At 41.9% G+C, this 204,911-nt stretch overlaps 2 protein-coding genes across 4 annotated transcripts; both read left to right on the top strand.

The window, feature by feature from the left end:
- Positions 1-2,909: 2,909 nt before the first annotated feature.
- LOC132897215 (structural maintenance of chromosomes protein 1A) lies at positions 2,910-47,218 on the top strand. Its single transcript, XM_060938687.1, has 21 exons — positions 2,910-3,194; positions 3,276-3,416; positions 3,497-3,579; positions 9,251-9,350; positions 9,473-9,580; positions 12,771-12,956; positions 13,104-13,283; positions 18,547-18,693; positions 18,786-18,923; positions 19,004-19,120; positions 19,218-19,324; positions 36,048-36,189; positions 36,285-36,430; positions 36,646-36,799; positions 37,107-37,217; positions 43,957-44,113; positions 44,205-44,359; positions 44,464-44,615; positions 46,327-46,396; positions 46,495-46,605; positions 46,706-47,218. The coding sequence occupies exons 1-21, from the start codon at positions 2,910-2,912 to the stop codon at positions 46,784-46,786; spliced, it is 2,871 nt and encodes a 956-aa protein (XP_060794670.1). The 3' UTR covers positions 46,787-47,218.
- A 4,263-nt stretch (positions 47,219-51,481) lies between these two features.
- LOC132896383 (6-phosphofructo-2-kinase/fructose-2,6-bisphosphatase-like) lies at positions 51,482-134,728 on the top strand. 3 transcript variants are annotated; one of them, XM_060937162.1, is made up of 14 exons: positions 51,482-51,597; positions 61,353-61,478; positions 61,734-61,830; positions 63,348-63,414; positions 63,605-63,679; positions 69,097-69,153; positions 69,866-69,987; positions 84,138-84,345; positions 85,576-85,722; positions 89,725-89,829; positions 97,717-97,846; positions 103,394-103,456; positions 118,697-118,761; positions 133,728-134,728. In XM_060937162.1, the coding sequence occupies exons 1-14, from the start codon at positions 51,546-51,548 to the stop codon at positions 133,785-133,787; spliced, it is 1,374 nt and encodes a 457-aa protein (XP_060793145.1). In that variant the 5' UTR covers positions 51,482-51,545; the 3' UTR covers positions 133,788-134,728. The 3 variants fall into 3 exon arrangements, with proteins under 3 accessions (XP_060793145.1, XP_060793146.1, XP_060793147.1); XM_060937163.1 differs by lacking the exon at positions 133,728-134,728 and adding an exon at positions 118,939-119,023; XM_060937164.1 differs by lacking the exon at positions 118,697-118,761.
- Positions 134,729-204,911: the final 70,183 nt, after the last annotated feature.

Genomic DNA, 204,911 nt, shown 5'->3' with positions numbered 1-204,911 from the left:
GGGTTTGTGTGGAGAGAGATGATCTGCAATAACATGCATTGTTGGCTACAGACCGAAACGTACTTTCAGAATGCACTGGCCAAGGCAGGACTAAACTCCATGTGCCTTCTAATAATAATTAAAAAAAAAAAACAGAATAGTAATTTGTAAGCTAAAAAGCCTGTGTCTACACTTTTCTCTCGCCGAGTGGCAGCTGTTTTCAACTGGGGCGGGAGGGCGGGACATGACTGAATGGGTGTTTCTGATTTGTCACCTGTCGTCCTTACACCGCATGGCACGCCCCAAGCGTTCACAACACAGAATTCCAGGTTCTCCGCTCCAAAATCGGCAGCTTCAAAACGATTGATTTTTTTTTTTAACCGACAACCAAAAAAAAATTAACCGGTTGACGTTGATTCGGTCAACCACCGGTCAAACGGTCATCGGTTAACATCCCTAGCTGTGACTAGAAATGACTTGCTTACTGCAGAGATATTCTGGGCGCTAAAGGTAATCAAAGCTCACTACTCCTTCAAGTCGTGTGAGGATACAGGCCGTGTTTCCCGATAGTCAGATAGCCACAAGATTTGCGTGTGGTGAACGCAAGTGTGCATATCTCTGCACATTTGGACTATCTTCATAAGAAGGTAAAGAAGAGAATGAGAATGCGAGATTGTGAAAGCAGCCATAACATTTATATCCTGTTTATTCCGAACATGCATATTTGATGTTTGAACATGTTGATCGAATAACAACGCAAACAATGGACTCCAGTCTTCAGCTCAGACAAAATAAGTGAGAAGGAATGAGGTGAACGCAGCACCAAATAAGAGAAGCGGAAAGAATGCAACTCAAGAAAACCCCTATTAATCCATTAAATGTCTCGGTTCACGTTCGTGAAGCCCTACTGCAACACACCTTTCCTATTGGCTTCACTGGAGTTACTGAATAAATAAACTTAAACGGTTATAATGTGGAAAATTCCTTTTCATTTTGTTCTAAGGGTGTGCACATTTTGGTTGCATCGTCGCTTCTATTAAACACTTTTACTTTGTACTAACTATGGTTTACATAAATATATATATATATATATATATATATATATATATATATATATATATATATATATATATATATACACACATACAGTTGTGGTCAGAAGTTTACATACAGTGACATGAATGTCCTCTTGGATCTGAATGTCATGGCATTATTTGGGCTTTCAGTCATTTCTTTGAACTGTTCTTTTTCTGTGGCAGAATGTACAGCATACATCTTTAATTAAAAAAAAACAACACTAGAATTTGGTGCACAAGTTTTAATTTTCTTTGGGTTTTCTGAAATCAACACAGGGTCAAAAGTATACATACAGCACACCTAATATTGACATTTTAGAGGTTATGCGTAGTCATGGAAACTTGTGGCCAATTCATGGAAAAGTCATGGAAATTTGTTGGTTAAAATGTGTACGAACCCTGATAATGGAATTGATATTGAATAAACCAGGGGTTTTCAAAGTGTGGGAGAGTCGGCCCCCCCCTCAGAGAGCAAATAAACAACAGCGCCCCCCCCTTACAATTTTTGTTGTTGCTATACTTAATGTTCCATTCGTATTTAAAAAAATGGTTGTTGTCCACATTTAATTTTTTTTTCTTTTACACATTTTAAACATCTGTGCTTTTTAAAACATTTTTTTACACATTTTAAACATCTGTGCTTTTTTTAAAACATCTTTTTTACACATTTTAAACATCTGCTTTTTTAAAAACATCGTTTTACACATTTTAAACATCTGTGCTTTTTGAAAACATCTTTTTTACACATTTTAAACATTGTGCTTTTTTAAAACTTTTTTTTTTACACATTTTAAACATCTGCTTTTTTTAAAACCTCTTTTTTACACATTTTAAACATCTGTGCTTTTTAAAACTTTTTTACACATTTTAAACATCTGCTTTTTTTTAAACATCGTTTTACACATTTTAAACATCTGCTTTTTGAAAACATCTTTTTTTACACATTTTAAACATCTGTGCTTTTTAAAACTTTTTTTTTTACACATTTTAAACATCTGTGCTTTTTTTTTTTAAACATCTTGTTTTACACTTTTTTTTTTTTTTAAAGATATTTTTTGGGCTTTTTGCACCTTTATTGGATAGGACAGTGTAGAGACAGGAAATGAGCGGGAGAGAGAGAGACGGGAAGGGAAGGGATCGGGAAATGACCTCGGGCCGGAATCGAACCCGGGTCGCCCGCATTCATGGTATGGCGCCTTAACCACCTGAGCCACGACGCCCCCGTTTTACACATTTTAAACATCTCATAGCATCGTTAGCTAGCACCTCTTGGCCGACAACGCACTGTGGCAGTGGAGCATCTTCAGATCCAGTCCATGAAAATCCAAACTTTAAATAATCGTGGTCATACTTCCTTCTTTTTTTGCTTGGCCCAGACTCTGTCTCCTCACTCACTGTAGCTTTAGGTACTAAAAATCCATCCATTTTGTCTCTGGCAAAGGCTAGCTGAAGTTCGCTAAATGTCCGCTATAGTAACTTATTCTGGTTTATTTTTCCTCACGTTGCGCCCCCCCTGAAGAACTCTGGCGCCCCCTAGGGGAGGCGCGCCCCACACTTTGAAAAGCCCTGGAATAAACTAAAGAGAAAAAAGATGATTAAAGATTACATTCTGATCACTGAAGCTAAAAGTAACAAGACCTTGTGTTTGTGAATCTAAAACACATTTTAGTGACTTTTCTTCCATATCTCTAATTTCCACTCCAGCCTGTACACACACATCAGCACAGAAATGGCTTTCGGTGCTCCGGTTCCATTAATAGTGTTTATAATGATTAGCACAGTAGGAGTTTTAAAAATGTTAATGTTCGAGTTGACGTTTGAGGCATTTGGATGTTCAGTCGTGATGGTTAATCCATGGGGTTTGTTCCTTCCGCTCGAAGAGAGAAGGACGCAGAGCTAAACCAGAAGAGGCCGCAGTACATCAAGGCGAAAGAAAACACGGCTCACAAGATCAAGAAGCTGGAGGCCGCACGGAAATCCCTGCAGAACGCGCAGAAGTGCTACAAGAAGCGCAAGGCCGATATGGACGAGCTGGAGCGTGAGCAGAGAGCCGTGGAGACGGCCAGGCAGGAGTTCGAGGAGCGCATGGAGGAGGAGGCGCAGAGCCAGGGTCAGGACCTGCAGCTCGAAGAAAACCAGGTACACTGACTGACTCGTATAATTAATATACTCATCTTTTATTTACTTTGGACACCGATCTCAGAACGATTTGTGTATCAGGTCAAAGCGTATCACCGTCTCAAAGAAGAGGCCAGCAAACGAGCTGCTACTCTGGCCCAGGAGTTGGAGAAGTTTAACCGCGATCAAAAAGCTGACCAGGACCGCCTCGACCTGGAGGAGAGGAAGAAAGTGGAGACGGAGGTACTGTAGAGGAACTGTCGAGTCAGGAGGGGAACAAAAAAAAAAAAGATGTCGTGTGTCTGAATGTTGTGTTGTTACAGGCAAAGATCAAGCAGAAGATCCGAGAGATCGAGGAGAACCAGAAGCGTATTGAGAAGCTCGAGGATTACATCACAACCAGCAGGTACACGAAGAAAACGAGCACAGACCATCTCATTTATTAAAGCGCAGCACTTCATAAATTTATACAACCCCGATTCCAAAAAAGTTGGGACAAAGTAGAAATTATTAAAAAAAAAAACAGAATGCAGTGATGTGGAAGTTTCAAAATTCCATATTTTATTCAGAATAGAACATAGATGACATATCGAATGTTTAAACTGAGAAAATGTATCATTTAAAGAGAAAAATTAGGTGATTTTAAATTTCATGACAACAACACATCTCAAAAAAGTTGGGACAAGGCCATGTTTCCCACTGTGAGACATCCCCTTTTCTCTTTACAACAGTCTGTAAACGTCTGGGGACTGAGGAGACAAGTTGCTCAAGTTTAGGGATAGGAATGTTAACCCATTCTTGTCTAATGTAGGATTCTAGTTGCTCAACTGTCTTAGGTCTTTTTTGTCGTATCTTCCGTTTTATGAAGCGCCAAATGTTTTCTATGGGTGAAAGATCTGGACTGCAGGCTGGCCAGTTCAGTACCCGGACCCTTCTTCTACACAGCCATGATGCTGTAATTGATGCAGTATGTGGTTTGGCATTGTCATGTTGGAAAATGCAAGGTCTTCCCTGAAAGAGACGTCGTCTGGATGGGAGCATATGTTGCTCTAGAACCTGGATATACCTTTCAGCATTGATGGTGTCTTTCCAGATGTGTAAGCTGCCCATGCCACACGCACTAATGCAACCCCATACCATCAGAGATGCAGGCTTCTGAACTGAGCGCTGATAACAACTTGGGTCGTCCTTCTCCTCTTTAGTCCGAATGACACGGCGTCCCTGATTTCCATAAAGAACTTCAAATTTTGATTCGTCTGACCACAGAACAGTTTTCCACTTTGCCACAGTCCATTTTAAATGAGCCTTGGCCCAGAGAAGACGTCTGCGCTTCTGGATCATGTTTAGATGCGGCTTCTTCTTTGAACTATAGAGTTTTAGCTGGCAACGGCGGATGGCACGGTGAATTGTGTTCGCAGATAATGTTCTCTGGAAATATTCCTGAGCCCATTTTGTGATTTCCAATACAGAAGCATGCCTGTATGTGATGCAGTGCCGTCTAAGGGCCCGAAGATCACGGGCACCCAGTATGGTTTTCCGGCCTTGACCCTTACGCACAGAGATTCTTCCAGATTCTCTGAATCTTTTGATGATATTATGCACTGTAGATGATGATATGTTCCAACTCTTTGCAATTTTACACTGTCGAACTCCTTTCTGATATTGCTCCACTATTTGTCGGCGCAGAATTAGGGGGATTGGTGATCCTCTTCCCATCTTTACTTCTGAGAGCCGCTGCCACTCCAAGATGCTCTTTTTATACCCAGTCATGTTAATGACCTATTGCCAATTGACCTAATGAGTTGCAATTTGGTCCTCCAGCTGTTCCTTTTTTGTACCTTTAACTTTTCCAGCCTCTTATTGCCCCTGTCCCAACTTTTTTGAGATGTGTTGCTGTCATGAAATTTCAAATGAGTCAATATTTGGCATGAAATTTCAAAATGTCTCACTTTCGACATTTGATATGTTGTCTATGTTCTATTGTGAATACAATGTCAGTTTTTGAGATCTGTAAATTATTGCATTCCGTTTTTATTTACAATTTGTACTTTGTCCCAACTTTTTTGCAATCAGGGTTGTAATTACGTTCCACAAAACCACTTCACTTCTGTTTATATGTAACAATTGCTCGCCAGCGTTGTAGTCGAGTCACTAAACCTCCAGTCCGAGTCATTAAAAAAAATTTCGAGTCGAGTCCAACACTCCATCCGCACCATTTAACGGCGGCTGTTTCAGCACCATTAACATTAGTTTGTTCCTGAACATGGCGTATGAACAGGTGAATGCGCTTCTCTTTATCAGGGAGTGTGAAGTATTCTGTCAGAGACGGTTGGGAGACGTGAAGACGCAAACAATCCAGAATGGCAGGCAAAATCGTGAAACGGGCGATAGGTCAAGCGAGGCACAAACAGGCTATCAAAGACGAGAAACAGGAAATCGGAAACCAAATAAGGAAATAAGGCTCGGTAATGAGTTGCGTTGCTGACACAATACTTCGCAAAGTAAGTGTGTGTGCATGGTTTTTATATCTGCGTGCTGTTTGCGCCTTAATCCTGTGCAGGCGCGAGTCGTTTACGGCGCACACGAGAGTCCGCTTGGCACGCGCGCTGTCCGGAGCGCTGCCCGAGAGTCTCTCTGATGTGCGCAGGTGTGACGCTCCTTACACAAAATTTAGTATAAAATTTAATGTAAATATAAATATCTTGTACCGAATTATGACACGTTATAAAAAATGAGGAAAGAAATCTGAGTCCTAATGCAGTTAATTCACGAGTCGGACCCGAGTACTACAAGCCTGTTACTTTCTGAAAGTGAACTCTCGGTTATTATTCACTGATCCTGAGGTGGATAATTGTTTTAGTATAAATACACAGGTGATTATTTTAAAAAAAATTTAAAAATTGTTTATTTCAGACTTCAGAAGCAGCATGCAAATGTAATAAAGGCACAGCGCAGACTTGTGTCACATAAAATCCTTTGCTTTGAAGTCGATAAAATAAATCACAGTTCCACCTTGCCTTTGTTTGAATAGTTTTAGACCAAACTTCGTAGCATCTTTCGTGCTTTTATTTGAGGAACAGCATTTTCTTTCATCATTTGTAATTCTTCCTCACTTAGTGACGAAGCGATCGGCCGCCGTTTTGCCGAGTCGCTTGAGGTGATTATCAAGAAACTGTCCGAATCTCTCGACCAACCAGCATGCACGATTTCTTATAATCCCCTCTGCATTTATACTAAATAAGTCTGTACGTATTCCTTACCAAACGTTTGCTTATTTGATATTTTCAAATATCTGGCTGCATGAGTAACACCGCTCTGAGAGATATATTCCATGTGGAAAGCCTTATTTTCATAAAAAATAAATAAAAACAACACCAAGCCTCATTTATTCATCTTTTAGTGTTTAAGTCAAAAATTTTCCAAAAAATGCATACGTAGCTCGATCGCCTGTAAAGCGTAAAGCTTGTTCCTGATACAGCTCATTTGCATATAGCGACGCCCACAAACTCCATAAAAGGTCAAGCGCACAGACGGCACAAAACGAATGCTCAGGGTAAAGACTGAAAAACAGATGAGGACGTTATTTTAAGGCGATTAAAAAATACAATATTTAATCATGTAAAAAAATTTTTTGCGGTGCGGTTTCCATCAAATCCTGCACTCTGATTGGCTGGCGAGCGGGTCCATATCCTACAGTACGGACCCCGGTTGCGGACCTCTGGCGACTCGCTCGTTCACAACAATAACAAACATAGTCGCATTTTTTGTCAACATTTATCTTTTTTATTTCTTTTTTTTAAATAAGATTTATTTATAAGATTATCAAAAATCTTATAAATTTTTGCCAGCATTTCTCAGGAGAATAGCATTAATTTTACAGCATGGATAGCGATAACGACAGTGTTCACAGCGAAAGTGAGTTTTACTACCCTGAGGAAGATGAAATAAAAGAAAACATTTCAGGAGAAAGCCGAAAACCTGTAACTGTTGCTAACGCCGAGCAAAAACATGGCTGAATCCTGAATGACTCAATTTTGTATAAATAGGGGACTACATAGGTGGTAGAGGTCTGCGCGGGACAGAATTTTCAGTCCCGCTCCCGCCCGCGCCTGCCATATTTTGTCCCGCTCCCGCCCGCAAATCCCGCATGATGCAGACGTTCGCGTTATTTCTCACGAAAGTTCTTGTCATTGGCTTGGGGAATTAAACATGCTGAGCTTAGCTGAGCTCTCCACTGACCGATCCTTCACCTAGTGCACGTAGCGCGGGTGCGCGTTGCCAGGCGGCATGCGCAGCTGAGGCTTTACAGAGATACCCAGCACACCTACCAAAATCTACAGTGGATATTAAGAATATTGTACGTTGCACATAGCTTATATGTCACTCCTCACATTTACATTCTAGGAAATACAAGTAGGCCTATAAGAAATTAATATAATTTAAAGACACAGCATGATGGTGCCCCGCCCCCTACTTTGAGTGGATTTGAGCCTAAATATCTACAGCTCACAACACTTATCACAACAAGCAAAGGGCAGCTGATTTCCCTCTGCGTCGTACACGAGTGAGAACGACTTCCAAATGTCTGATTTCAGGACTCTTGACTTTTTAACGGTAAATGTACCTCTTTTTAAAGCAGCACTTACTTCTGAAGCACTGTGAGCTTCACTAGAGGAGCTCTGCTCTTCTGCCATGATCGGAGATCTCAAACACGGAAGAGCGGAAAAGAATCGGAAACGTACGCGAGATTCGACCACATCCGCAAATTTAGGCATCTTAAAATGTTTTTATTAATGCCAAATAAAATATCCAGCACAAATTATATATGATAGACATAAATTAATAATTTATAAATTTTATTTTAAACACGTTTTCAGTTAGCGGGACTGCAGCTTATCACCTCTCCCGCCTGCGCCCGCATTGTGCACTCCCCCTCCCGCCCACGCCCGCAATGAGCTATCAAAATTTGTCCCGCGCCGCACTGCTTTGCATCGGGTCCTGCGGGACTCCCGCGGGAGTGCAGGGCTCTAAAGGCCAATTTATGCTGACAACGCAGTCCTCGCAGATAGCGTCGCAGACAGTGTCTGCGTAGCCCCCCCCCCACCTTTGCAGACGCTCTGCGCGCACCTCCCAAAAATTGTGACCACCGCAGAAGCCTCGCAGACTGCGCCGCAGACAAGAGGGCTCTGATTGGTCCACTCTACATCCGCTGTACACGCACTTCCGCTTCCCTACTTTCCCGGTTTGTTTTGTTTTCACAACCGGCATTTTTAAAAACACGAGCGAAGATGGAGCAGCACAAAGAGCGGTTGATTGAGGAAGTACGGACATCTATGCGACTCCAGTTCTAGTCATTATATTAAAAAAAAAGTTCTAGTCATTATAAGTAACCGGAGGATAAACACTCCACTAACCACACCCACCAACTACTCCTAGCGACTTCGCGCCCCCTTGCGTTGTGCCGGTGAATAACATCGCGCACGCCTATTACTCCCCGCTCAACGATAAATTACAACTGTCTGCGAAAAGCTATCTGCGAAAGCCTTGTCGCAAGAGCATGCAGAGGCCTTAATAGGCGGCAAAATGTAGTGCTTTTCCTGCCATGGAAGTGCACTTGCATACCGAGGAGGAAGCCATTTGCATTACAGCTGTGAATGAGGATTCAAAATGGCGGCTCGGCTCGGTTTCCCCTTTCGGGCGCTCTTGTTTTCTGTTAGAATTTGGTAAAGAAAAATTAAATATATTATTTACCAGCTTAAGGTCGGTCCGTATGGTGAAATACCGTGACCTCGGACTTTTTTATTTTTTTAATATATATATATATATATATATATATATATATATATATATATATATATATATATATAAATAAAATTGAGTAAGCAGTCAGCTGGAGCCGGGCATGCGTGTCATACAGTCAATCATTGCGTGATCTGATACAGCGTACAGTTGAACGTTTTTCCGTTATGCTGATATTCTGTCCATACACCTCGTGATAAGCAGAACGAGACGGTCCAAGCTCATTTATCGCCGCCTGCCGATGCGTGTCGCCGTTAACTTCTCGTCCTGCGTTGCAGACAGTCTCTGGATGAACAGAAGAGGATGGAGGAGGAGCTCACAGAGGAGGTGGAGCAAGCCAAGAGGAGGATTGATGAGATTAATATGGAGCTTAATCAGGTGCGCCATCAATAAACACTGCTTGTGATTGTTCTGATGTTTCTTTGTTGTTGCCTGAATGTAAGTGGATCCGTTCTCAGTTCTGTTGCTCTTCACTGCGGGTCCCCCCTCCCCGTGTTTAGGTGATGGAGCAGCTCGGCGACGCTCGTATAGACAGACAGGAGAACAGCAGACAGCAGCGCAAAGCCGAGATCATGGAGAGCATCAAGAGACTCTATCCCGGATCAGTGGTATGTTAAAAAAGCAATCCAGGATGTTTCAGTTCACATTTGTACACACTCGGAACTTTAGTTAGTTTCCATTTACTGTGTGGAAGGGTGTAGTAGAGATTGCTGGTGCGGAGTTAGCAAACTAACTAGTACAGATTTACTAATCTGCAAATTAAGTTATTAAGTGCAGCATATGGGCGTCTAACAGTTCACCTGATTCACAATTTCTGGTTCATGATCAGATTTTCCCGCGGTATTTTTTGAAAAAAAAAATTTAAATGAAGAAAATTTTATTACCCCAAAAATGGAAAGTTTAGTTTCCTATTCTTTATTAACTTAAATATCTATTTTCTTAAATAAAAAAAAAAACAAGAAAGCTTTGTTTTCATTTTCTTAATAACCAACAGCAATTATTCACCTACATTTGTAAACGTTGGAGTAAAACAATAGCCTATTAGCTAAAATATTCCTTTTATTAAAAATTAAATAGGTTAATAACTAGTATTCCTTGTCTTAACAAAATTTTATGAACATTTTGTACTCCCTCTATTTGCTTCTCTTTTCTTTATCTATCAGCAGTCTGTCTAAAGAGAGAGAGAGCTCGGATTTCTTGTTAAATCTATTTGTACACAATCACACAACACCTCTTTCACATTTGTCGATCTGTTTTTGTGTGTTTGTGTTTTTGCGGCATTAGAGCTGTGTTACGTCCACCTAGGGTGAAGTCACGTGCATTCCCGCTGTCTAAACAACACAATTACTGCGAGGAAAAACTAAGCAATTACTCAGCCTGATAATAATCATGGTTCATTTTTTATTTTATTGATTCAAATTGTCATAAAATTGTATCGCGCTTTATCATCGCACCATATATCGTTACATACTGTACTTAGCTGCATTCGACTAGCCTAGGAAATCCCCCCCCCCCCCCCCCCCCCCCCCCAAGCTCTGAAGTTGTGGGAGGAAACATAGACGACTCCATGTTTGTCTTTTAGTAGCTCCCTGACGAGTGATGTAGATTGATGACAAACATATAACATTTAACAAGTCAATACATCTCTCTGTATGTTGAATGATCTACTTTTATAGACAGTGTAACATATTTGAAGTTAAAGACGTGTTAAAGGAGAACTGAAGGCAAATTTTTTTTTTATCATCAAAATTCTATTTCTCATTTTATTAAATATCAGAATGCATGTTTGATCGCTATTTTGTCGCTGCTATAGCAAGTTATGAGTGTTTGAAATATGCTCTGTAATATATCAGTCCATATGTCAGAGCAATGGGCGTAAACGAGATTCGTTGAGACCTGTGCGAGACATCGTAGGTCGGAAATCAAAGCAACTGACATCTACCAACGTTGTCAAAAGACACGCGCGCCCTCTTTCGAATGCTGACGTAATCAAGCCGGAAGTTTTGTTTGTTTTGATAGCAATCAGGAAAGTTTGAAAAAAGTAGGCAGTAATCGTCATTTAAACTCGTTTTTGTGCAATACTTCGTTTGGAAAACAGTTTTCAAAATGGTGGCGCTGACACTTCACGTTTCGAAGTCTCGCACAAGTCTCGTGAAGATCGTGCGGATAAGCGACGCCTGCCGTGGACCAAACGAACTAAATTCAACACGGCTAAAAACCGAATAGGCCGATAAGTATCATATTTAATTGCGATTAGTTGCCAATACGAGTTGCGATATAAGGTTACGAAAACCGAAAACGTAATTGAATAACGTTAATTAAGAAATAAAGCAAGTTTAAAAATGACTTCAGTTCTCCTTTAAGTGTTGATGCTCTGAGCAGCCATGCTGATTTTTTTTTTTTTTTAAAGATATTTTTTGGGCTTTTTTCACCTTTATTGGATAGGACAGTGTAGAGACAGGAAATGAGTGGGAGAGAGAGACGGGGAGGGATCGGGAAATGACCTCGGGTCGGAATCGAACCCGGGTCCCCGGATTTATGGTATGGCGCCTTATCCACCTGAGCCACAACGCCCCCAGCCATGCTGATTTGACGTCACTCGCTGAACTCGCGGGGTGAGAAAGCCGTCCCGAATTCCAAACGGAGTGGCATTTCGTAGTTGCACCTTTCCCACGGGTCCTTGAAATCCTTGAAAGTTTGTGAATTTGAGAAAAAAAAATATCAAGGCCTTGAAAGTTTTTGAAAATATTTGTTATTCCACGAAATTGAGTCGTACATGAGCTGATAGTCAACGAGGCGCGTAGCACCGAGATTGAGTGGAATAACTGTTTTATTCTATCCACATTCACTGGGTTTTGAGAAACAGAGCATTTTTATTTTTTGCAAATTCAACAAATAAAAAACTTTCATACAAAACGTCCGACAAAATAATTTCATCAAACCGGCGAAATGTCAGGAGCAATTTGGGAAAAATGCGATGATAATAATAATTATTGAAAAATAAAAAAAGATACGTTCTTACCATCAAATGTTTTTTATTGTTTTTGTTTTGTATTTTTTGGGCTTTTGTTTTCGAGTATTTTTTGTTTTGCCCTCGGTTGGTTCAGCAACACGCTCTGCCATTTTGTTTTTTCTCTCTTCACGGTATATAAGCTGATATTCTACTCATAGAGTAGCCAATCAGAGCGCGCGATTGCTCATATCCAGTGAATATGGATGGAATAAATATAAATAGACATGGGTCACTGGAAGTCCTTGAATTTGTGTCTTTTGTGCAAAAATAGAAATTGAAGACCCTCAGATGGCACTGCATCAAGTCACGTCGTTCATCATTAGCTGATGGGACCAGATAAGCTTGGGGTTAACTTTGGCAAACCTTTGTTAAGCTCGACAATATGGAGTTACATCCACAAACTGCGCTTGACGTTTGCTTTCTTGTTTAAGGTGTGGGAACCCTGTAGTTAGAGGTCGGAAATTACAAATGCAGCACTAGTACTAGAAGCGTCATATAAATCTAAATATAGCATGCTGTCGGCTGTACATTGTAGCTGCTGTTTCTCATTGGAACAAGAAAAGGCCACGCCCACAATCAACAAGCGAGACGAGACACTGAGTGAAGGACATCTGGTGTGGGTTCTGAGCTAGTCAAGTCGATGTTTTTTGAAAATCTTTGGCATCTCATTATTTCAAAATGAAAGTGCGATGAATGAATGAAAAGAAACAAGCGTGAAGTAATTATTATTGATCAAATCAACTGTGATAAAGCACTGATTATAATCCTTTCTTCTTCCTCTCCAGTACGGCAGGCTCATAGATCTGTGCCAGCCCACTCAGAAGAAGTACCAGATCGCCGTTACCAAAGTGCTGGGCAAAAACATGGACGCCATCATCGTGGACTCGGAGAAGACCGGCCGTGACTGCATCCAGTACATTAAAGAGCAGAGAGGAGAACCTGAAACCTTCTTGCCTCTGGATTATCTCGAGGTGCTTTCTGCAGTTCGGATTAGACGTGATGTGTTGTGTTGTGTTATGATATGAACTCGAAGCTCACAAGGAAGAGCTCCTTCTCAGATAAAGGCAGGTGCGTTTCGGTGTAGACGAATCCGCTAATCATTCCTGTACCGTTGTCAGGTCAAACCCACGGATGAGAAGCTGCGTGAGCTGCGCGGTGCCAAGCTGGTGATCGACGTCATTCGCTACGAGCCTCCACAGATCAAGAAAGCTCTGCAGTACGCCTGCGGGAACGCGCTCGTGTGCGAGAACGTCGAGGACGCCCGCAGGATCGCTTTCGGAGGACCGTACAGGCACAAGGTACTCCATTACACCAACGAGGCTGAGTAGAACTACTGCGTTTGGAACTAAATTCTAAAAAGACACCTCCATACATCCACTAGATGTTAGGGAAAGTGTGTAATTTACAACCCCAATTCCGAAAACGTTGGGACAAAGTACAAATTATAAATAAAAATGGAATGCAATGATGTGGAAGTTTCAAAATTCCATATTTTATTCAGAATAGAACATAGATGACATATCAAATGTTTAAAGTGAGAAAATGTATCATTTAAAGAGAAAAATTAGGTGATTTTAAATTTCATGACAACACATCTCAAAAAAGTTGGGACAAGGCCATGTTTCCCACTGTGAGACATCCCCTTTTCTCTTTACAACAGTCTGTAAACGTCTGGGGACTGAGGAGACAAGTTGCTCAAGTTTAGGGATAGGAATGTTAACCCATTCTTGTCTAATGTAGGATTCTAGTTGCTCAACTGTCTTAGGTCTTTTTTGTCGTATCTTCCGTTTTATGAAGCGCCAAATGTTTTCTATGGGTGAAAGATCTGGACTGCAGGCTGGCCAGTTCAGTACCCGGACCCTTCTTCTACGCAGCCATGATGCTGTAATTGATGCAGTATGCGGTTTGGCATTGTCATGTTGGAAAATGCAAGGTCTTCCCTGAAAGAGACGTCGTCTGGATGGGAGCATATGTTGCTCTAGAACCTGGATATACCTTTCAGCATTGATGGTGTCTTTCCAGATGTGTTAGCTGCCCATGCCACACGCCCTAATGCAACCCCATACCATCAGAGATGCAGGCTTCTGAACTGAGCGCTGATAACAACTCGGGTCGTCCTTCTCCTCTTTAGTCCGAATGACACGGCGTCCCTGATTTCCATAAAGAACTTCACATTTTGATTCGTCTGACCACAGAACAGTTTTCCACTTTGCCACAGTCCATTTTAAATGAGCCTTGGCCCAGAGAAGAGGTCTGCGCTTCTGGATCATGTTTAGATACGGCTTCTTCTTTGAACTATAGGGTTTTAGCTGGCAACGGCGGATGGCACGGTGAATTGTGTTCACAGATAATGTTCTCTGGAAATATTCCTGAGCCCATTTTGTGATTTCCAATACAGAAGCATGCCTGTATGTGATGCAGTGCCGTCTAAGGGCCCGAAGATCACGGGCACCCAGTATGGTTTTCCAGCCCAGAGATGCCTACTAGTACGGATTGGCCATATTTTGTACGGAAAAGTTACGTAAATACGATGTTACGGGAAACAGTGTTATTCTGTACGGAATTATTATAAAGTCTTAAAAAATTCCAGTGAGTTGTTTTTAAATGTCCAAGCGACTTTTTCAATCCATGCGCGATTCACGGCCATTTATTTTTATGACAGCCACACGTGCTGTGTTTGACATGCGCAGATACCGCACGTTTGTTCGCGCTACTTTCGCTCGGCATCACACACGCATGGCGCTGCTTCTCAATAGTGGAAATGAAACGCTCAGTATCGGGACAAGTGAAGCACAGGTCTCAGGTGTTCCTCCCACGATATACGGTAGAATGGCCGTGCATTACACCCAGTCAAAAGGGCAATGGATACGCGCACTGCAAACTGTGTAGAACTGACATTAACATGGTGGTCGCGATGACTGCACGCGGCATGTCAACTCCAAAAAACATATGGAGTATGCTGAAATGGCGAGTCAGGCGGAAAGTAAATCTGGGGGTATCCAGCATTTTTTTACGAAATCTGTGGATGAAAAGACACGGAACGTGACCCGTGCTGAAGCGGTGATGGTTGACCTGTGCTTGGAGTTGAACTTGCCAATTAGTGCCATGAAATGTGAGTTAAACTTATTCAGTTTCTTTTTACATGTCTGATTTTTATTCACTGAAATATCAAACACTGGCTGTACTTCTTTAATTCAAAGTCTTTTCAGTGTTGCAAGTGCAAATGTACATGTAGTATGATCAAAAACAGAATTTTATGATTAGTGTTGTTGCGATTGTGGCAAAAAAATTTATCATTCCACTGTTTTAAATACAATTATAAATGTCATTTTATTCAATGTCTCTTCTGAAGCATTATGCTGAAGTATTTATATATTGGGACATTAAGATAACAATGTCGGACTCTCTTTGGCATGAAATAAGAAATTTTTTTTTTAATTTTATTAGAGATGCACCGATACCACATTTGTGAAAACCGATACGAGTATGAGTACTATCATTTCAGTACTTGCCGATACCGAGTACTACCGATACCGATACTGTTGATGTTATTAAAATATAGGCTACCTACATATCTATAATAACATAACAATGTTGCAAAAGAAGCGCTACCGTGAAATGAAGAGGCGCTGTCTGCTGGCAGTGTAACGTGGACTACAAGGCTATCTGCGCTTCCGTGTGCAACCTCTCTCGATTGTCGCGCAACATTCACTCCCAGAAAACTACACTCATTGCAAATAGCCTACACAAAGAATGAAATATTTAGCTGTTGCAATTTCTGAAAAAGGCTGCTATTTATTTGGATTAGATTACAATGTCCAACTTTCGAAGTCAAGAAAGACTTGCACTCTTGCAACATGTAAGACCGATTGTTGATGAAGGGAGGAGAGAGCAGTGAGTTACCACATGCAGCGTGATCATTTCACTCCGCTGGTCACTTACCCCCTCTATCATCGGCCTTCCGCAACATTGCGGTCTTGGTTGACTTAAGGGTTGTTCTGGTGGTGCGCTTAAACTACTCCAATTACATTTAGCAACAAGACAAGGGCGTGAAAGGGAGGAGCAGCGACCATCGCAACATCACAGAGAGCGCACAAGATAACAGTGGCGGCCGGCGACGATGTATTATTTAATTTCCATCGCCAGTAATGCAGACTAAAATATGCCCCTCCCCCCCTCCTCTCATGTGCATGTGCGCACATCCTGCTGTGTGCTGCAGGAGAGTTGAATGCCTCGAGCACGCTCTTGTTCAGTCGCAGAACTTGGTAGGCAGACGCTGTCGCTGTCCATTCGCAACATCGCGTCCCGTGCTCGTGGAGCTCCATACCTGTAGATGGGACGTCAATTTCCTTGGTCTTAGCGTTGCCCTTAACTGAAACAAGTTGGAAAACTCAATCAGCCATTTCTTAAAGCTCTCTCTCTCACTCTTCACTCTTAAACTCTCCCGGTTGGACTCGTACTTAAAAACTCTGCCGGTTGGATTCACCTATACAAAAATCCGATTTTCATTTGTTTGTTAGTGAGTAGCCTGTCCTACAAAACCCTTACCTAGGCGAATAGCCAACATTAAAAAAGGACAATGTTGGGGATCTTAGCGTAGGCCTATCTGCGTATGGCAGCGAAAGGGAGTGGAGTGTGGAGAGATGTTTAAAATGACAGTGTTGGGGAAAGATGTTGTGACGGCACTGTTTCATGACTACGCAATCACATCTTCGTCATGGAAAAATGGGTTGTTGTCGAACAATTTTTTTTGTCTTCTGACGAAATTAGCCTACGCTCAATGCTTGAGATTTACAATTTTTTTCCTGGGAGAGGCTTTTTTTCCTCGAACGGACGCTGGCAAAAGGCGCTTCACGGAACACTATCGGCGCATGGTATAGCCTATCATATTATGCTCAAGCCTGAGCTCAACAATGCTTCAGTTTTTTTTTCTCTCTCGAATGGAACAAAAAGCGCTGCGGGGAACATTGGTATCAGCGCATGGGATCGGCACTGGTATCGGTTCATGGTATCGGCAACTGTTTGACAAGTACGAGTATGAGTATATTAGTGGAGTATCGGGGCCGATGCCGATGCCAGTATCGGTATCGGTGCATGCTTAAATTTTATTAGAATCCGTTAACAGGTAGAACATTTTGCCAGGCAATATAATATAATACGGTTGAGGAGTTACATTCAATACCAATGATTGGTAGTCAACCGTAATGTCTGCAAACAGGGAACACTATTGTATTTAGAAAAATGTGATATTGTATGCTCTAGAAATTTGTTGAGTGGAAATTCAATTGAGATGGCTGCTCGTGTTTTGTTTATTCAGTTCACACAAAACAGTTCTTTTTAATAATTTAACTGTTAAACATATTGGTATATATACCTCTTTATAATGGAAATGCGCATAAATTAATGTTACTGAAAGTCATTCCAAAATACTGAAAAATGTTTTCAAGAAAATTGAAATTCAAAATTTGGGGTAGGCATCTCTGCCAGCCTTGACCCTTACGCACAGAGATTCTTCCAGATTCTCTGAATCTTTTGATGATATTATGCACTGTAGATGATGATATGTTCAAACTCTTTGCAATTTTACACTGTCGAACTCCTTTCTGATATTGCTCCACTATTTGTCGGCGCAGAATTAGGGGGATTGGTGATCCTCTTCCCATCTTTACTTCTGAGAGCCGCTGCCACGCCAAGATGCTCTTTTTATACCCAGTCATGTTAATGACCTATTGCCAATTGACCTAATGAGTTGCAATTTGGTCCTCCAGCTGTTCCTTTTTTGTACCTTTAACTTTTCCAGCCTCTTATTGCCCCTGTCCCAACTTTTTTGAGATGTGTTGCTGTCATGAAATTTCAAATGAGCCAATATTTGGCATGAAATTTCAAAATGTCTCACTTTCGACATTTGATATGTTGTCTATGTTCTATTGTGAATACAATATCAGTTTTTGAGATTTGTAAATTATTGCATTCCGTTTTTATTTACAATTTGTACTTTGTCCCAACTTTTTTGGAATCGGGGTTGTATGTAAAATACGACAACCACTGTTTTGCAAAAACAAAGCTCACACCACAGCAGTTTGTTGATGCCAGGCTGTCTTTCTTTTTTACTAAAGTGTGCTTAGTGGTACTTTTTATCCCTTTATATTTACGGTCAGTGTTATGGAACGTACACAAATTAAGTTTGTTCCTGTTATGTTAAATCAGCTATTTAAAAAAAAAAAAAAGGCTGAAACTGGAGACTCCTTCCATACGTGTGTGTTAAATAAAGAAAACTTCACCATATTAACAATTAAACCTTTTTTTTTTTTTTAAATAGGAATGAAAATGCACAGTTCACACATGTATGCACGTGTCCCTTTAAATTTTTTTTAATACTTAGAGCTCATTACATTTAAAATGTTGTTCCATGAGGAAACTAATTAAAGAGGCTGATTTTGAGGATTAGGCCAAAACTGATGAATAAAGTCTTAAATTTTGCCAGTTTTATTCAATCAGCTTAGGACTAGGACTCCTGTGTGCATGAATAACGCTGATCTCTCTCGCGTTGCCGCTTCACAGACCGTGGCTCTTGACGGAACGCTGTTCCAGAAGTCCGGCGTGATCTCCGGAGGTGCCAGCGACCTGAAGGCCAAAGCTCGCCGCTGGGACGAAAAAGCCGTGGACAAGCTGAAGGACAGGAAAGAAAAACTCACCGATGAGCTCAAGGTGAAAACTGAAGGTCAAACCTGTTTCCTCGTGACACACGTCGAACGTTGCGGCCGATCAGCTGGCTGAATAACCTGTTCTGTCCTGTGTAGGAGCAAATGAAGGCGAAAAGAAAGGAGGCGGAGCTTCGTCAGGTGCAGTCTCAAGCTCACGGGCTGCAGATGAGGCTGAAGTACTCTCAGAGTGACCTCGAGCAGACCAAAACGCGCCATCTGTCCTTAAATATGCAGGTAAGCGTCGGAATATTACCAAGTATAACATCATGCACCATGTTGAAGACGCAGCTGCATATATATATATTGTATTTTAGGAAAAATCCAAGCTAGAAAGCGAGCTGGCCAACTTTGGGCCTCGTATCAACGACATCAAGAGGATCATCCAGTCACGCGAGCGAGACATGAAGGAGCTCAAAGACCGCATGAACCTGGTACGAGGAAAACGTTCATGTTAGAGTGGAACAGAAGATAAAAGAATGCATGTCAGAGATCTTTTTTTATATTTATTATTGTTTGTTTTTTTTGTAGGTGGAGGACGAAGTGTTTTTCGAGTTCTGTAAGGAGATCGGCGTGAGGAACATTCGCGAGTTTGAAGAGGAGAAAGTGAAAAGGCAGAATGAGATCGCAAAGAAGCGGTAAGATGAATCAGTAATCGGGTGTCGAACCCAATATACGATACGATAAAATATGTACTCACGATCAAATTACCACCTCCTTTCACTCAGGACAGAGTTTTTGTGTAGTTTTTATACTTTCTGGTAAAAGTCTGATTAATTTAGAGGAAGAAGTGGACCTGTCTACTAGAGCCCTGCACTCCCGCGGGACTCGCGGGACCCGCCGCAAAGCAGTGCGGCGCGGGACAAATTTTGAAAGCTCATTGCGGGCGTGGGCAGGACCGGAAGTGCACATATGCGGATGCGGGCGAGAGCGGGAGTGCACATATGCGGCACGGGCGGGAGCGGTGATAAGCTGCAGTCCCGCTAACTAAAAACGTGTTTGAAATAAAATTTATAAATTATTAATTTATGTTTATCATATATAATTTGTGCTGGATATTTTATTTGGCATTAATAAAAACATTTTAAGATGCCTAAATTTGCAGAGAGAGTCAGATTGCCAGATTGAGTGAGGAATGGCATCTTAAATTTGCCATTGATCACCCTAACATTCATTCATAATCATTCTAATTATTTATTTATTTTAAATAATTTTTGGGGGGCTTTTTTCACCTTTATTATTGGATAGGACAGTGTAGAGACAGGAAATGAGCGGGAGAGAGAGATGGGGAGGGATCGGGAAATGACCTCGGGCCGAAATCGAACCCGGGTCCCCGGATTTATGGTATGGCGCCTTATCCACCTGAGCCACGACGCCCTCGATTTATTTATTTATTGAATGGTTTTCTAGGTTCATTTCCACTAGGATTAAACATATCCAAGGGATTAAACGGACAGGATCAGACTAAGAAAAGGAAATTACTAGTCCCTCCTTTTAGATATCGCTCTCTCGGTTAACTTTTGCAATGTGGTATTTTATATCTCGTTCCTGTTGGACTGAATCAAATCGTTAATTTGTGAATCGGAACTGAATCAAATCGGAGCATGCCAATACTCAGCCATAAGAAGTTAAAAAAAAAAAGCGCCTTGTAATAACATCATACTGCTGCTATTATTATTATTATTAATAATAATAATAGTAGTAGTAGTATCAATTTTATTTATTTATTTTTGTTAAATTGCCCATTTCTGGGTTTATTTAACAATTATTCACTGAAGGGGAAGTGAATATTCCCTCCTCTGGTGGGGAAATTCAGAAAGGCAGTGAGGCGAACAGCTGGCTGCACGAACAGCTGACGGCGAAAGCTGGTTGTCCCAGCAACTTGCTACCGGGCTACATGGGCCCAAAGAAGATCCCCACTGCTGAGGAAGTCGATGACATAAAAAAAAAGTCACTTGACTTCATAACTGAAGAAGTTTCTGCTGTCAGGCTGCAGCAGAAGAGCATATTGGACTTGGTGGAGGAAGTGAAAACGCTGCGGATTCAGAATGTGGAGAAAGACAAGCAGATTGCCGACCTAGAGCAATGCTCCAGAATGAACGACGTTGTCGTCACCGGGCTCCAGGTAAAATCTCGGTCGTACGCTCGGGTGGTGACCGCTGTCAGCGGAGGGGGAGCCCGGGGAGCTGGATTTGAGCTACACGGAGCAACAGGTGGCTGCTTTCCTGCAGTCCAAGGGAATTCAGCTGGACTGCGATAACATCGAGGCTCGCCACCCGCTACCAAGGAGGAACACCAGCGACAAGCAGACCATCATCATGAGGTTTGTCGACAGGAAACATAAAACCGCACTATTAAAGCAAGCGTACAAGCTAAAGGGATCCAGTGTCTACATAAACGAGCATCTGACCAAACAAAATGCGGATATAGCCAGGTGTGCACGCGTCTTAAAGAAACAGAGGAAAATTCAGAACACTTGGACTACAAACCTGTAAGGTGTTTATTAAACTAAACGGTACACCTGAGGAGGCCAAAATATTGGTTGTGAAAAACATCGAGGACCTGGAAAAGTATCAGTGACCATAATGAGCGGGACCATAAGCCACACATCTCAAAGGATTACAGAACAGGATTTACTGGAACTAAAATCGTTTGAGTATACACTGATCATAAATCGCAGGATTTGGAATATGACATAGACCCGGACAATAATTTCTTCTCTGCCATTAACAACAACTGCTGTTATTACTAGGGATGTGACTTTTGATCAAAAACACTATTCGAAATTCGCTAAAAGATATTCGAAATTCGATTCGAAAATCGACAGAACCCCGCCCGCCCCACCCAAACGCGCGCACACATGACAGACAGGGTGAAAGTGGTAACGGTTTAATGAGTCATCAAAAAACAAACTTCCATTCACCTCACATAGCCTACAGTATCAAACAATAATATAGGCTTCCAATTTTATTGTACATTTCTATGCAGCCACGACTATTTTCGTCTGTTGGAAGGAACCGCGGGTGAAACTGCCCGTTTAGGAAACGATAATGAAAGCATTCGAACAGTCAGAGCAGAATAAACTTAAGACATATTTTTGTTCAAAAAAATTAACATGTCGACGTGGTCGGGATGGAGACGGGTACGCACCCTATTGACAATTAGACCGGCTGCGGAGAACACACGCTCCGATGGCACGGACGTTGCAGGCACACACAGGTAGGCGCTGGCCAACTTTGCCAGGCGAGGGTATTTCTGTTGATTGTCTTTCCACCATGTCATCGGGTCAGTGTGGAGCAGTGGGCATGTATCCTGGCAGTACTGAGTCAATTCAGTCACGCATGTTGCCCTCTCTGTGCTGTAATCCTCGCCAAATATGACGGCAATTGCTGCTGTTAATGGGCCATCCTTTCGGGAATGTTTCGGTTCGCTGGGCCCTTCATGCGATTCCGCCGCCTCTCCGGCCTCTTCATCATCTGCCATGGACAGAAGGTTTCTCACCTCGGCCTGCACTGTTTCCTCACCTCGTCAGTTGCGAACCTCAGGTGTTTGTGTCTGGGATCCAAAAATGAGGCAATGTATGCGACCTTGCGTGCGCTGCTGGCATTTGACTACCTTTACTGTACGATAGCGGCACCCTCTGGCCGAATTAATGCAACAGAGTATGTTAGGAACAAGGAAACGCCTTTCCGCGCTCATTTTTTTTTTTTTAGTGGAATGTAACGTAAGCCAAAACGGCATTCGAAATTACTATTCATTATTCGAACTCGTCATGAATATTCGACTATTCGAAAATCATGTCCCATCCCTAGTTATTACACTGCTGAACAGTTCAATCTCAATTATCCAGTTCAATAGCAGAAGCATGTATGCAAATTTCAATCTCATCAAGGAATATCTACATTAGTTTTCGCATCCGTTCAGCATCATAGTAATATCTGAAACTCGGATACATAGCGTCAAAGGCACGGACTTTGAGCTGGAGGGCTATGAGTTCAACGACATAAATAGACAAAACAAGAGTGGAGGGGGCGTGGCCATATTTGTGGATAGGGACTTGAAATTCAATGTGATGGAAAGTATATCAACATTAATTGATAACACACTGGAATGCATAACAGTTGAAATTTGCAGAGAGAAACATAGAAATGTAATTGTTAGTTGTATATATATAGAGCTCCAGATTCTAGTATTGAGGTCTTCAATAACTGAAAATTACTCGACCCAGCAGAATCACCTCACACGGAGCCACCCTCATAGACAATATATTCACTAACAGTTTTAATGACAATTTAATAAGTGGACTATTGATAAATGATATCAGTGATCGTTTACCAGTTTTCACAGTTTATGAAACAAAATTTGTGAATAATAAACCAGAAAACACACAACTTTTCAGATGACTTAGACCAGAGGAATCAATGAGCACTTTTAGAATTGACTTGCTGGCACAAAATTGGGATGAAATATACCGACTAGAAGACATAAATAAAGCATATGAGGAATTTTTGAGGATATTTACATCATTATATAATAAAAATTGCCCAGTTGTTCAATACAGTAAAAAAGTCAAACGTGCAGTATGTCCATGGATTACAAGGGGTTTACAAAATGCCTCTAAAAAGAAAAATACATTGTATAGAGAGTTCATAAAGCAGAAAACTAAAGAGGCAGAGGATAGATATAAAAAATATAAAAATAAATTAACTAATTATACGGGCTGCTAAGAAAGAATATTAAAAGAAATTATTAAACGATAACAGAAATAATCTCATCTCGTTATCTCTAGCCGCTTTATCCTGTTCTACAGGGTCGCAGGCAAGCTGGAGCCTATCCCAGCTGACTACGGGCGAAAGGCGGGGTACACCCTGGACAAGTCGCCAGGTCATCACAGGGCTGACACATAGACACAGACAACCATTCACACCCACATTCACACCTACGCTCAATTTAGAGTCACCAGTTAACCTAACCTGCATGTCTTTGGACTGTGGGGGAAACCGGAGCACCCGGAGGAAACCCACGCGGACACGGGGAGAACATGCAAACTCCGCACAGAAAGGCCCTCGCCAGCCACGGGGCTCGAACCCAGGACCTTCTTGCTGTGAGGCGACAGCGCTAACCACTACACCACCGTGCCGCCTAACAGAAATAATATCAAAGTAATTTGGAGCACTTTGAAGAGTATTATAAAAAATGGGTCAAGATGTATAAATTATCCAAGGTACTTTCTTAATAATAACAAAGATGAATATAATATGGATGTGGTAGTTAATAGTTTCAACCATTACTTTGTAAACGGAGGAACGGTCTTAGCAGAACAAATCCCGGATCCAGGAACATCTGTTGAAAATCTGGGCAATTTGACAGATAATAATTCTTTTTCAATGTTCCTCACAGCAGTGGAAGAAAAAGAAATTGTTGATATTGTTGGGAAATGTATGAACAAAAAAATGTTACTGATGGAATAGCCAAACCATTCACATATGGTATATATGCAATTTGTCATTTCTAACTGGTACATTTCCAAGCAGAATGAAAACAGCAAAAGTCATTCGTCTGTACAAATCTGGGAGCAAACACCACTTCACAAACTCCAGACCTGTCTCACTACTTCCGCAATTCTCCAAAATTCTCAAACTTTTCAATAACCGATTGGATAAATTTATTGACAAACATAATCTACTTATTGACAGTCAATATGGATTTAGAGCACGTAGATCAACATCACTGGCTTTAATAGAATTAGTTAAAGAAATCACCAATTCCATAGAGCAGAAAAAACATGCAGTTGGAATATTCATTGATTTAAAGAAAGCATTTGATACAATAAATCATGACATAGTAATAAAAAAAAAAACTGGAACGATATGGCATCAGGGGTATAGATTTAAACCGGGTTAAAAGCTACTTAAGTAACAGGAGACAGTTTGTGAAGCTGGGAGATTGCTCTTCCTCATGTTTGGACATAACTTGTGGTGTTCCCCAGGGGTCAGTGTTAGGACCAAAGTTTTTTATACTATATATCAACGACATATGTAGTGTATCTAAAGTAATGAAGCTTGTCTTGTTTGCTGACGATACAAATATCCTCTTTTCTGGTGATAATTTAATGGAACTATTGCAGGAGATCACAACAGAAATAAGTAAATTAATAACATGGTTCAACAGTCACAAATTATCATTAAACTTGAACAAATCCAAAGTAATATTATTTGGTAACAATAAAACAAACACAAATATTCAAATAGATGGGGTTATTATAGAAAGAGTTAAGGAAATCAAATTTCTTGGAACAACTATTGATGAAGAACTCAGTTGGAAACCACATACAATCCAAAGTATCAAGAAGTATTGCAATATTAAACAAAGTCAAACAGTTTCTAGATCACAATTCATTCCGGGTTCTTTACTGTTCCCTGGTTTCACCTTATTTAAAGGACCCATGGCATGGTGGTTTGTTGATGCTTTAAACAGGCTCGTGGAGGTTTCCGGATGTTATATCCGCAGCCTTTCTCGAAATGAACCCTCGGCATGTAAATATAGCCTCCTGGGAGAAAGCCCCATTTCAGCGCTTTTCCCAGTGCGTCGTTTTGCTAATGAGAAGCAAGAGGCGGGGAAGGGTAGAGGGTGGGGGCGGGTCATGGGGGGAGGGGGAGGGGCTTGACCAAGCTGCGCACACACATACTCGCTGCTATCAGCGCCTGTAGCCACGCTGCTAAGACAAAACCCCGTTCTCCCTCGGACTCCTTTCGTAAACTCAACGTGACACAGAGAGTGAGTGTGTTCGGAGTGGTAGTTTACGAACGTATAATACCCTAGGCTTGAACACGCACTCCATAACCAAAGAGGATAGAAGCAGCAACTACAGCAACATATCGCTTATCCAGCAGCAGACATGCATTGCGGAGCAATAGTCAAACATAAGCTCATAAGTTACAGTCAATTTCCAGACTAAACTCAGTTTAACAGAGCATGCTGCATGCTTTTTGGTTTTGTAGCGCAGATTACCTGGCTAACTGCAGGAAGCGGTTAGCTGCACAGCTAATGTAGCCATTGCTAGGCTAACGCACCGATTTTAAAACACGGCAAAACGACTTAACAGTTATACACTTACTTGTTCGGTGTTTGTGGCTGATGCGGCAGGGATGCTTGGTACGGACCCAGGCTTCAGTGACAGTTGATGTGCAAAACCTGCCCTGTACTGTCCCAAGTTGTGGAAACATTCCTCAGGAAAATGCTTCCGACAAACATACACCGTCTTAGGTAGACTCGACGGCGTATTATTGGAGTAAATAAAATTAAGCCACTGCGTCTTCAGGGGCCCTCCCGTCGGCAGTAAAAACAGACTCCTTTCTATGTTGTCACATCCATGTACAGCGCAATTTCCATGTTTCGCTCGCTTAGGTGATGCCATGTTGTTGTGTCCTCTATGGTCTCCTCACTACAACTGGGCGGGGCAATCCATACAGTGGGTGGGAATCCAGAGGGGGGGCGTGGGGATCATCTCCCTTGCTGACGTAGTAAAGGGAAGAGCTTATCAACGCGCCGTTTTGACGCGCCATTCTCAAATGTTGGGCATAGTTTGGTTTACACATTATGAAATTTCTAGCCACTGGGGTGACTTAAGAAGGTCAGAGGAACTCATTTTAACGTTAAAAAACCTCAGAAAGTGAAAATTTCATGCCATGGGACCTTTAAGTTACTGTGCAGAGGTATGGGGCAATAATTACAAAAATACAATACATTCATTATGCATTCTCCAAAAAAGAGCAATAAGGATTATGCACAAGGCTGGTTATCGGGATCGTACAAATACATTATTCTTACAGTCAGAAATACTGAAATTTGTAGACCTGGTGGACTATCAAACGGCACAAAGATTATTCAAAGCAAACAATAATCAACTACCACATAATATTCAAAAACTGTTCACTGAAAGAGATGGGAGTTATAATTTAAGGCAGGGGTTTTCAAAGTGTGGGAGAGTCAGCCCCCCCTCAGAGAGCAAATAAACAGCGCCCCCTTACAATTTTTGTTGTTGCTATACTTAATGTTCCATTCGTATTTAAAAAATGGTTGTCCACATTTTTATTTTTTTCTTTTACACATTTTAAACATCTGTGCTTTTTAAAACATCATTTTTTTTTACACATTTTAAACATCTGTGCTTTTTAAAACATCATTTTTTTTTTACACATTTTAAACATCTGTGCTTTTCTTTTTAAAACATCTTGTTTTACACATTTTAAACATCTCATAGCATCGTTAGCTAGCACCTCTTGGCAGACAACACACTGTGGCAGTGGAGCATCTTCAGATCCAGTCCATGAAAATCCAAACTTTAAATAATCGTGGTCATACTCCCTTCTTTTATCAGTCCCCCCAGGATGTCGCAGGCCTTTTTTGTGATTGTTGCGGGCTAAAATGTCTGATGTTGCGGGGGGTTTTCCAAAAAATTGTGATGAAAGTTGCGGTGTTTTTTAGGTTTTTGTTGCGATTACATTTCGGGAGGAAGTGAAAGTTGCGAGGAATTGTTGCGATTTTCTCTTTTTGTGATTAAAATTGAGTGATATGTTAAATATTAAGATATTACTGAAAAACTATTGATTAAAAAAACAAAGACACTGAGAAATGGTCCTATAAACAACTTTACCAATATAGAAGATTACCAGGACTACAAAAATGCAGAAAAATCGGCTTTACTTATCCAAATGCACCTGTTCGATCAAAAGTTAAAGTGCAGAGAACCTCACAGCACAACATGAAGTTCCCTTAAAATATAATATAAATGCCTCAGCTTTCATGTAAGAAAAAACACTATTAAAACTAGTACTGTGTGCAGGCAGTCTCTCCTGAAGACTAAACTAAACAATAATTATAAACTAATAAAATAAATGGCGGGTGGCACGGTGGTGTAGTGGTTAGCGCTGTCGCCTCACAGCAAGAAGGTCCTGGGTTCGAGCCCCGGGGCCGGCGAGGGCCTTTCTGTGCGGAGTTTGCATGTTCTCCCCGTGTCCGCGTGGGTTTCCTCCGGGTGCTCCGGTTTCCCCCACAGTCCAAAGACATGCAGGTTAGGTTAACTGGTGACTCTAAATTGACCGTAGGTGTGAATGTGAGTATGAATGGTTGTCTGTGTCTATGTGTCAGCCCTGTGATGACCTGGCGACTTGTCCAGGGTGAACCCTGCCTTTCGCCCGTAGTCAGCTGGGATAGGCTCCAGCTTGCCTGCGACCCTGTAGAAGGATAAAGCGGCTAGAGATAATGAGATGAGATGAAAATAAATGGCTCAGGCTTCATAGAAGAAAAAAAACAATTTGAACAGAATCTCACAGTATGATGCTGAAGCTGCTAAACAGTGGAAAATAAAATACCATTTTGGCAAAAATGTTGGCATCCATTCATTTCTTGTCATCTCATCTCATTATCTGTAGCCGCTTTATCCTGTTCTACAGGGTCGCAGGCAAGCTGGAGCCTATCCCAGCTGACTACAGGCGAAAGGCGGGGTACACCCTGGACAAGTCGCCAGGTCATCACAGGGCTTAATTTCTTGTATTAAGTAAAAAAAAATGTAATGTGCACACAGTCCTTCACTGTAAACATTACACACTGTCAGTAACAGAATTTAAGCCTACATAAACACTGACTCGCACATGCAGTGTTGCCAGATACTGCTGACGTTTTCCAGTCTGTTCAAAACCCGCCAAAATGCACTTGAAACCGCCCAATCTGGCAACACTGCGCGCATGCTGCTTCTCTTGAACGTATACACGGAAGTAAGGCAGAAGGTAGTTTGTCGACGTCACCTCAAGACGACGCCAACGATTGGTCAAATTTGCGGGAAAGTTGCGGTGATTGGATATAATTGCAACACCGCCCTGAATTCACGGGGATTGGTTGAATTTGCATTGAAGTTGCAAATCGCAACATCGTGAAATCCTGGAGGGTCTGTTTTTTTTTTTTTTGCTTGGCCCAGACTCCGTCTCCTCACTCACTGTAGCTTTAGGTACTAAAAATCGATCCATTTTGTCTCTGGCAAAGGCTAGCTGAAGTTCGCAAAATGTCCGCAATAGTAACTTATTCTGGTTTATTTTTCCTCACGTTGCGCCCCCCCCTGAAGAACTCTGGCGCCCCCTAGGGGAGGCGCGCCCCACACTTTGAAAAGCCCTGATTTAAGGGGTTTATTTAAATTAAAAATTATAGGGTGCGCACAACCAAGAAACGTTTTTGTATTTCTGTTTGTGCGGTAAAGCAGTGGAACAGTTTAAATGAGGAGCTCAAGGGATGTCCAGACATGAAGCGGTTTAAAAAGATGTACAAAAATTTGATTTTCACAAGGTATAAGGATGAAGGGGATTAATCATAACTGGCTGTTCATTATGTATTTTTTCTTTTTTGAGTCTTCGTCTATTTGTTTTGTTTTTATTCTGTTCTCCATTGTGAGCGTGGTATTTGTAGTAAACTTATGTGTAGACATATGGATATACATATATAATTAATTAATTATATGATATAGTCATAGAGACTTGATATCTGAATAGTTGAAGTAATAAGTAATATATTTCCGACTTTTTCAGACCAAAATGATCGTTTTTGAGATCGATGTAAATCCGTTGAGAAATTTTTTTTTGGGGGGGGTATGGTTAACAATCTGTGGTCACCTTATAACGCAGACATCCCAAGTCTCCCGGAAGTTCCGGGAGTCTGCTGCATATTGATATCGGCTCCTTGATGCCCGCAAATTGGATAACATCTCCCGGAATCTAGAGCAAGCGAGCAAGAGTGTGCACGCGAAACATTAATGTCTGCATCGCGCATCTTAGAATGTGCGCATGCGAAGGAGCGCGAGAGAGAGACTGCGTGTGTGCCTGTTCATGTAGCGCATGCTAGACAAAGAGCATCCTGATTGGGTTACTCAGCAAAATAAGCCAATCAGCTTTCAGTGTGGGCGGGCTTTTATCTCTTTTCTCGAGGACCGAAGTTTTCAGTTGAATCAGTGCGGCCTACAGGATCATCATGGCAGAGAGAGAGCGCGCCCCAAAAAACCAAAGTACAAAACCCACTTCAGCTCAGATTACACAAAATAATCTCCCTGTCTAATAAGGGTCAGCAATAATGACAGTTTCGCGCGATGTACTGTTTGCAGCAATGGTTTCAGCATTGCCCATGGTGGCTGAAATGATTGTAAAGGACATGTTGAGGTGAGGAGTGTCCGTTCATGTGTATTATATTTAGGTCTCCAACAGGCTGGCATGAAAAGACCAAACTTACTGAAGATTTCTGTGAAGTAACAATGTATGAATATACATCATATATATATCAAATACACGTCATATACAAGTGTGTATCTTTTATAAATGGGGTTAGCTTATCTAATGTAGCATGTTGGGGAGAACCATAGTATCATATCTATATTTCTGATGAAATTTTAGGTATGATACCGTGTATAACTCTCCTACTTATTGCTCATTTCATAGGGGGAATTGCTGGCATGTGCCGCGCGGGAGCGTCTGCCCAAATTTTTTAGGCCGAGATGAACTTATAGTTTTTGATTTTAAAAAAATTTCCAATATGTAATGCCAGTTGTACATCCCTGTTCTTTAATTCAAACTCACCATCTTGATCTTCAAATTGACCGTATGGTATCTGTATTACATCACACAACATCCTGTCCAGATAAATCCTAGTTAGTCCACACAACAGTTGAAAGGGAAGTGATGAGTGATGTTGAATGTTGCCTGCTTAATATGCAAGACCTCCTGCTACCATGATAACATCAGAAGAAAGCTTAAGAGAATTATATGATTGAGCTTTTTTCTGGTTTGCACTTCATTTTAAAGGATTAGAGTATTCAAAGACATGAATAGCAAAAATGCAGAAATATAATACTGTAGAGCTCGTTTATATTAAAAGGTGCATTGATTTTTTTTGAAATCATCAAATGTGAATTGATTAAAAACAAGTCTCTTGTACCATATTAATCATTTTCACCTGGGAGTCCAACAAGAAGGGGAATTTATTTCCAAATACATTGCAACTTTTTGCTGATAAAATTAATGGTTTTGGGGTTAAAAAATAGCCAAAAATCATTAGCTTCCTGCCCCCTGGGCCCCCACTGGGGCTCTGCCCCGGACCCCCAAACCCCCGACTTTTTTCAGACTTTTTAAATATTTTTCATTCTCATCCCTGATATATCTATGTATGTGTATATACAGGCCTAGAAATTCATATATTTTTTCACCAGCCAGCCGGACTAGTTCCCTTCCAAAGTAACTCGCCAAACAGAAAATCAACTCGCCAAAATTTGTTCATGTATGAATTTTACTTCTGTCAAAAATAACGCAAAAGAGAGTCGTTACCATTGTTCATGACTAATGTGCATTTATTTCAAGACCCGAGCATTTTGATACTGTTGTTAAATACATAAATGAGAACAACACAGAGCACCATAATATAATATCAACAAATAATAATATATTGGAAAACTTGGCAACTTGGTGTATGAGTATTGAAAACAAATCTACTTACTATCATGACTATAGCACCCAAAATATGTCCAACATGCTTTCTGTATTTCACCATTTATGAGAGAGAAAGCATTCAGAGCTTCATATTGACTAGGAATCAACTTGAAAAAAATTAATTATTCCATAAAAATCGTATCGCAGCCGAGGCCTACCCTGCTCCCACGTTTGCTTAGAAGTCCTTTGTCGTTCCTCCTTCTCGTACGCTTTATCGGCGGCCTTTTTCTCCTCTTCAGACCGAGCTCGCTTTGTCCCCGTCTCTGGCGGTTTCTGTACACCTTTCAGAAAATTCCACATCGCAACATAGCTTTGGCAGATGTAGATGTAAACAACAACAAAAACACGTATTTAAATGGGCATTAATGTGGCCACATCTATTGAATTTGATAACGTGATTACTGCGGTATTCACTGAGATGCGTTATATGCATACGCAGTAGTGAAAAAACCGACAGCCTGACTCGTACGCGATATGATTCGGAATTCTTCAGTATTTTCCGTCCTGCCGATAAACACATCGATTAACACAGACACGGCACGCGCTTAATATGTGGCGGCTTTAGTTGACGGTGTGTCTGAATCTTCGCTTCATAAACATTTTTTATTTTCAACTAGCCAGCCGGGTTGGCTAGTGACAGGAATTACCCGCCAAATGACAAATTAAGTCGCCTCGGGCGACCGGACCACCGTGAATTTTGAGCCGTGTATATATGTGTGCGTATATATACAATCCCGATTTTAAAAAAGTTGGGACAAAGTACAAATTGTAAATAAAAACGGAATGCAATAATTTACAAATCTCAAAAACTGATATTATATTCACAATAGAACATAGACAACATATCAGATGTCGAAAGTGAGACATTTTGAAATTTCATGCCAAATATTGGCTCATTTGAAATTTCATGACAGCAACACATCTCAAAAAAGTTGGGACAGGGGCAATAAGAGGCTGGAAAAGTTAAAGGTACAAAAAAGGAACAGCTGGAGGACCAAATTGCAACTCATTAGGTCAATTGGCAATAGGTCATTAACATGACTGGGTATAAAAAGAGCATCTTGGAGTGGCAGCGGCTCTCAGAAGTAAAGATGGGAAGAGGATCACCAATCCCCCTAATTCTGCACCGACAAATAGTGGAGCAATATCAGAAAGGAGTTTGACAGTGTAAAATTGCAAAGAGTTTGAACATATCATCATCTACAGTGCATAATATCATCAAAAGATTCAGAGAATCTGGAAGAATCTCTGTGCGTAAGGGTCAAGGCCGGAAAACCATACTGGGTGCCCGTGATCTTCGGGCCCTTAGACGGCACTGCATCACATACAGGCATGCTTCTGTATTGGAAATCACAAAATGGGCTCAGGAATATTTCCAGAGAACATTATCTGTGAACACAATTCACCGTGCCATCCGCCGTTGCCAGCTAAAACTCTATAGTTCAAAGAAGAAGCCGTATCTAAACATGATCCAGAAGCGCAGACGTCTTCTCTAGGCCAAGGCTCATTTAAAATGGACTGTGGCAAAGTGGAAAACTGTTCTGTGGTCAGACGAATCAAAATGTGAAGTTCTTTATGGAAATCAGGGACGCCGTGTCATTCGGACTAAAGAGGAGAAGGACGAGCCGAGTTGTTATCAGCGCTCAGTTCAGAAGCCTGCATCTCTGATGGTATGGGGTTGCATTAGTGCATGTGGCATGGGCAGCTTACACATCTGGAAAGACACCATCAATGCTGAAAGGTATATCCAGGTTCTAGAGCAACATATGTTCCCATCCAGACGACGTCTCTTTCAGGGAAGACCTTGCATTTTCCAACATGACAATGCCAAACCACATACTGCATCAATTACAGCATCATGGCTGTGTAGAAGAAGGGTCCGGGTACTGAACTGGCCAGCCTGCAGTCCAGATCTTTCACCCATAGAAAACATTTGGCGCATCATAAAACGGAAGATACGACAAAAAAGACCTAAGACAGTTGAGCAACTAGAATCCTACATTAGACAAGAATGGGTTAACATTCCTATCCCTAAACTTGAGCAACTTGTCTCCTCAGTCCCCAGACGTTTACAGACTGTTGTAAAGAGAAAAGGGGATGTCTCACAGTGGGAAACATGGCCTTGTCCCAACTTTTTTGAGATGTGTTGTTATGAAATTTAAAATCACCTAATTTTTCTCTTTAAATGATACATTTTCTCAGTTTAAACATTTGATATGTCATCTATGTTCTATTCTGAATAAAATATGGAATTTTGAAACTTCCACATCATTGCATTCTGTTTTTATTTACAATTTGTACTTTGTCCCAACTTTTTTCGAATCGGGGTTGTATATGGAAGCTAGATAATCAATTTATATTGACCAAAGTAGAGGGGTGGGATTAAATAAGTTTTACTTCAGCCCACTCCTTTTCGGACATGTAAACTCAAAACTGCTTAGTGTGTCCTTGTTTGTATTTTTGTTTTGTTTTTTCTTTTGTTTTGATTTTAATATATTATTATTATTATTATTATTATGACCTATATTATTTAAGGTTTATTTTCTAATTTAGTGGCTTTTTACATGTTCTTGTTGCAAATGCTGTTTTGCTTTTCTTGTTATCTGCTTATTTATTCATGTTTGTTTACATGTTTGAAACAAACTATCATCATCAATATTGGTGAATAATAACCGAGAGAGTCGGCTGGGGTTATTATTCACAGATATTCACTGAGACTGAGGCGAATAATAGTTTTAGTATAAATACACAGGTGATTTATTAAAAAAAAAAAAAAGAATAATTTATTTCAGTCTTCAAAAGTGGCATGTAAATGTAATAACAACGACTTGTGTCACTTATCTACGCCGAGTCACATAAAATACTAGGTTTTGAAATTGCTAAAATAAATCCCAATCCCACCTTGCCTTCGTTTGAATAGTTTCAGACCAAACTTTGGAGCATCTTTAGTGCTTTAATTTTAGGAAGAGCATCTTCTTTCATCATCTGTAATTCTTCCTCACTTACGGTGACGAAGTGATCGGCCGGCATTTTGCCGAGCCACTCGGGGTGATTATCGAGAAATAGTCTGAATTTCTCAACCAATGAGCACGCACGATTTCCTATAATCACCTGTGTGTTTATACTAAACAAGATTAATTTCTTGTATCAGAGCGCTGCTGAATTCTAAAATTGGTTTATTTTAATATACGTCTTCTAATATGTTATTGTTTCTATAGTAACAGCTTGTTTACAGGGACGTCTGCAGCGAACACATGACATAATCTAAAACTAATAAATGGGTTTATATAGGTTTAAAAAAAAGTAATATAATGGAAGAATGAAATGAATATAATCTCCAGTGTCAGCTTTGTAACTCGATATTTTATGATGCTGGAAAATCTTTGCTTTTTTTTTTTGGTTTACATGATGGTTCAGTCCAGTTTTTAAACACATTCATTCTTGATTAGTAGTGTTAACCTGACTTCTTGCCCCATTCCTAAAAAAAAATGTATTTTAATTTTCTCTTTTTGTTCTATTTGACACTTTATTATTATTATTATTATTTTTTTACTTTAAAGAACTTTGTACTCCATTTTAGTTTTAAATGTCATTTTAATAAGCACTTTAATGTAAAGCCTCTATGATAATGATGAAAAGCAGTATTATTTCTTGTTAACCCTTTGATGCAAAACATATGCGCACCCCTTCTAATGCACAACATGGGTCAAAAATGACCCGCATTCATTTTCCAGGTTATTTCATGCTGACTGAGTTTTCTTTGCTCTATCTTTTGAAATCAATTTATTTTATGATTGAATATTCCAAGTATTCTTTAAATATATTGTTTTTAATTACCACAAATCATTAAATTATTTTTTTCTTTCCTACTTTATGAATAAAAATACTTTTTATATATTACTACACATGGGTCATCCAAGTGTGATTTAAAATTAAATGTCTTAATACTATAATAATAATTTATTTCAAGTAATTACTTTAGCAGTGAATGGGGCCAGTTATTTATTTATTTATTAACTATGTAGTTAGCTAAGCCAACTACAATAAAATTAGCTAACTAAAGTAGAATATGTCAACAGCTCGGTAGCTAATAGTAACTTTCTGACAAGTAATCTACTCACTCTCAAGGGAACCTAAACATAATCCATTTTTTTCTAAAGTAATGTTCGAACAATTGAAAAACATTCCTTCCATGTATGAGACGGGCAAAGGGCGCCGTGCTGAGCTGTGAAATGTCTGACACAAGCACAATTCACAGTTCCCACCAAACGCTGGAGTAAATGCATGCGGGTCGGTTCTGACCCATGTGTGTAAACTTGATGTAGAATTACAAAAGCTGTGCTTGTTCATAACTTAAGAAAGGAAAAATAAAAATGATGATTTGTGCTCAACAAAAACAAGATATTTACTGCATATTTGGAAAAGTAAATGACAAAATGAATTTATTTCAAAAGTATATCATAGAAACACTCAGCCATACATGAAATAACCTGGAAAATGAATGCAGGTCGTTTTTGACCCATGTTGTGCATTAGAAGGGTAGTGATACAAAAAGGGTTTTTATTCAAAAAGTAAGAAAGGAAAAAATAAAATAAGGATGTATGATGATCGAAAACAAGTTAATTGAGGAATACCTTGAATACTGAATGATGGAATTAATTTATTGCAAAGATATAGAAGATAAAAACTCAGCCGGGTCACTTTTGACCCATGTTTTGCATCAAAGGGTTAATCAGTTTGTCCGATTGTGTCCGATCTCTCTGTAATACTGATAAGTTTCTCGTAAAGAATGGAGTTAAACTCTGTTTATAAAGCATAATTTCTATATTAATGTCCTCAGCTTGGAGTTTGAGACCCAGAAGACTCGCCTGGCGATCCAGCTGGATTATGAGAAGAACCAGCTAAAGGAGGACCAGGAGAAGGTCATCATGTGGGAGCAGACGGTGAAGAAGGACGAAAGCGAGATCGAAAGACTAAAGAAGGTGAAGCATGTTTCTCGGACGCTAACTCGGATGCACGTATACGTTCGAAACCGTGAAATTTATTTCACCGTGTCCGAATGAATGATTTTATCCAGGAGGAGCAGAGACACATGAAGATCATCGATGAGACCATGGCTCAGCTTCAGGACTTGAAGAATCAGCACCTGACCAAGAAGTCTGAGGTCAACGACAAAAACCACGAAATGGAAGAAATTCGTAAGAAACTAGGCGGAGCCAACAAGTGAGGCTTTTTTTTTTTTTTTTTAACTCTTGCTGTTTTTATTAAGTGTTTAGGTTTGGCTGATGTAGCGATGAAGAGAAACTGCAGTGTTGTGAGCTGGAAGTAAATTCTTTTGAGTTCCCTTACTTCCGACTCATTAAAGGAAATTTTTAAACTTCCAAATCCTCGACTTGAAAAGCAGTATATAAATATGGTATGCGATTATGTGTGTTTAGAGAGCTGACGCAGCTTCAGAAGGAGGTCACAGCCATCGAGACGAAGCTGGAGCAGAAGCGCAGTGACAGACACAACCTGCTGCAGGCCTGTAAAATGCAGGACATCCGACTTCCTCTCAGATCAGGAACCATGGACGACATCAGCCAGGAGGAGGTGCTTCATTCGACCGATTCGTTCCCACGCCTGTAGATCTGTTCGACAGTGAAAGGAAATCAGCATAGAGAAACATCATACTGAAATCTCCCAGCACTATAAATTACATTTATTAATAATTTATTTATTCATTTAGACGAAACCTGGATTTGTGTACGGTATACAAGTTGAAAAAAAGCCAAAACAAAACACGAGAGAATCTCACACTTTAACACTATCATTCTTTTTTTTTGGTCTCGTTCCCTTCCATGTGCACGTATAAAGGCTGGTTGGTCCGTGTTAAAGTAATACTTATTCATGTTTCCAGGGAAGCTCCCAGGATGAAAGTCTGAGCAGCAGCCAGAAGACATCCAGCACCGTTTTAGCCAAAGAGGCTCTCATTGAGATCGACTACAGCAGCCTGTCTGAAGACCTGAAGGTATTGTTGGCGGGTTTTTTTTTTTTTAAACCAACATGTTTTTCCTCATTACCAAAGTTACCTTCCATGAATTTTCATGCAGTTTGAAGAAAATAAAAACACTTCAGCGTCTTAAGTCACCTTGAACGGACAAAAGCTGTTTGAAATGAGAAATAAAATGTCCTCAGGGTTTTATGAATGTAATGAATCAGTCCGCTCACTCGTTTCTACGGTTTTATCTTTCTGAAAAACCAGCGTTTTCCTTTATAGTACTGATTTTATATATATATATATATATATATAATCAGAATACATCAGAAAGATGGCCCCAAAGGATGAACTGCTAAGTGAATGTCTCAGGCAGCAGAACCCTGATGAGAGTGCAGAGGAGGAACAGACAACCTGGAGGGACAAACCCCTACATGGCATGTACCACCGTCAGATAGAGGAAGTGGCTGATATCAAGAAATCCTACCAGTGGCTGGATAATGCAGGACTGACAGACAGCACAGAGGCACTAATCATGGCAGCACAAGAACAGGCCATAAGCACAAGAGTCATAGAGGCCAGGATCTACCAGAGTAGATCAGACCCAAGATGCAGACTGTGCAAAGAAGCCCCTGAAACAGTCCAGCACATAGTAGCAGGGTGTAAGATGCTAGCTGGATCAGCGTACATGGAGAGGCACAACCAAGTGGCTGGGATAGTATACAGGAACATCTGCAACCAGTATGGAATAGAAGTACCCAAGTCCCAATGGGCCATACCACAGAAGATGGCTGAGAACAACAGGGCCAAGGTTCTGTGGGACTTCAGCTTCCAGACTGGCAAACAGATCCTGGCTAACCAACCGGACATAGTGGTGGTGGACAAAGAGCAGAAGAGGGTGGTGGTGATAGATGTGGCGATCCCAGCTGACGCCAACATCAGGAAGAAGGAACATGAGAAACTTGAGAAGTATCAAGGGTTGAAAGAGCAGCTGGAACGGATGTGGAAGGTCAAGGGCTGCGTGGTCCCCGTGGTAGTGGGGGCACTTGGGGCAGTAACTCCCAAACTGGGAGAGTGGCTCCAGCAAATCCCAGGAACAACATCTGAAGCCTCAGTCAAGAAGAGCGCAGTCCTAGGAACATCGAAGATACTGCGCAGAACCCTCAAACTCCCAGGCCTCTGGTAGAGGACCCGAGCTTGAGGATGACATGGATACCACCCCCCTGCCGGGGGTGAGAAGGATATATATATATATATATATATATATATAAATCACTAGACAGTGAATTGCTTATTAGGTACATCAAGCTTACAGCCAGAGCTGCACCACGAATTGTTTTTGGTGAGATTTTTTTTATTCTATTTCATTTATTCTTCCAAAAGTCCAAAAACGAAATTTTCACCGCTGGTAGCCACAGACAACAGAACCTCCTTTGACCTATTTTTTTTCAAGGTCACCGAGCATATTTGATGTGGTTTTTGTTGAAAATATCATTTCATTTATTACAGTATCGACTAAAGCTATAAGGATTTCCCCGTAGAGTTAATAAAAACACACAGTGTGCTCATTTCCTGCGCAAAAAGCTTCGATACCAGTCAAGCGGAAAGTGACGTGTCCTGGACCGCAATCGAAAACAGGTTGTTTCCTAAATAGCCAGAAACACCAGTGGTGCCACAAGTTTGTCATTTGCTGTGCACCAGTGCAGGTTCTTTGGTAAATAAGTCTTTATCGCGTTTCGAAAAATTAAATTTAATGTATTTTGAACGTTCGCTAAATGGTCAATTTAAAGCAGGGATGAGAGTTTTCGGCGGATTTCCGCTTTTTCTGAGCGAAAATCGATATTATGCCAAATCCGTTGAGATGTTTTTTTCATTGAGGGGGGTTGGGGTATGTTCCTTCGTGATACTCAAGCGTACGACGATGTTACATGTTTACATTTTCGCCATCTTTAGTCTCGCTAAGTCTCGCGGTAGAATACGTGTTATCTACAGTGTAATTGGCCAAAACATCGCTGGCGAGAGCATGATAGCCAATCATAACAGTTCTTACAAGAGTGTGGGAGAGAACAAAAGCCAATCATAACAGTTCTTACAAAAGTACCCGCATCGTTCTATTTTATCGAAACTTGCACATGTTCATCGTCGCTGCTCTTCAAAAATACGTTTCTCTTTCGTATCGGCTTTTTTACTCAAAATGCCGAATACAATTGACAAGCGAGACGAAGCGAAGGTACGTGAAATCGATGCTGGTATAAAAAACAGAGAGACAAGCTGACAAGCTTTTGTCTTTGGCCAAAAAGCTGAAGAAGTCGTCAAAATGATTAAATGAAAATGAGAAGTGACTGTGAACTATAAATAATTGTATAAAGTGTACATAGACATTATCCCATAAACTTAGCATGCGTTTGATTTAATACATTGAACATGTATATGATGGTCAGTAAATCTGAATTAATGCTGACAGTTTTGAAAACTTAAATATTTCAGAAGACTTTTTGAAATCATATGCAACTAATGAGGACATAGGGTGACCGACCTTTTCTCCCTAAGAAATTTTATTTAATATATGAACATTTTGATAATTAATAAAACTTAGGCTTAATGTGAATTTAGTTTGTCATTTTTGTTGATCATAAATTATAACCATACCCGTGAATGTAGAATGTGATTTTATTTTGAATTCAAACAATACTCCTATTGATTTGAAACATATTTTCATGTAAATATATAAAAAAGACAACAGATTTTTTTATCTACTACAGCTCAGATTGCAGGAAAAGTGGTTTGTAAGGCCTTATTTTTCAAAATTTTCCTGGGGGTATCCCTCCCAGACCCCCGGCTTCGGGCGCCATCTTGTTTTCTGCTTTTTTGGTGACCACCCACTCTCATCCCTGTTAAAGCCATTTCACCATGAAATATCGATTTTGGCTTATGGGTTGTTTTACAATCAGGGTACAAAGTTTGTGTCACAGGGGTCCAAAATTCAAATTGATTCAACTGGTTCTTGTACCAGTTTTTAAGTGAAGGACAGGTTAAAGAACAGATAGGCATGTGTAATAGTTTGTATTATAACAAGATTAAGTGTAGCTTTAAGCAGGGCTGGGAGAAACAAATGAAGTGATTCTCGGAGAGGACTTTTTTTTTTTGGACAATTCAGAATCCGCTACTTCCATAGTGCTTTTAAATATAAGGCTGTAAGCTTTGTGTTAGTTGTCTCTAATATTTATGTCCCAATATCTTGACCACATTTTAGGATGAAAATAATCATTTTAGATATCTCATCTCATCTCATCTCATTATCTGTAGCCGCTTTATCCTGTTCTACAGGGTCGCAGGCAAGCTGGAGCCTATCCCAGCTGACTACGGGTGAAAGGCGGGGTTCACCCTGGACAAGTCGCCAGGTCATCACAGGGCTGACACATAGACACAGACAACCATTCACACCTACGCTCAATTTAGAGTCACCAGTTAACCTAACCTGCATGTCTTTGGACTGTGGGGGAAACCGGAGCACCCGGAGGAAACCCACGCGGACACGGGGAGAACATGCAAACTCCACACAGAAAGGCCCTCGCCGGCCACGGGGCTCGAACCCGGACCTTCTTGCTGTGAGGTGACAGCGCTAACCACTACACCACCGTGCCGCCCCCATTTTAGATATGTTATTTTATATTGAAAAATGAGCTGTCTCAGAGAGGACATTTTTTGACACAATTCCATACTAATTTGATCAAAATAGTCTGAAAACTTACTGGCATTCAACATTAAAACTTAACTATGTTTCCAATGATATGGAACCAAATATGTGTTTTATGGTATAAAGAATGATTTAAGTGCATCCCTTTTGGAGCTACCCGTGGTCAAAAAAGCACTTTTTCTAAATGACACGAGTAATTTTGCTAAATATGACATATATTGCCATACATTCACCAAAAATAACGTTATCACCAAATTTTTTTTTGTATGGTAAATAGGGCTGGGCGATAAAATGATAACAATACGTATCATGATAGACACATACTTGATATCAATAGAAAATGCGTTCGATAGAACGTTTCGATAGAATGTTTTTTTTTTTTTTTTCAAGAAACAAGCGTTAGCCAGAGCCCTCTCTGGTTTAGGTCCGCTTTCAATCAACTGTTGTTGCGAAGCAAGCTTGGTTGCATGAGCAAAGGCACTCGTCCTCTGGTGCCTAGCAACGCATAGGGAGTGACACACTGATAGCCAATCATGTAACAGTATCGCGTTTGGTTGCGCCATCTCGTTGTCTCGTGGTCGTGTTTATTTTTTTTCCAGAAACAGCGTGGCCAAGAAAAGAAAGATGAGTGCCGGAACGAGCGAGGAAATTGTGGATAAAGTCAGTAAGGTCAGATGTTACAGATGTAAAGTCTTAAGTCTACCTCAGTTTTACTTTAATTTCTTCTATGTTTACAAAACACTATTTTTATTTTATTAAACCTTCAGTGAAAATATACTTGAATAGTTTAAGAGTAGTCTAAGTCTACCTCAGTTTCACTCAGTTTCTTTTATGTTTATAAAGCACTGCATATTTTTATTTATGTTTTTAAATGTTATTCACCAGAGGGTGAACTTTTTTTTGCACTAAACTTGCAGTAAAAAATTAAAAATATGACAGTCCTTCTCACATAGCAGGTTTTGCTATGTTTCCATTTAACACTTTGCTCATGTTTTTATAACACTTGAGTTTTTTAAGCACTTTATTATTGATAATCGCTCAGTTTTTGTTGTGATCGTAACATTGAACATGCGTGTTGACATTCCTTGCTTATTGGCTGTCAGAGGAAGTTTAAGTTTAAAATAAATGTTTGAATTTAGTATTGTTCCCTCCTGGTCCTTATTTTAAATAGGTCATAAAATGTTTCAATAATTATCGATATCGACCAATATGAAACACTTATATCGTGATACAGATTTCAGCCATATCGCCCAGCCCTAATGGTAAATAGAGCTATCACAGGGCTACAATAAACAACCGAGTTTATTTAGTCAAGCCTTTTGATATTGAAGATAATAAGTGTTAAATGTGATTTTTAGCTTGCGTACCCTGATCGTAAAACGACCCATATAATACGCTATTAGCACACTACCCCAAACATGTACCCGTTCTACCAGAATCAGGTGTCAGATTTGACCTTTGGCCTACTTTTAGAGGTCAGAAAGGTCATTTTTATCTTTCTGACTATACCCTTTTCAAAAAATCAGTCCCCTATGGGTCCATGTGGCTGCTGCTTATAAATAAAATAGTTTTCTGATCCCATGTCCATACAGTAAATATCGCGTATATATATGTTATCAACAGGGGTGTTCACACGGCAACTTTTACTCCGGTGTAGCACCGGGGCTGCCCCGGTAGAGCGTTCACATGGTACAAAGTTATACCGGTGTCGCCCCTGAAAGCTGCTTAAACCGGTGCAAATCTAAGCCTGCTCGGGAGGCGGTTTAAGAAATTTACTCGGGAGTAAATGCTAGTTTGCGGGGCAGCACCGATATAAAATGGGACGTCTGAACGCTACAGGGGTAGACTCGCTACGCGTGAGGAGAGTTGATTACATACGGGCATTGCATCCTGGTATTTTGCGCTTCCAAAATGGCGAATATCAACAACAACCGAACTGCGTGTCTTCCGGTGTTGCCAGATTGGGCGGTTTTAAGTGCATTTTCGCGGATGTGAACATATTTTGGGCTGGAAAACGTCAGCAGTATCTGGCAACACTGGTGTCTTCATCCACGTTGTTTTCCCGGCGCTTGGTGATGCCATGACAACCGGGAAAAGGAAGTACATTTTCACGCATGCGCATATTTAATTTCCGCATTATTACTATCATATAGCACGGTCGCAAAAACTGCCGTGTGAACGCAAGTGGGGCTGCACCGGTGCCAACACGCTTCTCTCTAGTAAGCAGGTTTGTGACGTGTGAACGCTCCACAAAATTTACACCGGTGTAAGATATATCGCAACAAAATACATCGGTGCAGCATCGATGCAAATATGTGCCGTGTGAACACCCCTAATGATACTCGCCTCATCTCTCGCAAGCGTCACCGAGCTGTGAGAAGCATCAGGGCTCGGAGTGTTTTGGTTACCAATTTGGTTTACTGTGTTTTGTTCAAAATCCAGTGCTGTGAATTCGATCTATTTTCAAAATAGTAAGAAAGCACTTGTTCATGAATTGTACTAATTTGTTTCACAAGCGTAGTCTAAAGACTAGAATAAAAAACTTAAAGCGAATAGCAGAAGCTTGATATCGGCTTCTCAAGATATCTGCCAAAAAGCTCAAAAAAACCTTTTATTTGACCTTTCGGAAGGACCAAACAAAAGCTGTGATAATCATAAAGGTAACTTTACTTAAAATAAACGCCACTTACTCGATATCGAATCAGTAGCCTTGGCGGACCACGAGGTGAATTCCGTTTATCTTTTTATCTGCCGATTATTTTCCGATACTACAAAGTTATAACGAGGTTTCTTTTATTTCATTTCTGGTTCTGATTGGTTCCGAAGTTTATCAAGAAGTAGAACGGGTAATCGAACCTGATCAGGATAAGTGCTGACTGGTTACGAAGTTTCGCTACTGTTGCACTCGTTCTTTCAACACGATGACATCATGGCTTCACCACTCGTTCTTGTGTACCTTTTGATAACGCAAGATCAACTGTTCGTATCGCGAGATCACGAGTCGCCGTTCTGGTGGTTGTAACGCTTACACGCAGTGATGAATTTGGTTATTTTGATATCGTCTGCGTTCCCCAGGACTCGCTGTCTGAGGAGGAGATTAAAGGCGAGATGAACACCCTTCAGCAGAGGCTTAACGAGCAGCAGAGCATCCTCCAGAGGATCAGCGCGCCCAACATGAAGGCCATGGAGAAGCTGGAGAGCGTCCGAGACAAATTCCAGGAAACGAGTGACGGTGAGCGCTGATTTTAGTTCTTCATGTGGTTCCCTCCAAAGATATAAAGACGAATACAGCGTCGAATATCATATCATTCTTACGGTTTCAGAATTCGAAGCCGCGAGGAAGAGGGCGAAGAAAGCCAAGCAGGCGTTCGAGCAGATCAAGAAGGAGCGGTTCGATCGCTTCAACGCCTGCTTCGAGTCCGTCGCCACCAACATCGACGAGATCTACAAAGCGCTGTCGCGCAACAGCAGCGCTCAGGTGGGTACACACAGACAGGGCTTGGTCACGTTCATGAAGGGAATGTCTTTTCTTTGGATTGAGGAGTGTCGAAGTCCTGCTGTTCAAACTCTCATGATTTCCAGGCTTTTCTCGGACCGGAGAACCCGGAGGAGCCGTACCTGGATGGGATCAACTATAACTGCGTGGCTCCTGGGAAGCGTTTCAGACCCATGGATAATTTATCAGGAGGAGAAAAAACCGTCGCTGCTCTCGCTTTACTCTTCGCCATCCACAGGTGAGAATGTTTGCGTCTTTACGAGCTGCGTTCTGTTCGAGGCTCTGAAACGCCACGCAGGCTGGGAGATGAGCTGGAAGCAGCGTGTGGGCTCACAGCCCCTTCAGCTTTTCACTCAGGTTTCAGGTCACAGGTCATAATTATACATTTCTCTATCTGTCGGGGGTGGGGGCCTTCAGGAAATACACACTTCAGGAAGTGTCAGACGTCTATTTCACTTGACATCTCTTATGGAATTTTCTTTCTCTCTTTCTTTCTTTTGCTCTCTCTTTTTCTTTCTCTCTGTCTTTCTTTTTTCTGTCTGTTTCTTTCTGCCTGTTTCTTTTTTCTTTGTTTCTTTTGCTCTGTCCTTTCTTTCTTTTGCTCTTTGTGTCTTTCTTCTGCTCTCTTTTTCTTTTTTCTTTTGCTCTTTGTCTTTCTTCTGCTGTCCCTTTCTTTTGCTCTCTCTCTCTCGCTCTTTCTTTTGCTTTCTTTTGCTCTCTCTCGCTCTTTCTTTTGCTTTCTTTTTCTTTTGCTCTTTCTGTCTTTCTTCTGCTGTCTTTCTTTTACTTTCTTTTGCTCTTTTTGTCACTTTCTCTGTTTTCTTTTGCTCTTTTTTCTCTCTTTTTCGCTTTCTTTTTTCTCTGTTTCTCTTTCTTTGTTTCTTTTGCTCTCTCTTTTGCGCTTTCTGTGTGTCTTTCTTTTGCTGTCTTTCTTCTGCTGTCTTTCTTTTGCTCTCTCGCTCTTTTTGCACTTTCTCTCTGTCTTCTGTTGTCTTTTTCTTTCTTTTGCTCTCTTTCTCTCTTTCTTTGTCACTCTTTCTCTTTCTTTTGCTCTCTTTCTTTTTTCTTTGTTTCTTTTGCTCTCTCTTTTGCTCTTTGTGTCTTTCTTCTGCTGTCTCTTTCTTTTGCTCTCTTTCTGTCTTTCTTTTGCTCTCTCTCGCTCTTTTTTCTTTTGCTCTTTTGCTTTCTTTTTCTTTTGCTCTTTCTCTCTGTGTCTTTCTTCTGCTGTCTTTCTTTCGGTCACTCTTTCTCTGTTTGTCTGTCTTTCTTTTTTTTCTTTCTTTCTTTTGCTCTCTCTCCCCTTTCTTTGTCACTCTCTGTCTTTCTTTTGCTCTCTTTCTTTTTTCTTTGTTTCTTTTGCTCTCTCTTTTGCGCTTTGTGTGTCTTTCTTTCTTTTTCTTTCTTTTGCTCTCTCTCGCTCTTTTTTTTTCTTTTGCTCTTTCTTTTGCTTTCTTTTTCTTTTGCTCTTTCTCTCTGTGTCTTTCTTCTGCTGTCTTTCTTTCGGTCACTCTTTCTCTGTCTGTCTGTCTTTTTCTTTCTTTCTTTCTTTCTTTCTTTCTTTCTTTCTTTCTTTCTTTCTTTCTTCTGTCTGTTTCTTTCACTCTATCTTTCTCTCCCTTTCTTTCTTCCTGTTGTTCTTTCTTTCTCCCTCTCTTTCTCTTTTAAATGGAGCAGATTGTAAATGATTGAATTGACCGTGTTGTAGAGAAACGTTATGTTAGACGACGGCGGCTCTGATACGCGGTGAATAAAATAGTTTCCTCTTTATAAGATGATTTGAATTAAAAGGAACTTCTCTCCTGGCCAATCACAGCGGAGGTGGGCGGGGCAGTCTGGGCGCACTGCCATATCAGAGTGCAGCTTTTCCGACGTGCTGTGCTGTGCTCCGCCCCATCCGGATTGCCTCTCTCACACTGAATGTGTGTTTAGTTTTGTCTTCTCTCTTGCAGCTATAAACCTGCTCCTTTCTTCGTCCTGGATGAAATCGATGCGGCTCTGGACAACACCAACATCGGCAAGGTTCGTGTTCCGGATGGTGTTCAGTTCACTCGTTCTTCACTGAGCTTCCTGATCACGGTGACGGTGATGTAACGACGTGTCCGTGTGTGTACTTACAGGTTGCTAATTACATTAAAGACCAGTCCATCCAGAACTTCCAGGCCATCGTCATCTCTCTGAAGGAGGAGTTTTACACCAAGGCCGACTCGCTCATCGGCGTGTATCCCGAGGTCAGTGAGCTCACGGACTCGCACAGACGCCTTTCACGTCTTCTTTATATTCATTTATAAAACTCACATAACCGTGTCTCTGTCTCTCCTCCACTTACAGCAAGGAGACTGCGTTATCAGTAAAGTCCTGACCTTTGACCTCTCCCAGTATCCCGACGCAAACCCCAACCCGAATGAGTAAAGAAGCTCACGTCCCCAAACAGCCGCTTTTACTTTTCATCTCAGCTCGTTGGGTTTCAATCTGGGGTTTTTTCTTGTCATTTATTCCTCTTATCGTCTTTTCTTGATATTTCTGATGTAGTTACTCATTTTAGATTTTAACTCTGTAACAGTAACCATGTTGAATGTTTTTTTGTTTTTGTTTTTTTCCCCATTTCACCAGTGTACGTCTTTAATCATGATAATTTTGACAGATTTGTTTTAAATTAGTGCTCTTGATCCTGACCTATGATCTTTCTTTGTACCATCATGTTTTTCGGTATGAACTAAAACCTCAGAGTTTTTTAGATGTGCTTTATTACTAATCATGGCTTCTCTTCTGTACCCAAGTCGATGTTTCTTGTTAAACTGAAGTGTACATTTTTTTCTGACAATAAACTGTTTAATAAACCAAGTAAGATTTTATGATGAATGAAATATTTCCATTAATACCCCTACAGACCTTTTGTGCTTCCTTTAAACCTGGCTTGAGGTCAGAAATCTGATTTAAATTACTCTGGTTCAACTCAACCATGCATGTGATAATTTTGGTAATAAAATATTAATTTAGGGCCCGTTTACACGAGGACGCTGTCGGGTAAAAACGACTAAATATTTTATCGAAAGTGCCTTTCGTCTACACGGGGACGGCGTTTCCGAGGCTGAAAAATGGAAAAAATTGAAAACGCCTTCCAGAGTGGATAAGTTAAAAACAGCCCCCGTTGCATATCCGTCTAAACTACCCAATACGCGGAACTCTGCTCGGATCTGCTCACGTCGGGTACGCATTTACGTCATACATATGTCATATACTGTACATGCCAGCCCGGGAAGTAAGTAAAAAAGTAAGAGCATGTCTGATTACATCAATCCAACGGACCTTCAAGCTGCTCTGGCAGCTTTAATAAACGTCCAGGAGTCCTTCGAACATCTATACCGAATCTGCACATATACCGTTAATGAACAGAGGCGGGTATAACATGCGCTTACTTTTTTACTTACTTTCTTACTTACCATAGCCAGAGTAGTCAAAGTTTTCGCGGCGCAGATGTGCAGATCAGACAAGACGGAAGACGTTGCGCATGCGTGCAGACATAGCGGAGGTCTTTCACAGCACCACCTAGCCGCCTGGCATGCACATCCAATTGAATTCCACACATTTATGCGTCACCGTATAGACACAGATTTCCTCCTTGAAAACGGTCGTGTAGACGCGGAAAAAAGTGAGAACGAAAACGGACTTTTGCGTTTTTGTTTCAGACCGTCCCCATGTAAAGTGGGCCTTAGTCGTAACTGAAAATTCTAGCTGTTATACAAGTTATTAATTTAATTTTTTTAAGTTGTGCATAAATTCTCACCATGTTTGCCAAACTAAAGCTTATCGCATGTGTTAATGCCGAGTTTGCAAGCACGTTCATGGTACAGCTGGTTTGCATTTAGCCACACCTACAAAACTCCATAAAAGGCAAAGCTCAGAGAGCTTAAAATGACAAAATGGCTACTAAACGGCGAAAGAGTGCGTCCTAAGTGTGGCATGTGGTAAATCTCCAGGTAATGCAGCACATGAACAGGGTGCCTTTATTTTTGTCCGAATTGAATAGCTAGTCTTGTGTACTAAGGAGTGTAAGGATTTGTTTTGGAATCACTTTCTTTCAATTCTGAGACAAAATGGAAAACACGTTAGTGACTCACTGGAGTAGCTCATCGACAGCTATAAAATTAAAATCACTGACCGGTGAAGCTAATAACATTGATTGGTTATCCTATCTACATTCTCTGGATATGAGCAATCGCGCTCTGATTGGCTACTCTACTACAAGAATATCAGCTCATATACCATGCATAGAGAAAAATAAAATGGCGGAGCGTGTTGCTGAACCAACCAAGGATGAAATGAAAACTACTTGAAAACAAAAAAACCCCAAAAATACAAAAACGGCAACAAAAAAATATGGAATAAAAGTATTTGATGGTAAGAACGTATCTTTTTTTAAAATTATTTTTTCAAGAATTATTATTATTATTATTATCGCATTTTTCACAAATTGCTCCTGTCATTTCGCCGGTTAGTTTACATTCTAAGTGGAAATGATTTTGTCGGATGTTTTGTGTAAAGTTTTTATTTATTGAATTTGCAAAATAATCAAAATAAAAATGCTCCATTTCTCAAAATCCAGTGAATGTGGATAGAATAAAACAGTTATTCAGCTCAATCTCCTCATACATGGATTATAGCCGCTATCCAGAGGCGATTCTAGAGTCCGTTGTGGCCCCAAGCAAAAATTTCCAGTGGGCCCTTCTGACCAGTGTTCATCACCAATATGTTATAAATAATCTGACACCAACGAAAAATGTATGAAACCAACGTTTTTTAAATTCCAAATGTGAAAATACAATGGTAAAGAACAATAAAAAAACAAAATAAATAAGCCCTCGGGCCCCTGGGCCAGGGGGCCCCAAGCAGTTGCCTGTTCACAAGCTGCTGCTATCAGCTCATGTATGACTCGATTTCGTGGAATAACTGTTAATTATTTTTTTCGCGGACCGGTTTCCATCAAATCCTGTGCTGTGATTGATTGGCTGGCGAGCGGGTCCATATCCTACGGTACGGACCTCTGGCGACTCGCTCATTCACAACAACAACAAACATAGTAGCAATTTTTGTCAACATTTATTTTCGCATTTCTCAAGAGAATAGCATTAATTTTACAGCATAGATAGCGATAACGACAGTGTTCACAGCGAAAGCGAGTTTTACTCCCCTGAGGAAGAAGAAATAAAAGAAAACATTTCAGGAGAAAGCTAAAAACCTGTAACTGTTGCTAACGCCGAGCAAAAACATGGCTGAATCCTGAATGACTCAATTTTGTATAAATAGGGGACTCCATAGGCGGCAAAATGTAGTTTTTCTTCCTGCCATGGAAGTGCACTTGTATACCGAGGAGGAAGCCATTTGCATTACAGCCATGAACAAGGATTCAAAATGGCGGCTCGGCTCGGTTTTCCCTTTCGGGCGCTCTCGTTTTCTGTTAGAATTTGGTAAAGATAAAAATAAATCTATTATTTACCAGCTTAAGGTCGGTCCGTATGGTGAAATACTGTGACCTCGGCCTTGAATACTGACCTCGACCCAGAGGGCCTCGCTCAGTACTTTCAAGACCTCGGTCACGGTATTTCACAATACGGACCTCCAGCTGGTAAATAACACACACATATATATATATATATATATATATATATATATATATATATATATATATATATCATTACAGTGGCACCTGTCAAGGGGTGGGATATATCAGGCAGCAAGAAAGAGAAGAGTCAGTTCTTGAAGTTGATGTGTTAGAAGCAGGAAAAATGGGCAAGTGGAAGTGAGCGACTTTGACAAATTGTGATGGTGAGATCTGACTGAGCATCTCCAAAATGGTACATCTTGTAGGATGTTCCAGGTATGCAGTGGTTAGTGCCGAACAAAAGTGGTCCAAGGAAGACCATATGGGCGAGCCTTCGACACCCGTGACCCTGTCACCAGTTCACCGGTTGTCCTTTGGATCCTTGGACCACTTTTGTTCCGTACTAACCACTGCATACCTGGAACATCCTACAAGATGTGCCATTTTGGAGATGCTCTGTCAGATCTCACCATCACAATTTGTCAAAGTCGCTCACTTCCACTTGCCCATTTTTCCTGCTTCCAACACATCAACTTCAAGAACTGACTCTTGCCGCCTGATATATCCCACCCCTTGACAGGTGCCACTGTAATGAGATAATCAATGTTATTCCCTTCTTCACCTGTCAGTGGTTTAATTTTATGGCTAATCTGTGTATACAGTAATATGAAAAACACACTCTTTTCTACAGAACACTGGACACATAAAATATCAAGCTTTCACAGCAGCACGTTATGTTGCTGACTCCGGGAATAGAGCTGCGATATAAAAATAGCTCCGTGTGTGAAATTTGAGCCGTTGATCAGTGTCGCCCCTGCACGATCACTCGTTGTGTTGAGTCACATTGGCACGTGGTGATAAATAAAGGAGCACGCAGATGACGCATGCTGTATCAATCGCAGTATTTGTGACTAAGGAAAAAAAACTGTGTAAAGTGTGAGTAACGAACAGCTTGAACGACGCGAGGGCTAGATCCTACTGCACCACTATCAGCAGGTGTTTGAAAGGAATTGTGGGTAATACAAGGAAACAGTAAAGCAAAGTGGACAGACCTGTCGATGAAAGGAATTTCAACAAACATCAGAATTTCATGAGAAAATAAATAAATAATGATAAAGATTAATACGCACAGAGCCAAACAAATATACGGTGTTAAAGTCATGAAGATAACGCTTGATGATGAGTTGTAGTATTAGGCATTTACATGTGTCAAAGGGCAAAGGTCAGTGCTGAGACAGAGACAGACTGATCAGGTAACACAGGCTCATCTACTTCAGATCATGAAAATTACATTTCAGCTTGGTGTTTGTTTAAAACCCTGATGGAGCTTTAATCAGTCAATCCAGTCTGATATGTTTACTCCAGTCTGGCAATCGTGGCTCTATCTGATACTCCTGTGGGCTGAGCAGCTTGTAGGGGGTTCGGTGGATAAATATAAACACACACACACACTGTGAGCAACTGGTCACTTCACGTCCACGTTGCTCTGCTACACTGAATCAGAATCGAGTTTGTTGCCAAGTGCGTTCCCACGTACAAGAAATCTGCCTTGGTGGTTGGTGCTTGAACATGGAGGCGAGAAAGCCAGCGCCCAGAAAACGTGTCCGCTGCGACAGCACAGGTGAGGACACGGAGGATTTGCGCCTGATCTGAACTTGCTTTGGGGCTTGATTTAAGGCTCAGATTTAAGATGGATGCCCGAGGGCAGGGATGACGGGTCACTCCAGGTCAATCCAGGTCACTCACAGGCCTCGAGTCTGCAACAGTGGATTTACTGTTTACTGTGGTGACAATACAGCATGCATTATTATTATTATTGAATTTTATCATTACACAATTAAAGGGGAACTGAAGTCATTTTTATACTTGCTTTATTTCTTAATTAACATGTTATTCAATTACGTTTTTGGTATTAGTAACCTTATATCGTGACTCGTATTGGCAACTAATCGCAATTAAATATGATACTTATCGGCCTATTCGGTTTTTAGCCGTGTTGAATTTAGTTCGTTTGGTCCACGGCAGGCGTCGCTTATCCGCACGATCTTCACGAGACTTGTGCGAGACTTCGAAACGTGACGCGTCAGCCAGGTGTCAGTGCCGCCATTTTGAAAACTGTTTTCCAAACGAAGTATTGCACAAAAACGAGTTTAAATGACGATTACTGCCGACTTTTTTCAAACTTTCCTGATTGCTATCAAAACAAACAAAACTTCCGGCTTGATCACATCAGCATTCGAAAGAAGGCGCGTGCGTCTTTTGACAACGTCGGCAGATGTTGGTCACTTTGATTTCCGTTCTGTGTTTTACTTCCATCCTACGATGTCTCGCACAGGTCTCAATGAATCTCGTTTACAGCCATTGCTTTGACATATGGACTGATATATTACAGAGCATATTTCAAACACCCATAACTTGCTATAGCAGCGACAAAATAGCGATCAAACGTGCATTCCGATATTTAATAAAATGAGAGAAATAGAATTTTGATAATTAAAAATTTGCCTTCAGTTCTCTTTTACTGACATAAACAGTGCTAGTTTCATATTATTGTGCCTTTAGTGGTACAATGATTTGCACCGCTAAAGCTCGTGATCTGTGATTGGACATTGGGGAACAATGGTGATTAATGATTGGTCATTGGGAAGCAATTGTAATCTGTGATTGGATGTTGGGAAACAATAGTGATCCATCATAGTACATTAGGAACCAGTGGTGATCTGTGATTGGTCATTAGGAACCATAATGATCAGTGGATGGGAAAACGCTGATCAATGGTTGGTTGTTGGCACCAGTGGTGATTAGTGATTAGTAGTCGTGAAACAATTGTTAGATTTAAGTCAAATCAATTTTATTTGTAGCGCATTTTAACAGTAAACTTGACAGAAATCTATAAATTCTGGATATAAATGTTAAACATATGAATTTAGAAGTTTATCCTTAATGAGCAAGCCTGAGGTGACGGTAGTGAGGAAAGACTCCCTGAGACGACATGAGGAAGAAACCTTAGAGGAACCAGACTCAAAAGGGAACCCATCCTCATCTGGGTGATAGCAGATAGCGTGATTATAAATAACTCACTTCTGTAAGTGTGTCCTGTAAGGTCAAAAAGTGCAGTTGTGTAACCAGGAAGCTCATTTCAGCCTCGGCGTCACATTAATGAAGCGCATCAGTGATTATATCAGTGGATAACTCTCACAAGGATAGTAGGACAAACGTGTGTGAGAGAGGTAACTGAAATGAATCAGCCAACAGAGGAAGTCCATTCCTCAGACTTTATCCTTATAGGACAGGCCACTGCACGCATGCACACACACACACACACACACACACACACACACACACACACACACACACACGCTGTCCTCTGCTGGATAGGTACCTGTACTTCTTTGTGACAAAGACACACAGTGAAATGGCTCACCTGCAAAGTGAACTTACCCAGAATCCCCTGGAGAAGATCTGGGTGCCGTGGATGAACAGTAAACTGAGCCGAAGACGAGGATGTAAGTGACATCAGAGCGACGTCTATCTCATTCTCTTTAATTCTCTCACATTTTCTTTTCCTCTCTGGCAGTTTTTCGATATCGCAGCTGTTTGTGAACTTAAAAGGCAAGTCCCTTGTGTGTGTGTGTGTGTGTTTTATTATTAATAGATCATTCATATATAAAATGGTGCAACTGTGAGTTCAGACATTGTTGCTAATCAGAGAATACACACAGTTTCACGATGTGCTTCTCACAGTGACCTCAGGGCCGTCGACCTCAGAGTGATACAAGTTCATGGTCACATTATGCACGCGAAGCTACATAAAGAATAAAACACTCCACGTGTGCTGTGAAAGTAAAATACTAAGTGACGGCGTGGTGTGATGAAGAGGAGTTACTCTTCGTCAAACCAATGGTGACCTTTTTTATGATTTAAAGAACGTGCCATACTTTTGATCCATTTATAGTTACTTTCAATATTGCGGAACATCCACGAAACAAGTTAGTTCCTGTTTGTTCTCGTTTTCACTCTGTTAAAAGTTAATAAGACGAGAAAATTCACGTTACCAAGAAATCACAAAGCGTCAAGTCAAGTCAAGTCAAGTCATTTATTTGTATAGCACATTTAAAACAACAGAAGTTGACCCAAAGTGCTTTCCATAATAAGGCAGATGAAAAATTACCTTTGAGGTATACAGTTAGGTCCATATATATTTGGACACTGACACAAATTTTGTTTTTTTTTTACCTGTTTACTGAAACATATTCATATTATAGTTATATAATGGACATGGACATAAAGTCCAGACTTTCAGCTTTCATTTGAGGGTATCCACATTAAAATTGGATGAAGGGTTTAGGAGTTTCAGCTCCTTAACATGTGCCACCCTGTTTTTAAAGGGACCAAAAGTAATTGGACAGTTGACTCAAAGGCTATTTCATGGGCAGGTGTGGGCAATTCCTTCGTTATGTCATTCTCAATTAAGCAGATAAAAGGCCTGGAGTTGATTTGAGGTGTGGTGCTTGCATTTGGAAGATTTTGCTGTGAAGAAAACATGCGGTCAAAGGAGCTCTCCATGCAGGTGAAACAAGCCATCCTTAAGCTGCGAAAACAGAAAAAAACCCATCCGAGAAATTGCTACAATATTAGGAGTGGCAAAATCTACAGTTTGGTACATCCTGAGAAAGAAAGAAAGCACTGGTGAAATCATCAATGCAAAAAGACCTGGACACTCACAGAAGACAACAGTAGTGGATGATCGCAGAATAATTTCCATGGTGAAGAGAAACCCCTTCACAACAGCCAACCAAGTGAACAACACTCTCCAGGAGGTAGGCGTATCAATATCCAAATCTACCATAAAGAGAAGACTGCATGAAAGTAAATACAGAGGGTTCACTGCACGGTGCAAGCCACTCATAAGCCTCAAGAATAAAAAGGCTAGATTGGACTTTGCTAAAAAACATCTAAAAAAGCCAGCACAGTTCTGGAAGAACATTCTTTGGACAGATGAAACCAAGATCAACCTCTACCAAAATGATGGAAAGAAAAAAGTATGGCGAAGGCGTGGTACAGCTCATGATCCAAAGCATACCACATCATCTGTAAAACACGGCGGAGGCAGTGTGATGGCTTGGGCATGCATGGCTGCCAGTGGCACTGGGTCACTAGTGTTTATTGATGATGTGACACAGGACAGAAGCAGCCAGATGAATTCTGAGGTATTCAGAGACATACTGTGTGCTCAAATCCAGCCAAACTGATTGGTCGGCGTTTCATAATACAGATGGACAATGACCCAAAACATAAAGCCAAAGCAACCCAGGAGTTTATTAAAGCAAAGAAGTGGAATATTCTTGAATGGCCAAGTCAGCCACCTGATCTCAACCCAATTGAGCAGCATTTCACTTGTTAAAGACTAAACTTCAGACAGAAAGGCCCACAAACAAACAGCAACTGAAAACCGCTGCAGTAAAGGCCTGGCAGAGCATTAAAAAGGAGGAAACACAGCGTCTGCTGATGTCCATGAGTTCAAGACTTCAGGCAGTCATTGCCAACAAAAGGTTTTCAACCAAGTATTAGAAATGAACATTTTATTTACAATTATTTAATTTGTCCAATTACTTTTGAGCCCCTGAAATGAAGGGATTGTGTTTAAAAAATGCTTTAGTTCCTCACATTTTTATGCAATCATTTTGTTCAACCCACTGAATTAAAGCAGAAAGTCTGAACTTCAACTGCATCTGAATTGTTTTGTTCAAAATTCATTGTGGTAATGTACAGAACCAAAATTAGAAAAATGTTGTCTTTGTCCAAATATTTATGGACTTAACTGCACATGGATAAAGGAAAACAAATTAAGTAGATAAAATAACATAAGATGATAAAAAATAAAATCAAAGTAGTACAATCATGATTATTTAAAAAAATAAAAAAATTACGAGTGGACTTGACAAAAACCATGGGGCCAACCTCAAACTGAACTAAAAGCAAGAGAAAAAAGATGGGTCTTTAAATTTTATTTTAAATTGTCAATGGTGGGGCGGCACGGTGGTGTAGTGGTTAGTGCTGTCGCCTCACAGCAAGAAGGTCCGGGTTCGAGCCCCGTGGCCGGCGAGGGCCTTTCTGTGTGGAGTTTGCATGTTCTCCCCGTGTCCGCGTGGGTTTCCTCCGGGTGCTCCGGTTTCCCCCACAGTCCAAAGACATGCAGGTTAGGTTAACTGGTGACTCTAAATTGACCGTAGGTGTGAATGTGAGTGTGAATGGTTGTCTGTGTCTATGTGTCAGCCCTGTGATGACCTGGCGACTTGTCCAGGGTGTACCCCGCCTTTCGCCCGTAGTCAGCTGGGATAGGCTCCAGCTTGCCTGCGACCCTGTAGAACAGGATAAAGCGGCTACAGATACTGAGATGAGATGAGATTGTCAATGGTGATACAGGACTTAATATGGGATGGGAGTTTATTCCAGAGCCTGGGGGCAGCAACAGAAAAGGCCCGGTCACCTTTGGTTTTAAGGCATGTATTGGGGACTGTGAGATGATGTTGTGATGACCTAAGTGACCTTAGCAGATCAGTAATGTATTGTGGAGCTAATCCATTGAGGGCTTTAAAAACAAATAGTAAAATTTTAAAATCAATTCTGTATTTCACAGGTAGCCAGTGCAGCTCAGCTAAGACAGGAATGATGTGATGTCTTTTCTTTGTACCAGTTAAAAGTCTGGCAGCTGCATTCTGAACCATTTGTAGTCTAGCCAGGGTGGAATGGGTGAACCCCATGTATAAGGAGTTGCAGTAGTCCAGCCGGGAAGTGATAAAAGCATGAATAACAGTTTCCAGGCCCTTATGAGATAGAACTCTTGGTTAAAAATGTCAGAAAACTTAAGGCTACAGCTGACACTGGAGACTCCTTCCATCGTTAACGAAATGCTTCCTAACAAAAATGTCATCATATCATCGATTAAACACATATTTTTCTTTGTTGATTTTAAAAATCCATTTATTATTAGCCTTAGATTATGGAAACTTTGTAGGGCTTTAAGGGCTTCAGTCCATTCTCAAGAAATTTTCTCTGTTGACTTGGACTTGTCTGAGTCTTGGACGTTGGTCTCGCTAAATATGGTTTTGGTCTTTACTGAGAGTTTGTAAAACGAGACCGTCAGTGACGGCGTAGCTCACTCTGGCCCCATCTAGTCCAAAAGGAACGATCTAAAGTGGGCCATGTTGCACAATAAATGTTGTAAGCTTTATACACTATATCAGAACCAGAAAAAGCTTTCTTGCCAAGTAATTGTTGCAACTACAAGGAATTTGGCTTGGAGTTAAGGTGCTCAATAAATAAATGTTAAATAAAGACAATCTATTCTAATAAAGGACCTACATAAAAAAACGTCTATTCTAAGATATTAAGAAAGAAACTGTTGCTGTGGCGTAAGGTTTTGATCTTGATTGTCCTGTAGCAGAGCTGGAATGATGGTATTGAACGCAGAGCTGAAGTCCACACACAGGATCCTGGTGTAGATTCCTGGGGAATCCAGGTCCTGGAAGATAAAGTGGAGGGCCGTGTTGACAGCATCATCCACAGACCTGTTGGCTCTGTAGGTGAACTGCAGGGGGTCCAGAAGGGGGTCTGTAATGGCTTTGAGGTGGGAGAGAACAAGGTGCTCAAAGGACTTCATCACCACATACAGAAGCTATATTCACTCTAGGAATACCGACCTATTTGTCAGAAAGAATCCAACACAGTGAGGAATTGACCGAGAAGAAGTAATTTTTGTTGAACTGCTCATTAAGGCTTAATTAATCCATAACTGCATTAATAATTGTAATTAAACAAATCTGGGTAGAAGTTATATGCACCCTAGGTACCGCTACCTTCATGCCAGAAAGAATCAAAATTGGTGAAGAATTGATGGAAAAGAAGCGATTTTTGTGGAAACTGCTTGTTAGGGCTTAATTACTCCATATCTTCATTATTACTTGCAATTATGCAAATTTGTGTAGAAGCTATTTGCACCCCAGGTAGACCAACCTTCCTGCCAAAAAGAATAAAAATTGGTGAAGAATTGAGAGAGAAGAAGCAATTTTTGTGAAACGTGGACGACACCAGATGGACGCTGGACAAGACATGATGGCATAAACTCATCACCTGTCGGCCGGATGAGTGAATAATGCTTGTTTTATCTTTTAACATAGAAAGTTTGATAAGAAGTAAATCCTTTTTCTAGAAAACAGACTAATTATTGGCATATTACTCAAATAAAGCCAACTAGCTAAACCAAAGTCCTCATCTCATCTCATTATCTGTAGCCGCTTTATCCTGTTCTACAGGGTCGCAGGCAAGCTGGAGCCTATTCCAGCTGACTACAGGCGAAAGGTGGGGTACACCCTGGACAAGTCGCCAGGTCATCACAGGGCCGACACATAGACACAGACAACCATTCACACTCACATTCACACCTACGCTCAATTTAGAGTCACCAGTTAACCTAACCTGCATGTCTTTGGACTGTGGGGGAAACCGGAGCACCCGGAGGAAACCCACGCGGACACGGGGAGAACATGCAAACTCCACACAGAAAGGCCCTCGCCGGCCATGGGGCTCGAACCCAGGACCTTCTTGCTGTGAGGCGACAGCCCTAACCACTACACCTCTGTGCCGCCTGAACCAAAGTCTTGACCTCAAAAAAGGATTTGATAGATTACACATGCTCATACTTGTATTTGGATTTGACCTTGACTTGGCCTCAACTCCTTTAATCAAGACTCAGTCTTGATTCTATCTTGGCTACTCCTGGACTTGGACTTGTCTTGGACTACAGCTCTTGAACATCTGCTATACAAGTCCAGGTTTCGATAGGAAACTGTTGTCAGAGCTGCTGGAACTTATTCAACACCTTCTGAGCCATTACAACCCCGATTCCAAAAAAGTTGGGACAAAGTACAAATTGTAAATAAAAACGGAATGCAATAATTTACAAATCTCAAAAACTGATTAGAAACATAGACAACATATCAAATGTCGAAAGTGAGACATTTTGAAATTTCATGCCAAATATTGGCTCATTTGAAATTTCATGACAGCAACAAACCTCAAAAAAGTTGGGACAGGGGCAATAAGAGGCTGGAAAAGTTAAAGGTACAAAAAAGGAACAGCTGGAGGACCAAATTGCAACTCATTAGGTCAATTGGCAATAGGTCATTAACATGACTGGGTATAAAAAGAGCATCTTGGAGTGGCAGCGGCTCTCAGAAGTAAAGATGGGAAGAGGATCACCAATCCCCCTAATTCTGCGCCGACAAATAGTGGAGCAATATCAGAAAGGAGTTCGACAGTGTAAAATTGCAAAGAGTTTGAACATATCATCATCTACAGTGCATAATATCATCAAAAGATTCAGAGAATCTGGAAGAATCTCTGTGCGTAAGGGTCAAGGCCGGAAAACCATACTGGGTGCCCGTGATCTTCAGGCCCTTAGACGGCACTGCATCACATACAGGCATGCTTCTGTATTGGAAATCACAAAATGGGCTCAGGAATATTTTCAGAGAACATTATCTGTGAACACAATTCACCGTGCCATCCGCCGTTGCCAGCTAAAACTCTATAGTTCAAAGAAGAAGCCGTATCTAAACATGATCCAGAAGCGCAGACGTCTTCTCTGGGCCAAGGCTCATTTAAAATGGACTGTGGCAAAGTGGAAAACTGTTCTGTGGTCAGACGAATCAAAATTTGAAGTTCTTTATGGAAATCAGGGACGCCGTGTCATTCGGACTAAAGAGGAGAAGGACGATCCAAGTTGTTATCGGCGCTCAGTTCAGAAGCCTGCATCTCTGGTGGTATGGGGTTGCATTAGTGCGTGTGGCATGGGCAGCTTACACATCTGGAAAGACACCATCAATGCTGAAAGGTATATCCAGGTTCTAGAGCAACATATGCTCCCATCCAGATGACGTCTCTTTCAGGGAAGACCTTGCATTTTCCAACATGACAATGCCAAACCACATACGGCATCAATTACAGCATCATGGCTGCGTAGAAGAAGGGTCCGGGTACTGAACTGGCCAGCCTGCAGTCCAGATCTTTCACCCATAGAAAACATTTGGCGCATCATAAAACGGAAGATACAACAAAAAAGACCTAAGACAGTTGAGCAACTAGAATCCTACATTGGACAAGAATGGGTTAACATTCCTATCCCTAAACTTGAGCAACTTGTCTCCTCAGTCCCCAGACGTTTACAGACTGTTGTAAAGAGAAAAGGGGATGTCTCACAGTGGGAAACATGGCCTTGTAACAACTTTTTTGAGATGTGTTGTTGTCATGAAATTTAAAATCACCTAATTTTTCTCTTTAAATGATACATTTTCTCAGTTTAAACATTTGATATGTCATTGTAACAAGTGTTCTAGGTGGGTGGAGCACAGAAGCACAGCAGGCCAGAACTGAGTTCTCAAAAAATTCTTTTATTACAGCTTTTCAGCTTTACACTATACACGCACGCACGCAAGTCCAGGTTGGGGAGAAGCTCCCTTCCGCCGCTCTCCCGCTCCTCTTATAGAACACGGTCACTGGGGAAGACAAACAAACACAGGTTAATTCCCGTCAGGTGCAGTGATTCCGCCACTTACCTTCCCCGACTCTGCCCTCCATTCACAGGCCGATGCTTGACCACACCCCCACTGCCACAGTCATCTATGTTCTATTCTGAATAAAATACGGAATTTTGAAACTTCCACATCATTGCATTCCGTTTTTATTTACAATCTGTACTTTGTCCCAACTTTTTTGGAATCGGGGTTGTAGATTAGAGAATTCATTCGTGCTATGGTATTGTAATGCAAATTAAGTCAGGAGTGAAATGGGGGTAGAATTTCGCACTTGTTAATTTAGGAATCCTTTGAGCAAGTAACAAAAATATCTGAGATTTTCTTTGTTCTAAAACAGATATTATTCAAGTTCTTGGCAATCCTACATTCTTTATGCTCTAATTTCATACATATGAATGATTTCCATCCATCCATTATGTTTGTGGTGGAAGCTGGAGCCAATCCCAGCTGACTTCAGGTGAGAGGTGGGGTTCACTCTGGGCATATTGCCAATCTATCACAGGTCTACACAGAGACAAACAACCATCACACTCACAGTCACACCTATGGGGGATGTAGAGTAGCCAGTTGACTGAATCCACATGTCTTTGGACTGTTGAAGGAAACTGGAGAACCCTGAGGAAACCTACACAGGAGAACAAGGAGAACATGCGAACTCCAGATAGAAAGACCCCAATTGGTTGTGAGGTTCAAACCCAGAACCTTCTTGCTGTGAAGTGACAGTGCTAACCCCTACAACACTGTTTTTCTTTTTTAATTAAATATTTTTGTCATGTTCCAGCGTCTGTGCCGCAGTTCACAAACTCGCCCACTATGCTCGTGATGGTCGGTCTGCCTGCCAGAGGAAAAACCTACATCTCCAAAAAGCTGACACGTTACCTCAACTGGATTGGGGTTCCCACTAAAGGTAGCTCATACAACGAATTTGTAGAGCATTTATTGAACTGTGGATTGCTGTAATTTCACCACTAAAACACATTAAACTATAATTAAAAATGATAGAATAGAAACCAAATTCAGTACTATGACTAATAATCATTAGTTATATATTATTTTAATTTCCAAAATCTGCATAATGAATTAACTATAACTCTATCTACAAGACTAATGACTTTGATCAGCAGCGTATCTGTGATAGATTTTTTCCCTTTTCCTCTAACAGTGTTCAATGTTGGACAGTACCGCAGGGAAGCCGTTCAATCCTACAAGAGCTTTGAGTTTTTCCGTCCAGACAACGAAGAGGCCATGAAGATTCGCAAGTAAGAGACACATTCTTCTCACTGCTTCAAAATTCAACAGGGTTGAAACAATCTTGTGAGCCATTTTCTCTCGAATTCAGTCAGGGTCAATTCCCATCCACCAGCCAGCTTTCTCCTATCACAAGGAAGTAAAGCACTATCCGCCATCGTCCGCATACTTAACCTCACAGATGCCCACGATTGGGCATTGTTGCTGTGATTGATAGGGGAGAGTGTGTAAGCTCCTCCCATACAAACAGCATGGCCAATTCTACTCTCTTGGACTCCTGGCCATGGTAGCAACCCTGTTGAATATTCTGTGAATTATTCCAGGGTTCGGCTGTAATGGTGTTATTAATGGTGTTAATGGTGTTGATTCTAAGATCCCTGTTCTTGGCTGCAGGAGTGGAACCTAATGTGTTCTTCTGCTGTTGCATGCTGAGATGCTTTTCTGTTCACCACGGTTGTAAAGAGTGATTATACGAGTTACTATATCCTTCCTGGCAAAAAAGCTCGAACCAATCTTCCTCTTTCAATTTTCCTCTGACCCTCTCTTATCAACAAGGCAATTGTTTCCACCCACAGAACTGTTGCTCACTCACTTGATGTTTTTTGTTTTTCACACCATTCTGTGTACACTCTAGAGACTGTTGTGTGTGAAAACCCCCAGGAGATCAGCAGTTTCTGAAATACTCAAACCAGTCCTTCTGGCTCAAACCAACACCCATACCACAGTGAAAGAAAGAAGCCTTGAAGAAGGCTGCTTGGTCACTCACGGTGCTGCTGAATGATGTTGTCTTCTCCGGTGTCAACATCAGACGACCCATACGCCTGAACCGCCTGCATGCAGGATTGGAACTGTGGCTTCCGGTGTCACCTTACACCTGCTGTATTTGCCCCTTTCCCATCACTACAGGGCTTGTGTTGGAGAATTGGCTGTAGATGTGGGTGTGTCCTTCGAGCCTGTGCATTGGAGTTTTAAGGTGGAGTGCAGTGTGCGCAGTACTGGCCCTACCCTTTGCACCTGGGGTTCATCTGCCATGGCTCAGCATGTTGAGACGGGGACAGCGAGATCCTCGGGTCGTAGGTTTTACATCAGACTGTTCTTGTCCTAGGCTCTGGCATAAAAACCTACCCCGGAGACACGGGGGTTAGACCCAGTTATACCGCTAGGTACTCAGTTGCACCCATAGCAACCTTAGTGAGAAATGGGGGCACCATGTGAAGGTGTTGCCATGGATACAGTAATGTAGGAGAGGCCATTTGCAATGACCTCCTGCTTGGCAAGCCAGACGGGGGGCCACGCGGTGATCACTACACCTGGAAAGGAGAGGTGAAGAGGCAATACCCTTACACTTTCCTTTAGTGAGCGGGATGTTATGGCACCAGACCTCACAAACCCCCTTATACATATATATTCAAGATATTTTCACTTGTTAAAATGTCTTTTTTTTTTGCACTCGATGGAATATAATGTATGATGTTATGATGTATATGATGTGGTGGTGTTGTAGTGATGTGTGTGTTTTTGTGTTCAGAGCTTGTGCAGTTGCTGCCTTACACGATGTAGCTGTCTACTTCAGTCAGGAGCAGGGCCAAGTGGCGGTGAGTGCACAAACAGCAGTTCAGTTCACTTTTTTAAACCCAACCAAGACAGATGTGTATGAAGTCTGCTTCTTTGCTTCTGCACTGAAGCTATGATGCTAATAATGAAAGTACAGCATCTAGCCTCCAGCTTAGTGAGCATACCTTATCCTGTGCAGTTGGCTTTAAATTACATTCTTTTTGCCTGCAGGTGTTTGATGCCACAAACACAACGCGTGAAAGGAGGGAAGTCATTCTGTCATTCGCCAAAGAGAACGGCTACAAGGTAAGGAAAAAACTGAACATGATCAGTTCTGCTTCAAAACATGATGCATTATGTTGGGATCGGATTACATGAATTCAGCCTGAATTTGATTTTGACATTATTTTGGCATTATTGATAAATTTCCCATGTCAGGCGAGAACATCAGAATCGGAATCAGAAGCTATTTATTGTCATTGTACAGGGTACAATGAAATTAAAACCTAACCTTACACCTTGCACCTGTAGCACCTCCCAGAGGGCAGCAGGTCAAACAGATGGTGGCTCAGGTGAAAACTGTCCTTAACAATATTCCTCGCTCTGGTGAGGCAGCAAGAGTTGTAGATGTCATCCAAGGTGGGGAGAGGGTGGCTGATGATTTTCTACGCTGTCTCAACCACTCTCTGCAGCCTCTTCCTATCTGCTTCAGTGCAGCTGGTGTACCACACAGAGGTACAGACTCTCGATGCAGGATCTGTAGAAGGTCTCCAGCAGTTTACTATCCAGGTTCTTCCTGAGCACCCTCAGGAAGTGTAGTCACTGATGGGCCTTCTTGATAACTGCCGTGGTGTTTGCAGACCAGGAGAGGTCCGCAGAGTTGAGGGTGCCGAGATACCTGAAGGTGTGGACCCTCTCTACACAGTCGCTGGTGATGTAGAGGGGGTGAGGTCAGCCGTGTTCTTCCTGAAGTCGACAATGATTTCTTTAGTTTTTGAGGTATTCAGTAGCAGGTTGTTTGCTGAGCACCACTCTGTCAACTTCAGGACCTCAATCCTGTAGTTCACCTCATCACCTCCTGAGATCAGCCCAACCACAGTGGTGTTGTCGGCAAATTTAATGATGGTGTTTCCAGGGTAGGCAGGGGTGCAGTCATTTGTGTAAAGAGAATAGAGTAGGGGGCTCAGCACACAGCCTTGGGGAGAGCCAGTGCCGAGTGTGTGGGAGGAGGAAAAGTGGAAGCCGAGTTTCACTGTCTGGGGGCAATTTGTCAGAAAGTCCTTTATCCAGGAACAGGTGAGTTAGGGAAGGCCTAAGTCCAGCAATATGTCTGGGATGATGGTGTTAAAAGCCGAGCTGTAGTTTATGAAGAGCATTCTCACATAGCTCCCCTGCTGCTCCAGGTGGCATAGGGCAGTGTGTAGAGCTGTGACTATGGCGTCTTCAGTAGATCTGTTTGCACGGTAAGCATACTGGTGTAGGTTGAAACTGGGAGGGAGACAGGCTTTGATATGATGTTGAACCAGCCTCTCAAAGCACTTTGTGATGACAAGTATGAGAGTGACTGGGCGATAGTCCTTGAGGCTGTCTATGGTATGTTTCTTTGGAACAGGGATGATTGTGGTTGATTTCAGGCAGGATGGGATGACAGCTAGTGAGAGGGAAAGGTTGAAGATAGAGGTGAAACTTCTTGAGAGCTGGTCAGCACATGCCTTGAGCACCTTCCCTGGCACTCCATCTGGACCAGCAGCTTTACTGGGGTTCACTGCTCTGAGCACCTGCCTCATGTCATGCTCCTCGACAATGAGTGACGGGGAGCTAGGGGCTGGCGCAGGCAGGGGTGGAGTAGCTATGTGCTGTTGTATCTCAAAGTGTGCAAAAAAGCAGTTCAGCTCCTCTGCCAGCGAAATATCTGAGCTTCTGGGTGTCACTACGTGGCCTCTTTGGGAACTACGGGAACGTTGAACAGGCCTTCTAGTGTGAGATAATTGAAGAACAGTGATGTGGCGTCTAGGACCTAGTTTGACAAACTCCTACGATGTGTTCCTTGATGTTACGTTCCTTCTGAGCCATGATTGACAAGTTCTTGACCCACCTCCCTAATAACATGCAAGGACATGAACAATGATTGGTTGGAGTCAAACTTATCTCCTGACCAAGACATGGCAAGAATTTCAGCACTAATTTGATATGCTGAGCAGCACAAAAGACAAAAATATCATGTAGTCTGATCCTGGCATTAAATAAAGTTCATAGATAAAGTCAAATTACTGTTAACATCTTAATGTTGATTATTTTCGAATAACAGCATAAAGTGTTTTTCCCCTTACACATCAGTGATCTATCAGTAATTGCAATTATTTATTAAAGAATTCATACTTTTTTATCGGTTTATAGTTCAAGATTCAAGAGATTCAAGATATGTTTGTCATGATTCCCCGCACTTTCGTACAGTCGAGAATGAAATACTGTTCCTCCGAGCCTAAACAATGTACATAAATAACCACAAAAAGAGTTTGTTACCAATAAGTACTAAAAAAATTCCCATACACATTCACTCAGACTTTTAGCAGCAATTTTAGTTGACGTAGTTCTTTTTATACATAAGGTGTATAAAAGGTGGTGTGTAAGAATTGCACAAGTGGAGTGTAAAGTCAAGTGCAAAGCATAAAGCCCAGAATTGCACTAATGGAGGGTAAAGTGCATGGTGTGGTGTTTAAGAATTGCTTGAGTGGAGTATAAAGTGTCAAATCCAGAACTGCACTATTGGATTGTAAAGTCGAGTGTAAAGTGCAAAGTCCAGAATTGCACTACTGGAGTGTAAAGTGCAAGGTGTGGTGCGTAACAATTGCACTAGTGGAGTGGAAAGTCAAGGGTAAAATGTAAAGTCCAGAATTGCTCTAGTGGAGTATCAAGTGTAAAGTCCAGAATTGCACTGCTGGAGTGTAAAGTGCACAGTGTAGTGTGTAACAATTGTAAAGTCCAGAATTGCTTGAGTGGAGTGTAAAGTGTCAAGTCCAGAATTGCACTAGTGGAGTGTAAAGTCAAATGTTAAGTGTAAAGTCCAGAATTGCACGATTGGAGTGTAAAGTGTAAAGTCCAGAATTGCTCGAGTGGCATGTAAAGTGGAAAGTCCAGAATTGTACTACTGGATTGTAAAGTCCAGAATTGCTCTAATGGAGTGTAAAGTGGTGTGTGAAGTGTAAAGTCCAGAATTGCACTTGTGGATTGTAAAGTGTAAAGTCTAGAATTGCTCTAGTGGAATGTAAAGTGGTGTGTAAAATGTAAAGTCCACAATTGCACTAGTGGATTGTAAAGTCCAGAATTGCTCTAATGGAGTGTAAAGTGGGGTGTGAAGTGTAAAGTCCAGAATTGCACTTGTGGATTGTAAAGTGTAAAGTCCAGAATTGCTCTAGTGGAATGTAAAGTTGTGTGTAAAGTGTAAAGTCCACAATTGCACTAGTGGAGTGTAAAGTGCATGGTGTGGTGTGCAAAGGATTGGATTGCACTAGTGGAGAGGTCCAGTGGTGGGTGGGGCCAAGAGTGTTCAGGCCCTCCCCACCACTCCACCACAGCACTTCTCCACTAGTTACATTTAATGTGACTGAGAAACCTCAAAACATGAACGGATCCATCCTGAAGAACTCTAACTGTTACAAAGCGCTGACTTTGGAGACTCCTTCCATAATGTCTCCATAGAAACCTTATACATTTATACATTTCTTTGTTAAACAGAAGTATTTTTTAAAAATTCTGTTCATTATTAGAGAATTTTGTTCTCTTCCAGGTGAAGCTAGAAATTCTGGCTAACAACAAAACCTAATTCATCCATAAAATAATTAACTCCTCTTATATAGAGAATTCAAATTACCATATATATATATATATATATATATATATATATATATATATATATATATATATATATATATATATGTACGTATCAGTGGCGGCTGGTAGTCTTTCAAACAGGGGAGGCTGGTCGGTTACGATATTTCCAGATTTTAAAAGAAAAAAGAAAAAACACATCAATTTTGCCCATACTCTTGCCTCTGATCTGGCTGATTGTTGGCAGGGTCACAAACTGTGAAATAACAGGTTCTTTTGGCCCAATGATGGTGATACATGATGGTGGTGTTGGGGGGGAGGGGTATATTTTAACATTTTATATTTTAAAATTGTGGCATGTTGTTTAAAAATTGATCATTATTGAAAGCAGCTCTTTGTCAGGAACCTCAGCAGTAACAGCAGAGTGTTCTGGAATAGACACAAGCACTGACCTTGGGGAGCCAAACATAGAGCTGGGGGCCACACATTTCATTCAATGGCACTTTCCCTATATTTTACTTATTTTGACTGAGAAATGTTTTATTGACAATTTTGATAACCCTTCACTTTTAATCCAGGTCTGTAGTGTGAAATGTTCTCGGCTGTATTTTTGTTTAAAAATGTTTTCCAAATTGTAGCTGTGTTTAATTCATATCCAGAAAAATATATATTCCAATATAATATACTCAGCATAAACATTTTAAATAGATTCTATATTTTTGGTCCATCCATGACATATTACTAAAGTAGCCTATTTACTGTTGTTGATGTGGGTCACTTGCTGTTAGCCAATTCACTTTCTCGTACCAGGAGAGCTGAAAGGAACGAGTATTATTCCCTACCTTTTTCACCAAGTCAATTTGAGGCGTTGGTCTACCCTGCTCTTTAATTTTAATTTTTTCCTCGAAAGGAAGACTGGCAAATGGCTTTGCCAAAATTAAATCAGCAATGCTTGGCATCTGTGCGCAGCTTTCTTGCTAGCTGACTAGCCCCCTCAAGTTCAAGTTCAGTCACTCAAATAAACGAAATTTCTGGAACTAAGATAGCAAACTTGACAACACTATATTTACACTTTATTTACAATGAAAATATATACAGTACAAACTAAAAAAGCTGGTAGAAACCATATGTAATGAATGAAATCGAAATGTAAGCTGATCTCTTACAATACACCACAGCACTTGCGAATCCGCATGGGACTGAACTGAAATTCACCGCTGCCTGTCTATATTTGAAACGAGCTGTCAATCAAAGAAAATATCCGGCCGCTTTCACCAATCACCAGTCTCCTCGTGGAAAGCATTGCCATGTCCCTCCCACTGTGAGGCTGGGAGTCCGGTGGGCGGGCATTTTTGCAGTATTTGTCCAATAACTGTCTTGCATTTTGATATTGAAAAGCGCAGAGCTCCCAAATGGCATTGAAGTCCACTGAGGCTGGGAGTCCAGTGGGCGGGCGTTTTCGCAGTATTTGTCCAATAATCGTCTTGCATTTTGAGATTGAAAAGCGCATAGCTCCCAAATGCCATTGAAGTCCACTGAGGCTGGGCTGCATCGCGCTGTCACGAGGGGGAAAAACTCACGCACACATTAGGCGAACTGGGGAAAGTTATAACGGAATGATTTCGCTCTGTAGTTGGGTTGAGCACATATATTTCTATGATTCTGGATCTGAAATAGCAATGTTATAAGGTCGGCTATAACATAAGCCTAGCGCAATTCATCCTACACGATGTTCGTCATTTTTAGAGGAGGCTGAGCCTCCCTCGTTGTCTTAGAGCAATTGCCCGTGATATATATGTTAACACATCACTAAATGTTGAATTTCTCATTTAAATCTGATTCTCTTTACACACTAAAGAAAGCATTTAAATCTAATATTGTTGTTTCTCTTTTAGGTGTTTTTCGTGGAGTCTGTGTGTGATGATCCTGAGATCATTGCTGAAAATATCAAGGTAATGAAATTCAGTGGAGCGAAAAATGAAACTCTGTTCAATATTAAAATTTTTCCTCAAAAACACAGGTTTGGAGGGTTTAATGTAAAATTTTAAAGTGCTCCCGAAGTGTGGAAAAAAATCATAAAATCAACCGTATATTTTAAACCTAGAAAATATGAATAATATTTGAAATTTAAAATGTCTGTTTTTCACAATTACATACATATTAAAACTTGAATGGAAAAATCATAAAGATATTGTGCAAATTATGATGTTTAATCTAGCCAAAAATAGATGATCCACAAGCTGTAACTATTAATGTATAAAAATCATAAATTTGATATTCAAAAATGCTAATGCAAACTATTAAGTTACAACTATAAGAAATAGTTGTAAAGGAACCACATATTTCTTATGATTATGTATAAGCTTGGCTAGAGGAATATCAATTAAGTATGTACATTAGCATATTAAGCCACACCCACCATCACCATCACCTGTTTACAGCTCAGTCGAATCAGTCAGTTCAGCTGGTGTATAAGTCACATTTTATCTCATTTCCTGTATTTTATTCCAGATATCCTGTCGAAGTACATAATTATTAGTACACCTTGTTGTTGTATATCACATTTTAGTGATAATCTATAGTCAAATGCATACGACGATAGTGTAAGAATATGATTTATTTTCATTTGTGTATGTTACGTTGTGTATTTTTGTTTCCCCGCAGCAAGTGAAGCTCAGCAGCCCGGATTACCTCGGCTGTGATAAAGAGGAAGCCGTGAAAGATTTTCTCAAGAGAATTGAGTGCTATAAGCTCACCTACGTCCCTCTGGATGAAGACAAAGACAGGTGAGACAACACAGAATCAGTAAATCATTTTACCATGAGAGCTGTTTGTGTGTTTGATCAGAGAAATTGCTTTACGACTAAAACACTACTGGATTCTCTAATCTGGTAGGTCATTAAAAAATATATCTGTAAATGTATGAGTTAAGTAGTGGGATCAGAAAATGTTGCTTTATATTTTACATTTGGCTGGATAAAAATAAATTCTGTTTATTACCTCGCTTGGGATGGAGTCCACCAGGGGGTGAGGTTTTTGTTTTCGGTGGGGTTTGTTTGTTTGTTTGTTTTTGTTAATGATATTACGGGAAAACAGCTGGACCAATCTTCATGAAACTTTCAGGGTAGATGGGCATTGGTCTCAAATAGAACCTCCAACATTTTGAGGGTCATCCGGTCAAGGTCACCAAAAAGGTCAAAATCGTTTTTGGTGCAAATGGTGTCCCGAATGTGTCCCAAATCACTCCCTGCTCACTACATAGTGGACTATATAGTCAGGTCGCCATTTTGTAGTGCTGTCCGAATGTATAGTGAGCATTATTACACCCTATATAGTGCACTCAAAGTATCTCACAATGCATCACGAAAAGTCGTGCCGCAGCAAAGAAGTTTTATCATTTAATCAATGAGCTCACTATATAGTCCTCTATATAGTAATTCCCTATATAATGAGTCGGGTGTAGTGAACGAGTGAGTGATTTAGGACACAGCGTTTGTAACCAATCAGCACTTATCCTGATCAACTTTGATTACCCATTCTATTTCTTGATAAACTTCAGAACTAATCAGATCTAGAAATGAAATAAGAGAAACCTCGTTATAACTTCGTAATATTGGGAGATAATCAGCAGATAAAAAGATAAACAAAATTCTCCTCGTGGCTCGCCAAGGATACTGATTTGATATCGAGTATGTGGTGTTTAAGAAAATTTACCTTTTGATTATCACAGCTTCTGTTTGGTCCTTCTGAAAAGTAAAATAAAAAGTTTTGTAAGTTTTTATTATTATTATTATTTTTTTTTAGCTTTTTGGCAGATATTTAGAGCCTTTAGACGTTTTCTCTATTTTCTATTCTCTGTTTATTCTGTAATGATGCTGCTGGAATTTTAATTTCCCTGAGGGAACCCTCCCTAAGGGATCAATAAATTTTTTTCTATCTATCTATCTATCTATCTATCTATCTATCTATCTATCTATCTATCTATCTATCTATCTATCTATCATGTTATGAACCAACCTGCAGTGTCACCACAAACCTCTAGGGGTGCAAACATCGCTAAAACTTACTTGACGAAAACATACTATACTTAGCGAGAAACCTAAAACAAAAATTATATATATTTTACTCAGCATGTTCTTAAAAAATGTCTAAAATATTCCTGAACCAAGCTTAGAAATTAGAACCTACCTAAATTTATATATACAATGCACACTTAGGTAAAAAATTATCACTAAAGCCTCGGTCACAACTGGCCGTATGTGCTCCTATGGCCAGTCTACGTGCAAAAAATGCAAGAAACGCACGGAGGGCGCGCGTGAAATGCATGGAGGGCACGCATGTGACGTGCTGATTTTCGAGCCATAGACTGGCCGCAGAGGTTCTTTGTCATGTCAAACAAACTCTATTGCCGCTTTTCCACTACAAACGCGGCTGAGCCGTGCCGTGCCGAGTCGAGCTGAGTCGGGCTGAGCGGGGCTGTTGGAGTTGCATTTCGACTACAACCGCGCTGAACCGTGCTGGCTGGAAGTGGGTGGACACATTGGGTGGAGTTAGCGAAAGTGGGTGGACGTCATGTGATGTCATTAAGCAGCGCAAACAGTGACATCAGTGACAGTGGCGGAACAAGTCAGAGCCGGGCCGGGGGCGGGGCAAATGACCGGGCCCTTTATTAAAGCTTATCATAACATCATTTTAGGTTACAAAATGTCCGCAACTGCGGTGTTTACCAATTTCAACACTACCGGGTGCAACTATGTTATTTAGTACATCAAGTCCTTCAAACGAACATGTAACTCAGAAACAAAAAACATTAGGATACTGTACATGGCTCATAATAAAACATCAATAGCCTATACTGCGCACATTATTTGAAGGGCATACGAATGAGCGCTCAGAGGTTGCAACGGTGACAGGAAGAGTCAGAAATAAAAGGAGGGCGGTGCAAACCTCACTGAATGCACTGTGTTTACCAATTTCAACACTACGGGGTGCACATTAAGTCCTTCAAACGAACATGTAACTCAGAAACAAAAAAACATTAGGCGACATACTGTACATGGCTCATAATAAAACATCAATAGCCTACTGCGCGCATTATTTGAAGGGCATACGGCGAGCCTTGCGCTCCGCGAACTCGTCCACGATGCTCTGTATGTCACTGATTCAGTGATCTTTTCAGCGGTAGTCTCACGACCCGAATAGTAAACAATAAACATGGAGGACATGGAGTCGTTAGTGTTGCTGGTCTTGGTGCTGTGGCTTGACAACGCCAACAGATACTGGCAAGAGCATATAGATGAGGCGAGGCGCATAAGGCTTCAGAAATTCTCGTAATTCGTAATTCTTCTCCTTCTGGGTTTGCGGTGTTTACAGATCCCAGCGTGCTCGCGGGGCGTGTGTGGGCATGTGAGGACACGCCTCCTCACCAATCAGTGCACAGGGGAGTGTCTGCTCACGCCCCCAGCCTCACTCGGCACGGTTTGGCTCGCTTCAGCCCCACTCCAAAACGGTGCGAGTTTTAGGGGCTAAGCAGGGCTGAAGCGAGCTGAGTCGTGCTGTTTTTTGGTAGTCGAAACGCGAGCCGTGTCGGGCTGAAGTGAGCTGAAGCGAGCTGAAGTGAGCTGAAAAAGGGTAGTGGAAAAGGGCCATATGGGTGCTTACTTTTTTTCAGGTTGCAAGACAAATTTACGGCCAACATACGTCTTTCTCCACGAACAAAAAAAACGCAGCGATTTGGGAAAGGCCAAAAATCGCACGGCCAAAAAAATCATACGTCCGGTTGTGACCTAGGCTTAAAGTAGGAAAAATACCTAAAACAAGCTTTAGTAAAATGTATACCGCTCTCCCATGGTGAGCTAAAAGGGACTTAGCTGAAACTGATTTAGCTTACGTTAAACATACTGAGCTAAGACATAACTAACTAAACTAAAACATAGCTAAAACGTACTGAAATAAAACATACTTATCTGTCTAATATGAACGTAGTTAAATATAGTTAGATTAAATGTTACTTGACTAAACCATAAATAAAATGTACTTAGCTAAACATACTTCGCAATAGTATATATGGCTAAAACATATTAGGTAAAACACAAGGATTGCAATAACTTCTGTACTAAATACCATGATACATCACATACCAATATCTGTGCTTACAGTTTTACAACTGTTTTATTTTGACATGCTGTTTCGTGAAGTAGTAAACAGTTCTGTCTAAACATAGCTAAACAAACTGACCTAGCAACCATTTTGAGGCTGCTGTGAAATGTTTAACGCAGCTGCTCTGCCTCCTGGGACATTTTTACCAAAAAGGTCAAAATCATTTTTTCGCGATATCTTCCTTCATATTCATTCAGATGTGTTCTCATTGGCTGAGAGCAGTACGGTGTGTTCTCATTGGCTGAGAGCAGTACGGTGTGTTCTCATTGGCTGAGAGCAGTATGGTGTGTTCTCATTGGCTGAGAGCAGTACGGTGTGTTCTCATTGGCTGAGAGCAGTACGGTGTGTTCTCATTGGCTAAGAGCAGTACGGTGTGCGAATCAGAATCATGCATTGTATTGGCGCCTCAGTCCCAGGAGACCATACGGGTAGCGCCCTTGGAGTGTTGTCTGTCTCTGGGTTTCTGGCATCGTCTGCTGTGACTGAGCAGGCCGATGCGTGAGTTGCAGTCCCTCTTGCAGTTGGTGCAGACGTACTGGGATGTCTGTGTTGCTGGGTTTGCTGCCGCACTCTTCTGTTTCACTTGTTTCTCTGCAGCTTGCTGGCCTCTCCTTACATCGGTGTCTGCTATGCCCTTTTGTACAAGCTGTCTCCAGGTTCCTCGGTTCTCGGCCTGCGCTTCCCAGCTGTCAGGAGGAATGCTGCATGCCTTGAGGCCCCTCTTACACACATCCTTGTAGTGGAGTGAGGGGCGGCCGACTCTTCTGGTGCCGGTGGCCAGCTGTCCGTACAGGATGTCCTTTGGTATCCTCCCGTCCTCCATACACCGGACGTGTCCCAGCCATCGAAGGCAGCACTGACTCAGAAGGGAGTATATGCTGGGGATGTTTGCGAGCTTCAGGATCACACTGTGTGGGACTGTTAGGGTTTTGCTGGGATTCGAACCTGGTTCGTTGGTGTGATGATCCAGCAAACCCCCACTAGGCCACCAGGGGGATGACTCAAATGCAGAGGCGTGAGGCGGAAGTAGAAAAAGTATCAAAAGGTTTATTTATACTATGTACACTATATACAATCCAGGACAAAACAAACAAACAAAAAAAACAAAGAGTATAATCCAAAAGTTCAAAAAGAAAAAGGCAAAAATGCAAAAGCTCAGAAGATCCACAAAACACAGTCACTACTAAATCCAAAAGAAAAGCAAAGTGCAAAACAAAGAACACGGTATAGAGGAAACTGGAGATAAACATAACAGCACAAAGACTCCGTGACAAGAGGACTGAACTCAGGGGTATAAATACACAAACTAATTAAGGACACAGGTGAAGATAATCAGGACAAACAGGCAATTAACAAAAACACAAAACACAGGAACAGTGGCGGCCTCTAGAGGCCAAAATAAACATGACACGAAAAGGAAATAACAGCGGCCTCTAGAGGCCAAAACAGTCCAAGTCCTAACAGGACCCCCCCCCCCTCTAGGAGCGTCTCCTGACGTTCCCAGGGCGATCCGGATGGGCCGAATGGAAGTCCCAACACAGTTCTTTATCTAGGACATCCCGAGCAGGAACCCAGCAGCGCTCCTCAGGACCATAGCCCTCCCAGTCCACCAGGTATTGCAACCCGCCGCGGACCCGGTGGGAGTCAAGCAGGCGATGCACAGTGAACACAGTCTGCCCCTGGAAGATGCGGGGGGGGGGGGGGGGGGGGGGGGGGTGTGTGTTCCTAGGGGCAGGGGCATACGTAGACGTCAGTACGGGCCGCAACAGGGAAACATGGAAAGTGGGGTTGATCCTCAGAGTCCGGGGCAACTGGAGCCGGTAGGAGACAGGGTTCACCCTGCGCACCACCTTGAAGGGGCCAATGTAGCGAGGAGCAAGCTTGCGGTTCTCCACCCGCAGCGGAAGGTCCTTAGTAGACAGCCAAACCCGCTGCCCAGGGCGGAAAGCGTGTGCAGGTCTTCTATGGCGGTTGGCCTGAGTCTGGTTGGTTCTGGAGGTCTGTATGAGGGTCTTCCTGACCTTGCTCCAGGTCTTGCGACACCGTCTCACATATTGGTTGACCGAGGGCACCCCCCGCGTCCTCCTCCTGGTCCGGGAACAGAGGTGGCTGGAACCCGAATTGGCACTGGAATGGCGACAGCTTGGTGGCCGATGACTGCAGGGTGTTGTGGGCGTACTCTGCCCATGGCAGCCAGGTGCTCCACGATGTCGGGTTATCCATAGCCAGGCCTCGCAGGGTGGTTTCCAGGTCCTGGTTGAGCCTCTCCGTCTGACCATTGGACTGTGGGTGAAACCCAGAGGAGAGGCTGGCAGTGGCTCCGATGACCTTGCAGAACCCATGCCACACTCGGGAGGAGAACTGGGGCATTCGGTCTGAGACGATGTCCTGTGGAAGACCAAAGACTCGGAAGACATGATTGAACATAAGTTTAGCTGTTTCAAGAGCAGAGGGGAGTTTGTACAGTGGTATGAAGCGGCAGGCCTTGGAGAATCTGTCAACTATGACCAAAATGACCGTGTTACCTTGTGACTCAGGGAGACCTGTGATGAAGTCGACTGCCACGTGAGACCAGGGACGCCGGGGAATGGTCAGAGGATGCAGGAGACCCTGGGGACGCTGTCATGGGTTCTTGGTTCTGGTGCAAACCTCACAGGACAGGACAAATGACCTTAATTCCTTCTCCATGTTAGGCCACCAGAAGCGTCTTTTCAGGAAGTCCAGGGTCCTCCGAGCTCCCGGGTGGGCGGTGAGAGGGGAAGAGTGACCCCACTGGAGAACCTTGGCCCGGGCTTGATGTGGGACGTACAAGAGGCCCGGTGGCCCCGTCCCAGGACCGGGGTCCTGGCGTTGGGCTCGTCGAACAGCCTCCTCAATACCCCAGCGGACAGGGGCCACAATCCGGGACACCGGGATAATAGGCCCAACTTCATTCTCCCTGTTAGTGGCAGAGAACAGCCTGGACAGTGCGTCAGGTTTGGTGTTCTTGGAGCCGGGGCGGTACGAGAGGGTGAAGTCAAACCGACTGAAAAACAGGGCCCACCTAGCCTGTCGAGGGTTCAGTCTCTTGGCTTGCTGGAGGTACTCCAGGTTCTTGTGGTCAGTCCAAACCAGGAATGGATGTTGCGCTCCCTCCAGCCAGTGCCTCCACTCCTCAAGGGCCAGTTTGACCGCTAGCAGTTCTCGATCCCCCACATCGTACCGGGACTCCGCAGGACTCAGGCGGTGGGAGAAGTAAGCGCAGGGGTGCAGCTTTCCTTCCGAACATTGAGAGAGCACCGCGCCGACACCACTGTCCGAGGCGTCCACCTCCACGATGAATGGTTGGGAGGTGTCTGGGAGGACCAGAATGGGTGCCGTGCAGAAGCGGTCCTTGAGGTCTTTGAATGCCTTTTCTGCCTGAGGAGACCAGACATAAGATCCACCTGTCCTTTTGGTGAGGTCTGACATGGGTGCTGCCACAGAACTGAAGTTCCTGATGAACTTGCGGTAGAAGTTAGCGAATCCTAAGAACCGCTGAACCTCCTTAACGGACTTGGGAGTAGGCCAATCCCGGACGGCCAGGGTCTTGGCAGGGTCCATTTGGAGTTGGCCTGTCCGTACAATAAATCCCAGAAAGGAGACCTCGGGAACATGAAATTCGCATTTCTGGGCCTTGGCGAACAGATTGTTCTGTAGCAGCCTCTGGAGAACCTGGCGGACATGGTGGCGGTGCTCCTGCACGGTCTTGGAGAAGATAAGGATGTCGTCGAGGTAGACAAAAACGTACAGGTTAATCATGTCCCTTAAGACGTCGTTGATTAGGGCCTGAAAAACAGCTGGTGCGTTGGTGAGTCCAAAGGGCATCACCTGGTATTCGTAGTGCCCAGACGGGGTGTTAAAGGCAGTCTTCCACTCGTCTCCCTGTCGGATACGGATGAGGTGGTATGCGTTCCGTAGGTCCAACTTGGTGAAGACGGTGGCGCCTTGGAGCAGGTCGAAAGCAGTGGACATCAGCGGAAGGGGATATCGGTTGCGCACAGTGATCTTGTTCAGGCCCCTGTAGTCAATACATGGTCGGAGCCCCCCATCCTTCTTGCCGACAAAGAAGAAGCCGGCACCAGCAGGTGAGGTGGAGGGTCGAATGAACCCAGAGAACAGGGCGTCTTTGAGGTATTCCTCCATGGCCTTGCGTTCTGGCTGAGAGAGGGAAAACAGTCTGCCACGAGGAGGGGTAGTCCCAGGGAGCAAGTCGATGGCACAGTCGTAGGCCCGGTGCGGAGGAAGAATGGCGGCCCTGCTCTTGCTGAATACCTCCTTGAGATCCCAGTACTCTGTGGGAACTTGAGATAACTCGGTGAGATCAGGGGGCTCGGCAGGAGACACAGGAGAGCTAGAGAGAAGACAAGAGGCATGGCATGCAGGGCCCCATTCCACAACCTGGCTTGTTACCCAGTCTATGCGAGGGTTGTGGCGAGTAAGCCAAGGAAGGCCTAGAATAACTGGGAACTCAGGTGAAGGAATCAGGTGCAGGGATATTTCTTCCTTGTGACCTTGAGACTGGAGGAAGACTGGAGAAGTAACTTGGGTGACTCTTCCATCACCTAACGCTTGGCCATCGAGGGCGGACACAGACAGAGGGACTTCAAGAGGTGCAGTAGGTATATTGATGCTTTGGGCGAAGTGAATATCCATAAAGTTCCCAGCCGCCCCTGAGTCTATCAAAGCTTGACAAGAGTGGACAGACTCACCCCAGGAGATGGAGACCGGGATGTAGATTCCTTGGCCAGGGAGTCCGGGAGAGAGGGTAGGCCCCGTCACAACCCTCCCTCGGCTGGACGGGGCGGTCCTTTTCCCAAGAGTTCGGGACATGATGCTCGGAAGTGACCAGGCTTGCCACAGTAGATGCAGCACTTATCCCTCCTTCTGCGCTCCCTCTCAGATGCGGAGAGGCGAGTACGACCCACTTGCATGGGTTCTGGACAGTCACTGAAGGAGGTAGATGGTTTCCAGGTAGAGGTAGGGAGGCTGGGGGGGCTCAAGGCTTGGTGGTGTTCTCTCATCCTGTTGTCCAGACGAATAGCATGTGAGATGAGGGTTTCGAGGTCACTTGGGCATCCAATAGAGGCCAGACCGTCCTTGATGGGGTCAGACAGACCATGGTGGAAGGCTGACACCAGGGCAGTCTCGTTCCATCCACTTACTGCTGCGAGCGTTCGGAACGAGATGGCGTAATCTGCGACGCTTCCTCCTTGCCGGATGGACATGAGCTTTCGGGCTGCGTCGGTACTGATGTCTGTCTGATCGAAGACCCGAAGCATCTCTTCAGAAAACAGCTGGAAGTCAAAGCACTCAGGTCCCTGTCTCTGCCAGATAGCAGTAGCCCAGGCTCGCGCCTTACCAGCTAATAAGGTTATCACAAAGGCAATCTTGCGGCGATCCTTAGTGTAGGTGGTAGGCTGAAGCTCAAAGGTGAGTTGACACTGGGTAAGGAACTCTCGGCACTCACTGTGCTTGCCGTCATACCTCTGTGGTGCAGGAAGGCTGGGTTCGCGAGGTGAAGAAGGCAGCATGGCAGGAGGCACTGGAGCAGGAGCTGGATCAGGAGCAGGAGCTGGATCAGGATGAGGAGATGCAGGCAGAGATGTCAGCTGTGCCAGGGTTTTCCCAATTTGCTGAAGCAGTTCCTCGTGGCGAGCAAGGGCCTCACGTTGGCTGGTGAGCGTACGTCCATGAGCGTCCATGGTCGCTCCGAAGCGTGTCAAAGCTGCCATAATTCCCTGAAGGTTGGCCGGGTAGACAGTTGAAGCAGCCTCTGCTGAGTCGGTCATGACGGAGTCTTTCTGTTAGGGTTTTGCTGGGATTCGAACCTGGTTCGTTGGTGTGATGATCCAGCAAACCCCCACTAGGCCACCAGGGGGATGACTCAAATGCAGAGGCGTGAGGCGGAAGTAGAAAAAGTATCAAAAGGTTTATTTATACTATGTACACTATATACAATCCAGGACAAAAAAAAAAAAAAAAACAAAGAGTATAATCCAAAAGTTCAAAAAGAAAAAGGCAAAAATGCAAAAGCTCAGAAGATCCACAAAACACAGTCACTACTAAATCCAAAAGAAAAGCAAAGTGCAAAACAAAGAACACGGTATAGAGGAAACTGGAGATAAACATAACAGCACAAAGACTCCGTGACAAGAGGACTGAACTCAGGGGTATAAATACACAAACTAATTAAGGACACAGGTGAAGATAATCAGGACAAACAGGCAATTAACAAAAACACAAAACACAGGAACAGTGGCGGCCTCTAGAGGCCAAAATAAACATGACACGAAAAGGAAATAACAGCGGCCTCTAGAGGCCAAAACAGTCCAAGTCCTAACAGGGATGTGGTCTTGCCAGCTGATTCTCAAGATGCACTTGAGGCACCGCGTGTGGAAGGAGTTGAGCTGGCGTTCTTGCCTCATGTAGGTGCTCCAGGTCTCACTTCCATATAGCAGGATGCTGAGAATGCCGTTATGTCAGCGCATCGTTTTCCCACACTCTCTTTGTTAGCCGAGCCATGATGGTGTTCGCCTTTCCTAGCCGTTTGTCCAGTTCTACGTCCAGCGAGAGAGTGTTGCTGATGGTCGACCCCAGGTATGTGAAGTTGTTGACTGCTTCCAGGGTGAGGCTGTCAATTTTGATGGAAGGGTTAGTAGGTGTATCCTGTGCGCTGACATTGGTCTTTTTCAGGCTGATGGTGAGCCCGAACTGCTTGCAGGCATTGGCGAAGCAGTCTCTGAGTCTCTGGAGGGCATCCTCGGTGTGGGACACAAGGGCTTCATTGTCCGCGAAGAGCATCTCCCTGATGAGTACCAACCTCACCTTGGTCTTTGTGCGCAGTCGTGCCAGGTTGAATAGCCTCCCATTGGACCTGGTGTGCAGATAGATGCCATCGGTAGATGAGTCAAAGGCATATGACAGTAGCAGGAAGAAGAAAATCCCAAAGAGGGTCGGTGCCAGCACGCAGCCCTGCTTCACACCACTGTTGATGGGGAAGGAGTTTGAGGATGAACCATCATATAAGACTGTTCCCTTCATGTCGGCGTGGAAGGAGATTATCATGCTGTGGAGTTTTGGGGGGCAGCCGATCTTCCTGAGAAGTTCAAAGAGGCCCTTCCTGCTGACCAGATCGAAGGCCTTGGTGAGGTCAATAAACATCATGTAGAGTGGCTGGCTTTGCTCTCTGCTCTTCTCCTGTAGCTGTCGAAGGGAGAAGATCATGTCTATTGTTGACCTGCCTGCCCTGAAGCTGCACTGGGATTCTGGATACACACGGTCTGCCAGGAGTTGCAGCCTGTTGAGGAGGATGCGGGCATACACTTTGCCAATGATACTCAGGAGCGAGATCCCTCTGTAATTGTTGCAGTCACTGCGGTTGCCCTTGTTCTTGTAGAGAGTCACAATGGTGGCGTCGCGCATGTCTTGGGGGACTGCTCCTTCCTCCCAGCAGAGACAGAGCAGCTCGTGCAGCAGCTGAAGCAGTGCTGGTTTTCCACATTTGATGGCTTCAGGCGGGATGTTATCGCTGCCAGGTGCTTTGTCGTTCGGGAGGGAGTTGATGGCTTTGCTGAGCTCCTTCTGGGTAGGCACTTTGTCCAGCTCTTCCATTGTGGGCAGTTCCTGAGTGTTGCTAAGGGCCGCATCTGAGACTGATGTTTCTCGGGAGTACAGCTCTGAGTAGTGCTCCACCCACCTGGCCATCTGCTGCTCGCGGTCTGTGATTTTCTCCCCCGTCAGAGATCTCAGGAGGGCGAGCCCTTTCACTGTGGGGCCTAGTGCCTTCTTGATGGTGCTGTACATTCCATGGATGTTTCTGGACTCGGCACAGCGCTGGATTTCCTCACAGAGTTGCTGCCAGTACTCATTTGCGCACTGCCTGGCAAGACGTTGTGTGGTGCTGCGGGCGTTTCTGAGTGTAGCAATTGTCTGTCCATCTGGCAGTCTCTTGTAAGCCAGGAAGGCTTCCCGCTTGGCCTCAATCGCTGGTTCCTTCCTTGGAAGGTATGCGTTGAACCAGTACTGGCTGGGCCTCTCCTTCTTGCCAAACGTGGACATGGCTGTGCTGTATATGGCATCCTTCATGGCGTCCCACTTGGCTGTGGCATCATGCTCTGGCAGGTCCTGGAAGGCCTGGTCCAGGGTGGACACATACACTTCCACCTTGTAGGGAACCAACATTAGTGCGGTGTTGATGCGAGGGCGATCTTTTGGCTTGGAACGGTGTAGCACGCAAGGCTGCAGGCACACTTGCTGCTCACAAGGGCGTGATCAGTGTCGCAGTCAGCACTGTGGTAGCTTCTGATGGAGAGGACACTGTTCAGGGCAGAGCGCCTGGTGATGACCAAGTCGAGCTGGTGCCAATGGTGAGACCTGGGGTGCTTCCATGACACTTTGTGTTGTGGCTTACACTGGAAGAAGATGTTTGTAATACACAGGTCATGGTAAGTGCACAGCTCCAGCAGTCTTTGGCCATTTTCATTGGTCTTTCCAGTGCTGTGGTGTCCCAGGCAGGTATGCCAAGAATCATGGTCTGCACCCACTCTGGTGTTAAAATCGCCAAGGAGGAATAATGGCTCGTCTTTTGGGCAACCTTTGATTAGTTCATCAAGCTGCCCATAGAACTGGTCTTTTGTGTCTTCTGATGATGTGAGGGTGGGGGCAAAGGCACTGAGGAGGTTGACGGGATCTGCAGCTGTAGCGAGATGAATGGATAGGAGATGTTCAGGACCCCCAAAGGGAGGCTCAACTGATGCCAGGAGGGTGTTCTTGATGGCAAAGCCCTGTGCTGGCAGGGCTCCTCAGGTACATGGCCCTTCCAGAAGAAGGTGTAGTTTTCCTCTCTGAGGGAGCTGCTGTCAGCGAGCCTGGTTTCCTGGAGGGCAGCTATGCTGACATTCAGTCTGATGAGCTCTCTGTCGAGGATGACTATCTTCCTTGTGCCATCCACCTCCCTGAGGTCATCAGAGATGCCTGTGCACATGGTGTGCATGTTCCAGCTTGCAAGTCAAAGAGCTGGAGTCTTCTTTGTTGGTTTCTTGTTTCTTTTTTCTTTTGTTTTGTTTTGTCTGGTGTGGAGTTTCCGTCTGCTTGTCATGCTGAGCAACAGGCTGGGCTCCAGGCACCCACTGAAGCAGGCAGACATTGGCGGGCTGACACCTTACTGACTGGGGGCTGCCCGGCTTGAGGCGGGCGGTAGTCGGCCAGTGGGATGCGATGATCCCTCCCACCGTCGAAGCTGACCTGTGGCACCCCTTCCCGACGCCAATCGGGTGAAACTTATAACCCGTAGACTGCCAGCTTCAGTGTTGTTTCCTCACTTGAGAGCGAGGCTGGAGTGGCCTCTCCAGGGCACAAGCCTGGGTGTGGGGTATGGAGATTCTGGGCTGCCCAGACGTCAGGATTCTCCTCTTGGCCTTGCTGGTGGAGTCCAAAGGAATGCAAAGCATGACATTTGGCACCAGTTTGGCTGCAGGAACTGCCGGAAGAAGGTCGAGGTAGATTGCCAGCCGCCTTAGGGGCTGCACTCCTGATTTTCTGTCTGGGTTTACTCCTGTAGCCTTTCCTTCTCCCAAAGGTGTCCACAAGGCAGAGGAGTCAACTTCCAGTGGCCAGGGCATGGATGCTGGATGCTCGGGGTGTCCTTGGACCCAGAGTCTTCACATCCCGAGGCTGTCCAGCCCTCCTAAGCACTTCATGGGTTTGGAGTCAGAGTTTTCCTTTTCTTAGACTGGCTGCCGACCAAGGCTAACGAGCCCAGTCTGCCCACCCAGTTATACTGCCAGACACTCGGTCGCACCACACAGCAGGCTCTGTGATAACAGAGGGCCCCACATGAAGGTGCTGCTGTGGACACAATAGTGTAGGAGAGGCCATACGCAAGGACCTCCTTCCCAGCGGAGCCAGACAGGGGTACTGCAGCGATCACTACACCTGGAAAGGAGAGGCTGTAAGAGATGCTTCACTTTCCTTTGGCGAGTGGGACGTCCGGCCCAGACCTCGCACATCCCCCAGAATCCCCATGTTTATTGGCCAAGTATGTTCACATATAAAGTTAAAATCAAGGTCAAGGTCACCAAAAAGGTCAAAATCGTTTTTTCATGATATCTTCCTTCATATTCATCATAAGTGCTACCAGGCAAGGTTTGTTTTGCCAGGCAACACTTGTTTAAATATGTAACTCAGATCTGTGATGTATTTTGTGCAAAAAATGTGAGTTTTTCAACATGAGAAGATAAACTTTATATCTTTAAGCCAACGTGTGATTTTTCTGTTTATTATATTGACACATTCACAAACAAAAAGTCCCCAAATTTATCAAAACATCAAGTTATCATCGATTTCCTCACGAGCAACATATAGAGATTTATGTCACGGTTTTGGTTCTCCATGTCCCGGATGGAGCTCGGATGAAAACTACGAGTGGCATATTTCCCATTAAAACACTTGTGTCTGTGTAATATAATTGTGTTTTACAAATTAATTTTATTCAAATAGTGCAGTGGTAGAGGTGGGCATGGTTAAATAATTTTGGAGCAGAACGCCTAATACAGGGTATTTGAGTGAGAATTCGATATCTTTATATGCGAAGTAGGGAAGAAGCTGCAGATAAGTGGTGAGTTTGTTGTTTTTTGTTTTTTTTTAACTGAAGCTGGATTGGTTTAAACACACCTGGGTTAAAAAAAAAAAGATGAATTCCCAATGTGAATGTGTTTAACATTCGGATCTCTTTCTCTGTTTTCTCTCTGTCATACAGACACCTGTCCTATATAAAGATCTTTAACGTAGGCAGCAGGTATTTGGTGAATCGTGTTCAGGATCACATCCAGAGCCGGATCGTTTATTACCTGATGAATATTCATGTCACGCCACGTACCATCTACCTGTGCAGGCATGGAGAGAGCGAACTCAACCTGCTCGGCCGCATCGGTGGCGATTCGGGTCTCTCGCTGCGTGGAAATAAGGTTTTTACGCATTATATTCATGATACTATTATATACCTGTGTAAGGAATAAAACGCCATAAGGCATGCTGTTATAGGAAAGTGGTGTGATGAAGCGGAGTTACTGTTACCACCTGAAAGTTGATTATGTTTCTATAACTGCACATCCTGAAGTGGTTTATTCCTCTTGTATTGCAGTGATTTGACAATGATTGCAGTTTTTTATTTATTAAAGAACAAAATGTCATACATTTATCATCATGGAATGTCCACGAAACAATTTCCTTCCTGTTCTCGCTTACGTTATAGCAGCAATAAACAGTCTTTCCATCATCAGCCTCTGTTCTTTCTTGTTAGGTATGTAACGTTGACCCAATCGATTTTACCCCATGATACTTTTGAAAAACAAAATTGGATACACTGATTGGAGTAAAATATAATAGCCTGTTAACTAAAATAGACCTTTTATTAAAAATGAAAAAAGTTAATAACAAATGCATCTTTTCTTCATAAACTTTTATGAACATTTGTACTGCCTCATTTGCTTCTCTTTTCTTTATCTTTCAGCAGCCTGTGAAAAGAGAGGGAGAGCTCTGATTTCTTGTTAAATCTATTTGTACACAATCGCACAACAGCTCTTTCACATTTTAGATGTATTTTTTTTTGTGTGTGTTTTTTTTGTAGCATTAGAGCTGTATTATTACTTCCGCATACGTCAAAGTCACTATTGTGTATTATTACACCCTCTGCTGTCTAAACAATGCAATTCCTGCTAGGAAAACCTGAGAGATTATGCAGCCTGATAACAATCACGATTCATTTTTTAGTTCGTCGATTTGAATAATCATAAATTTGTATCGTGATTTATCGTCGCACGATATATTGTCACATGCCTGTTTCTTGTCACGCAGTTTGTTGTGTTACTGAGAAAGCATAAAGTCCTGTCGGAAAATTTAAAGTTACAAATTGCTGATACTGGAGACTCCTTCCTTTAATGTTACATAAACGTTTCCTGGCAGAAAGTGTCACCAGAGTAACAACAAATCTGTTTATTATTAAGCTTACATCACGTCAGAATCAATGTTACGAGCCAGTTGTTGCTATAGAAATGATAACATTGAGAATAAAGGATCCTGTATGCAATGCTAGGTTTTGCTCTTCAATAATCCATTAAAACACACTGAGATGCATTTTAAATGCGTTATATTAAGGTTGTATTTTACTGTAACTAAGTAATTGTTTTCTCTTTCAGTTTGCGACGGCTCTGGGGAAGTACATCAAGAGTCAGTGTATCCTGGACCTGAAGATCTGGACGAGTCACATGAAGAGGACGATCCAGACTGCCGAGGGAATCGGGGTGCCATATGAACAGTGGAAAGCTCTCAACGAGATTGATGCAGTGAGTACTGACAGACGACAGCCAAAAACACAGAGAAAAAGGCTCTCTGAGAGATGCAGACTAGCAGTACACTATAACTGCACCGATCACAGGTTGTGGCTACATTTCTGAGATTTGTCAATTTGAGCGGTGTTATTTTTTTCTGCTCCAAATGAACACCTATCATCTCAGCGTGCACTTTAGCCACTCATGTTTCATTTGTTTCTTGACCAGGGGTGTTGCTAGACATAAAGCTCTATTGGGGCACAGGCCCCACACCAAATCCGCCCCCCCCATATCTTTTTTTTTTTTTGGAAGCTTGCTGCTTGCTGTGTATGAAATGTGCTATAGGACGTACAGCTTCACTTAAAAATATATTACTTTTGCTTCGTGAACTTGTGTGTCCTCACTGTACCTTCCTTCTCCAATTTCACGTGCTTGGCTGCATGCGTGTTCCCTCCATTCACGTGAACGTGCACAGACGCAGAGAATGTGCGCCTTATGTTTAGGGACAGAAAGTTGCCTACGTTGATGCACTTTGAAGTAGAAAAACATCCACTCTATTCCTGACATTATCGATCTAAATTAACCATCGGCTATTTTCAGGGTCTTCACTTTTAAGCTCAAGGTCATTATAAGGGCCGTCCATCTACATGCTATAATGATATAATCTATGTTTTTTTTTCAAGACAGTCTAAGTTATGATAATATTTGCATATTTACATCAGGCTTTTCTATCAAGGAAAAACATTTTGCGTTGATGAATTTTCCATGTTCTTGAATGTATGCCACTATAAGAAGCATGGCAACCGAAATATCTTCTCATACTTGTGTGGATTGTCTGGAATCTGGCAACATAAATATCATGACAGTGGGATAGTCTACTGTACTGTATGTTTTAGCAATAATTTGTAAAAATATATCATGTACCGATATAACTACGTAATGTCGGCTACATTAGAGTATCAATCCGAAGTTGGAGACAAATTGTTGCTGTAATTTGCTATTGCTGTAATTTCAAAACTGGATTACTTGAGAAAGGCAAAAAGCCCAGATGAATACTTTATACCGTTCGAAACGGTAGGGACTGCTGTTTATTTTGATGTATGGTTTGTCGTGTAAACTCAGGAGTTAGTGAAGTATTGCACCGATAAGAATGGGTGTAAAGATGGACGCAGAGCCATATGTAGAATATGATTAAATTTGGTGTGAATTCATTGATGTTAATTTTATCGCAAACTGTTTATCACAGCAATTAGTGGGTAGCACTGTTGGAAAGCTCAAGTCGTGTGATTTCACGTGATATATCTGTGTTAATTGTGTGATGAGTATTCCACCAGCAATTTAATAGAGACATACGAGTGCGATTTGGACACGTCGGTTGTATCCGATTATTCTGCAGTGCCAAATACATTACAGTTTCTGAAATGTGATCAGGAAATTTTACTGGGGCACAGCAGATAGATACTGGGGCACATGCCCCAGTAAAATGGGTCTGGCAATGCCAATGTTCTTGACTACACATTTTATACGTCTCTAAAAATAGGCAAATACTGAAATATGTAAGAAATCAAATGAAATTCAGGATCGAATTTTTGTTTTTAGCAAAATCTTTCCTTTCTAGTTGTAAATAAGCATGCGCCATTGTAAAAGTAGATCTAGCACATGGTTTCCCCCTGAACTATCGACCGTATTCTTATCAAAGGATTAAAGTTTGGTCCCTGGCTAGATGCACTAAAGTGGCATCCCACTGGACTTCATTTAGAAAGATTAGAAATAAAAGCATGTCTCTTGTGAGAAAAGCTAAATCGGACTTGAAGTCGGTCTGGAGCGCTTATTCAAACCTTGTAAAAGTTTGGAAGACAGTAAAACCTAACAACTGCAATTCTCCTGCCTACTTACACCCATCCATCTGCTGTTTGATGCAGTTCTCTAATCAGCCAATCCCTTGACAGCAGCACAATGCATCAAATCATGCAGATACAAATCAAGAGCTTCAGCTAATTAATGTTCACAATGTTCAAACATCAGAATGGGAAAAATTGTGAAACAGATACCTTGTTGATAAGAGAGATCGGAGGAAAATGGCCAGATTGGTTTGAGCTTTTTTTTTTTTTTGCCAGGAAGGATATAGTAACTCATATAATCACTCTTTACAACCGTGGTGAGCAGAAAAGCATCTCAGCATGCAACAGCAGAACAGAAGAACACACTGGGTTCCACTCCTGCAGCCAAAAACAGGGATCAAGAACGAGTTCCTGTTAAAGTGGCTGGTGTGTGTATATTAACTTAACTTTGATGATTGTTGAGAACATGATCATACTGAGCTCTGTTCTGCTTTTAATGGACAGTTTCCAGCAGCTGGTTACATGTTTTTGAGGGTGAGGATAGTGATTCCCATCTTTCTAATAATAGCTCGTTTTATTAATCATGATTCTGTATCTAATTAAATCATGACTCTCAGGTTACTCTTGATCAGGTCTCTGTATAGTTATGCTCTTCAGGCTACTGATCCCAAGAACTCTACTGGTAAGGATAACTTGCGTCCTTTTTTCTTTGTTTTTCTGCTCCACTAATTGCTGAGGGAGAAAAAAAACCCTCATAATTATAACTTTTCCACTTTTACTGGCATTGTTCCTAAGGCTTGGAAAACTGCTCATGTTGTCCTCTTGTATAAGAAAAGAGTGACTCAAATAACTACAAACCAATATCCATATTGTCCGGTTTAGCTAAAATTTTATGCATTGGATAAGAAAAAGCATTACACTGCCATTTTCATGGACCTTTCCAAGGCATCGAACAGAGTTGACCATTCTTTACTTTTACAGGAGAAACCTATAGGGCACTGTGTCATATTTTCTCGACTATAGGGCACTGCATCTCATTTTTTCCAGTGGAAGAACACCTGTTATGGCATTTTATCATGTTGCCTCAGAGGCATGAGAAACTTATAGGACACTGCATCATGTGTTCTCCACTGGAAGGGCACCCTAGAGGGCACTGTCATCATTTCTCAATGAATCTCATTTTCTCCTCTGGGAGGACACCCATTAGGGCATTTTATCATGTTGCCTCAGATACAGGAGAAACCCATAGGACACTGCATTATGTGTTCTCCACTGGAAGGGCACCCTAGAGGGCACTTTGTCATTTTTTTTTGTCTATAGGGCACCACATCTCATTTTCTCCACTGGAAGGACACCCATTAGGGCATTTTATCATGTTGCCTCAGAGGTAGGAGAAACTTATAGGGCACTGCATCATGTGTTCTTCACTGGAAAGGCACCCTAGAGGGCACTGTTCTCTTTTCTCACCTATAGGGCACTGCATCTCATTTTCTCCTCTGGAAGGACAACCATTAGGGCATTTTATCATGTTGTCTTAGATAGAAGAGAAGCCTATAGTGCACTGCATCATGTATTCTCCACTGAAAGGACACCCTAGGGGGCACTTTGTCATTTTTTTGTCTATAGGGCACTGCATCTTGTTTTCTCCTCCGGAAGGACACCCATTAGGGCATTTTATCATGTTACCTCAGAGGTAGGAGACACATATAGGGCACTGCATCATGCATTCTCCACTGGAAGGGCATCCTAGAGGGTACTTTGTCATATTTTCTTGCCTATAGTGCACTGCATCTCATTTTCTCCACTGGAAGGACACCCATTAGGGCATTTTATCATGTTGCCTCAGATACAGGAGAAACCTATAGGGCACTGCATCATGTATTCTCCACTGGAAGGGCACCCTAGAGGGCACTTCCTCATGTTTTCTTGCACATAGTGCAAGTGAACATTTCATAATTTTTTTTCCAATTGAAGGGCAGCTATTAGGGCTCTATCATATTTTCTCCACTGTAGGATGATGCAGTATTACATATGATCTACTGAAAGGACACCTTGAGGGCCCTTTCACTGTGTGTTTTTTTTTAAACCAGTGTCTAAATGCTTTTACCATTAATTAGCTAAATATCTGAAATTTTAGGAAATTGTATGCTAATTTCCTGACTGTGTGTGTGTTTAGGGTGTGTGTGAGGAGATGACGTATGAAGAGATTCAGGAACACTTTCCTGAAGAGTTTGCTCTGAGAGACCAAGACAAATTTCGCTACCGTTACCCAAAGGGCGAGGTAATTACATACCTAATAATAATCTACCTCAGCAATGACAGAAAATACACGATACTATTTGCTCCCAATGTATGATTTACTTACTATAGTAACATGGCTAATATCACTGATAGCATAATTAGCTAACTGACTTTGATCAACAGTTTCTAGCTAACATTAGCTAGCTACCAAATAAAAATGAGGATGTAACAGTCACATTATGATAAATGGTATATTATTGGTACACCATGTACTGTATATTGGCTATATTATAATAGTACAGTAATACAGCTATCGTTTCATTTAATAGTATCTTTAGGTAAATGAATTTCATTCATGTAAGATTAGCTAGCGAGCAAACCAAAATGAACATAAGCATATAACACACATAACAGCAATGGAATTTGGCTAGTAAAGATTTTATTCATTACACATCAGTAACTAACAGCTAACAGTCACTAATTAGCAAACCAAACCATATACCATTACTACCTTTAAAAAAAAAAATAATAATATAGCTAGTAAAAGGTTTTAACATTATAACTAAACACTACTGAAAAATTAGCTTACGCATCTTTGTGGCTAGATCAGTAACTGTCAGCCAACATTAGCTAGCTAGCAAACAAAGGAGCATAACCATAGATTAGTACATTAGTACTTCAAATTAAAACTATAAAATGGACCTAGTAAAAAGTCTTAACATAATAATTAAACACTAAGCTTTAATTAACTTATACATCATCATGGCTTGATCTGAAACTGTCAGCTCTTTATTTATTTATTTATTTATTTATTTATTAACAATTGTTAATATTAACATCATTTGATATCTAGCTTTAAAATGTAATTTTTGTTATAAATGTACCAAAAGAATAATGCAAATTAAAAGACTTGCCTTGTACATACATTACACATATATACAGTATATCACTGGTAGTATTCTACAACCCCAATTCCAAAAAAGTTGGGATACTGTGTAAAACATAAAAACAGAATGTGAAGATTTGCAAATGATGGCAACACTATATTTCTTTAAAAATAGTACAAAGACAACATATCAAATGTTGAAACTGAGAATTGTTTTTTTTAATTTAATATGCTCATTTTGAATTTAGTGCCAGCAACACGTTTCAGAAAAGTTGGGACAGGGACAAAAAAGACTGAAAATATTGTGTAATGCTAAAAACAACAACAAAAAAAACCCCATCTAATTTGGTTACTTGATAACAGGTCAGTAACATGATTGGGTATAAAAAGAGCATCCCAGAGAGGCTGTTAGGACTAGGACTGTTTTGGCCTCTAGAGGCCGCTGTTATTTCCTTTTCATGTCGTGTTTATTTTGGCCTCTAGAGGCCGCCACTGTTCCTGTGTTTTGTGTTTGTGTTAATTGCCTAATTATCTTCACCTGTGTCCTTAATTAGTTTGTCTATTTATACCCCTGAGTTCAGTCCTCTTGTCACGGAGTCTTTGTGCTGTTATGTTTATCTCCAGTTTCCTTTGTACTGTGTTTTTTGATCTTCTTAGCTTTTGTATTTTTGCACTTTGCTTTTCTTTTGGATTATACTCTTTGGTTTTTTTTTGTCTTTTGTTTTGCCCTGTATATAGTGTATATAGTTTAAATAAACCTTTTGATTCTTTTTCTACTTCTGCCTCACGCCTCTGCATTTGAGTCATCCCCCTGGTGGCCTAGTGGGGGTTTGCTGGATTATCACACCAACGAACCAGGTTCGAATCCCAGCAAAACCCTAACAGAAAGACTCCGTCATGACCGACTCAGCAGAGGCTGCTTCAACTGTCTACCCGGCCAACCTTCAGGGAATTATGGCAGCTTTGACACGCTTCGGAGCGACCATGGACGCTCATGGACGTACGCTCACCAGCCAACGTGAGGCCCTCGCTCGCCACGAGGAACTGCTTCAGCAAATTGGGAAAACCCTGGCACAGCTGACAGCTCTGCCTGCATCTCCTGCTCCTGATCCAGTTCCTGCTCCTGATCCAGCTCCCACTCCTGCTCCAGTGCCTCCTGCAATGCTGCCTTCTTCACCTCGTGAACCCAGCCTTCCTGCACCACAGAGGTATGACGGCAAGCACAGTGAGTGCCGAGAGTTCCTTACCCAGTGTCAACTCACCTTTGAGCTTCAGCCTACCACCTACACTACGGATCGCCGCAAGATTGCCTTTGTGATCACCTTATTAGCTGGTAAGGCGCGAGCCTGGGCTACTGCTATCTGGCAAAGACAGGGACCTGAGTGCTTTGATTTCCAGCTGTTTTCTGAAGAGATGCTTCGGGTCTTCGATCAGACAGACATCAGTACCGACGCAGCCCGAAAGCTCATGTCCATCCGGCAAGGAGGAAGCGTCGCAGATTACGCCATCTCGTTCCGAACACTCGCAGCAGTAAGTGGATGGAACGAGACTGCCCTGGTGTCAGCCTTCCACCATGGTCTGTCTGACCCCATCAAGGACGGTCTGGCCTCTATTGGATGCCCAAGTGACCTCGAAACCCTCATCTCACATGCTATTCGTCTGGACAACAGGATGAGAGAACGCCACCAAGCCTTGAGCCCCCCCAGCCTCCCTACCTCTACCTGGAGACCGTCTACCTCCTTCAGTGACTGTCCAGAACCCATGCAAGTGGGTCGTACTCGCCTCTCCGCATCTGAGAGGGAGCGCAGAAGGAGGGACAAGTGCTGCATCTACTGTGGCAAGCCTGGTCACTTCCGAGCATCATGTCCCGAACTCTTGGGAAAAGGACCGCCCCGTCCAGCCGAGGGAGGGTTGTGACGGGGCCTACCCTCTCTCCCGGACTCCCTGGCCAAGGAATCTACATCCCGGTCTCCATCTCCTGGGGTGAGTCTGTCCACTCTTGTCAAGCTTTGATAGACTCAGGGGCGGCTGGGAACTTTATGGATATTCACTTCGCCCAAAGCATCAATATACCTACTGCACCTCTTGAAGTCCCTCTGTCTGTGTCTGCCCTCGATGGCCAAGCGTTAGGTGATGGAAGAGTCACTCAAGTTACTTCTCCAGTCTTCCTCCAGTCTCAAAGTCACAAGGAAGAAATATCCCTGCACCTGATTCCTTCACCTGAGTTCCCAGTTATTCTAGGCCTTCCTTGGCTTACTCGCCACAACCCTCGCATAGACTGGGTAACAAGCCAGGTTGTGGAATGGGGCCCTGCATGCCATGCCTCTTGTTTGCTCTCTAGCTCTCCTGTGTCTCCTGCCGAGCCCCCTGATCTCACCGAGTTATCTCAAGTTCCCACAGAGTACTGGGATCTCAAGGAGGTATTCAGCAAGAGCAGGGCCGCCGTTCTTCCTCCGCACCGGGCCTACGACTGTGCCATCGACTTGCTCCCTGGGACTACCCCTCCTCGTGGCAGACTGTTTTCACTCTCTCAGCCAGAACGCAAGGCCATGGAGGAATACCTCAAAGATGCCCTGGTCTCTGGGTTTATTCGACCCTCCACTTCACCTGCTGGAGCCGGCTTCTTCTTTGTCGGCAAGAAGGATGGGGGGCTCCGACCATGTATTGATTACAGGGGCCTGAATAAGATCACTGTGCGCAACCGATATCCCCTTCCGCTGATGTCCACAGCTTTCGACCTGCTCCAAGGCGCCACCGTCTTCACCAAGTTGGACCTACGGAACGCATACCACCTCATCCGTATCCGACAGGGAGACGAGTGGAAGACTGCCTTTAACACCCCGTCTGGGCACTACGAATACCAGGTGATGCCCTTCGGACTCACCAACGCACCAGCTGTTTTTCAGGCCCTAATCAACGACGTCTTAAGGGACATGATTAACCTATACGTTTTTGTCTACCTCGACGACATCCTTATCTTTTCCAAGACCGTGCAGGAGCACCGCCACCATGTCCGCCAGGTTCTCCAGAGGCTGCTACAGAACAATCTGTTCGCCAAGGCCCAGAAATGCGAATTTCATGTTCCCGAGGTCTCCTTTCTGGGATTTATTGTACGGACAGGCCAACTCCAAATGGACCCTGCCAAGACCCTGGCCGTCCGGGATTGGCCTACTCCCAAGTCCGTTAAGGAGGTTCAGCGGTTCTTAGGATTCGCTAACTTCTACCGCAAGTTCATCAGGAACTTCAGTTCTGTGGCAGCACCCATGTCAGACCTCACCAAAGGGACAGGTGGATCTTATGGCTGGTCTCCTCAGGCAGAAAAGGCGTTCAAAGACCTCAAGGACCGCTTCTGCACGGCACCCATTCTGGTTCTCCCAGACACCTCCCAACCATTCATCGTGGAGGTGGACGCCTCGGACAGTGGTGTCGGCGCGGTGCTCTCTCAACGTTCGGAAGGAAAGCTGCACCCCTGCGCTTACTTCTCCCACCGCCTGAGTCCTGCTGAGTCCCGGTACGATGTGGGGGATCGAGAACTGCTAGCGGTCAAACTGGCCCTTGAGGAGTGGAGGCACTGGCTGGAGGGAGCACAACATCCATTCCTGGTTTGGACTGACCACAAGAACCTGGAGTACCTCCAGCAAGCCAAGAGACTGAACCCTCGACAGGCTAGGTGGGCCCTGTTTTTCAGTCGGTTTGACTTCACCCTCTCATACCGCCCCGGCTCCAAGAACACCAAACCTGACGCACTGTCCAGACTGTTCTCTGCCACTAACAGGGAGAATGAAGTCGGGCCTATTATCCCTGTGTCCCGGATTGTGGCCCCTGTCCGCTGGGGTATTGAGGAGGCTGTCCGACGAGCCCAACGCCAGGACCCCGGTCCTGGGACGGGGCCACCAGGCCTCTTGTACGTCCCACATCAAGCCCGGGCCAAGGTTCTCCAGTGGGGTCACTCTTCCCCTCTCACCGCCCACCCGGGAGCTCGGAGGACCCTGGACTTCCTGAAAAGACGCTTCTGGTGGCCTAACATGGAGAAGGAAGTAAGGTCATTTGTCCTGTCCTGTGAGGTTTGCACCAGAACCAAGAACCCACGACAGCGTCCCCAGGGTCTCCTGCATCCTCTGACCATTCCCCGGCGTCCCTGGTCCCACGTGGCAGTCGACTTTATCACGGGTCTCCCTGAGTCACAAGGTAACACGGTCATTTTGGTCTTAGTTGACAGATTCTCCAAGGCCTGCCGCTTCATACCACTGTGCAAACTCCCCTCTGCTCTTGAAACTGCGAAACTTTTGTTTAATCATGTCTTCCGAGTCTTTGGTCTTCCACAGGACATCGTCTCAGACCGAGGGCCCCAGTTCTCCTCCCGAGTGTGGCACGGGTTCTGCAAGGTCATCGGAGCCACTGCCAGCCTCTCCTCTGGGTTTCACCCACAGTCCAATGGTCAGACGGAGAGGCTCAACCAGGACCTGGAAACCACCCTGCGAGGCCTGGCTATGGATAACCCGACATCGTGGAGCACCTGGCTGCCATGGGCGGAGTACGCCCACAACACCCTGCAGTCATCGGCCACCAAGCTGTCGCCATTCCAGTGCCAATTCGGGTTCCAGCCACCTCTGTTCCCGGACCAGGAGGAGGACGCGGGGGTGCCCTCGGTCAACCAATATGTGAGACGGTGTCGCAAGACCTGGAGCAAGGTCAGGAAGACCCTCATACAGACCTCCAGAACCAACCAGACTCAGGCCAACCGCCATAGAAGACCTGCACACGCTTTCCGCCCTGGGCAGCGTGTTTGGCTATCCACTAAGGACCTTCCACTGCGGGTGGAGAACCGCAAGCTTGCTCCTCGCTACATTGGCCCCTTCAAGGTGGCGCGCAGGGTGAACCCTGTCTCCTACCGGCTCCAGTTGCCCCGGACTCTGAGGATCAACCCCACTTTCCATGTTTCCCTGTTACGGCCCGTACTGACGTCTACGTATGCCCCTGCCCCTAGGAACCCCCCACCCCCCCGCATCTTCCAGGGGCAGACTGTGTTCACTGTGAATCGCCTGCTTGACTCCCGCCGGGTCCGCGGCGGGTTGCAATATCTGGTGGACTGGGAGGGCTATGGTCCTGAGGAGCGCTGCTGGGTTCCTGCTCGGGATGTCCTTGATAAAGAACTATGTCGGGACTTCCATTCGGCCCATCCGGATCGCCCTGGGAACGTCAGGAGACGCTCCTAGAGGGGGGGGTCCTGTTAGGACTAGGACTGTTTTGGCCTCTAGAGGCCGCTGTTATTTCCTTTTCATGTCGTGTTTATTTTGGCCTCTAGAGGCCGCCACTGTTCCTGTGTTTTGTGTTTGTGTTAATTGCCTAATTATCTTCACCTGTGTCCTTAATTAGTTTGTCTATTTATACCCCTGAGTTCAGTCCTCTTGTCACGGAGTCTTTGTGCTGTTATGTTTATCTCCAGTTTCCTTTGTACTGTGTTTTTTGATCTTCTTAGCTTTTGTATTTTTGCACTTTGCTTTTCTTTTGGATTATACTCTTTGGTTTTTTTTTGTCTTTTGTTTTGCCCTGTATATAGTGTATATAGTTTAAATAAACCTTTTGATTCTTTTTCTACTTCCGCCTCACGCCTCTGCATTTGAGTCATCCCCCTGGTGGCCTAGTGGGGGTTTGCTGGATTATCACACCAACGAACCAGGTTCGAATCCCAGCAAAACCCTAACAGAGGCGGAGTCTCTCAGAAGTAAAGATGGGGAGGGGTTCACCGCTCTGTGAAAGATTGCGTGGGCAAACAGTGCAACAATTTAAGAATAACATTCCTCACTGTAAAATTGCATATAATTCTGGGATCACATCATCCATGGTCCATAATATCATTAAAAGATTCAGAGAATCTGGAGAAATCTCTGTATGCAAGAGACAAGGCTGAAAACTGACACTGGATGCCTGTGATCTTCAGGCCCTCAGGAGACACTGCATTAAAAGCAAACACGTGTCTGTAGTGGAAATCACTGTATGGGCTCAGGAACACTTCAGAAAACCATCGTCTGTGAAAACACTTCATTACTGCATCCACAAATGCAAGTTAAAACCAGATATAAACAATATCCAGAAACACCGTCACCTTCTCTGGGCCCGAACTCTTTTATGATGGACTGAAGGCAAAGTGGAAAACTGTCCTGAGGTCTGATCAATCAAAAGTAGAAATTCTTTTTAGAAATCATGGACACCACGTCCTCCAGGCTAAAGAGGAGAGGGACCATCCGGCTTATCAGTGCACAGTTCAAAAGCCAGCATTTGTGATGGTATGAGGGTGCATTAGTGTACATGACATGGGTAGCTTGTACATCTGGGAAGGCATCATTAATGCTGAATGATATAAACACGTTTCAGAGCAATATGCTGCCATCCAGACAAAATCTTTTTCAGGGAAGGCCTTCCTTCTTTCAGAAAAACAATGCCAAATCACTTTCTGCACATATTAAAACTGCATAGCTCCACAGTAAAAGAGTTCCGGGTGCTAAACTGGCCTGCCTGCAGTCCAAACCTGTCTCCCATTTAAAACATTTGGCGCATTATGAAGCGCAAAATACGACAAAGGAGACCCCGAACTGTTGAGCAACTGAAATTGTATATCAAGCAAGAATGGGACAACATTTCTCTTTCAAAACTATAGCAATTGGTCTCCTCAGTTCCCAAATGTTTGCAGGATGTTGTTAAAAGTAGAGGTGATGCAACACAGTGGTAAACACACCCCGGCCCACTTTTTTGAAACGTGTTGCTGATATCAAATTCAAAATGGGAATATATTTTTCAAAAAACAATAAAATTTCTCAGTTTCAACATTTGATAATGTTGTCTTTGTACTATTTTCAATAAAATATAGGGTTTCCATGATTTGTAAATTATCGCATTCTGTTTTTATTTATAGCTTACACAGTGTCCCAGCTTTTTTTTGGAATTGGGGTTGTATAACTACTAGATCTTCAACAATACCCAGGATAGCTTTAAACATTAAAATGAGTGTTTATTTTTCATCTGTCGTCCTCCTTGTTCTAGTCGTATGAGGATTTGGTTCACAGACTGGAGCCCGTGATCATGGAGCTGGAGCGTCAGGAGAATGTTCTGGTCATCTGTCACCAGGCCGTCATGCGCTGTCTGCTTGCTTATTTCCTGGACAAAAGTGCAGGTGAATATAATGCTTTCAAGCTCCAGGGAGTATGTATGACATATTTAAAGGACTGCTTTATTATTATTATTTTTCAGGCTTTTTCAAATATCTGGGTATAAATCCATGCACTGCAGGCCATTAGAGGCAAACAACAATTGAGAATCCTGGTAAATAAGGTCAGAAATGGCTGGACCTAGAAAACTAGGTAAAAGAAAAAGAATTACAAGCATAACAGAAACCATGAAAGAGTTCAGATTTGCAGCTAACATGGCGTATTAGTTAATGTTTGAGAGAAAAGTGCTTATTAGCATTCATTTTAACATGTAAAGATTGTTAGTAAGCCTTAATAAACATTTTTAAAAAGCTAACTTGTATTGTAGCAGTGATCTGTCGATGAGTACGTTAGCTAAACATAAATTGCTAGCCAGCTAGCTAGCTAGCTAATACCACCATAAAGAAAAGTACTGAATATAGCTAGCTGGCTAGTGTTACACTAAAGGACTGTCATTTAAGTAGCTAAATATAAATGTCTGGCTAATTTGGTTTTGCAGGTTAGGATAGCTAACCAAATCAAATCAAATCAAGTTTATTTGTACAGCGCTTTTAACAATAAACATTGTCGCAAAGCAGCTTTACAGAATTTGAATGACTTAAAACATGAGCTAATTTTATCCCTAATCTATCCCCAATGAGCAAGCCTGTGGCGATGGTGGCAAGGAAAAACTCCCTCAGACGACATGAGGAAGAAACCTCGAGAGGAACCAGACTCAAAAGGGAACCCATCCTCATTTGGGCAACAACAGACAGCCTGACTATAATATTAACAGTTTTAACAGGTATAACCCTCAACTGTCCTCATGGGGCCGTCCTTCACAGGAGTGGGGCGATAAAACTCCGACCAGACACAGGGCACCAGGATGGATCAAGCAGGTCCGAGGGGCAGAAGAGGCCAGCATCTCAATCCCAGGATCAACATGTAACTCAGAGGGACAGATGGGGGGGGGGGAGAGAGAGAGAGAGAAAGAAAACACGTTGTTAGGTATGCCCTAAAAATGACAAGTATTAAATCTGTGTGGTAGGCTCGCAGAGACGAGAGTCTTTACATCAGGCATGACGCACAATGGCATGTTAATATGGTAAAAAATATATCATGACCTGCTCTGGCTGGATGCTTGATTGGGTGATGGGAGCACACTCCTCAGCAATGATGAGATGCAGATGGGACCCTTAGGCCTGGCCAAGACAATTCAGTTACATTTCACCGGGTCTGGGACATGCGACAGAATGTCTGACGGCCGATTCTCTGCAGGCTACGATAGCCAGTCGAGGTCCCCACCGTCTCCACCAAAAGATTTCCTGTTGACTCCATGTAACTCAGAGGGACAGATTTGGGGGGGGGGGGGGGGGGGAGAGAAAGAAAACACAGGTGGTTAGGTATGCCCAATGTCACCTGAATAAGTAGGAACAGTATACATATTGTACCGAGTACAAGCAGGGACTCCGGCAACTAACCTGCTATCATTCTATAAGATAAAGTATTATGATATGATTTCACTTAAAGAGCTTTTCTGCACTGTAAAATGATAACTAGCAATTGTCGATCTCAAAAGTTTTCACACGGATTTGACTCAGAAATAAAGCTTGGTAATTTGCAACTAAGAAAGACTTATCTCTCCAGCAAATGTCTCACTATTGTTGTGCGAACAAGTATTTTCAAAATACTAAAATAGCCTCAATGAGGCTGGAGCTCATACTGGCCACTGAATGTTGTGCGTGAGTTTGAAATCCGATCAGTCCTGTAGGAGGAGTAGCGATTTTTGTGAAATTGCACGTGACCCCTCTGTAGCCTCATCCATGGTAGGTGGCACCACGTGGTGAACAATTCTTGTTGGAATATGTCTTTAGAGTCTTCTGGGTGAGCTTCAGTGAAGACATCCTAGCAGTTTACGAAGAGTAGCGTTTAATGTGACGAGTCACCCAAAATTTTCAAATGCTCAATGTTAAATATGACAGGTGGTGCCACCGTCTTGACAAGTTTTATACATACCAACCTGGGGAACATTACCTATGAGTTTGATCAAAATCTGATCACTCCTGTAGAAGGAGTAGCGATTTTTGTGAAATTGAACGTGACCCCTGTGTCGCCTCATCTATGGTAGACGATGCCACCTGGTGAACAACTCTTGTTGGAATGTGTCTTTAGAATCTTTTGGGTGAGTTTCAGTGAAAATGTCCCAGCGGTTTACGAAGAGTAGCGTTTAATGTGACGAGTCACCTAAAATTTTCAGACGCCCATAAAATCGTAAATATGACAGGTGGCACCACCATCTTGACAACTTTTATGTACACCCACCTGGGGAACATTGTGTGTGAGTTTGATCGAAATCCGATCAATCCTGTAGGAGGAGTAGCGATTTTTATAAATTGTGGACGGATGACGGACGACGCGTGTTCCCATAAGCTCATCCGGCCTGGCCTGCGGCTGGATGAGCTAATAAAAAGGATTTTTGAGTTGCAGTCGGTGTTGTTAGCCCCTTGAGGGAAACCCAGAACATCTCCTAATTCGAGATGTGCGAGCAGGAGGTTGTGCTGCATTTTATGGACGGAGGACCTCGTGGCCTGAAGTTCATGGCAAGCAAGTTGTAGCTTTTTGTCGAGGACAACATTTGCAGCGTTTGTTAAATGGTTGAGGCCCTTTATCACTATATTCAGTCAACATATTTTTTTGTCTGTTGTACTTGAGGCAAGACCTCAGTACCTCAGTCTTTACCTGGAATCCCTCATGTTCATAAACATGCTTTTAGCTAACTTTCAGCTGTGTGCTCTTCATTTTATTTACATATGTTCCTAAAATACAATTGCAACAACATACATTTTCATCGTTAGCCTCACAAGAACATCATAATTAGGTGAACAAGAAGATTCAAGTTGGCAGAACTCTCATCTAAACTTGAAAACCTTCATTAGTAAAGTCAATAACGGTAGTCAAAATTTGAGAAAACTCAAAAATCTCTTGCATCATGTTGCCTTAATAATTTGAATTTTCTCAACATTTTCGTTTTTACAGTGCGGAAATATCCTGTTATGTTAGCGTGTGTCATCTATATACAGTACCTAGCGTTAGCGGTGCCAATTGTAAAAAAAAAAAAAATGAACATGACATAAAAGTTCTCACAGAAATCCCGTCCAGTTAGCGCAGATTAGCTTATTTTAGCAGTGATGATTATTAACCTCTCACTGTAAATTCTAAAATACTTTAAAAAAGCTGGCAAACATAAAAAATGAAGTAATATGAAATAGGAAGTGTATGATGTATTAACAAATAAATGTTTGTTCGTAAAACATACAATTCCTATTCCACTTTGCTTAGTTTTTTTTAGAATAGAATAGAATAGAATGCCTTTATTGTTACTGCACAAATGTACAACAAAATTTAGTTCATCACAGGAGAGCAAAGCTGCTGCATACGTACGCGCCGCCACTCTTGGGCACTTCAGCCCAAGGCCGTCCTATGTTAACCTAACTGCATGTCTTTGGACTGTGGGGGAAACCGGAGCACCTGGAGGAAACCCATGCAGACACGGGGAGAACATGCCAACTCCATACAGAAAGGCCCCCGTCGACCGCTGGGCTTGAACCCAGAACCTTCTTGCTGTGAGGCTAACCACTACACCACCGTATTTAAGGGAAAACCTATGTGTAGCGCGTATCGAGTGTGGGTGGAGCACAAAGGACGGCAGGACAACGCTTGGAGGCAGATAAGGCGATTTATTTTCACAACTTTTCAGTCTAAGTAATCTCATTCATACACACACACTCGTCTGGACCCGGGTTGCGCTCCCTCTCCTCTCTCTCTGCCTCCTTAAATAGGGAGCAGTTACTGGGAAAACACACACAAACACAGGTTAATTACAGTCAGGTGTAGCGATTCTGCCACTCACCTTCCCCGGCTCCACCCTCCTGTCACAGACCGGCGCTTGACCACGCCCCCGCTGCCACACTATGTTTTACTGTTTATTTCTGAAAAGGGTGACCTTTCTTTTGCTACAAAACAATTGGCAGTTTAATATGGTAAGGTTAATTTTAGAATTTAGTGATGTATAACTTAAAAAAAATCCTCAGAAATTTTGCTCCACAAATCCTGTCAGGTTGCCTAATGATAGCTTGCTGGCGAAACAAATTCTGTGAAAATAACTTCTTTCTTCATGCTTGAAGAGCTCCTTATGGAGTCATAAACACACCCATTTTTGTCTTAAATCCACACCCACTCTGAGCTGCCCTCCTTTCCATATATGGATGAAATGACATGCTTTAATGACAACTAGAGGACCTCGACTAGCGCAGGGTGGGGTTAGCATTAGTAGCTTTCTGTTTGATTGGCTAAAATAAAACGTGTCCTGAAGAAGTCAGAAAACCGAAAACTAAGCTTCACCTCAGACTGTTACAAAGCGCTGACACTGGAGACTCCTTCCATAAATGTGAAATAAAAAACCCTTTCCATTTAAGCTGTTACTATAGAAACAACAATGTATGGGAACAAGCATGTTAACCTAAACCTGTAATGTGTAGCTGTGCTACTGTCAGAGCTGCTGCTATTGACTTTTGGACCAGTCAGAATCGAGAATTCAATACTGCTGTGATAACGTTACACCTTATAAAACTGTCATATGCTCACAGTGCATTATGGGTAATATACATATAATTGATTTTATGCATTATAGCATTGCAGAAGTTTTCCTAAAATGGCTTACGTTCCATTGTACAAACCCCATGTCTAGAAACTTAGGGATATTTTCCAAAATGCAATAAAAACAAAAATCTGTGATTTGTTAATTCGTGTATATTGGGATTTTAAAGAGACATATGCTGCTATCAAGCCGATGTCTCTTCCCAGGAAGTCCATGCTTATTTGAGCAGGACAATGCCAGGCCTCATTCTGCATGGGCTACAACAGCATGGCTTCATAGACACAGAGTGCGTGTGCTTGACTGGCCTGCTGCCAGACCAGATCTGTCTGCTATTGAGAACATGCAGGTTAGGTTAACTGGTGACTCTAAATTGACCATAGGTGTGAATGCGAGTGTGTCTGTGTCTATGTGTCAGCCCTGTGATGACCTGGCGACTTGTCCAGGGTGTACCCCGCCTTTCGCCCGTAGTCAGCTGGGATAGGCTCCAGCTTGCCTGCGACCCTGTAGAACAGGATAAAGCGGCTAGAGATAATGAGATGAGATGAGATTAAATGGAAAGGTGATGTAACAATAGTAATAATGCCTCTGTCCCAACTTTTTCTGAGTGTGCGGCAGCCATCAAATTCCAACTTCGTTTATATTTACAAAATACAATTACGTTGGTCAGTCAAACTATTGAAAATCTTTTCTTTGTAGTTTTTGTCAGTTAAATAAAGGTTCACATGGATTAACAAATCACAGATTTTTGTTTTTACTGCATTTTGGAAAACTTCCCAACTTTTCAGGATAATGGGTGGGGCCAAGGAAAACAAGAAATAAATAAAGAGATTCTGTGCGATTTATGTTTATACTTTACACTGTTTCTTCTCTTCTTTAGACGAACTGCCGTATTTAAAATGTCCTCTGCATACCGTACTGAAGCTCACGCCTGTGGCTTACGGTAAGTCTCATTATTTCATTCATTTATTTTTATTTAATTGTGAAGAAATAGAGAAGTTTATCTGTATAGGAGGAGCCAAGACGTGTTTGGTGTTTTCAGTATCTGTTTTTGTACAGAAGCTATGATGCTAATGTAGAGAAAAGATAAGGGAAGTCCTTCTAACATTGGGGTGGGGGGATCTGAATATGGAGCCTGGACACATTGGAGACATTGTTTATACAGTGGGGAAAACAAGTATTTGATCCCTTGCTGATTTTGTTGGTTTACCCACTAAGAAAGACTTGATCAGTCTATAATTTTAATGGTAGGTGTATTCTAACATGTGGAGACAGAATATCAAAAAGAAAATCCAGAAAATAACTTTTAAATATCTATATTAATGTATTTGTATTTTATTGAGAAAAAGAAGTATTTGATCCCCTAGTAACCATCAAGAGTTCTTGTTAATACAGACAAGTTAGACTCTCCAAATTACCTTGTCACCTAAATTGAAGACACCTGATATCACTAATGACTTGTATAAAAGCCACCTGGCCACAGAATCAATCAGTTTGTCAGACTCCAAACTCTCCAACATGGGAAAGACTAAAGAGCTTTCTGTGGATTTAAGGGAGAAGATTGTAGACCTGCACAAGACCGGTATGGGCTACACAACCATTAGCAAGAAGCTGGGCGTTAAGGTGACAACTGTTGGTGCAATTGTGCGCAAGTACAAGACTCACAACATGATCATCAATCGACCTAGGTCTGGGGCTCCAAACAAGATCTCACCTCGTGGGGTTTCCAGGATCATGAGAACGGTGAGAAATGGACCTAATACAACACGGGCAGAGTTAGTGGATGATCTTAAAGCAGCTGGGATCACAGTCACCAAGCAAACAGTTGGTAACACTTTACACCGCAATGGTCTAACATCTTGCAGTGCTCGCAAAGTACCCCTGCTTAAGAAAGCACATGTGCAGGCCCGCCTGAACTTTGCCAATGAACATCTGAATGACTTGGAGAGTGACTGGGAGAAGGTGTTATGGTCAGATGAGACCAAAATTGAGCTCTTTGGCATCAATTCAACCCGTCGTGTCTGGAGGGAGAGACATGCTGCTTATGACCCCAAGAACACCATCCCCACTGTCAAGCATGGAGGTGGTAACATTATGCTTTGGGGGTGTTTTTCTGCACAGGGCACAGGGCTACTTCACCGTATCAATGGGAGGATGGACGGAGCCATGTACCGTAAAATCCTAAGTGAAAACCTCCTTCCCTCTGCCAGGAAGCTTAAAATGGGTCGTGGATGGGTCTTCCAGCAGGATAATGACCCAAAGCATACAGCCAAGGCAACCAAGGAATGGCTGAAGAAGAAACATATCAAGGTCATGGAGTGGCCCAGCCAGTCTCCGGACCTGAATCCTATAGAAAATCTATGGAGAGAGCTGAAGCTCAGAATTGCCAAGCGACAGCCACGGAATCTTGATGATTTAGAGGTCATTTGCAAAGAAGAGTGGACCAAAATTCCTCCTAATATGTGCAGAAACCTGGTCATCAGCTACAAAAAACGTCTGACCTCTGTGCTTGCTAATAAGGGGTTTGCCACAAAATACTAAGTCCTTTTGGCAAGAGGGTTCAAATACTTATTTTCCTCAATAAAATGCAAATAAATTAATACAAATTCTTTAAAGTCAATTTCTTGATTTTCTTTGTGATATTCTGTCTCAGCATGTTAGACTACACCTACCATTAATATTACAGACTGATCGAGTCTTTATTAGTGGCCAAACCAACAAAATCAGCAAGGGATCAAATACTTGTTTTCCCCACTGTAGATAACAAAGTGTCACTGAACATCCACACAAAGCCATTTTAGAAGGCGTGGCTGTTTATGCTAAAGTGGTAGCCATCTCATCTCATCTCATCTCATCTCATCTCATCTCATCTCATCTCATCTCATCTCATCTCATCTCATTATCTGTAGCCGCTTTATCCTGTTCTACAGGGTCGCAGGCAAGCTGGAGTCTATCCCAGCTGACTACGGGCGAAAGGCGGGGTACACCCTGGACAAGTCGCCAGGTCATCACAGGGCTGACACATAGACACAGACAACCATTCACACTCACACTCACACCTACGCTCAATTTAGAGTCACCAGTTAACCTAACCTGCATGTCTTTGGACTGTGGGGGAAACCGGAGCACCCGGAGGAAACCCACGCGGACACAGGGAGAACATGCAAACTCCGCACAGAAAGGCCCTTGCCGGCCACGGGGCTCGAACCCGGACCTTCTTGCTGTGAGGCGACAGCGCTAACCACTACACCACCGTGCCGCCCGCTAGCTAGTGTAATAGCAATTAATAGCTATACTGTAGATAGCAGCATTGACCAGGAAAATTATAGGCTAAAATAAGTAATTTCACCTAATTTTATTAACGTTCAGCCTAGTTAGACTGGCACTAACACGATTTAGACAGATCATAAAAATCATTCTTAGCAACAGTATGATTCTATCCTTCGTTGTGTTACAGGCTAGAATGATAAGCTAACAAGATAAATAGCAAACAACTTAACAAAACTTAAAAAATGCTTGTGATGTGAGCTTGCTATTAAGTACGCTAGCTTGCATTACAACAAGCGTTGGTCTGTGCGCACTGAGAGCCTGAAGGAGTACTGTGATTTTTGTTGAGATTGATTACAGAAGGATGCTCTCTCACAGCAAGACAAGCATTGAGAGGATGATACAGATGTTTCCAGCTTTAAAGGCATATTTTCTGTCTCAGCAAAAGCCACCCATAGTACTCAAGAAGTTTTTTGAAAACGACTTTGTTGAGATCTACCTCTGGCACATGCACTCACTTATGTCTGTGTTCCACACCCACATTCAAGAAATGGAACAGGAGAACATGTCCATTATGGAGGTGAAGAAAATATTGAACAATATCCACACCATTCTTCTTCAACGCAAGAACAACAACTTCATGTCCCTTAAAGTTAAGGGACTACTGGCACAAAAGCGCAAAGATGGACTTGGTAAGGGCTGTGACCAGTTCTGTGCTGATGTGCAAGGCCTGTACAGTGCACGTCTGGAGTATCTGGAGAAGTGGATGACTCCCATGGAAGAGTTCTCAACATTCATGTGGATGGATCTGAGTGAGCCACCAAACTGGAATGATGTGGAGGCCTGCATCAAGTACCTACCGTAGGAGAGAAGGGGGTGCCAGTTGATGATGTCAAGTGTTTTGACCAGGTCACCAATCTGAAGAAATTCACAGAAAGGTGCAACAGTGATGAGGAGTTCAGTGGCCTGCAGGTGCACCAGAAGTGGACCAAATATTTTGAGAAGGCAAAAAGCATTGCATGTTACTCAGAGCTACTGAAGATTGCACAGTTTATCTTTGCACTTCCCTCTCACAATGCAAATGTTGAGAGGGTTTTCTCACTGATGCAGAGCCAGTGGACCAAGGAGAAGAACCAACTGTCCATACTTGCCAACCCTCCCGATTTTGGCGGGAAGCTCCCAATTTTAGCCTCCATCTCCCGCCTCCCGATTGTATTTGTTAAAAACTGGATAATCTCCCAGTTTTGGGAAATCCCTAGCCAAGTTAAAAATACTCCCGATTATGTCCAATCAGAACTGTATGAGAAACACTGCTGACGTCAACTGATTTTTAACCAATCAACGAACAGAACGACAGTCACTTCCGTAATGTAGGATTCACCCAGGCTGTCCGACATTTTTTACAAGCATTCATTCATCATGGCCACTAAACCCAATACCAAATGGCAAAAATATGAATGCAAATACCAGGTTGCATGGGAGAATGAATTTCCATGGATAAGCAAATGTTCGACCAGCCAGTTACACATTTTAAAGTAAAGATACCTTCAATCAGAATATAATGGACATTTGAGTGTGAAATTAAACTCGTCTTCCATAGCATTTCAGAAACAAACTGTACAACTTCTAAAGTGTTTCGTGAAATTTTGCATGACAGAGAATTTGTTTGGTGAGTGTATTTGAATAGTGTGGTCGCGTCTTAGTGCTATTTTGAATTTGTTTGAAAGTTTTAAGTGAAAGTTTACAAGTGAATTATCTGGAAAGTGATTGATTTTGATAGAGTTTTGAGGTTTTAAGTGAAAGATTACTAGTGAGTGTACAACCCTGATTCCAAAAAAGTCGGGACAAAGGACAAATTGTAAATAAAAACGGAATGCAATGATGTGGAAGTTTCAAAATTCCATATTTTATTCAGAATAGAACATAGATGACATATCAAATGTTTAAACTGAGAAAATGTATCATTTAAAGAGAAAAATTAGGTGATTTTAAATTTTATGACAACAACACATCTCAAAAAAGTTGGGACAAGGCCATGTTTCCCACTGTGAGACATCCCCTTTTCTCTTTACAACAGTCTGTAAACGTCTGGGGACTGAGGAGACAAGTTGCTCAAGTTTAGGGATAGGAATGTTAACCCATTCTTGTCTAATGTAGGATTCTAGTTGCCCAACTGTCTTAGGTCTTTTTTGTCGTATCTTCCGTTTTATGATGCTCCAAATGTTTTCTATGGGTGAAAGATCTGGACTGCAGGCTGGCCAGTTCAGTACCCAGACCCTTCTTCTACGCAGCCATGATGCTGTAATTGATGCAGTGTGTAGTTTGGCATTGTCATGTTGGAAAATGCAAGGTCTTCCCTGAAAGAGACGTCGTCTGGATGGGAGCATATGTTGCTCTAGAACCTGGATATACCTTTCAGCATTGATGGTGTCTTTCCAGATGTGTAAGCTGCCCATGCCACACGCACTAATGCAACCCCATACCATCAGAAATGCAGGCTTCTGAACTGAGCGCTGATAACAACTTGGGTCGTCCTTCTCCTCTTTAGTCCGAATGACACGGCGTCCCTGATTTCCATAAAGAAGTTCAAAATTTTGATTCGTCTGACCACAGAACAGTTTTCCACTTTGCCACAGTCCATTTTAAATGAGCCTTGGCCCAGAGAAGACGTCTGCGCTTCTGGATCATGTTTAGATACGGCTTCTTCTTTGAACTATAGAGTTTTAGCTGGCGACGGCGGATGGCACGGTGAATTGTGTTCACAGATAATGTTCTCTGGAAATATTCCTGAGCCCATTTTGTGAGTTCCAGTACAGAAGCATGCCTGTATGTGATGCAGTGCCGTCTAAGGGCCCGAAGATCACGGGCACCCAGTATGGTTTTCCGGCCTTGACCCTTACGCACAGAGATTCTTCCAGATTCTCTGAATCTTTTGATGATATTATGCACTGTAGATGATGATATGTTCAAACTCTTTGCAATTTTACACTGTCGAACTCCTTTCTGATATTGCTCCACTATTTGTCGGGGCAGAATTAGGGGGATTGGTGATCCTCTTCCCATCTTTACTTCTGAGAGCCGCTGCCACTCCAAGATGCTCTTTTTATACCCAGTCATGTTAATGACCTATTGCCAATTGACCTAATGAGTTGCAATTTGGTCCTCCAGCTGTTCCTTTTTTTGTACGTTTAACTTTTCCAGCCTCTTATTGCCCCTGTCCCAACTTTTTTGAGATGTGTTGCTGTCATGAAATTTCAAATGAGCCAATATTTGGCATGAAATTTCAAAATGTCTCACTTTCGACATTTGATATGTTGTCTATGTTCTATTGTGAATACAATATCAGTTTTTGAGATTTGTAAATTATTGCATTCCGTTTTTATTTACAATTTGTACTTTGTCCCAACTTTTTTGGAATCGGGGTTGTATTTTGGTCGTACTAAAATTTTGCATTCGAGTGAATTTCTTTGTGGAGTATATTTTGATAGTATGGTAGGATTTACTGTATAGTGCCATTTTTAAATTTTGTTTGAAAACTTTCAGTCAAAGTTTGCAAATGAGCAAATTCTTTTGATGCATTCCGATAGGATTTTGATAGGATTTCTAGTGCTTTTTAAAAATTCTGTTGGAAAGTGTTTAGTGAGAGAGATGCATTTTAGTCGTACTAAGACAGTGCAGTATTTATTTGAGTTGTTACTATTTTGGTTAAATCTTAATAAAATTTTATTTAATTTATACATGATAGGCTAGTTCTCTGTATTTTTACATGAGCTTACAGAAGGAAAACACATTTGATGCAATCCAATAATACTTTCATTCACTGTGACTATTTTAAGAAATGATAAACATTCTTCTAAAGCATCACTTGTGTTATTTTCTGTGGGTCTCTGTATGTATACAATATTCAGGCATGAGATTTTTCAGCTAAAAATCTGATTTAAGACTTCCCTTTTATTGTTATTACACTACCGTTCAAAAGTTTGGGGTCACTTTGAAATGTCCTTATTTTTGAAAGAAAAGCACTGTTCTTTTCAATGAAGATCGCTTTAAACTAATCAGAAATCCACTCTATACATTGCTAATGTGGTAAATGACTATTCTAGCTGCAAATGTCTGGTTTTTGGTGCAATATCTCCATAGGTGTATAGAGGCCCATTTCCAGCAACTATCACTCCAGTGTTCTAATGGTACAATGTGTTTGCTCATTGCCTCAGAAGGCTAATGGATGATTAGAAAACCCTTGTACAATCATGTTAGCACAGCTGAAAACAGTTGAGCTCTTTAGAGAAGCTATAAAACTGACCTTCCTTTGAGCAGATTGAGTTTCTGGAGCATCACATTTGTGGGGTCGATTAAATGCTCAAAATGGCCAGAAAAATGTCTTGACTACCTATATTTTCTATTCATTTTACAACTTATGGTGGTAAATAACAGTGTGACTTTTCATGGAAAACACAAAATTGTCTGGGTGACCCCAAACTTTTGAACAGTAGTGTATATGAAAATTCAAGATGAGTATTATTTCAGATTTTTCACTCTGAGCTCTCTCATGCCTGATACATGAATCCCATAAACTATAGGAACTGATAGAACAATATCAACAATTCAAAAACTCTTTAATTGTATAAATTTCAAATGGTTTGCAATTAATTGGGATCCACTGTTTTTATCGTTTCAACCGCGCATCAGACCCTCGGCCAACTGAAAATGTCGTTCACGCACTTTTCTCCCCCATGAGAATTTTGAAAAGTTGGCACTGAAGGGGATTCTATTAGTGCAATACAATTTCAAAGACACTTCTTGCAAAGACTTTTATGCTTATTTGTTGAGCAACTGAAAACTGCTGGGAAAGATGAGTTCTACAGCAAAATATGGATGGGCAGACAAGGAGGATGAAGAAGAAAAGCATGATGAAGAAGACAACTAAAGATTAAAAGGATAGATCCTTTTTGTTTGTTGAGTTAGTATTTTTGTGAGACTGTTTTATTATTAGGATGCAGTGCAAAGCACTGCAACTATTGTTCTTCTACGTGTTTCTTCTTCTGCTTATTAGGATGCAGTGCTGCAGCACAGCAACCTATGGGCTCCCCTAGGGGAGACCATAGGTTGCAGTGCAAAGCACTGCAACTATTGTTCTTCTACGTATTTCTTCTTCTTCTTCTTCTTCTTCTTATTCCTACGCAAATTTTGATTTCGAATAACTCAATAACCGTACGTCGCACACAGACAAACAATATATCAAAACGTGCGGCTCGATCGGACTCGCTATGCTATTACTTTTCTCTATAGATTACGATTTTTTCGCGACGTAGTCGCGAAAAAATCGTCCAAAAAAACCCCATTCATTTCTATGGAATTAATTGAAAAAAAAAGCACTTTTTCAACGTTTTTCAAACGTCCGCTGCTCTGGCATGCTTTCACCTAGAGACGTGATTCAAACTCTAAAACGTAGGAAAACTTCTCCTCTGTGGATCTGGCATTCAACTTTTCTGCTAGGTTCTACACTTTCGGATCAGTCCCGGCTCAAACGCCATGTGGGTTCTGGGAGAAAATCCGGCTTTTGAATGGGTGTCTATTGCGTTACACACCAGTGAAGGTCGTTTACTTAGAGTGGAGAGAGGTTGAAAATAAAGCTCAAACTTTCTCGCTTAAACTGTGTTTTCAGCCACAAATTTCACTCTACAGACATGATTTTCTCAAAAGTAGTAGGAAAACTTGTCCTGATTCACACAATGTGTCTACCTAAACGATATGATTTACAGTTTTTGAATGACAAGCGTCAAACTGAGGACAGGGCAGCTGACAGCCCTCATTGACACACATTATAAACGTGAGAGAAAAGTCACTCGTTTTTAAATCGCTCTAGTGTCGTTATTTTTAAGACTACAAACAAAAAAATACATCATTTTATTCAGGAGACCCTTCTAGCGCTCACTGTGAAAGAATTTTGTGAATAGCTGCTTCCGTTGTCGAGTTATTTGTCATTGTTCGAGGTCTGGTCTGTAGTAAAACACAGCACAAAATTCAAGACCTTGTGTGTCTTAGCTCATTGACACGCATTATAAACGGGACAGAAAAGTCACTCGTTTTTAAATCGCTCTAGTGTCGTTATTTTTAAGACTACAAACAAAAAAATACATCATTTTATTCAGGAGACCCTTCTAGCGCTCACTGTGAAAGAATTTTGTGAATAGCTGCTTCCGTTGTCGAGTTATTTGTCATTGTTCGAGGTCTGGTCCGTAGTAAAACACAGCACAAAATTCAAGACCTTGTGTGTCTTAGCTCATTGACACGCATTATAAACGTGAGAGAAAAGTCACTCGTATTTAAATCGCTCTAGTGTCGTTATTTTTAAGACTACAAACAAAAAAATACATCATTTTATTCAGGAGACCCTTCTAGCGCTCACTGTGAAAGAATTTTGTGAATAGCTGCTTCCGTTGTCGAGTTATTTGTCATTGTTCGAGGTCTGGTCCGTAGTAAAACACAGCACAAAATTCAAGACCTTGTGTGTCTTAGCTCATTGACACGCATTATAAACGTGAGAGAAAAGTCACTCGTTTTTAAATCGCTCTAGTGTCGTCAGTTTTAACACGACAGACAAAAAATCACATCAGTTTATTCAGGAGACCCTTCTAGCGCTCACTGTGAAAGAATTTTGTGAATAGCTGCTTTCGGTGAAGAGTTATTTGTCGTTGTTCGAGGCCTGATCCTGAGCAAAAATCAGCCAACAATTGACAAGATTATGTGTCACACTGTGCTTTCTCAGGCCCGTCGCCATGCCGTCTGGGAGCAGTGAGTGACGGGGGGGGGGCTGCTGTCTCATGCACACACATAATCATTGCATTGAAACATCATTGAAGGTCACACATTCACGGCCAGCAAACATGCGTGACCGAATTGCTTCGCGCACTGCATCCTCTCACAATTTCCCCCAGGGAATTGTCCGGTCTAGTTTTTATTATTCCTACCCAAATTTTGATTTCGAATAACTCAATAACCATACGTCGTACACAGACAAACAATACATCAAAACGTGCGGCTCGATCGGACTCGCTATGCTATTACTTTTCTCTACAGAATACGATTTTTTCGCGACGTAGTCGCGAAAAAATTGCCCCAAAAACCCCCATTCATTTCTATGGAATTAATTGAAAAAAAAGCTCTTTTTCAACGTTTTTCAAACGTCTGCTGCTCTGGCATGCTTTAACCTAGAGACGTGATTCAAACTCTAAAACGTAGGAAAACGTCTCCTCTGTGGATCTGGCATTCAACTTTTCTGCTAGGTTCTACACTTTCGGTTCTGTCCTGGCTCAACCGCCATGTGGGTTCTGGGAGAAAATCTGGCTTTTGAATGGGTGTCTATTGCGTTACACACCAGTGAAGGTCGTTTACTTAGAGTGGAGAGAGATTGAAAATAAAGCTCAAACTTTCTCGCTTAAACTGTGTTTTCAGCCACAAATTTCACTCTACAGACATGATTTTCTCAAAAGTAGTAGGAAAACTTGTCCTGATTCACACAATGTGTCTACCTAAACGATATGATTTACAGTTTTTGAATGACAAGCGTCAAACTGAGGACAGGGCAGCTGACAGCCCTCATTGACACACATTATAAACGTGAGAGAAAAGTCACTCATTTTTAAATCACTCTAGTGTCGTTATTTTTAAGACCACAGACAAAAAAATACATCATTTTATTCAGGAGACCCTTCTAGCGCTCACTGTGAAAGAATTTTGTGAATAGCTACTTCCGTTGTCGAGTTATTTGTCATTGTTCGAGGCCTGGTCCGTGGTAAAACACAGCACAAAATTCAAGACCTTGTGTGTCTTAGCTCATTGACTCCCATTATAAACGTGAGAGAAAAGTCACTCGTTTTTAAATCGCTCTAGTGTCCTTATTTTTAACACTACAGAGAAAAAAATACATCATTTTATTCAGGAGACCCTTCCAGCGCTCAGTGTGAAAGAATTTTGTGAATAGCTGCTTCCGTTGTCGAGTTATTTGTCATTGTTCGAGGCCTGGTCCTTCATAAAAAAAACAGTAGAAAACTCCAGCCCTTGTGTGTCTTAGCTCATTGACACCCATTATAAACGTGAGAGACAAGTCACTCATTTTTAAATCGCTCTAGTGTCGTTATTTTTAACACGACAGACAAAAAATTACATCAGTTTATTCAGGAGACCCTTCTAGCGCTCACTGTGAAAGAATTTTGTGAATAGCTGCTTCCGTTGTCGAGTTATTTGTCATTGTTCGAGGCCTGTTCCGTAGTAAAACACAGCACAAAATTCAAGACCTTGTGTGTCTTAGCTCATTGACACCAATTATAAAAGTGACAGAAAAGTCTCTAATTTTTAAATCGCTCTAGTGTCCTTATTTTTAACACTACAGACAAAAAAATACATCATTTTATTCAGGAGACCCTTCTAGCGCTCACTGTGAAAGAATTTTGTGAGTAGCTGCTTCCGTTGTCGAGTTATTTGTCATTGTTCGAGGCCTGGTTCTTCATAAAAATCAGTAGAAAACTCCATACCTTGTGTGACTTAGCTCATTGACACCCATTATAAACATGACAGAAAAGTCTCTCACAGTCTATTCAGGAGACCCTTCTAGCGCTCACTGTGAAAGAATTTTGTGAATTTCTTTTTTTTGTGAAAAAAAAAAAACCGGCCTCGGTCGGCATGACACTTCACCTTAGCCGCCCACTTTATTAGGAACACTTCTGTTCGTACATACAAACTACAAACACACTTCTTAGAGTTTAGAGTTTATTTTATTTTTAAAAGGGACAGCGCACAAATTAAACATTATCCTTGTGGTAAGGACAGATGTCTGTCCCAGGTTATAGCAGTACATGCTAATTTCCGCCTGTAGTCACGTTGTTTATGCTCTTGAATAGCTCTTCTTCATGACGGCTGCTGTCTGAAGCACACACATAATCATTGCATTGAAACATCATTGCGGGTCACACATTCACGGCCAGCAAACATGCGTGACCGAATTGCTTCGCGCACTGCATCGTCTCACAATTTCCCCCGGGGAATTGTCCGGTCTAGTTTATCTTATTACACTGAAAAGGTATTAAGAGATATTTTGTTGAAGCTGGATTTTCTAACACAGAAGAGGTCATATTTAGAACATTATTTCATAATTTTTATTTATTTATTTGAAAAGAGAGCTATCATTTTGTTACAGGTTGTTACAGATATACATGTTATTTACCAGCTTAAGGTCGGTCCGTATGGTGAAATACCGTGACCGAGGTCTTGAAAGTACTGAGCGAGGCCCTCTGGGCCTCGGTCAGTATTCAAGGCCGAGGTCACGGTATTTCACCATACGGACCGACCTTAAGCTGGTAAATAATATATTTATTTTTTTCTTTACCAAATTCTAACAGAAAACGAGAGCGCCTGAAAGGGGAAACCGAGCCGAGCCGCCATTTTGAATCCTCATTCACGGCTGTAATGCAAATGGCTTCCTCCTCGGTATACAAGTGCACTTCCATGGCAGGAAAAAAAACTACATTTTGCCGCCTATGCCGTCCCCTATTTATACAAAATTGAGTCATTCAGGATTCAGCCATGTTTTTGCTCGGCGTTAGCAAGTTACAGGTTTTTAGCTTTCTCCTGAAATGTTTTCTTTTATTTCTTCTTCTTCAGGATAGTAAGACTCGCTTTCGCTGTGAACACTGTCGTTATCGCTATCCATGCTGTAAAATTAATGCTATTCTCCTGAGAAATGCTGGCAAAAATTCATAAGATTTCTGATAATCTTATAAATAAATCTTATAAAAAAGATAAATGTTGACAAAAAATGCTACTATGTTTGTTGTTGTTGTTGTGAACGAGCGAGTCGCCAGAGGTCCGTAACTGGGGTCCGTATTGTAGGATACGGACCCGCTCGCCATCCAATCAGAGTGCAGGATTTGGACCGCGAAAAAAAACAATTTATTTTATTTTATTACAGAAGTTATTTTTGTACCATTGAGGCATAATAAAGCATGTTCATTAACCTCTGAGAAGCCGGTCTGAATTTGTGCCTCGAGGCCGGGCCGAGTGTCCTCTTTTATGGAAATCAAAATATGGTCACCCTAGGATTGAAGAAGCTCTAAGTGTTGGACAGGTTGACTGAAAATATCCCCTCATGTTAGCTTATGGTATCTGCTTACCTAGCTTCAGCAGTAAATATTAGATGAAGTCATATTTAGGATTATGACTTATGATTTCTCACAGAAATCCTGTCAGTTTAGCTCGGATTAGCTTACATGAAAAGTGAAGGTTATTACCATGGAGGTATGGATTAGAAACAGGCGTGACTGTATGGTGATTTATGCTCAGAATCCGATGATGCTAAATTAGGGTGACCAGACGTCCCGGTTTTACCGGGACAGTCCCGATTTGTGGTTGTGTGTCCCAAGTCCCGACAAAAGTCTGTCGGGACACAGATATGTCCCGGTTTTCGCCACTCGCGACGTTTGTGACTGAGCAGCGTGGGAATCATTAGCGGAGAAATGTCTGCATTTACTATTTTGATGAATTGACAGGAATCGCAAACTTTCCTGGTTACTGCCCCCTGGCCCTGTGGCATGGGTGTTTATTTAGCCACATTATTCCAGACAACAGAACGTGTTGCCATGCAACAATAAAATAAACATTAACTGGCGCAAATGTTCTTTGTCTAGCAGCTAGCAGCAGTAATGCCGCAGCAATTATGCCGAAAAGAAAATGTACCTTTTCCAAAGATTTACAGGGCACCTACCCCTTCCTCCGAGAAGTGCAGAACAATGCGCACAAAGCCTACTGCACACACTGTAAGTGTTCCTTCTCCATAGCCCACGTTGGTAACGCCAATATACAGGATCAGATTAAAACGGATCACTCTTCTTGTAAATATATGTAGGCTAATGCATTTTGTTTAGGGTGGGTGGATTGACAGTCGCCTTAGCTTTGTTCCTGTGCTTTGTTCTTGTACTGAGTTGGGTAGCCTATGTTGCAAATGCTGTGCGCTCCTGTGGGGGCTTTCCTCAGGCTGTCACCCCTCTCCTCCTTTATTGCTGTTTTGTTTGAGTATTATTCTCAAATCACTTGTCTCTTTTTTGTTTCTGTTTAACATACCATTCTGACAGTTTGGCCATATTGCTGTGTTGAACAGCTTGTTGCACCTTCCATTAAAGTGTTCACTTTTGTACACATCTTCTTGCTTTATTCATTCAGTTGTGGGGAATGGTTAGTAAGGTTGATTCTGACCTAGGCTATGTTGAGGTCACATATCTACTTTTTAAGTTCATGCTATAGTGCAGGGTTTCCCAAAGTGTGGTGCGCGCACCCCCGGGGTGCGCAAGATAAAAAATGTAATGGCGAGTTTTAACTCTTCTTCTACGCCGTAATGGTTCTGCAGTAGTTTGTGGCTTCATTCATTCATTCATTCATTCATTCGCAATGCTCAACTGGTTGAAATCGGCAAAACTAAATGCCGATCGGCAACTAAACATCGGCAAAGACTGGGAGATGTTGAGAAAGATTTGAGGCTGAGACTGTCTTCAATTACCCCAAACATCGGAGAGCTCTGTGCCAAGATGCAGGCCCATCCGTCGCATTAATATTGGTATGTATTATTTGGCCAAATGACATTGATCTTGCTAAAAATATATACTGCTACTGAAAATAGGACCTATATAGCCTACTGACCCACCCACCGTCTGTCTGTCTGTCTGTCTCTCTCGCTGCAGACTGAGCCGCCAGCGCTGCACTTCACAATCAGATGGATCCTCTTCTTTATCTGTTCCTGATATGCTCCTTAATTGTTGTATCTCTTTAAAATGCATATGTTCATAATTATCATTGCTATTTTTACTGTTATTATATTGTTAAGTTTTTTGCAAATTAAATTCATTCTCAATTCATTTTCATAACCTTGTAATGACAGGGTTGTGTTGCTAGTGTTTTAAACACGGATGAAAATCATATATTTTCCCCATATCTGGCTGGTAGACTACATGCCTCGATGTGATCTCCCTTTGTAATGAATTTGCGCATTTACCGTGTTGCAACGTTTTAAAACTGTTACATTTCAATCAAATTCTATCTAATTCAAATACGAGAGCGCATAATATGTTAATGTGATTCGATGTTCTCATTCGAGCACGACGTGCTTTGGTGGTTTTTTTTTTCACTTTTGTGATTTCAGGTGTGGCAAACGATGTTTGTTATCATTTTAGCACGATTAAAGATGCTGCCTTTATAAGAAAGCGTGTGTTTTTTGAAACTGGGGAACTGGGGGTGCGTCAACCTGGTTGGAGTATAGAAGGGGGTGCGCGGCCAAAAAAGTTTGGGAACTGCTGCATAGTGCATACAATTTTAGAGATATAGCCTACATGTGCATATGCATTCTTCTTGGTGTTCTCACAAACAGGTGAAAGTTTAAATTTGGCCTATGGACATAGCCTGGCCTATTCTCAGCCATTACAAAATCTGTTGTCTGACCATAATTTAACTGATCTGTGTATCACTATGCTACTAGATAACAAAATGCCTGTTTGTTTTATTTCATGTGAGATGTTGATAAATGTGAGCTTTAACAAAATGATAAGAGCACCTCTCTGAGTGTCACGTTTACGTAAAAAAAAGGTGTGCGTGCACGAGCATGGTCGCACGCAAAAGTGTCCCGGTTTCAGACTCGGGAAATCTGCTCGAGTGCTAAGCTAAAGACGCAGACTCTTCAGACATTAAGTAGGTCATGTCTTGTGATTATTTTTTGTGTAGGTGACACTAATAAAAATGAAATCGCAACAATCAAGGCAAGAATTTTGTTCAAACTGACCTAATCTGAGAAAAACGTCTCATACGATCCTGCTCAATTTCTCATCCCTCCTCTCTCTCTCTCTCTCTCTCTCTCTCTCTCTCTCTCTGTCCTCAGGCTGTAAAGTCGAATCAGTTTTCCTGAACATTGAGGCAGTGAACACACACCGAGACAGGCCTGTGGTGAGTTCACTGCTGTTTATATCCACAAATCCAAAAATGTTCAGCAAACCGTCGAGCTCGGGAGATACAAGCAATTATTAATCCATCAATAATCTGTTAAATCTTCATCATACTTGTTATTGGATCCACAAATAATCATCTGTGAGTATTCATGGAACAAAATGATCTGTTTCTCAGCGCTCGTGCCTCAGAAATGGCCACAAAGATGATAAAGAAGAAGAAGAAGAATTATAATAGCACAAAATCATCCATATTTATTAACTATACAAACTATATATAAATATATGACTACATTAAATATTTTAGCACTTTTTGTCATTGTGATCATGATTGTGAAGAACAGCTCAGATACAGTGGTGCTTGAAAGTTTGTGAACCCTTTAGAATTTTCTATATTTCTGCATAAATATGACCTAAAACATCATCGGATTTTCACACAAGTCCTAAAAGTAGATAAAGAGAACCCAGTTAAACAAATGAGACAAAAATATTATACTTGGTCATTTATTTATTGAGGAAAATGATCCAATATTACATATCTGTGAGTGGCAAAAGTATGTGAACCTTTGCTTTCAGTATCTGTTGTGACCCGCTTGTGCAGCAATAACTGCAACTAAATGTTTGCGGTAACTGTTGATCAGTCCTGCACACCGGCTTGGAGGAATTTTAGCCCGTTCCTCCGTACAGAACAGCTTCAACTCTGGGATGTTGGTGGGTTTCCTCACATGAACTGCTCACTTCAGGTCCTTCCACAACATTTCCATTGGATTAAGGTCAGGACTTTGACTTGGCCATTCCAAAACATTAACTTTATTCTTCTTTAACCATTCTTTGGTAGAATGACTTGTGTGCTTAGGGTCGTTATCTTGCTACATGACCCACCTTCTCTTGAGATTCAGTTCATGGACAGATGTCCTGACATTTTCCTTTAGAATTCGCTGGTATAATTCAGAATTCATTGTTCCATCATTGATGGCAAGCCATCCTGGCCCAGATGCAGCAAAACAGGCCCAAACCATGATACTACCACCACCATGTTTCACAGATGGGATAAGGTTCTTATGCTGCAATGCAGTGTTTTCCTTTCTCCAAACATAACGCTTCTCATTTAAACCAAAAAGTTCTATTTTGGTTTCATCCGTCCACAAAACATTTTTCCAATAGCCTTCTGGCTTGTCCACGTGATCTTGTGCAAACTGCAGACGAGCAGCAACGTTCTTTTTGGAGAGCAGTGGCTTTCTTCTTGCAACCCTGCCATGCACACCATTGTTGTTCAGTGTTCTCTTGATGGTGGACTCATGAACATTAACATTAGCCAATGTGAGAGAGGCCTTCAGTTGCTTAGAAGTTACCCTGGGGTCCTTTGTGACCTCGCCGACTATTACGCGCCTTGCTCTTGGAGTGATCTTTGTTGGTCGACCACTCCTGGGGAGGGTAACAATGGTCTTGAATCTCCTCCATTTGTACACAATCTGTCTGACTGTGGATTGGTGGAGTCCAAACTCTTTAGAGATGGTTTTGTAACCTTTTCCAGCCTGATGAGCATCAACAACACTTTTTCTGAGGTCCTCAGAAATTTCTTTTGTTCGTACCATGATACACTTCCACAAACATGTGTTGTGAAGATCAGACTTTGATAGATCCCCGTTCTTTAAATAAAACAGGGTGCCCACTCACACCTGATTGTCATCCCACTGATTGAAAACACCTGACTCTAATTTCACCTTCAAATTAACTGCTAATCCTAGAGGTTCACATACTTTTGCCACTCACAGATATGTAATATTGGATCATTTTCCTCAATAAATAAATGACCAAGTATAATATTTTTGTCTCATTTGTTTAACTGGGTTCTCTTTATCTACTTTTAGGACTTGTGTGAAAATCCAATGATGTTTTAGGTCATATTTATGCAGAAATATAGAAAATTCTAAAGGGTTCACAAACTTTCAAGCACCACTGTAATTATCTAGAACAGGGGTTTTCCAATGGCCCTTTTCCACTACCCTTTTTCAGCTCACTTCAGCTCGCTTCAGCTCACTTCAGCCCAACACGGCTCGCGTTTCGACTACCAAAAACCAGCACGACTCAGCTCGCTTCAGCCCTGCTTAGCCCCTAAAACTCGCACCGTTTTGGAGTGGGGCTGAAGCGAGCCAAACCGTGCCGAGTGAGGCTGGGGGCGTGAGCAGACACTCCCCTGTGCACTGATTGGTGAGGAGGAGTGTCCTCACATGCCCACACACGCCCCGCGAGCGCGCTGGGATCTGTAAACACCGTAAACCCGGAAGGAGAAGAATTATGAATTACGAGAATTTCTGAAGCCTTATGCGCCTCGCCTCATCTATACGCTCTTGCCAGTATCTGTCCGCGTTGTCGGTGACAACAAGCCACAGCACCAAGACCAGCAACACTAACGACTCCATGTCCTCCATGTTTATTGTTTACTATTCGGGTTGTGAGACTACCGCTTAAAAGCTCACTGATGTCACTGTTTGCGCTGCTTAACGACATCACCTGACATCCACCCACTTTCGCTAACTCCACCCAATGTGTCCACCCACTTCCAGCCAGCACGGTTCAGCGCGGTTGTAGTCGAAATGCAACTCCAACGGCCCTACTCAGCTCGACTCAGCACGGCACGGCTCAGCCCGACTCAGCCGCGTTTGTAGTGGAAAAGCGGCAAAAGTGTGGGAGAGTCAGCCCCCCCTCGGAGAGCAAATAAACAACAGCGCCCCCCCTTACAATTTTTGTTGTTGCTATACTTAATGTTCCATTTATATTTAAAAAGAAAATGGTTGTTGTACACATTTTTTTCTTTTTCACATTTTAAACATCTGTGCTTTTTAAAACATCTTGTTTTATACATTTTAAACATCGCATAGCATCGTTAGCGAGCACCTCTTGGCAGACAACACACTGTGGCAGTGGAGCATCTTCAGATCCAGTCCATGAAAATCCAAACTTTAAATAATCGTGGTCATACTTCCTTCTTTTTCCAGTCCCCCAGGATTCCACGGGCCTTTTTTGTGATTGTTGCGAGCTAAAATGTCTGATGTTGCGGGGGTTTCCAAAAAAATTGTGATGAAACTTGCGGTGTTTAGGTTTTTGTTGCGATGACATTGCGGGAGGAAGTGAAAGTTGCGAGAAATTGTTGCGATTTTCTCTTTTTGTGATTAAAATTGAGTGATATGTTAAATATTAAGTTATTACTGAAAAACTATTGATTAAAAAAACAAAGACACTGAGAAATGGTCCTATAAACAACTTTACCAATATAAAAGATTACCAGGACTACAAAAATGCAGAAAAATAGGCTTTACTTATCCAAATGCACCTGTTGGTTCAAAAGTTAAAGTGCAGAGAACCTCACAGCACAACATGAAGTTACCTTAAAATATAATATAAATGCCTCAGCTTTCATGTAAGAAAAAAAAAACTATTAATACTAGTACCGTGTGCAGGCAGTCTCTCCTGAAGACTAAATTAAACAATAATTATAAACTAATAAAATAAATGGCTCAGGCTTCATAGAAGAAAAAAACAATTTGAACAGAATCTCACAGTATGATGCTGAAGCTGCCTAAACAATGGAAAATAAAATACCATTTTGGCAAAAATGTTGGCATCCATTAATTTCTTGTATTAAGTAAAAAAAAAATAAAGTGCACACAGTCCTCCAGTGTAAACAGAACACACTTTCAGTAACAGAATTTAAGCCTACAGAAACACTGACTCGCACGTCATGCAATGTTGCCAGATACTGCTGACGTTTTCCAGTCCAAAATATATTCAAAACCCGCCGAAATGCACTTGAAACCGCCAATCTGGCAACACTGCACGCATGCTGCTTCTCTTGAACATAGACATCCGGAAGTAAGGCGGAAGGTAGTTTGTCGATGTCACCTCAAGACGACGCCAACGATTGGTCAAATTTGCGGGAAAGTTGCGGTGATTGGATATAATTGCAGCACCGCCCTGAATTCGCGGGGATTGGTTGAATTTGCGCTGAAGTTGCAAATCGCAACATCCTGGAGGCTCTGTTTTTTTGCTTGGCCGTCTCCTCACTCCCTGTAGCTTTAGGTACTAAAAATCGATCCATTTTGTCTCTCACGTTGCACCCCCCCGAAGAACTCTGGCGCCCCCCAGGGGGGGCGCGCCCCACACTTTGAAAAGCCCTGATCTAGAAGTAACAAATAGGGACGTGTGGGCGGAGCTTGCAGTAGTGTAGATCAGTGATTGGTCAAATGGAAAGGTCACAGAATCGACTTTTTGACCAGAAAGTACAGCTTCAGTAGTATCGTACCTGCCAAACTCTCTCTCTCTATCTTTTCTTATTTCTGTTTTGGGACATTTTAATAGAAAAGGTCACAATTAGATCACATGATTTAATTTTTCCACTTTGTTTTTACTGATTTTCTCACTGTCATGTTTTATTGTTGCTATTTTTTTGATTTTACATTTCTAATATAACACCGTTATTTTCAACCCCAAATGGATTTATGGTGCAATCTTAAGATTATTATTCTTGGTTTTATATAATACATAGAACTAAGAAACCTTTATTTGTCACATGCACACTTCAAGCACAGTGAAATTCATCCTTCTGCATTTAACCCATCTGAAGCAGTGAACACACGCAGAGCAGTGGGCAGCAACACTACAGCGCCCGGGGAGCAGTCAGGTACCTCGCTCAAGGGCACCTCAGCCCAAGACCGCCCCATGTCAACCTAACTGCATGTCTTTGGATTGTGGGGGAAACCGGAGCACCCGGAGAAAACCCACGCAGACATGGGGAGAACGTGCAAACTCCTCGCCGGCCACTGGGTTCGAACCCAGAACCTTCTTGCCGTGAGGCGACAGTGCTAACCACTACACCACCGTGCCGCCGTGTAATAGAGAATATTACATGGTGGTGTGAAGATATGAAGTTTATCTTCAAGTTGTGAACGTATATATCGCGAGTAAGTGAAGCAAACAAGTGAAAATATTTTCAACATGAGAAGATGAACTTCATATCTTACACCACTGTATAATGTTCTTTATATTATATGGACACACACACACACACACACACACACACACAAAAATGCAAGTTAATCAAAAGAATTTTAATTTTGTACTAGTTTGCCATTTTGACAATGCACGTCTAGTCAGCAGGAAAAGACTGGGAATGACATCATCGGAGTGGAATATTGGGAAATATTATACATACAGGACACTTCTTCCAAGGAATAAAAACATGTGTTCTGTTCCCTTCTAGCAGGTTTCATTCATTTGGTTTGACAGCCTGCAACAGTGCTGTAGTTGAGTCACTAAACCTCGAGTCAAAGTCCAGTCTTGAGTCCCCAGTGTTCAAGTCCGAGTCAAATCCAAGTCATTAAAGAAAATTTCGAGTCGAGTCCACTATTTATTCGAGTCGAGTCCAACACAAATGACACAGCTGTCACACACACGCGCACTCTCTAAAACACACTGATAGCTTTGAGTAGTGTGAAGATGTATGTCCCATACCATAGCCTACAATAAATTTACAAAAAAGATGACTTCTATAAGGAATATTTAGGAAAAGGCTCGTGGCACTAATGTTAAGCATCCATGTCAAAAACATACTCTCACAAACATAACACTCTAATGTGCTTTATTGTAACAAATGCACTTGTGTGCCTTTCAAAAACATAACCCTGGAACTACATGGAAGGCATTTTAGCACCATTGAAGTTTGTTTGTTTAATGTGTAAATGGCTTTCGCCCTTTTTTCTGTTAGTTTGTTCCTGAACATGACGTATGAACAGGTAAATGTGCCTTCTCTTACACGAAATTAGTCTCATCTCATCTCATTATCTCTAGCCGCGTTATCCTGTTCTACAGGGTTGCAGGCAAGCTGGAGCCTATCCCAGCTGACTACGGGCGAAAGGCGGGGTACACCCTGGACAAGTCGCCAGGTCATCACAGGGCTGACACATAGACACAGACAACCATTCACACTCACATTCACACCTACGCTCAATTTAGAGTCACCAGTTAACCTAACCTGCATGTCTTTGGACTGTGGGGGAAACCGGAGCACCCGGAGGAAACCCACGCGGACACGGGGAGAACATGCAAACTCCGCACAGAAAGGCCCTCGCCGGCCACGGGGCTCGAACCCGGACCTTCTTGCTGTGAGGCGACAGCGCTAACCACTACACCACCGTGCCGCCCCACACGAAATTAGTATAAAAATTAATATAGATATAAATATCCATCCATCCATCCATTATCTGTAGCCGCTTTATCCTGTTCTACAGGGTCGCAGGCGAGCTGGAGCCTATCCCAGCTGACTACGGGCGAAAGGCGGGGTACACCCTGGACAAGTCGCCAGGTCATCACAGGGCTGACACATAGACACAGACAACCATTCACACTCACATTCACACCTACGGTCAATTTAGAGTCACCAGTTTTGCTTCTTTAAATACGGAAGAATTTGAGACCATTTTGAAAGAGAAAGACGTGCTGAACACCCGAAAGGAATGTGTATGGATAATAATAATAATAATAATAATAATGGCTTTTTTTTGTTGTCTATCAGATATATTCCATTCAGCTACTCATCTTTGACTCGTTCACTATCATGCTAACTGAATGGAATATATCTGATATACCATGAAAAAAAAGTCAGCCAATATTATTCAAATATGTCACTCAAATCCATTATGTATTTTGTATGAAAAATGAGTTTTTCAACACAAGAAGATAAACTTCATCTCTTCAAGCCAGCGTGTGATTTTCTTTTTATTATATCGACACATTCACAAACAAAAAGTCCCCAAATTTATCAAAACAATTCACTCATTGATTTCCTCATGAGTGACCTATAGAGATTTAAGTCACGGTTTTGGTTCTCCATGTCCCGGATGGAGTTTGTATGAAACATACGAGTGGAGTCGGTCAATACAGAAAATTGCAAGAACTTTTGAATGTATCTTCAAGGGCAGTTGCAAAAACCATTGAATGCTCTGATGAAACTGGCTCTCATGAGGACCCTTCCAGGAAAGAAAGCCCAAGACTCACTTCTGCTGCAGAAGATAAGTTCACTGGAGTTACCATCCCCATCATCATCATCATCATCATCATCATCTTTATATTCCTTTATTAGTCTATGCAAGCATGGGTTGGACTGTCATCAGATGCTTTTCATCCATTCAACTTGATCTTGTGCAAGTCAACTGGATATTCCTTTGGATCGTAGATCTTGATCAACAGCTCGATGCCAGGTTTTCTGAGGGTGGCCATGACTCTTGGAACCATTCACCTACAGGCACTGGACAAGTTTCAACCAATTGCTTTTATCACATCTCTCTACGTGGCCAAATCAACTAACCTCAGAAATCACCAATTAACATCACCTCCAATTAGAGCCTACATGAATGCTGCAGAGTTCAAGGAGCGGACACATCTCAGCATCACATCACCTGTTCAGAGAGGACTGTGTGAATCAGACCTTCATGGTCGAATTGCTGCAAAGAAACCTTTACTGAGAGAGAACAATAATAAGAAGAGAAATGCTTGAGCCAAGAAACACAGGATGGACATTAGACCAGTGGAAATCTGTACTTTTATCCAAGTCCAAATTTGAGATTTTTTGTTCCAACCGCTGTGTCATTATGAAACTCAGAAAAGAGGAACGGATGGGATCTGCATGTGTGGTTCCCACCGTGAAGCATGGAGGTACGATGATGTGGAAGAGATTTGATGGTGACCCTGTTGGCAATTTATTCAAAATTGAAGACACATTTAACCAGCATCACTACCACAGCATCCTATAGAGACATGCCAGCCCATTTGGTTTGCGTTTAGTGGAGCCATCATTCATTTTTCAACAGGACAATGACCCAAAACACACCTCCAGGCTCTGTAAGGGCTGTTTAACCAAGACAGAGAGTGATGGAGTGCTGCATTGGATGACCTGGTCTCCACAAGATGACCTTGGCCTCACCTGATGTCAGTCCAGTTGTGATTCATTGGAAAAGCAGCCAAGACATACTGTATATGGGAAGTCCTTCAAGACTGTTGGAAAACCATTCCAGGTGATAACCTCATGGAGCTGGTTGAGAGAGTGTGCAAAGCGTCATCAAAGCAAAGCCATCAACATCGTTCTACAATGTAGAAAATTATAAAAATAAGGAAAAACCAGTGAATTTGAAAGTGTGTCCAATGGAACAATTTGGTGGACATTTAACGTTACAGAAATTCCCCCAAACTGCAAACATATTACAAATCAGCCATGACATGCTTTGTGTCTAAAGTTGCTTACTTAATTTTCACTGTAACTATGACGCTATTGTAGCTAGCACACAGCAAAAACCTGTGTTAGCTATGCTAAATAGCTTTGTACCACTATTGCAAAACTAAATAAGCAAACCCCATATGAAAATGTATATCCGAAACCATGGTGTAATGTGGTAGTTCCTGGTTTTATGAAGGTAATCATGTTTATTACACATTTACCCATGATGTTGTTTAGGTTTTATTATATTATAATATTAGGTGACGTATGCATTTTACATTAGATTATATAATATGTATTTCATTGATATCTGACATACATTTAGCACATATATTACTCTTCAAAATTAAATGTTTTCTTTTGTCATATTGGACATACATTCGACACTGAAAATGTCTCGGCCGATTGAGTACATTCGTTAAATATTTGTATAATTTTGTATTACAATTTTGAGTTACGTTTATTTAAAACCTCCCTCTTCAGCAGAGTGATGAAGGTGATTGCAGTCACACTCCACCATATCGTCACACTCGTGTTCAGCCCATGGCCAGTCCCACCCCGACTAAAGCTCCGTGCCTAGCAGAGCTCGACCTCACTGAGCTTAGTTTACAGGTATCATGATCAGATATAAATTAGACTGAATCGAGTTAATCAGCGATAAGTATCACTCTCTAATTCCAAATCCTTCATTAATACTACAACCCCGATTCCAAAAAAGTTGGGACAAAGTACAAATTATAAATAAAAGCGGAATGCAATGATGTGGAAGTTTCGAAATTCCATATTTTATTCAGAATAGAAGATAGATGACATATCAAATGTTTAAACTGAAAAAAATGTATCATTTAAAGAGAAAAAGTAGGTGATTTTAAATTTCATGACAACGACACATCTCAAAAAAGTTGGGACAAGGCCATGTTTACCACTGTGAGACATCCCCTTTTCTCTTTACAACAGTCTGTAAACGTCTGGGGACTGAGGAGACAAGTTGCTCAAGTTTAGGGATAGGAATGTTAACCCATTCTTGTCTAATGTAGTATTCTAGTTGCCCAACTGTCTTAGGTCTTTTTTGTCGTATCTTCCATTTTATGATGCGCCAAATGTTTTTTCTATGGGTGAAAGATCTGGACTGCAGGCTGGCCAGTTCAGTACCCGGACCCTTCTTCTACGCAGCCATGATGCTGTAATTGATGCAGTATGTGGCTTGGCATTGTCATGTTGGAAAATGCAAGGTCTTCCCTGAAAGAGACGTCGTCTGGATGGGAGCATATGTTGCTCTAGAACCTGGATATACCTTTCAGCATTGATGGTGCCTTTCCAGATGTGTAAGCTGCCCATGCCACACGCACTAATGCAACCCCATACCATCAGAGATGCAGGCTTCTGAACTGAGCGCTGATAACAACTCGGGTCGTCCTTCTCCTCTTTAGTCCGAATGACACGGCGTCCCTGATTTCCATAAAGAACTTCAAATTTTGATTCGTCTGACCACAGAACAGTTTTCCACTTTGCCACAGTCCATTTTAAATGAGCCTTGGCCCAGAGAAGACGTCTGCGCTTCTGGATCAGGTTTAGATACGGCTTCTTCTTTGAACTATAGAGTTTTAGCTGGCAACGGCGGATGGCACGGTGAATTGTGTTCACAGATAATGTTCTCTGGAAATATTCCAGAGCCCATTTTGTGATTTCCAATACAGAAGCATGCCTGTATGTGATGCAGTGCCGTCTAAGGGCCCGAAGATCACGGGCACCCAGTATGGTTTTCCGGCCTTGACCCTTACGCACAGAGATTCTTCCAGATTCTCTGAATCTTTTGATGATATTATGCACTGTAGATGATGATATGTTCCAACTCTTTGCAATTTTACACTGTCGAACTCCTTTCTGATATTGCTCCACTATTTGTCGGCGCAGAATTAGGGGGATTGGTGATCCTCTTCCCATCTTTACTTCTGAGAGCTGCTGCCACTCCAAGATGCTCTTTTTATACCCAGTCATGTTAATGACCTATTGCCAATTGACCTAATGAGTTGCAATTTGGTCCTCCAGCTGTTCCTTTAACTTTTCCAGCCTCTTATTGCCCCGTCCCAACTTTTTTGAGATGTGTTGCTGTCATGAAATTTCAAATGAGCCAATATTTGGCATGAAATTTCAAAATGTCTCACTTTCGACATTTGATATGTTGTCTATGTTCTATTGTGAATACAATATCAGTTTTTGAGATTTGTAAATTATTGCATTCCGTTTTTATTTACAATTTGTACTTTGTCCCAACTTTTTTGGAATCGGGGTTGTACATTAATACTTCATATTCAACAAATGACAAAAATCTAGCAATGATAACAATGTAGATACACTTTGTAAATGCTAATCCTGAACTTAATAAAACTCAGAAGACAGGTTTGTATGCTTGGACCCCTTAATTGCTCCTCAAACATGCATTTATTAATGTCAGGTCTAACATTAATCATATAAAAATAAAGATTTATTGCATGAAACAAGCCTAATTATACACATACTGTAAATCATGTTTATTTTAAAAAAATCCCTTTGTTGATTTATAAAATACAAAAATGTAATTGTACAGGTAGTGTGTCTAGGTAGTGGAGATTACCTTGTCAAAATTTTGCTAACGACTGAAAAAAAAAAAACCCTTTGTGATATGATTTCCTGACTTTGATTTCGTGTCTACATTAAGTTGGGCACACGAAACTGTCAGGGTATGATATAAAAAAACAAAATTGAAAATAACAGGATGTGCTGGACCAAGTGCTATTTTATAATCTGCTGAATAATAAGTGTGGAAGCCATATTGATGCGTAATAAACTAGACTTCTATTAGATTTATTTCAGTGTTTGTCAACTTCTCATTCTTGTACAACCCCAAATCAGAGAAAGTTGGGATGGTATAGAAAATATGAATAAAAAAAAGAAAGCGGTGATTTCCAAATCTACTTTGACTTGTATTTCATTGCAGACAGAATGAACCCGAGATATTTCATATTTTGTTGGTCAACTTCATTTTATTTGTTAATATACATCCATTCCCGTGTTTCAGGCCTGCAACACATTCTAAAAAAAGTTGGGACGGGGGAAATTTAGGGCTTGTAATGAGGTATAACAATTAAATAATGATGCGATTTGAAACAGGGGATGTCAACAGGTACCGTAACTGTAATCATGATTTGGGACAAAATCAGTCTCCAGGAAAGGACTAGTCTTTGAGGAGAAAAGATGGGCCGAGGATTTCCAGTTTGTCAACAGACGTGTTCGAAAATAATTGAAATGTTTAAAAACAATGTTCTGCAAAGAAAGATAGGAAGGGATTTGGACATTTCACCCTCTAGGAATCTGGAAGAATTTCAGTGTGTAAAGGGCAAAGGGCTCAAGCCTAATCTGAACACCCGTGATCTCTGATTCCTCACTGCATCAAGAACCATCATTCATCTATAACTGATAGAACCACATGGGCTCGGGATTAATTTAGCAAACCTTTTATCAAGCTACAATACAGAGTTACATCAACAAGCACCAGTTAAAACTTTACTGTGCAAAAAAGAAGCCTTATGTTAACTGTGTTCCTCAGTAGCACCGTCGACTTTTCTGGGCTCAGAGGCATCTGGGATGGATCATCACACAGTGGAAACATGTATTGTGGTCAGACGAATCAGTATTCTGGGTGTTTTTTTTTTTTTTAAAGAAATGGATGCTGTGTGCTCCAGACCAAAGACGAGAAGGACCATCAGGAACAAGTCCGAAAGCCAAGGTGTGTCATGGTATGGGGTCGGGTCAGTGCCTTTGGCAAAGGCAACTTGCACTTCTGTGATGGAGCATTAATGCAGAAAAGTACACTGAGATTTTGGAGCAACATGTGCTGCCTTCAAGACGACATCTTTTCCAGGGAGATTTCAACAAGTCAATGCAAAACCACATTCTGCTCACATTATAAAGGCGTGGCTGTGGAAGAAGAAGGTGTGTCCTGTCTATCCCCAATAGAGAATGTGTGGAGAATTTAGAAATGAAAAATGACAGTTACGACCCTGTACTGTTGCACACCTTAAGACCTGTTTACAGGAAGAATGGAACAAACCACACCTGAAACACTTCATCACTTGGTGTCTTCAGTCCATAAACATTTTTAAGTGTTGTGAGAAGGAATGGAAACTTCATAAAGTGGTAAATTCTTTACTGTAACAACTTTTTTTTTAAATGTGTTGCAAGAATCTAGGTTCATGAGGTAAAACATAAAATAATGTGCAGTTGTATTGTTTTGAGTGAAATACATGTCAAAGATTATTTACAAATCATTGTTTTCTGTTTTAATTACAATTTCAACATTCCGTCCCAACTTTTTCTGATTTGGTGTTTTTATCATTTTTAAAAACTGCCTGTCCAAAAATGTGGCACCCTCGTATGTATTTACTACACAGATGATTTTAGTAATCTAAATGAGGAATACCTGATTCTGGATATGTGCAGATTTCACGGTGCAAATAATGACATCACGTTTGGACATACGTCTGCGACTCTGATTACAGCCTTCTGATAACATTAATCAATAATTAATTCATATGAATACTAATAAATGATGCAATAGAGACTATATATACATAAGCCAGAAAGTCTGCACACCCCTTTCACCTTCTCCACGTTTTATTACATTACAGACTTATTCTACAATAGATTGAGTTCATTTTTTGTCACAAAATTCTACACAAAATAGCCCATAATGACAGAGTGAAAGCAGGTTTTTAGACATTTTGTGCTAATTTATCTCATCTCATCTCATCTCATTATCTCTATCCGCTTTATTCTGTTCTACAGGGTCGCAGGCAAGCTGGAGCCTATCCCAGCTGACTACGGGCGAAAGACGGGGTACACCCTGGACAAGTCGCCAGGTCATCACAGGGCTGACACATAGACACAGACAACCATTCACACTCACACCTACGGTCAATTTAGAGTCACCAGTTAACCTAACCTGCATGTCTTTGGACTGTGGGGGAAACCGGAGCACCCGGAGGAAACCCACGCGGACACGGGGAGAACGTGCAAACTCCGCACAGAAAGGCCCTCGCCGGCCACGGGGCTTGAACCCGGACCTTCTTGCTGTGAGGCGACAGCGCTAACCACTACACCACCGTGCCACCCTGTGCTAATTTATTAAAAATCAAAATGTAAAATATCATACGTACACAAGTGTGCCCACCCTTTGATATGACACCCAAAAGTGAGCTGAGGTGCATTTTGTTTCCACTGATACTGCTTGAGATGTTTCTACAACTTAATTGGAGTCAACTTGTGGTAAATTCAATTGATTGGACATGATTGGGGATTGCCAACACCTGCCTATATAAGGTCCCATGGTCGACAGTGCATGTCAGAGCAAACTCCAAGCCAAGGGGTCAAAGGAATTATCTGCAGACTTCAGAAACAGGACTGTGTCAAGGCATAGATCTGGAGAGAGGGTATAGAAAAATTGCTGCAGCTTTACAGGTCCCAAAGAGTACAGTGGCCACCATCATTCATAAATGGAAGAAGTTTAGAACCACCAAGAACCTTCCTAGATCTGGCCGCTCGGCCAAACTGAGCGATCGGGGAAGACGGGCCTTGGCCAGGGAGGTGAGCAGGAACCTGAGGGTCACTCTGACAGAGCTCCAGCGTATCCTTGTGGAGATGGGAGAACCTTTCAGAAGATCAACCATCCAGGCGGCACTCCACAAATCAGGCCTTTATGGTAGAGTGGCCAGACAGAAGCCACTCCTTAGTAAAAGGCACATGACAGCCCGCTTGGAGTTTCCCAAAAGGCACCTAGAGGACTCTCAAACCATGAGAAACAAGATTCTCTGGTCTGATGAAACCAAGATTAAACTTTTTGGCCTGAATACCAAGCGTCACGTCTGGAGGAAACCAGGCACCGCTCATCACCTGGCTAATGCCATCCCTACAGTGAAGCATGGTGGTGGCAGCATCATGATGTGGGGATGTCTTTCAGCAGTGGGAAAGGGGCAACTAGTCCTGATAGAGGGAAAGATAAATGCAGCTAAATACACCGAGATCCTTGAAGAAAACCTGCTCCAGAGTGCTCTGGACCTCAGACTGGGGCGAAGGTTTACCTTCCAACATGACAACAACCCAAAGCACACAGCCAAGAGAACAAAGGAGTGGCTTTGGAGAAAGTCTGTGAAGGTCCTTGAGTGGCCCAGCCAGAGCCCAGACCTAAATCCAATTGAACATCTGTGGAAGGAGCTGAAAATGGCTGTGTACCGATGCTCCCCATCCAACCTGATGGAGCTTGCAAGGATATGCCAAGAGGAATGGGCAAAAATGTCCAGAAACAAGTGTGCCAAGCTCATAGCTTCTTTCCCAAGACGCCTTGAAGCGGTAATTGCTGCCAAAGGTGCACCAACCAAGTATTAGGCTAAGGGTGTGCACAGATATGTAACCCCAAATAACCTATTTTTGTCAGTAAAATAAAATTGCATATTTTCTAAAAACCTGTTTTCACTTCGTAATTATTGCCGATTGTGTGTAGATGTTTGAGGTAAAAAATGAACTCAATCTATTGTAGAATAAGTCTGTAACGTAATAAAACGTGGAAAAGGTGAAAGGGGTGTGCAGACTTTTCGGCTTGACTGTATATATTACTGATTGTTTTGGCATGAACTCTTTCCCAATTTTGTGATGTCATGTTGCAGAACGTCAGCGTGGACCGAGATGATGAAGATGCTCTCCTGACAGTTCCTGAACACATCTAAAGGGCAAGAAGAAAAGACTGAGTCATTTTTACAAGTATAGTTAAATCAGTTTGGATTAGTTACAGTGATTCAGGTGTAATCAGTTAGTTATGGCTGCTTTTGGGGGCTTTGGTAAACAGGACTGCATTACAAGGTCAGGAAACAGAGGTTGGTCTGACCTTGAGTAGTATTTACAGGGTAAACTACTGGAATTGATTTTCTGTGATGCAGTGCCTAGTTGCAGGGATGCAAAAGCGATATTAAAATCACAAGTGAAGATTCATGGCGGAGTTTTATCCCTATAGTGACAGATGAACCTGATGTCCTGAGAGAGCAAATCCAGCAGAATGCAGAGTCAAAACCTTAATAATAATAATAATAATAATAATAATAATAATAACAATAATAATAAATGTACAGACCCTGTCCATTCTCCATTTGTGGAATGTAATTGGTTAATTAACACTCTATACATATTTAGTAATAAATTGCACTAATGAATTATTCATAAGAAATCACACGGTTTGTTGGTCATGGAAACAGGATATTGGTGAATATTTCTCATTTTAAAGGTGTTAAGCGGCGATACATTATAACTTCTGTTTTTATATCCTGCCTCATAAGGGTGGACGATATGACAAAAATATCACATCACGATACTCAATATGCTCGATATGATACAAGATATGCATCGCGATATTTAGGTTTGTTTACAAACTGACAGGGAAAAAGGAAAAAGAAAAAAGTTAATTTGATGATACTTTTATTTAAAGTCTGCAAAAAGCAAACAAACAAAACTTTATACACTCACTGGCCACTTTAACCTTCAAGCGACCAAACTATTTTAGCGACTAATGTGACCGGGTGGGGTTAGACCCCGCTATATTCAGTACATTAATCTGTATACATAGTTATTTTCTCTTGGTTTTACATACATATACCACTTCCTGTGTTCAAGACAGATACTATAAAAATATCTAAATGTAGATAGGTATGATTTACAACAAATTTTAATGCAGAAAGAAGGTAAGACACAGCATAAGAAGAATATAACGTAATCGAGACAGTCTTTGTTATCTCTTACTGGAACATTTACTTGATCCAACAACACTGACCGAAAATGTATCATGAAAAGAAAAGTATGAGCAAAAACATCCATTGCAGTGTTGATGGGATCTTTGTAACATCAAAACTAGTGACTAATTAATATGCTAATACTAGCTAACATGCTATTTCTAGCAGATATGCTCATACTAAAATTAATCATCTCCATCAATTGAGCCATTTTCATCATCACTTTGGGCCTCAAGTATTTGTCTCAATGTTTCTGCAGCTGTAAATCCAGCTGTTCTTGGTCTACTTGCCATGGTTCACTGCAGCAAAAGTACAACATACAGATAAGTAGTTGGTAAAAGCAAAATTTGATAAGGAATTACTGCAAGAAATCCTATGCTTCTTTCCGGGTCATTTCACAATTTTTCATTACTCTTGCCACACCATTCAGCCGATCCCTGCAAAAACCTGTGAACAGTTGTAGGACAAGTTAACTGACAAATTCATGGTAGGAAATATTTTTCGGATCAAATGTATAAAAACTGTATGCAAAATTAAATGCCCAGGGTCATAAATGACCCCACTCGGTCACTTGAGGGTTAATAGGAACTTGTTGTTGATTCTAAGATCCCTGTTCTTGGCTGCAGGAGTGGAACCCAATGTGTTCTTCTGTTGCATGCTGAGATGCTTTTCTGCTCACCACGGTTGTAAAGAGTGATTATATGAGTTACTATATCCTTCCTGGAAAAAAAAAAACTCGAACAACTTCAAATCTGTCCATTTTCCTCTGACCTCTCTTATCAACAAGGCATTTGTTTCCACCCACAGAACTGTCACTCACTCACTCACTCACTTGATGTGTTTTGTTTTTCGCACCATTCTGTATAAACTCTAGAGACTGTTGTGTGTGAAAACCCCAGGAGGAGATCAGCAGTTTCTGAAAAACTCAATCTGGCTCAAACCAACACCCATGCCAAAGTGAAAGTCACAGCTTGAGATCACAATTTTTCCCATTCTGATGTTTGAACATTGTGAACATTAACTGAAGCTCTTGATTTGTATCTGTGTGATTTGATGCATCGTGCTGCTGCTAAGGGATCAGCTGATTAGAGAACTGCATCAAACTGCAGGGCAACCTAATGGGTGTTCCTAATAAAGTGGCCGGTGAGTGTAAATTATAAAACAGAATTAATTAATTACATTAATACATGAAAGCTATTAAAATTATAATTATATATACATGATCTATTATCGGCGGCACGGTGGTGTAGTGGTTAGCACTGTCGCCTCACAGCAAGAAGGTCCTGGGTTCGAGCCCCGGGGCCAGCGAGGGCCTTTCTGTGTGGAGTTTGCATGTTCTCCCCGTGTCCGCGTGGGTTTCCTCCGGGTGCTCCGGTTTCCCCCACAGTCCAAAGACATGCAGGTTAGGTTAACTGGTGACTCTAAATTGACCGTAGGTGTGAATGGTTGTCTGTGTCTATGTGTCAGCCCTGTGATGACCTGGCGACTTGTCCAGGGTGTACCCCGCCTTTCGCCCGTAGTCAGCTGGGATAGGCTCCAGCTTGCCTGCGACCCTGTAGAACAGGATAAAGCGGCTAGAGATAATGAGATGAGATGAGATGATCTATTATTCGGCACAATATTTAACCATGAAATCTGCTGCTTTCAAATCAGAATTGATCTTTTGATCATTTTTTTTAAAAGCAATTATATCATGACATATGCAATATCTTGAATACGTGTCTTTTAACATAATTTATCACTGATTCTGAGTATGGTCTTTTATTATTATATTATACAATGTAATGTACTGTATTATATTGTCATATTACCCAGCACTACTGGCTCAAAAATAAATTATAGAATTATTTGAATTATTTTTATTACAACTATTTGTCAGTCTGTTAAAAAAGTGAAATTCCCCAAAATGACCAAGAGAGGGAGCTAAAGAACCATGATGAAGAAAACTGAGCTGAACTGAATGGAATTTTAATAAACTTTCAATAAATTGAGTAAACTTCATGGCTGCAACTAGATCTGGGAAAACACACACACACACACACACACACACACACACACACACACACACACACACACACACATAAAATATGTACAAATATATATCAGACCTGACCGTTTTCTTTGTTCTCCAACATGTCTGATGTGTCAGCAGATTTCTGAAATTTCTGAGATCCTTTCTGAGAATCTGAAGTGCACAGTGTCAGGAAAAAGTGTTCACTGAAACCAAACACTAAACATTAACTGAACATTACTCACCATTTCATGCCTTCTGTATTTGTGTGTGTCATCATCTCTAACTTTGGACAATCTCAGTGCCATATATGGCAAATTAATTTTCACGGCTGAAGTAATGAGATGAGCCAAAAACAGTTCAGATCTGAACAGTTCCAGCCAAAATCTCCATGTACACCATTACACATGTTTTCTGGAGAAAACAACCACACACCAATCTACTTCATCATTCCACATACTCTTTCATCTGTGTCATGCTATGTCGGGATATGGTTGGTTATTTCCCTCAAGTGACTTGCATCATCGCTGGTTTACTATGGTCCTGAGTCACTATTACCTTAAACATATTTAGATAAAAATGTTCTTTGTTTAAACATACATTCATCAGCCACTTTAATAGGAACTTGTTGTTGATTCTAAGATCCCTGTTCTTGGCTGCAGGACTGGAACCCAATGTGTTCTTCTTTCTGCTGTTGCATGCCGAGATGCTTTTCTGCTCACCACGGTTATAAAGAGTGATTATATGAGTTACTATACCCTTCCTGGCAAAAAAGCTTGACCCAATCTGTCCATTTTCCTCTGACCTCTCTGATCAACAAGGTATTTGTTTCCACCCACAGAACTGTCGCTCACTCAATTCAGTGTTTTTTTGTTTTTTGCACCATTCTGTGTAAACTCTAGAGACTGTTGTGAGATCACTTTGAGATCACAACTTTTCCCATTCTGATGTTTGAACATTGTGAACATTAACCGAAGCTCTTGATTTGTATCTGCATGATTTTATGCATTGGCTGATTCGAGAACTGCATCAAACAGCAGGTGTACCTCATGAGTGTTCCTAATAAAGTGGCCGGTGAGTGTATATGGCTAAAACATTTTTGATGAAATGTACTTATGGAAAAAGATTACTCAGGTGAAATGTAATTCATTAAAAATAAACTTGTACATTGGCTCAGACACACTGAGGTAAAATACAGGTAGAACATACTAAGCTGTAAATGTACTAGCTAAAAAGTAAAAATGTCTAAATGTACTTGGAAAAAAATAATGTGGCTAAAATCATACTTTATTAATATACAAACGGTGAAAATATACTCAGGTAAAATGCACTTTGATAATAGTTTACTTTAGTTAAAACATACTAAGGTAAAAAAAACTTGGCTGAAAACTAGCAAGCTTAGCTTAAACAATAAAACATGCATTGCTAAGTAGCTCAATGTACTTTGTAAAAATATATATACATAGATAGCTATAACATACTTTATTTAAACATACATTTTTAAAAGATATCTAGATGAAATGTACTTATGGCTAAAACTTACTCCAGTTGATATTGTATGTACTTCAGTAGAAATAAGCTTATAGTTAAATACATTGAGGTAAATTATAAGTATAGCACACTGAAAAAGAAAAAGAAAATATACTAGCTAAAACACAGCTAAATGTACTTAGGAAAAACTTTGTAGCTAAAACACTTAGCTAAGCATATTTGGATAAGTAACATTTATTTAGATTAAACATACACATGACTAAAAAGTACTTCAGTAAAAATGAACTTAATAAAAAATGTTGATATAACTGTTGAACTGAAAGTGTACTAGCTAAAACTAAACTTAACATAAAAAGCTCACCATACTTGATTAAAATATGTTAAAACATACTTAGCAGATATATTCTTAGCTAAGAATATATATGTTCAAAATCAGAAACACATATATTAGCTGAAACATACTGAAAGGTGTCAGAAATTCATTTTTTTTTTGCTTTTACACCAAAAATCTTTATGAGCCTCACAGAACCGCTGATATGTTTTCAAGTTTCAAGTCCAACCTAAAATTGTTTGTTGTAATTTTAAGCTGTAAGTTTTAGCAAAGAACATTTTGCGTAAGAATGTTGAGCTATGCATAAGTTATTTGTATGCATATTTATGTATTTTTGTGAGGCTAATAACAGATTTGGTGTTGGGAATGCAAAAATGTCAGGCATTAGTTTCTATCTATCTATCTATCTATCTATCTATCTATCTATCTATCTATCTATCTATCTATCTATCTATCTATCTATGATGTTTTTGTATATTTTAGCATATATGTTTTAGCTAAATAATTCAAAGGTAAGTATGTTTAAAAATCACCAAAAGTTTTGTCAAATGTCCTGTATACTAATATACATATTACAAAAATATCCAGGGTAATCAGGTCTCATATTTTCCTGGACAAGTACTATTTTTAAAAATATTTTTGTTTCCTTGTCGGACCTACTCACTAGGGGTCCCTAAGAGTTCTTGTCCAGTTTTAGTTATAAGTAAATTTCACCCAAATGTGTTTTTAACTAAGCTTTCATAAAAATTTAGCTACACATTTGTCACCAAATACAGGTTAGCTATGTATGTTAGCATGTTTTTAGCTAATGAATTTCCAGCTAAGTATGTTCTACTTAAATTTTAAGCTAGTATGTTTTACATTGTTTTTGTTTTGCTGTGTCTCTCAAAAAGAGTCCTTGAGGGGACTTGTCCGCATTTAGCTCCAAATACATTTTGGCTAAACATGTTTGTGTGTTTTAGCTACTGCTTTGTCACCAAAAACATTGAACTGTGTACAGTATTTTATACTTAGCTTTGTGTATCTGTTGTACGTTTTTAGTTTAGTCATTTTCAAATAAACATGTCTTCCTTATGTATATATTTTACCTCAGCATGCTTTAGCTTTTAAAATGTCTTTTCATTTCCAAGTTGCTAAATGCACTGAAAAAAAATCATGGATCAGTGTCTTCAAATTAAGGACAGAATGTTTACTGAAGTAAAATATTAAGTTCAACAAACAGTAAATAGATAAATAATGGCAGATTTATATTCAGCCCATTAAATAGAAATGTGTACATTTACAGGCTTTATTTATTGTAGTAACATTATTATCCAAATATAACAGCTATATAAATCCATAATCACTTTTTAGTGTGTATTTGGGCCCTGAGAAACAGTTTGTGCTCTAGGAGTTCTTGTTCCAGTTTTAGTCGTAAGTACATTCCATCTGAAAACAACATTAATATGGGGTTTTATAACAAGAAATTATTCCGATTCTTGTTTTTTATAATTACTTTAGAGGAATGCTTCGTCGTCGACCACCCGGCTGTTTTCTTTTTTGTAAACGAAATTCTGTCCATCCTAATATTTTCATAGGCAGGCAGTGGAATGTAAATAAACGCATGAAATGTCTCTGCAGATTGGAACCTGAGAGACGGGACCAAAAAGGAACATGGCGACCTTTTCACAGGAAGTTGACTGTTTTAGGGCACCATGTTGCACTGATTCAGCAAAGTGGGCCTGTCAGACGTGTATACATTCTCTTACTCTGTCTCATTCAGCAAGTGTCTCCCTCCCACACACACACACACACACACATACACACACACACTCAACACTGAGGCCAACTGGCTGCCAGTATTTTTATAATCTTCATCCTCTCTGACCTGTTGCTCCTCTGCTGGCGCCAGCGGTCTCAGACACACACACACACACACACACACACACACACACACACACACACACACACACACGCTGACCTGCCCCTGGGGTAGTTAATTGAGACCAGCTGTTGCAAGGTGCCTCCACTCCCCTCACACTGCTGCACTTGCCTTTTTGGCAGATTGCTCACTTCAACGCCCCTGAAGATTCCTACCGGCTGTGTGTCAATTCTCATCGATCCCTGTGATTAACTGATTAGCTTAATTATTTACCTTTCTCCTTTCCTTTATCTCTCTGCTCCTTTGTTTTACTTCAGAGACGGACTCATCAGCCCAAAGCTCATCTTTTTTTATTTATTCTTTATTTTAATCTGCCTTTTTAAAAAATCTCACTTCTGTTCTCTCTTTGTACTTCACTGTCTTTTATCTCTCAGCTTATCTTGTCTTTGTATTGTAATCTGTTAAAGTTGCTCTGTAATGCACTAGCATGCTCAGCTAAAAACACAATTGTTAGTTTATTATGAGTTTTAACAGTTTTTAAAAAAAAATTATAATACTTTAATAGGTTTTTAGTATAACTTAATAGTTTTGTGAGGTAAAAATGGACTTAAAAAGTCAAAATCATGTCTAAAGGCATGCCTACTTAGATACGGCATAGTTATGTAAAACATACTTCGCTAAAATCTATGTTGGTAAAAAAAAATGCTTCACTAAAATGTAAAACAAGCTTAGTTAAATCAGACTTCACTAAACCATAATTATCTAAAAGATACTTAGTTAAGATGTAGCAAAATCCTATTTAGTGTACATAGTAAAAAAAATACTGAAACTAAAACATGCCTGAAATATACTTAAAGCATACTTAAAACATATTTAGCTGAAACAGACTTACTTAAAACATATTTATTTAACACACTTTCAAAAATGTAACTAAAATAAAAAGTACCTAAAACAAGTTTAATTAAACTTACCTTAGCGAAAGTATAATTTGAAAAAGTGCAGTATTCACTAAAACATAGATTGCTGAAATGAATTAGTTCAACATATAACACGTACTTTGAAAAAATGCTGACCTAAAACATAAAAGATACTTAGTTAAAAAAAAGCAACAACAACAACAACAACAAAGAAACATATTTTGCTAAGAATATTCTTAAAAACATACTAAAACATACCCAAAATGAGCATAAAACATGTCTATAGTTACATTTTACTAAGACAAAAACATACTTAGACACTTTTCTGAGGTAAAATGTACTTAGACGTAGCTAAAATGTAATTTCATAAAACCTTCTCAGAAAATAACCTTATCAAAAATAAAAATGACCTGAAACAAGCTTAGATTTTGCAATGTACTTAGTTATACTGTTAAAAACAAAGAGGTACTTAGCTAAAACATATTTAGCTAAAATTTGCTTTGTTAAACCATACTTAGATAAACCATAATTATCTAAAAAAAACCTTAGCATGCTTAGTTAAAACTGACTTTGCTAAAGTATAACTAAATCATACTGAGTTAAACCTGCTTAGATAAATGTAGCGATCAGAAATATACTTATCTAAAACATCTTTCGCTCAAATGAAAAAAATATATATACTTAGCTCAAGCATAAACCAATTTTGCTAAGCATATTCATAAAAGCATGACATCATAAGCTTGGTTATGTAATAATATACATATCTGGAACATATAACTGGTGTTGTATAACATAAATAAAACTTGTATTTACTTAAAACATACTGTACTTACCTAACATACTTATGTACAATAAAATGCTTAACTAAAATAGAAAATATATTTAAAACAAGCTGAGGTAAACAAAAAAAACAATATATATACTTAGTTAAATCATATTTAGCTAAACCATAATTATGTACAAGATATTCAGGCTAATCTAACTTACGCATACTGTCTAAAACATAGCTAGAATTTATTGACTAAACATACTTAGCTAAAGCATGCTTAGCGAAAAGAAAGTCTTAGCCCCCCCCTCACTTTTTTCATACATTTCTAATTTGACTTTTACATTATCGAGTGGGCGGCACGGTGGTGTAGTGGTTCGCACTGTCGCCTCACAGCAAGAAGGTCCTGGGTTCGAGCCCCAGGGCCGGCGAGGGCCTTTCTGTGCGGAGTTTGCATGTTCTCCCCGTGTCCGCGTGGGTTTCCTCCGGGTGCTCCGGTTTCCCCCACAGTCCAAAGACATGCAGGTTAGGTTAACTGGTGACTCTAAATTGACCGTAGGTGTGAATGTGAGTGTGAATGGTTGTCTGTGTCTATGTGTCAGCCCTGTGATGACCTGGCGACTTGTCCAGGGTGTACCCCACCTTTCGCCCGTAGTCAGCTGGGATAGGCTCCAGCTTGCCTGCGACCCTGTAGAAGGATAAAGCGGCTAGAGATAATGAGATGAGATGAGATGAGATGAGACATTATCGAGTCAAAACATTACAAAAACATTTTAAAGTTCCAAACATTCATTTTCCAGCACAAAATTAAATGTTACAGAAAAAAAAAGTTTGTAAATATCTGAGCAGCGTCTTCCATAAGAGAGCAGATTAAGAAAGAAAGCATAATGAAGGCTACTGCAAAACTTTTGGTACAAAATGAAGAAGCAAGTGTGACAAAGTGTCCAGAAGAACCGTGGCTGGTTCTGCAAGATGTTCAGTAAAACCTACAGCTTATAAAACTGCACTAGACCTGAGAGTACTATTTTTTTAAAGCAAAGGGTCGTCTCACACCAAATATTGACTTTGTTTTATTTATTATGGCTTACTGCTTCCTGTTTATAGTATTTTTTTTCATGTTGAAACATTTCATTTCATTATTTTTAAGCCATTTTTGATCTACAGCATTTCTTTACATCTGCTTATTTAAACATAAATGTAAACGTAAAATGTATGTAACTAATAAACATTATTACTGTTATTTTTTAAATTATTATTATTATTATTATTATATATCCAAGTTGTTTTTTTCTGTACTATAGTTTAGCATGTGCACAGGTTTGGTTCAACTTCAGCATTTCTCCTCATATGTGGCTTATTAATGCATTTTTGCAGAGTTCAGTCTCTCTCGAGGTCATGACTAAGTTGGAATGAGGTGCATTAATGCAGGAAATAAACCCTGAGCTGAAGTGTGCTAGGATCCCTCAGGAGTGGATATCTGGTTCCTTTTTACTTTAGTGTATAAAGCCTTGGGTGATTTGTGAATGTGTTTTATTACTCTCTCTCTCACACACACACACACACACACACACACACACACACACACACACACACACACACACGTATGTACGTACTATTTTTTTCCCCCACTATTCCTTTGTGCCATTATTTTTTCTGACAGCATGGCTAGAAAGTGAAAAATGTGGATAAAAGCATAAGGAGATACAAATGTGCCTTTGTTTGTCACGCCTGTATGTATATAACACCTTACACCACTCAGGTTTCCAGCTGCTGGAAAATTACCCTCATCTTCCTCACCCCATGACGTTATTCCGGAGGACACCCAGCTGGGCTCTGTCCCAATCCCCAGGCGTAGGACGCGCTGAGGGGCTCGTTCTCCTTCTACCCACCAGGTTTCTATCAGCTGGAATATTAACTTGTATTCTCACTGATTCAGGATGACACCTATAGACCGGCTCCATCCCAATCCTCCAGACGTAGGACACACTGCTGAGACCTCAAGTCTCATAATGCCTCCTATGGTGAGCTTCAGAGCTGTGTCGTAGCAACACGACTGATGATCACTTCACAAAAACGACGTTTTGTGTCAGAGGTTTCTGAACTATTTTGTCAGCTGAACCCCTTCAACTGGGGCGGCATGGTGGTGTAGTGGTTAGTGCTGTCGCCTCACAGCAAGAAGGTCCGGGTTCGAGCCCCATGGCCGGCGAGGGCCTTTCTGTGCGGAGTTTGCATGTTCTCCCCGTGTCCGCGTGGGTTTCCTCCGGGTGCTCCGGTTTCCCCCACAGTCCAAAGACATGCAGGTTAGGTTAACTGGTGACTCTAAATTGAGCGTAGGTGTGAATGTGAGTGTGAATGGTTGTCTGTGTCTATGTGTCAGCCCTGTGATGACCTGGCGACTTGTCCAGGGTGTACCCCGCCTTTCGCTCATAGTCAGCTGGGATAGGCTCCAGCTTGCCTGCGACCCTGTAGAACAGGATAAAGCAGCTACAGATAATGAGATGAGAACCCCTTCAACCTAATTTATTTGCCATAAGTACACCTTGAGTCTTTAAATAGGTTAACATAAGTGATTTTTGTAATAAATGGCAAATCATATTCTGTTTTACCCAGATTACATCTTTACCTCGCCCAGGACGGAGTCCACCAGGGGGCGAGGTATTGTTTTCGGTGGGGTTTCTTTGTTTTTTGTTAGCAACATTATGGGAAAACGGCTGGACCAATCTTCATGAAACTTTCAGGATAGATGGCCATTGGTCTCAAATATTACCTCCAATATTTTGAGGGTCATCCGCTCAAGGTCACCAAAAAGGTCAAAATCATTTTTGGTGCAAATGGTGTCCTAAATCACTCCCTCACTACATAGTGGACTATATAGTCAGGTCACCATTTTGTAGTGCTGTCTGAATATATAGTGAGCATTATTACACCCTATACCTGTAAACTGCACTCAAAGTATCTCACAATGCATCACGAAAAGTCGTGCCGTGGCAAAGAAGTTGTTTTATCATTTAATCAATGAACTCACTATATAGTCCTCTATATAGTAATTCCCTATATAGTGAGTAGGGCATAGTGAACGATTGAGTGATTTCGGACACACGTTTGTAACCAATCAGCACTTATCCTGATCAAGCTCGATTACCCGTTCTATTTCTTGATAAACTTCAGAACTAATCAGATCTAGAAATGAAATAAGAGAAACCTTGTTATAACATCGTAGTATTGGAAGATAATCAGCAGAAAAAAAGATAAACGAAATTCACCTCATGGTTTGCCACGGATACTTATTTGATATCAAGTACGTGGCGTTTATTTTAAGAAAGTTCCCTTTTGATTCTCACAGCTTCTGTTTGAACAGTTAAATAAAAAGTTTTGTAAGTTTTTTTTTTTTAGCTTTTTGGCAGATATTTAGAGTCTTTACACTACACTTGTGAAACAAAATGTTCTCATTAGTATTAATGACCTTGAAAGAACAGAGACCACACTTGTGAGATTGAATCAGTTGTTATAACACTAAAATAAGTGCTATGGGGCGAGGTTTGTTTTGCCTGGCAACACTTGTTTATTATTATTATTATTATTATTATTATTATTATTATTATTATTCTTGCAGTTACATTAACAATGACATTTCTATCACAGACTTATGTTATGAACCAACCTGCAATGCCATCACAAACCTCTAGGGGTGCAAACATCACTAAAACTTGCTTGACGAAAACATACTATACTTATGCCGCTTTTCCACTACCAACGCGGCTGAGTCGGGCTGAGCCGTGCCGTGCTGAGTTGGGCTGAGTCGAGCTGAGCGGGGCTGTTGGAGTTGCATTTCGACTACAACCGCGCTGAACCGTGCTGGCTGGAAGTGGGTGGACACATTGGGTGGAGTTAGCGAAAGTGGGTGGACGTCACGTGATGTCGTTAAGCAGCGCAAACAGTGACATCAGTGAGCTTTTAAGCGGTAGTCTCACGACCCGGATAGTAAACAATAAACATGGAGGACATGGAGTCGTTAGTGTTGCTGGTCTTGGTTCTGTGGCTTGTTGTCACCGACAGCGCCAACAGATACTGGCAAGAGCGCATAGATGAGGCGAGGCGCATAAGGCTTCAGAAATTCTCGTAATTCGTAATTCTTCTTCTTCCGGGTTTACGGTGTTTACAGATCCCAGCGTGCTCGCGGGGCGTGTGTGGGCATGTGAGGACACTCCTCCTCACCAATCAGTGCACAGGGGAGTGTCTGCTCACGCCCCCAGCCTCACTCGGCTCGCTTTGGCTCGCTTCAGCCCCACTCCAAAACGGTGCGAGTTTTAGGGGCTGAGCAGGGCTGAAGCGAGCCGAGTCGTGCTGTTTTTTGGTAGTCGAAACGCGAGCCGTGTCGGGCTGAAGCGAGCTGAAGTGAGCTGAAAAAGGGTAGTGGAAAAGGGCCATTAGCTACACATACCTAGAAAAAAAAAACTTAGCGAGAAACCTAAAACAAAAATTATATATATTTTACTCAGCATATTCTTAAAATAATTCTAAAATATTCCTGAACCAAGCTTAGAAATTAGAACCTACCTAAATTTATATATACAATGCACACTTAGGTAAAAAATTATCACTAAAGTAGAAAAAATACCTAAAACAAGCTTTCGTAAAATGTATACCGCTCTCCCATGGTGAGCTAAAAGGGACTTAGCTGAAACTGATTTAGCTTACGTTAAACATACTGAGCTAAGACATAACTAACTAAACTAAACATAGCTAAAACATACTGAAATAAAACATACTTATCTGTCTAATATGAACGTAGTTAAATATAGTTAGATTAAATGTTCTCATCTCATTCTCATCTCATTATCTCAAGCCGCTTTATCCTTCTACAGGGTCGCAGGCAAGCTGGAGCCTATCCCAGCTGACTACGGGCGAAAGGCGGGGTACACCCTGGACAAGTCGCCAGGTCATCACAGGGCTGACACATAGACACAGACAACCATTCACACTCACATTCACACCTACGCTCAATTTAGAGTCACCAGTTAACCTAACCTGCATGTCTTTGGACTGTGGGGGAAACCGGAGCACCCGGAGGAAACCCACACGGACACGGGGAGAACATGCAAACTCCACACAGAAAGGCCCTCGCCAGCCCCGGGGCTCGAACCCAGGACCTTCTTGCTGTGAGGCGACAGCGCTAACCACTACACCACCGTGCCGCCCAGATTAAATGTTACTTGACTAAACCATAAATAAAATGTACTTAGCTAAACGTACTTCGCAATAGTATATATGGCTAAAACATATTAGGTAAAACACAAGGATCGCTATAACTTCTGTACTAAATACCATGATACATCGCGTACCAATATCTGTGCTTACAGTTTTACGACTGTTTTATTTTTACACGCTGTTTCGCGAAGGAGTAAACAGTTCTGTCTAAATGTAGCTAAACAAACTGACCTAGCAACCATTTTGAGGCTGCTGTGAAATATTTAACGCAGCTGCTTTGCCTCCTGGGACATTTTTATTCCTTGCGTAGCTCTTTTATAAAATGCAAAGGGTCACGCTGTTATTGAAAAATAATCAGTGATCACTCTGAAGGCATTTAATCTTGTGGAACGTTGATAAAACAAGTTTTCTTTTTTCTCTTGTCATGTCACCGAAAAACAGGAACGCATATTGTCCTGAAGATATCCAAAAATATAGTGAGTGCTGACACTGGAGACTCCTTTTTATGAAATCCATTGATTATTAGGTTTAGATCATGTCGAGCTGTTACTATAGAAACGATAGTGTAGTAGAATGAGCATAGGAATACAAACCAGGGATTTACAGCTGCGCTACTGTCAGATCTGAGAAGATTAATCTACATCTTCTGACCAAACAGATTCAAGAATGACTAATTATGTTTACTTCAGTGACATCCCCTTTGTGTAATGTTAGCTAGATAGTGGTGTTAATACTTTCTCACAGTATTAGCGAGCTGTTTATGCTTAGCTACATCTCTAGAAATGTTGTTAGGCACTCAAAAAATTTCCAGAGTGTGTTCTGGCTGCCCAGAATTCCTCGCTACGTTTCTGGCTAACATGCGACAATGGCAGCTCTAAGCTAGGTTATGTTTTAGCGGTCTGGATATATAGCAATAAAGTGAATTTAAATGAATCATAGATATAGAGAGTGAAGGGCAGAAGGAGGGAAGATAAAGAGGGAATGCAGAGCTTTAAATGCTCAGTACACACTCTTTTTTACACACACACACACACACACACACACACACACACACACACACACACACACACACACACACACATGCATCTGGCAGGCAGAAGGAATGTTTGTGTTTGTGGGTTGCAGACAGAGAGACACTGTTTTCAGTGAACATGCTGTCTAACAGCTTTTTTTATTTTACTATTTTTATTTTTAATAAAATCATTGAAAAATAATCAACTAAGTGGTCATATGATGTCACTTGGCGTGAAACAGAATTGATAATTTTCCTATAACAAGACGTCCCAAAGTGTTTATTCCTCTTATTCCAGAGGCAGTTTGTCGTAAAGATGATGGTAAACTTAAGAGTTGCAGTTTTACCTCTGATTCTTATAAAGCACTGACACTGGAGACTCCTTCCATAAATGTTCCATAAATGCATTTCTCCTTATGGAAAACTTCACCATATCAACGATGACACACATTTTTTATCTGTTTATGTGGATCGTCTGCTGTACACGTCCCTGTGAATGAGCCGTTACTATAGGAACGATAATGTATTAGAATGAGTGCATTAATATAAACCTGCGCTACTGTCAGAGCTGCTGTTATAGAAAACTAATCAACACCTTCTGACCAATCAGAATCCAGAATTCATCAGCACTGTGGTATGATATGCCATCATTACAGCATTATATACATATATATCAGTTCTCCACCCGTCAGTATGTGAATGGAATGTGATTATGCAGCAACCTGTATGTGTGTGTGTGTGTGTGTGTGTGTGTGTGTGTGTGTGTGCATGTGTGTTCCAGCCGCTCTTTAGGGGGTAAACCTCTCTGGCTCCAGACCCCCATGATAGGATTGAGAATGAGGTGTGTGTGTGGGTGTGAAGGTGTCATCCTGCCACTTTGATGCTCCCTCCTGCAGAGAGGTTAGTGTGAGGGACGGAGGACTTTCTGAAACACACACACACACACACACACACACACACACACACACACACACACACAACCAAGTAGCATAACAAAACAAACAAAAAAATTAGACAAAGAGTAAACCAATCCACATTTATAAACACATACATATAAGGGTAAAGAAATCTGAAAATTAAAGAAAAATGAATAATAATGTAAATATAATATGCAATAAATATAATGTAGTCATCATAATAAGGACATGTGACATCAAAGCCTGATATCACTAATATTCCTGTGGCTGAATGTCCAGAAAATCCCACAGCCACATTTCAAAATCTAGTGGAAATCTTTCCCAGATATATGGGATTGATGGTTAGGTGTCCACATACTTTTGGCTATACAGTGTACAAAAATATATTAATAAACTATTATTCAGTAATTACTATGAATTATTCTGTAACTTGAGAAAAACTAAAAGCAAAGTATGTAGTTATGAGAGAGCAGAATCTCCTTGGTTTACATGGTAAAGTACAAAGAACATTGTTGCTAGGCAACTGCTTGATGATCAGGTGTCCACATACTTTTGGCTATACCGTGTACAAAAATATATAAAAAATACCTATTGTTCATTAATTACTATGGATTATTCTGTAACTTGAGTTATGAGAGGGCAGAAACTCCTTGGATTACGTGGTAAAGTACGAAGAGCACTGTTGCTAGGCAACTGTGAAATATGGAATCATCAGCTAGCTAATGAGTGAAGCTAACAATTTATTTAGTTAGCCCTAATGCTAAGGTCTCACATATCTAGAATCACTTCACGGTAGATGCCGGCAGACAATTTTAAGCCTTCTGGGGGTCAACCGGCACACATTCTGGGCCCTTCTGTTGGAATACGTGAGAGCCGGGGAGCTTCCTTGACAACCAGGAGGGCATGGCTTCCATGCCCAGAAAGTTTTGTTGTGTTGAAAATTGCCATGGGTCAAACGCTGGATGAATTCATCCGTCGCAACCGTGAAGGTGAGCATCCTTAAGGCATACCTGATTCTTACATGGGCTACCGGGTTTACCATAGCAACCATCAAGCTCAAAATGTTCATGGAACAACATTCTGCAGAAAGTGAAAAGTTTGCTGAGGGGGAGTGGCTTATGGCCCTTTTCCACTACCCTTTTTCAGCTCACTTCAGCTCGCTTCAGCTCACTTCAGCCCGACACGGCTCGCGTTTCGACTACCAAAAACCAGCACGACTCAGCTCGCTTCAGCCCTGCTTAGCCCCTAAAACTCGCACCGTTTTGGAGTGGGGCTGAAGCGAGCCAAACCGTGCCGAGTGAGGCTGGGGGCCTGAGGAGACACTCCCCTGTGCACTGATTGGTGAGGAGGAGTGTCCTCACATGCCCACACACGCCCCGCGAGCGCGCTGGGATCTGTAAACACCGCAAACCCAGACGGAGAAGAATTACGAATTGCGAGAATTTCTGAAGCCTTATGCGCCTCGCCTCATCTATACGTTCTTGCCAGTATCTGTCCGCGTTGTCGGTGACAACAAGCCACAGCACCAAGACCAGCAACACTAACGACTCCATGTCCTCCATGTTTATTGTTTACTATCCGGGTCGTGAGACGACCGCTTAAAAGATCACTGATGTCACTGTTTGCGCTGCTTAACGACATCACCTGACGTCCACCCACTTTCGCTAACTCCACCCAATGTGTCCACCCACTTCCAGCCAGCACGGTTCAGCGCGGTTGTAGTCGAAATGCAACTCCAACAGCCCCGCTCAGCCCGACTCAGCACGGCACGGCTCAGCCCGACTCAGCCGCGTTTGTAGTGGAAAAGCGGCATTATTTTGTCTTGTCGTGGCTATGTCGTACTGCAGTCGTGAAAACCTGACACATTGCCGTCATCGGCGTAACACCATATGTCTTTATACGTCGCTGCCGCCATTGATCTTACCAGCGTCTTCCATCGCGGCTACTGTGGCTTCATTTGCGTATTTGCTCCGCCCAAATTTATGCGATGGATCACCTCCAAAATCTCTCTGCCCCAGCCATGGTTCTCATGGGTCAACCGGCTTTGTGTGACCTTAGCATAAACCTTTTATACTTGTGATGTAAATCTATGAAAAGTGATGCAAATATATCAACATTTCCATCAGACTTGTGGGTAAATTACAAAGAAAAGACTCTGTGTTCAAGTAAATTAACACTTTAATTATGTTTAGCATCAAGTGCTAAGTCCATTTTGAGTACTATTCTGTAAAATATGCTAAAGTGATATTAAGATGGTTTGGTTGTGTGTGAAATGTGTATTTGGACATGTGTGTTTACTGAGTGTATTGATTATGTTTGACACAATTAGTGTCATGTGCCTAAACTTTGTCTCATCAGCCTTAACACAGGTACACACACACACACACACACACACACACACACACACACGTCTTGCTGACTGTCCTGAGATACAAGATATGGGTGTAAAGTGCAACTGATTACACTCACACTTCACTCAACACTATCATTGTTGTTCATCTTGTTAACTGTAATTGTGTGTGTGTGTGTGTGTGTGTGTGTGTGTGTGTGTGTGTGTGTGTGTGTGTGTGTGTATACTTGATTATTTTGTCCTCGGGCCTTGGAAACACTCTAAGTAAATTAAACTCCTGAGTTAAACTGAAAGATAAAAAGGCTGCTGATTACCTAAAAAATATACGATTTAGCAAGTGAACGTGTAGCTTAAGTGTTTTTACAGCTAATGCACAGACTTAAGTACATTCAAAACAAGGCAGAAACATTGGGAATATGAACATTTCCCTCAGGTACGTTGATTATTTAATCAGAAAACACTCCATGTGGCTGTAATTACATTGTAATTATACTTAGCATTGCCCGCTAATTGAACTTCCAGCTTTTCCACCATAATGAGAAACATTGAATCATAACATATCTACTCAGATCTGTCCAGTGCATTCAAGTGAAAATTGTGTCTTTTTTTGTGTGACAGATTTGAGTCAACAAGTTGTGATTCAGCTGCTAATTACATTAACTGCAAAAGGAAGCTAGCAGTTGAGCTAAGTATGTACATAAGTCTTTTTATAGGTAATGTAAAGACTGAGGAACATCAGAAACAAGACAACACCACAGGAGTATAAACATTTTCCGAATGTATGTGTTGATTAACAAGTAAGAAAACACTCCATACGACTGCAATTACACTGTAATTTTGCATTTAGCATTTATCGCTAACTGAGCTTTCACACGTTCAACCATATTGATAAGCACTGAATCCTAACCTGTATATTCAGCGCTAGAAAGTGCGAGATAAAACCTGTCACCAATATGAACTTTCCTCAGATATAATTTATAGATATATAAATTACAGACATATACATTTGAAAGAAGAGCTAAAATTCTAAGTATGCTACATCGCTAATCCAATTTCTACATGTTCTGCCATATCAACTTTGCATAACGGTCATGATTTTGAAAAGAATTGAAACTTCTGTGGTTAATATGACAAGACTGTGTGTCATTATTCGCAAACTCAGAGCTCAGAGCTGTGATGCAGTGTTGATACTCCTCAAAATGGTGGAAATAACAGACATTCAATTAGCATCCTTTGCTAAGTGTAGATAGATATATGTTATTTACCAGCTGGGAGGTCCATATCATGAAATACCGTGACTGAGGTCTTGAAAGAGGGCCTCGGTCAGTATTCAAGGCCGAGGTCACGGTATTTCACCATACGGACCGACCTTAAGCTGGTAAATAATACATTTATTTTTTTCTTTACCAAATTCTAACAGAAAACGAGAGCGCCCGAAAGGGAAAACCGAGCTGAGCCGCCATTTTGAATCCTCATTCACGGCTGTAATGCAAATGGCTTCCTCCTCGGTATACAAGTGCACTTCCATGGCAGGAAAAAAACTACATTTTGCCACCTATTTATACAAAATTGAGTCATTCAGGATTCAGCCATGTTTTTGCTCGGCGTTAGCAAGTTACAGGTTTTTAGCTTTCTCCTGAAAGCTATTATTTTATTTCTTCTTCCTCAGGGTAGTAAAGCTCGCTTTTGCTGTGAAGGCTGTCGTTATCGCTATCCATGATGTAAAATTAATGCTATTATGCTGAGAAATGCTGGCAAAAATGTATAAATCTTATAAATAAACCTTATAAAAAAGATAAATCTCATCTCATCTCGTCATCTCTAGCCGCTTTATCCTGTTCTACAGGGTCGCAGGCGAGCTGGAGCCTATCCCAGCTGACTACGGGCGAAAGGCGGGGTACACCCTGGACAAGTCGCCAGGTCATCACAGGGCTGACACATAGACACAGACAACCATTCACACTCACATTCACACCTACGCTCAATTTATGGCCCTTTTCCACTACCCTTTTTCAGCTCACTTCAGCTCGCTTCAGCTCACTTCAGCCCGACACGGCTCGCGTTTCGACTACCAAAAACCAGCATGACTCAGCTCGCTTCAGCCCTGCTTAGCCCCTAAAACTCGCACGGTTTTGGAGTGGGGCTGAAGCGAGCCAAAGCGAGCCGAGTGAGGCTGGGGGCGTGAGCAGACACTCCCCTGTGCACTGATTGGTGAGGAGGAGTGTCCTCACATGCCCACACACGCCCCGCGAGCACGCTGGGATCTGTAAACACTGCAAACCCGGAAGGAGAAGAATTACGAATTACGAGAATTTCTGAAGCCTTATGCGCCTCGCCTCATCTATACGCTCTTGCCAGTATCTGTCCGCGTTGTCGGTGACAACAAGCCACAGCACCAAGACCAGCAACACTAACGACTCCATGTCCTCCATGTTTATTGTTTACTATCCGGGTTGTGAGACTACCGCTTAAAAGCTCACTGATGTCACTGTTTGCGCTGCTTAACGACATCACCTGATGTCCACCCACTTTCGCTAACTCCACCCAATGTGTCCACCCACTTCCAGCCAGCATGGTTCAGCGCGGTTGTAGTCGAAATGCAACTCCAACAGCCCCGCTCAGCCCGACTCAGCTCGACTCAGCACGGCACGGCTCAGCCCAACTCAGCCGCGTTTGTAGTGGAAAAGCGGCATTAGAGTCACCAGTTAACCTAACCTGCATGTCTTTGGACTGTGGGGGAAACTGGAGCACCCGGAGGAAACCCACGCGGACACGGGGAGAACATGCAAACTCCGCACAGAAAGGCCCTCGCCGGCCACGGGGCTCGAACCCAGGACCTTCTTGCTGTGAGGCGACGGCGCTAACCACTACACCACCGTGCCGCCTAAAAAAGATAAATGTTTGTTGTTGTTGTGAACGAGCGAATCGCCAGAGGTCCGTAACCGGGGTCCATAACTGGGGTCTGTACCGTAGATATGGACCCTCTCGCCAGCCAATCAGAGCGCAGGATTTGATGGAAACTGGACTGCGAAAAAAATAAAGTGGAATATTAGTCACATGAAATGTGTGGGTTTTTTTTTTTTTTTGGAATTTATCAACATATCTGAGGTAAATGTTGGTATTCCCTGCAGGTAGGTGTTGTTTCCATCATCATAACACCTTTAATTTATTTAAAAAAGAATATTTATAGCTACATGCTAACAGGCTAAATCGCTTGTCATTACAAGTGAAGTGTGACGTGAGGGAACTTGATCTACAGATATTTTTAAAAAGTACGGGTGCAGAAATACTCTGTGTGTGTGTGTGTACATTCTAAAAACAAGTGGGAGGTTTCTACAACAGGTGTTCTCACTGCATTTAACTCTCGTTCTTTCTCTTTCTTCCGTTTCTGATGTCCTCACACCTGTTGTGGTACGACGATCCTTACAACAGGGAGTCCTGTGTGTGTGTGAGGGGAAGGCTGTTTAATAGCTACTTTAAAACAAGTGTCTTGTACTTCTCTCTCTCTCTCTCTCTCTCTCTCTCTCTCTCTCTTTTTCTCTCACTCACTCACACACACACACCCCTTTGATCCAAGTAGGTGACCATGCATGAACCAATTAGCCACAATGTTCATTTAGCACCTGGGTGAAAAGCAGCGCTGTAATAGAATTAGCTTGTTAGTGCTAAAGTAAAGAGCTTTTACGTTTCAATGGAGGAAGGAAGAAAGCAACAAAGGGGAAATGCAAATAATTAACACACTCGTGTAGGCTGAGACAAGTGCGTTAGCGTCTGTGAAACAAGCATAGCATGACGCTGATTATATTTGTGAATATATGATAATCGTTTGTGGGTAGAAAAAGACGATATCAACTCCCTTACACTAATGTTTTTTAATATACTGTAGGTTGTAGGATTAGTTAAAGGAGTGTGTACCTTTTTTAATACCAATCTTTCTATTGAAAATAAAATATTCATCATTTTATTCTTGAGTCAAACTTTTAAGTTGTTACCTTCGACTGCTAGCTAGGTGAGTTTACACCAAGTTGTTTTGTACTGTTTACTTTCTGTTCAACTGAACAAAATTTTAAGTGAATATTCTTAATATTTCACGAATGTGAAGTCTGACAAGATTAGCTTGTTTTGTATTTCATCACATAGCTTCATAAGATCGTAGGCATATAAACATAGATTCTAATTATTCTAATTAATTCTGCTAAATTCTATTAGGTGAAATACGTTAATACGTCCACCATCTTGTAAATGTTGTCTTACATTTAAGGATTTACAATCTACTCATATTTCATTTAGCAGCTTGCTAACAAGTAATCCTCAGGGACATTTCTGACAATCAACATTCAAATACCCAAATTTCAATAAATACGTGGAAGAGACAGTAATACAAATAGAGTGGTGCTTGAAAGTTTGTGAACCCTTTAGAATTTTCTATATTTCTGCATAAATATGACCTAAAACATCATCAGATTTTCACACAAGTCCTAAAAGTAGATAAAGAGAACCCAGTTAAACAAATGAGACAAAAAAAAATAGAATACTTGGTCATTTATTTATTGAGGAAAATGATCCAATATTACATATCTGTGAGTGGCAAAAGTATGTGAACCTCTAGGACTAGCAGTTAATTTGAAGGTGAAATTAGAGTCAGGTGTTTTCAATCAATGGGATGACAATCAGGTGTGAGTGGGCACCCTGTTTTATTTAAAGAACAGGGATCTATCAAAGTCTGATCTTCACAACACGTGTTTGTGCAAGTGTATCATGGCACGAACAAAGGAGATTTCTGAGGACCTCAGAAAAGCGTTGTTGATGCTCATCAGGCTGGAAAAGGTCACAAAACCATCTCTAAAGAGTTTGGACTCCACCAATCCACAGTCAGACAGATTGTGTACAAATGGAGGAAATTCAAGACCATTGTTACCCTCCCCAGGAGTGATCGACCAACAAAGATCACTCCAAGAGCAAGGCGTGTAATAGTCGGCGAGGTCACAAAGGACCCCGGGGTAACTTCTAAGCAACTGAAGGCCTCTGTCACATTGGCTAATGTTAATGTTCATGAGTCCACCATCAGGAGAACACTGAACAACAATGGTGTGCATGGCAGGGCTGCAAGGAGAAAGCCACTGCTCTCCAAAAAGAACATTGCTGCTTGTCTGCAGTTTGCTAAAGATCACGTGGACAAGCCAGAAGGCTATTGGAAAAATGTTTTGTGGATGGATGAGACCAAAATAGAACTTTTTGGTTTAAATGAGAAGCGTTATGTTTGGAGAAAGGAAAACACTGCATTCCAGCATAAGAACCTTATCCCATCTGTGAAACATGGTGGTGGTAGTATCATGGTTTGGACCTGTTTTGCTGCATCTGGGCCAGGACGGCTTGCCATCATTGATGGAACAATGAATTCTGAATTATACCAGCGAATTCTAAAGGAAAATGTCAGGACATCTGTCCATGAACTGAATCTCAAGAGAAGGTGGGTCATGCAGCAAGACAACGACCCTAAGCACACAAGTCGTTCTACCAAAGAATGGTTAAAGAAGAATAAAGTTAATGTTTTGGAATGGCCAAGTCAAAGTCCTGACCTTAATCCAATGGAAATGTTGTGGAAGGACCTGAAGCGAGCAGTTCATGTGAGGAAACCCACCAACATCCCAGAGTTGAAGCTGTTCTGTACGGAGGAACGGGCTAAAATTCCTCCAAGCCGGTGTGCAGGACTGATCAACAGTTACTGGAAACGTTTAGTTGCAGTTATTGCTGCACAAGGGGGTCACACCAGATACTGAAAGCAAAGGTTCACATACTTTTGCCACTCACAGATATGTAATATTGGATCATTTTCCTCAATAAATAAATGACCAAATATAATATTTTTGTCTCATTTGTTTAACTGGGTTCTCTTTATCTACTTTTAGGACTTGTGTGAAAATCTGATGATGTTTTAGGTCATATTTATGCAGAAATATAGAAAATTCTAAAGGGTTCACAAACTTTCAAGCACCACTGTACGTTACTATATCTATGCTTACGATAGCTGTAGGTTAGCTTAACGTTGAACCTGTGATGTTATCTTTAGCTATGATTTTCAGTCAACATATATATATAACTAAACATGAAACCTTGCGATTGCATGTAATTTTTATTTTTCAGTCTGGTTATTACCTGCATTTCCACTACAAATGTAAAATATGACAAAATTATATGAATAATTATCGCTACTGGAATTGGTAACATTATTTATGATCATATTATTTTAATAAGTGGCGTACTAGATTACATATATGCTCTTTTTCCATTTATATTTCCATTTATTCCAGCTGTATGCAGAAATTTTAAATTTTTTATGTTTAGAAATACGTCTTTGACGTTGACATGTCGGCATGTCTCAGTGATTAGTAACAGCCAATTAATAAATCAGGCATCTCTTGTGTTCTCGTATCTTTCATGTCCGTTAGCTAGCGAACTAAAAATGTCGTGCATATTGCTGGCCGTCTTTTACAGAAAAGACATGTACTTTCTATATGATGTAAAACATGTTGAATTCTTGAATCGGATTGGTCAGAAGGTAATTAATTTTGTAGAATAGCAGCTCTGACAGGAGCGTAGCTGGAAATCACAAGTTTATACAGAATTAATGCGCTTGTTTCTATAGTAACAGGGACTTGTATGGTGGATGAGTGACATAATCTAAGGCTAATAATAAATGGATTTTTAAAAATCTGTTGACAGAGGCAGTGACGTTTATGGAAGGTGTCTCCAGTGTCGGTGCGTTACAGTTTTCCACCACAGGACAGAAGTTGTGAAAAGTTTGTTGTTTCTGGTTTCTCAGTAAGATAACTTTTTTTTTTTTTATTGATGTCAGAGGTGTTAGCATGTAAGTGATAAGAATAACTTGTTGTTTTTCCACAAGTAATCAAGTAATGCTTTAAATTCCAGGCTATTTTCTGACTGTGACTCAAGCTGATAATGATATGACTATCTAGGTTTTTATTGGACTTTTTTTTTAAGGTATTTAATTTGTACACACACGGTGTTAATCGTTAATATAGGCCTATTATGGAGAATAGCAAAACAGGGAAGCAAAGTGAACACTATTTCTAATTTGCTCATCTGAATGCTTGATGATTTCTTCCATGTGTCTATCCAGACACACACACACTTTTCCCAGGTCTGGTCTGTCTCCACCCAAATGTTTTCCTCCTGTATGTTCCTTCACAGCCCATTACAGCTTTCTTGTCGATGTTGCCACAGAACTGTTACGTACCACCAACTGCAAATACTCTCTTTCTCTCTCTCTCTCTCTCTCTCTCTCTCCCCCTCTCTTCCTCACACACACACACACACACACACACACATACATCTCCTCTTCCCTAGTGTCTCATCTCGCAGCAGCCTGTTGCCATCACTGCCCCATTTGGCCTGTGAACTCACATTTATGACTTCCTGGATATAGTGTGTGAGAAAGTGTGAAGATGTGTGTGTGTGTGTGTGTGTGTGTGTGTGTGTGTGTGTGTGTGTGTGTAAGTGAAGAGGAGGATGAGGACGTAAGTCAAAGCGGTTTCCTTTCTGCCTCCTTAATAAGAAAGGCTGTTTGAGCTCGCTGATGTTCACACACTGATTTCACTCTACATGAAAAAAAACATTCACAGGGAAACTGGAATTTTGGGGTTCAGTATGTACAAAATAGGAACTGTTTGTACAAAAGGAAATTACAGCGACAACACAAAACGCTCGCTATGCGCTACGTTTTCAAAGTCTTTTTAAACTTTTAAGTTTAAAAGTTAAGTCAATATTTACGCAGCCAGCGACATTCCTGTTCAGACTTGATTTGCAAAAGCTGATTTTCCAAGATTCCCCTTCCGATTATGCAGATGACCTGCATTTAGTTAACGCCACCTGATTTTTCTTGAGTAAAAAAACCTCCAAGATGGGGTTATTCAGTAATGTCTAAACCACCAGCTTCAAACATGAGCACCTCACTTTAAAGGAGATACGCAGAACCTTTATTTTAAAATAAATTTCTGAGTGGATAGTATCTCCATCCTTGACTCTTGTATGCTGCATAAATGGGAATAAAAAAAAAAAATATATATATATATATGTTTGAGAGTTAAAATTGACCGCAAAGTTGTGATTGGAGCTGCCCCGCTGAGCCAGCCAGCCCTGAGTGTGTGACATCACAGCGGGAACCGATTTTAAGGCCGAGGCCTTTTACAGCTATCGACTAAAGTCATATAAATGAAAATTTATGGTGAAAGTAAGAAATAGCGTTACCGACTTGCTCAACTAAGACTGATTTGACTTCATTGATTGTGGGTTGACTCTCATTAAAACAGGATGGGTGATGCAACATGCATGCATTTTCACTGATAAAACGTAAAAGGCTAATTAAATAATCAGATGAACTGAGACAATCACATTCTGAAGCAAATTAAATAATCTTATACCAGTAACAAACACACAGTACAAGTTACATGTATTAATCTAAATGCAGGTAAATAACAAGTGTTGTTGTTTTGTATCCAAATGAGAGTCGGCGCTTACCTGTCTGTGTTCTCACTTCTTGAAGGCCGACCGTTTTGAAACAATCTGACTTTCAGTTGTTTGTTCAGTTCTCTGTTCATTCACTTCTTCCACGTAAGGGCAAGATATTGCTGCTGAGGCGAGCGTATCCAGCAAAGAAATCAGACAGCTGGTCCACTCATTCTCCATTTTCTCCATACTGAGTACTCTGCCATTACTGCTCGGCTCAGGCAATTACTAAAACCTGGGATGGGATGTCACCGGTTTTAGCAACAACTGTGGGGAGGTCACTGCCCAAGCGATAATATGTCACGTTCCGTTCCATCCCGGGTTTTAGCAACAACCCTTGGCTCACACTCCCGGAGAACTGGTGCAACTGAACTTACTTTCCTTTTCTTGTAGTTTTCTTTTCCTTTAATTGTTGATACTGCACCCTCTTTCAATCCGGGCTTATAGCCAACGCTCCTCAACAGATCAGAGGTCTCGTATGAGTCTTCAGTAAAATGTGCAGAGCAGAGGAGAGACCACTTCGGAGGTGCCCAATGTGCCCGTGAACTTCTCGCAAAACGCGTCCAAATCTTTGCAGTTTGAACATTCTTGGACCATGAATGCAACGTAAATCCACCTTCTGTTGTGTTGCTGCACCCGCCAGCAATACATCTACATGGCATGGTGATAAATTAGTTCAAAATGGAGGATTGGAGTTGCAGTCAGCTCTGTGTTTTAGTATAGCAGAAATGGCGATGAGACCGATAGCCTTCCTGCTGTGACGTCACAGATGTCAAGGTCATTCACTCAGACCGCTACCTATATAAATCATTTTAATCGTAAAAATGACTATATTAGATTTATTGTTAATGCTTAAAACTACTCCTATGCCATTCTTGAGGTCTCAAGGCATTTATAAACAAAAAGTGAGGCCATGGTTCTGCGTATCTCCTTTAAACCCTGGAAAAAAAATCAGGCATAGAAAGTCAAATGTGGACTGAAGAAGGAAAGATGTTTTTAAGTTAGTGTCAAATTTAATAGGTTATTATCACAAAAGTAATTATAAGGAAAGTAAAACAAAGAACAAACCATATACTCTTGACTGTCAATGGCGTAAATTTCCAAAACATCAGATATGCCGATGACACAGTAGCCTACTCTTAGCTAAAAGTGAAGAAGCTTTAGAACAACTTTTAAAGATTCTGAAAGAAGAAAGTGAACAAAGAGGGCTGAACATCAACAAGAAGAAAACAAAAATTATGGTATTCTCCAATGATAAAATACCCCCAAAATGCAAAATTATTCTCGATGGCGAAGAGATCATTGTCGGTGGTGGCAGCTGTCCATTGCTAGCGATGATGACTGCTTCATTAGTATGCACAGAAACGGAGATGGACCGCGAGGCCCACACCAGAGCTCCTCTCCTAATGAAGCACCTTACACAGTAAGGTAAGACAAATGATATCGTGTCCCCATCGTGTTGTCTCTCTGGACCTCCAGACCTGATGCCAAGTGGTGCACAAAAGTGCCACAGACCTGATGGGTATGGAAGTTGTCCCAGAGTGACAACTGACTTGCCAAGTGATGCCATCTGTCGGCCATTTGAGTGGCTCTTCCACATGCCATCTGGTGGTGTACCATTGACCCTGTTGGGTTCATCTGCCAAATTGCACCGAAAAGCGCCCTGCTGCCAGTGCCTTATTGGTGATGTACTATTTAACCCATAGCTGGAACCCAGGCAGGTGCTACCACTTTGGTCAGTGCGGACCTGGGAGCAATGGTGATTAAGGGATAACTCCACTTTCTCCAGTATTCAAGTCCTCCCGGACCTGAGGCTCACCACCGGTTGTAGTTTAAAGTCATACCCCAGACTAAAGAAATACAAGTGGAACAGTTCAACTACCTTGGCAGCATCCTAACCCAAGACTGCAGATGTAACACTGAAATCAGAAAATGGATTACAGTAGCAAAGAAGACATTTACAGACATGTCAAGTACCCTCCCAAACAAAAACTTAGCAATGAACACACAAAAAAAAGACTTATGAAATGCTACATATGCTCCACCTTGATTTATGGATGAGTCGTGGACACTGAGCAAATGAGATATGAATCACCTGGAAGCAATAGAGATATGGATTTACCATAAAATGAAGAGAATATCCTGGATCGAAAAAAGAACAAATGATGAAGTACTGGAGTTGGTCAACGAAACAAGGAACCTCATTTGAACTATCCACCAAAGACAATTGAGGTTCATTGGACATATAGTCAGAGAAAACTCAACTGAAAAATTATGAACTGAAGGAAGAGTGGAGGGAAGAAAAAGCAGAGGAAGACAAAGACAGAAGCTTCTGCAGAGTCTGGCGCTGGAAACAGGTGTGAAAGCTGTGGACCTGTTATGGTTGGTGTGGGATAGAACTGGCTTCAAAAACATGGTTGCCAACATCAGACTCTGATTTGGCAGTTGAAGATGATTATCATGGAGTTCTCTGTGTGTGAAGCGTGAGGAGCAGAGCTCCATACTTAAGGGAGTATGGTAACGCATCGACCTGATTTTTGATGGCTTTTGTGACTGTATGTACGAACGACATATGTGTAGCACCACAGGGAACCTGATTGTAAGTGCAAGCTAACGTATCTCATAAACACTTGACCACCAGACAATGAACTCTGTATGTTTATTTCCATAAGATAGATGGGTTTTTATCTAGTGCTTATTTTTAATTTGCTTTAAAAAAAAAAAAGGGATTATTTACTAACACTGTAGCAGCCCTTGACCGTGAGTGGGCCTAGTGGTTAGCATGTCAGCTTCTTGACCAGGAGATCCCGAGTTCTACTCGCAGTCGGGTCATACCAAAGGCCATCATAACAATGGTACCTACTACCGTATGGCACGGCACGCTGCAATACAGATGTGAGTAGGGAAGTCAAACTCTTGCAGTTACCAGAGGACCTCCCCCCCACACACACACACACTGTAACCCTAGCTGTATAGGTGAGTGGCCGAGGGCTATCGAAATTCAAAATGGAGATTGACTTTGTTGGAGATTGACAAATATTGACTTTGTTTCATTTATTACTTACTACTTACTGTTATCTGGTGGGTTCAGGTGAACTACTGGTGAACGTAGCAGGAAAAGGAAACTTTGAAATGGCCTCCCTCGGGGATCCGTCCTGGCCCCAATCTTGTTCAATATCTACACTGCAGACTTCTCACCAACTTGCTCAGAGCAGTACATCTATGCAGATGATAGTGCTCTCACCTTCTCAGGCAAGACCTTTGAGGCCATCCAGCACACCATCAAATCGGATCTGGCCACCTTATGCAAGTACTTCCACAGATGGCATCTAAAGCTCAGCGAAACAAAGACTGCCTGCTCCATATTCCACCTTGCCAACCGACTGGCCAAGAAAGACCTGATCATCTGGCACAAAGGCAAAACCCTGAGATTTGATCCACAGCCTGTGTACCTTGGCATTACTCTCGATCATAGCCTTACCTTTGGTCTCTACCTGAAAGCAGTCACGGAAAAGTCTTCCAAGCAGGTAAACCTGATCAAGAAGCTTGCTGGCACCCGCTGGGGTGCCGACTTCACCACCCTTAGCACATCAACACTCGCATTGGTGTTCTCCACTGCAGAGTATGCTGCTCCGGTCTGGGTGCATAGTTACCACACCCCAGTCATTGATACCATGATCAACGATCCCTTGAGAGTTATCTCTATATGCATGGCTCCCACTCCTTCTGCTATGCTGCCTGTTGTTGCAGGCATCCCGCCTGCCAGCATCCAAAGGAACCACCTGGTTCTCAAACTCTTGGAGAAATCCTGTATCCCGGTCAGCCTGGTGCCAAACATCAGCAAAGTTAATACTCAACCGCGCCTTAACCGCAAGCACTTTGCTGCATGTGCTGCAGAGCTTGAGAACAGCACCCCCCTCACCTCCGATTGGGTCATGGATCAGTGGCACAAGGAATGGGAGGGTACTAATTCCATCTTGCACAATTACACTCCTGAGCCCTCCACTAAACCTGTTGGGCACTCCCTCCCACACCCTGCCTGGGTCAGGCTGAACCGTCTTTGCACTGGTTGGGGGAAAACTCAGGCCTTCCTCCACATCATTGGTGCAGCAGCTTCTGAGAACTGCTCCTGTGGTGCCCCCAAACTGTGAGCCACATACTCAAACCCTGTCCTGTCTTCGGTGCACCCAACAGAATCCTGGGACTAAAGACTCTTGATGGCCTTACTGTCAACTGGCTCTCTCGCCCCAACCTCCCACTGTGACTCCTGGTTGGTTCATATGAATGACGACAAACAATGACGAATGCTTACTGCTTATTGTGTTTTTTTAAATGTTGAAACATTTCATTTCATTATTTTTTAAGGCATGTGTTGGCACCAGTCTTTTGTTGGCACAAGCGTAAACAGATTCACAGATAAGTATCCACTTGTACAAATCAATGCATGTTCTTCTGAATAATGGACAGGACATACTGTATTGTTTGATTGACCGGATCATGATGTGCACATTTGTGAATAATTATGACCCCCTTCCATACAGTCTCATCGTGCACTTTTCCACTTCCGCTATGACAAACGAAAACCTGCAATCTAAATCCTGTTGTATCAAAGAACGAGGACGTCTGGTTCCCTTTGTAATATGCTTTTTGGAGGGCCGTCATTTATAAGCATAATGCGTTTTGTCATCATGTGCCATTGCAGGATGTTCATAAGTGCTTGTAGCCGCTTTGAAAAGACACACACAGTCGTGTGCACGCGCACACACACACACACACACACACACACACACACACACACACACACACACACACACAGAGAATAGATGCATTGTTAACATGACACTGTCCCTATTCTGACAGATTACCCCCAAGGTGAGTGTGAGGGGGGTGGTTCTCTCTCTGTGTGTGTGTGTGTGTGTGTGTGTGTGTGTGTGTGTGTGTGTGTGTGTGTGTGTGTGTGTTTGGTGGCATCTCTGTGCACAGGGACGGATGTAAGCACATCTGGAAAGCCTTATGTGGTGGCGGCAGGGGTCTCTGGAGCGGTGCCGGTTCCACAGTGTGTGTGTATGTGTGCATGTTTGTGTGTGTGTGGGAATTCTCTCAGTTCTCTCTGCAGGAGGGCCGTTTTTCCTGGAGGTTTGAAACCCTGAAAAAACAAGCTGGAGTGTAATGACTTCAGTGTGTGTCTTTAACGCAGAGCGAAAGAAAAGAGCAGACACATGGAGCCAGTTGGCATTTCAACACATCTAATCTCGAAAACAAAAACGTATTCTCTTCTTATTATCTTTCTTTTTTTTTACTGTCCGTTCTTATTTACGAAGGATTGATAAAAGGGACTAAAGAGATAATGGAGAACAAATGTCAGTAATTCATACACTCGCAGAAAAAAAAGTGGAAAGAAAAAAAAAATCCGCATTAACGTTCTGAATTTACGAAGTACCTGTACTGAATTTGGTTCCCCTTTCTGCAGGTGAGTCAAAAAGGCCTGTGTGGGCGGAGCTAGAATTTGATTACATCATAAAAGATTTCAGATTTGATTTATTCCCCACAGTAATGTTTTCATGCTGCTGATATTTATTTATCTCCGTTTCCATTGTCAGATTAGACGTCAGGTTCACTGTATATGCTCACTACATAGTGGATAACAGAATGGCATTGTAGAACAAGTGTCGGGTTTTATACTGAATGTTCAGCAGTACAGCAGCGTTTAAGATTCAGCCACAGCTTCTTATGATGTATTTCACAATCTTGGTTTAGTTTGCTTGCCGTTTTCAAAACGGCCTTGTGTGTACACTCACCGGCCACTTTATTAGGAACACCCATGAAGTCCACATGCTATTCTCTAATCAGCCGATCCCTTGGTGCATAAAATCATGCAGATACAAATCAAGAGCTTCAGTTAATGTTCACAATGTTCAGACATCAGAATGGGAAAAATTGGGATCTCAAAGTGTAGAAAGAAATGTAACCACACATCGCAGTGATACAGATTGCAACAACCGTGATTGGTCAGCGTCGACCATTGCATAGGTTCTGCGTAGAAACTACGTACAGCTATAAATCAGCCTGTACAGGGTGATCACCAAACACACACACACTACACTCACTGGCCACTTTAACAGGAACTTGTTCTTGATTCTAATGGGGCTTTTCCACTACCAACGCGGCTGAGTTGGGCTGAGCCGTGCCGTGCTGCGTTGGGCTGAGTCGAGCTGAGCGGGGCTGTTGGAGTTGCATTTCGACTACAACCGCGCTGAACCGTGCTGGCTGGAAGTGGGTGGACACATTGGGTGGAGTTAGCGAAAGTGGGTGGACGTCACGTGATGTCGTTAGGCGGCGCAAACAGTGACATCAGTGAGCTTTTAAGCGGTAGTCTCACGACCCGGATAGTAAACAATAAACATGGAGGACATGGAGTCGTTAGTGTTGCTGGTCTTGGTGCTGTGGCTTGTTGTCACCGACAACGCCAACAGATACTGGCAAGAGCGTATAGATGAGGCGAGGCTAGTTTTCTGATCTTCTTCTTCTTCTTTGTCGTAATTCTTCTTCTTCCGGGTTTACGGTGTTTACAGATCCCAGCGTGCTCGCGGGGCGTGTGTGGGCATGTGAGGACACTCCTCCTCACCAATCAGTGCACAGGGAGTGTCTCCTCACGCCCCTAGCCCCACTCGGCTCGGTTGGGCTCACTTCAGCCCCACTCCAAAACCGTGCGAGTTTTGGGTGCTGAGTAAGGCTGAAGTGAGCTCAGTCGTGCTGCTCTGAGGTAGTCGAAACGCGAGCTGTGTCGGGCTGAAGTGAGCTGAAAAAGGGTAGTGGAAAAGGGCCATAAGATCCCTGTTCTGGGCTGCAGGAGTAGAACCTGATGTGTTCTTCTTTCTGCTGTTGCATGTTGAGATGCTTTTCTGCTCACCACGGTTGTAAAGAGTGATTATATGAGTTACTATATCCTTCCTGGAAAAAAAAAAGCTTGAACCACCTAAAATCTGTCCATTTTCCTCTGACCCTCTCTTATCAGCAAGGCGTTTGGTTTTTTTTTCAATCCACAGAACTCTCACTCTCTCACTCACTCACTCACTCACTCACTCGATGATGTTTTTTGTTTTTCGCACCATTTTGTGTAAACTCTAGAGACTGCTGTGTGTGAAAACCCCAGGAGATCAGCAGTTTCTGAAATACTCAAACCAATCCATCTGGCTCAAACCAACACCCATGCCACAAGCTCTTGATCTGTGTCTGTATGATTTGATGCATTGTGATGCTGTCAAAGGATTGGCTAATTAGAGAACTGCAAAAAAACAGCAGGTGTGTGTATGCATGTTCCTAATAAAGTGGCTGGTGAGTGTACAGTACATGTGACAGGAATCGGACACGCACGCACCCAGAGATTTGACCAGGAATAGTTCCTTATTTGGAGTCAGAACTGGTCAGTGTTGAATCACATGAATGGTAGAAAAATGTCATTAATTAAATAACAGGAAGTGAGCAGCAATCTTATCTTAAATACCCCAAATACGACTCAATAACCCCACGCCTACGTCGCTGGTAAAGAAATGAGTTGCTAGTCTATTTTTTATTCTTTACTCACTTGATAAAGTCTGGATAACAGTAAACAACAACATTTTAAATATTAATTTAATGGATTGAGACTGTACTTTGGGTTGTTCCCTGTGTAATTGTTTTTTTTTTTTTAAATTAAGTAATAAAATTGAGCAAAATAAATTCCTCAGCCCACTGAAATGTTAACATGATGTGCAGATAACTCAAAAAAGCACGTTTTAAACTATATTACCTATATATCAAACATGCACAAAGATCAATATAAGAATTATAAGAATACTGCACCCCCCCCCGGGGGGAAAAAAAAAAACCTCATTTCATTTTCATTTTAAAATGGAGTTATTATAGTTATAACTCTCTCTGTGTTCTCATAAGAACATGAATTTTATTGAAAATACTATTTAAGGTTTTTTTTCTCTTCATCGGTGTTCATTCTTTTATCTGAGTCAGTAAAAGTATATTGTTTTGTTATATTGTGAGAGAGAGGATATTACACAGTGGCACAAAGATCTAAAGTATATCTTCGAGTGGTGAATGTATACTGTATATCACGAGCGAGTGAAGTGAACAAGTGAAAATATTTTCAATACGAGAAGATAAACTTCAAATCTTTGCACCACCGTTATGCAATGTTCTTTATTTTATATGGACACATTCTCACACACACACACACACACACACACACACACACACACACACACACACACACACACACACAAAAAAAAAAAAAATACGCAAGTGAATCAAAAGAATTTTCATTTTGAACCAGTTTGCCATTTTGCCAATGCAGCGGGAAAACACTGGGAGTGATGTCATTGGAGTGAAATATCATGAATTATTATACATACAGGACGCTTTTTCAATGGAATAAAAACATGTGTTCTAGCGGGTTTCATTCATTCCTACGTGTATTACGTCAGTCTACCTAATGGAGAATGAGCGTTGAATATGGTTTATGATATTGCATGGTTGTCAAGACAACATGACATCATACGTCGGAGACGTAAAACTTCCTAGTGGGACAATTTGTAACCAAACATGGCCGCCAAGTTTGCTTCGTTAAATATGGAAGATTTTGAGAGAATTTTGAAAGAGAAAGATGCGTTGAACACCCGAAAGGAATGTGTATGTGTAATAATAATAATAAAAATAATAATGGCTGGATTTTTTTCGTGGTCTATCAAATATATTTCATTCAGCTACTCATCTTTGATTCGTTCAGTATCATGCTTGCTGAATGGAATATATTTGATATACCACTCAACACCAGCCAATATTATTTAAATATGTCACTCAGATCCATGATGCATTTTGTATGAAAAATGTGAGTTTTTCAACACAAGAAGATAAACTTCATATCTTCAAGCCAATGTGTGACTTTCTTTTTATTATATCGACACATTCACAAACAAAAGTCCCCAAATTTATCAAAACATCAATTTATCAGTGATTTTCTCACGAGTGACAGATAGAGATTTATGTCACGGTTTTAGTTCTCCATGTCTCAGGTGGAGCTCGGATGAAAAATACCCTGTTCTACAGGGTCGCAGGCGAGCTGGAGCCTATCCCAGCTGACTACGGGCGAAAGGCGGGGTACACCCTGGACAAGTCGCCAGGTCATCACAGGGCTGACACATAGACACAGACAACCATTCACACTCACATTCACACCTACGGTCAATTTAGAGTCACCAGTTAACCTAACCTGCATGTCTTTGGACTGTGGGGGAAACCAGAGCACCCGGAGGAAACCCACGCAGACAACATGCAAACTCCACACAGAAAGGCCCTCGCCGGCCCCGGGGCTCGAACCCGGACCTTCTTGCTGTGAGGCGACAGCGCTAACCACTACACCACCGTGCCGCCCCCAGTAATACACTCGTGTTTATATAATATATAAAATTTATCATCTATGAAAAAAAGTGAAAAAACACAGAGAGAGAGAGAGAGAGAGAATACTCAGATAATTAACAACAAATGTGATCTTGATAAAACCTTATCATGTTTATTGTTGTTCTCTTGTGTATAATTATATTAGATAGTTAGTGTCATATTCGTACAGTGAAACTTTAAGGAAAAAAACAACTAAATGCTAGTAACAAAAAAATTCACACTTGAGTCAATGAGACAGGTTCAGAAAGAAAAAAAAAGATGGATAGTGTGTCAGGTGATACACAGGCTGTGAAATCAGCGCAATAGCAGAAACACTTGCTGACAACACACACACACACACACACACACACACACACACACACACCTTTTATGGAAGTCTGTGCACTTGTTCATTGACGCACAAGTGGATACTTATGGCAGCACATGCACTTGCCTGCTGTGAGCTCTCTCTCTCTCTCTCTCTCTCTCTCTCTCATACACACACAAACACACACAGATGTGCATTCGTGGCACATGTTCAGGTTTGTTGCCGTTCCCCGGGGAGGAAAGGCTCCATATGGCTGAGCTGATTTAGACACACATGTGGCTTTTAAATACTTCCTCACTCTCCTTCCTGTTTGACTCCTTGTGTCCTTTTACCATCACACAGGAAACCGCACTTGTTTATCATACAACATAATCAACAAATAAAAAAGTGTAAGGAGCACAGAAACCATAGAAGTGAGACGTCGGAGCTCGGAATGAAGTGATTTTCAAGTTACAGTGTAGGGGAAAAAGCATGGACACCTCCATGTTCGTTTTTGTTAGCAACAAGTTTTCCAGCTAAGTGTGACGAGTGATGAATATTTTTGATTTTTGATTTAATAAGAGAATGTCTGTGTGTTGATTGTTCCTCAAGCTAATGCATGTATATACAGTAGGCTATAGCTCATTTAAAGGTAAGAAGCGCCGCTGTGTTTGTTTACGATGCTGTGAGCAGCCATTTTGATTCAATGTCACATCATGTAAGGCTGAACTCGGAGGAACTCGAGTTGAAAAGACCATTCAGTTCCTGAGTAGGAGTTCCGAGTTGAGGGGGCGTTTTCCTGGTCGGATGTCAAGAATTAGATGTTATGACCTCTAATCAAATGCAGCATCAGGACGCATATGTATGTATGTTCTTAGCAAAAATAATGCTGTGTGAGACTTCCACATTGGGCAACAGAAACTCATTCAGCCAATCATTGGTAGATCGCGAGTTTGAAACCCAACGATGCCACAATGGCCAGGCAGATGGGAACCGTTAGGGCCTTCTAGACCTTCAGAGAAGCCCAAACATATCAGCATTTCAAACGTTATATATAATTTCATAATAATTATTCTCTTTGAATTCTAATTTGGCCTTATTTTCTATCAAATTTGCTTGAGAAATCAAAGGACAGAATTGACTGTCCTGAAAACATTAAAATCGAGTTATCCAACCAATGAGATTGTTTTGTTTGCTGTCTCTCAGCTGAGAAGAGTTTAGAGCTGCTCACTCATTGGTTAGGACTTCATTGCCGGGACAGAAGGCCATGGCAGTGTATGTTTATGTAGGAAGTGACAGATGAATTAATTAACCAATCAGATTTTGATTTATAGTGGGAGGGACCAAAAACGTATTGCCCTCGGCCTTCTCGAAGGCCAACGCGAGCTTAACCACGAGTCGGTGCTGTGAGCGCAGCATTGAAGTCAGCTTCCAGCCGGTGTAGCGTTCGTCAGTAGTGTTAGCGAATGTTAATAAAGTGGTCAGTGCTATTGAGAGCTACAGGCTAACGACCGAGAAACTAAGATTTCTGTCTCCAGACTCTTCTTCCACACTGCACACTCGCTACAGTATTTTACACTCAGACTTAAGTATTCATTTCCCTGTGTAATTTCCTTAGTTACTTTTAAAATCAACATCAACAGCTACACACAGTGGCACGACCTGGCAGCTTACCGCTAATCCCTTATAAAATCCTTTGCCCTGTTGCTTTTTTGGTGTCTGGCTAAGGTTTGACTGAGCTCAAGTCCCAGCTCTAATAGTAACAGTTTGCTACTGTTGTGAACATGCATCTTTCGACACTGCCTCTGGACACATCCTCAGTGATGTTCTTGGAATCATTGGGTGTTTCGGGTCTTTCAACATCATACACCCTCCTCCAGGTGACCCAGCTAGGGCTGATCAAACCCTGGCTTGTGTCCAGGTGGCTAGCTACTGTCTCCATGGCTCTCCTCTTTTGAGCCACAGCCATCTTGAGGCTCTCTCTGCCACGTTGGTAATACTGTGGATGGCTCTCCTTTTCCTCTCTCCTACGATGCCCAGATTGCTAAAGACTCTGACTAGGGAATGAGCTGCAAATCCTCTGCACCCTACTTCCACTGGGATACACCTTGCTCTCCATCCAGCCTGCTGATAGGTGTTAACCAGCTCCGTGTACTTTGAGAGCTTCCTTTCGAAGGCTTCTTCCAAGCGATCTTCCCATGGAACTGTCAGCTCCAGCATCACAACTTGCTTGGTTGACTCAGACACTAGGACAATGTCTGGTCACATGGTGGTGGCTGTGATTTGGCTGGGAAACTTCAACTGTCATCAAATGTCAACCAACAGCTGCCAGTCCCGTGCTGAGGTAAGGATGCCTGCCGATGCTGTTCTTTTGGAAGGATTGGGCTGCTCTCCTGTTCTGACAAAGGTGGTGGTCTTCTTGGAGGGTTTGCACCCCTTGGCCAAATCAAGTCCTGTGCTGATGGCTTCAGTGATGGACTTCAGGACCTGATCATGCCTCCATCGGTACCGTCCCTCTCCAAGTGCTTTTTTGCAGCAACTGAGGACGTGTTCCGGGGTTCCTTGTTTGGAACACGGAGGGCATGCTGATGACTCTGTATTGCCCCATGTGTGCAGGTTCGCTGGACTTGGGAGTACATCGTACACTGCCTGGATGAGAAATTTAATGCGGTGAGGCTCAGCTTTCCAGAGCTCAGCCCAGGTCACTTTCCTCTCAACTGCATCCTCCCATCTTGTCCATGCTCCCTGCTACTGTGACCAGGAGTCCAAAAGAGCAAAACTGGCCATTGCTATCTCTCTCTTGCTCTTTGTTTCTCTCTCTCATATCTCTCTACACCACTCATGGGTGTGTGTGAGTTCATGTATGTAGAAGAGGGCGGATAGCACTTTCCTCCAAGTATGCAGGAACTTCACGTGTCTCAGAAGAAACACATTACTCATTGGTCGATGACTGTCATGCGATGGGGAGAGCTATATTTTTTATTTATTTTTTCTTTTTGTGATTGTATGGTTTGATGTTTGTTCTCTGTTTGGATGTTTTGTCTGCCGTTTGTGGTGTAGCTCCGGACCCAATTTTGGGTGTTGATTCCCTTCAGGCCTTGGTCTGCCATAGGTGATGCCTGTGCTCCTTGCTATGGACTGCACTGAGCTCGTTGCTCTTTTAACATCAGGGTTGAACAACGCTCTGTGTGGTGGTGCTTCTGTGCTTGGTGCGGTGTTCCGAGCAATTTGGCCCAGTGGCGTCACGGTGGCTGTGCAGGCGAATTGGGACATACCTTCTTACGACTTTTGGTGGGATTGTGGGCAGCTACGCCACTGGAATTACATCCTCACCCTCTTTTGGTGGATTTTTTTTTGTAATTGTAAAGCGACCTTGGGTGTGATAAATGCACTATACAAGTTTTATTATTATTATTATTATTGTTATTATTATTATTATTATTATATGGTCTTCTAAAGAGTTCTACACATACGTTTTCAGTCCTACATGCCCCTCAGCTAGAAGAGCTGGCTATGGATGGAAATTGGCCAAAACCAAACCAAATGAGGGTGAAAATGAAAGGAAAAACACTGTAAGCTGTTTTAATAAATGTTATTTTAAGCCTAATATTGCATTTATTTCTGCTAGCACTTCTTTCTCCTAGAAATGTCCTATTTTACTAGAGCCTAGTCATTGGTGTCAAGTGACAGAAGAAATGATATGTTTACTTAATATTGCCCTGGCAGAATTTGAGTTTATTGGGTAAAATAATGGCCAAAATGTACTTGTAGCTTATTTACATAAACAAAAGGTTGTAGAAATGAACATCGATAGAACAGTGATTTGTTTTGTTCTAATGGTGGCCCAAAGTGACCCAAACACAGCTATGGGTGCCAATACTTTAATATTAGGTAAAATAGAAGGAAGGTTAAAGTGCCATTCCACCATTGGATGTATTCTTTGGCATAAAATACAATATATTTTATGACAACATGACTAGACAGAGAAATCTTTTAGCTTCAAAATGATATATCAAACATAATTTTTTGACAACGACAAGTATAATAATTTTGCGACCAAAGTCACCTACCCTTTTAATTTCCGCGCGGTAGTGAAACGTGATGTCATCGGCAGGTTCCCCTTCTTGTGACGTGGCACAGATTATCGGCAATGGCGGATAGAACGCGATTTCCACTTGTCGATTGCTGTGCCGATATTCACCATGGACCGTCTCCTTTGGGCATCACTTGCTATTTTCCTTCACTTCTTTTCCGAAGCTGACAATCGCGTTCTATCCGTCATTGCTGATAATCTGTGCCACGTCACAAGAAGGGGAACCTGCCGATGACATCACGTTTCACTACCGCGCGGAAATTAAAAGGGTAGGTGACTTTGGTCACAAAATTAATATACTTGTCGTTGTCAAAAAATTATGTTTGATATATCATTTTGAAGCTAAAAGATTTCTCTGTCTATTCATGTTGTCATAAAATATATTGTATTTTATGCCAAAAAAATACATCCAATGGTGGAATGGCACTTTAAGTATAAAAATAACCAAACACAACAATCTGGGTCTTTTCTGTAATGCACTATATACACTCACCGGCCACTTTTTTAGGAACACCCACGAGGTACACCAGCGTTTTATGCAGTTCTCTGATCAGCCGATCCCTTGACAGCAGCACAAAGCATCTCCTGGGGTTTTCACACACAACAGTCTCTAGAGTTTACACAGAACGGTGCGAAAAACAAAAAACACTGAACTGAGTGAGCGACAGTTCTGTGGGTGGAAACAAACGCCTTGCTGATAAGAGAGGTCAGAGGAAAATGGACAGATTGGTTTGAGCTTTTTTGCCAGGAAGGATATAGTAACTCATATAATCACTCTTTACAACCGTGGTGAGCAGAAAAGCATCTCAGCATGCAACAGCAGAAAGAAGAACATATTGGGTTCCAGTCCTGCAGCCAAGAACAGGGATCTTAGAATCAACAACAAGTTCCTATTAAAGTGGCCGGTGAGTGTAGTGTAAGTTCTACAGGACCATTGATTTTTATACTATGTAGTGAGGACATGTAGGGAACAGGAAGCCATTTTGGATTTGGCTTCGCATCAGGATGGAGGATTTTACATTTTATATTTTACTTTCCTCCAGAAGGATTTCTGGTAGGAAAGCCGTTCCAGCCAGATACATCATCAGGATGCTTCTCTTCTTCTCTTCTCTTCTCTTTTGAGAAGAAAAGAAGAGAAGAAGAGTGTGTTATTGTTTTGTCTCTACACACTCAGGTGGGCAGCGGCTCGAGTTACACACTGACAGCTGTACACACATTTCAGCAGTGATGGGCCAAGCTGCTCACACTGTCGCAGCTCAGCGACCTGTGTGTGTGTGTGTGTGTGTGTGTGTGTGTGTGTGGTTATGTTAAAAAATATTTGGTGAATACAAAGAATCTTTATGAAGATGGTGTGAAAGATTCAGAGTGATGATGATGATGAAGTGTGCATGATGTGACATAATTATGATTATTATCTCTATCTGAAAGATTTGCAGTGATGATGATGCAGTGTGTGTGAATGAGAGAGAGAGAGGGAGGGAGAGAGAGAGAAAGGGAGAGAAGGGAAGAGAGAAGGAGGGGGAGAGAAAGGGAGAGAAGGGGAGAGAGAGAGAAAAGGGGAGAGAAGGGGGAGAGAGAGAGAAGGGGGAGAGAGAGGGAGAAAAAGGGAGAGAGAGAGAGACAGAAAGGAGAGAGAGAGAAAAGAGAGAGAAAAGGGGAGAGAAGGGGGAGAGAGAGAGAAGGGGGAGAGAGGGGGAGAAAAAGGGAGAGAGAGAGAGACAGAAGGGGGAGAGAGAGAAAAGAGAGAGAGAAAAGGGGAGAGAAGAAGGGGGAGAGAGAGAAGGGGGAGAGAGGGGGAGAAAAAGGGAGAGAGAGAGAGAGACAGAAGGGGAGAGAGGGGGAGAGAGAGGGAGAAAAAGGGAGAGAGAGAGACAGAAGGGGGAGAGAGAGAAAAAAGAGAGAGAAAAGGGGGAGAGAGAGAGAGAGAAAAGGGGAGAGAGAGAAGGGGGGAGAGAGAGGGAGAAAAAGGGAGAGAGAGAGACAGAAAGGGGAGAGAGAGAAAAGAGAGAGAAAAGGGGGGAGAGAGAGAGAGAAGGGGGAGAGAGGGGGAGAAAAAGGGAGAGAGAGAGACAGAAGGGGGAGAGAGAGAAAAGAGAGAGAGAAAAGGGGGAGAGAGAGAGAGAAAAGGGGAGAGAGAGAAGGGGGGAGAGAGAGGGAGAAAAAGGGAGAGAGAGAGACAGAAAGGGGAGAGAGAGAAAAGAGAGAGAGAGAAAAGGGGAGAGAGAGAGAAGGGGGAGAGAGGGGGAGAAAAGGGAGAGAGAGAGACAGAAGGGGGAGAGAGAGAAAAGAGAGAGAGAAAAGGGGGAGAGAGAGAGAAAAGGGGGGAGAGAGAGAGAGAGAGAAAAGGGGGGAGAGAGAAAAAGAAAGAGAGAGAAAAGGGGGACAGAGAGAGAGAAAGACAGAGAGAGAGAGAAAAGGGGAGAGAGAGAGAAAAGGGGAGAGAGAGAGAGAGAGAGAGAGAGAGAGAGAGAATGTAACCAATCTGTGCTGTGAGTTGGGGAACAGGTGTGTGTGTGACCACCTGAGTGCACCTTCAGGGCGAAGGCACCTTCTGTCCTCACTCGCTCCACCTGGCTGTACCTTCTGTGCTCTCTCTCTCTCTCTCTCTCTCTCTCTCTCTCTCTCACACTTCCTTAAACATCAATTACACAACACGATATTCAGTTTATCTCGCTGCAGCTCAGGAGATGAAAAATTGCTAGTTATGGATGGAACCGTTGTTCTCTGAACCTCAGATAGATCAGTAAAGAGGGTCAGGTGCGAACAGGAATCATGGGAAACGTGTAGCGTTATCAGTTTACAGGATGGAGCCGGAGCAGTAGGAAGACATAAAGCAGAAACTGTGAAAACCAGGACGTAGAACACAAAGAAGGAACCAGGAAGTAAGACAGGAGGTAAACAGGAGGTGTCTGTGACAGTCGGTGATAAGTGTGCAGGGAATTGGCCTATTGTATACGTTAAGTAAGAAGGCATATTGTCGTCAAGCGTGCGTTCTCGTCAATATAATAACATGCTAATATAATTCGATGCTCTTAGTATCTCAAATCACATAGTCATGTAACATATTAGGGTTTGGGGTTTTTTTGAGTGATGTAAGGATGTACCCGAATATGAGTACACTGCATTTTCTTCCACAGTAATCACACTGAGGTGCTGACCCAACTCACTGATCCAAGACCATCAGAGCGAGGTGACCGAGGTACAGTTCCAGTCGAACTCTGGCATGGTTCGACTGCAGTGAAAAAGTGATTCAGTGCTGAATTGATTATGAGACTGATGAACAAAAAGAGAAAATAAACAGAGAATACAACACAAAATACTGTCAAAAACTAATCATGTTCTCTGGGTGATATATAAATAATATTGGCTGGCGTTGAGTGGTGTATCAGATATATTCCATTCAGCTAGCATGATACCGAATGAGTCGAAGACAAGTAGCTGAATGGAATATATCTGATATACCATGAAAACAGCCAGCCAATATTATTATTATAATTACCCGTACACATTCCTTTCGGGTGTTCAACGTGTCTTTCTCTTTCAAAATTCTCTCAAAATCTTCTGTATTTAACGAAGCAAACCTGGCGGCCATGTTTGTTTACAAATTGTCACAGTCGCTCGCTAGCATGGAAGTTTTACATCTCTGACATGTAACATCATGTCTTGATAACCATGCAATATCGTAAGCCATATTCAACGCTCATTTTCCATCGGGTAGTGACGTAATACATGTAGGATAAACAATATGCTAACAACATTGCATGCTATCGAACCAAATGAACGAAACCCACTAGAAGGGAATAGAACACATGGTTTTATTCCATGGAAAAAGCGTCCTGTATGGATAATATTTAACAGTTATTCCATAAAATCGAGTCGTACATGAGCTGATAGCCGATGAGGCGCGTAGCACCGAGTTGGCTATAAGCCATGTACGACGAGATTGAGTGGAATAAATGTTTTATTCCATCCACATTCACTGGATTTTGAGAAACAGAGCATTTTTATTTTTATATTTTGCAAATTTGATAAACTTTATACAAAACGTTCAACCAAATAATTTCCGCTTAGAAAGTAAACAAACCGGTGAAATGGCAGGAGCAATTTGGGAAAAATGCGACAATAATGAGTCTTGAAAAATAAAAAAAGATATGCTCTTACCAGGCGGCACGGTGGTGTAGTGGTTAGCGCTGTCGCCTCACAGCAAGAAGGTCCGGGTTCAAGCCCCGTGGCCGGCGAAGGCCTTTCTGTGCGGAGTTTGCATGCTCTCCCCGTGTCCGCGTGGGTTTCCTCTGGGTGCTCCGGTTTCCCCCAAAGACATGCAGGTTAGGTTAACTGGTGACTCTAAATTGAGCGTAGGTGTGAATGTGAGTGTGAATGGTTGTCTGTGTCTATGTGTCAGCCCTGTGATGACCTGGCGACTTGTCCAGGGTGTACCCCGCCTTTCGCCCGTAGTCAGCTGGGATAGGCTCCAGCTTGCCTGCGACCCTGTAGAACAGGATAAAGCGGCTACAGATAATGAGATGAGATGTTCTTACCATCAAATTCTTTCATTCCATATTTTGTTGCCTTTTTTTGGGGGGGGGGCGTGTGTGTCTTCTTCTTCTCCTTTAGGGTTTTTTTTGGTGGTTAGCAAACCAATTTAAAGATGCATTACTGCCACTGACTGGGCTGGAGGGTGGAACAAGCGGTATTGGGGGAGAAAACTATATCCTTTTAGCTATTTTTGTTTCTTTTCAATACTTGCTAACAATTCTGGGATTTTGTTTTCGAGTAGAGTTTTTATTTCGTCCTCGGTTGGTTCAGCAACACGCTCCGCCATTTTGTTTTTCTCTACTCACGGTATATGAGCTGATATCCTAGTAGTAGACTAGCCAATCAGAATGCACGATTGCTCATATCCTGTTAATGTGAATAGAATCTTTTATGATATCTAAGCCCACTTGTCAAAACTTTGTTTACTTTTTCCATCGTTGTATTTCTGATCAATGAATGAAGGAGTTCTACACATGCGTTTTCAGTCCGACACGCCCCTCAACGAACATTTTTTATTTTGGTTTTTGGTTCTTTTAATAACGTGCAGTGAGAAAACAAACCAAATAGAAAACCAACTAAAATGGTCAATTTTTTTCTGCCAGATATGACGCTTGCGGGACAAAGAAAGACCACGTTCAGCGACATGAACTTGAACTCTCCATGCATTTACACTTAGAGTGTGAATTCGTTCATCCTTAGTAACTGCCTGGTTTGGATCGCGGTGATTTAAATTCGGCTACTTGCTTGTTTATATTTTGGAAAATAAATTCGTTAGAAAATATCTCATGAAGGAACGAACAAAAATAATTTCAGGATGAGCAGGATTTAAAACATTCCTGTGCACCTGTATCCTTATTTAAAATCAAAAAACCCTTTGGATTTAAACCACGCCCACTTCTGGCTTAAAGAGATGTAGACATGAATATGTGGAGAACTAAACAGATACAGATCGTGACGTTATGTTACACTCCTCAGGTCTGGTGAAATCATCGTGAAAATTCTGAAAACGATTCACACGATGGTCTGCATTTATGCCAATTTTTTGTGCTGTCCCTTCCCATCATGCACCACAATACAAAAGGGGTGGAGTTTACTGAAAGTAACAGAGAAACTGGACATGACTATTGATGGCGGTGATCTTTCTCCATGTCGTAAATGTGGCTGGAAATGAGTGTTAATTTGGGTGACCAAAGAATTCCCACAATGCACTGCGAGTGTGTGTGTGTGAGTTTTAATGCGAATAAAATAAAACAGGTCTTGAATTGTTAATGTTCAAGAATTCTGCCTCAAAAAAAAAAAGACAGGTCAATGACATAATATTAATTGAATCAGACATCTATCTGTCATCAGCTACATTTTGTATTAGCATGACTACAATTCGTCTCTGGTACTGGTTGATGAAGCAAATTTCAGCTCATAAATAATCTGAATCTATGAAATATATTTCATTGACAAAAAAGCTACCGTAACTCATTCCAACCGTGTTATTAGTGTACGCTTTCTCACGCCACACACCACCAGGATTTATTCGTTAGCATGAACTCTTTATTAGCATAAACTTCTGTCGTATGCTAGCATCTGAAACAAATTTAATCCGTTCTCTTAAATTTGGTGCTGCTGCAAAATAACCAGCCCGATGAAAACAACAGGGATATTTTCATCCATCCACTCACCACACCGAGCCAAGAATAACACGCCATTAATCCACTGGATTGCTCTGTGGAGGCGGCGACGTTAGAGATATGGAGTGTGTGTATTAGCTTTGAGCTGTTCGTGTGTGTGGTGTGTGATATATCAGTTATCTCAAAGGTTCCTGGAGGTTTTGAGAAAGGGAATGTGATATATTGACATAAGTCATGGTAAGGGGACACGTCATACACACACACACACACACACACACACACACACACACACACACACACACACACACTTGCCCCCTGCCTTGTTTCGTCTTGTCCTTAAAAGAAGACGCGGGTGTGTGATTGCACCTGCTTGAAACCCACACCCTCAGACCGGCACTTATTATCTCCTCATCAAATGCCCTGTGTGTGTGTGTGTGTGTGTGTGTGTGTGTGTGCAATCTGTGCCCTATCTGTCCGTCTCTGTCTCTCTCTTGTCTTGCTTTCACTATCCATCTCTCTCTTCTGCTTCCCTTCCCCTAACTCTTCTGCCATCTCTGTTTCTTTTTTACTTCATCCTTATTTCTACCTCCATCTTTCCCTCTCCATTTCTATCACTCTCCCACCCTTTCTTCGGATGTTTCTATAGGCCAATTTATGCTGACAACGCAGTCCTCGCAGATGGCGTCGCAGATGGCGTCTGCGTAGCCCCCCCCTTCGCAGACGCTCTGTGCGCACCTCCCAAAAATTGTGACCACCGCAGAAGCCTCGCAGACAGCGTCGCAGACAAGAGGGCTCTGATTGGTCCACTCTACATCCGCTGTATACGCACTTCCGCTTCCCTACTTTCCCGGTTTGGTTTGGTTTCACTACCGCCATTTTTAAAAACACGAGCGAAGATGGAGCAGCACGAAGAGCGGTTGATCGAGGAAGTGAGGAAGTACGGACATCTATACGACTCCAGTTCTAGTCATTATAAGTAACCGGAGGATAAACACTCCACTAACCACACCCACCAACTACTCCTAGCGACTTCACGCCCCCTTGCGTTGTGGCGGTGAATAACATCGCGCACACCTATTACTCCCCGCTCAACGATAAATTACAACTGTCTGCGAAAAGCTATCTGCGAAAGCCTTGTCGCAAGAGCATGCAGAGGCCCTATATCTTTCTATTCCTGTGGCCGAAATCGCTCACTCGTTCACTACTCACTAATCCCTATATAGGGAATTACTATCTAGAGGACTATACAGTGAGCTCATTGGGAAAATGAAAAAACGCTTTCGGACACTAGTCCATCACGCTGATATTTACGTCATTACTGTCGCACAGTTAAAACGTGCCAGATCAGTCGGCTGGTGGGTTTCAAAATAATAAATACATGCGTGTGTTTTTGTGATAAATCCATATTATACTGAGCGCATTTCACACATTAATCAATACAAAGTACCTGCAGCTTTCAGTTCTTTTAAATCAAGCTGGAATACTTTCTTTCTTCTTTGCTGCTGCCTTTTATTAAATCAAATCTGAGACTTTTAATTTGATTTCTTTCAACGGGACCGCAATGCATGATGGGATATATCGCTTTGGTTAGTGACCATCGTTGTGCACTACTTTTCGTGATGCATTGTGGGATACTTTGAGTGCACTATATAGGGTGTAAATAATCCTCACTAAGGTTTCTGACAGCACTACAAAATAGCGTCCTCACTATATAGTGAGTAGGGAGCGATTTCGGACACAGGGCATCTCTGTGTTCTTCCACTTAACCCTTTTGTCTTGACTTCCATTTTTTCTCTTCTTTTTCCTGTCACTGTCTCTCCAGCTGTGTATCTCTCTTTTATAGTCTATCTATCTATCTATCTATCTATCTATCTATCTATCTATCTATCTATCTATCTATCCTGTCATTCAGTCTGCCTTTTTCTCTTGCTTTACTTTTCAGTTTCTATCTATCTATCTATCTATCTATCTATCTATCTATCTATCTATCTATCTATCTATCCTGTCATTCAGTCAGCCTTTTTCTCTTGCTTTACTTTTCAGTTTCTATCTATCTATCTATCTATCTATCTATCTATCTATCTATCTATCTATCTATCTATCTATCTATCCTGTCATTCAGTCAGCCTTTTTCTCTTGCTTTACTTTTCAGTTTCTATCTATCTATCTATCTATCTATCTATCTATCTATCTATCTATCTATCTATCTATCTATCTATCTATCTATCCTGTCATTCAGTCAGCCTTTTTCTCTTGCTTTACTTTTCAGTTTCTATCTATCTATCTATCTATCTATCTATCTATCTATCTATCTATCTATCTATCTATCTATCTATCTATCTATCCTGTCATTCAGTCTGCCTTTTTCTCTTGCTTTACTTTTCAGTTTCTATCTATCTATCTATCTATCTATCTATCTATCTATCTATCTATCTATCTATCTATCTATCTATCTATCTATCTATCCTGTCATTCAGTCTGCCGTTTTCTCTTGCTTTACTTTTCAGTATCTATCTATCTATCTATCTATCTATCTATCTATCTATCTATCTATCTATCTATCTATCTATCCTGTCATTCAGTCTGCCGTTTTCTCTTGCTTTACTTTTCAGTTTCTGTCTGTCTGTCTGCCACACTGTCCTTTTCTCCATTTTCAGTTTCTCTTTTGTTGTCTCTCCCTCCCCTTTACATCTCTTTTATCTTTCTCTTATCCCAGTCCCCCGCCTCTCTCTCTCTCTCTCTCTCTCTCTCTCTCTCTCTCTCTCTCTCTCTAATCTACAGGTATGCAGGGCAAAATTGGCATTAGCAGGAGCTTTAAACATCAGCAAGTCTAGACAAGAGAACAAAAGTGCACCTTGCGCTTCTCAGCATATCCTCCAGCTCCTGAGGATCCGAATACCTGAGAGAGAGAGAGAGAGAGAGAGAGAGAGAGAGAGAGAGAGAGAGCAGGTGATCCCTCTCTCCCTTTCAGCAGGTGCACCACACACAGAGGGGACACACCCTGAACTTTAGAGTTCCTGAGAACAAACAACAATCAGTGCCCTGCCTCCACCTGCCCATCTCCTCCTCCTCCTCCTGTGTGAAATCTCTCTGATTAACTCAACTAATTACAGCCCTTCTGTCACTTCTCCCTGCTATTCTCTCCTCCTCGAGCTTCGTCAGGACACGCTGTCGTTCTACAGGCTGATTTAGGAGCCTTTGAGGTGCCCGACTCTGAAAGAAAGTTGTCTTACATTACAGATGGAACCTCTCATGTCGTAATTAGAAAGTAGAAGGTTTGTAATTACAGCAAATACACAGTGATGAAGTCTGAGTGCGGTTTCTTGTGTGATGGAGAACATTTGGATGTTACAGCTATTTAGTGTTTTACCATAAAGATAAACACGTTTGTGCCATTTCACGAACAACAACAAAAAAAATCCTATCCGAAAGCTATTTCTTAAGAGGAAGGACATCTTACAAGTTAGCAAAGAAAATAACCGAACCCTGATGTTAGCTCGAAAACGACGTTAACTAGGTATACAAAATGTAGCTAATGGAATTTAACCCAAATGTTTGATGAGCTAGTTATCTACACTGAAGCTAATGTGATTTAACCAACTAATAGCAAAGTCTACGTTTAGTTAGATAGATAATAAACATTAATCAGGTGGAAAATATTGTCGCTAAAACATTTAAAACGCAATGGTACGATGAGTAAGTTGCTAATATTATGTAACCAACTATTAGCTAAGCCTAAATTTAGCTGGATAGATTAAAAAAAATTAATCAAGTGGGAAGAAATTTACCTAAATTAATTAAACCCAAGTAAGTTAGCTCCCCTGATGCTAATCTAATTTAACCAAATAATGGCTATAACTAATGTTAGCTGGACAGAGAGCAACAGTAACCAGGCAAAAAAAAAAAAAAATGCAGCTAATGTAATTTAACTCAAATATATGATGAACAACTTTGCTAGACTAATGCTAATCTAAATTTTTTTTTAAAAACAGCTAGCCATATAGGCTACTTAGCTGGATAAAAAGTCACATTAACCCAATTTTTCTCTTCCAAAAAAAGTCATTTAACCCAAATGTATGATGAGCAAGTTATGCTAATATTATTTAATCAACTACTAACTAAACCTATACCCTATATTTAGCTAGAAACATTAACTTAGCTAGATGTATGATGAGCTGTTCAGTTAAATTGGTGTTAATCAAATTTAACCAAATAATAATGAACCATAAGGTCAGCTCGCTAGATAGCAACATTAAACAGGAGGAGAAATGGTAGCAAATGTAATTTAATTCAAATATGTGATGAGCGAGTTGGCCAGACTGATGCTAACACAATTTAACAAACTGATAGCGAAAGAGAGCAACATTAACAAGGTGGAAAATATTAGCTAATATAATTTACCTGAAATGTATGAGGAGAAAGTTAGCTACTTAACTAAATATTAGCTAACACTAAGGGTAGCTAGACATATATATATAGCAACATTAACCAGGTAAACATATGATAATTTAACCCAACTTTACTAGCAACTAGCTAGTGAAGTATATTAATAAACATGATATTAATATAACTTAGCCAACTAATCGCTAAAGCTAATGTTAGCAAGACAGGTAGCAACATTAACCAGGAGAATAAATGCTAGCTAGTGTCTCATCTCATCTCATTATCTGTAGCCGCTTTATCCTGTTCTGCAGGGTCGCAGGCAAGCTGGAGCCTATCCCAGCTGACTACGGGCGAAAGGCGGGGTTCACCCTGGACAAGTCGCCAGGTCATCACAGGGCTGACACATAGACACAGACAACCATTCACACTCACATTCACACCTACGGTCAATTTAGAGTCACCAGTTAACCTAACCTGCATGTCTTTGGACTGTGGGGGAAACCGGAGCACCCGGAGGAAACCCACGTGGACACGGGGAGAACATGCAAACTCCGCACAGAAAGGCCCTCGCCGGCCACGGGGCTCAAACCCGGACCTTCTTGCTGTGAGGCGACAGTGCTAACCACTACACCACCGTGCCGCCCGCTAGCTAGTGTAATAGCAATTAATAGCTATACTGTAGATAGCAGCATTGACCAGGAAAATTATAGGCTAAAATAAGTAATTTCACCTAATTTTATAATGTTCAGCTTAGTTAGACTGGCACTAACACGATTTAGACAGATCATAAAAATAATTCTTAGCAACAGTATGATTCTGTCCTTCGTTGTGTTACAGGCTAGAATGATAAGCTAACAAGATAGATAGCAACATTAATCTGGTGACAGAAAGATAGCTAGTATGATGTTACCCAAATTTATATTAGCTAGACGGACGTGAATATGATTTATCAACATTAACCAGGTGAAATAAATGGCAGCTAATGTAAGTTACAGCAGCAATCATTAAATTTGTCGCAATTTATAGTAAAAGAAAGATAACAACATTAGCTAGGCAAATTAATTGTTAATTTAACCTACTGTTGCAATAACATGGATTTATGTGAATATAACTTAGCCAGCTAATAAACATTGCTCATTCCAACAGCTAGTTTGTGTCCATGGTTAAGATTTGAGAATAAAAATTGAGCTATGTTTACAGAATTGGAGCCTAGCATGGCAAAATTGTTGGTGGACAGGATAGCTTTAGTGTAGCTTTAGTGCTATAACACACAATACATGCTAGCCAATCTCCTACATTTGGGTTCAAAAGAAAATGTTGCGTATTAGCCAAACTGGTGCAGACAGAAATACATATATATCTCTCATATTTTCCCATCCTTGTCATGAGTCAAAGCCCCCACACAGTGAAACGCAAACCCGTCATAAACACACAGAGAGAACAAAAGCCACAACTATGACACTCGTTCTTCCACCATTCCCCCTTTTTCCTCCTCTCACATGTGTCTCCCTTCACTCATGTGTTTCATCATCCTTCTTTCCTGTTCCAAATAGCTTGAGGACATCATGCACAATCTATTAGCTCATCCTGGAGCTCTCACACACACACACACACACACACACACACACACACACACACACACACACACACATGCACTGCTACACTATATGTTGTAAGATTGAAGACTTGGGTAAAGACGTGTCTTCATGCACATTAGGATATAAAAACTGGGAACAATGAAGAGTGAGATACTGTACGTGGTGTATGAGGGAAAATTTGCACACAATTTCGTTGCGTTTTCCGTAATTGCTGACACTTTCACTTGCACAACTTTAATCGGTTGTTTGGTGTTTTGGTGTGTACACTTCTCAGAAAAAGCACACGATTTTTCAGGGTCGTGTCTGATTCCCAAATCCCACTTTCTCACAAAAATAAAATAAATAAATAAAATTTTAAAAAATAATTAAATTAAATTTAAAATAAAATAAAAATAAAAAAAAATTTAAAAAATATATAAATTGAAAAAATAGACCATAAAAAATACAAATTAAAAATTAAATTAATTAAAATTGAAATTAAAAATAAAAAATGTACTATTACTATGGCTATTAACATTACTATGATACTAATATTACTAATATACTATTAATATACTATTACTATGACTATTACTAAAAAAATTACTATTTTGTATGAAAAAAAGAAATAAGAGAAAAATGTGCAGAAAGTATTGGTTAGGGAGAGGTGGGCAGTAAGGATCGTCTGTTCTGCAAAGAGAACAGGAGGTACAATATAAAAATGAACTATTTTTAAGAATCATGCCATTAATAACAACAATCATTTGTGTATGACATGCCAAATAATTTCTTACCAAAGCATTATTATTGTGTTCACATTTTGCCTTCGCAAATAGACGGATGACGGATGACAAACCAGATTCAGGGATCTGCTGCGCATGACGGCAGATGAATTTCATTTTCTCGCAGACTCTTATTGGCCGTTTCTTATCCTTGTTTCTGCTGCTAGTCAACATGTTTGAACTTGGTGATCGACTGTTCACACTACAAGGAATTTGTTCATGTGACATTGTATGGAATTGTAATGATGATACACCTCTGGTTACTATGGATACATCGTCCTTGTTTGTAAATACTGAAGAACTTCCTACTGTTCTGGAAACAAAGAAACATTCCAGTTTGATTCAGGTGCTAATCAGAAGCATGGGCCTAACTCACAGCATCTGGTCCCAACTTGCCTCTCCATCCCCTTCAATACACCCCCTGCTGAGATGGTCTTTAACCACAAATTCACTCTTGGGCCATTTAGCAAGACCATTAACTCTCATCTGCTCTATGCTTGGCCTGGATTCTGCCTCAGTTCTCAGTCACTTTGCATAAATAAATAAAACTCATGATTAATAAACGTCTAGACAAAGTTACCATACCTCCTCGGAGCCTCGTATGACCAAGGCATCGCTCAGATCTCTGACAGCGTAGCTCAGCATGGCTGAAAGCCTCCTGCCTCCATTTAGATCTCTCACTGACTCAGCTGTCCAAACCACAGCTTCAGACAAAAGCTGGAAAAACGTCAGAGCTTAAACATGCCCTTGACTGCCTCCTAAGTGTCTATCTATGGTTACATACTGCCTTTAACCATAGTAATAAGATCATACCATTCCCGAAATGCCCCAAACTGTAACTCTAGACATCCAGAGTGGAGAACACGAGTGCAAAAAATGTCCCTAAATACCACTGTTACACAATTCCTGAGATAAAACATGTGGCTTTAATCATGTCTTAATCATGGATACTGTAACAAATCAGATTACAATTATAGTTTGTCACAAAGCGTCTTTATAGAAGTCAGTGTTCATATCTAGATCTGTAACAGTGATGAGAAAAAAAACTCTCTGGGGAATGTGGCTATTTTTTTAAGTGACCATTACTGTGTTCGACAATTTGAAAAGTTTCAGAAAAGCATCGAGTGACAACATCAAGCACGTTTTTTTTAAAACCAAGCAATAAAAATAACGTGTGTATTTCTGGGATATTCGATGGTACATGATGTGATGTTCCAGTGTAACTCTGGTCACTCAAATTTGGAAACTCAAATCCTCTTGATTTAGATATGCATCTAACTCTACAGCGAAGATAAACCTTAAAAAATACAAATACAAATAAAAATTAAACGTGAAAACACCCTAACTAAATCAACTATTTAGCTCCTTTACAATAGTTTTTCATCTTGGACTCACTGGTGAAAGCCCTGTTCCCTCAAGGTGCAAACAAATGCAAATAGTGGTACTTAAAGCTCCAATTATGTACTTTAACTGTTTTAAATGAGCGTCTCTTTTCCACAGACAAGATGTCTGGTTTTGTTCTTGAGCCGACACCTAATCTGAAACTGTTCTGAGTTCTAAGCTGCTAGTCTCAGAACAGCTCCTCCAAACAATACAAATTTATCACCAAAGGTCCAATTTTAAATCTCAAATATGTTTTTAAGTTCCACGACATCATCTAGGTCCTTAAAAGACTTAAAAGACTGAAACACTGCACTGTCAGAAATAGGGGTACATACAGTAGGAGTCCATTTCTGTCCCCCAAGGTACAAGCTACACTAATGTGCCCCCTAGGGCTCATTATCGGACGTCAAGGTAGCTATTGCCGCTTTTCCACTACAAACGCGGCTGAGTTGGGCTGAGCCGTGCGGTGCTGAGTTGGGCTGAGTCGAGCTGAGTGGGGCTGTTGGAGTTGCATTTCGACTACAACCGCGCTGAACCGTGCTGGCTGGAAGTGGGTGGACACATTGGGTGGAGTTAGCGAAAGTGGGTGGACGTCACGTGATGTCGTTAAGCGGCGCAAACAGTGACATCAGTGATCTTTTAAGCGGTAGTCTCACGACCCGGATAGTAAACAATAAACATGGAGGACATGGAGTCGTTAGTGTTGCTGGTCTTGGTGCTGTGGCTTGTTGTCACCGACAACGCCAACAGATACTGGCAAGAGCGTATAGATGAGGCGAGGTGCATAAGGCTTCAGAAATTCTCGTAATTCGTAATTCTTCTTCTTCCGGGTTTACGGTGTTTACAGATCCCAGCGTGCTCGCGGGGCGTGTGTGGGCATGTGAGGACACTCCTCCTCACCAATCAGTGCACAGGGGAGTGTCTGGTCACGCCCCCAGCCTCACTCAGCTCGGTTTGGCTCGCTTCAGCCCTACTCCAAAACCGTGCGAGTTTTGGGTGCTAAGCAGGGCTGAAGCGAGCTGAGTCGTGCTGTTCTGAGGTAGTTGAAACGCGAGCCGTGTCGGGCTGAAGTGAGCTGAAGCGAGCTGAAGTGAGCTGAAAAAGGGTAGTGGAAAAGGGCCATATGTGTATCTTTTTAGAGCCAAGAAGGTACCGATATGTTCCCAAGCAGTATTGCTGGGTTTCAGTCACATGACTTTCCTTAGCAGTTTTACCGGAAGTGAAATAGCTGGTGGTCTAAACGGCTGCCGTAGTGCAAACAACTAGCGATAACTTATCAGAGTACGCTCGTAATCTAGAAGCCACTGCTGGCTTTAGATATATTCAGGAGATTGCTATGTGCAATGGAATCAACCCCTACAGTCTGGGAAAGAAGGATTTGTTATACGATCTCAAAAACTACCCTTCAGTTGAGTTCCCCGACATCTCGAACTATCTGGTGTTGCAGACGTCCTTCTACACCGCAAAACAGATGAAAGCATAGAAGAGTATGGAAGCTTACAACTTTGTTGTATGTGGCTGGGTAAAGGACCTCGGGATCAAGTCGCTGCCCAATGAATCCTGGATTGTTTTTGCCCGTGTAAGTATGTTTTTTTTAAAAGCTTTTTATTCACGTCTTTACAACGAAGCGCTGCAAGTTGAAGTGTAAACAAACAACAGTTTGCTTGATTCTCACTTGTGTTGGTTCTTATCTCTCAGCTAAATAATTCACAAAGATCATCAGAAACCCCTTTAAAGACCTGGATCTGAGTTAAACAAGATGGAGAAGTGATCACGGCGCATTGTAACTGTACGGCTGGGTAAGAATTTTGTTGCGACAAAATTAATGCATGTGGACTGAGTGAGGAGTAAACAAAGAAACAGCTGGAGACTTTAGCGCTTCGTGACTAAAAGAAGTACCATAAAATAACGACACATAGCAAGAAAAGTACTTGGAAAACACTTTAGTGTTAACGCCATAACTGAGAGGGAAATACAAACCTTTCACCAAGTGATTGCTGCAAACTCCAGCATGCTTCGGCTCGGCTCCCTTCGATTTCACCAAGAGGTTCAAAAGCCACCTTTCTCGACGTCTTTTTGTGAAATCCTGTGTTTGTTCAGCCTTTTTATTAGTTTACAGTGAACCCTGAAGAAACTTTTATCAGTTTCACGGTTTGATCGATTCGAACACCCTAAAACAATGCAAGCGTAAGGCATTTTTCATGTGAGCAATGCACCTTCTCTGTACAAACACTTTGTCAACTGAGCTTTGGTAGACCACCAGCTAAAGTTTTGAATAACTAATGAGGCGGATGTGACGTCATGTGAAATCCAGCAATATAAAGGGTAGAAATAAGTACTTTAGAGGGTACTGATCCAGTGACAAGCTGTTGTACCCCTAACGGTACAATAAGGACTTTATTTTCTGTGAATGTGAAGTGATAAGTGAGAGTAATCATGCTAGGCGTTAGCACCTTTTTTTGCTGAATTAGCATGATAATTCCTGGTTGATTGATTAGCATTAATGTTTTGGGGTTTTTTTGTAATAAGATAGACATTTTAGATCACCGTGTTGAGCAGTGGATGGAGGGAAGTCAGTTGGTACTAAATCAGAGTAAGACAAAAGGACCACTCTTTGGAACGAGACAGAAGTTAGAAGACACTGAAGATTTCATTCTCCAACTCAAAGGAAAGACCATTGAAAGAGTCGCAAAATTAAACTATCTGAGCATTATGCTAGATGAAAATCTTACGTGGGAAGGAACATTCTGACTTCGTATACAATAAAGTGGTTAAATGCTTGGGTCTTCTCTCACGTGTTGGACACTGTCTCACTTTCAAACCTGCAAAATAGCAAATGACTGACAATAGACACCCATTTTACAATTATCATGGAGTAACAAGAAGACTCTGATCGTGGAAGAGCTTTGAAACAGTAACTGGTTTAGAGAACATGAGGTCATCAGAGTACAGACTCAGGGAATGGATAGCGAATGACCAATTCCACCATAATGAGGCTGTCCCCAAACCCAGTGAGTACCTTCCCAGTGGAACTTCCCTCTGCAGGAAAGACTGGGTCACATTAAATCATGCGAGAGCCAAGGTTGGCAAAACAGGAGACAACCTCCTGAAGGTGCCCCTGTGGTGAACCTGTCCAAACCATGGATCACACATTCCAAGGATGCCCATTGGGCCCAAGCTGCTCCAACCAAGACCTTCCGGAAACTAACAAAACTGCCCTAGTGTGGATACAGTGGTGGTGTGATATGATGATGATGAGCTGCAAAAGTATAATCGAACCAGTTAAAAACTATGCTGACAGTCCATGAGGTCGTTTATCCGCTGAAAGTTGCATAAACTTACAGAGGGTACAAAACCCATAACGTTGCTCGCGTTATCACCAGACGAGACTCCTGTAAAGATACTATAGAAGTTTTAAGCTGGAGAGATTTGGAGACAAACAGAAAAATTCATAAGTGTTTGCAAGTATTTAAATTCCTTCATCATTTAATTTCTAAATATTTGAGCGATTATTTGTCATGCTCCGCCCCGGAAATCCACTCCAGAGATTACGGATCTCCCACGTCAGCGCCAATCCAGACCCGGGATGGGAATTCCATCCTGCCTGCTTCCCCATTCAGCGAGCGCTCACCTGAATTCACTTCCTGGTTTTCACTGCTGTCTATTTAAACGCCGTTCTCAGACTTTGCCAGAACGTCTTGTTTGTTACTCTAGCCGTTTCTGTGCTGTTTATGCTTTTCATGGGTTTTCCCCCCTCTAGCGTTTTTTCTCATTCATGTTTTTTTTGCACTAGCATTTTTTGTTCATGGTTTTTTGCACCAGCATTTTTCTTGTCCTTGTCTGCCTCGTTTTTTGTCAGGTTTTTTGTCTCCTTTTACACCTGGACTATTTTTGCTATTTTTTTCATCTTATTTGTTTACCTTTTTGCCATGCCCTTTTCCCCTGGATTAAACCCCCTTATTTATTGGATTACTGTCTGTGTCGTGTTCTGCTTTTGGATCCTATCTCACCACATTTCCACCACCCCTAACAGTACGTTCTGGCCAGCATGGATCCAGTGGAACTCGTCCATCTGAGAACGGCCATCCAGCAGCAAGGGACTCTCCTCAGGACCCACCAACAAGACTTACAACAAATTACCCAGAACCTCGCCACCCTGTCCAACTCACTCAACTTTCTGACCACGCATATGCAGCGCTACCAAGCCATGCCTACCCCTGCCCAGCCCTCTCCTACTTCAGCTCCTGCCACCACCTTTCTCTGCGAACTGAGACTTCCAGCACCTCAGCCCTACAATGGAGAACCAGGTATTTGCAGATCGTTTTTGTCTCAGTGTTCTTTGATCCGAGAGGTGCAACTTCTGGCCTTCCCCACAGAACGCTCCCAGGTAGCATATACAATCACGCTCCTCACCGACAAGGCCAGAGAGTGGGGAACAGCGGTCTGGGACACCGATGCACCCTTTTTTTGTTCCAGTTTCAAGGATTTCTCCGAAGAGATGAGGCGAACTTTTGACTGCTCTCTGTCCAGCCGGGAGGCGGCTAGAGAGCTCATGGAGCTGCGACAGGGGTCCCAGTCTACCTCGGACTACGCCATCAAGTTCTGGACGTTGGTGGCATTGTGCAGTTGGAACGAGAGCACCCAGATCGACTCGTTCCTGCACGGCTTGTCCAACACCATCAAGGATGAATTGGTATCGCGGGAACTGCTGTCGGACCTCTCCAGCCTCATGGACCTTGCCAACCGCATTGACACTTGGATCCAGCAATGGAGGAGAGGGAAGAACCACCACAGCTTCACCTCCTGTATACCTCCCGCCACATCTGTCGAACCCATGCAGGTAGACCGGGTTTGGGTGTCAGCGGAGGAACGACATCACCGGTGGAGCATGGGGACCTGCTTCTACTGCGGTCAGCTGGGACACATCTGCCGAGCCTGCCCGCTAAAAGGACGAGCCCACCAGTGAATCAATGAGCCCTGGTGGGCAATGCTCGGAACCAGTCCCCCGCTAATCATCCGCTAATCCCTGTCATCATTATCTGTGACAACCGGCATCACCACCTCCAGGCCCTTGTTGACTCGGGGAGGACAGGAACCTGATCTGCTCCGCCACCGCCAAGCGTCTGGGAATCCCGCTACTCGCTCTCAGCATCCCTCTCACTGTCCTGACACTCAATGGCACCGGCTCGACCACCATCACCCACCTTACCATCCTGCTAACCCTAAGGATTTCCGGTAACCACTCAGAAACCATCCAGCTTCACGTCATGAACAACCCCCACGTACCCATCATCCTAGGATTACCATGGTTAATGCAGCACAACCCCCACCTTAACTGGGCTGACAACACCATCCTAGGCTGGAGCCAGTCCTGCCTAGCTCCCTGTCTGAACTCCGCTCTGCCTCCCGCCAAACCACCACAGCCTTCAGCCAGCGAATTCCCCGACCTCTCTCATGTGCCTTCGGAATATCTGGATTTTAAACTCGTTTTCAGCAAGACCCAAGCAGTGTCCCTCCCTCCTCACAGACCCTATGACTGTGGAATCGACCTCCTACCCAGGACAGTGCCACCCAAAGGGCGACTCTACTCTCTCTCTCCCATCAAAAGGCATGCCATGGAGAAGTACATCTCCGAATCTTTGGCAGCTGGGATCATCCGCCCTTCCTCCTCCCCAGCAGGGGCGGGATTCTTCTTCGTGGAAAAGGACAAGTCGCTCTGCCCCTGCATTGACTATCGGGGTCTCAATGCCATCACGGTCAAGAACCGCTACCCACTACTGCTCATGACCAGGGCCTTTGAACAACTCCAGGGAGCCAAGGTATTTACCAAGCTAGATCTACGCAATGCATACCATCTTGTCAGGATCAGGGAGGGGGATGAGTGGAAGATGGTCTTTAACACCACCACTGGTCACTACAAGTACCTCGTGGTCCCTTTCGGCCTGACCAACATGCCCGCAGTCTTCCAGGCACTCGTTAATGACGTCTTAAGGGACTTCCTAAACATCTTTGTTTTTGTGTACCTGGATGACATCCTGATCTTCTCCTGCTCCCTGGAGGAACATTGGAGTCACGTCCGGCAGGTCCTCCAGCGCCTGCTAGAGAACAAGTTGTTTGTCAAGGCGGAAAAGAGCGAATTTCACCAGAGCTCTGTCTCGTTTCTGGGATTCATCATCTCCCCAGTGAGGATCCAGATGGACCGCCTCAAGCTCGAGGCAGTCGCTGATTGGCCCACCCCATCCTCGCGACGAGAGCTCCAGCATTTCCTGGGGTTCACCAATTTCTACAGGTGCTTCATTCATGACTTCAGCACGATGGCCAGACCTCTCATGGCATTGACCTTGATCAGGACCCCGTTCAAGTGAGGGGAGGAAGCAGAGAAAGCCTTCTCCATGCTGAAGCGCAAGTTCACCACAGCACCCATTCTCACCATACCCGATCCGGCCAAACAGTTCATTGTGGAGGTCAATGCTTCTGAGTCAGGGGTCGGAGCCATCCTCTCCCAGAGGGCCAATGATGACAAGGTCCACCCCTGCTCCTTCTTCTCTTGCCGGCTGTCCCCTGCCGAACGAAACTGTGACAGAGAGCTGTTGACCATCAAGCTCGCCTTGGAGGAGTGGAGGCACTGGCTCAAGGGGTCGGATCTCCCCTTCCTTGTCTGGACTGACCACAAGAATTTAGAATACCTCAAGTCTGCCAAATGTCTCAATTCATGGCAAGCCCGATGGTCTCTTTTCTTCTCCCGCTTCCATTTCATGCTCTCCTACCGCCCAGGCTCCAAGAACGGCAAACCCGACGCCCTGTCCAGGATATTCTCTTCCTGCCAGGAGGAGTCTAGAATGCCTGGAATCATCCTCCCTCCATGCTGTCTGGTGGGAGCCGCCCTACTTGAGGTAGAGATGTTAGTGCAGAAGCCCCTGGAGCAGGACCCTGGAGAAGGTAACTCAAGCAATACACCACTAAACCATCTGTTTGTTCCCTGTTCTGTGTGAACCCAGGTGCTGCAGTGGGGTCATGGCTCCAAGTTTGCTTGTCACCCGGGCGCTGCTTGAACTCTGGCACTTATCAAACAATGCTTCTGGTGGCCATCCATCAAGGAAGAAGTCCAGGAGTTTGTGGCAGCCTGCAACACATGTGCCCGGAACAAGACAGCCAATCGACCCCCTGCCGGCTTGCTAAGACCCCTCCCGACTCCTCATCGACCCTGGTCTCACATCGCCCTGGACTTTGTCACAGGACTCCCCAACTCAGGTGGCAACACCTGCATCCTCACAGTCATTGACTGTTTCTCCAAGACAGTCCTTTTCATCCCTCTGCCCAAGCTTCCCACAGCTAAAGAAACCGCTGAATTACTCATCCTCCATATTTTCCACATACATGGACTCCCCACTGACATCATCTCCGACTGGGGTCCTCAGTTCACTGTGCAGTTCTGGAGGGCTTTCTGCAAACTCATTGGGGCCTCCTGTAGTCTCTCCTCAGGTTTCCATCCCCAAACCAACGGCCAGGCGGAACAGGTGAATCAAGATTTGGAGGTGGCACTCAGGTGTATGGCATCCAGGGATGCTGGTTCTTGGAGTAAGTGCTTACCTTGGGTTGAATATGCTCATAACACTCTTCCTTCATCTGCCACAGGTCTCTCACCCTTCCAGTGCTCCCTAGGTTACCAACCACCACTCTTCTCCAACCAAGAGGAGGTCACCATACCTTCAGCCCAGATCTTCATATGCTGCTGCAGGAGGACATGGGCATTGGCCCAGAGAAGACTCATTTGCTCCACCCTAGCATCCAAGAGGCAGGCTGACAAACGCCGCTCTAAGGCACCCACCTTCCGGGTGGGGCAACGAGTCATGCTCTCCACACACCACCTGCCACTCAGAACCATCTCCCGCAAGCTGGCTCCCAGGTACCTAGGACCCTTCTTCATCAGCAAGGTTCCGTCACACTGGCACTACCACTCACCATGCGATGCATCCACCCCACATTCCACGTGTCACAGCTTAAACCTCTGGTCTCTAGTTCTTTGTCTTCCTCTTTGCTCTTCCTAAAGCGCCTGGAGGTGCTCGTTGAAGGGGGGTACTGTCATGCTCTGCCCCGGACATCCACTCCGGAGATTACGGATCTCCCACGTCAGCGCCGATCTGGGATGGGAATTCCATCCTACCTGCTTCCCTGTTCAGCAAGCGCCCCCCTGAATTCACTTCCTGGTTTTCACTGCTGCCTATTTAAATGCCGTTCTCAGACTTTGCCAGATTGTCTCGTTTGTTACTCTAGCCGTTTCTGTGCCATTTATGCTTTTCGTGTTTTTTTCCTCCTCTAGCATTTTTTCTCGTTCATGGTTTTTTGCACTAGCATTTTTCTTGTCCTTGTCTGCTTTGTTTTTTGTCAAGTTTTTTGTCTCCTTTTTCACCTGGACTATTTTTGCTACTTTTTTCATCTTATTTGTTTTACCTTTTTGCTACGCCCTTTTTCCCTGGATTAAACCCCCTTATTTATTGGATTACTGTCTGTGTTGTGTTCTACTTTTGGATCCTATCTCACATTTCCACCACCCCTATTTCACTCAGAACTCAAGTATTCATAGCTATAACACTCAACGTAAATCTGACCTGCGTTTACCAAAACCTAAGCTTGCACTCGGTAAACAAACTTTTACATATTCAGATTCAATACCTTTCTAATTCACTTCCAGCAAAAATTAAAGGTAGACCGCCTTTCAGAGTTTTCAAGTGTAGGTCATAAAACAAATTTTCCCACTATGTCCAATTATTTTTGTTTAGTGGACCGAAAACTACTGAATTTGAATCACAGACTTCCAATTTTATTAGTTTTTTTTAAAAAACAGAACAATTAATGAATTTATCTCCACGTGGTCCTAAATTCTACGTTATTTTTTCCTGCTTCACCATGACCCAATTCAAGATACTACGTCATGCGTCATGTGGTGGGCTTTCCCCGTTCACGCAAGGCATTGTGGGATACAAATTTGAAACAAGAGAGAAAAATGGAGGACATGAGTGTGTGAATGAAATGTGAAAGACTGACTACAGTAACGGAAAGCGAGAAGAAAAGGCGTTATGTTATATACGAAGGAAAGGAAACGCAGGAAATATGAAACTAATAAATATCTGCGGTCAGCGAGCACCTCGGTGTGATCAGCTGTTTGTTTAGCGACAGAATGATGGAACTGTCAGTGCACGCTCAAAGGGAAACCTGCGCATGCACACACACACACACACGGACTTCCTCTGTCTGCTTGACTGCGTGAAGCAAGCAATTTCATGCACATTATTTGCTTTAATCCCCTCAAATTAAATAACTTCCCAGCCACAGAATGACCTGATACTGAGATATTACAGAAATAAACAGATATCACAATCACCACATTTCAGAGGGAACTAAATTTCACTATTAAAAGGCTTATTAGGTCATATTTTTCATAATCTTATATTATATAATTATATTTTTGTTAGATTCATATATCTTTTTTTCTTATAATTTTCATTGCATTTTTTCCCTCTTAAGACCATAATGGTAGTTTTGATTTAATTTTTTAGATTAATTATATTAATGAGATTATTAGAGATTATTGTAATGTATTCTTGAAATGGTAAATTAGGATAGTTTTTGCAGGGCCCTTATGGATACCAGCTGTGCTGAATGGGCCCCCCTGTCGAAATGAAGTCTATCTATCTATCTATCTATCTATCTATCTATCTATCTATCTATCTATCTATCTATAGTGGATATAAAAAGTCTACACACCCCGTTAAAATGATCAGTTTTTCATCTCTCATCTCCTGTAGCCACTTTATCCTGTTCTACAGGGTCGCAGGCAAGCTGGAGCCTATCCCAGCTGACTACGGGTGAAAGGCGGGGTACACCCTGGACAAGTCGCCAGGTCATCACAGGGCTGACACATAGACACAGACAACCATTCACACTCACATTCACACCTACGCTCAATTTAGAGTCACCAGTTAACCTAACCTGCATGTCTTTGGACTGTGGGGGAAACCGGAGCACCCGGAGGAAACCCACGCGGACACGGGGAGAACATGCAAACTCCGCACAGAAAGGCCCTCGCCAGCCACGGGGCTCAAACCCGGACCTTCTTGCTGTGAGGCGACAGTGCTAACCACTGCACCACCGTGCCGCCCTGACCTATAATCTGTACAATTCAATTGAAAAACAAACAAATCTGTTAGGGGGAAAAACATAAAAAATAAAAAGCATACAAAGCTGGTTGCATAATGCCGCTTTTCCACTACAAACGCGGCTGAGTCGGGCTGAGCCGTGCCGTGCTGAGTCGAGCTGAGTGGGGCCGTTGGAGTTGCATTTCGACTACAACCGCGCTGAATCGTGCTGGCTGGAAGTGGGTGGACACATTGGGTGGAGTTAGCGAAAGTGGGTGGACGTCAGGTGATGTCGTTAAGCAGCGCAAACAGTGACATCAGTGATCTTTTAAGCGGTAGTCTCACGACCCGGATAGTAAACAATAAACATGGAGGACATGGAGTCGTTAGTGTTGCTGGTCTTGGTGCTGTGGCTTGTTGTCACCGACAACGCGGACAGATACTGGCAAGAGCGTATAGATGAGGCGAGGCGCATAAGGCTTCAGAAATTCTCGTAATTCGTAATTATTCTTCTTCCGGGTTTACGGTGTTTACAGATCCCAGCGCGCTCGCGGGGCGTGTGTGGGCATGTGAGGACACTCCTCCTCACCAATCAGTGCACAGGGGAGTGTCTGCTCACGCCCCCAGCCTCACTCGGCTCGGTTTGGCTCGCTTCAGCCCCACTCCAAAACGGTGCGAGTTTTAGGGGCTAAGCAGGGCTGAAGCGAGCTGAGTCGTGCTGGTTTTTGGTAGTCGAAACGCGAGCCGTGTCGGGCTGAAGTGAGCTGAAGTGAGCTGAAGTGAGCTGAAAAAGGGTAGTGGAAAAGGGCCATAAGTGTGCACACCCTTAAACTAATACTTTGTTGAAGCACCTTTTGATTTAATTACAGCATTCAGTCTTTTTGGGTCTGAGTCTATCAGCCTGCCACATCTATACTTGGCAATATTTGCCCACTCTTCCTTGCAAAAGCGCTCCAAATCTGTCAGATTGCGAGGGCGTGTCTTGTGCACAGCCCTCTTCAGGTCACCCCACAGATTTTCAGTTGGATTTAGGTCTGGGCTCTGGCTGGGCCGTTCCAAAACTTTTTGGGGGTCATTGTCGTGCTGAAAGATGAAATTCATCTTCATCTTCATCTTTCTAGCAGACACCTGAAGGTTTTGGGCTAGAATTGACTGGTATTTAGAACTGTTCATAATTCCCTCCACCTTGACTAAAGCCCCTGTTCCAGCTGAAGAAAAACAACCCCAAAACACGATGCTGCCATCACCATGCTTCACCGTGGGTATGGTGTTCTTTTGGTGATGCACTGTGTTGTTTTTGCGCCAAACATACCTTTTGGAATTGTAGCCAAAAAGTTCAACCTTGGTTTCATCAGACCATAAGACATTTTCCCACATGCTTTTGGGAGAGTTAATGTATTTTTAATTTTTTTGTAAAATTTAGCCGGGCCTGGATGTTTTTCTTTGACCCTACCCCATAGTCCAGACATATGGAGAATACGGGAGATTTTAGTCACATGTAGTACACAACCAGTACTTGCCAGAAATTCCTGCAGCTCCTTCAGTGTTGCTGTAGGCCTCTCGGCAGACTCCCTGACCAGTTTTCGTCGTCTTTTCATCAATTATGGAGGGACGTCCAGTTCTCGGTAACGTCACTGTTGTCCCATATTTTCTCCACTTCTTGATGACGGTCTTCACTGTGCTCCATGGTATATCTAATGGCGTGGAAATGTTTTTGTCCCCTTCTCCTGACTGATACCTTTCAACAATGAGATCCCTTTGATGCTTTGTAAGCTCTCATGGCTTTTGCTGGAGGATGCAACTGAGGAAATGTCTGAACTTTATTTGTGGTTAATCAGAGTCATTTTAATTGATGGCAAGTGTGAACCCAAAAAGACTGAATGCTGTAATTAAATCAAAAGGTGCTTCAAGAAAGTATTAGTTTAAAGGTGTGTGCACTTATGCAGGAGCGCAGGTGGCCAAGTGGTTAGAGCACTTGACCGCTAAGCGAATGGTCCCTGGTTCAAGCCTTGGCTCGACGGGGATCTGGGGCTCGCTCCCTGTCCACCCAGCAGTGAATGGGGACCTGGTGGAAAAACACTGGGGAAGTCAAGGGCGGCGAGGAAAGGAACTGGCCACCCTACCTCACCATTCCGACAGCCTAGACAGAGTGTGTTCTCTAACAGGCACTCCCCCAATGTACGTACCCAAAAATGTATATATGGGACTCTTTGACTCGCTTTTGACACTTATGCAACCAGCTTATTGTATGGTTTTTTTTATGTTTTTCCCCCTAACAGATTTGTTTGTTTTTCAATTTAATTGTACAGGTTATGGGTCACATTAAAGGTGGGGAAAGTTTTGAAATGATTTATCGTGGTCTCATTTTTTTTTTTTACGTCAGAAAAACCGATCATTTTAATGGGCTGTGTAGACTTTTTATATCCACTGTATCTATCTAGCTATCATTTGTTTCACTTCAGCTGTGTTATTTAAAATTAGAAGCACAAAAGAGTTAAAATATCAGCGAGAAGGCTGTTCCTGTCTCAATGAAAAGTTAATCCACACGTCGTCTACAACGTTTACATCAGTGCTTCAGTGCTAGCGACAGATGAGACTTGGATCAGATGGACTGGCCTTCTCTCTCTCTCTCTCTCTCTGTGTGTGTGTGTGTGTGTGTGTGTGTGTGTGTTGGTCGGCTGTGCTACTCCACCCAGATGCTTTTTATCAGAGCTGCAAAATGGCCGCTGTTTATATGCAGCTGACAAGCCGTTTCCTGTGTCCCAAGGTCTAGGAGCTAGGGCTCGTATGGAGCTAGAGGAGGAAAAGAGAGCAGGAGACAGAGATAATGGGGAGGCTGAGGGGGGAAAAAGCATCCCCCCTTATTTTAAACTAGGTCAGCATAAACTCCCTGAGCTTCCTTTTTGGCTCACGAGACCAAAAATGGTGTGGTGCAAGTGCAGCCTGTGTAAAGTGCACAATCCTGTAGAGCAGAAAAAAGAGAGCGAGAGAGAGGGAGAGAGAGAGAGAGAAATGAAAAGTAAATCATGTACCAGAAGGCAGTAAAAGTATGGAATTGTAGAAGGAGGGATTGATGTGTCAGCGTTGTCATGTAACATAAAATACTGGCCTTCTTCGAGTCCAATCTCAAATTCATATTGCCTGTTTTTTTGGATGCAGCATCGATGTTCCCAAAGAGAATTTTCTGCGCCTGCTCTTTCTCCCGATCCCACAGTCAGCGGAAAAACCTTTCTAAATATAGCCTGAAACATTTTTTTGTGTTTTTTTTCTTCTTTCCTTCCCAAATCCCTGAGCTGAAACACAAGGGCTATATTTCAGTTGCAAGGGGTGCGTGCTTTAGGTTTAGTCAGCATAGGAGGCACCTCATGGCTGTGGGATCAATCTACATATCTTGGCTCCATGTACAAGTGTGTGTGTGTGTGTGTGTGTGTGTGTGTGTGTGTGTGTGTGTGTGTGCGTGTTTTGTAAGCGTGACACATGTGCTCCTTGTCTAATGTGACATTTTAGCTCCATTAGTGACAGACACACAATACACATCGCTGGCAACTTCTCCGAAATGATGGGCGTTGATTCCGTTCTCGCTCGCAGCTCAAATAAGACACGATCCCTCTGCTACAGGTGCTGGTTTAACTTCAGTGGAGGAAAAAAGTGTCCCTTCTTTACCGAAGAACCATCCTTGCGTCATCCGTTAGCCCACCCACGCACATTCTTTCAGAACATGAACCCCAGACTGAAGGGAATTGAGCTCCCCTTGAGCTTCTCTTCCCTTCCCCCTGACTGCAAAGTGTGTTTAATACGTCTGAGTCAGTGCGAGACGACCACATCAAACTCTCAAATCAGCACAGTGCATATATTCTACACAGACGCACATGTTTAACATCTATGTTTTGTTCCAGACATAGCCATGGATGCCATGTTGCACCACTCGGGCTTTAGGTTTACATTTAATGAATACATTTAAAGACTCGACTACTTCATTGTCAATCCTGAGTATATCATATATCTTAATAAATCCTGATACTTTATAATAGATAATACAAATAACATTAACAAATGTTAATGTTGCTAAAAACATTATCTGTTATCTCATTAAGGTTTCATTCACTGGATATGAGCAGTTGTGCACTCTGATTGGCTACTCTACTACTAGGATATCAGCTCATATACCGTAAGTAGAGAAAAACGAAATGGCGGCACGTGTTGCTGAACCAACCGAGGACGAAATAAAAACTCTACTCGAAAACAAAACCACAAAAAAATTTTTTAAAAAAGCAACAAAACATGGAATAAAAGTATTGGATAGTAAGAACAGATCTTTTTTAGAATTATTTTTCAAGAATTATTATTATAGCATTTTTCACAAATTGCTCCTGTCATTCTGCTGGTTTGTTTACATTCTTCATCTTTAAGCATTAATTTTTTTTTAGTTTTTTTAGACTGGTTCAGAAGCTCAAAGAAGTTTGAAAATTACAGAACTGAAATGTCCAAGGAAGAATTAAATAAATGTCTAAAGCTATTCTAGACCTCGGCACGACAGCAAGACGGTTCTTTCTACAAAAAAACACAACACTAAAGTCAATTCATGCAGCCATTGATAGGTTTCAAGAACTCCACCTAAGCTGAAATGATTTTGCCAGACGTTTTGGATAAATCAAAATGCAAAAATAAAAATAAAAATGCTCTGTTTCTCAAAATCTAGTGAAAGTGAATAGAATAAAATAGCTATTCCACTCAATCTCATCGTACATGGATTATAGCCAACTCAATGCTATGTGCCTCGTTGGGTATCAGCTCATGCACGACTCGATTTCGTGGAATAACTGTTTATATATATATATATATATATATATATATATATATATATCTGCGATGACCTGGCGACTTGTCCAGGGTGTACCCCGCCTTTCGCCCGTAGTCAGCTGGGATAGGCTCCAGCTTGCCTGCGACCCTGTAGAAGGATAAAGCGGCTAGAGATAATGAGATGAGATGATATATATATATATATATATATATATATATATATATATATATATATATATATATATATATATATATATATATAAAGTGGCCCATTCTATAATTGCGGGTACATTTCAAGTGTTAACTTTGTTAGTTAGCGTCAACTTTGTAACCATTGAACTGGGCAATCGATTAACAGAATAGATGATAACAGAGTTGACATTCTCCACCATTTTGTGCCTGAACTCCACATGCTAGCCTCAAACTAGCGTCTACACGGCATGTATAAAAACAGAATTTTATGGAGTTTAATCATATTACTGCTTTTAAAAGATGAGTGAGAGATGCACTCCGATATCACAGTAACAGAGTTGACAAATAATGAAGCTACTGTTGGTGTAAAATCCTCAACATTTTGCTCAAATTAATGAGAGAAGAAACAGAACATACCTCACTGCCTTTCTGAAGTTTTCCGCCAGAGGAAGTGACATCACTCAGTGCAGGTGTCATGCATATTATTAAAAGTCTTTATGGATTTTATGCGGTTTTATGTTAACAGAGTCAACAGAGTTGACAAGAACATTGGGAAAGACAGATGAAAAATATATTTTTTGTGACTGAAATTACACATAATACAGAAAAGAGACTTTCTATGTGACTGATTTTATAACAGTGACTAGAATAAGCCCCAAAAAACAGATTGTTAGACTGAATCACTTCCTGTTTATTCGAGTTGAACAGATGAATCAGGAGTTGAAGACAGCTAATTATGTGGGGGGAGGGGTGGGAGTCATTAATTAATGTTTTATGGATAAATTGGTTCTAAAATGGACATCAAGCATGACTATTGGTGAAAGTGTGTCATAATTTGCATTATTGTTCAAAACAGATTCAAGAAAGATTTTAGAGATGTGAAATGTACCCTGAATTCTAGAATGACCCATATATATATATATATATACCAATAACATCAAGTGTTTTATTCCTCTTATACCACACCCATTTAGATTTTTTTTACTAATGAATGACACATGCTTTTTATGCATTTATAGTTACATTTATCATTATGTAACATCAACGAAACATCACTTGAGCACCTACCAACACTCTTTCACTTGCCAGCCTCTGTTTTACTCTCTCACTTAATCAGACAAAAGTTAAACATGCAGGTACCGATGTTACCGAAAAAACCTCAAAGCATAAAATGAAACTCCTTCCATAAATCACCAAATCAACAAATAAATGTTATAATAATAATAATAATAATTATTATTATTATTAAATTTGTTAATTATTATTATTTATTAATTTTTATATATTATTATAATAATTATTATGTTATAAAATAAACATACATACACATGTTATAATCAGTTTATTATTAGCGGCCCATCAGCTGTACAAGTCCATGTGAATGAGTGGCTACTATAGAAACGATAACATATTCAGACGAGTGCGTGAATATAAACCTGTG

The sequence above is a fragment of the Neoarius graeffei genome, chromosome 13, assembly GCF_027579695.1.
Source record: "Neoarius graeffei isolate fNeoGra1 chromosome 13, fNeoGra1.pri, whole genome shotgun sequence".
Classification (NCBI taxonomy): domain Eukaryota; kingdom Metazoa; phylum Chordata; class Actinopteri; order Siluriformes; family Ariidae; genus Neoarius; species Neoarius graeffei.
Note: the sequence above shows the minus strand (reverse complement) of the source record. Positions and strands in the feature narration are given on the sequence as shown.

What these genes read in the sequence shown, in the direction of transcription:
- LOC132897215 (XM_060938687.1), top strand. Translation starts at nt 2,910, where the DNA reads ATGGGGTTTGTTCCTTCCGCTCGAAGAGAGAAGGACGCAGAGCTAAAC. An exon ending in TCAAAGACCGCATGAACCTG is followed by an intron (nt 19,121 to 19,217) that starts GTACGAGGAAAA and finishes TTTTTTTTGTAG; the next exon opens with GTGGAGGACGAAGTGTTTTT. An exon ending in AAACTAGGCGGAGCCAACAA is followed by an intron (nt 36,431 to 36,645) that starts GTGAGGCTTTTT and finishes ATGTGTGTTTAG; the next exon opens with AGAGCTGACGCAGCTTCAGA.
- LOC132896383 (XM_060937162.1), top strand. Translation starts at nt 51,546, where the DNA reads ATGGAGGCGAGAAAGCCAGCGCCCAGAAAACGTGTCCGCTGCGACAGC. An exon ending in CCAAAGAGAACGGCTACAAG is followed by an intron (nt 63,680 to 69,096) that starts GTAAGGAAAAAA and finishes TTTCTCTTTTAG; the next exon opens with GTGTTTTTCGTGGAGTCTGT. An exon ending in CTCTCAACGAGATTGATGCA is followed by an intron (nt 85,723 to 89,724) that starts GTGAGTACTGAC and finishes GTGTGTGTTTAG; the next exon opens with GGTGTGTGTGAGGAGATGAC.